At 44.5% G+C, this 274,830-nt stretch overlaps 1 protein-coding gene across 1 annotated transcript; it reads right to left on the bottom strand.

The window, feature by feature from the left end:
* Window positions 1-31,961: 31,961 nt before the first annotated feature.
* On the bottom strand, window positions 31,962-174,955 carry ALPK3 (alpha kinase 3). Its single transcript, XM_073579366.1, has 15 exons — window positions 174,705-174,955; window positions 170,711-170,752; window positions 165,832-165,953; window positions 148,224-148,341; window positions 146,697-148,137; window positions 103,639-103,767; window positions 99,897-101,967; window positions 82,218-82,365; window positions 76,942-77,069; window positions 47,846-47,881; window positions 47,045-47,319; window positions 42,119-42,207; window positions 41,474-41,691; window positions 41,339-41,387; window positions 31,962-38,936 (listed from the first exon to the last, which is right to left on the bottom strand). The coding sequence occupies exons 1-15, from the start codon at window positions 174,872-174,874 to the stop codon at window positions 38,588-38,590; spliced, it is 5,385 nt and encodes a 1,794-aa protein (XP_073435467.1). The 5' UTR covers window positions 174,875-174,955; the 3' UTR covers window positions 31,962-38,587.
* Between the last annotated feature and the right edge of the window lie 99,875 nt (window positions 174,956-274,830).

The following is a 274,830-nucleotide window of genomic DNA, read 5'->3' as shown; positions in this document are numbered from 1 at the left end:
GCGCTATGTGACAGGCTCGATGGCACAGCAGTGACAAAAGTGACTAGAGGATAAGGGAGATTTTGAATCTCTGCACACACTTTTGGACACTGGACACTTTTGGATTGTGTGAGGCCCACTGATATCTGAGCGCTATGTGACAGGCTCGATGGCACTGCTGTGACAAAAGTGACTAGAGGATAAGGGAGATTTTGAATTTCTGCACACACTTGTGGACAGTGGACACTTTTGGATTGTGTGAGGCCCACTGATATCTGAGCGCTATGTGACAGGCTCGATGGCACAGCTGTGACAAAAGTGACTAGAGGATAAGGGAGATTTTGAATCTCTGCACACACTTTTGGACACTGGACACTTTTGGATTGTGTGAGGCCCAATGAATATCTGAGCGCTATGTGACAGGCTCGATGGCACAGCAGTGACAAAAGTGACTAGAGGATAAGGGAGATTTTGAATCTCTGCACACACTTTTGGACACTGGACACTTTTGGATTGTGTGAGGCCCACTGATATCTGAGCGCTATGTGACAGGCTCAATGGCACTGCTGTGACAAAAGTGACTAGAGGATAAGGGAGATTTTGAATTTCTGCACATACTTGTGGACAGTGGACACTTTTGGATTGTGTGAGGCCCACTGATATCTGAGCGCTATGTGACAGGCTCGATGGCACTGCTGTGACAAAAGTGACTAGAGGATAAGGGAGATTTTGAATTTCTGCACACACTTGTGGACAGTGGACACTTTTGGATTGTGTGAGGCCCACTGATATCTGAGCGCTATGTGACAGGCTCGATATCACAGCTGTGACAAAAGTGACTAGAGGATAAGGGAGATTTTGAATCTCTGCACACACTTTTGGACACTGGACACTTTTGGATTGTGTGAGGCCCAATGAATATCTGAGCGCTATGTGACAGGCTCGATGGCACAGCTGTGACAAAAGTGACTAGAGGATAAGGGAGATTTTGAATCTCTGCACACACTTTTGGACAGTGGACACTTTTGGATTGTGTGAGGCCCACTGATATCTGAGCGCTATGTGACAGGCTCGATGGCACAGCTGTGACCAAAGTGACTAGAGGATAAGGGAGATTTTGAATCTCTGCGCACACTTTTGGACACTGGACACTTTTGGATTGTGTGAGGCCCAATAAATATCTGAGCGCTATGTGACAGGCTCGATGGCACAGCTGTGACAAAAGTGACTTTAGGATAAGGTAGATTTTGAATCTCTGCACACTCTTTTGGACACTGGACACTTTTGGATTGTGTGAGGCCCACTGATATCTGAGCGCTATGTGACAGGCTCGATGGCACAGCTGTGACAAAAGTGACTAGAGGATAAGGGAGATTTTGAATCTCTGCACACACTTTTGGACACTGGACACTTTTGGATTGTGTGAGGTCCAATGAATATCTGAGCACTATGTGACAGGCTCGATGGCACAGCTGTGACAAAAGTGACTAGAGGATAAGGGAGATTTTGAATCTCTGCACACACTTTTGGACACTGGACACTTTTGGATTGTGTGAGGCCCACTGATATCTGAGCGCTATATGACAGGCTCGATGGCACTGCTGTGACAAAAGTGACTAGAGGATAAGGGAGATTTTGAATTTCTGCACACACTTGTGGACAGTGGACACTTTTGGATTGTGTGAGGCTCACTGATATCTGAGCGCTATGTGACAGGCTCGATGGCACTGCTGTGACAAAAGTGACTAGAGGATATGGGAGATTTTGAATTTCTGCACACACTTGTAGACAGTGGACACTTTTGGATTGTGTGAGGCCCACTGATATCTGAGCGCTATGTGACAGGCTCGATGGCACAGCTGTGACAAAAGTGACTAGAGGATAAGGGAGATTTTGAATCTCTGCACACACTTTTGGACACTGGACACTTTTGGATTGTGTGAGGCCCAATGAATATCTGAGCGCTATGTGACAGGCTCGATGGCACAGCAGTGACAAAAGTGACTAGAGGATAAGGGAGATTTTGAATCTCTGCACACACTTTTGGACACTGGACACTTTTGGATTGTGTGAGGCCCACTGATATCTGAGCGCTATGTGACAGGCTCGATGGCACTGCTGTGACAAAAGTGACTAGAGGATAAGGGAGATTTTGAATTTCTGCACACACTTGTGGACAGTGGACACTTTTGGATTGTGTGAGGCCCACTGATATCTGAGCGCTATGTGACAGGCTCGATGGCACAGCTGTGACAAAAGTGACTAGAGGATAAGGGAGATTTTGAATCTCTGCACACACTTTTGGACACTGGACACTTTTGGATTGTGTGAGGCCCAATGAATATCTGAGCGCTATGTGACAGGCTCGATGGCACAGCAGTGACAAAAGTGACTAGAGGATAAGGGAGATTTTGAATCTCTGCACACACTTTTGGACACTGGACACTTTTGGATTGTGTGAGGCCCACTGATATCTGAGTGCTATGTGACAGGCTCGATGGCACTGCTGTGACAAAAGTGACTAGAGGATAAGGGAGATTTTGAATTTCTGCACACACTTGTGGACAGTGGACACTTTTGGATTGTGTGAGGCCCACTGATATCTGAGCGCTATGTGACAGGCTCGATGGCACTGCTGTGACAAAAGTGACTAGAGGATAAGGGAGATTTTGAATTTCTGCACACACTTGTGGACAGTGGACACTTTTGGATTGTGTGAGGCCCACTGATATCTGAGCGCTATGTGACAGGCTCGATATCACAGCTGTGACAAAAGTGACTAGAGGATAAGGGAGATTTTGAATCTCTGCACACACTTTTGGACACTGGACACTTTTGGATTGTGTGAGGCCCAATGAATATCTGAGCGCTATGTGACAGGCTCGATGGCACAGCAGTGACAAAAGTGACTAGAGGATAAGGGAGATTTTGAATCTCTGCACACACTTTTGGACACTGGACACTTTTGGATTGTGTGAGGCCCACTGATATCTGAGCGCTATGTGACAGGCTCGATGGCACAGCTGTGACAAAAGTGACTAGAGGATAAGGGAGATTTTGAATCTCTGCACACACTTTTGGACACTGGACACTTTTGGATTGTGTGAGGCCCAATGAATATCTGAGCGCTATGTGACAGGCTCGATGGCACAGCTGTGACAAAAGTGACTAGAGGATAAGGGAGATTTTGAATCTCTGCACACACTTTTGGACACTGGACACTTTTGGATTGTGTGAGGCCCACTGATATCTGAGCGCTATGTGACAGGCTCGATGGCATTGCTGTGACAAAAGTGACTAGAGGATAAGGGAGATTTTGAATTTCTGCACACACTTGTGGACAGTGGACACTTTTGGATTGTGTGAGGCCCACTGATATCTGAGCGCTATGTGACAGGCTCGATGGCACTGCTGTGACAAAAGTGACTAGAGGATAAGGGAGATTTTGAATTTCTGCACACACTTGTGGACAGTGGACACTTTTGGATTGTGTGAGGCCCACTGATATCTGAGCGCTATGTGACAGGCTCGATGGCACTGCTGTGACAAAAGTGACTAGAGGATAAGGGAGATTTTGAATTTCTGCACACACTTGTGGACAGTGGACACTTTTGGATTGTGTGAGGCCCACTGATATCTGAGCGCTATGTGACAGGCTCGATGGCACAGCTGTGGCAAAAGTGACTAGAGGATAAGGGAGATTTTGAATCTCTGCACACACTTTTGGACACTGGACACTTTTGGTTTGTGTGAGGCCCACTGATATCTGAGCGCTATGTGACAGGCTCGATGGCACTGCTGTGACAAAAGTGACTAGAGGATAAGGGAGATTTTGAATTTCTGCACACACTTGTGGACAGTGGACACTTTTGGATTGTGTGAGGCCCACTGATATCTGAGCGCTATGTGACAGGCTCGATGGCACTGCTGTGACAAAAGTGACTAGAGGATAAGGGAGATTTTGAATTTCTGCACACACTTGTGGACAGTGGACACTTTTGGATTGTGTGAGGCCCACTGATATCTGAGCGCTATGTGACAGGCTCGATGGCACTGCTGTGACAAAAGTGACTAGAGGATAAGGGAGATTTTGAATTTCTGCACACACTTGTGGACAGTGGACACTTTTGGAATGTGTGAGGCCCACTGATATCTGAGCGCTATGTGACAGGCTCGATGGCACAGCTGTGACAAAAGTGACTAGAGGATAAGGGAGATTTTGAATCTCTGCACACACTTTTGGACACTGGACACTTTTGGATTGTGTGAGGCCCAATGAATATCTGAGCGCTATGTGACAGGCTCGATGGCACAGCAGTGACAAAAGTGACTAGAGGATAAGGGAGATTTTGAATCTCTGCACACACTTTTGTACACTGGACACCTTTGGATTGTGTGAGGCCCACTGATATCTGAGCGCTATGTGACAGGCTCGATGGCACTGCTGTGACAAAAGTGACTAGAGGATAAGGGAGATTTTGAATTTCTGCACACACTTGTGGACAGTGGACACTTTTGGATTGTGTGAGGCCCACTGATATCTGAGCGCTATGTGACAGGCTCGATGGCACAGCTGTGACAAAAGTGACTAGAGGATAAGGGAGATTTTGAATCTCTGCACACACTTTTGGACACTGGACACTTTTGGATTGTGTGAGGCCCAATGAATATCTGAGCGCTATGTGACAGGCTCGATGGCACAGCAGTGACAAAAGTGACTAGAGGATAAGGGAGATTTTGAATCTCTGCACACACTTTTGGACACTGGACACTTTTGGATTGTGTGAGGCCCACTGATATCTGAGCGCTATGTGACAGGCTCGATGGCACTGCTGTGACAAAAGTGACTATAGGATAAGGGAAAATATTCAGGATTGAGAGTCCTCAGTAGTTGATACCTTTTAATGGCTAACTGAAAAGATGGTAATACATTGCAAGCTTTCGAGACTACTCAGGTCTCTTCATCAGGCTAGACTAATACAAAATCTGAAGTCACATATTTATGCACAATACAGCCTAGAAAAAATGCAATAGATAAGACAAGTGACGTGAAGCAGAACTATCAATATGGGAGAGGGAGAAACATAAATATAAACATTGGACCAGTTCATAGATAAGGAGTCTGGATGTTTTATGGTCCTCTGATTGGGGTCTAGTTCTGTGTTGCCCTGCAAGGTTTTAAAAGGAAATTCCTTAATTGATGTAAAAAGACATAAATCCATGCGACACATTCATTCCAGCACTGAGAGTGTCAAAGTTCGTCATAAATTTGTACTCCCAAACTCGTCTCTCTATCTGAGATGTGAAGTTACCTTTCAATACCAGTAATTTCATATCCATGCTATAGGATAAGGGAGATTTTGAATTTCTGCACACACTTGTGGACAGTGGACACTTTTGGATTGTGTGAGGCCCACTGATATCTGAGCGCTATGTGACAGGCTCGATAGCACAGCTGTGACAAAAGTGACTAGAGGATAAGGGAGATTTTGAATCTCTGCACACACTTTTGGACACTGGACACTTTTGGATTGTGTGAGGCCCAATGAATATCTGAGCGCTATGTGACAGGCTCGATGGCACAGCAGTGACAAAAGTGACTAGAGGATAAGGGAGATTTTGAATCTCTGCACACACTTTTGGACACTGGACACTTTTGGATTGTGTGAGGCCCAATGAATATCTGAGCGCTATGTGACAGGCTCGATGGCACAGCTGTGACAAAAGTGACTAGAGGATAAGGGAGATTTTGAATCTCTGCACACACTTTTGGACACTGGACACTTTTGGATTGTGTGAGGCCCACTGATATCTGAGCGCTATGTGACAGGCTCGATGGCATTGCTGTGACAAAAGTGACTAGAGGATAAGGGAGATTTTGAATTTCTTCACACACTTGTGGACAGTGGACACTTTTGGATTGTGTGAGGCCCACTGATATCTGAGTGCTATGTGACAGGCTCGATGGCACTGCTGTGACAAAAGTGACTAGAGGATAAGGGAGATTTTGAATTTCTGCACACACTTGTGGACAGTGGAAACTTTTGGATTGTGTGAGGCCCACTGATATCTGAGCGCTATGTGACAGGCTCGATGGCACAGCTGTGGCAAAAGTGACTAGAGGATAAGGGAGATTTTGAATCTCTGCACACACTTTTGGACACTGGACGCTTTTGGTTTGTGTGAGGCCCACTGATATCTGAGCGCTATGTGACAGGCTCGATGGCACTGCTGTGACAAAAGTGACTAGAGGATAAGGGAGATTTTGAATTTCTGCACACACTTGTGGACAGTGGACACTTTTGGATTGTGTGAGGCCCACTGATATCTGAGCGCTATGTGACAGGCTCGATGGCACTGCTGTGACAAAAGTGACTAGAGGATAAGGGAGATTTTGAATTTCTGCACACACTTGTGGACAGTGGACACTTTTGGATTGTGTGAGGCCCACTGATATCTGAGCGCTATGTGACAGGCTCGATGGCACTGCTGTGACAAAAGTGACTAGAGGATAAGGGAGATTTTGAATTTCTGCACACACTTGTGGACAGTGGACACTTTTGGATTGTGTGAGGCCCACTGATATCTGAGCGCTATGTGACAGGCTCGATGGCACTGCTGTGACAAAAGTGACTAGAGGATAAGGGAGATTTTGAATTTCTGCACACACTTGTGGACAGTGGACACTTTTGGATTGTGTGAGGCCCACTGATATCTGAGCGCTATGTGACAGGCTCGATGGCACAGCTGTGACAAAAGTGACTAGAGGATAAGGGAAATTTTGAATCTCTGCACACACTTTTGGACACTGGACACTTTTGGATTGTGTGAGGCCCAATGAATATCTGAGCGCTATGTGACAGGCTCGATGGCACAGCTGTGACAAAAGTGACTAGAGGATAAGAGAGATTGGATTGCTTTTAAAAAAGCAGTTTGCGGAGCAGTGGGTAAACAGCAATGCCAGCCTGTCAGGAAGCCTTAAAAGGCAGCCCAACAACCAACACCACTGATACACCACTATATAGCCTCCCCTTGCACTGCACACACAGTGACTGGTGTGTTGTGCAGGCCTAATCGCTAGCAGCAGAAGCAGTTTTTTTGTCTTCTTCCCTGCCTAACGCTCTCCCTTCAGAATCAGCAGCAACCTCTCCCTATACTAAGATCGGCAGAAGTAAGATGGCGGTCGGCGTGCTCGCCCTTTTATACCCCCTGTGACGCCCACCAAAGCAAGCCAATCACTTGCATGCCCTTCTGAAAGATGGTGGTGACCCGTGTCTATGTCATCACGTTGCCCACAGTGTCCGTGGATCCTGATTGGCTGAAAAAGAGCGCAAAACAAACTTTTGAAACGCGACTTTGGCGCGTAAGTCGCCAACCTCGTGGCCGACCACATCCTAGGGTCGGGTTTCGTTTCATGAAACCCGACTTTGCCAAAAGTCGGCGACTTTTGAATTTTTTCAACCCGTTTCGCTCAACTCTACTGATTACAATTATTACCCGCGAACAATGATTTCCCAGTAAGTGCAGGTCAACCGCAATTCCGGAATTAGGCCTAACCGTCATTCCTGAAAAAATGAAAAACTTACGTGTGCAAACCACAGGTGCTGTAGCTTGCTTAACAGCTCGCCAGCCATTCTCACGCCCAGTATGGATTACACGTGATTGCACAAAGGTGAGAAAGGGTACCGTATCCCCAGATAACATGTATGGATAGCGTACACATTCAAAATATATGTCTATACATCAGGAGGCAGGCTCAGACGGTGTTAGGCCCAGTATGGATTGCACGTGATTGCACAAAGGTTAGAAAGGGTACCGTATCCCCAGATAACATGTATGGATAGCGTACACATTCAAAATATATGTCTATACATCAGGAGGCAGGCTCAGACGGTGTTAAGCCCAGTATGGATTGCACGTGATTGCACAAAGGTTAGAAAGGGTACCGTTTCCCCGGATAACATGTATGGATAGCGTACACATTCAAAATATATGTCTATACATCAGGAGGCAGGCTCAGACGGTGTTAGGCCCAGTATGGATTGCACGTGATTGCACAAAGGTTAGAAAGGGTACCGTATCCCCAGATAACATGTATGGATAGCGTACACATTCAAAATATATGTCTATACATCAGGAGGCAGGCTCAGACGGTGTTAGGCCCAGTATGGATTGCACGTGATTGCACAAAGGTTAGAAAGGGTACCGTTTCCCCGGATAACATGTATGGATTGCGTACACATTCAAAATATATGTCTATACATCAGGAGGCAGGCTCAGACGGTGTTAGGCCCAGTATGGATTGCACGTGATTGCACAAAGGTTAGAAAGGGTACCGTATCCCCAGATAACATGTATGGATAGCGTACACATTCAAAATATATGTCTATACATCAGGAGGCAGGCTCAGACGGTGTTAGGCCCAGTATGGATTTCACGTGATTGCACAAAGGTTAAAAAGGTACCGTATCCCCAGATAACATGTATGGATAGCGTACACATTCAAAATATATGTCTATTCATCAGGAGGCAGGCTCAGACGGTGTTAGGCCCAGTATGGATTGCACGTGATTGCACAAAGGTTAGAAAGGGTACGGTATCCCCAGATAACATGTATGGATAGCGTACACACTCAAAATATATGTCTATACATCAGGAGGCAGGCTCAGACGGTGTTAGGCCCAGTATGGATTGCACGTGATTGCACAAAGGTTAGAAAGGGTACAGTTTCCCCGGATAACATGTATGGATAGCGTACACATTCAAAATATATGTCTATACATCAGGAGGCAGGCTCAGATGGTGTTAGGCCCAGTATGGATTACACGTGATTGCACAAAGGTTAGAAAGGGTACCGTATCCCCAGATAACATGTATGGATAGCGTACACATTCAAAATATATGTCTATACATCAGGAGGCAGGCTCAGATGGTGTTAGGCCCAGTATGGATTGCACGTGATTGCACAAAGGTTAGAAAGGGTACCGTTTCCCCGGATAACATGTATGGATAGCGTACACATTCAAAATATATGTCTATACATCAGGAGGCAGGCTCAGACGGTGTTAGGCCCAGTATGGATTGCACGTGATTGCACAAAGGTTAGAAAGGGTACCGTATCCCCAGATAACATGTATGGATAGCGTACACATTCAAAATATTTGTCTATACATCAGGAGGCAGGCTCAGACGGTGTCAGGCACATTATGGATTTGACGGCCCAGACTACACAGCGGAGGAGCAGGGAGAGGTAAAGATTGCAAATGCTGGGGCCCTGCCCAAGCAAGGGGGGCCCACTCGTGGGCGTCGGTACTGGCACTGGGCCCCTCATAGTAAGGTGGTGTGTCTGATGGCGGGTGTGCACCACCACCATCAGAGACACTTGATTGCACTATGATGGACCCTGTACCAGTGCCCGCGCCCAAGAGTCGGCCTACCCACCTGTCCAGGGCAACGGCACTCGCACGGTGTCGTGCGCTAGGTGGTGACCCCGGCCATGGGGGGGGAGGCAGCACAGTTAGGGAGTTTTAGAAAGTGGCATATGTTGATGTTGGACATTCAGCTGATGCAAAAGGTGAAATAGGTCAAGTCCCAGGAAGAGGTGGACCAAAGCAAGCCATTTTTCTGTCACCCTATGTGTCATCAGGGGAAGGTGGGACAAAATCCTTGGAAACCCATGAGTGGTTCATTTTAATGAAGGTTAGATCATCCACATTTTGGGTTGACAGACGGGTCCTTTTTTCTGTCAGGATTGATCCAGCTGCACTGAAGACTCTTTCCGATAGCACACTTGCAGCTGGGCAAGCGAGCTCCTGTAAGGCATATTGTGCCAATTCAGGCCAGGTGTCCAGTTTAGCGGCCCAATAGTCAAAGGGGAATGACCTGTGTGGGAGAACATCGATATGGGAGGAAAAGTAGTTTGTAACCATAGTTGACAACTGCTGTCTCCTGTCACTTTCCATCGATGCAGTATTACCAGTTGTGTGAGCGGTACTTGAAAAATCAGTCCACAACATTGTCATGAAACCCCTGTCTCCAACGCCACTTCTGCTGTGTGCACCACGAACACCTCTGCCAAGCTGCCCCTGGCCCGTACGGCTCGTGTGAGAACCATCACCGCTGCTGTGTGCTGGGAATGCCTCAAGCAACCGATTTACCATAGTTGCTTGTTTATTAGCCAATATTAGGTCAAAGTTCTCCTGTGGCATGATGTTTTGTAATTTGCCTTTATAGCGTGGATCCAGGATGCTGGCCAACCAGTAGTCATCATCGTTCATCATTTTGGCAATGCGTGGGTCCCTTTTTAGGATCTGCAAGGCATAATCTGACATGTGGGCCAATGTTCCCGGTGTCAATGATGCACTGCGAGTGCTGGTTGGAGGAGCACTTTCTGGCAAATCCACATCCCTCCAGTCACGCACAAACCCTGCACCAGACCTTGCCACGCCAACATTTTCACTTGCCCCACGAGATGCATCCTCCTCCCCTAAGTAATCATCCCCATCATCCTCCTCCTCCTCCTCTTCTTCCTCCACCTCGTCCAGGAGAGGTCCCTGAGCACACAATGGCTGAATGTCATCAAGGATTCCCTCCTCCTCTTCCTCCTCATCAACATTGGCTGCAGACGCCTGCTCCTTAAGGTGCATCAAAGTTTGCATGAGCAGACGCATAAGTGGGATGCTCATGCTTAGGATGGCGTCGTCTGCGCTTACCAGCCGTGTGCATTCCTCAAAACACTGAAGGACTTTACAGAGGTCTTTCAGCTTCGACCACTGCACACCTGTCAACTCCATGTCTGCTCTCAAAGTGCCTGGCCGTGTATCCTCCCACAAATGCATTATGGCCTGCCTCTGCTCGCACAGCCGCTCCACCATGTGCAGGGTGGAGTTCCACCTTGTTGCAATTTCGATAATGAGGCGGTGGTTGGGAAGGTGGAGCAATCGCTGCAGCTTCTGCATACGAACGGAGTGTACAGGCGACCGGCGGATGTGCGCGCACAGTCTTCGCACCTTCTGGAGCAGGGCTGTTAACTCCGGATAATTTTTGAGGAAGCACTGCACCACCAGGTTCAAGGTGTGAGCCAAGCAAGGTATATGGCTGAGTTTTGAAAGGGCTATGGCTGCCACAAAATTACGGCCGTTATCACTAACTACCTTGCCTGCCTCAAGATGTACACTGCCCAGCCATGACTCAGTTTGTCGCTTCAAGTACTCGGCCAGCACCTCGGCGGTGTGTCTGTTGCCCAAACACATCATCTGCAACACAGCCTGCTGACGCTTTCCACTAGCTGCTCGATAGGGGGACACATCGTGTGCAACAGTGGCAGCTGCAGATGGAGTGCTCGTACGACTGCGCTCTGTGGACGAGCTTTCGCTTCTGGAGGAGGAGGAGGAGGGTCGAACGCCTACAGCCAACTGTTTCCTATACCGTGGGCTAGGCAGCACTGTCCCACCACCGCTGTCCCCTGTGGACCCTGCATCCACCACATTAACCCAGTGCGCAGTGATGGACACGTAACGGCCCTGGCCATGCCGACTGGACCATGCATCAGTTGTGAGGTGCACCTTTCCGCTCACTGACTGCTTGAGTGCATGGACAATGCGGTCTTTCACATGATGGTGGAGGGCTGGGATGGCTTTGCGAGAGAAGAAGTGGTGACTGGGTAGGTCATAGCATGGTACTGCATAGGCCATGAGTTCGCGGAAAGCTGTTCTTTCCACCAACCGAAAAGGCATCATCTCAAACGAGATTAGTTTGGCAATGTGGGCGTTCAAACCCAGTGTACGCGAATGAGAGACTGAGTACTTTCTTGACCTACTCATAGTGTCTGGGAGGGTGAGCTGGACTTGAGAGCTGCATATGGTGGAAGTAGCGGTGGACAGGGCGGACTGAGAGAGGGTTGATGATGGTGATGGAGTTGGTATTCTTTCTGATGGCCTAGAATCAGTCTTTCGTTGATATAACAGTGGGATTCCCTGACTGCTGTGGCCTTGCAACGACACCTCAACACTTGCTGCTGTGCTAACCGGTGGGCTTACAGTGGGGGAAACAATGTAGCGTTGCTGACTACCTTCGTTGTGATCAGTTGCACATGTGGCACTTGAGGTTTGGTGTTGTGTCCACGCTTGCAAGTGCATGCTGGTTAAATGTCTAAGCATGCAACTGGTATTCAAATTGTTCAGATTTTTCCCTCGGCTAAAGGTCTTTGCGCACTTCTTACAGATAACCTTGGCCTGATCATGAGGATTTTGGTCAAAAAAGTGCCACACTGCACTCTTCCTACTTTGGCAGACATTTTGCGGCCTAGCACGCTGTGATCTTTTGACCCTCTGGACAAGCTGTCCAGCAACTCTTTTGATGTTTGGAACCTGTCTTTGGAGTGCTCCGGGCCTGCCAGATAACAGCTGTTGCGATGTCGATGTCTGCTGTGGATGCTCCTCATCTGAGCTATTGGAAGCAGCACCCTCTTCCCCCAATGGATGCCAATCTGGGTCAACAACTGGGTCATCCATCACCTCCTCTTCTATGTCATGTGCACCTTCCTCTGTGTCACCGTGTATGGTGGTATAGTGTGCGGGAAGGGGCACCTGAGTCTCATCAGGGTCAGAATCTGGCTCTGTACACTGCGAGGACAATGTAGTGCTCTGAGTGAATGTACCAGCAGAATCATCCATCAGCGGATGTGCATCAGTGCACTCCATGTCAGATTCATCTTGGCCTGGGTAATTCACTATTTGACTTGATAATCCAGGCATGGTATGTGAAAACAGCTCCATGGAGTAATCAGTAGTATGGCCTGCGTCATCCTTCAATCTTGGTTGGGGTGAAGGACACAAGGAAAGGTGTGGTTCATGAACATGAGCCTCCAATGACGACTCAGTGCTTTTACGTTTTACAACTGAAGAAGAGGAGGCGATAGAGCTGGAGGCTGAGTCAGCAATGTAAGACAAAACTTTTTCCTGATGCTCTGGCTTTAAAAGCGGTTTGCCAACTCCTAGAAAACTAAGCGTTCGAGGCCTTATGTAGCCAGACGATGACGCAGGCTCAACACCTCCTGCATTCGGTCCTATTTTGCTCTTGCCACTACCATCAGATCCACCACCAACACCATCATTACCAGCTGCCAACCCCCACCCAATTCCACGGCCTCTTCCACCAGCCTTCCTCATTTTTGGTAGAAATGTAGACAAAATCCAACAAACTATATAGTAATGTAAAACAAGGTACAAGGTGTCTATAGGACAGGGGAGATTTTGAATTTCTGCAGACACTTGTGGACACTGGACACTTTTGGATTGTGTGAGGCCCACTGATATCTGAGCGCTATGTCACAGGCTCGATGGCACAGCTGTGACAAAAGTGACGAGAGGATAAGGGAGATTTTGAATTTCTGCAGACACTTGTGGACACTGGACACTTTTGGATTGTGTGAGGGCCACTGATATCTGAGCGCTATGTCACAGGCTCGATGGCACAGCTGTGACAAAAGTGACGAGAGGATAAGGGAGATTTTGAATTTCTGCACACACTTGTGGACACTGGACACTTTTGGATTGTGTGAGACCCAATGAATATCTGAGCACTATGTGACAGGCTCGATGGCACAGCTGTGACCAAAGTGACTAGAGGATAAGGGAGATTTTGAATTTCTGCACACACTTGTGGACACTGGACACTTTTGGATTGTGTGAGGCCCAATGAATATCTGAGCGCTATGTGACAAGCTCGATGGCACAGCTGTGACCAAAGTGACTAGAGGATAAGGGAGATTTTGAATTTCTGCACACACTTGTGGACACTGGACACTTTTGGATTGTGTGAGGCCCAATGAATATCTGAGCGCTATGTGACAGGCTCGATGGCACAGCTGTGACCAAAGTGACTAGAGGATAAGGGAGATTTTGAATTTCTGCACACGCTTGTGGACACTGGACACTTTTGGATTGTGTGAGGCCCAAAGAATATCTGAGCGCTATGTGACAGGCTCGATGGCATAGCTGTGACCAAAGTGACTAGAGGATAAGGGAGATTTTGAATTTCTGCACACACTTGTGGACACTGGACACTTTTGGATTGTGTGAGGCTCAATGAATATCTGAGCGCTATGTGACAGGCTCGATGGCACAGCTGTGACCAAAGTGACTAGAGGATAAGGGAGATTTTGAATTTCTGCACACACTTGTGGACACTGGACACTTTTGGATTGTGTGAGGCCCATTGAATATCTGAGCGCTATGTGACAGGCTCGATGGCACAGCTGTGACCAAAGTGACTAGAGGATAAGGGAGATTTTGAATTTCTGCAGACACTTGTGGACACTGGACACTTTTGGATTGTGTGAGGCCCACTGATATCTGAGCGCTATGTCACAGGCTCGATGGCACAGCTGTGACAAAAGTGACGAGAGGATAAGGGAGATTTTGAATTTCTGCACACACTTGTGGACACTGGACACTTTTGGATTGTGTGAGGCCCAATGAATATCTGAGCGCTATGTGACAGGCTCGATGGCACAGCTGTGACCAAAGTGACTAGAGGATAAGGGAGATTTTGAATTTCTGCAGACACTTGTGGACACTGGACACTTTTGGATTGTGTGAGGCCCACTGATATCTGAGCGCTATGTCACAGGCTCGATGGCACAGCTGTGACAAAAGTGACTAGAGGATAAGGGAGATTGGATTGCTTTTAAAAAAGCAGTTTGCAGAGCAGTGGGTAAACAGCAATGCCAGCGTGTCAGGAAGCCTTAAAAGGCAGCCCAACAACCAACACCACTGATCCACCACAATATAGCCTCCCCTTGCACTGCACACACAGTGACTGGTGTGTTGTGCAGGCCAAATCGCTAGCAGCAGAAGCAGTTTTTTTTTCTTCTCAGCAGGACAAAAAAAAAAAATTGGGATTGCTTTTAAAAAAGCAGTTTGCGGAGCAGTGGGTAAACAGCAATGCAGGAATGTCAGGAAGCCTTAGAAGGCAGCCCAACAACCAACACCACTGATACACCACTATATAGCCCCCCTTGCACTGCACACACAGTGACTGGTGTGTTGTACAGGCCAAATCGCTAGCAGCAGAAGCAGTTTTTTTTTCTTCTCAGCAGGACAAAAAAAAAAATTGGGATTGCTTTTAAAAAAGCAGTTTGCGGAGCAGTGGGTAAACAGCAATGCAGGAATGTCAGGAAGCCTTAGAAGGCAGCCCAACAACCAACACCACTGATACACCACTATATAGCCTCCCCTTGCACTGCACACACAGTGACTGGTGTGTTGTGCAGGCCAAATCGCTAGCAGCAGAAGCAGTTTTTTTGTCTTCTTCCCTGCCTAACGCTCTCCCTACAGAATCAGCAGCAACCTCTCCCTATACTGAGATCGGCAGAAGTAAGATGGCGGTCGGCGTGCACGCCCTTTTATACCCCCTGTGACGCCCACCAAAGCAAGCCAATCACTTGCATGCCCTTCTGAAAGATGGTGGTGACCCCTGCCTATGTCATCACGTTGCCCACAGTGTCCGTGGATCCTGACTGGCTGAAAAAGAGCGCAAAACAAACTTTTGAAACGCGACTTTGGCGCGTAAGTCGCCGACCTCGTGGCCGACCCCATCCTAGGGTCGGGTTTCGTTTCATGAAACCCGACTTTGCCAAAAGTCGGCGACTTTTGAAATTTTTCGACCCGTTTCGCTCAACTCTAGTTCTCACACGAGCCGTAGGGGCCGGGGCAACTTGGAAGCGGTGTTGGTGGTGGACACATCAGAAGTGGCATTGGAGACAGGGGTTTCATGACCATGTTGTGGACTGATTTTTCAAGTCCCGCTCACACGACTGGTAATACTGCATCAATTGAAAATGACAGGAGACAGCACTTGTCAAGTATGATTACAAACTACTTTTCCTCCCATATCGATGTTCTCACTCACATGTCATTCCCATTTGACTATTGGGCAGCTAAACTGGACACCTGGCCTGAATTGGCACAATATGCCTTACAGGAGCTCGCATGCCCAGCTGCAAGTGTGCTATCGGAAAGAGTCTTCAGTGCTGCTGGATCAATACTGACAGAAAAAAGGACCCGTCTGTCGATCCAAAATGTGGATGATCTAACCTTCATTAAAATGAACCATGCATGGGTTTCCAAGGATTTTGTCCCACCTTACCCTGATGACACATAGGTTGCCAGAAAAATTGTTTTCTTTGGTCCGCCTGTTCCTGGGACTTGACCAATTTCGCCTTTAGCAACAGGTGAATGTCCCACATCAACATATGCCATTTTGTAAAACTCCCTAACTGGGCAGCCTCCTCCCCCCCATGGCCGGGGTCACCACCGAGCGCACGCAACCGTGCGAGTGCCATTGCCCTGGACAGGTGGGTGGGCCGACTCGCGGGCGCGGGCACTGGCACAGGGTCCCTTATAGTGCAATCAAGTGTCTCTGACGGGGGTGGTGCACACCCGCCGTCAGACACACCGCCATACTATGGGGGGCCCAGTGCCAGTGCCGATGCCCACGAGTGGGTCCGCCTTGCTTGGGCAGGGCCCCAGCATTTGCAATGTTTACCTCTCCCTGCTCCTCCTCTGTGTAGTCTGGGCTGTCAAATCCATCACTGGGACTGGCACTTCAAATTTGGTGAACTGATAGAAGATGATGGTTAAGACGTAGCTATGCCCTGTCCCGCTGGCCGGGATCCAGCTTCAGATGATCAATGGCTTCCATTTCTTATGGACATCGACTCACAATGAGATGCAGTGGTGGTTTCTCATCAGCTTTAACAGTTTTCCTACCCACAAACGTGTGACATTCCAGCGCACATTTTTAAATGTGCCCTCCCTCTCATGCCAATCCAATTGAATCGCCTACGGCCTGTGGCTTCTGTGTTTTGCACTCCAAAGTTACGTGACAGATCATGATAGGCAGTGAGCACCATGTTTACATTTCTCCCTGTGATCAAAATTGGATGGATATGAGTAACGGCGATGGGATCAACGGTACTGCGATACAGCAACACTTTCTTCACAAAGAAAGGTTTTTGCTGTGTCCACACACTAATTAATTGAGGGTCAGCATCGCCTCTGAGAATTGTGACGGAAGTTGTTCCCGTGAATAGTAATTCGTAGATTTCTGCAATCACTAGACTTTATGTAAATAATTGTATGCATCTAATTTCCTATTGCAGAGAGTCTGGGCTGTCTTACTGAGACAGAAATATAAATGAAGATTTAAAAATACCACCAAAAGTGTATCATGGTGTACGCTTGAAATACATTTCCTTTTTTCTAGTTTTTAGATTGTTGTGTAATCCATGCAGAGAACACGGAGATTTTATATGTTTAAACTATGCTCTATATACCTGCTATCCAGTGATAATGTACCCTATCTCAACTTTGTACAATCTGGTCTATTCCATACTGGGCCTGAGACCGTCTGAGCCTGCCTCCTGATCGATAGACATAGGTTTTTAATGTGTAAACTATGCAACATATATACGTGTTATCCGGTGAAACTATACCCTTTATCAACTTTCTCAAATATTGTAGAATCCATACTGGGCCTGAGAACGGCTGCAGAGCTGTTAAGCAAGCTACAGCACCTGTGGTTTGGACACGTAATGTTTTGCATTTTTTCTGGAATGGCGGTTACGCCGAAATCAGGAATTGCTGTTGACCTGCACTTACTGGGAAATCATCGTTCACGGCAAATTATTGGAATCCCAGATCCCCATCACTAACGGTGTTCAGCGGGTTATCTGCACCTGTAAGTGACAAAAGATGGTCCTTTCAGTGTAGCGCGCATGTAGCCCCGGACATGGAAGGCCATGATAGCCCTGTTATTGCTCGATCGCGCATGCCAGAGCCTCGCGTATCCCTCTAGTAAGCTTTACGCGTACCGCAGGGGCATACTGGAGTCTCGTTCGTTAACGGAATAAAGCTGACAAATCGCTAGCACAGCCACAAATGGACATACCACACCACACACACAATCGACAAAGCTTTCAATGTGTGCATCTTTTTTTGAGGTGGCATGGTTGTGGTTTCCCGTGTGGAGACCAATTAAGCCGCATGCTCCACTCCTGGTGGTGCCCTTTTGGACATTTCTTTAAGGTTCAGCTTTGCAATCATACTGCCCCCGGAAAGCAAACACTTTGGCTTCATGGACGCTGTTTGGAGGTCCATGGGAATAGCACCGCCCGATCGCCAGTTGCCATAATTTATTGGTGGGAAGTACGACGGTATATGATCGTGTTCGTTTTCAGATTTTGTTTTTTTGGGTTTGGTTTTTATATTTTTAGTCCAGACTTTCTTGACTTCATAAGGGCATGACAAGCCTTGATCTGTGTCTCCTCCACCTCCTCCTTTTACTCCTCCACCTCTTTTGTAAATGTAGTTGCCCTTTTCCATATGTTATTTTTGGCTTCTGAGCATTTTGTCGGCTTTGGGACACCTTTTAAGGTGTTTTGTAATTGTTTTACAGTATATGTGTTAGTATGTGTTTGTGTTTGCCTGCCATTGTTTTCAGTGTGGTTCGACGAACATTTGACGAACTTGCCTCCTGTGCGACGAACCAAAACACTAGCGGGGTGGCTCAACACTACTCATGATATATAGACGTACATTGTTAATGTTTAAACTATGCTATATATACCTGCTATCTGATGATACTGTACCCTTTGTCTTTTTATATTCTTGTCTAATCCATACTGAGCCTGGGAGTGTCTCTGTGTGACTGATGGAATATATATGGAGATTGACAATTATCCTTTGACTGAATAGAGCTGTACGCTTCTGATACAGTACCATATATGTCATGTTATTTTGTATCTATTTTGTGTTAAATTTGGAAGTTTGGTGGAAGAGGCCGTGGACGTTGGAGTGGGGGGGCCAGCTGGTGCTGATGGTGGTGGTGCATCTGCTGGTAGTGGCAAAAGCACATTAGCAGCTAAGGCAGGAGGTGTTGAGCCTGCGTCATGGTCTGTCTACGTAACGCCTGGAAGGCTACCTTTTCTGGGAGTAGGTTAACCGTTTTTAAAGCCGGAGCATGAGGAACTTGGGTTTACATTGCCGAAACAGACTCCAGCAAATATGCCCTCCTCTTCTGAAATTTCAAAAAATGCAAGGACTGAGTCGTCAAGTGCTGGCTCCTGGTAAGGAAGAACCCCTTTCCTTGTCTCCTGCACCCCCACCTAAAGTGAATGATGCAGCAGGCCACACTTCATATTAGTCCATGTAGCTCTTTCTATCATACCATGCATGGGTTATCAAGTCAAATCGTGAATTCCCCAGTCCAAGATGAATCTGACATGGAGTGTGGGTGGCCAGGCAGGGCAGTGGGTTTAATCGGTACCGGGACGGTGTCTCCCTGGGATGTGTCACAGTGGTGGTGACCCGTTCCGTGACCCTGGGCGTCCATGCAAAGGGGTGAATTACGTTTATAGGTGAATGATACGTGACGCCACCTGTGGTTTCTGAGCAGATTGACCAGCGCTGCAGTGGCGCTTCTCTGGGACAGAGGTTGTGGCGCAGCTAAGATGTAGAAGCCCTGCACAGGTATGGCCATTGTCGCAGGGCACATGAAAGAGTTGGTAGATGGTGTGCGGTGCAGGTTGTAGCAGAGCCGTGCGCCAGGCGCAGGAGAAAGAGGACAGACACAGTCGTGCAGTTCCTTTACCTGTACTTGGTAAGTGCCGTCCAGAACCCAGAGTACAGATGGAGGAGTTGGTCAGCCTGGAAGCCAATTTGGAATTCTCTCTCAGCAGATAGGTAGTGTGGCCTCCGTTCTAGCGCTTATCTGAGGTACACGCAGTGCTGAGTTCAATGAAGTTCCCCCTGTTGACTCTCTCTTGGAACTTTCTCGTATGGCAGGCAGCCGTAGCCTTTTCCTTCTGGCTCCCACACGTCACTGCTGGGGCCTCCGAGCCTTAGTTGGGTACAGAGCATTTACAGCTGCTACTTCCTCCGGTTTCTGCTGCAGGAACGTCAGTGTCCCTACAAACTCGGAGACCGGAATCCGGACCATGCGCTCAAGCTAGGAGTGAGCCTTAACTCTGCTCATCCTCCAGCTCCCCTTCTCACGTCCACACACTTCTTCTTTCCTTCACAGACTGCCCTAACTTACCTCCTCCCGACCACAGACAGCAGCTCCTCAGCAGTCAGGTTCAGAGGTCTCCCTGCTGGCCTGGAGTGGGAAATGTGTTGTGTGTTGGTTTAACTGCTAGAGAGATCCTTCGTTGCTCCAAGCATGACATCACACTCCCTAGGAGGAAGATAATGCCACTGTGGCGACCGTACTCCTGGGGGCGCCACAAGTGCACTGAGGCCCAGCCACTGCTAGATGATTCTGCTGGTACATTGACCCAGACCACTACATTCCCCTCGCACTCTACACAGCCTGAATGTGATCCAGATGAAACTCAGGTTACCCTTCCCATATACTGTACCACCTTACACGGTGACAAAAAGGAAGGTGCAGCTGAAAGTGTAGGTTCGGCCCACCCGCCGTCAGACACACCGCCGTACTATGAGGGGCCCTGTGCCAGTGCCGGCGCCAACGAGTAGGCCCCCCCTGCTTGCTCTGGATCACAGCACTTGCAAAGTTGAAATACTTACCTCTCCCTGCTCCACCGCCATGACGTCTTCCGCGTTTCCTGACAGTGATATTCTGATCAGAGAACGCAATGACATCACATCTGTACGCCCAGACTAGTACAGGGATTCCCTAGCGAGGAGACTTATTTGAGGAGACTTATTTAATTGTTTTCAATGTTGGGACAGCAATTTTTGGGGAGCACTATACTCTGGAGAATGATATATGGGGCCCACCATACACTGGAGCATTCCAAAGGTGGACATGAGACACTGGAGCAGCATTTACAGGGCCCATTATACACTAGTGCATTAGAAATGGGGCCCATTATATATAGAGCATTATTTGGGCCCATAAGACAGTGCAGCTTCATCCATGGGGACCAACATATACTGAAGCATTAGGTGGAGCTCATCATATACTCTTTCAAACATTATATGGGACCAATGATTCTGTATGGTGAAATATATGGGCCTCATTACTCTGTATAGCGCACTATGCGGTGGCCATAATACTGTATGGAGTTAGATACTGTCCGTTTTTGGAGCTATTGGAGAATTTAAAATGGATATCAGTCATGAGATGTAAAAAGTGAAGTTTTTTTCATTGTATTATACTGCTATTTCTCTGCCGTATCGGAGCATCATGAGTTGTGGTATGTGTTTAAGGGGCGCTCTTTGGCCCAGGGCACATGAAAACCTGGAGCCAGCCCTACCCCCCCACAAATTTAGCCAAATAACCCCCATTTTTCAGTGCGTAACTAGTATTATGAAGTAAATTAAGGGGTTGAAAAGCTTCAGTAATAAGATTTGATGTTTTTGGCATTCAAAAGAGCACTGTAGGTGTGTTTCCTGGCCTCCACTCCCTGCCGACTTTGCTTCCCCATTGACTTGCATTGGGTTTCGTGTTTCAGTCGGCCTTCGACTTTTCACAAAAATCGGCCGATTTCGTTTGACCCGACTTTTGCGAAAGTCGGGTTTCATGAAACCCGACTCGACCCAAAAAAAGGCAAAGTCACTCAACTCTAGAGACCACATGTAACAGAGGCAGGAGAGTCCTGTGTGGAGCTGGATGGTCCATCCAGTGTAGGGGGTATGATATGTTTTTGCTTTTCTCGCCGATTTCTTGCTTACCCCGGTACTGCACGTTATAAGAGTATTTTTGTATGTCCATGTAAATTTTACCTTATGAGCCTTGGTGCTGCTATGTTTAGTGATAAGGAAAGTACAGTTATAAGATTGACCATTAGATGGGGGCATAATAGCATATACAGTTCTAGCACAGGTTATAGTTACTCTAGAAGGGGCTGCTGGGTGGTAAGGGGTTGCATAGTTAAGGTAAAGTCAGACAGGCCTGGGTGCCCAAGCCACCTGCACGGGCTTAAGTGCTCAGACCTATAGCATGGACTTAAGTGTCCAGGAACATAGCTGTGACCACACAACGTTATAATAAGTGAAGAGCCCAGCCATCTGCAGCAACAGGCCAGGAAAGCAGCAAGACAGATCTACAGTGGGCTACAGCAGTGTGGTGCAGAAGCAGAAGGAAAGGCCAGGAGAGTATAGGGATGCAGGAGACTCATGATGTGGCAACTTATTGCATGGGCTGATTCCCTCAGATCCGGGGTGTAACTGCTGAGGGAGTCCCCAACTGCAGTGAGTGAAAGCAGAGCGGACACTGCGTTACCGTTAAAGGCAGAAGGTCTCCGTAATGTACTGGAGGCCAAGGAAGTACCACAGAAGAAGCTGTGACAGTACAGAAGGGCAGTTCACTCGCCATGAGGCAACTGACTTTGGGAACAGATGATATTATGTCTGTGGCAAAACAGAGGAGTGTCTAACCATGGCAAAGCTAAACAGGGAGGAGACTGAGGAACCTTATGAGATGGTCTGACCCAGTGCGTGCTGTGTGACAGTGAGAGAGGTGCAGGGAAAGAGGAAGAAATGTGTAATATCGAACATGTGATTAATGCTTTGAAATACTTGGATGTGCTGATAAATGAAACCAGTAAAATTGTTCAGTTTCAAGTTGAAGTGGACTGTGTCTCAATTCATGTGAAACCGTTTGCAAACAGCCTTCAGTGGCGCAGAAGAGATCCTTATTATGTTGGACCTGAAGATACAGGTATGCTGACAAATGTACATTGTTTTCATGTGAAGGAAGGCCAGGGCCTAGATGCTCCAGTGTCCTCGGCCATGACTACGGCCCTGTACCTCCCTCACACCAGCTCCACACAGGACTCTCCTGCTTCTATTATTTTATAATACTTTAATAAAGAGGGACTTTTAATGGGATGGTGAGTGCCACCCTTATTTCTTTGGATATGGACTTTGCGTGTATTGTTGTCTGCACTGGGTTGGCACCCGAGATCCCAAGGATGGCTCAGCACAGCTTTCTCCTGACACGGTAAGGTGTGTTGACTGCAGGTGTTGTGGCAGTGCGGATAATTTTTTCTTCTTCATGTGTTCATTGGAACGTTTACTCTTAGGCTGCATCCACACATTCATTAGTCATGAACCATGATTCATGACCCAGGTCACCAGACACAAACTCAATAAACTTACAGGTACATACAGGAGACCCAGGGCAAGTCCGTGCATTGTTGTCTGTGACACCCTGGTGTGTGAATCTGACCTTAGAAAAAAATGTTTCCATTTGCTCCACCTGAGAACCAATCAAGTTGTTTGCAAAACAAGGAAAGGGTACACCTAAGAGCTCATCTACATTTATATTTTAAGAGACTAATCACATGTAAGCTTTTTGCATAAAAAAACTGAGATATCCTATTTTGGTCTTACTTTTAGACTAAACTTATCCATATGAATGAACTGGTCTGCAAAAAAATTGACAGCACGCATATTCCATCCTAGTGTCACGATCCATTTTTGGATCTGTGGCAGATCTGGATTCTTACATTTAAACCTTTTTTCCTTTCAGGCCATTGGGGGTTAATATCAGTTTTTCCTTCCGGTGGCTGCTGGTGTAATTACATTGCTGCTGGGTTTGCTGATGTCTGTGGTTACCACTCCGACCTTCCTTTATTAGGTCACCTGGTGCATCAGCTAACCGTCGGTGTTAGAGTTCATTCTGCAGCGACCAAGCTTGGAGAAGGAGCTTGCTGGGAGCAGTTGTTCCTCAGCAGAGTCCGGTGTATCTGTTGGTACTTTCCTGCTGTGCAGTGCTTTGCAGCTGAGAGCTAAGTGTTGCTTCCTTTGCCTTGTCTGTCATACCTTCCCTCTGTGTTGTATTAGCGCAGTGGTGGGACCAGTGTTCACACCTGCCAATTCCCTATGCAGGGATTAGTGCAGGGCAAGGCAGGGCTAAGGTATCCTGCTTGGCGACGGTTTGAAAGAAACTGTATAGGGACGTCAGGGAGATCAGGGCACATCCTTAGGAGAGTGCAGGAGGTATCCATTCCCCCGTCCCCTATCGCAGTGCCCATCGTTGTAATTGTGTCCCCGATGTTCCCTTGTTTGTTGACCTTGTTGGTGACCGACCTACTGGTGGGTCGTCTCATACCGGGTCAGTCACTTCCGTGACATTAACACCAACCTGCCCTTTTTTTTTCTGGTGAGCCATGGCCCAAATGCAGGCCTTTGTCAAACTACTTCAGACCCTCACCGATGAGCTTAGGATGCTGCGTGGTGAGGTGGTACAGCAGCTGCAGCAGTTGGTGGGGTTCGGGCCCTCGACTCGGGTGCAGGCTCAACCAGAACCCAAGATATCTCTCCCTGACAGGTTTTATAGGGGGAGAGATACATTTTTGGCTTTTCAGGAGGCCTGCAAGTTGTACTTCAGGCTCCGCCCTCGCTCATCAGGGAGTGAGGAACAACAGGTGGTAATCATTATATCCCTTCTTAAGGGTGATCCCCAATCCTGGGCCTTCTCCCTGCTGGCCGATTCACCATCTCTACAGTCAGTGGACGAGTTTTTTGCGGCTTTGGCGCTGATGTATGGAGATCCTGATGGCGTCTCCCTGGCGGAATCCCGACTCCATAAGATGAAGCAGGGGGGCCGGCTGAGGAGTACTGCTCAGAGATCAGGAGGTGGGCCACTGACACGTGGTGGAATGACCCTGCTCTTAGGAGCCATTTTATGCAGGGTCTGTCTCCAAGGTTGCAGGATACTCTGGTGCAGTACGCCACCCCCAGGTCGCTGGAGGCCACCATGTCCCTTGCTATCCGGGTTGATAGACGCTTGAGGGAGAGACATACACCAAATGTGCCCCCTGTAGTCCTTGTTAGGTAGGAGGAGACACCGGTGAACACGGACGAGCCCATGCAGTTGGGAGGAGTTGGCTCCCAAACGGTGTCGCCTGCGGATCATCGTGGTATGGGGGCATGTTTTTACTGTGGGCAGACTGGTCATTTCATCTGTGTCTGCCCAGCTCGCGCCAAAATATCTGTACTATCTAAGAAGCCGTGTCCCTCTGGTCATGGGGAGGGAGGTGACCAGGGAGTGTATATTTCCTCCATTTTTTCTACTCAGTGTACCTTACCTGCTGAAGTGGTGGTTGGCGGGTAACTGAGAGTATACCGGTGCTTGTGGACAGTGGAGCAGGTGTCAATCTGGTGGATGCTCACTTTGTACAGACCCATGGCCTGAGGTGTAGGACACTAGCAAAACCCCTAAGCGCCCAGGCCATTGATTCTGTCCCACTTAGCCAGGGGAGGTTAACCAAAGTCGCGGATAATATATACCTGTGTATAGGGACTCATCATGAAGAGTCCCTGTCGTGCTACATCTTGGGGGGGAATGCCATCACCTATCGTTTTAGGCCTCCCTTGGTTGAAAAGACACAACCTGGTCATAGATTAGCAGTGCAGGAAAGTAGTCAGCTGGGATCAGTCGTGTGAGGGCTGCTGCCCGAGGGCTACTGTCTCTGCCGTCTTTCTACAACCGTCCCCTGCTTCTCCAGTGGGGGCATACGTTATTGCCACTTCCATCAGTCCGCGTTTGCCATAAACTTGAGAGTCAGGTGACTGCTGAGGTGAACTCTGGAGAATCAAGACATCCTCACTGTAGGTTGCTTTCAGGTGAGGTCCGGTGTTGAGGGTTCAGAGGCCCCTCATTGAGGGAGGGGTACTGTCACGATCCATTTTTGGATCCATGGCAGATCTGGATTCTCACATTAAAACTTTTTTCCTTTCAGGCCATCAGGGGTTAATATCAGTTTTTCCCCCCAGTGGCCGCTGGTGTAATTACATTGCTGCTGGGTTTGCTGATGTCTGTGGTTACCATGTGGACACTACGAACACCCTGGCCCCGTCTGACCTAACTTCCTTGAAACTCCTGTCTTACCACCTGGCAGCCCCTCCTACACTTAACCCTCTATAAACATCCTATCAACTATACCTAACAGTGCACACTAGTATGCCCCCATCTAGTGTCCCACAAATGAACTACACTTACCCTTGTCTATAGGAACTATATACTAAGGTGCCCTCCTCTAATGTCCCCAAAAGAAAGAACCCTACGTTCCCTAAACTGTACATGAACATTAGTACACATGACATATGTTACATACATTATTATACTAAAGGAACACAATATAATACAGTTCTCTAAAGAATGGTAACATATATATGAATGTGGCAGTACCATAAATGTGAGCGATAATACATCTTACTATGTAGCAGTACTGCAAATATTTATCATAGACATTATCAACATTAGCATGTGTAAACAGCAACAGATGGAAGACAATTATAATAACCTCCTTTCTTCCCTTCCTCTATCTCACCCCCTTACAAATACATGCTACAAATTTTGTCCTTACTACAATGACCAATGAAATGCCAGTCCTAAACAGACACTCCTAAAGCTCTCTTTGCAGCTATACTTGTGTGAGCTGTGTTGGAGAAGGTGAGAGCAGTCTAGTGGAGAGGTAGGAGAGATGAAGCTGACAGCAGGATTGTGAGAGACAGAGAAGAGATCAAGATCACAACAAAGTGTGACAGAAACAGTAGCATAAATGGTTATGGTTAGTGCACTCTGTTGGCGATGGTGTTGAAGAGCTTGTTTCCATAAGTTGAAGACAGGGATTAATACTGTGTGTTGATCAAGGAGATGAAAGGAGACTATGGATAAGATGTGCATAAAGGGAGTTCCCCAGACTCTTTCTTTTCTGTGTCCTGTAGTTCACTGCTTGCCAAGCCCTGCATACATTCCCTGTGATCCATCTCTGTTTCTTTGCTACTAAGGAAGGATTTCACTTGACAAACAGCAGTGTCCAACAAGTTACAGAGGGGGAAAACAGCTAGTGACTAGCCCTTTAGGGCATTAATGCAGGTGTAAGGTTCGGCCAGGAAGAGAGAGAGAGGATTCAAAAAGACATAAATAAACTGGAGAAGTGGGCAGCAACTAACAGAATGGTTTTTAACAGGGAAAAAAGGAAAATACTACATCTGGGCAATAAAAATGAAAAAAGCATATACAGAATGGGAGGAATAGGGCTAAGCAACAGCACATGTGAAAAAGACTTGGGTACACTAATAGATCACAGACTGAATATGAGTCAACAGTGTGATGCAGCAGCAAAAAAGGCAAATGCAATTCTAGGATGTATTAACAGAAGCATACAGTCTAGATCACGTGAAGTCATTATTTCCCTCTACTCCTCTTTGGTCAGACCTCATCTGGAATATTGTGTCCAGTTTTGGGCACCACAATTTAAAAAAGACATCAACAAACTGGAGCAAGTTCAGAAAAGAGCAACCAGAATGGTGACCGGTCTGCAAACCATGTCTTATGAGGAAAGGTTGCAGGATTTGGGAATGTTTAGTTTGCAAAAGAGAAGACTGAGAGGAGACTTAATAGCTGTCTACAAATATCTAAAGGGCTGTCACATTGTAGAAGGATCAACTTTATTCTCATTTGCACAAGGAAAGACTAGAAGCAATGGGATGAAACTGAATGGGAGGAGACACAGATTAGATATTAGAAAAAACTTTTTGACAGTTAGAGTGATCAATGAGTGGAACAAGCTGCCACGAGAAGTGGTGAGTTCTCCTTCAATGGAAGTCTTCAAACAGAGGCTGGACAGACATCTGACTGGGATGATTTAGCAAATCCTGCTTTGAGCAGGGGGTTGGACCAGATGGCCCAGGAGGTCCCTTCCAACTCTACGATTCTATGATTCTAAGATTCTATGAGGACCGTAGTCGTAGCCGAAGACACCGGGGCTCTGGTGTCCTGGCCTCCACTTACAGAAAATTCACATACATTCATCAGCATACCTGTGTCTCCTGGTCCAGCTCCTTCTGCGTCCTCCCTATGTGGTGGGAGACCGTTCCTGGGCAATTCACAATTAACTGAGACACAGTCTTTCACAACTTTAACATGAACATCTTTACTTGACTTGTTGCACAGCCCTTCCAAAGTTTCCACAGCAGTAACAACAGGTTTCGCATCGCAAGGTTCCTTCACTTTCCCTGTGCTTTCCTCACAGCTACTCAGCGTGGACCCCAGTCGGACCGCCCCTGACAGTTTTTCAACATTCTCTCTATACAGCTCCACTACGGATATGCATCCCTCGGTCTGTTTCACCCCAGACACACGATCATTAATACCTGCAGTCAGTAGCTTCTGAGAGAGCGACCTGCTCCGTTGTTCTGTCCACTGTGCTGGCCCCGTTTTGTCACTGCCTGCACTCACTACTTCTGTGGGTTCCCTTGACCGTTCCGCCCCTATCCTAAGGGTTTGTGCCCAAGTACTGAGTTGCCACATCTTAGTACTACTTCTGCGCTGGTCTGCTGCTATATGGTGCTGTGCTTTGGTGAGCTGGGCTTCACTATTAAACGTTTCGTGGTCGCTGCAGCGTCCTGGGCCTATAGCCCATGTGGACCCTTTGTGCACCTCTGGCCCTCTGACTAAACATTATACTATAACCAACTTTACTCTGCAGCAGCCCCTCCTACATTAAACATGTCCTGACTATATTATTCTAAGAACTGTATATACTGAAATCCCCACCATCTTGTGGCCAAATGAAGGTACTACGCTCTCCCTATAAACCACAGTGCAAAACCTATGTACATAGCTAGCAGCAACAAGATATAAAACAGTATACATAAAGACATAGCAGAACATATATACACATTATAGATTTAACTTCTAAGGTAATACATCAGTAGATGTAGCAATACCCTTCCATATGAGTGGTAATACACTACAAGTGTAGCAGTACCATAACAATAATATTAACTATACATTACATTACAGCAAACGATATCAGAACCTGTTAAGAGGGAGGAACAAAGGGAAGCACATTCCTTCATCCCCTTACACAGGGGTAAGATAACATTTTCTGTAAATAAAGTGATTTGCAAATTTGCTTTCTGCTTTGAAATGGAGATAAGTTTATTGAAATAACAGTGATCATTTAAACCCTTTCTGAAGCACACTTTAGGTTTCCAGCACTAATGGTACGTAGCTGACCATATGTGTTAAGGGGGTTTTACACACAGCGATATCACTAGCGATATCGCTATAACGTCACCGATTTTGTGACGTTATAGCGATATCGCTATGTGTGATACTTACCTCCGACCGGCTCCCCCGCTGGTTATCGCTGATCGCGCGAGAATGTCCAGCTCCATTTCTCGTCGGGCGCTTCCTGCTGGCGCCAATGAGCGACGCGTGGACGCGGGCGGGAGGACGTCAGGATCGCTGTGTGTGAAAGGTGAGTATCGTGCGCTGCGTCGCTGCTGCATCGCTGTGAGATCTGCCTGTGTGACAGCTCACTAGCGATCATTTAGCGATGCACCAGCAATCCTGACCGGGTCGGATCGCTGGTGCATCGCTAAATGTAAAGGGGGCTTTAGATAGCTGTTGGCTGAATTAAAGCTGCCTAGTGGTGAGCGAGTGTAATCGTTACTGTTTGCTATTCACACGGATAGTACGGTATTCGGGTACTCGTTACATTGCGAGTATTTGTGTACTCCCCTCGCTATATTTGGATGTCCCACCCTGCAGTTTTGGCGCCTCTTTTGCAGCCACTAAACATGCTAGGCTTCTTAACCAATCACAGTAATGCCGCAGACATCTTGGTTAGACATATTTTCCAGGCTCTTCCCATTCTGTTTCATCACTTTCCCATCCATTTCAGCCTTCTCCTCAGGACCCTAGACCCCAGCAGAAAATTATTTGCATTTCCCACTGACTTGCATTGTACTCGCTATTTGAAACGAATACGCGATTTTTAAAAAGTACTCGTTACAAGTATAGCGATTACGAATATTACAGTACTCGCTCATCACTAAAGCTGCCCCATCTCTCTCCCCCAACATTAAAGTCTAGTTTAGCTTTAGTGAGTAACAGTAACCCTGAGTTTTTACTTTTTTTTTTTTTTTTGCCTATAATATTCTAAGAAATTTTGTATTGTACATTTCACCTTCACCTTGATGCTCCTCCAGCCAGCCATGGGTTGGTGTAGATTTCTGCTATAAATTACATACCTTTCTAATGTATGGTAAATTATCGTAAATTTGTTGGGCAGTTACCGATCATGTCTCCTTCCACTAAGCCTCACCCACTTTTAGACAAATTGATGGCGCTGGTGTAAGCTCCAAAAAAACCTGCAGTTTTATCTCATCTAAGCATTTCACGGAATTTAGACTTTTTTTACACCAGATGATTGGTGTAAATTTTTTGAGAAAATAATCCCAGTAGTTTCCAACATATGACTTCCTTGCTTAAGGCTGCGTGCACACGCTGAGGAATCACCTGCGGATCCGCAAGGAAAAATCGGTAAAGGGTCCTGCGGTTTATCTGCGGATTTGCCTGCGGTTTTCCTCTGCGGTTTGACACCTGGACAATGGAACAGAAAGAATTGACATGCTGCGGATTTAAAACCGCAGCAAATCCGCGAGGAAAAATCCGCAGCATGTGCACTGAGGATTTGAAATCCCATTGAATAACATGGTACTGTACACTGTCTGTGGATCCGCAGGGCCAAATCTGCTGTGGATCCACAGCATAATCCGCAGCATGTGCACATACCCTTAAGAAGTAAAGAAGGGACACAAGCCATATGCTGGTAATTAAATACTGGTGAAAAAAATAATCAATGGTCCTGCAAAAAAAAAGACACATGTCTGAGTGCGGGCTGACTTGTGGACCAAACTCGACAACTACTTGTTGCATTCGTGTGCTGTCTGTTTAAAACACAGATATGTGCATGAGGCCTTTGATCTTTTTCCTCTGCCTAGAAAAAAATTTGACTGATCGCTACCGAGTCCTATTATTGATTTAGGGTATGTTCATGTTCATAACTGATACCACTGTATAACATTTCCCAACAGTGCCCACAGGGCCGGCCCGAACGTATAGGCGAACTAGGCGGCCGCCTAGGGCGCCGACCCAAAGGGGGCACCAGAGAAAGAATAGAAAAAATTATAAAAAATCTTTTAAAAAAGGCAAAAAGTTTTAGGGATGGAAAGAAAAGTGTACGTATTTAAGGGCAAATATGACGCAAGAGAGGTTGTTTGGGTTGGCAACAATTTCGATAGAATCTGAAGTTGCTAAACAAATTAATCTCGGTGACTTAGTGTCATCCTTTTCAAAAAAAGGCAAGGAAACAAAAATTTTAATTACCTATGGTCGTTTTTGTTTTGTGTTATTGATTACTTTGTATATATTTGTCCTATACAACTTCTCAGAAGATTAAATAGTTAGGAGAGAGTTAATTAATCATTGTTGTTGTGTTTTATTTTGCTCCTAAATTTATATCCCAAGTTTTCATCTACTGCCAAGAATAGTAGGGGCGCAACAAAATAGTTTCGCCTAGGGCGCTGTAATCTCTCGGGCAGGCCCTGAGTGCCCAACACACATATTTATCTTGTAATGTGGTCCATCAAGTATAGGTGTGGTTACCTTCATCCAGACTTCAGTGATTGCACTGCATGCTGTACCACTCTTACTGTGCCTGTACATGTCAGATTAATGTCATCCAAACCCATTGCTTTCAATGGTGCTAGTGTCTTTATAGATCCCAGGGGAAAGAAGGATTGAGGGTGTCTTGACATTTTCCTAATAGCAGATGTCAGGGAGAAGAAGTATTGGGTGTGTGATGGTGTGATATGTTATGTGAATGTCATTTTTTGTATATTCCTATTTTTAACAATTCCAGTTATTTTCATAGTGTTTTTCTTATTACATTGTAAGCCTACAGCTTCACTGTATCTGTCTCTTGATGACCCCCTGTAGTGCATTAATCCCTAAGGCCTTTTGTTCTCCTCTGGGAGGCAACTTGTTGGACTACCCCTGGACAAGGAAGGGGGTGGGGGGAAGAAAGGCAGCTGGACAAGTCAGTTCCGGTAGAGAGAAGATGGTGAAAAGGCTGCATTTCAGAGAGAAGGACCCATTTTTTATCCTCTGGTGCTAGAGTTTTGAAATCTCGTTTCCCTGGACATTTTATCCTGATACTGAACTGCATTCTTATTCTGGACTATATTATCCTTTGTGTGGTGGACTGAATATGGACCTTTTCGTATTTTTGCCTGAATAAAGGTCTTGGAATTGTTCACTCTTCGCTTGCTCTGTTGATTGTGTGATACCAGAGAAGGACCCCGTGACAACTGGTGGCAGCAGTGGGATCAACAGAGCGTCACCCAATGGAGAACCACCCACAGAGTGAGTACAGAAATTGGACTGTATGCAGTTTACAGGAGAGAGCCAGAGACCTGGGCCTGAACTACCAGGGACTGACTAAAGAGGCCTTATCGATCTACTGATCATCCAGTTGTTTCAATACCTGAAAAATGTGCTGTCTAACCAGAGCAAGTGGCCAGTTACTTTTTTTTTCACAACTCCCCTGGGAGTAAGAGTTGATTGCTGGGGGGTTGGCAATTCCCAGACCAGCCTCCATTTAAAATGGGCTTATAAGGAATTCAATATTCTGGACATACCGTACTTTCCTCTTGACAGTAGAATAAAATTTACCAACTCTGTTTCCATGAATTACCAAAGGCCACTACTTTTTCAGTGTATCTAGCAATTGATTGGATTTTGTTACTCTATGAACATGGATAAGTGCGTGTGAATGGACAATGCAAGATAAACACAGATTACTATTTCAGTCATTGCATGTGACCTATGCAGTTACCACTGGAATCATTCATATCTGGACGAAACAAAGGAAAAAAAAAACATTTTAATGAAGTGCTTCATGGATTCTCATACACCAAAAAAATGTGCAATTAAACAATAACATTTTTCACAAAAAAAAGCAAATACAACCACAATGATGAAAAGCACAGAAACTAAGGCAAAGTGACTTTTTTGTGCACTCTATGGTTAATTAGAGGCAAGGGATTGTGATGCAGAATTTTACAGCCATGACATTTAACAGAAGTTTGGTCACAAATTAAGTGCATGACCACCCTCTGTAAAACATGCATCTCCAATGTTTAACATATTGAAAATTACTTAGAAAATATACTGGAATATTTTAAATTACCAACACATTGAAGGAATCACTTAAAGGAGATTTGTTATACATAAACGGTATGTGCCATGATTTACATAGGTTGGCAGTATTTCTGTAGTCACTTTGCCTTCACAGCACCACCAGGTTGCCAACCGTCATAAATTGTAGGACAGTCTATAAAAATGGGATTTTTTTCCAATGGCGTAAAAAAAAGGTAGAAGAGTCCGTAAGTTTCATAGGAGCTAGAAAATGTTGTACATATTGTAATTATAATTATCATCATTTTCCAATAAATGATTATAATATATTCAAATCAGTTTTCTGGGCTGTAGATATATATCACTTATAGAGATGAGCAGATCTTTTAAAATTCATATTCGCCGACTTCGCAGAACACTGATACTGCTATCCACAAGGCTTAGGTTGCGTTCATACGTCGCTTTTTTTTGCAGCGATTTTTAATGCGTGATTTTGCCGCGAAAACGCAAAAAAACAGCATCCCATGCATTCCTATGGGACTCCGCAATGCTGTGCTAATGCTGCAGATTTTCCCACAGCGGAATCGCATTGCGGAAAAATATGCAGCATGCTCATTATTTTGCGGAATCGCGGCAATTCCACTCACATAGGAATGCATTGTTCTGCTTACTTTCTGCATGTGACTGTGCCCACGATGCAAAAAGTAAGTAGAACATTTGCGGATGGTACCCACAGTCCAGAGGAGAGGAGACTGTCCTCCGTGCTCTGGGTACCATATTCCTGTAAAAAATAGAATAAAAAATAAAAAATCGGGTTATATTCACCTTCCGGCGTCCCGCGCAGCGTCCCCAGGCTTCAGCGATGCATGCGGCAGGTCCCATTCCCAGTGATGCATTGCGATAATGACCTTTGCTGACGTCGCTGTCTCGTGATGCTGTAGCGGTCTCGCGGTCATCAAAGGTCATTGCCGCAATGCATCACTGGGAGCGGGACCTGCCGGAGCATCGCGGAAGCCTGGGAACGCTGCGCGGGATATCGGAAGGTGAATATAACCCGATTTTTTATTTTTTTTAATTATTTTAAACAGTAGATCTTTTTACTACTGATGCTGCATAGGCAGCCTCAATAGTAAAAAAGTCAGTCACACTCGTCAAACACTCTACAGGAGAGAGAGGACCCTGCTGATCATAAGAGCTTACACTCTACAGGAGAGAGGACCCCGCTGATCATAAGTGCTTACACTCTACAGGAGAGAGAGGACCCGCTGATCATAAGTGCTTACACTCTACAGGAGAGAGAGGACCCCGCTGATCATAAGTGCTTACACTCTACAGGAGAGAGAGGACCCTGCTGATCATAAGAGCTTATACTCTACAGGAGAGAGAGGACCCTGCTGATCATAAGAGCTTACACTCTACAGGAGAGAGAGGACCCCGCTGATCATAAGTGCTTACACTCTACAGGAGAGAGAGGACCCACTGATCATAAGAGCTTACATTCTACAGGAGAGAGAGGACCCGCTGATCATAAGAGCTTACACTCTACAGGAGAGAGAGGACCCTGCTGATCATAAGAGCTTACATTCTACAGGAGAGAGAGGACACTGCTGATCATAAGAGCTTACACTCAACAGGAGAGAGAGGACCCCACTGATCATAAGAGCTTACACACTACAGGAGAGAGAGGACCCCACTGATCTTAAGTGCTTACACTCTACAGGAGAGAGAGGACACTGCTGATCATAAGAGCTTACACTCTACAGGAGAGAGAGGACCCCACTGATCATAAGTGCTTACACTCTACAGGAGAGAGAGGACACTGCTGATGATAAGAGCTTACACTCAACAGGAGAGAGAGAGGACCCTGCTGATCATAAGAGCTTACACTCAACAGGAGAGAGAGAGGACCCTGCTGATCATAAGAGCTTACACTCTACAGGAGAGAGAGGACCCCACTGATCATAAGTGCTTACACTCTACAGGAGAGAGAGGACCCGCTGATCATAAGAGCTTACACTACATAGAAGAGAAAGGACCCTGCTGATCATAAGAGCTTACATTCTACAGGAGAGAGAGGACCCGCTGATCATAAGAGCTTACACTCAACAGGAGAGAGAGGACCCCACTGATCATAAGTGCTTACACTCTACAGGAGAGAGAGGACCCGCTGATCATAAGAGCTTAAATTCTACAGGAGAGAGAGGACCCGCTGATCATAAGAGCTTACACTACATAGAAGAGAAACGACCCTGTTGATCATGAGAGCTTACACTCTACAGGAGAGAGAGGACCCACTGATCATAAGTGCTTACACTCTATAGAAGAGAGAGGACCCCACTGATCATAAGAGCTTACACTCTACAGGAGAGAGAGGACCCCACTGATCATAAGTGCTTACACTCTACAGGAGAGAGAGGACCCTGCTGATCATAAGAGCTTACACTCAACAGGAGAGAGAGGACCCTTACACTCTACATGAGAAAGAAAGCGAGGACTCACCATTAACCATAAGAGCTTAAACTCTAAAAGAGAGAGGGAACCCTACTGATCATAAGAGCTTGCACTGTACTGAAGAAGGAAAGAGAGGACCCTGTTAACCATCAGCGCTTAAACTCTATCCAAGAGAGACTTATCTATTAGCTCTGGAGATGGAAAATGACAAACTGTGCTCCACTGGGACCTGATGATCTGTGATGGCCCAGGTACTAACTCCCTCTTTACAAAGTAATATGTCATATGTGCAAAGCATTACGGATAGGGGCGTGTGGCAATACAAAATTACGTTAGCCTCCTATCTGATGCTTCATCAGTGTAGGAAACGGCATACGGCAAGTCTTTCCTTTGAAAACCGTAAATTGAATCTCAAAATGTTAGAATTTGCATGAAACTGCGAGTTTCAGGAAATTCTATTTGAACTCAATCCTCCGTAGATCAATCAACAGTCATCTCTAATCATTTATACTATATTTATTATAATTTTCCAGTTTCATCATAACATTTTTTTGTTACCTATGATTTTTTGATCAGTTGCCCAGAAAAAGATAATAATCAGGTTGGCAACCCTGAGCACCACTCAAAATTTTGTAGCAAAATGGGCTTTTTTAGAACACTTTGTGTAGCTATGGTGAGGCCCCAATGAAAAATACTTCAAACCCTGAAATAAAATGTTTCTATATCATTCTAAAATCTCTGACAAGCAAAAATTAGGTTCTAAAATAAAAGTTATAATTTGTCAATAATTCTTGCAGACCACTTTTTATGATTCTAACAAACAATCATGCCCCAAAATGGAGCCTAAATGAGAAGACATTACTTTATGGTTCTGTTGGGTAGGTAAAACAATTAACCTTTTAGACTTGAACAAATGTCACATTTGTAACTTTAATCTCAATCTATAGAAATTAACAACTTTTCCAAAGACAAATAACACAAGACATAAACCAAACATTTTCCTTAGAGAGTCAAATACAATGAAATTGAAAGTTTAGCGGCTCCAATGCAACATAAGTTACAGGACCCGCTACCTACCGTGAGCAATTTTATTTCAGATGTCCCCATATTACAGAGAGGCATTTGACCTGAGAGTTACTGCTACCTCTGCCTCTGAATAAAATACTTTTTGGTTTACTCCTTCATCAATTATATAGACCTTTGTTCATTACTTCCTATCTTCTAGGAGATTTCCAGTTGAAATATATGTCCTACAAGGCTGGCACTATTCGGGAATACAAATGGTCTTGAGCTAAAAATGAGAATTTAAGGGGAAAACATCTATTAAAGATGTGACGTAGTTAACCTAGCATTAACAGATAATTGGCTTTGACCTTTCTCGCAAATTTCTTTAATATTATGACACTCCTGGCACTATTAGGCCATAATAGTATATAAGGGTATTTAGAGGTACCACCATTTTGGGAGGGACATGTGGCTCACAACTTAGGTTGGAGGGCACTGCTCTGATGTAATGAAAAGTCCTGTAGAGGAGATTAGTCTATAACTGCCTCTATAACTCCATTAAAGCCAAATACCTCATATGCAATAGAATAGAGAGTAGGTTGGCACTTCCCAGCCATGTGCAGTGGTTGCTTAGCCTATATATACGGAGTGTAACCTGTAGTTACCTAACTTCTCTTATATACAGATAGTACTGTCATCAATACTAAAAAGCAACTTTTGTTCTCATGACATGCTTGCACTTGTTTTTCATCAAAACTTTCTGCTCTCTATTTTTGCTGTCTGTTCTTTCAGTGTATAAAGTGATCAGGAACCATTTAGCTACTTTCTACTGTTATGATTGGTAGTAGTAGCTGTTACTGCCACATACACTGTATTGCCATATCTATGGCTGTCATGGGCACTGATAACAGAAGTGATTGACATCCAGGGAGAATGAAGCATCCAAACTTACCAAAGGAACAATCCGAATGGAGAATGCCACCTCTGGCACAATATATCATGTTATTAGATGACAGAAACTTAGTTTTGCTAGTGTAGTTAGGCTTCTGTTACACCAAATGCTCAGTTTCATGCAAAGTGAGCAGCTCAGATGGTGTGTTTGCCATCTTGCCTGTTTCTTTTGGGCTCAGTTGTCACAGAATTGTCATAACTAATATACTTAACTCATTTTTTGAATTTCTGAAATACATTCATTAGCTAGAAAGTGCTGTGATCACTCTGGAGACACCAAAAATAACCAAAACTAGTCCAACGGTTTAGGATTTCGTCAAAAGTCCTATGATGTTACTGCCATCAGAATATGATGCCTTTTAGGTCCATAAGGAATTCTCTTATGCAGTACTCTAAATTTCAATAATAACCACATCATTTCGAATCCCAATTAAATAGAGCCTAAAAGACTTGTCCCATAGTTGACTTTGAAAAAACACCCTGAGATTTAGCAAACCATATGCCAGTGCAAAAAAAAAGACCACACTATCTCCTGAGAATATCATTATCGTGCAGTGAGGCACTGGGAGCCACAGTTCAGGATACACTGGCTGTAAAAATGAGATGGATTCCCCGATCTAGTACCATTGTGGTAGCTTGGAAATTTCCACTTGAAACACTGAAATTTGCAATTTACACTTCAGTTCATGTCCTACTGTCTGGACTAAAAATCACTTTTGTGTCAATCCTGATGTGCTATGAAGCACAACAAGAAGATGGTATCGTAAATCTGAGTCACGAAGTAATAAGAAAATACTCTGGATTTTGTACAATTGTGCTCTTTATCCATTAGTGGTACATGATGGTTGCAGAGGAGGTGCATTTAACCTTGTGATTACAGAACAAATCTTTGGAGAGATTTGTAGTCCACATTCATCTTTTACACTGTATGTTACAATTGTAGTTTTGTCTTGAAACACCATGCTCTTTTAGCAGTAGTGTAGCAAATGTAGATATCCACTTTATAGCACATAGTCTTTGTTTCAAGAGTAAATGCACCTTTATTGCTCACCTTCCATTTCATATTAACCCCACACAGGTTAGGCTGTCCACAGCCACTCTGTTATGGTATGTAAAACAGAGAAGAACGTTAGTGCATCCCATAAGTCTGCATAGTCTAGTCATTAAAATAGCAGTTGCCCCGTCAAGTCCAGGTATAGCATGTCACAAAATGGGACATTTTCAGAGTTTATTGTGATTTTGGCACTGTTAACCCCTCACTTCCTTTATTTTTGGGAACTAATTGTGGGTCACCTGCATCTATGGCTTTTCGGGTGGCTTTAGGGCTGACACCACCTTTTCTTGCAGTTTGCGGGCTTGGCATAGCTTTCTTTTGTATCTGGGGGCTTGACTGAGCAGAGCCTGTTTTCCTTCCCATCTGTGGACTCCTTGAGCCCTTTGGCTTGGGGGGAGGTTGCAGACCTTCAGTTGCTTTTAAGGACTTGAGATCTAGCATTTCACAATAACGATTACATTGGTGAACTGTAGAAAATTCCTCCAGGGCTTCAGGATAGCAGCTCTCTTTTACGCCTTGATATCTACAAAAGAATAGAAACACTTAATAGTGTGAAAATAAAGTTTTTGTGTTATCCAGATCCAAAGTTATTAAAAAAAATCTGCTGTATTTATGACATGAAAATATAAAATAAATCAGAATTTTAACCAAAACAAAAAACTGTCAAAAAGTTTAAAAAGTATATATTATAGTTTCTGTCTCATTTACTTATATATTATCTACATTTGTAATACTTATATAAGCACATGGTCAAAAACTGATATTTAATACATGGTATTCAGTAAATTTATAGGTCCTCTGACTGTTCCAAATCACAAGCTTAGTGGTATACATGCCAATTCCTATAGTTTAATAAGGTGCATTAAGTGTCATAGTAAGGATTAAATCATTCAAGAATGTACTCATATCACAGTGATGTGACTTGCCCAGAGGGGCGTCTCTTTCCCCAGATTAGATCGTCTACTCACCCCTCCATGGGCATGACAGCCTGCACAACAGCCCTACCATAAAGGGGAGTGTAAGCAGGATGTCAGTCATGCTCAGGGAGGAGTTATTAGAAGATCCAGAGCTGGACTAGTGTGTGGAAATAGACGCCATGCCAAGCTAGTTGCCTCACTAAGATATGAGACACTTACAGGATAAAAGTACATTCTTGAATGGGTGTATCTACTGATGAGCGAACGTGCATGCGAGCATGCTCAGGAGTTATATTATGTTCCGGTCTCTGCGGCTGCATGATTTGTGGCTGTTAGACAGCCTCAACACATGCGGAGGATGCCTGTTTGTTCGGGAATCCCCACATGTGTTCAGGCTATCTAACAGCCTCAAATCATGCAGCTGCAGGGACTTGAACATAATATAACACCTGAGCTCAGATAAGGCGTTATCCAAGCAAGTTCGCTCATCACTAATTGTATCCTTAGGTTAGCACATCAAACACCTTATTAGAGTACAGGAATTGGAATTTATATTGCTATACTAGTGGCTGGGAACAGTCCGTGAACCTGAAAGGTTCCCTATAAGGTCTGAGGCTGCAATACTGAGTCTGATGACATTTCCTGTTCTGATTTCTATAGGCTGCAGCAGCATCATCATGGAGTTTTTGTGTGCTTTGAAATCACCATTCTCAATATTCACACTGAAATTTATTGTGTTGTTATTTGAAATTGTAAAAAAAGCACACAATGGCCAGTAGATTGGTTGATTGCTTGAAAATTAGGCAACATCAACTTTTGTGAAAAAACAGTCCCCCGGAGCTCCAATGTTCTTAGATGTAACATAGTAACATAGTTAGTAAGGCCGAAAAAAGACAATTGTCCATCCAGTTCAGCCTATATTCCGTCAGGATAAATCCCCAGATCTACGTCCTTCTAAAGAACCTAATAACTGTAAGATACAATATTGTACGCTCCAGGAAGACATCCAGGCCTCTCTTGAACCCCTCAACTGAGTTAGCCATCACCACCTCCTCAAGCAAGGAATTCCAGATTCAGTAAAGAATCCTCTTCTATGTTGGTGGAAAAACCTTCTCTCCTCCAGATGCAGAGAATGCCCCCTTGTGACCATCATCTTCCTTGGTATAAACAGATCCTTGGAGATATATGAGTATTGTCCCCTTATATACTTATACATGGTTATGAGATCGCCCCTCAGTCGTCTTTTTTCTAGACTAAACAATCATAGTTTTTCTAATCTCTCTGGGTATTGCAGTTCCTTCATCCCCTTTATTAATTTTGTTGCCCTCCTTTGTACTCGCTCTAGTTCCATTATATCCTTTCTGAGCACCGGTGCCCAAAACTGTACACAGTACTCCATGTGCGGTCTAACCAAAGATTTGTACAGAGGCAGTATAATGCTCTCATCATGTGTATCCAGACCTCTTTTAATGCACCCCATGATCTTGTTTGCCTTGGCAGCCGCTGCCTGGCACTGTATGCTCAAGGTAAGCTTATCATTAACTAGGATCCCCATGGATGTCATCTGATGTCTTCTCTTTCTCTATTTAATATATATGTACAACTGAGACAAGAAGGAGCCATGCAAAGCTCAATAATGTAATATGAAAATAACCCACTTTTCAACTATTCTTCATTTGGCACAAAACACTTATGTAAAGAATACAAGAAAACACAGGAAAACTATATCAATATATTTTTGTACTATATGAGCCATATTGATAGCTGTGCTTTGTGCCTCTTGTTTTATTTACTTCACTATTCTTGTGTCCTGTTGTGACCCTTCAGATTTTGTTTTCTACTGAGCCTGATGAAGAGACCTGAAGAGTCTCGATAGATATTTGTTACCATCTCTTCAGTTAGCCATTAAAAGGTATCGACCCCTGAGGACTCAAATTGTAATGCTTTTCTATGGAAAGAATGTATTTTACGACATTTTAAAACAGATGATTACATTCACTTTACTCACCCTTTGGATTTTGTGGCAATTCCTATATTGGTTAATTTCCACCCCACACCTGGAAAAACAAACATTGACATAAATGCCGGCATTTATAAAGAATGTAAAAAAAAAACGTGTTTCGTCTCAGCTCTTCCTTTTCACCTTCTAAAGTAGTGGCAAGGAAATTCCCATTTGTCCACTGATACACCCAGTGCTGAAAAGTGCAGCATTTCTGCTCGATTTCTGTGCTGTTTTTCATGTGTAATTTTCCCGAAAGATCTCGGATGCAGTACTTCTCAAATCTGCCTTCCAGGTCCTCTTCTATGGTAGCATAGGGGACATTGTTGGCAGGTCGATAAATCAAGTTCAGAGGTAAGATCCTGGAAGAAAAGCAAACCAGTTCAGTAAGTGACGCATCACTAGAATCAGGGTCTCTTCACCTACATCATGCATTGCTGCTCTCCAATGGGGTACCAAAAAATCTGGTGACAGATTCTTTTTAACAATGGAGATTTGCTTAGATCCGTTCAATTTGTGTTGCGAATGTACTAAACAGTACAAATGCCTATGCATTTTGTTCCTGGCACCCTGGGATCTATTGGCATGGTGCTGTCACCAAGTAATATGAGACACTTTTGAACTAGTAAAAATAGGTAAGCGATATACATTCCCTATAAAAATAGGTCTAAATTTTAAAACAGTTCATTGCTTAATAAGTTATTATTAGCAAATCTGCTCCAACCATATAGATATCAAATAAGGAGAAAAAAGAGAATAATGAGCATCTTTATATGCTAGCATACTTACTCTGGAAACTTTCCAAAGTTGGGAACCCCTCTGCATTCAGCAGCAAATATCTTGCAATATTCCCTGGTTGTGTTCTGAATTTTACACTCCTTGAAGGTAAACATAAAAGGTAGTGGTACAATGGTGTAGTGGAAAGACCCATTTCTGATAAAGGAACAGATGTATTTTTTTGGCAGTGTGTAAAACCAAAAAACTAGGAGCTATCTTTATCTCTGAAATGATTATTCTAATTATTACTATCAATAAAAAATACAGTCATCAGAAAGTCATATTTGGCAGACTGGACTAATAACATACAAGGAGATCCTCTAGTGGACCCAGGCTCTGATAAAGTAATAAGTTCAAGTAGAATGCTGCCCTATTCAAAGGATATGTTTCCTATGAGTTGATTCACAAATTATCTATTAAAGGGAATCTGTCAGCAGGTTTTTGCTATGTTATCTGAGGACAGTATGAGGTAATGGTTAAAACACTGAATTCAAGGATGTATCACTTAGTAGGCTGTGTGGTGCGGTTTACTTACAATGAAGGTTTTATCACTATGAAAACATTATCATTGTTGCTACTAGCTGCCATGTGCAAAGCTGTCAGACTGTGCCCCCTCCTGTGACAAACTGTGCTGTCAATAAACAATTTACATCAGAGAGCCTGGTGTGCAGGGTCGCCATAAGGGCATTACTGCTATTACTGGTGTATGTGGCCTGGTGAGCAGAAGCAAAGAGGCGGAGAGGCTGGACTGGGTGAGGCATGCTGCACAGCCTGCACTCAGGCATCACAGCCGAGCTACTATATAAATTTCGTGGCAGACGGCATGACACGCTGGGGCCCAGGCTAATTAATTTACTTTGCATTATTAAGCCCCAGGGCCCCAGTCGCTCACAGTGGTAGATACTTACATTGTATGGCAGCAGCAGAGGTGGCCGGACGTGTCTGTCATCAGAGATGTTAGATGCTATAGACCCACCCTCTGTTCCTAAACTGCCAACATGGCCCAGGCCCTTGCGGCACATTATATGCCGTAGTTGAGGGCCAGAAAATTATACACCCTCCTGACCACCTGCACACTCCCCCGTCCACTCATATTTACATGCATATGTCCAATGTCCATATCTCCAAACAGGCAAGAGAGCAGATTTCACAAATGTACAGAAAACAGAATGCAGTAATCTGCAATCAGAAATGCAGATCATAAAAAAATTATCACAATCTGGTTTCAATTAGCTTAAAACAATGTATGTGACACATTCACAAATAAATAAAAATATACCTAAAAAGAGTATTGGATATTTTCACCCCTTAGTGACGGAGCCAATTTGCAGCTTAATGACTGGGCCAATTTTTACAATTCTGACCACTGTCACTTTATGAGGTTATAACTCTGGAACGCTTCAACAGATCCCGCTGATTCTGAGATTGTTTTTTGTGACATATTTTACTTCATTTTAGTGGTAAAAGATCTTCGATATGACTTGCGTTTATTTATGAAAAAAACGGAAATATGACAAAATTTTATAAAATTTTGCAATTTTCAAAATTTTAATTTTTATGTCGTTAAATCAGAGAGATATGTCACACAAAATACTAAATAAATAACATTTCCCACATGTCTACTTTACATCAGCACAATTTTGGAAACAACATTTTTTTTGTTAGGAAGTTATAAGGGTTAAAATTTGACCAGCGATTTCTCATTTTTACAACAAAATTTAGAAAACCATTTTTTTTACGGACCACATCACTTTTAAAATCACTTTGAGGGGTCTATATGGCAGAAAATACCCAAAAGTGACACCATTCTAAAAACTGCACCCCTCAAGGTGTTCAAAACCACATTCAAGAAGCTTATTAACCCTTTACGTGCTTCACAGGAACTGAAGCAATGTGGAAGGAAAAAATTAACATTTAACTTCTTTTTTACCAACATTTTATTTCGGAACCAATTTTTTTTATTTTCACAAGTGTAAAAAGAGAAAATTAACCACAAAATTTGTTGTGCAATTTCTCCTGAATACGCCAATACCCCACATGTGGGGGTAAACCACTATTTGGGCGCACGGCAGAGCTTGGAAGGGAAGGAGCGCCTTTTGACTTTTTCAATGCAGAATTGACTGGAATTGAGATCGGACACCATGTCGCATTTGGAGAGCCCCTGATGTACCTAAACAGTGGAAACCCCCCACAAGTGACACCATTTTAGAAACTACACCCCTTAAAGAACTTATCTAGATGTGGGGTGAGCACTTTGAACCCTTAAGTACTTCCCAGAAGTTTATAACGTAGAGCCGTGAAAATAAAAAAATCATATTTTTTCCACAAAAATGATCTTTTTACCCCCAAAATTTTTATTTTAAGAAGGGTAAAAGGAGAAATTAGACCCCTAATGTTGTTGTGCAATTTGTCTTGAGTACGCCGATACCCCATATGTGGGGGTAAACCACTGTTTGGATGCACGGCAGAGCTCGGAAGGGAAGGAGCGCCGTTTGACTTTTTAAATGCAGAATTGGTTGAAATTGAGATCGGACACCATATCACGTTTGGAGAGCCCCTGATGTGCCTAAACAGTGGAGCCCCCCACAAGTGACATCATTTTTGAAACTAGACCCCTTAAGGAACTTACCAAGATGTGTGGTGAGCACTTTGAACCCCCAATTACTTCACAGAAGTTTATAATGCAAAGCCATAAAAATAAAAAAATATTTTTTTTTCCTCAAATAAATGATTTTTAGCCCGCAATTTTTTATTTTAACAAGGGTAACAGGTAAAATTGGACACCAAAAGTTGTTGTCCAGTTTGTCCTGAGTACGCTAGTACCCAATATGTGGTGGGAAACCACTGTTTGGGCACACATCAGGGCTCGGATGGGAAGAAGTGACGTTTTGAAATGCAGAGTTTGATGGAATGATCTGCGGGTGTCATGTTGCGTTTGCAGAGCCCCTGATTTGCCTATGCCAGTAGAAATGCCCCACAAGTGACATCATTTTGGAAACTAGACACCCCCAAGGAGCTTATCTAGATGTGTGGTGAGCACTTTGAACCCCCAAGTGCTTCACAGAAGTTTATAACTTAGAGCCGTAAAAGTAAAAAATCATATTTTTTCCACAAAAATGATTTTTCACCCCCAAATTTTTACTTTTACAAGGGTAACAGGAGAAATTGGATCCCAAAAGTTGTTGTGCAATTTGTCCTGAGTACGCTGATACCCCATATGTGGGGGAGAACCACTGTTTGAGCGCATGGCAGAGATCGAAAGGGGAAGGTAAGCCACTGTTTGGGAGCACGGCAGAACCCAAAAGGGAGGGAGCACCGCTTGACTTTTTGAATGCAAAATTGTTGGGAGTCAATGGTGGCGCCATGTTGCATTTGGAGATCCCCTCATGTACCTAAACAGTGGAAACCCCCCAATTCTAACTCCAACCCTAACCCCAACACACCCCTAACCCTAATCACAATCCTAACCCCAACACACCATTAACCCTAATCCCAACCATAACCCTAACCACAACACTAACCCCAACACACCCCTAACCCTAATCCCAACCCTAACCATTACCCTAACCACAACCCTAACCCAAATCCCAACCCTAACCATAACCCTAACCACAAAGCTAACCCCAACACACCCCTGACCCTAATTCCAACCCTAACTCTAATCCTAACCCTAACCCTAACTTTAGCCCAACACACTTTAGCCTAACTCTAACCCTCATGGAAAAATGGAAATAAATATATTTTATTTATTTCATTATTTTTCCCTAACTAAGGGGGAAGAGTCTACCTTGTCGTGGTCGTGGCTTACAAATTTTTTGGCCTAAACAAAAGCTGATGGCTGTGTATGTGATATGATGTTCAATGGGAACTGTTAATGTATGATTGGTGGTGAGGGCATGGTGCAGAAGTGGAGTTTCTCCAAGTGTGGGCAGTGAGACTGTGGAAGGTGCTGGGGTGCAACATGGGTGGAGTCTTGAAAATGTTGCCAGCACGGGTGCCAAAATTCATAGTTGCAGACCTGCTGGTGTGGGAAGGGGCAGCTTTTCAGCTCTGCTGCATTCTACATCTAAGAACTCTATGTCACAAATGCTGCACCCAGTAAACTGATACATCGCTGGAATCAGGACTCATTTCACCACATTATGCTGCTCTTAGATGAGGTAGCAAAAACCAGTTGACAGATTCCCTTTAATTCTTATTGATGTGTTTGCATAAACTAACAAGAAGGTTTACTATGCAATTTAGGCTAAGGTCAGGCAAGTGTATGAAAAAAATCAAAAGATATTCCTCCAGAAATCTAGGATGATTTTCACCCGTTTTGTCATTCATCCATGTGCCATCTGCTTGTCTGTAGGTTGTGTCAATGTGACATCCAAATTTATAAATCAACATTTTAAAATGTAAATTATCAAATACAGTTTCCTACTATAACAATGGCAATATAGCCACAAAAATCAAATGCAATACTGATGTTCCATAAAGGATCCATTTTTTTTGTGCCCCATAGATTTGAGTGAGCGAGTCTCGTCCAAAGGCGCAGATGAGAAAAGTGCATGCTGCGATTTTTTTTTCATGCGGACATTCCGCCAGGGTGAAAAACTCTTCAGAACAGCCCTATTGATTTACTTTGGTAAGTGGGCTGTCCGATTTTTACTCAGACAGCACACCTCTATATTATACACTTGTCTGAATGAGCCCTGAAGGTAAAAGTGGTTGCTCAAAATCATTTCCTTTGACTGGCTTAGGGTCTCAAGTGCACATTGGAAATGGAAATCATGTTTGCAAAACATTACTAAAACAAACAATTGAAGACCATTTGAAATACAAACTCTTTTCATGTAATTTTATGAAAAGTTGACTTTTTATGTCTATTTTTGAGAGAGTTTGATGTAATGTTTCAGTCTCTCCACAGTTTTTCTCTCGTTTTCTGACACTTACCTGAATAGTGATGTCATAATTCTTCTCCACTAAGGTGCTTTCATTTTTGGTCCCAAAAGTGATAAGGTTTTGGATTTTGATAATGCAGGTTTTGCCTGACTCAAAGATTGGTTCCAACCCATAAATCACTTTCACCCTGCAGGACTTCCTCAGAAATCCCTTTCCAGCATGTGGATCTTCCATAACTATCCTTCCAAAAAACTTGTCTCCCCAGTAGCCTGAGTCAGCTAACCCTTTTGCAAAAACCATTGGTGTCATCTCAATTTCTTCTCCAACTGAGAAAATAAATGAAGATGAAATACATTGAAGCAGTGAAGACACTATCTATATAACCACTATATACTGTAGCTTGTCCTGCTGTGTCTACAGAAAACACACATTTTGGGGGCTTTCTTCTCAATTGGGTTAGGTTCACTAAAATGAACCTATGTTGCATATACCATCTTTTTTTTATAGTCAAAATTATTACCACCACCAGGTGAAAACCAACTGACCTCCATTACAAGTCAGTAGGGTTCGTCATATTCTGCTGGTGGCCATTGTGCGACAAATTCTTCACGTAGCAGTGAACAAAGCCCAAAATGTTTGTACAACAGTGTAAAAAAAAGGTCTATCTCAAAGTCAACTGAAATAATACGGAAAGCGCGCAAACAAATACTATATGTGTAATATCCGGAAAATAACATCAATCGGTGACAGCATATCACATAAATAAAAAATGAAAATCCTGATATTTCTTTATTTTCTCCAGACATATAGTTTTGCTTCCTTTGGTTAAATATTGTAGCTTTCATATATTACCTTCAACTTCCTCTTTAGAAATGAATCCAGCCAAAACTGTAATAAAAACCAAAACACTAATTAACATATTAATAAAAGTATTAAAGGCTTTGAATCAAAGTTACTATTGCAAATACACCATTCTGAAAACAGCTGCACTGAATGAACATGCAAGCCACAGCTTTACATGTAGAGCTGTATTTCAAGACCTTCCATATTTTCTTATTAATCTATATATCAGCATCCAGATCTGCCTTTTGCTTATGCGGACAACAGAAGCATGCCAGAGTGATTTCTATTTGATTCAAACCTGTTTCCTCAATACTCCAAACCCCAGCCATTCGAAGAATACCTAATGCTTAATTTTCTATAAAAGCGGAAGGCAAAATTTCCATAATCCTCACATTTTAGGAAACACCTGCCTTTATTTTCCGGAGTGCCTTTCCAATGCTGCTGAAATATCCAATGCAAAAATAAAGGTGGACAGGCAGATCCAAAAATAAAAAAATCTTCAAGCTTTATTCCAAACACTTATCTTTAAAAATCCATATAACGATGATGTGGTACAGGAACCACTCTGACACGTTTCTGGCGCCTGCTGTGCCCTTAGTCATAGAGCAGTAGGCGCCAGAAACGCGTCAGTGCGGTTCCTGTACCACATCATTGTTATATGGATTTTTAAAGATATGTGTTTGGAATAAAGCTTGAAGATTTTTTTTATTTTTGGATGTGCCTGTCCACCTCCTTTTTTACATTTAATATTTAATTTTATATATTGGAATGGTATTTTAAATGCAAGAAACAAATGAGAAATAAATGTGTTATACATATATAAATGCAGCGTAAAATAATTGGTAAATGGTTGCTTTAAATTATTCCTTGTTATATTCCCTACCATATATATGGCTCTAAAATGTTTGTCTTCTTTTAACATCTTACACCAAGGTGCAACCTTCTCCATGTTCCTTCTCTCACCCCAACAGCACTCTAACTGCTAATCTATATATATACTTACCTAAAATTGTCCGTCATCCACTTCCGTCTGGACGTCTTAGAATCCCATAATTCACCATGCCAACCGGAAGTTAGCCGACCGCCATATTGGAACACCCAAGTAATGGATGTTCCAATATGGCACCCACTGGTGGTACCAGCCTGTTGTGAGCTCATCTGTTCATTCATCTTTTGTGTCCGAGGATCTCCCTCTTCTGGTGAAGGAAGGTAGTGAGGCTGATTTAGATGAAAGAAACCAAACACCTGATCAGGTAGATGGTGATTGGGTAACGGGAACTTCAGACTGGATATAAGGCAGCCGACGCCCTTCTGAGACGCTGGTGATTTCTCTGCTGGATTCTTGGAGACCAGTCTGATTCCTGCTTCCCAAAGATAAGTTTTTGCTCTGCTACTGAACTTATTAGTTTTGGTTTTGTTTACTTTGTTTTTTGGAGTTCAGCCATCCCCGGCGGGGGGGTGTGCTGGATTCATTTTCCTTGATCAGTGTTCTCTTTTGCTCTGCTTTCAGAATATTCTGAGTGCTGATATAGGGTTTGAAGTCTAGTGACTTCAGGGTCCTTTTGCTTATCAGTTGTGTTGGTAATAATTTTGGCAGGGTTTTCTCGGATCGCAGACAGCAGCTTTTCTGTCCTGTCCTTTTTAGTTAGCTTGGGCCCCAATGTTTGCTCAGCCTATCTTTCTATCTGTGTTAGTGTTTTCATCTTGCTTCACCGTCATTATATGTTGGGGGCTGCCTATTGCTTTGGGGTCTGCTCTGGGGCAGTCAGTTTTTCCCTTTTCTCTCTTTAGGTTTATGTAGATCTCCGGCTGTGACGAGGTGTCTAGGATCACCGTAGGAACACTCCACGGCTACTGCTAGTTGTGTGATAGGATTAGGGGTCTGCAATCCGCTAGTTTCCAACCTCTCTGATTTTCTGGGCTGAGCTTGTGTTTTGTTTTTTCCTCCTCTGTGACTCAATCATAACAGAATCACCAGCCATACCGCAGATTCTAGGGTACTCAAAAGCAGGAAGGAATTGTTTAAAAAAAAAGAAAAAGTGTCAGAATTTTTTTTTTTTCTTGTGTATATTTTTTCCTCTTTTTCTCTGAGGCCGTAGGAGGAATATTTTTTTTTTTTCTGATGGAGTTTAAGCAATTGTCTGATCGTGTGGAGCAGCTTGCTGCTGAAGTGTGAGGAATTTCCGCCTATCTTGCTCATTCACACGCTGCTGAACCAAAAATCCCCACTCCTGATGTGTTTTTTGGTGATCGGTCTAAATTTTTGAATTTTAAGAATAATTGTAAATTATTTCTTGCCTTGAAGCCTAACTCATCGGGGAGCTCTGCGCAGCAGGTTAAAATTGTCATCTCCTTGCTGCGCGGCGATCCCCAGGATTGGGCGTTTTCTTTAGTACCAGATGATCCTATTTTGACTAATGTGGACGCATTTTTTCAGGCCTTGGGGTTGTTGTATGATGAACCTAATGCGATTGATCAAGCTGAGAAGACCCTGTTGGCATTGAGCCAGGGTCAAGATTCTGCAGAACTGTACTGTCAAAAATTCCGAAAGTGGGCGGTCCTCACCACTTGGAATGATAGTGCCTTGGCAGCTCTCTTTCGGAAGGGTTTGTCAGAAACCGTAAAAGATACTATGGTGGGATTTCCTGTTCCCTCTGGTCTTGACGATTCTATGTCATTAGCCATTCGGCGTTTACGTGAACGTAAAATTATACGGGAAATGCTGCCACCTGTTGAACAAATGTCTGAACCTATGCAATGTGATAGAGTTTTGTCTAGGGCGCAACGTCAGGAGTTCAGAAGGCGTAATAAGCTGTGTTTTTTCTGTGGAGATGCCTCTCATATTATTTCTGTCTGCCCTAGACGAGAGAAACGTTTTGCACACACATTTGCTGTAGGTGGTGTACAACCTAATTTTCTTCTGGCAATTACTCTGATCTGCTCCCTGTCCACATTTTCTGCTAAAGCCTTTGTGGATTCAGGAGCGGCTCTGAACCTAATGGATTTAGATTTTGCTAAATGTTGTGGTTTCCCTATGACACCCCTGCAGACACCTATTCCTTTGAGGGATATTGATGCTACTCCTTTGGCGAAGAATAAACCTCAGTTTTGGACCCAGGTGGTAATGCGGGTCGCCCCAGACCATCAAGAAAATTGCAGATTTTTGGTGTTGCATAATTTGCATGATACCATCGTGCTGGGGTTCCCCTGGTTGCAAATCCATAATCCAGTTTTGGATTGGAAATCTCTGTCTGTGGTGAGTTGGGGTTGTCAGTGTGCTCTTAGTGACACTCCTGTTTTCTCCACCTCTCCCCAGTCGCATGAGGTTCCTGACTATTTGGCTGATTTTTATGAGGTGTTTAGTGAGAGTAAGTCTGCGTCTTTGCCTCCTCATAGGAGTTATGACTGTGCAATTGAGCTGAGTCCGGGGTGTAAATTTCCCAAGGGTCGACTTTTTAATTTATCTGTACCCGAACATGAGGCTATGCGTTCTTATATTAAGGAGTCGTTGGAGAAGGGTCATATTAGACCATCCTCTTCACCCTTGGGTGCTGGGGTTTTTTTTGTGGCCAAGAAGGATGGTTCATTAAGGCCCTGTATTGACTATCGCTCCCTTAACAAAATTACTGTTAAATATCAGTATCCATTACCCCTAATTTCTGACCTATTTTCTAGAGTTGAAGGTGCTTGCTGGTTTACCAAGCTTGACCTCAGGGGGGCGTATAATCTTATTCGCATTAAGCATGGGGATGAATGGAAGACAGCGTTTAATACTCCGGAGGGACATTTTTAGTACCTGGTGATGCCTTTTGGGCTCACTAACGCCCCTTCTGTCTTCCAGTGCTTCATGAACGATATTTTCCAGGACTTTGTGGATAAGTTTCTGATCATCTATCTGGATGATATTTTGATCTTTTCCAGGGATTAGGACTCTCATGTGGAACATGTTCGGACTGTGTTCCGGATTTTGAGGAAAAACTCCATGTATGTTAAGGGATCGAAATGTCTTTTTGGTGTACAGAGGATTTCATTTTTGGGATTTATTTTGTCTCCGTTAACTATTGAAATGGACCCAGCCAAGGTACAGGCCATTTATGATTGGGTGCAGCCCACTTCTTTAAAGGCTCTCCAGAAGTTTTTGGGTTTTGCTAATTTTTATCGTAAGTTTATAGCCAATTTTTCTGTTATTGCCAAACCATTGACTGATTTGACTAAGAAGGGCGCTGATTTGCTGAATTGGTCTCCAGAGGCTGTTTCTTCTTTTCAGGAGCTGAAGCGGAGGTTCACTTCTTCTCCGGTTTTGCGACAACCCGATGTCTCACTTCCATTTCAGGTGGAGGTGGATGCTTCAGAGACTGGTGCAGGAGCTGTTTTGTCCCAAAAAGATCCTGCAACATCTAAGATGAACCCCTGTGCCTTCTTTTCCCGAAAGTTCTCTCCTTCGGAACGCAACTATGATATGGGGAATCGAGAACTGTTGGCCATGAAGTGGGCATTTGAGGAGTGGAGACATTGGTTGGAGGGAGCTAGACATCAAGTTGTGGTCCTCACTGACCACAAGAATTTGATCTACCTTGAGTCGGCTAAACGCTTGAATCCGAGACAGGCCAGGTTGGCCTTGTTTTTCACACGTTTTGATTTTGTGGTCTCCTTTCTCCCGGGCACTAAGAACGTTAAGGCTGATGCCCTCTCTAGGAGTTTTTTGGCCGATTCTCCTATTGTGACCAAGGCTGCTACCATCTTAGGTGAGGGGGTGGTTCTTTCTGCCATCTCGCCTGATCTGAGACGTGCTCTGGAGAAGTTTCAGGAGGATAAGCCTGAGCATTGTCCCAGTGGTAGGTTATATGTTCCTGACCAGTGGAGGAGGAAAGTGATGTCTGAGGCTCATTGCTCCGCGTTGGCTGGTCATCCAGGTATTTTTGGTACTAGAGATTTGGTGAGTCGGTCTTTTTGGTGGCCTGCCTTGTCTCGTGATGTCAGAAATTTTGTGCAGTCCGGTGGGACTTGCTCCCGATCTAAGCCTTGTTCTCGTTCTAGTGGGTTGGTTATGCCTTTGCCGGTGCCCAGGAGGCCATGGACCCATATTTCAATGGATTTTATTTCTGGTCTGCCTGTCTCTCAGAGGATGACTGTTGTCTGGGTGATTTGTGATAGATTCTCTAAGATGGTCCATCTTGTACCACTCCCTAAGTTGCCATCTTCCTCAGAGTTGGTGCCTTTGTTTTTGCAACAGGTGGTTCGCTTGCACGGGATTCCTGAGAACATTGTATCGGACAGAGGAGTTCAGTTTGTCTCTAGATTCTGGAGGACCTTTTGTTCCAAGTTGGGAATTCAGTTGTCCTTCTCCTCTGCATTTCACCCTCAGACCAATGGGCAGACGGAGAGAACAAACCAGACTTTGGAGGCTTATTTGAGATGTTTTCTATCTGCTGATCAGGATGATTGGGTCTCATTTTTACCCTTGGCCGAATTTGCTTTAAATAATTGAGCTAGTTCTGCCACTTTGATGTCACCCTTTTTCTGTAACTTTGGGTTTCATCCTCGATTTTCTTCAGGGCAGGTGGAGTCCTCTGCCTGTCCAGGGGTTGACACTGTGGTGGAAAGAATGCAGCAAATTTGGGACCAAGTGGTGGAGAAGTTGTCTCTTTCCCAGGAAAAGGCCCAGCGGTTTTCTAACCGGCATAGGACCATTGGTCCCCGGTTTAAGGTGGGTGATATGGTCTGGTTGTCATCAAAGAATATTTCTATGAAAGTGGCTTCTCCAAAGTTTAAACCTAGATTTATTGGACCTTACAAGATTTTGGAGATTATTAATCCGGTCTCTTTTCGTTTCGCTCTTCCTTTCACATTTAAGATTCATAATGTGCTTCATAAGTCCTTGTTGAAGAGGTTTGTTGAACCAGTGGTTCCTATGGTGGCACCTCCTGACCCTGTGTTGGTTGAAGGTAACATGGAATATGAGGTAGAGAAGATACTGGATTCCCGCCTGGCTAGACGGAGACTCCAGTATTTGGTTAAGTGGAAGGGTTATGGTCAGGAGGATAATTCCTGGGTCTCTGCCTCAGATATTCATGCCGAAAGATTGGTGCGTGCTTTTCATCGAGCTCATCCTGATCGGCCTGGTGGCTTGGATGAGGGTTCGGTGATCCCTCCTCAAGGGGGAGGTACTGTTGTGAGCTCATCTGTTCATTCATCTTTTGTGTCCGAGGATCTCCCTCTTCTGGTGAAGGAAGGTAGTGAGGCTGATTTAGATGAAAGAAACCAAACACCTGATCAGGTAGATGGTGATTGGGTAACGGGAACTTCAGACTGGATATAAGGCAGCCGATGCCCTTCTGAGTCGCTGGTGATTTCTCTGCTGGATTCTTGGAGACCAGTCTGATTCCTGCTTCCCAAAGATAAGTTTTTGCTCTGCTACTGAACTTATTAGTTTTGGTTTTGTTTACTTTGTTTTTTGGAGTTCAGCCATCCCCGGCGGGGGGGTGTGCTGGATTCATTTTCCTTGATCAGTGTTCTCTTTTGCTCTGCTTCCAGAATATTCTGAGTGCTGATATAGGGTTTGAAGTCTAGTGACTTCAGGGTCCTTTTGCTTATCAGTTGTGTTGGTAATAATTTTGGCAGGGTTTTCTCGGATCGCAGACAGCAGCTTTTCTGTCCTGCCCTTTTTAGTTAGCTTGGGCCCCATCATTTGCTCAGCCTATCTTTCTATCTGTGTTAGTGTTTTCATCTTGCTTCACCGTCATTATATGTTGGGGGCTGCCTATTGCTTTGGGGTCTGCTCTGGGGCAGTCAGTTTTTCCCTTTTCTCTCTTTAGGTTTATGTAGATCTCCGGCTGTGACGAGGTGTCTAGGATCACCGTAGGAACACTCCACGGCTACTGCTAGTTGTGTGATAGGATTAGGGGTCTGCAATCCGCTAGTTTCCAACCTCTCTGATTTTCTGGGCTGAGCTTGTGTTTTGTTTTTTCCTCCTCGGTGACTCAATCATAACACCAGCCCCTTGCGCAGTACCACCAGTGGGTCACTGCTGGACCTCCCGCCGCTGGGACTCCCCGTCGCAAGGACTCCACGCTGCAAAGACCCCTCCCCGCCACTGGGATCCAGGCCGCCGCTGGGATCCAGACCACTGCTGGGATCCCGACTGTCGCTGGGATCCCGGCCGCCACTGGGATCCAGACCGCCGCTGGGATCCAGACCACCGGGGCACACTCTCCACCGGGCAGCTGTAGAAAAATGATTCACTGTGCATGCGCGACTTACGCACAGGCGCAGTAAATCAGACCTCTATCTTTGTAGAGGCAGATGACGATGGCCAGTCACATTAACTGCGCATGTGTGAACCCAGGGAGCACATGCGCAGTTGATTTATCTGTTTATTTATTAACTGTGTCACAGCATGTCATTGTTTGTGATGCGTCGGCAGCCTGCCAGCAGCCTCTGAATCAGTGAAGATTAGACTTAACTACATCAGTGAAAATTAGAATGAATTGAATTGGTGAAAATTAGAATTAAAAAAATACACGTTACAGCGTGTCGCTGTACCTAAAAAATACACATTACAGCGTGTCACTGGACCCAAAAAAACTAAAAAAATACACGTTACAGTGTTTTGCTGAAACTAAAAAATACACGTGAAAGCGTGTCGCTGGACTGAAAAAATACCTGGTACAGCGTGTCACTGGACCTAAAAAATACACATTAGAGCATGTTGCTGGACCTAAAAAATACACATAACAGTGTGGCGCCCCTGAGGGTTCAGTCGCCACAGAGGTACTGCACCTCCTCCTGAGGTGTGGTACCCCACTATCCAGGTAAGGTGGAGGCACCTGACCACACTTCAACACCTGCATCCCACACAACATAGTAGTGTAGCAAAGCACTTTTGGTGGCTCCCTGCTTGGAACACGAAGAGTGCTGGGAGGTGGGTGGAGCTTAGACTGCACAAGAGAGTGGGAGAATATTAGGAAAGGGTCAGTCTGTGAGAGAAGATCCCTGGAGAGGGATGGAGTGAAGGAAGTGCTGCAGCAGATTCCTGTAACCTGGAGCTGCTGGCCCAGGAAAGAGCCATAGAAAGCCTGATTCTTCAGAAGGAAGATAGTTTAGTACGGAACGTAAGGAGAAGAAGAGAACTAAGGACTAGGGTCAGAGCAGAGCCCTTCCTCAAGTTCTAAGCGCATGGCCGGGGTCCGATCCCCGAGGTTGTATGGATACTGATGGTCCTGCAGCAGACACCGGAGGAATAGAAGTTGTCACCACTTTATTCCCACCTAAGACTTGGGGGCACAACAGCAACATGAGTGAGCCAGGACTTGATAGCAAGGAGTCCCCGAAGCAGGCTACAGCTGTATGCCGTACAAGTAGAGTTCTAAGTAACATCAAGAAGTAGGAACTTGAGTTTAATACGCAACTACAAGTACTTCAGATTAGGCGCTAGTGTGGAGACGTTCAGAGAAGGCACATGTTGGAGGAGTGCTGGAAAGGTGTACTTTACCTTGCCTGGGAGTTGGCTGAGCCCCTGACCTGGAGGACATGGCACCGAAGTGGGCACCTGTATACGCAACAAACTGTGAGAAAAGCTTTGGAACTACATGCCCTTGTGTCCTCCACTTATTCTTGCGCCTTGCACCCGGCTCTGCTACATCTACGTCTTTACACCATCTCCCCACTTACCAACCTCATCTACACTGCCCTGGGACTACAGCTCCACCTGTGGGGAGCTTCAACATCATTGCTGCACCACACCATCTGTCCCAGAGAAGCAACCCTGCAGCGCTGGTCAAACTGACCAGAAACCACAAGTGGCATCACGAATCATCTCAACAACTTTATCCCCATCACTCTACCCCTTTTACATTGACCGCCTGAGGCCGCAGACCGGGTCATTGCCACTGTGACATCTCCCATTGAAATCAACGGGCCCGGCACCGAGTACCCCACGGCCTCAGGGGGCGAGGCAATTTTGGCATCATGAACAGGATGACGAAGCCCGGTACCACCGGGTCCTGTGTGCTGAAGATTTATTGGACTTAAAATTGCTGAAAATGTGCAAAACAGCCAAAATGATAGACTGTAAAATGGACCCTCAAAATGGCCACCGGCATGGTGAAGAAGGGCGTGACAACATGGGTGGCCCTAAGAAAATAGCGCAAACTGTCCTGGGCCTCCCCTGCCTGATCTTCTATGCAACAGCAACATGGCCCACCCCCAGAGAGGTTCGTAAAATGACTTGGTATGGAGGAAGAGGGAGGAGGTGCCGCCCCTGGAAGGAGGAGCAAAGCTCTGTCACGGGAAAGGAGCCCAGAGAGAAGAGAGAACGCCGGACACCATGATGGAAGAAGGACGGAGGCCTGAGGAGCGCGCGGAAGCTGAGCTTGTCTTCCCCGGCGCACTAGTCGAAAGCTCCAACCCTGCTTCCACGATGGACCGCCAGAAGCTAGAAGAAGAAATCGCTATGCTGACCCGCAGTCTGCAGCTGAAACAGGAGGCTCTGTGGACCATGAATCTGCAGCGCGCCCAGGAGGGGCCTGCGCAAATGGTACCTCCACCACCGGTACCCGCCGTCGCTGCACCAGTTCTCTCCCAGGCAGCACCTATGGAACCTACGGCCACTGCGATGCCATCGGCAGCACCTGTCACCACCTCCACGCTGCAACCACCGCTGAGCGTTGCCTGCCAGGAGGAGTTACCCGAGGGCCTGGGAGCTGAAGAGGAGATGGCGACTGTGTTCCTGTCAGGACCTGGCGTAGCTGCGCAGGTCCCACCGTGGGGTCCTGCAGACTCGGAGTCAGCATCCACTCCACCACCGTCGCCGCCCACTGACCAGGCAGCTCCTGTAACCACCGCTGCCATTGGCTGCCGTCCAGCGCCTGCACCGGAGCCAAAACAACACCACCAGGAGGAGCCAGGTATGACCGCCGCCCCTGCAGCTGGGGAGACCTCTGGGTTCCCGTCCGCTCCAACGTCCAGGCAGGTCGTGCTGGACCTAGTCTGGGACCGGGATACTAGTTCCTGGGGGGAAACACCCGAACCCCTGGCAGTGGTGCCCCTGTCCACTGTGGGCAGAGGCCGGTCCCGAGAGGAGGAGGAAGAGCCTTACTATCCACCAGCTGGCAGCAGAGCAGCGGGAGAGGGAGCAACGGAGACTGGCAGTGCTGGGCCCTGACATGGACTGGAAAGAAAAGGCCCGCGCCGGGCACTACGGTCCCCGGGACTCTGCCGGGTGGGGTCCTGAACTTTAATCTGGAAAGGGGGTTTGGTTTCATCTCAGACCCCCAGAGGATCTCCGACCTCTTTGTCAGCCGGAGGGATGTAGAGTCCCACCTCCGGAGGGGACACACCGCTCGTGATCTGTACCGGGGAAACTATGTCACCTTCACCCGTCACGAGGGGCTATGCGGATGGTATGCTCTGAATGTGCGCCGCATCCCGGAGGACTTCATAGCGGTATACAAAAAGGACAAAGCTTATGTTCCACCGGCAGAGGCAGTCACCACAGTGGTATTTGTACCCACCAAGGCCAAGCAGGCCACATCCACAGAAGTCAAGCACCCCCTGGTACAGGTTGCTATGCCAGCTGTGCCACAGGCAGCAGTTCCACCAGCTGTCAGATCAAAAACCAGGGCAGCGGAGATACCACCTGAAGCTGCTGTGCTACCCCCACAGGCAGCTACTGCTCAAAGACCAGCTGCCACCCCATCTGCACGGGCAGCCACCAATCTAACTCCTTGGAAGGAAGAGTACCTGCAATTCGTCAGTCCGCCAGGAGGTGGACACACAGTCTTCCCTGGAAGCAAAAGAAATCTGCTTCTACCACCCCAGGAGGAGACCACCAGTAAAAACATTTACCAGTAACTGAACTGTTACCCAGGAGGGTATTGGCACTGTTGTGCCCCATTGTTTCTCTTGTTGCCAGTTTTTGCCTAGTTTTTGGCATCAGTTTTCCCCTTTTTTTATACAGAACTGCCGTGATCATGAACTGGAAGTGATTCAGATACTTTGCTTGTAAATAGTTTGCGCCTCTTAAAGTGCTCTCTCTTGGTTTTACACAAACCTTCTTCAAACAAGGACTACCTCGGACCTGGAGTTCTGCTCCAACCCCAAGGACACTGCAAGAAATCCCGGCTGGGAGCGGTGTCCAGCACTTTCAAGAATTATTGAAGTTTTAATGTGAAGTATTTTATAATGTGCCTTTTGAAAATGTTGGTAGCAATGTTTAGCTGCAGTATTAGGAGTGAATATTTTGCAGAATTTAGCCTCGTAGTAATGCTTAATAAAAAAAAAAAAGTGAAGTTTTGAATAAAAATTTGAATCCAGGTGACAAACCAGGAGTCAGCGGTTGTCACCTATGGGTATAGAAGAAACAGCAGAATGTGAAAATGTGAATGACAAAAGAAAAATGTGTTGAAGTAAAGATGGTAATACTTGATCTAGCAGTGAAATTCCTGGTAACGGTTGCTGTCAATAGCACTTTAAATTAGGTAAAGTGTTAAATTATAGGTAGTCTGTTAACTTCTTCTGCAACGTTTAAGAATCAGTGGCTCCCATATTGGGAAGTTTAGTTTAAAAATTGTTCACCTGTTAAAATGCATTTTATAAATTTTGTATGTTCCTTATGTAACACCTTTGTTTCACTTGCAGCCCGCGGACGTGCTGTGTTTAACGGGGGGGTATGTGGCACCCCTGAGGGTTCAGTCACCACAGAGGTACTGCACCTTCTCCTGAGGTGTGGTACCCCACTATCCAGGTAAGGTGGAGGCACCTGACCACACTCCAACACCTGCATCCCACACAACATAGTAGTGTAGCAAAGCACCTTTGGTGGCTCCCTGCTTGGAACATGAAGAGTGCTGGGAGGTGGGTAGAGCTTATACTGCACAAGAGAGCAGGAGAATATTAGGAAAGGGTCAGTCTCTGAAAGAAGATCCCCGGAGAGGGATGGAGTGAAGGAAGTGCTGCAGCAGACTCCTGTGACCAGAAGCTGCTGGTCCAGGAAAGAGCCATAGAAAGCATGATTCTTCAGAAGGAAGATAGTTTAGTGCGGAACGTAAGGAGAAGAAGAGAACTAAGGACTAGGGTCAGAGCAGAGCCCTTCCTCAAGTTCTAAGCGCATGGCCGGGGTCTGATCCCCGAGGTTGTATGGATACTGATGGTCCTGCAGCAGACACCGGAGGAAAAGACGTTGTCACCATTTTATTCCCACCTAAGACTTGGGGGCACAACAGCAGCGTGAGTGAGCCAGGACTTGATAGCAAGGAGTCCCCGAAGCAGGCTACAGCTGTATGCCGTACCAGTAGAGTTCTAAGTAACATCAAGAAGGAGGAACTTGAGTTTAATACGCAACTACAAGTACTTCAGATTAGGTGCTAGTGTGGAGACGTTCAGAGAATGCACATGTTGGAGGAGTGCTGGAAAGGTGTATTTTACCTTGCCTGGGAGTTGGCTGAGCCCCTAACCTGGAGGACACGGCACCGAAGTGGGCACCTGTATGCACAACAGACTGTGAGTAAAGCTTTGGAACTACATGCCCTTGTGTCCTCCACTTATTCTTGCGCCTTGCACCCGGCTCTGCTACATCTACGTCTTTACACCATCTCCCCACTTACCAACCTCATCTACACTGCCCTGGGACTACAGCTCCACCTGTGGGGAGCTTCAACATCATTGCTGCACCACACCATCTGTCCCAGAGAAGCAACCCTGCAGCGCTGGTCAAACTGACCAGAAACCACAGGTGGCATCACGAATCATCTCAATGACTTTATCCCCATCACTCTTCCCCTTTTACATTGACCGCCTGAGGCCACGGACTGGGTCATTACCACTGTGACATCTCCCATTGAAATCAACGGGCCCGGCACCGAGTACCCCACGGCCTCTGGGGGCGAGTCAACAGCGTGTCACTGGACCAAAAAGTACGCACTACAGCGTGTCAATGGACCTAAAAAATACACATTACAGCATGTCGTGGACGTAAAAAATACACGTTACAGCGTGTCGCTGGACCTGAAAAAATACACGGTACAGCGTGTCGCAGGACCTAAAAAACACACTTTAAAGTGTGTCACTGGACCTAAAAAATACACGTTAAAGCGTGTCACTGGACCTAAAAAATACACGTTAAAGCGTGTCACTGGACCTAAAAAATACATGTTAAAGTGTGTCACTGGACCTAAAAAATACACGTTACAGCGTGTCACTGGACCTAAAAAATACACGTTAAAGCGTGTCACTGGACCTAAAAAATACATGTTAAAGAGTGTCACTGGACCTAAAAAACACATGTTAAAGCGTGTCACTGGACCTAAAAAATACACATTAAAGCATGTCACTGCATCTAAAAAATACACGTTAAAGCGTGTCACTGGACCTAAAAAATACACATTACAGTGTGTCACTGGACCAAAAAGTACGCGCTACAGCGTGTCAATTTACCTAAAAAATACACGTTACAGCGTGTCGCTGGACCAAAAAAATACATGTTACAGTGTGTCGCTGGACCTAAAAAATACACATTAAAGCATGTCACTGGACCTTAAAAATACATGTTAAAGCGTGTCACTGGACCTAAAAAACACACGTTAAAGTGTGTCACTGGACCTAAAAAATACACATTAAAGCTTGTCACTGCATCTAAAAAATACACGTTAAAGCGTGTCACTGGGCCTAAAAAATACATGTTACAGCGTGTCGCTGGACCTAAAAAATACATGTTACAGCGTGTCACTGGACGGAAAATAATACACGTTACAGCGTGTTGCTGGACCTTAAAAATACAAGTTACAATGTGTCACTGAAGCTAAAATAATACACATTACAGCGTGTCACAGACCTTAAAAAATACACATAATAGCGTGTCACTGTACCTAAAAGTACATGTAATAGCGTGTCACGGACTCACCAACCAACACAAGCGCACGTCTCAACCACATGGGCTAATTTAGGTTTCCTTAAACTGCATATATCAACACCAACATGGCTCCTCCTAAAAAGTACGCCAATGACATTGAAAGGAAAGCAGCAAACGCCCAACTTAAAAGACAACAACGCACAAATGAGACTCCTGAAGAACAACAGCATCGCTGTGACAAATACAATGCATATAAGCATAGGTGTCAAGCAGATGAGTCCCCTGATGCAAAAGTTATTAGATTATCACAAGATGTCATTGGGCATCGACAGTGCCGCAAACAAAAATCTGCAGGCTCAACAGCAATATAATGCTCACAAGATGACCCATCACAATCAGCACACCTCACCGATGAGTCTACAACTACAAGATGTGTGGGGTTAACTAACAATGCATTATCCTAACGCAAGCTACGTCAGGAACAATGTTCATTGGCCACAGCAAGGAGACTGTCACAATATGCAGAAGCACACCGTCTCCAGCGACAAGCTGAAACACAAAGCCATAGAGAAGGGGAGAGCACATGGGGTAGACAGGTCAAAGAAGAGAGAACATGAGAAACAGCACACAGGGGGGAGAGAGACAGTGCACAGGGGGAGACAGGCCAGAGGAGAGAGCACAGACAGGACAACTCAGCACATGGTGGAAAGAGAGAGTGGATAAGTGGGTGAGCGCTTGGGGAGGAGAGATTCTCAGTTCTGCAAAGCCTGCCCCCATCGGGACATCACCGCCCTCCCGATGCGATAGCATCGGGCCTCCATCTAGTCTAATATATAATTATCTTATAATGTCTTCACATCCTGTTCCGTCCAGATGTGTCCAGATCCCAGAATTCCAAGCAACGGAAGTTCACCGACCCCATATTGGGACACCCAAGTGATGGGTGTCTCAATATGGAAACTGCTGGTGGCACCAGCCGAAAATACTGACATTACAGCAGGGGATTCATTTTGTGAGGTAAAATATTTCATTGACTGTTTTTAAACAATATTTTATCTTATAAAATGTATCCTCTGCGATCTGCTGTAATTTCAGTATTGTCTTTTGCTTCCTCCCCTGCCCAGGAGCTGTGGTATGTTTTGTACATGGTCAGACACAGGGGTGAGAGAGACAGAGCACAGGGGAGAGACAGCTCAGACAGGACAGCACATGAGGGTAGAACTCAGCACAGGAAGGAGAGAGACAGCAGACAAGGGGGATAGCACATGGAGTAGACAGGAGAGTAGACAAGAGAGCACAGACGGGAGAAGCCAGCACATGGGGAAAGAGAGAGTGGATAGGTGGGTGAGCACATGGGGGGAGAGATTCTCAACGCTGCAAAGCCTGCCCCCATCATGACATTACCGCCCTCGGGCCTCCATCTAGTCTATGTATAAATGTGTATACTGTGCTTATGATTGTTAATATGTACGTTATCTTTTTACCAGCCAATCCCACCATGGGACACTGTAGATACAAAGCTACTGTGGCTGCAGATATCAGGATTTCATTGGCTGCTGGACACACATGTATTGGCCAATCTATGCGCTAAGTATCTGCGCAAAGTATCTTAGTTTTTTCTTATTTTCTAGAGCAGTTACACAATTCATATTTCATATACTTCATGTTTGCATGCTATAGGACTGCAGAGTGAAATCACAGAGATAGATACGTTTTTTCATCAAACTTGCATATTCAAGTCTAAGAGTCCATGAAAAAATCAGACAGCATTCGGATGCCATCTGTGTGTTCTCTGTTTTTCACTGACTATTTGATATGAGAAGCTTTAGAAACATTCAACATTTTTATTTTTACATCTGAAAAAAAACTCTGATCAAACTCTGATAGCAAAAACTAAAATACTGACTAAACTCTGCTGAAACTCAAACAAGAAAATCACTGACATCTGAATGAGTCCTGAGGCCTGTGGCCTATTGATTCTTTCCCTGGCACCCTGCATTTAGGGTATATGGCCATCCTTAGCGTGTTCTTCCCCCATAAAGCCACACCATTAAACTGCAAAGCGAAGAAATGTCCCTAAAGGTGTGTGTTAATCAGAGCACCAGAACATTCCTACGATATAATATGGTAGATTTACTAAAATGGTATTACAGTTGTGCTCAAAAGTTTACATACCCTGGCCGAATTTTTGCTTTCTTGGCCTTTTTTCAGAGAATATGAATGATAACACCAAAACTTCTTCTCCACTCATGGTTAGTGGTTGGGTTATGCCATTTATTGTTAAACAACTGTGTTTTCTCTTTTTAAATCATAATGACAACCCAAAATATTCAAATGACCCTGATCAAAAGTTCACATACCCTGGTGATTTTGGCTTGATAACATGCACAGAATTTGACACAAATGGTTTGAATGGCTACTAAAGGTAACCTGTGACCTGTGACAAATGCCAGGAAAAGTGTTCGGGATGCAAAGAAAAACCCACAAATAACATAAGATGAAATACTGGACTCTCTGAAAACTAGCGGCGTGGCTGTTTCAAGATGCACAATAAGAAGGCACTTGAAGAAAAATGGGCTGCATGGTCGAGTCGCCAGAAGAAAGTCATGTCCCACTCACTGTTGAGCAATGCGCTAAGTGTCTAACACATAATAAATGTGGCACAAGGTTTGTAAGCCACAATTCTGACATATTTAGGATATTCCCCTGGTTACACTTGTTTACCAGTCGGAGTCGAACTACAGTACGTTGGTCCTGGTTATAGATCCTGTAGAGCTATGGCGCTGTGCGTAGAATACTTCTAAAGGAGCCTTGGTGCCTCCTTTCATTCTAGAATCAATGTTTATAATGGCATCGGTCAAATGTACCTCCAGCAGATAGCCATTAGGGTGGTGAAACTTGAGTTCTGCATAGCAGAAGAATCTATATTTTTTATGTGATGTGTACATTTTAAGCATACTTTGTAAGTATAATAAAGAGTATATTTTCTGCACATTAGGGTATGTTTCCACGCTCAGTATTGGCAACGCTTTGGACCCAGCACATGTCTGCTCCGTCTAAAGCGTTGCCGGCTTTTGTACGCGCGGTGATTCCGCATGTGTTTATTGAACCGTGCGGAATCACCGCATTGTATACATTGTATGGGTGACTTTATCTTGCGGAGACGGATCATCTCCGCAAGATAAATAAACATGCTGCGGTCTGGAAAGATGCGACGGTTATGCAGGGAAGTCAGAGGCGTCCCTGCACGCATAGTGGAGATGGGATTTCATAAAATCCCCTTCACTATGCTGTAAGATCTGGCCGCTGCTTGTTAGACGCTGCGGATGTACGCAGCATCCAATCTACAGCGTTTACTGACCGTGGAAACATACCCGAATAGAAATGCTCCCTAATTAGTAATGAGTTGTTTTCTCTTTTACATGTATGTGCTTATAGAATCCAATAGAGAATTTAATTTATGTTTCTTTCTTGATCAGAATAGAAATAAGATACAATTTGATGAGTTGGACGGAGCAATGACTACTCACTAAAATACATTTTGGAAATCTGTGAAAACGGTTTGTGCCCAGTAGATGTCACTTCTGCTTCACATTTCTTTCCAATATGATAATTTATCAACATGACACACATTTGTAACTATATGGATGACTCATATACTGTATATATTTTATATTTTCTAGATACTAGAAATCATTTTTACCAGTTTCTACCTAAAATTGGGACCATCTTATTGTGTACAGGGGTGACTTTACGTAATCTTGGATGATGAAGTGGTTTGTGGTGCTACTCGTGTGAATTGTTTGTTTGCCAGTGTGTAATGTTCCATAAATTAAATGAAACCACCCTTCACCAAACATGATGTAATGAAACTGCTCCAAATGGCCATCTACGATCATATTAACAAGACAATTGCAATATGCCACACATGCTATATATCCTCCTGCTGTAACTCTGGACATACACAGAAGCCTTGCATACACAAGCCCTGGTGTGGCTCCCCTGATGAATCCTTGTATGAGGAAACACGTCCGGAGACTATGGCAAGGACTTCCCCTAGATGCCGATTAGAGAGTATCATGGTATAATTAAGTCCCTTATACTTGGTGAGAACGTTCCGTTATTAATACATTGACAGTAATATTTACGGTTCATAAACAGCGGTTTGATGCATATATTATATTTGTGCTGCATGTACTATGGAATAAAAGGGCACCAGATCATTTAGTATTCTGGATGCCTTCCATTGATGAATAGATGATCTTCTGTAATATGAGGATTAAATTGAAGCGATTGTGTTTGCTATATCCTCAGGTTGAATCTCTAGAAGCATGTTTAACATTTGTTTATGTTCATGCTAAGACTAGGGACAACACCGTAAGCAGGAGAACTAGTCCCATTACTAAATAGAAGCTTTGTGTATCAGAGAACTATAAGGCTTCCATAGAAGCCACAGTTTGGCCTCCTTATAGGACCCAATGGGGCAATGCTAGTAAGCCTTGCTGCATCTTATAGGCAACTAGACCTCCGATTATTTGGGGCTATATATATACACCCACACACTTGCCTTCTAATATTTGATTGCGTCCGTTTGCACATCACTCACTTGCCCATAGCACTTTTTAATAAGTCATAAGGTGACTTTTTATCATTTAATTATTTAAAAGTTAATTTTTACCCATTTGCAATTTCCCTCTTATCACTGGGTTGAATTATCTAGCTAAATAGCCTAATTCAGCCAATGCCATCAAAAACTCATCACTGGAGGTGCGAAACCCGCTACCCCCGCTGACCAGCTGTTATAGATGGTGGCAAAAAGTTCTTGAATGCTGTATGTTTCTTAAAAAGTGATGATAAAAAAAGTTTAAGGGATTTGGGGCATTTATTTAAGGAGATGACCTCACATCATTGCCAGCAGACACTGTCTGTGTTATGCCAGCATGTGCCTCTGTAGAAAAAAAGCAGGTTTCTCTGGCAAGATATATTATAATGTTCCTTCACCTTTAATATTATGTTTTATATTCTGGTGTATTATTATATATTTCTCTGTGCTATTTATTTATGCAATGTATTTTGAAAAGGCAGTTGCCATTTAACAGTGAATCTGTCAGTGATCTTGTCTAACAAATGGGTTTCAAGCCCTCATTACCCTTCTTAGAACCAGGGGTGTATCTAGGGCGTGGGGTGGGCTTTGCCAGGCATTTGCTGCCCAAGGTGTCTTTCAGGTAGCTGCATTTTGCCACAACTCTAAGTGGGAGTCAGCTATTTTCTGAGCCAGCTATTAAGTTGATAGCCAGCTTAGAAAAAATGTAACACACCAGCTCCCAACTTTCATGTATACTCGCTCATTAAAGCATGAGTACAATCGAGGCCTAGACCTCCGGCACTTCTATGTTGGGGAGGTATCAGCAGCATGATCATGCCAAATGATCGAACTGCTGACGTCACAACTCCACTGCGTAACGGGGGGACGACGGTAAGGAAAGCATTTAAATGGAGCAAAAGACACAGGATTTCTATTGGAGGGAATGTGAGGAGTCAACATTATGGGGAGGAGAGGGGGGTAGATGTGTGAGGAGACAACAGTAGTAGGTAAATGTGTGAGAAAACAACAGTATGGAAAGGTGTGGGTAAATCTGTCAGGAAACCTCAATATGTGGGGAGTGGGTAAATGTGTGAGGAGACAACAGTATGGGTGGAAGTGGGTAAATATTAGGACACGACAGTATCAGGAGAATGTGTACATGTGAGGGGAGATGACAGCATGGGGGAATGAGTAAATATGTAAGGAGATGACAATGTTGAGAAAATGGGTAAACATGAGAAGAGACAACAGCATGGGGGTTAGTGGGTAAATGTGTGAGGAGAGTGGTTAAATGTGTGAGGAGACAGTCAATATCCTTTGCTGCATAGGTGATGAAATTTGGTATGGTAAGCACTCCAATGGAGGTGAAGAAAGCAAAGATTAATGGGGAATCTTGAGAGGGAAAGTACAGGGGGAGGAGTTTCAGAAGGCAGTATAAGGAGGGTAAAATGCATGAAAAGACAGTATGGTCATGTCATGTCATGTCAGGTCATGTGTGAAGAAACAGTAGCTGGAGCAGAGGGGAATGTGTACAAAGACTGTATGGGACAGGGAAAATGTGAGAAGACAGTATGGAGAATTGAGGGAATGTGTGGAGACAGTTTGTCAAATGATGAATGGATGTGTGACGATACAGTAAATGGAGTGGGTTCGAATGTGTGAGGAGAAAGTATGAGGCGGGAGAATGTATGAAGAGACAATATGGGAAGGGCGTGGAGAAATGTGAGAGAAGACAATATGTGAGATGACAGCACAAAGCAGAAATGTCATGGGGATCATCTCCCCGCATGAAGGGACAGTATAGTGGAGAATTATAGGCAGGTAGGGTATGAGCGAAGAAAAGTGTGATGTGCACAGTAGAGAGAATGGGTAGTGTGGGTGGCAGTATAGATAGGTGGAAGCATAGGTGGACAATGTGAGGGCACAATATAGAGGGGGCAGTATTCAAAAGTGCAGAAGGGGGGAGAGTGAGGACAGTACACAGTATAGAGACTGGACAGTATAAGAAAGAAGAAAAGTGTGATGGGTATAGTAGAGAGAATGGGTAGTGTGGGGGGCAGTATAGATAGGTGGAAGCATAGGTGGACAATGTGAGGGCACAATATAGCGGGGGCAGTATTCAAAAGTGCAGAAGGGGGGAGAGTGAGGAGGGTACACAGTATAGAGACTGGACAGTATAAGAGGGACACGGTGTGAGGGGACAGTGTGATGAAGGGACCCAGAATGGAAAGGAAAATGAGGGGGTCATATTTTATGCAGGATCACAGTGAGAGGAAATTATTTGGGGGCACAGCATATGGCAGAAATTTTTATTCATTCAGGAGCATGACTATACGATACAGTTGTATACAGCTGAAATTATAATTGATCACTGAACTAAGCTTGGTAATGTATTCATGTACTGATGGGGATTCTGGTTTTGTGTTCATGAACTGATGGTGTTTTCTGTGATGCATTTTGTACTGATGGTGGTTCTGGTGCTGTATTCATGTACTGATGGTAGTTCTGGTGATATATTTGTGGCGCCCCTGAGGCTCAGTCGCCACAGAGGTACTGCACCTCCTCCTGAGGTGTGGTACCCCACCATCCCGGTAAGGTGGAAGCTCCTGACCACGCTCCAACACCTGCACCCCACACCACAAAGTAGTGTAGCAAGGCACCTTCGGCGGCTCCCTGCTTGGAGTATAGCAAAGCACCCATTGGTGGCTCCCTGCTTGGAACACAAAACGTGCTGGGAGGTGGGTAGAGTTAGATTACATTTCAAGGAGCGGGAAGAATTTAAGTGAGTTAGTTAGTAGTTGGTTGGAGAGAGAAGAAGATCCCTAGAGAGAGGGATAGATGGATGGAAGTGCTGCAGCAGATTCCAGTGATCTGGGTCTGCTGGCACGGGAAAGAGAGAACAAGAGAGCAACATAGACTGAAAGCTTGACTCTTCTTAGAAGGAAAGGATTAGTATGGAATGTGAGGAGTAAAAGAGAACAGAGGACATGGGTGAGAGGAGAACTCTTCCTAGAAGTTCTAAGAGCAAGGCCGGGGGTCCGGTCCCCGAGATTGTACAGATACTAATGGTCCTGCAGCCGACACCAGAGGAATAGAAGTAGTGACCACTTTATTCCCACACAAGACTTGGGGGTACAACAGCAACTGGATAGTGAGCCGGGACTTAGTAGCAAGGAGTCCCCGAAGCAGGCTACAGCTGTCTGCCGTACAAGTAGAATTCATAGGAACATCAGACAGGAGGAACGCCAGTGTAACTCAGTACTAGGAGTACTTCACTCAAAGGCGCTATAAGAGGAGACGTTCAGAAAGGCACAAGTTGGCGGAGTGTGGGAAAGGAGTATTCCATCTGGCCTGGGGGATGACTGACTCCCAGACCTGGAGGACACGGCACAGAAGCAGGCACCTGTTTGTACGACAGACTGTGAGTAAAGCTTTGGAACTACATGCCCTGGTGTTCTCCACTTATTCCTGCGTCAACCTGCCCGGCCCTGCTACCTCCCCTGCGCCTGACACTACACCATCTAAGTGTCACCATATCTACTTTGCCCTGGGACTACAGCCCTGCCTGTGGAGGGCTATACCATCACTGCTGCACCACACCATCTGTCCCAGAGGATCTTTCTGCAGCATCTACATTTCCGAACACCATAGGTGGCGTCACGACTTATTCATTCACACTGAACATTTACAATGGGCGCCCAGCGCCACGGGCCGGGTCACAGCTACCGTGACAACTTCCATTGAGATCCACCGGGCCCGGTACCGAATACCCAACAGCCCTGGGTGTGAGGGCGTCCCATATTCATGTACTGATAGTGGTTCTGGTGATATATTTCTGTACCAATGGTGGTTCTGCTGATGTATTCATGTACTGATGTGGCTCTGGTGATATATTCCCGTACTGATGGGGTTGTGATGCTGTATTTCTATACTGATGGTGGCTTTGGTGATGTATTTCTGTACTGATGATGGTTCTTGTGATGTATTCCTGTACAGTTGGTGGTTCTGGTTTTGTATTTTTGTACTGCTGGTGGTTTTGGTTATGTATTTGTGTACTTATGGTGGTTCTGGTGCTGTTTTCCTGTGCTGTTATAGTGTCACGATCCATGTTTGGATTTGTGGCAGCTCTGATTCTTCTCAGTTTAAAACTTTTTTCCTTTCAGGCCATTGGGAGTTAATGTTAGTTTTTTCCCCGCTAGCCTGCTGGTGTAATTGTATTGCTGCTGGGTTTGCTGATGTGGGTGGTGACCACTCCCACCATCCTTCAAGAGGTCATCTGATGCATCAGTTGACTGTTGGTGATAGTTCATTCTACAGTGACCCAGCTGCAGGAAGGAGCACTCTGGGTGCAGTGGTGCCTGGTTGAGTTCATTTGTCAGGTGCCTTACTCTGCTGTGCGGTGCTTTTTTATTGATTTTATTAATTTTAATTGATTCTTAATTGTGATTGGTTCCCCATTTTTATATATATCCCCTCCTCCCAATCTAATCATGTTCCCACCTGAGGAAGACAGCGTCCTGCTGTTGAAACGCGTTGTGGAATAAAGACATCAAACAGATTTCCTTCTTGTCCTTGGCACCCTCCTGGCCGCGGTTCATTGCTCTACAGTTCATTCTACAGTGACCCAGCTGCAGGAAGGAGCTCTCTGGGTGCAGTGGTGCTTTGTTGAGTTCATTTGTCAGGTGCCTTACTCTGCTGTGTGGTGCTTTGCAGCAGAGGGAGCTAAGTGTTGCATTTTTTTGTTTACGCTGTCCTTTTTGGTGTCTGTCTGTCCATACCTTTTGTTGTATTAATGCATCGGTGGGAATAGTGATCCTACCTGCCAGTTCCCTACTTAGGGATAGGAGCAAGTCAAGTGAGGGATTAGGTGTCCTGCTCGGCGACATGGTGAAAGAACCCAGTATAGGGACGCTAGTAAGATCAGGGCACTTCCTCAGGTGAGTGCAGAAAAAGGTGTCCATTTCCCCCATTCCCTATCGACAGGGCCCACCGTTGTTAAAGTTTCCCTGGTGTTCCCTTGTGTGTTGTGCCGTCCGTTGACCGACCTTTTGTGGGGTCGTGTCATACCGCTTCGGTCACATCGTGACATTTAGGTTCGGTCACATGTAACAGTCCATAACTTGTAAGATTGTGTGATACATGGCCATGTTAATACAGTATTGTACCATTTGACAAGTTACGGGTTACTACATTTGTATTAATGCTAGGAGCATTAAAGGGGATGTCTAGGTTTGTGATGAAAGTCTGCAGTCACTCTATGTGACTGTAGACTTTTGAATCCTCTCAGAGTGCGCACTGCATCCTCTCAAGATTCTCTGGTTCCTGCAGTGAGAGCGGGAGATCATGCAACAGCAATTTACAGATATGTGGTTGGAAGTATGCAAATCACAGCTGAGTGGTGATAAAACAACTGGTCAAACCGCTTAAGCTGTGTATAGGAGGGGGCGGCAAACTGAACCTTTGCCCTGGGTTCCTGGAAAGCCTACATCTACCTCTGCTTAGAAGTGTATTGTGAGACTAAAGGGAAGGTGCCGTGTTTTTTCATAATTTAATGTAAAAAAGAAAATAGTATAAAAAGATATTGTCCTCTAAGCTTGACTCAGTGGTGTGAATGGATTTTTTTTTTCTGTAGTAATGCAGCCACTGGGGGCTGCCATCTTACCTCTCTGGCTGCTGACGACACTTTCCATGCTCATTTACGGCAGTCCCTGGGCATAAGAGACAATAGTCGGCTGCCGACCCTATCGCTTTCATTGCAGCTGCATCAGGAGTGAACTGGGCACGCCTCTGTGGGCAGCTCAATTCACAGCTGTAGGTGTGGCCAGGCGCCATCTTATTAGAGCCCAGTGCTTTCCTTTTAGCTTCATTTACACTCTATTGCAAGCCTTGGATGCTGTACTGTTCCAGCATAACAGGGCTTGGATGTTCACTCTGCACATACCAGCTGTAGGAGAGGAACCAGGACGAGCTCCTGGACACCAAGCTGCTCTTTCCAAAACACCCGACCAGCTGCTGCCCCTGCTCTTGCAAAACATAGGAGGAGCTGCTCCCTGCTGTTTCAAAACACTTGGCAATCTGCTGGACATCTAATCCTCTCCTGTGTGATACTGACTGCTGAACCGTGTATCTAATCCTCTCCTGTGTGATACTGTCTGCTGAGCCGTGTATCTAATCCTCTCCTGTGTGATACTGTGTGCTGAGCCGTGTATCTAACCTATCATGTGTGATACTGCCTGCTGAGCAGTGTATCTAATCCTCTCCTGTGTGATACTGTGTGCTGAGCCGTGTATCTAATCCTATCCTGTGTGATACTGTCTGCTGAGCCGTGTATCTAATCCTCTCCTGTGTGATACTGTCTGCTGAGCTGTGTATCTAATCCTCTCCTGTGTGATACTGTGTGCTGAGCCGTGTATCTAATCCTATCCTGTGTGATACTGACAGCTGAGTCGTGTATCTAATCCTCTCCTGTGTGATATTGTCTGCTGAGCTGTGTATCTAATCCTATCCTGTGTGATACTGACTGCTGAGCTGTGTATCTAATCCTATCCTGTGTGATACTGTCTGCTGAGCCGTGTATCTAATCCTCTCCTGTGTGATACTGTCTGCGGAGCCGTGTATCTAATCCTATCCTGTGTGATACTGCACACTGCTCTCCTGAAATACTCTGTGCTGCTGTCACCCTGCTCCTCCCCCATATATCTCCCTCTGTGCCCCCCATAGACCAGCACACTGCTCTCCTGAAATACTCTGTGCTGCTGTCACCCTGCTCCTCCCCCATATACCTCCCTCTGTGCCCCCACATAGACCAGCACACTGCTCTCCTGAAATACTCTGTGCTGCTGTCACCCTGCTCCCAGAATCCTTGCTGCCTGCCATCCTCAGTGACCGAAGACCCCATTCCTCTCCTCAGATCCTGTACTGGCGATGTCTGAAAGTGAGGCGACAGGGGCCTGATATATGGTGGATGGAGTATATGCTTTTTTAAATTTTTCTTGCCCATATGTAGGACTTTGCATTTCTCCCTGTTAAAAACCATTCTGTTAGTTGCTGCCCACAGTTCCAGTTTGTGTAGATCTTTTTGAATCCTCTCTTTCTTCTTTAGTATTAGCGTAGCTTTGTGTAATCAATAAATGTAAGCAATTTACCCACAATTCCTTCATCTAAATCAAGGATAAAGATGTTGAACAACACAGGGCCCTGGACAGAGCCCTGAGGTACTCCACTTGAGACATTTTTCCCAACTGGGTGTGGAGCCATTTATGACGACTCAGTGAAGATCAGTTGATCTTACATTTACTTTCTGAGCGAAAACAATATGCAAAATAAGAATTTAAAAGTTCGGCCTTCTCAACATCATTTTTTAGCACTTCACCATTTTCTTCCTGTAAAAATCCTATAGCATCTTTGACTTTTCTTTTACTTTTCACATACCTCCGAAATCCTTTTTTATTGCTTTTGACGTCTCTTGCAAGTCTAAATTCATTATCAGCTTTAGTAATCTGATTTGTGCCCCGCAGGTTTTGCAGACAGCATTATATTCTTCTTAAAATCTGCCTTTCTGAAATCCAACCTTGAAGTCTGAGTGTTCACAGGTCTTCGTCCTCTAGTTATCCAAAATTCTCTGACAGCATGATTGCTGTCTCCTAGGGTCCCAGCCACCATCCCTTACCTCCTCAACCATTTCCTCCCAGTTTATAAGGATTAAGGTAGCAGATCCCCTTGTTTTCACCTCTACCTTTTGGAAGGTAAAGTTGTCAGCAAGAGAGGATAAGAATTTGCTGAACCTGCCTGAGAGAGATTCCCAACAAATGTCTGGATAATTGAGATCTCCCATGATCAATACATCATATTTTTTTTTTTTTTTAAAACATGGCCATCTTATGCATAAAGAGTTCATGCATATCTTCAGCTTGTCTAGGTGGCATTTAGTAAATGCTTACAATGGTGTCCTTTCTGTTGTTCTCTCCTTGTATTCTTACCCAGTTTCCACAGAACTCCCAGTCTCTGAAGCTTCAATCTATGTGCAGATACACATTTTTCTAACATACAATGTGACACCTCCTCATCGTTTATTAAGTGTGCTTATTGCAAATAAGTTGTATCCTTCTATCCTTGTATTCCCATCATGTGTATCATCCCACCAAGTTTCAGTGATGCCAATAACATCATATTTCTTTTCCTGAGTTAGTAGTTCCAATTCTCCTTGCTTGTTGTCTATGCTGTGTACATTTGTATAAAAACATTTTAGTTTGTGATCAGTTTCCCTTTCTCCAGTATTTTTATTATTCAGATCTTTTTGGCTTTGTTCTTCCTTTCCACTTCTAATAGCAGAATTCGCAATAGTATTTGTTCGCTATATGGCTTTCCATGGCCTTTTGCTTCTCTTCCCACAATGTTCTAGTTTAAAGCTCTCCTGATGAGTGTAGCAAAGTGACTTCCAAATATCTATTTTCCAGTCTTGGTAAGATGCAGCCCATCTCTAGCATGTAGTCCATCGTATAGATAATTCACTCTGTGATCCAGAAATCCAAATGCTTGCTGATGGCACCATCGACGTAGCCAGTTGTTCACCTGTAGAATCTTGTTCCACCTCCTAGTTTCATGGCCATCAACCATGAGGATGGATGAGAAGACCACTTGCACTCCCAATTGCCTAAGTCTTCAATATCATTACAGATGGTTCCTAGGTAGTGATGGGCGAACCCCCTGATGTTCGGGATCGGAGGGTTCGCCCGAGTTTTTTTGTAACTTTGAGTTCGGGGCCGGAGATGACACAAACTTGCGTCAGAACCCCGAGCTCAGACTTTACAGATATGGGATGAGGCGGGGGGCTGTAAAAAAAGCAGAAAATTAATAATAAACATTATAATTATACTTACCTGTCCAGCGACGCGTCCTCCCGTCCCGCTGTCTCCTGGCCGCATCTGCTTCCGGGGCCGCTCATTAACTTCCGCCAGTATGCATTGCACTCGGCAGTCTTTGGCTTTTTTCCGGCAGTGTTCATGATTATTAATGGTCGTTTTAAAAATTGAAAAATAAATAAAAATATACCAAAATTGTATTGGATATTTTAACAAATGATTAATAGGATAGAGAAGAGTAGAGCTCGACCAAAAGAGTCTACCTTGTCGTGGTGGTGGCGGCTTAAAAAATCTTTTGACTGTGGACAGTTCAAGGGGTGGAGGCAGGGCTGGGGTGGACCCTGGGCGGAGTCTCAAGGAGGCCCCGAAAATTTTGCCATTATGGGGCCCCAAAATTCCTAGTGGCAGTCCTGCCCTGCAGTGCAGAAGCATTGCAGAGTATCAGATCAGCAATCTGTCAGTGTAAAGATGATGTTATTAAAAATTGTAAAAATATTTTAAAAAAACAAATAAATAAAAAAATGAAAAATATTATTGCCCAAAATACATTTATTTATGTCAATTTTTTTTTTTTTTTTTTTAAACACACATATCTGGTATTGCCGCATCTGGATAAACCCGACCTATAAAACTGTAAAAAATAAATAAATGAAAAACAAGGCAAAAAACTTTGCTTTATCATCATACCGCCGAATAAAACGTTTTAATTTTGTGTGTATTTTAATCATGTTTGTCTATATATAAATAATGATTGTTATTTTTCTTTTACACATAGGCTTACATTGCTTGTAAGTTTTTATGATCATATTTAGTATACATTTCATCCTTCTATCTATCCTACTCCTTAGACTGTTGATCAAGTGAAGTGATTTTAGTATATGTCGACATTTTCTTCTGATATGCATCTGTGGGATAATTTTTGTGTTAATTTTCTCAGACTTCTCATAAGCTTCTCCTCACTGTCTGCAGTAACCCATGGTTGTCTTTTTTTTTTACACTGGCCAAAGAAACCTGTTTTATGCCACTTCCATAGCAAACAATCTGTATTGATTTTTGATGGAGTGGGATAGTGTAGCAAAACAGTCCCGTGTTTCTGTGTATGAGCCTTTGTGTGCTTAAGCCTTTAATATCACAGTTCTTTGTTATATACTTTGTTATATACTGTAGAATAAGGGTACCGTTACACCTAGCGATGCACCAGCGATCCCGACCAGCGATATGACGCGGTCAGGATCGCTGGTACATCGCTAGGTGGTCGCTAGTGAGCTGCCACATAGGCAGATCTCACTAGCGACATCGCTGGGGACGGGGATCGCTACTTACCTGTCAGACGCGGCGATCCTGCGTCCTCCCGCCCGGCTCCACGCATCGCTCGTCGTCACAGCAGGAAGCGCCGCAGGAAGTGGCCGTCGAGGAATGATCCAGGAGCTTCTCGCGCGATCAGCGATTACCAGCGGGGGAGCCGGTTGGAGGTAAGTATCACATGCAGCGATATCGCTAGCAATATCGCTGCAACGTCACAAAATCGGTGACTTTACAGCGATATTGCTAGCGATATCGCAGTGTGTAACGGGGGCTTAAGGCATGTGGGACACACTCAACACTACTGCCCTCCACAAAATATATCACCTTACTGGCGGGGAAGGAAAAAATGGGCTAATTGAGCTCTGACTAGATAAATAGATAGGTAGACTGATAGATAGATAATAGACAGATAGATATATAAATATTTTATTTAAGTAGACAAAGTATCGTCAAGAAATTTATTTAGAATTTTAAACACTCAAATGATATAAAAACACAATATACTTACTTTCTGCACTTAGCAGGCAGTCTGTTGAATCAGATCCATATTCATTCTCTATGGTACACTGATAGACACCACAATCCTTCACTGATGCTTGTACAATGGCAAGTGCTACCTGTCCTTCATCTCCAGAACTAGAGAATAAAAAGTTAAATTAAACAAAAAAAGTTAAATTAGACAAAAAAAAATCTTCTATCAATATGTATAACCATGTACATGGTTTTATTAAAGTATATTGCTCTACTTCTCATGATGAATGTTTTTTTTCCTCCTTAAACTCTCAATAATAATCTTTATTTTTATATAGCGCTAACATATTCCGCAGCACTTTACAGGTTGCACACATTTCATCACTGTCCCCGATGGGGCTCACAATCTAAATTCCCTATCAGTATGTCTTTAGAATGTGGGAGGAAACCGGAGTACCCGGAGGTAACCCACGCAAACACAGGGAGAACATACAAACTCCTTGCAGATGTTGTCCTTGGCGGGATTCGAACCCAGGACCCCAGCGCTGCAAGGCTGCAGCGCTAACCACTAATGATCAAGCGCTAAAAAATTAACAGCGTTTGGTCATGGGCTGTAATCTCGTGCCATAGTATAGTTACGGCACTGGAGTAAAGCTCTTCCTCCTGCAAGCTAGAGCAGGAACAGGTTGGTGTTCCAGCTGTCAGACACACCTGAGGAAAAGACAGAAGTGGTTTATTACTGCTTTTGTCTTCTCTTTTGCTGTTTACATGTTTCTCAATGGGCGCTATTTGTCAAAAAGAAACATAAGCAGTGCCAAAGCTTCTATTAGAACCAGTGATTGTCTGACCAGCAGAGCAGAGCAGATTGCCAATTTTCAGCTATGCCAGGTAATTGCATCACTGCAATAAGTTGTTTTCCCCTATAGATGGGGGTATATGGATGCCTTAGTTACAGTGGAAAAAATACACAATAAGTTGATAGAAATTTATCCCATGGGACAAATAAAAATATGTGATTAAAAAATGAAAAAAAAAACATCAAAAATAATTCTTTCGTATATTAAATACACTTTAGTATATGGTAGTAAAAACAAATCGTACATGAGTTAGGCTGCCACGCATTTGTAATAACATGAAGTATTCTTCCAATAGGTTATTTAATGAGAAAACTTATCTTATAAAACAAATTCACAAAATTAATTTTTTCTATATTTATGTTGCAAAAACAATGTATATAAAGTACAGACTAATTTACAAACTGCACTGACAAAAAAAAATCACAATTTTTCCACATAAAACAAGGCTTCATATAGTTACATCAGTGAAAAAAAAATAAAAAAGCTATCGCTGCTGAAATGTGGAGAGGCAAAAAGTAATAAAAATAAATAAATGGCCGACCATTATGACCCTTTCAAGCTTGGTCATTTAAAAGTTAATAAAACATAAAAAGTCACGAGGACATTAGGCTCATTGATGATAATTCAGCAATGTGTCACATTAACCTGTATTTCAACCCATGTTATTGTGTGTGCATCGGTACTGGGAAATTCCTCTTGTATACATCAAATTAACCTATGTTGCTTATCTTTACTAAAGAACAGCACTCTTCTTCAAAGTTGTCTATGGCTGGCTTCAAGTAAACTATGACATATACAATGGAATATAGGAAAAACATTAAGTATGAATACATAATTTGGTGTATGCCACCAGAAACTGTTACCATACCTTGATATCTCTGAGATTAAAAATGAGAAATTCTACACTAAACATAAAAGATGTAAGCATAAAAAAGTCTAAAAGTTCAATATGTAGTTAAATCGCATTTCAACTTCTAGTCTTTTCCAAGCAAACTAATTTCGGATTCAAACTCCAGTATTTCGCAGACTGAGTAATTACCGTGATGCGTGGATCATCCGTGTGTCTCCTGACCCATGCTCAATAGTTTCATAGGTATATATGATGCTGTAAATCTTTCATATAGGCATATATATGGCTGTTAAGTTTGGGTCAAGAGATCTAATGGGTCTCTTGATGGGTAGAGGGTATTCTTAAACCACTGGTGAAGGATACACCCAGCTACATTCAGGACACAACTGACCTATTGAATAAACTATCAGCAATAGGTCTCCTACCAGAATGAACCATCCTGGTCACCATGGATGTGGAATCTTTGTACTCTAATATCCCACACCAGGATGGATTAAATGCCAGCAAATTCTTCATGGAAAACACAGGGACTGATGCTGATGCTGTGATAAAACCTATAAAATTCATCCTCACCCACAATTACGTTGAATTTGACAACAAGATATATCAACAGGAAACTGGCACAGCTATGGGAAGTAAAATAGCTCCACAATATGCAAATCTTTTCATGGCCAAGCTTGAAAGCAACTTTTTGTCCTCATGTCCCATCAGGCCTCTGACCTACTACCGCTTCATTGATGATATTTTAATCATCTGGAATGGAGTCTGAGCAACAGCTAAAGACGTTCCACGAACAGTTTAATCAATTTCATCCCACCAACTTAACACTCAACTACTCCACCACTGAGATTAACTTTTTGGACACTATCACTAAGCTAAAGAACAATGAAATAGAGACATCCCTGTATCAGAAACCAATCGACCGTCTAACATACCTTAAATGGGACAGTTTCCATCCAAAACACATAAAGAACTCCATTATCTACAGCCAAGCAATCAGATACAATCGTATATGTTCCAAACCAATCGATAGAGATGAACACCTTGGTCACCTCAAAAAGACCTTTTTGAATCAGGGCTACCATCCAAGAACAATTCAAAACCAAATTACAAGAGCCACCAGAATGTCAAGGAATCACCTGCTACATTACAAAGGAAAAGAAGAAAATAACCGGATGCCTCTAGTAGTCGCCTACAACCCAAATCTGGAAGTGCTAAGGGGAGCTGCACGGAAATTACAACCTTTACTACAAAAAGATGCCCGATTACAATCCATTTTTGCAGACCCCCCCCACTACTGTGCTTTAGGCAGCCCCCAAATCTAAGAAGCATCATTGTCAGAAGCTCCCTGTCCTCTCCAACAGCTGCAGGAACCTTTCTGTCAGGAGCCCCGCACTGCACTTGCTCACTGAGCCAGTGCGGGTGTCCTGAGTACAAAAACAGTGCTCAAAGATACCTGTGGAGCAGGGCAGCAGCGGTGATGATGCGTGCTTCAGAGTATCAGGACCTGAAGCACATGACTGCTGGGGGCGTGGCCTAAGCTCCACAGATCTAGGAGCTGCAGGGAAACTCCTAGAAAGGTAACTACAGGACAGTGTTACCAAGGGGCATAGACAGAGACAGAAACCAGATGAAGCCAGGGTCAAAGCACAAGATAGCAATACAGTACCAAAGGGTTATACAGAATGGATAGTCAGGACGTAGCAATAGGTCAGAAAGCCAGAACGGGCAATAGACTGTACAATAGGGACAAACTGTAACGGAGTAAAGATAGCCAAGCCAGGAGGTCAGAACCGGAGAAGACAATAGTACCAAAGCGAGAGACAGAGTACAGAGTGAGGGAACAGGCCGGGTCATACACGGGAAGTAAACAAGCAACGCAGAATACATGCACACCAGGGGTCAGACACACCAGAACAACAGTATAGCTGACAGAGAACCCTGGTAAAGAGTGAGTATAAATACCCCTCCCAGATCAAGAACGAGGCCACGAACACTTAACCCTGTGAGTGCAGGGCAAGAACCGTGTTCAAACCTTGACACTTTCTTTGCAACCAGAAAAAATGTAAAACCTGTCCATTTATAATGACCACGGACAAGATAAAGATCCCCAATTCACTGGGGGGTCTGTATGTGGGGGAGACAGGGCAAAAGCTTAGAACAAGGATGAATTCTCATCACCACACAATAAGAGAAAAAAGAATGGATCTACCTGTGGCAAAACATTTTTGCATACCTGATCACAGCACCATAGACATGAAATTACTGGTATTGAAAGGTAACTTCACATCTCAGAGTGAGAGAAGAGTCTGTGAGTACAAATTCATGATGACCTTTGACACTCTCAATGCTGGAATGAATGTGTCGCATGGATTTATGTCTTTTTACATCAATTAAGGAATTTGCTCCTAAGACCTTGTGGGGCATCACAACACAGAACCAGACTGCAATAAGAGGACAATAAAACATCCAGACGCCTTATCTATGAACTGCTCCAATATTTATGTCTATCCCTCTCCCATAATGATAATTCTGCTTCACGTCACTTGTCTTATCTACTGCATTTTTTCTGTGCTGTGTCGTGCATAAATATGTGATTCTTCAGATTTTGTATTAGTCAATGCCTGATGAAGAGACCTGAGTAGTGTCGAAAGCTTGCAATTTGTTACCATCTTTTCAGTTAGCCATTAAAAGGTATCAGCTACTGAGGACTCTCAATTCTGAATATTTTTCTATCTACTGGCTAACACGGTACAAAGATATACATCTTTCCTGGGTCAAGAGACCTGCAATTGTTCTGCACACTGTCTCTTCTTATGTCTTGTATTATATAGTGCTAACATATTTCACAGCACTTTACATACATTATCATCGCTGTCACCAATGGGGTTCAATATCTAAAATTCCCTATTCATTTTATTCACTTATATAGTGCCATTAATTCCACAGTGCTTGCCAGACAAAACATCTAGATTCCCCCCATTATTATGTCTTTGGAGTGTGGGAGGAAACTAGAGAACCCACGCGAACACGGGGAGAACATACAAACTCCTTGCAGATGTTTTCCTTGGTTGGATTTGAACCCAAGACCCCAGCACTGCAATCCAACATTGCTAAGCACTGAGCCACCGTGCTGCAATTGTGGTCTGTGCTATTGTGAAACATCTTTATATGAATCAACCCAAACATTATTCTGACGTTAATCCCGACAGAGCCATTCACATGAATGAAGCTGACTAAGTCACTATGGACGCTGCCTGACCGCCTTCTTGGTAGTATTGGTTTTGAGCAACAAAAATCACATCCTTTATTTGCAAAAGAAAACCCCTATTGACTCATTTTACATAATGTATAAAGCATATCATATAACTACAGATGCAGCAGGGGGAGGATGTGGTACGGGGGTGGGGGGATTAGGAAAAAAGGGAATATTTATTTTATATCAGTAACCACCTCATAGATAAGCTTATATGAGCACAACTTTATTAATTATACCTATTTACAATGTCATCTATGTTTTGCTTGTGATTGTATATGATTGGATGTAGCTTAATACATGTATGGAAGACCATGATGCCATAGAGATAACCAAATGATAAACATTACCTTCGCTTTATTTTTGTCATCTGAATTTCATCTTTGTACCAGGTTATGTTTGAGTCACTTAAAATATTGAAGAACTGACACCAGAGTTTTAAATTCCCAGAGGCATCAGAAAATTGCTCTGCCCGGATCTTCCGAATCACTTGTGGAGCTAAAAGAAAATATTGGGAAGATTATATCGTACTCTTCAAATATATTCATCTGGACATTTAAGCTGGCCATACACAATTTAATAAAGGTTCCTAACATGCTGGATTTGGGTATCAGCTGACGATCTGTAAGGGCCTATCCTACATTTCAATTATAATAGATATACTGTACGCGATTTTATGCACTTACTTGACTATGCCATGAATTACATTCTTTTGAAATCAATGTCAGAAGATATTGGGCTACATAATTAAAGGGTTTGTCCAATACCTAAAATGTCCTTTCTAAATAATGATCTTTACACCCTAACCACCTTGGTAATTATTTTTATTACACAATACCCTACACTTCTACCTATCTATCTAATCCCAAGATGTGTTTTTTTTACTTCACTTTGTTTCCCATCATTGTGAATATTGTGAAACCTATAAGGCTAAATTCTCTTCCAGTTTGATCCCCAAATCAGTAGCTCTATCAGGGCTTACTTCTGGAGATCTGAAAAACGGGATTCGGTAGTATGTGCTGAAGGGATCATTGTCTGTAATTAGGCAGACAATGTCACAGTGTGCACTGTTGGACATCATTTTCGGCCACATCCATTTATTTAAAGCAGGCAACAAAACGCAATCGACCATGCTTTGGTGCCAACCTAACATAGGCAGACACAGCTGAAAATGATATCCGATAGGGCACACCATTGTCAGACTGAAGAACATTGGGTCCACCAGAGGACTTGATTCTGAGGGCCCAACTTTCATGTATACAAAACCAATGCATTATCATTAAAGTGGCTTTTCGGTCCTAGACTACTTTCCATCAGGCACTGTATCAAGTGGTATAGCCATAAGATACACAATGTTAGGGTTCGGTTCTACTTGCTGATTCGATCGGTTATCATGTGATTGCTCAGATACTGTTGAAATCTAGATTGTGGAGCTTGGATCTCCCCTACTCCAGAGCTCCATAGCAGCTGCAAGGTTTGCACTATAAACTCTCCTGAAGTAGAAGCCATGGGCTTCTGAAGGATTATCCGGTTCTCTGGTGGGCCAGTCCAACCCGGGACTACAGAGAGAGTCTGCTTGCACTATGACAGTTAATAGCACCTATCAGCGCATGCGCCCCAATCCCATTTTCCAGGCTTTTAGATGTAAGCCCTGACAGAATCACAAACATGGGGATCAAGTGCAATATGGACCAGGCTTTAGACTTACACACTTTTGCACCTATATAGTGCTTGGCCACAAACAAATACTTATCCCAAAAGGAGATTTCAACACCCAGTATGAGAAGTTTCTACATGATTTGAAATTGAATTCAATTCCTGAAATTCTGAACATGTCTATTTACAGTGGTCAGATAGTACAGCACTCTCAGAGAACATACTTTATTAAGTAGTGTGACAAAAAAAAGCACGAGGGCAGTAAATTAACTGAAAGATATGTGTATTTACGTCATATAGTTAGTACTCCAACTTCTCTTATTTCATCAGGTGACCACTTCCCTTAAACCTACGCTCAATAGTTCACATATCCTATGTACATAGCTTTAAAAAGCTTGATGAGCAATAGGTTATATTAACATTATTATCCTGCTTACATGCCACCCCCATATGTATTCATTTCCTGTTTCACATTTTCAGAAAATTTTGGAACATATCAACAGTAAGGATTATTATTGTAATTATCCAAAAATCTGTAAAATAAAAAAACAATGAACAGGACCAATTAAGATAGTCATATACAGTATATATCTTTTTACTTCATACTGCAGAATGCCTCTAATCAGTAGAGGATGTACATTACTAGTAGGTTGTTCAAACAAACTGAACATTTCAAGCTGTAATTTGTGAAGTATGTTGGGTTTCCGGAAGGAAGAGGAAAGTTTTAAATGGAAGGCTACTGGATTGACAACTTCAGTTATTTTAGTTGGACCAATGAACTTGGATCTTAGCTTAGCTGAGGGGACTTTAAGTTTATTACTTTTAGTGGACAACCACCCCTTGTCACCAACCCCAATACATGGCCATTCCTTGAATCTTTTATAAGCAGAAGAGGTCCTTCTTCCTTTACCCTTCTCAAGTTTTCTTGACACAGCAGCGATATCGCTATGTGTGATACCTACCTCCGACCGGCTCTTTATCACAGGATGCAGGCCGTGCGCAGTATGCGTTTTTGCGGCGCCTGCGTCCTTTTGATGGTGCGCCAACCAGTGCCAAACGCAACTTGTTGCAATTTGGTTGCGCTCTGTCAAAAGGACGCATGAGCCGCCAAACGCATACTGCGCACGGCCTGCGTCCTCTGTGATAAACATAGGGGACGCATGACGCATTCAGCGTCATGCGCCCGGAGGCGGAGCTACCGGCGGAGGCACGGCAGGGGGCGGGGCTTAGCGGCAGTCGTGCGGAGGCCGTCGCTGTGCCCTGAAGCGCAAATGTGAAACCGGCCTTACATATCTTTGATGTGGTCTGAAAATCCAGTATGTAACTGATTGTGAAGTGCCTGCTTATTGCACTGTGCGTCTATGGCCCAGAGCCGAAATGTAGTAAAGTACTCATCAACAGTACTTCATCACTGGCAAAGGACGGTTAATTTACTTTCTGCAAAAATGCTACTTAGTAAAGGTCCTCATATAGAAGACCAAGGGCCTCAGACAATGCATCAGTTGAGGAGGGTTTTGATGCATCATAGAGTAAGGAGAAGGACCAAGTCTGTTGGGTCTCCCTAGAGAAGGGAAATGATTAGTCTAACACACTGTCTCTCAATATTAGATTATTTTGGGTGGAGCCTGAAGTACAGCTGACAACTTTCCAGAAAAATTATCTGATAAATTTAACTTGGGTTCAGAAATGGTTGACGGCGCTGGAGTAGTTTGAGCTGGAGCAGTTTTATAACGTTGAGTCCACACTGCAAGGTCCCGAACCAACTAGGTCAAGCTGTGTATTTTATCAACAACCATTTGGAGGTGATCCATGATTTGGGGCCAGATATACTATGACGGGGCCGTGTGCATGGTAGCCTGGCAGCGCTTAATAAGGCTTCTATAGACAAACTTTGTGCTAGCCACTCGGTCTAGCAGATCACAGGGGTTGCACTGATCCTCACCCTTTAACTCTGGTTAGGGATTTGGATTGAAGGAGCAGAAATGTAAGGCACAAATATGGTCAAAATACAGGCTGAGGTAAAGCATTAGGAATCAAATTAGCAGGTCAGAAGCTGAAAATCACGTGTGAACCAGGTCAAGGGCTTCTAACTGGCAAATGAGTATAAATAGAATTTAATTCCCCCCTAGGGCTAATAGTAGGGAGTTAATACTAACCAGAGACAGAAGTTAAACTCCAAGCATACTGATTAGACTGTAACAAGTACCAGTGAATTTCACAGGACTATTGTTTTGTCACCTTACATCATTAGGCAACAGACATGGAAAGAGAGAGAGTTGATACTGACACAGATGTTGCATAGATGTTGCACAGACATCATCCTTTTCTGGGTCACTTGACATAAGAACCAATTTCCTCTTAATCACTTGTGGTTCTCATTACTGTACTTGAGGATACCTACAAGATTCTAGCAATTTCCTGGATTGACTGACCTTCTTATCTTAAAGTAATGATGGACTGTCATTTCTCTTTACTTAATTGAGTGGTTCTTGCCATATTCTAAGTTAGAACAATTGTAGAATCGGTCTCATTACTAATGTGTACCAATACTGCCTCTACAAAACACACATTTGAAGGTGGCTGAAAACACTTTCTGGAGATAGGTGATTCCATTGATTTTACTCTTGATGACATATACCTATTCAATTGAAGCCAGGTGACTACTCGATGAGGCTGCTTGAGAGAATGTCAAGTGTGTGTAAAGCTGTCATCAGAGTAAAAGGGGGATAATTTGAGAAGTCTAAAGCTTAACATATTCTGGTTTGTTTCACATGTGTTGCTTTACTCCTTGTTTTCATATGTTCTCTTTTGTGGATTTGATACCTTCAGTCTGAATTTATAAAACATTAAAGCAATCTACTAAATATTGTGCAGAACCTCTCATGTTGTCAAAACAGCCCATCAAGGCATTGGATAATTAAGAATTCTGAATGTGTTACGTAGTATCTGTCATCAAGATGTTAGCAAATCCTTTAGGTTATGTTAGCTGTAAAGTGAAACCTTCATGGATCAGTCTTTCCAACAAATCCTACAGATGCTCGATCTGATTGAGAGCTATGTAATTATGAGGCCAAGTCAGCAACTTGAACTCTTTGTCATATTCTTCAAACCATTATACTGCTGAATAAGGCCCCTTATTTACATAGAATTGTGTTGCGTGAAGTTGAATACTTGTTCCGAAACGTTTAGGTAGATGGTACATGTCAAAGTAGAATGTACAGGAATATAAGGAGCCAAGATTTCCCAGCAGAACATTGCCCAGAGCATCACCAATTTTCAGCTGGATTGCCTTTTTATAATAATGTACCTGGTGCCATGGTACGTAATGCACATATACCTGAGGGCTGCAATAACTCTTGCGCCAATCTGCTGTTTTGCAGCGAGTTGCAATACACTTTATTTTTTACACTTTTTTATAGCCAGCATTAACTTTTCCAACAACTTGTGCTATAGTAGGTAGCACAGTAAGGCTAACATGGTTAGCCTTTGCACCACAAAAGCATCAATGAAACTTTGGTGTCCATGACCTTGCTGGCAGTTTACTAGTCAGTTATCCTTTAAATTATTCATGCTACCTACTGCCATTTAGTTTTTTCTGTGACGCTTGCATCTACCATTGCTGCTTTTAATCTGGAATAAATAAAGAGGTGTTTTATCAAGACGCGAGTGCTGTATCTTTCTTATTGTTGCTTAGTACTGTCACGGGGCAGTAGGGAAGAAACAGGAGACGTGGAACCTGGGCCCCTGAACTGCCCCTCAGGCTAAGGAGGTGCCCTAACTTTCCTTAACTTGGGGGGTACACTGGATGGTAGTGAGGCCCAAGTCCCCAACCTGTCCCTATCTCCTGTTTAGCCCTGAGCTAAACACACAACCCCCTCCCCAGGAGGTGAGACAGGGAATAAAGCGAACTGCACCCAATAACACACAAGGGAAAATAAAACAGACACCATGGGGTTAAAGCAACTAAAAACCCAAACTTAGCTTTATCTGCTGCCAATTGTCATGATCCAGGTTGGATTAGGACAGATAAATGCACTAGTAACATTTTTTTTTCCTTAAGCTGTGTGCTTAAAGATAGTTTTGCCCCCAGTGGCCATTAGGGTCATTGCACTGTGGTGGTTTCAGTTTAGTGCACGTGATTATAAAGCAGGTGTGATTGCTCTGGCTCTGCTATAAAAGAGTGTCAGGTGTTACAATCACTGTTTGGTGATAGTGGTCATTTCCAACCATCCTTGGTGGAGGAAGGAGCTAGAGAGAGTTCCTCACAGCACAGTCAGAGTCCTGGTGTGGAAGGAGTCACAGAGGGGATTTCCTTGCAGCTCTGACAGAGCTTGGTGGCAGCTATTCAGGAGGAAAGTTGCATTCTGGTAGTGGAGCAAGAGCAACAGAGCAAAGCTAAGTGGTGTTTCCCTGTTTGTCACTTTCCTCAATGTGTGTTTTAGTGCAGTGGTGGGATTAGTTTCTGCACCGTCCATTTCATTAGAAAGGGCTAGGTGCAGGGCGAGCTAGGGTTCTTAGGTTCCAGCTCGGCGACAGGTGCGGAGCCTGTATAGGGACTGTTAGGAGTGTAGAGTCTGGCTCAGGGGAGTGCAGGAGGTCTCCACGTCCCCGTTCCCTATCGCAGGACCCTCCATTGTATCGGTTTCCCTGGTGTTTCCCCTTATTATTTAAATTCGCCCTGCTGGAGGCGGTGTATCCAGTTTCATTTGCAATTCTGAAATTCGCCTGCTGGAGGTGGTGTATCCGGCTGCACGTTATATTATTTAAATTCGCCCTACTGGAGGCGGTGTATCCAGGGTCACGTGCGTGATAGAAATTCGCCCTGCTGGAGGCGGTGTGTCCAGTCACACGTTGACCATCACACCAATGCTCCAAGCAGCAGAGAAAGGCACCCGATCAGCATCCAGCAGCAACTCCACTACTCCAGATAACCTGAACCCCCTCTCCACCAGGTAGTCTTCACCAAGGTTGGTTAGCAAATGACCAGTATTACCAACAGGGAGCAGCAGCAGCAGCTGATGACCTTTTATAGGAAGGAGGGGGGAGGTCACCACCTGCTGACTAATTAAACATGTAGTAACACCAGCGACCACCGGGGGCAAAAACCCAGCAGTCGACCAACTACAGTTTAGGTAACACCAGTGGCCACCGGGTGCAAAGCTCCATATTAACCCCCCGAGGCCAGAAAGGAAAAAGGTTTATACAAGAGAGTCCAGACTCTGACATAGATCCAAAAATGAATCGTGACAAGTACCCACCATGAACCCTGTATTTGAATATACTATGAAAGCCTATTTAACACATTTCAGTACCAAACGGACATTAAAACATTTTGCAACAAAAAGAGATTTAAAGGGGCATTACCATCTCCAAGATCCTATCCCAATACATAGTATTTGTAAAAAATAATAATATTAGCAAATACCTCCAATTAGAAATGTAGTATAGTTCTTCAGATTCCATATGTCACTTACTTCATGTAGGGAATTGCAGTAGCTTAGGTAATCATGGTTACGACCACTAAGAGCTGTCTAACTGTCATTATATCAGTGGCTGTAATCATGGATACCTAAGCTACTGCTATGCCCTACATGAACTAAGTGACATAGCGAATCTGAAGCACTATACTACATTTGTAATTTGGAGGTACAATATATTCTAACATTATTAATATTACACCTACTACATATTGGGATAGCATCTTGGAGGTGGGAATACCCCTTTAATCATAATTCCTTAAAGGGAAGCTGTCAACACCGACAGGTTTCATTTGATATATAGTTGTGCTAAAAAATTTACATACCCAGGCCGCATTTTTCCTTTCTTGGCCTTTTTTCAGTGAATATGAATGATAACACCAAAACTTTTTCTCAACTTATGATTAGAGGTTGGGTGAAGCTATTTATTGTGAAACTAATGTGCTTTCTCTTTTTAAATCATAATGACAACCAAAAATATCCAAATGGCCCTGATCAAAAGTTTACATTCCCTGGTGATTTTGGCCTGATTACATGCACAGAAGTTAACACAAATGGGTTTGAATGGCTACTAAGGGTAACATCCTCACCTGTGAACTGTTTGCTTGTAATCAGTGTGTGTGCATAAAAGCTGAGTGAGTTTCTGGGATCCAGACAGACCTTTGCATCTTTTATCCAGCCACTGACATTTTTGGATTGTGAGTCAAGGAGAAAGCAAAATAATTGTCAACTGATCTATGGGAAAAGGTAGTAGAACTGTATAAAACATGAAAGGGATACAAAAAGATATCCAAGGAATTGATAATGCCAGTCAGCAGCGTTCAAACTGTTAGGGCTGGTGGAACGCACCAAATTATAAAGTAGTAGTAGGTGCGTTCGCAGCCCGGGGTCCACCGTGCAGAGGTGGTACACTGCTGCTAGACAATGGCGGAAGAATAGAGCGGCGTGAAAACAGTCACATGTGGGTTACATCACCCAGTGTGAGCAGGAGCGGACTCTGTTAATTCACAGAGCCGCACAACCACTGAACGTGGATACGGGAGCCTGTTTAGCTCACAGAGCCCGGCCAAAGAGCGCACAGCAAACAGCCACAGAACTCTACCCCAAGGACACGGGGTTAGAGTCCCTCTAGGCCCACTGAGTCAGCGGCGTCGCTACCACGAATGCCGCTATAGACGCTGGCTATGGAGCACTTGCACTGAGGCGTGCTGAGTCACTGATGGAGACTAAAGCCTGACTCAAACTCTGGCCTACCTACGCCTAAGCCTGGGTGCTAGCAGGCTAGGCTGCACAACACATGCGTACCAAGGGTAGGGGTTTCATAATGAGTCAGTCACCAGAGACATTGATACGTGCATGCATCACTCACTCCATATAGTCTGAAAATACAGGCTATCCTAGCACATGGCCGAGCGGCCATGCAAACCTTTTATAGCCGCGAGCGTCCGGGACCTTCCTGGCTTCTCGGATGGGCCAATCCGAACAGGAGCAGGACCTGAGCACGTGACCTTTGATCTCCAAAGGGAGATCACTCCACGGGCATGCTCAGTGGCCCGACATGGGGACATAGTCCCTGGACAATCTCGCTGCTGAGCAGCTTGTACAGCCATAGCTGTGCCAGAGGTGGCAGCCAAAGCAAACCCACAGAGCTGGTCTAGGCAGAGTGCCGGGACCAATGAGTTTGCTGAGCAACCTCCTCTGTGGCCGGAGAGGAATGGGAGTCCGCTGGAAGCAAGGCTCGGGATTCCCACTGTGCAGCGACAGGAACCCGACGCCTAACATTACCCCCCCTTCTAGGGCCTCTTCCTCTCTGAGCCTTGCTCCGCTCAAATTCCGCAATGAGAAGAGGAGCGTGGATGTTCTCCACCGGCTCCCAGGTCCGAGCCTCTGGACCATGACCCTTCCAATCCACCAAGAAAAATTTTTGGCTCTGCATCATCTTGCATCCCACGATGGAATTGACCTCAAACTCATCTGACGACAGGTCTGATGTTCCGGCAGATGGCCCAGAAAACCGGGACATGTGAACCGGCTAAAGGAGAGACACATGAAACGTGTCCGAGATGGCCAAGTGTGGTGGAAGAGCCAGGCGATAGACCACAGGGTTGATCTGCTCGAGGACCTTGAAAGGACCAATATAGCGCAGTGCGAACTTAGCGGATTCCACCCGCAACCTGATGTTTCGAGTGGAGAGCCACACCAAGTCGCCAGGGGCGAAGGTCAGAGCCGGGCGCCGGCGAGTGTCAGCGGAGGACCTCATTCTCTCCTTGGAGGCCCAGATAGCATCCTGTGTGCTATCCCAAATGTCACGTGCCTCCACTGCCCAGTCTGCCACCCTAGAGTCAGTGGACGACACAGGCATGGCCACGGGGACACGCGGATGCTGGCCGTAGTTTAAGAGGAAAGGGGTCTGATCGGTGGAGTCAGCCACAGCATTGTTCAAGGCGAAGTCCGCCCACGGCAGCAAGGGTGCCCAATCATCCTGCCTAGCCGAGACAAAATGTCGCAGATATGTCACCAGGGTCTGGATGGCTCTCTCCACCAACCCGTTCGTCTCAGGATGATAGGCCAAGGAGAGATTTAGCTCAATGCTGAGCAGAGAACAAAGCTCTCTCCAGAACCCAGACGCAAACCGTGCAGGCAGAGAACATGTTTAATAAACAACGCTGCCAGACCCCGTGCCGATGGTAGCCGAGAGAGTGGTACCAGATGCACCATCTTGGAGAAATGATCGGTGACCACCCAAATGACAGTGCTGCCGCTGGACTTCGGCAGACCCACCACAAAGTCCATACCGACCATCTCCCAGGGCCTGTCCGCAACCGGCAGAGGATAGAGTAACCCAGCGGGCCGCTACCGAGAGGACCGATTCTGGGCGCAAGAGACGCACGCCCAAATATAGTCCCTGACGTCACGGGCCATATGTGGCCACCAGTACGTCCTCGCCAGGAGTTCAGAGGTCCGTTTTATCACGAAATGGCCACCCACCCTGGACGAATGGGCCCAAGAGAGGACCTCCGGTTGCAGATGGGCAGGGACCAAAGTCTTGCCCAGAGGTACAGACTCGAGAGCAACCGGAGCCATGGTCCTCAGGATCTCTGATGGGACTATCAACCGAGGCTCCTCCTCCTCCGTTAACACCACGGAGCAGGAAAGAGCATCGGCCCAGATGTTCTTCTCCCCGGAGAGAAAATGCAGTGTGAAATGAAATCGGGAGAAGAACAAGGACCATCTGGCCTGGCAAGAATTCAGCCACTGGGCTGTCTGTAAATAGACCAAATTTTTGTGGCCGGTGAACACCTGGAATGGGTGGCGAGCCCCCTCCAGGAGGTGTCTCCACTCTGAGTAGGCCAGCTTCATTGCTAGCAACTCTCTGTCACCGATGGAATAATTCCTCTCCGCCGGTGTGAAGGTCTTAGAGAAGAAGAAGCATGGGTGCTTCCGACCTTGAGAGTCCTTCTGAAAAAGGACCGCTCCACCGACGGAGGAGGCATCCACCTCCAGGATGAAGGGCTTATCTACATCAGGGCGATGTAGAATGGGAGCGCTAGTGCAGTGGGACTTAATCGAGGCGAAGGCCTTGGAGACAGTCTCCGACCACAGCTTGGGATTTGCACCCTTCTTGGTGAGGGCTACCAAGGGTGCGACCAAAGTTGAGAAATGGGGAATGAATTGGCGATAGTAATTTATGAACCCCATAAAGCGCTGCACCGCTTTGAGAGAATGGGGTTCCTGCCAATCCATCACTGCCTGTAGTTTGGCAGGATTCATGGACAAACCCTGGGCTGAGATGATGTACCCCAGGAAAGGCAAGGACTCCTGCTCAAACACACATTTCTCTAATTTAGCATAAAGAGAGTTGGCCCGCAGGAGATCGAAAACTTTGCGAACATCTCTCCAGTGGGAGTCAATATCTGGAGAATAAATGAGAATATCGTCCAGGTAGACTACTACCGAGGTGGTAAGCATATCCCGGAAGATGTCGTTCACAAAGTCTTGGAAGACGGCTGGAGCGTTACATAGCCCGAAGGGCATCACCAGGCACTCATAGTGCCCGTCTCTGGTGTTAAAAGCAGTCTTCCATTCGTCCCCCTCACGGATGCGAATCAGGTTATAGGCTCCCCGCAGATCAAGCTTAGTAAACACTCTCGCTCTCCGTAGCCTATCAAACAGTTCCGATATCAGGGGCAGAGGATACTTGTTCTTAACGGTTATGGAATTAAGGCCCCTGTAATTGATGCATGGACATAATTCTCCATTCTTCTTTTGGACAAAGAAGAATCCCGCTCCCGCCGGTGACACCGACTTCCTAATGAATCCTCTGGCCAGATTCTCCCTGATATACTGAGACATGGCCTCTGTCTCTGGGAGAGATAGGGGATATACTCGACCCCGGGGAGGCTCAGCAGCGGGCAAGAGGTCAATAGGACAGTTGTAAGGGCGGTGCGGCGGAAGGGTCTCTGCCGCCTTCTTGGAGAACACGTCTGCATACTGCTGATATGGCTTGGGAAGCGAGGAGAGATCTGCAGGAACCTCAGAAGTAGCGACCTGTATGCAGTCCCTCAGACACCTACCCTCGCAGGACTTGCTCCAACCGAGGATTTTCCCCGAAGACCACTCTATGTGGGGAGAATGAGATCATAACCAGGGAACCCCTAGGAGGACCTGGTCGATCCCTTCGGGCATAACAAGGAGAGACAGCATCTCCTGATGAGAAGGAGACAAAGAGAATCTCAGTGGAGCCGTCTGGTGGGTGACTTGGGACGGGAGTGTCGCCCCATTCACCACTCTGATGGTGACTGGTTGAGGGAGTAAGACCAGGGGGGTTGCGTGTTGTTGACCGAAGGCAGATGACATGAAATTGCCCTCTGCCCCAGGATCCACACAAACCTCCACAATCAGAGTGAAGAATTGAACTCTAACGCCCGTTTAAACAGGAGCTTGGAGGAGAAAGTCGCGGTGTCTAGTAGGCCCCCTCCGATAACCACTAGACGGGAGTGTTTCCTAAGCGCTGTGGGCACTGGTTAGCAAGGTGCCCAGTCAACTGACAGCGGAAGCAGACTGGAGGTACCCGCGCGGACCAGGCCCTGGACCCCGTGCGGGACACCTCCATGGCCTCTGGAGGCTCGGGGGGGCTGACCGGGAGGTTCCGGTGGTCTAGCAAAATTTGGATCCAACTTATATCGTTGACGGGACCTGGAGCGCTCCAGCCCTCACTCAGTGAAGCGAATGTCTATTCGGGTGGAGACCGTAATGAGCTCCTCTAAAGTGGTGGGAACCTCCCTGGTGGCCAGGGCGTCTTTGACATGATTAGCCAGGCCTCTCCTGAATACAGGTATGAGAATCTTATCTGGCCACTCCAGCTCCGAGGCCAGAGTTCTGAAGAGGATGGCATACTGGCTGACCAGAGATGCACCCTGGGTTAGAGCCAGCAACTGAAGTACGGCATTGTGCGTGACCCGAGGGCCCAGGAACACCTGCTTCAGAGCGACCAGGAAATGGGTGGCATTCTGTACCAGGAACTCCCCGCGCTCCCACAGCGGGGTGGCCCACTCCAGGGCCCTGCCCGACAGGGGGGAGATGATAAACTCCACCTTGGCCCGCTCAGAAGGAAATCGTGTGGCCAGCAACTCCTGGTGAATGGAGCACTGACTGATGAAACCCCCTGCATGAAGCACTATCTCCCGAGAACTTCTCGGGCAGCGGCAGGCGGGACAAGGTCGGGGCAGGACTGGTCATGGAGACACGGGCTACAGCCTCTGTAGCTGCTTGGACGGTGACCGAGGTAACATCCGCAGCTGAGGTGGAACGCTCTAGCGCTGCCAACCTACCCTCCAGCTGCTGGATGTACCTATGCAGTCGCTGTTCGTCCGCCATTACTAGCCAGACCCTGGCACTACGATAATGTTAGGGCTGGCAGAACGCACCAAATTATAAAGTAGTAGTAGGTGCGTTCACAGCCCGGGGTCCACCACGCAGAGGTGGTACACTGCTGCTTGACAATGGCGGCAGAATAGAGCGGTGTGAAAACAGTCACACATGGGTTATGTCACCCAGTGTGAGCAGTAGCGGACTCTGTTAATTCACAAAGCCGCACAACTACTGAACGTGGATACAGGAGCCTGTTTAGCTCACAGAGCCCGGCCAAAGAGCGCACAGCAAACGGCCACAGAACTCTACCCCAAGGACACGGGGTTAGAGTCCCTTTAGGCCCACTGAGCACGCGGCGTCGATACCACGAACGCCGCTATAGACGCAGGCTATGGAGTGTGGAGCACTTGCACTGAGGCGTGCCAAGTCACTGATGGAGATTAAAGCCTGACTCAAACTCTGGCCTACCTACGCCTAAGCCTGGGCGCTAGCAGGCTAGGCTGCACAACACATGCATACCAAGGGTAGGGGTTTCATAATGAGCCAGTCACCAGAGACATTCATACGTGCATACATCACTCACTCCATATAGTCTGAAAATACAGGCTATCCTAGCGCATGGCCGAGCAGCCATGCGAACCTTTTATAGCCACGAGCGTCCGGGACCTTCCTGGCTTCTCGGATGGGCCAATCCGAACAGGAGCAGGACCTGAGCACGTGACCTTCGATCTCCAATGGGAGAGCTCTCCACGGGCATGCTCAGTGGCCCGACATGGGGACTTAGTCCCTGGAGAATCTCGCTGCTGAGCAGCATGTACTGCCATAGCTGTGCCAGAGGTAGCAGCAGCAAGCAAACCCATGGAGCTGGTCTGGGCAGAGCGCCGGGACCGACGAGTTTGCTGAGCAACCTCCTCTGCGGCTGGAGAGGAATGGGAGGCCGCCGGAAGCAAGTCTTGGGATTCCCGCTGTGCAGCGACAGGAACCCGACGCCTAACACAAACTATGATTAAGAAATGAAAATCAGGGGCTCTGTAAAAACAAAACCACGGTAAGGTAGACCAACAAAAATATCATCCACAACTGCCAGGAAAATTGTTCAGGATGCAAAGAAAAGCCCACAAATAACATCAGCTGAAATACTAGACTCTCTGAAAACTAGTGGTGTGGCTGTTTCAAGATGCACAATAAGGAGACACTTGAAGAAAAATGGGCTGCATGGTCGAGTCACCAGAATAAAGTTATTACTGCGCAAATGCCACAAAGTATCTCACCTATGTAAGAAGATGGACAGGGGCGACCTCTCTTGTGCCAGTTCCAGAACTGTCGGGGCTGTCACCATTGTTGCCCGGGGGAAAGCTTTCCATCTCAGACCAACCTTTGCACAACAGGGGGCGTGTCTTTTATAAAAGGGGCTGTGCGCGGGAAGGGAAGAGGAGACTTGGCGGGAAGACAGTGCTTGCAGCAGGGGAAGTTTGGTGCTCTGTCATTTGAGCAACGTGACAGCGCAGGCCCACACTATAGAACCCCGACTGTCAAGTGCAGTGACTGTGAGCAGAGACCTGCTATGTGCCTGCTGGCTCCTGCATCTGAAAGTGCCAAACGCTCCAGGCTGTTTTTTGCTGCACGTGTGCCACCTGAGACAGACCAGGTGCCTTGCATAGAACTGTAAAACAAGAAGACACGTCACTCCGAGATTTACACTGCACAGAAAAAGATACCAGTCCCAATAATATGTAGACAAAAATCCATCACTCAGAAAAAATAGATTTTTTATTCACATTGAAGTAATCCACATGGTTTATACTAAAATGTAATGTTTCGGTCTCAATCTGGACCTTCTTCAGACTGAATATAAGCAATAAAAATACAAGAAAAAAGCATAATTAGTCCATGTTACATAACTGGTTTCATGCACCTTGTTAACATCTACTATATAATCATCTAATTCTGTCTGTCTGTTTGTAACCAAAATCCCGCGTCGCTGATCGGTTGCAGCCGGCCGCGACCAATCAGCTACAGGCGCAGTCCAGCCGCGAATTGGCACAGAATTCGAACGACGCACGCCAACGCTACCGCCACCGTTGACGTGGGTCATCTCCTGCCGCACGGAGGTCATCGGCGACGCAGACGGGAGATGACCGGCGCAGCGCTCAATGTGCGGATGGTACCCAGGGTCCGGAGGAGAGGAGACTCTCCTCCAGGTCCTGGGTACCATAAACCTGTAAAAAATAGAATTAAAATAAAAAATAGTGATATACTCACCTTCCGACGGCCCCCGGACTCTTTCCCTCCTCTCACCACGCGCCCGGCATCTTCCGGTCCCAGTAATGCTTTGCACGAAAGACCGCTGATCACGTCACGCTCTCGCGAGAGTGACGTCATCTCTGGTCCTTTGTGCTAAGCATTACTGGGACCGGAAGATGCTGGGAGCGGGGAGAGAAGATCGAGGCCGTCGGAAGATGAGAATAACCTTTTTATTAATTTTTTTTATAATTTTTTACATTCTTTCTTTTACTATTGCATAGGCAGCATCAATAGTAAAAAGTTGATCACAATTGTCAAACACTATGCTTGACAAGTGTGACCAACCTGTCAATCACATTCTAAGCGATGCTTCAAATCACTTGGAATGCGCTTGAATTCCGCATGCGAAAATCGCATGAAAAACGCAGCATTTCTGCAATGTGGGTATTTAGCCTCCGTGTGACACGCAGCAGCGACCAGGCCCCCGCTGTGAGATCGCCGATCGTGGTGGATCGTCCTGGACCATCTTTTGAACGTCGGTTTCCCGCTGGCCATATTCTAGAATACCCAATGGGTTAGAATCGGGCTCAAAAACCTGACTCCCTTCCCAGAAACTGCACCTTTTTTGTCTTTGCATTTTCTGCGCGTTTTTGCTTGGTTTTGATGCGTTTTTTTCCGCAGCGTTTTCAAAACGCATTGAACAAGCCAGAAACGCTGAAAAATCCGCAAAATTAATGAGCATGCTGCGTTTTTTACCGCGATGCGTTTTTTTCGCGGTAAAAAACGCATCAATATGCACAAAAAGTGCAAAATGCATAGAAATTAATGGGAAGCTTATTTTTAGTGGTTTTATAGCGGTTTTATAGACAAAACCACGTTAAAAAATGCTAAAAAAACGCTGTGTGTGAACACAGCCTTACATGTACATAAGTACATAGCAATACATGATTCAAAAAGGAGGGAAAAAGAGAGCCCAAATGTATGGCCAAAAAAAAGAAAATAATAAAGATAAGTCCCATGAACCTTACCAATATAAACCCTTGGAGCGACCCCGTGTGTCCCTTTGTACATAGAATAAGTGAAACTGCCTGATTCGGCTACCTGGTACAACAGCATCTCTGTGTCCTACCTTACCCGTAGTTTTCTGACAAGCTGAATTACACTTGGGCAGCGTCACAGACTACTCTTCAGCGAGGACCCGTAGCCACCGTTAGTTACCGGATCTTCATTTTCTTCAGGACGACCCCAGGATCATTTTGCACTGGTTGCGAAGGCGCCACCATTGAACATTAGGACTCTGCAGCTAAGAAGCCTTCGGACTGATATGTTTAACCCCTCATGAACAGTTGCTTTATCTATTGCCATTGTTACCTTAACCCCCCCTTATACTGGGCCTTTTCCTCTTGCCATACCCCTGTTTACCCATCACCACCGTGTGTGGAGTAATCCCTATGTTAGTAAACCTGTTAACTCTTGTTCTGCCTCCTGTCTGTCACTGCATCCCGCAACCTGGTCACACCTACAATACGCAAAACAGCACAGAGACAAGCCTCAAAACTACTAGAACAAGGTAATTTGGAGTGATGAGACCAATTTTGAACTTTTCGGCCACAACCATACACGTTACTTTTGGAGAGAGGTCAACAGGGCCTATGATGAAAGAAACACCATTCCTACTGTAAAGCACGGAGGTGGATTGCTGATGTTTTGTGGATCTGTGAGCTACAATGGCACAGAAAACTTGGTCAAAGTTGAAGGAAAGATGAATGCAGCACGTTATCAGCAAATATTGGAGGCAAATTTGCACCATCAGCCTGGAAGCTGCACATGTGACGTACTTGGACATTCCAACATGACAACGATCCAAAACACAAGGCCAAGCCAACCAGTCACTGGCTACAGCAGAATAAAGTGAAGGTTCTGAAGTGGCCATCTCAGTCTCCTGACCTCAATATCATTGAGCCACTCTGGGGAGAGCTCAAGTGTGCAGTTCATGCTAGATAACCCAGGAATTTACAGGAACTGGAGACTTTTTGTCAAGAAGAGTGGGAAGCTTTACCATCTGAGAAAATAAAAAACCTCATCCACATCTACCACAAAAGACTTCAAGCTGTCATTGATATTAGAAGGGCAATACATGGTATTAAGAAACGTGGTTATGTAAACTTTTGATCAGAGTCATTTGGATGTATTGTGTTGTCATTATGATTTAAAAAGAGAAAACACAGTAGTTTGACAATAAATGGCTTTACCCAACCACTAACCACGAGTGGAGAAAAAGTTTTGGTGTTATCATTCATATTCTCTGAAAAAAAGGCCAAGAAAGCAAAAATTCTGTAGGGGTATGTAAACTTTTGAGCACAACTGTATATTGTATATATATATTTGTATTGCACATACAAATCTGGTTCCTGAAACACCAAATAGTCAATGACATTTTTTGTATAAATTCCAGTTTTTGTCCAAAAAGTCAATTGAACCGTCAAAGTGGAGCAAGGTGCATATGATGCACAATCTCTCACAATTAATTAATTAATTATCAATTAAGAATGATGTATTATCACCATTTTTGCTAAGATGCCACACAAAAAATGTGCATTTTTTTCTTATTTTCTTATTTAAATTCTTTAATATTTCTCTAAATACAAAATTACAATTTTTCTACAAGAGGTGTTGTGAAATTCATGATTCAAAATATATGCCTTAAAATAGTAAATTTTCTAACCTACATTGTTAATGCCAGTGAAAAAACAAATAGGAAAAGAGTTTCAATAAACTCACCTTTATAGGGATCGTTGACCTTTTTGGTTTCCATAGGCTGTGTCTCATCTTTGGATGTATGACCCATAACTTTTGATTCCTGAGATGTAGAATCTGTCTTTTCTTTATCTATATCTTCTTCATATATCTTGGGTACTTCCAACATTGCCATTCTTCTTATTGTCCCAGGAGAACGTCTTTCAACAGGGGGAGACTGAGTGCTCAAGAGAGAATTGTTCCGTCTAGATAGTCCAGGAGACACATTGGGGCTCTCTTTTCTAGGAGGTGTAAGGGAACCTATATTTCCAGTCTCTTCGTTATCCAGTTGTTTAGTCTTGCTGAGATATATTTTACGACGTGCACCAGAAGCCAGTTCCTCTGGTGTAGCCGAGGGAATAGGGCATAAATTTTCCGTAGATCTCCATTTGCGGCTACTGTCTCTCTGAGGCTCAGAAAGCATACTTCCTAGGGTTTTTTCTGCTGGTAGACTTCCAACAACAATGGAAGGAACAGTTAATGCAACTGTAGGATCTGTACCTGCAGCTATTTTAGCTGCTATTCTCCTTGATGTTGCTGGACTAAAACTCAGATCTTCTTTGCTTAAAATAGTCTTTTCTGGCAAGCCTTTTGAACTCCGCCTAGGGGCTATTGGACTTTGTGGTGCACTCTCAACTTGGGATATAATGTCTTCTCTTTTTGATAATTCAGTAATTCGTCTAGGAATGGTTGGACTGGTTTGCAAGGAATCCACATTCTGTACCATATCTTCTTCTGAGGCTGGAGTCAGTTTACCTGATGTGGAACTGGAATGCATGCTCTCAGTACTTTTTGGTGAGTCACTATCTTTGCCACATTCATACATCTTTCTGGGGCTTGGTGGACTTAAGCTCATCTGGGGTGAATGCATTTCTACTGGTGAACCTGGCTGAATATCCCCTACATTTCTTTGACTTTTTTCATCTATCTTATCTACTTCTGCAGTTTTTAAATGTAATAACATTAGCAGTGAATTCTTAAGAGTTGTAACCAAACCATGATCTTGCTTTTCTTTCTGTTTAGACACATTATCATGTTCAACTTTTTGACTGTCTTGATGGGAAGTAGTGATAAGCGGACTGATAGGTACATGCACCTCAGGTCCTGTCTCTTTTGGGGATGAGGTTGTGGTTTCTGGTACCTCTGGCACCACTAAATCTTGGCTGATTTTGTTTTCTTTTTGTGGAATAATTTGGATTCTTTTTACTTCATACTCTCCCTCTGCCTGGGGTGAAGCCATTGGAGACTTCTCAGAATTTAGGTCTACAGAACTACCAATATTACTTGCTACTCCAACCTCCAGAGCTTTTTTCACGTCACGAAGAAGTGTTACTACAGACTGATCACCTTGCTCTTTTGGTAGCAACTGTGAACTTGGTAGCAACTGTGAACTTTCACTGGAAATATCAATATGTAGACTCTTAGGCATTTGTGGAATATTTTCTTCTGTTTGAATCTCTCCCAATACTGTACTAGTTAAAGTTGTATTGTTTTCCGTTTTAACAGAGTTTAGATTTTCTGATTCCTTTGCTGCTTCACTGAAAGAGCAAACAGGTTTGCCATCTACAATTGATTCATCCACTCTTTCTGTGGTTTCCTTTGTAACCTCTACCTTCACATCCTCCAACATTTCCACTTCACTGGTGTGGGCAACATGTTCTGTCAACTGGTCATCAGAGATTTCCTTGGCCACGCATGAAACTTTCTCACTTACTACACCTCTAATCTCCCTTAAAATTTCTATAGACTCAGTCACTGGTTTCATAGCATCCATGTGTTGGATGGTAGCTAAACACCCATCTTTAACATATGTGCTTTCCTCTAAACTACATTCCATGAAAGAGTCTAAGGACTTATCCTCGATTGTTTGTGACTGTCCATTTTGTTCAGACTTATTTAAATCTGGTGTTACTTCTAATTCTGTAGACAGGTCTGTCTCCATATATACTGGAACTGGGGAACTCGAACTTTTCAATACACTGATCTCGTTCTTGGATTTTTCTTGTGTTTCTACATTCTTTCCTTCATTGCCGTCTTCATCTGAGAGTTTACTTATCTAAAAGTGATACATTTACATATGAATGTCACATGAAAGTTATATAAAAATTATATATCTATATTTACATATAGATACTGAAACAACAATAAAAAAAATAAATGTTATGCTCTATAAGTTTAAAAGTGAACGACCAACTCAAATATAGAACAAGCTCACTGACGGATTTTCAGTTGGAAGTTTGCCACTTTCTCTAGGTAGTTAGCTTTCCTAACAAACTGCCCAGCACTCCTGTCCATACAATGGCTGCTGGTGGACGAGCATGTCAGCAGACCAGTCCATTAACTTCCTACAACTGTAGAATACCTTACAGGGAAAAGCTGTTTTTTTATTGCACCAGCATAGATTTTATGGACACAAGTGCTGGTTAGTGTGTGATGACAGCAGCACTAACAACCAGGACCTACCTCTAACAGCCGCTGGTGGAGTAAAGCTCTACCTGTGACTGTCAACCTGTTAAAAAGGCACTGTCAAACTCTGACGACGGCAATAACAGTTGCTATTATAGCCAGGATTTTTCTATATGCAGCAATACTGCAAGTGTTTCAAGTCCCCTACAGGGAATAATAATTACAGTGAAAATTAAAAAAAAGGCGTTTTACACGTATGAAAAAACCTTAAAATCACCCCCTTTTCACCCCATTAAATATGAAGATAATATATTGCACGTGTGGCATCGCTGTATCCATAAAAGTTCAATCTATTAAGATATAAAAAACATTAACCCAATTGATAAAAAATGTAAACACAAAAAAATTAAAACCGCCAAATTTGCAAATTATTTTTTGATCGTCGCAATACCGCAAAAAATGCTATAAGAAGCTATCAAAATGTCGCATCTATCCCAAAATGGTATGAATAAAAGTATTGTCTCACATTGCAAAATTCAAGCCATCACACAGTTGAGAAATGAAAATCTTATGGGTCTCAGAAAATGACAATACAATCAAAAACATGATCAGTCCCCTGTCATGTGAACACAAGGGATAAAAAAGTCTGATATAAAATTAATTTATCTTTCTTCTTATATGATCTAATGTAGATGAGAGAAATGGGGTCCCACGAACGCCACCAATACCTCTGCCATCCCCCGGGCCCTCATGCGCCATCCCCCAGCACCTCCGCGTCACCTTCCTGTAAAACAATGGTGGGCGCATGCGCAATGCAATGGAGATCCACCAGGTGGTACCCCGCAACAATTGGGAATTTTTCCTATTGGTTCCTTTTTGACCTCTGTGATAGACCCTATCTTTGTAGCATATCTTATCAGAAAAATCTGCTTTTTTCTTTTCCTGGACTGATTATTAATTCTCAATTCTTGAATAAAATCTGTATTCAGTGAAAACATTTTTTCCATTAATGAGAGGATATGGCAGGTACTACTGATAAGATTCTATGTAGAATATACAGAATCTCATAAGTAGCAGCTGCCATCACCTCTGAATAATGGAAAAAAATGTCTTTACTGAATATAAATTTACCCATAAATTTAAAATTTTAAGGATGAAAAATAAGTCCAGGGGGGAAAGAAGCAGATTTCTTGTATAAGATATATTAGAAAGTTTCTTATTTTCACGTGTAATACTGATTTATGAACTGTTACTTTTTAAGAACAAAAGTAAAAAGTATGTAATTTCTAATGGTATATTAATTAAAATTGTTACACATCACCTGTCGTTCTTCTTCTGCCTTCTGGCTGAGCTCAAGTTGCTTCTGCAGAAGGGCATATGCTTTCTGTAGTGCCATGTATTCAATTTCTAAATTCTCCAACTTCTTTAGTGTTTCTGTTCTTGTTTTCTCCTGTAAAATTGTCAGAAAAATGTGATTTTTTTTTTAAAGGTAAAGCTGATGATAAATAATTATGTAGTTCAGATGATGTATATAGTACAAATCTGTATTAGAAATTAGGGTAAACATTTGCTTTACATCAATCTTTAGTGGTGGTGGTTTTTCTATCCATCCATGAGGTGTCGGACTGGGGGTGGCAAGAGCTCACCATTTACAATGACTTGGGGGTCCACTGTTCAGCTTCATGCAAATGTTATATTCACAAATTTACTTCTGCTTCTATATAAAATAAACTATGTAGTAGGTTCAGTCAGGGCCGGCTCCAGGTTTTCATGGGCCCTGGGCGAAAGAGTCTCAGTGGGCCCCTTAACACATACTATGATTCATGATGCAGAAAAATATAGGTATCCGGGCCTGGCTGATTCACACTGACACACCTGCTACACTCAGCAGCAAATCAATGTGAATCCCACTGACATATAAGTACGTGTTATACCCCATTCATTGGAAGAAGCACGGCATCCACAGACTGCATGGCCAACAATGGTGGCAGCCACTGCGATGTCACAGCCCACATCTGTGTGATGCCCCTGAGGCTCAGTCGCCACAGAGGTACTGCACCTCCTCCTGAGGTGTGGTGCCCCACCATCCAGGTAAGGTGGAGACACCTGACTCAGTACTGGGAGTACTTCATTTAAAGGTGCTATAAGAGGAGACGCTCAGAAAGGCACATGTTGGCGGAGTGTTGGAAAGGAGTATTCCATCTGGCCTGGAGGTTGACTGAGTCCCTGACCCGGAGGACACGGCACGGAGGCAGACAGCTGTTTGTACAGCAGACTGTGAGTAAAGCTTTGGAACTACATGCGTGTCCTCCACTTATTCCCTGCGCCATCCTGCCTGGCACAGCTGCCACCTCTGCGCCTGACACTACACCATCTACGTGTCACTTCACCTACACTGCCCTGGGACTCCAGCCCTGCCTGTGGAGGGCTACAACATCACTGCTGCACCACACCATCTGTCCCAGAGGATCTGTCTGCAGCGTCGGCTTACATCTTCTTGCCGAACACCACAGGTGGCGTCACAAATCACTTATAAACTTTCATCACCATAAGCACACTGAAACAACCCCTTTTACAATGGGTGCCCAGGGCCACGGGCAGGGTTACAGCTGCCGTGACATCTCCAATTGAAGCTCATCGGGCCCGGTATCGAGTACCCCACAGCCCTGGGTGTGAGGGCGTCCCATTTGCACGGCAGTGGGAAGATACTATACAATACTATAATGTATCACATACGACTGCACGCACCGCTCACACGATAGTACACAGATCTCACGTTCGACTGCACGCACCGCTCACACGATAGTACACAGATCTCACGTACGACAGCACGCACCGCTCACACGATAGTACACAGATCTCACGTACGACTGCACGCACAACTCACACGATTGTACACAGATCTCACTTACGACTGCACACACCGCTCACACGATTGTACACAGATTGTCCATGGACTGTAGTCCTCATCCTGCGGCTGACATGGCACGCTGGGAGTTGTAGTACCACACTAGATGACAAGAAGCAGGCCCCTGGTAAGGACACTACATCATAAGGAAAACTTTCGGAAAGCAAAACAAGTGCCAGCATGCCACAGGTCTGCCTGGAGTGTACAGTGCCCCCTGTGTGATGGCCGGGACCTGCCCCCCTCACTATTAACCCCTGCCATCCCGGCCGGGCCCCGCTCACCTCATCCCACTTGATGTACTTGCTGCCCCGCTGCAGGGTCTCTGGCACCCGCACTGGCTCCAGCTGGAGGACGCGGACCCCGGTCCGGGCCCGCACCATGGCTGCAGGGGAGGACGGAGGAAAAGTACGAGGAGACAGCAGCTGCGCTCCCCGCGAGCTCCCATCCTGCTATTAGCACCTAGCACTCTCCCCACCCCGTCCTCCATACAACAAGGAAGTGATGGGTGGGGCGGGAGTGCAGCAAGGATGGGCCCACCCCAAGGATGCAGGGGAATGAATACGGGGCTGCGGCATACTGTAGGTATCCCAGACAGCGTGAGTGGGCCCCCCCGTCTCGCCAGGGCCCGGCACTTGCCCGGGTGCGCCGGGTGCTGACGCCGGCCCTGGGTTCAATGAATGAGATCCTGCTTTTGTATGTACAAAGTGAATTAATGTATTGGGAAACTACTGCTCATGTTGGGGGTAAGTGGCTTACTCTTGCATAAGGGCCCACCAGAGGATTTTCCTGTTCACCTGTGTGCCAGTCTGAGCCTTCCTTCACCAAGATGTCTAGAACTATCCTGCACCTTTTCATATACTAGCAATCAAGCAAAAGTTAAACACACAAGAATTATGAGATCAGAGAAGCAATATCCTCTAGGACAGGGGTCTCAAACTAAAATGGGGCTCAGGGCTACTAAAGAAAAATCCTGTTGGGGAACAGGCCACATTGTTAATTGTTATACTAACAAGAGCCCAAAGCCTCACACCCCAGGAGTTAACCCAGATTGACCTCCTTAGGCTGGAGTCACACTAGCGAGAAATACGGACGAGTGCTATGCGAGACAAAAAATCGCATACCACTCAGACCGCTGTTAAACTATCGGCCAGCTCCCATTAGCGATTTATTTCTCGGCCGTATTATACGTGCGAGTGAAATCACAGCATGCTGCAATTTGCACCGTATATCGGCCGAGACTCGCCAATGAAAGTCTATGTGTGCAAGAAAAACAATCGGCGTGCTGTCCGATTTTTACGCATCGGTGTCCTTTGAAAAGCCGGCAATTTATGTCCGGCTACTGTAAAATCACACTGACAGCTCCCAAAACAGTAGATATATACACATAGAATACATATATAAAAATATATAGACGTCAGTGACAAACACATATATACAGTGGGGCAAAAAAGTATTTAGTCAGTCAGCAATAGTGCAAGTTCCACCACTTAAAAAGATGAGAGGCGTCTGTAATTTACATCATAGGTAGACCTCAACTATGGGAGACAAACTGAGAAAAAAAAATCCAGAAAATCACATTGTCTGTTTTTTTTTCCTTTTATTTGCATATTATGGTGGAAAATAAGTATTTGGTCAGAAACAAGCAATCAAGATTTCTGGCTCTCACAGACCTGTAACTTCTTCTTTAAGAGTCTCCTCTTGCCTCCACTCATTACCTGTAGTAATGGCACCTGTTTAAACTTGTTATCAGTATAAAAAGACACCTGTGCACACCCTCAAACAGTCTGACTCCAAACTCCACTATGGTGAAGACCAAAGAGCTGTCAAAGGACACCAGAAACAAAATTGTAGCCCTGCACCAGACTGGGAAGACTGAATCTGCAATAGCCAACCAGCTTGGAGTGAAGAATTCAACTGTGGGAGCAATAATTAGAAAATGGAAGACATACAAGACCACTGATAATCTCCCTCGATCTGGTGCTCCACGCAAAATCCCACCCCGTGGGGTCAGAATGATCACAAGAACGGTGAGCAAAAATCCCAGAACCACACGGGGGGACCTAGTGAATGAACTGCAGAGAGCTGGGACCAATGTAACAAGGCCTACCATAAGTAACACACTACGCCACCATGGACTCAGATCCTGCAGTGCCAGACGTGTCCCACTGCTTAAGCCTGTACATGTCCGGGCCCGTCTGAAGTTTGCTAGAGAGCATTTGGATGATCCAGAGGAGTTTTGGGAGAATGTCCTATGGTCTGATGAAACCAAACTGGAACTGTTTGGTAGAAACACAACTTGTCGTGTTTGGAGGAAAAAGAATACTGAGTTGCATCCATCAAACACCATACCTACTGTAAAGCATGGTGGTGGAAACATCATGCTTTGGGGCTGTTTCTCTGCAAAGGGGCCAGGACGACTGATCCGGGTACATGAAAGAATGAATGGGGCCATGTATCGTGAGATTTTGGGTGCAAACCTCCTTCCATCAGCAAGGGCATTGATGATGAAACGTGGCTGGGTCTTTCAACATGACAATGATCCAAAGCACACCGCCAGGGCAACGAAGGAGTGGCTTCGTAAGAAGCATTTCAAGGTCCTGGAGTGGCCTAGCCAGTCTCCAGATCTCAACCCTATAGAAAACCTTTGGAGGGAGATGAAAGTCTGTGTTGCCAAGCGAAAAGCCAAAAACATCACTGCTCTAGAGGAGATCTGCATGGAGGAATGGGCCAACATACCAACAACAGTGTGTGGCAACCTTGTGAAGACTTACAGAAAACGTTTGACCTCTGTCATTGCCAACAAAGGATATATTACAAAGTATTGAGATGAAATTTTGTTTCTGACCAAATACTTATTTTCCACCATAATATGCAAATAAAAGGAAAAAAAAACAGACAATGTGATTTTCTGGATTTTTTTTTCTCAGTTTGTCTCCCATAGTTGAGGTCTACCTATGATGTAAATTACAGATGCCTCTCATCTTTTTAAGTGGTGGAACTTGCACTATTGCTGACTGACTAAATACTTTTTTGCCCCACTGTATATGTGTCACTGCTGACATATATATATATATATATATATATATATACAGTATACACCTATTCTATGTGTTGTGGTACAGTAAAGGGTGTTTTACTGGATGGAAGATATGTTTCTCCTAGCAGATTAATGTTTGGTGCATTTCCAGCTGTTACACATAAGTTATCATAAATCTAAAGTGTTGCGAAATATTTTGGTGCTATAGAAATAAAATGATTATTATTTTTTTTACTGGAGAACCCCTTTAAAAATTTAGATGAAAAGAACATGCATGTCTATTAAGGCTACTTTCACACATCAGGTTTTCGGCGTCAGGCGCGTTCCAGCGTCGTGCCGGAGCGCCGGATCCGGCAAATGTTTAGTAAAACTGGATGTGACGGATCCGGCTTTCTGCCGGATCCGTCTTGCACTTGACAGCCAAAACCGGATCCGTCTCATCCGGTTCATCCGGTTTTCGATCCGTTTTTCGACGGATTACACCGGATCCGGTTTTTAAAATCGCCCCTTGTGGCCTTCCGAAAGGGATTGGCTACTGAAAAACTATATATAGCGTGTTCCTACAGCCCTTCTTTGACAGGTTGTAGAGAAGAAAGTGCAGGTTGGAGAGAAGAGCAAGTTACTGGCGAAGATGGATGTTGTGATTGGAAATATTCTGAAATATTCTGAAGAATTTAGCGGATTTTACAGCGGAGGCGAATCGTTTGAGGGTGATTGTTCTGGAGAAGGAGACAGCGAGACAGCAGTGCATCAGGCATCGTAGACGACGACGTTTGTGGATCCACCCCATCACAGCCAAGAGAATGACGCATGGGGTCTATTCTACACTCTGCATGGACCTTAGACGAAACCCGGATACATTTTTTGGATATGTTCGGATGAAAATGGAGAATTTTGATTACTTGGTGGAGCGCATTGCACACCTCATAAGAAAATCGGACACCTATTGCCGCTTTTCTGTTTCACCCGCAGAGCATCTGATGGTGACTTTAAGGTAAGCCACATTTACTGGATATGCTCGCATCAGAGCACACTTTCACTGCAATCTTGTTGGTGGTAGTTTGCATCTCCAAGTGTTAGAGCTGACTTTTGGTATGTAATGCTGTGATTTTAAACTAATTGATTGTTTTTTAATTCCCCACAGATTTCTTGCAACTGGAGAATCCCTTTCGTCACTGCATTTCCAGTACAGACTCGGGATTTCCACCATAGTGAAGTACACATGCCGTGCACTGTGGGACTCCTTAGCTGAAGAGTTTTTACCAGAGCCCACAACAGAGAGGTGGATTGAAATTTCAGAAAAGTTTCAACAGATATGTCAGTTTCCGAACTGCTTGGGCGCTGTGGACGGGAAACATATCCGCATTGTAAAGCCAGCCGGATCAGGATCGGAATATTTCAATTACAAGAAATATTTTTCAATTGTCCTCATGGCCATCGCTGACGCGGAATACAAATTTATTGCTGTTGATATTGGGGCCTATGGCCGCTCCAATGACTCTCAAGTTTTCAAACTGTCTGCCATGGGGCGTAAACTGTATGGAAACACCTTCCAGTTCCCATCCCCTAGATCGCTGCCGCAAACATCTGGTCCACCTATGCCATTTGTCTGTGTAGGGGATGAAGCCTTCCAGCTGTCAGAACACCTTTTGAAACCATACGGTAGCAGAGGATTGTCAAGAACAAAACGCATTTTTAATTACCGCCTCGCAAGAGCAAGAAGAATGGTTGAATGTACCTTTGGTATTCTGACAGCCAAATGGCGGGTCCTATTGACTGCGATCAACCTCAAGACAGAAACTGTGGACGAGGTGATCAAAGCTTGCGTGGTACTCCACAATTTTGTTATCTGCAAGGAACCCATTTCCATTGAGGACACCTCTGAAGAAACCACCTTGCAAGATTACCATGACATTACCACTAGAAGTTCTGTGACGGTTTCAGTAATGAGGGACAATTTTGCACTATACTTTATGTCACCTCAAGGCAGAGTACACTGGCAGGATGACAGAGTGTGAAAGATTTGTGCCCTTAACCAAACTTGTGTACCTTCTGTACCAACAGTATATACCTTTGCCAACCAAAGTTGGCTATCTTGTCATGGTCTTACTATTTTTAGCTTTAGGCCACAGGTGTGTACCTGGTTGTGTTTTATGCAAAGTATTTCACCTTTTAACAAAAGTTGTGTACATTGTTAGGAAATCACCAACAATAAACACAACTTTTTAGGTGAAATACTTTGCTTCAAACACAACCAGGAACACAACTGTGGCAAAAAGCTAAAATTTACCCACAGTTATATACCTGGTTTTGAATACCTTTTTACCTTTGAAATACCCTGTATTTAACCTTTTTTTTAAACATAGTTCGCCACAGTAAGAAATGACAGACAACCATTGTGAAACGATAATTTAACTTTTATTTAAAATATTTTTTTTTTGTAAAATGTTTTTAAAGTGCAAAAAACTTTTTTAATAAAGGTTTTAAACCCAATGGGCATTTTTATTAAAAAACACACATTACAAATCTGTGTAGTGTGGGGTGGAAATACTGCTGGAGGGGCTGCGGGACACTTCGACACTGGGTGTGTGGAGAGAGGACTGGGATCATGGAAGGAACAGTTAGAGGTGAAGGTGTGGAAAAAGCTACAGAATGGGTGGAAATGTGGGAGGCAGAAGAGGTGGTGGGCGGTGGAGTGGAGGGTTGGGCAGGGACTGTAGGAGCAGATGATGTTGATGGAAAGTTGTATGGGGAAGGAGTTTGGTACGGGGCAGGTTGCTGGAAGTGGGGAGGTTGCTGGTACTGGGGAGGTTGCTGGTACTGGGGAGGTTGCTGGTACTGGGGAGGTGGCTGGTATGTAATAGGAGGGGGAGGATGGAAAGTGGCTGGAGGGGGTGCAGGTGGAGGAACTACTGGGGTGGGAGGAGGAGGTTGGGAGGTAACGTGCTGTAGAGCACCGTGGCACGAATGCATTACATGCATCTGCTGGGTAGGAGAGAGCGTTGCCATGCGCTCCACAACAGACCTGAAAAAGGTGTGGTTTGGCGAAGATCTTGCTTCTGAATGCATGGTTTGCAGAAGTGTCTTCACCTCCAGAATGCTGGAGTTGATCTGCTGAAAGCCTGCGGAGATTTGCTCTGACAAGACTTTTAGACAGTTCTGGAAAGATGCATTCAGATGCAAGAACTCTGGCGCATAAGTCTTTTCCTGACCCCTCTGCCGCTGCCGCCCAGTACCCGCAGGTGTACTAGAGGTGGCAGGGGCAGAAGGGTGGGGTAAAGGGAAAGCGATCTCCTCACCAGCAGCTTCATGTAATGTAGGCGGCCACGATGCTCCTGTGCTGGTGGATGGGACAGATGGGTCGAATGTGTGGGAAGGCTGGGAAGGTGCAGATGTACCGGGGCGGTCGAAGTGTCCCTCGGTGCCGGTCTCCTCAGGGATCGCCTCAGAAGGGTCCAATCGTGCTGCTCACCATGCTGTGGAATAAAGAAAAAAAAAAAAAACAATTAAAATAGTGACATGGCATGGCCCTGGCTGAAAAAAAATTGTTACATCTAAACATTTTTTTTTCACATGTGGTGTGTAATATTTACCTTCTGGTGACCATTGTATCCCAGAGGAACGACAGGGCTCGTGCGTACTTGTACTTGCTCCTGCGTCCTCCAGATCCACTCGGGGCCCGCATCTCTTTATTGAACTCCTTGAAACGATCCCTCACAGACCGCCACCGCTTCACAATTCTGTCCCCTGAAACGAGAAAGGACAAAGTGGTTAGTATACAACATCAGTGTTTCCCAAACTCCAGTCCTCATGGTCCCCAGGGGTCATGTTTTCAGGATTTCCATAGTAAATAGAAATCCTGAACAGATGATCCGTGGGGACCACGAGGACTGGAGTTCGGGAAACACTGGTTTACATCAAGCAACCGGTACTGTATATACTTACGCTCTTTAATCTGGGCCCGAGCATCGAGGTCCTCCCAGCGGGCCACAAGGAGCGAACAGATTTCCTCCCAGAGTCGTCGGGTAACGATCAGGTCAGCATGGCGGCGGTCAGCCATATTCCATAGCGGCTCCCTTTCTCTGACGAGATCGATGAGGTGGTCCACATCTATTCCTCCATCCTCACCGTGTGAGTCGGGAGCACACTGTGAAGGCTGTTAAAGTAAAAGAGAAAAATAGCAAAATTAGTCACCACACTTAAGACATGAAATAAAAAGTGTACCAAAATTTCACTTAAATATTATGCTTACACGCTGGTGACCGCCACGTTGCTGTCGCCGACGACCCTGGGAGGCACTGCGAGGACCTCTTGGCCGAGCACCAGATTGGGAAGACTAGAGAAGAAAAGAAAAAAATTTATGTGTTTGGATGTAGGCATTTGTTTGCTGTGTGTGGTCTGCAGAACATTGTTTTCTATGTGTTGTGTGTAGTGTGATGTTGTGTTTCTGCGTTTGATGCAAAAAACTTACCAATTGTGAGCCCACTACAGGTGTCTGTCCACCCCTTCCTTCTTCTTCTGGGAGCTCCTCTTCAGCTTGTGAATCCTGTTTTGAAATAAAAGGCAATGAATAGACATATATTCCAGAGATGATGGATTTTGGAAATAAAAACTTACCGTCAAACGCTGACGATGCGAGGGAGGGCTCCCAGAAGAAGATGTGCTGTCCTGTTGCTGGCCAGACTCCATAGCTGTGGGTGGTGCTGCTGCCAGTGCTGTCAGTGCTGCCACTGCTGCTGCTGCTGAATCTCTTGGGCGGCTGTTGAATAAAGAGAAACAAAGGGCCAATGAATATCTTGATATTCCATGGCCCTAGTTTTGAGGAATGGGGGATTTGATAATTACCTTCTCTCATCTGCTGCTGGACTCCCCTCCCGTTGTTCAGCATGCTGCTCCATTTGGGGTGGTGGTGGTGGTGCTGATGGTGCTGCAGTGGTCTCCTGCCTTCTCCTGCGCCTGGTTGCTGTCTTGTGTGGCATGTTGGGTGTGGCTGAGGGTCCCACTGTCATGCTTTTATATATGTGGCTTGTGGGCAGAGCTACTGAGCATGCTCAGACCCAAAAAACCGGATCCGGCCACCAGATCCGGCTATATCCGGATCCGGCGCATTGCGGCGCTCATAGGCTTTCATTGTGTGAAAAAGCCAGATACGCCGGATCCGGCGTGTCCAGCTTTTTTGCCGGAGACAAAAAACGTTACAGTAGCCGTTTTTTCCAGACGCCGGATTGCGACACATTGCCGGATCCGGCGAAAACCGGATGAAACGCATGGCCATCCGGCCCGATCCGGCGCTAATGCAATTCAATGGGGGGGAAACCAGATCCGGCATTGCATTTCGCCGGATCCGGTTTTTGTCAAAAGTGCCGGATCGTGCCTGACGGCGAAAACCTGATGTGTGAAAGAGGCCTAAGACATTGCAAAAGCTGAAATTTCTGCAAAAATCCTCAACTTGTCAACGTAGATAAGAATCATAGAATGTTAGAGTGAGAAAGGATATCTAGAGTCATCGTGTCCAACCTGCTGCTCAGTGCAGAATTCACTAAACCATCTCAGACAGATGTCTGTCCAGCCTCTGTTTGAAGACTTCCATTGAAGGAGAACTCGCCACCTCTCATGGCAGCCTGTTCCACTCACTGATCACCCTTACTGTCGAAAAGTTTTTTCTAGTAACATGCCCCAACCCAGACAGCCCTGTAGAGAAATATTTTTGTACTACATTGTGGAATTGCGAATTGCAAGAAAGCACATATCTTATGACGATCAAATTAACAAACACAAAATTCTGACTGTTTTCTGATATTTGCAAAAAACTTCCTAGAAAAGAAAACAGTGATAAATACTGTATATACTCTTGTAAAGCCGAAATTTTCAGCCCCCTTTTTTGGCTGAAAAAGAACCCCTTGGCTTATACAAGAGTCACGGTCCCTGCGATTAAAAAAAAAATGACATACTCACCTCTCATTGCTGGTGGCAAGATGCTGGTGGCCTGAGCAGGCGGGGACACCAGCGCGCTATGGGGGTCAGGTGCCAGTGTCGCAATTGCTCAGGCCCCTGGCACTGGCAATATTCACCTGTCTGCGTTCCACCATTGCACGCTGCTCTGTCTTTGGGATCCTCTGGCTGTGACATTCAGGTCAAAGGGTGCGGTTAGTGCGCTCCCTCTGCCTGAACAGTCACTGACAGAGGACCCGGAAGACAGAGCCGCATGCAGCGGTGGAACGCGGACAGGTGAATATAGCCTGTGTGGGGGGCCTGAGCAAGCGGCGACACCGGCATCTGACCCCCATAGCACGTCAGTATCCCCGCCTGCTCAGGACATCGGCACCTGGCCCCCAGCGATGAGAGGTGAGTATGTAATTTATTTTTTTTTCTAATCGCAGCTGCAGCATTATTACATGGGACATATTGTATTATGGATCACGTTATGGGGCCACAATTAACCTTTGTGCAGCATTATATGGGGCATATTTTCTGTGGCACACCTTATGGGGCCAACATTATCCTTTGTGCAGCATTATATGGGGCATATTTTAATATGGAGTATCTTATGGGGCCATCATCAACTTTTATGGAGCATTATATGGGCATACTTTGTATAGAGCATCTTATGGGGCCCATCATCAACCTTTATGGAGCATCTTATGGGGCCCATCATGAACTGTATAGAGCATTATATAGTACTTCTGATTCAATATGAATATTCAAAAACATTTAACCTACTGATGTCTCAATTAATTTTGCTTTTATTGGTATCTATTTTTATTTTTGAAATTTACCAGTAGGTGCTGCATTTCCCACCCTTGGCTTACACTCAAATCAATAAGTTTTCCCAGTTTTTTGTGGCAAAATTAGGGGCCTCGGTTTATACTCATGTCGGCTTATACTCAAGCATATACGGTATATAGATTTTTTATGTCACTGACACGAGTTTGCATTGACGTACAATGATATCTTTTTTTATGACTTGTTCCTACCATTCCTGGCAGATTTCCATGTGTGCTCACTGTTTTTCGTCTCTAAAACATGATGAAATCACTTGCTGCTTTTAGTGTGTATGCGTTTAGTAAAGTAATATTTGCAAATCCAAAAATGGGAATGACTAATCAGTGTCAACATTCTGCACAGCTGAGAATGAGGTCACCTTCTGTATATAGAGCCAGCAGAGCACCAAGGCTTTTCAACTTTACTGTCACGCTCTGCTTAGATTTACTTATCATTTGGAAATAATCTCTGTGTATGTAAGAATTTAAAAAGTTTTGTTCACTGGTTACTTAATGTATTAAATTGTATAAACACCATGAAGATAAGGTTTCAGTTTTAGAAGTATGATTCTATCTGACCTGATCCTATTTGTTTCATTGGGACTCAAATGTTTGCCAATGTACACAAATCAATGATTAGTTAAGTATCTAACCAGTGGAGCGTAATTATTAATAACAACTAACTATAAGGTTTTTTATCTATCTGTAATAACATGGCCACATGCGAACAAAAATAATAAATAAAGCCAATTATTACCTTTTTCACACTGGCTCGTTTTGGTCAGTAAATGTGCATCAACATCTATAAGCCAAAATGGGTGGAAAACAGAGAATAGTTGGAAGTCTTTCTCTTGAATTGACATGTGAAAGCGACCTAAGTGTATAGATTCTTTGGGGAATGTTACATGTTTAAACTGGGAAAAGTTCCATTATTTTATTCTAAATACATTTATGTAGCCCTGTAAATTTTTTGCTTCACTTGTGTACCGGTGTGTGTCTTGTAACAATCCAGAATTGGACTATTATACAAGTTGTAACTTATAAATTTAATAATAAATAAACCTTGTATAGACTTGCGCTAATTAAATGTGTCCTGGTAAAAAACCCAAAGTTGCAAGAAAGTATCTTATGAAGAGATCTGTTACCTTTACTGGAGCTAAAGCTGGCGAGGCACGGAGAAAAGTCTTCAGAGTACAGATAAATTTCCAGATCCTTTCCCAAAGATACTCCCCGACACAGCTATATAAAGGGTTGCTGGAGCTAAAGGGTACTACCTCCTAGCATGCCGCCGTCCCGGCCGGTGACTGGCGTGCAGCTGGAGGTATGTATCGGCAGGCTGTAGAAGTACCAGCCGCCGCTTGCAAAAGCAGGCCTGCAAGGGCAAGCGGCGGCTGGTACTTCTTTCAGCCTGCCGATACATACCTCCAGCTGCACGCCAGTCACCGGCCGGGACGGCGGCATGCTAGGAGGTAGTACCCTTTAGCTCCAGCAACCCTTTATATAGCTGTGTCGGGGAGTATCTTTGGGAAAGGATCTGGAAATTTATCTGTACTCTGAAGACTTTTCTCCGTGCCTCGCCAGCTTTAGCTCCAGTAAAGGTAACAGATCTCTTCATAAGATACTTTCTTGCAACTTTGGGTTTTTTACCAGGACACATTTAATTAGTGCAAGTCTATACAAGGTTTATTTATTATTATTTTTATGGAGAAAATCTGAGTGGTGTGTTGTCTTAATACTTGCTGCTTTGTGCTCTGTGGTTGTACGCTTTAGCGCCATTGGTATATACATATATAGATAACTTATAAATTTATTCATTTGACCCAACAGACTTGTGGCTGACATTTGGGAAGTGTAGGTGATACTTTTACCAGGGGTCCAGGCTAATGAATACAAATAGGGTCTCACACTGTTACTCTCCTACTAAATAAAAGGTTTCCATAGATAATTATGTGCAAACATTGAACCTGTTAATTTCACAAGTCACAGTTCATATTTTTCCCCTTCGCAATGGCATGAACTTGAAAGATGCATAAAGACCATATTATTCCTACTCCCATTGCTATTAAAGAAGTGCATGAATTATAAAATATTCCCCACATCTCCAAATACCCTCAGCAAAAACCTGCTAAATATATAATAAGGTACGATATCTAATATAGGAAACATAATTCAGGTGCACTTAACATTATGTATGAGGTCCAGGTATCTTGAATGGTGACTCTGTGTTGAATAAACCACATTTGTAAAATTACACTTTTCCACAGGCAAATTGGTTCAGAAACAAAAAACATTAAAAACAGGGTGGCACATGTTAAGGAGCTGAAACTCCTAAACCCTTCATCCAATTTTAATGTGGATACCCTCAAATGAAAGCTGAAAGTCTGAACTTCAACTGCATCTGAATTGTTTTGTTTAAAATTCATTGTGGTAATGTCTAGAACCAAAATTAGAAAAATGTTGTCTCTGTCCAAATATATATGGACCTAACTGTAGTTGACCTCAACTAATTTTGTGGTGCTGATAACGAATATGATGCTTAAATTTGCTGATTGGCTTTAATTTTCAAGATCCTGAGGACGTTGGAATTACTTTTGACACCTTTTATGCAGGCTTATAGAACAATCGTGTTTTTATTTCATTTTCATCATTGCATTGTTAGTAGCTCATCTATTACGTCATCTATTTAGTTTATAGAGCATCAAGTATTCTACTGTATCATCTTAGGGTGACCAATCAAAAATGCCAACTCAGCTCTGATGATGTAATACGAATTACAGTTGCATCACCTACTTATAAATTCTCTCTGTGTAAGGTGTACAATTTTTGGATTTCTTAGCTCAAACAGTTTCTTAGCATACTGATATGTTTCTATATGTTTTTTTTCAGATATGCCTCGTTCTTGCATTAACAAAGTGGATAGTTTTTGCTACATATGTGAAAAGTCACTTTTTTTGTTGCAAAGGAGATATTTGACAACCATGATAAGGAAACCTGTATTTTGGCACTAGAATAGAAGATCAGGACAAGAGTTGGGCTCCACACATATGTTGCAATAGATGTGTATCACATCTTACCCAGTGGTTTTGTGGGAAGAGGCAATCTATGCCTTTTCCTGTACCAATGATCTGAAGAAAACCAACTGATAACACTACCAATTGTTATTTCTGCATGGTACCTCCCATTAGTAAACGAGTTTCAAGGAAGAAGAAGTGGACTTTACAGTATCCAAACATTCCATCTGCAATATGCCCAGTACCATATACAGAAGAACTGTTGGTTCCAAAAGCACCAGAAGCATTTTCATTCAACTCAAGTGAGGAAGAAAAGGGAGCTTGGTGTCATGAAACATCTTCCTCTCATGACCAAGACTTCCTGTCAGCACCCTCAGCTGTATACACGCCCTTGGCCCTGACTGACAGCCGGCCTTAATGTAGAGCCAGTGTCAGTTAGGTCGGAGACGCGGTTACAGCGTCCGCTCTGTACATTATACTCAGGCATTGACTGAACTAGCATCGCCCCGCCTCCATGACTGAATACCAAATGCTGGTGGGGAGAATAAAGATCATTTTCTCTCCGCTGCATTCGGCAACGTGCAGGTGACGGGCAGCAAAATAACGCTGTTAATCTGCAGATTAAGCACACATCTGCATGCTAACAGCGTTATTTCTGGTGACAGATTTCCTTTAAGGTTCCAGGCCACAGCAGTTTAGTCTTCTAGCGATGTTCAGATTTTTTTAGTCTGCAACTGTGATAAAGATCTTGTCCACTTTCTTTATGGAGGGCGATCTTGTGGCATGCAACAACATAAACAGTTTAATGGAATATCTGAAGATCGGACATAATCCAGAGGAATGGAGGCTGTTCATCGATTCGTCCCAAACAAGCCTAAAAGCTGTGTTGCTGCATAATGGCAATGCGCTACCTTCAATTCCAATTGGTTATGTAGTCCACATGAAAGAAACCTATGACAACATGAAACAGCTGTTGATGTACCTGAACTATGACCAACATTCGTGGCCCTTTTGTGGTGACTTAATGGTGGTTGCTCTCTTACTTGGTCTCCAGGGTGGATACAAAAAGTACTGCTGCTTTCTAAATAAGTGGGATGGTTGTGCAAGTGAATATCACTACAACATTCACTTCAGCCCGAGAGTAAAAATGTCCTGCATCCAGAACTTGTTGACCCACATAAGATTCTGTTAAAACCATTGCATCTCAAGTTGGGACTAATGAAGAACTTTGTACAGGCAATGGATAAAAATGCAAATGCATTCAAGTATATCATTGATAGATTTCCAAGGTTGAGTGAAGTAAAGCCCCCATTACACACTGCGATATCGCTAGCAATATCGCTGTAAAGTCACCGATTTTGTGTCGTTGCAGCGATATTGCTAGCGATATCGCTGCATGTGATACTTACCTCCGACCGGCTCCCCCGCTGGTTATCGCTGATCGCGAGAGAAGCTCCTGGATCATTCCTCGTCGGCCACTTCCTGCGTCTGACAGGTAAGTAGCGAGCCCTGTCCCCAGCTATGTCGCTAGTGAGATCTGCCTGTGTGGCAGCTCACTAGCGACCACCTAGCGATGCACCAGCGATCCTGACCGCGTCATATCGCTGGTCGGGATCGCTGGTGAGTCGCTAGGTGTAACGGTACCCTAAGTGTAAAGGAAGGAGTCTTTAATGGACCTCAGATTTGTAAGCTTCTTAAAGGTGAGGAGTTTCTCTGTTTGCTGCACAGAAAGGAAAAGCTGCATGGGTAGCATTTACATTAGTGCAGGGGAAGAACGGTGCCGTGTACAACAGGCAGATAAGATGCAACTACCTGCCTGTTAGTACATAGGCTGGTTTCAGATTTGCACTTTTTACATGCAGCGCACGGCGCCGCTAAGCCCAGCCCCCTGCCCGCTCCCTGCCCGCCCCATCCGGTCATCGCTTCCTACTATCGCACACAGCTGTATGCGATCTGCGCACCCTATCTTTAGCATAGGAACAGAAGGAGGCGCAGACAGTGTAAAAGATGGTACCCAGATGTAGCGGTGCAGAGTGGGTTGGCGCAAGAATGAATGGAGGACACCGAGGCTTGCAGTTCCAAAGCTTTACTCACGGTCTGCGGTACACAAGGGTGCCTGCCTCCGGGCCGTGTCCTCCGGGTCAGAGACTCAGCCAACCTCCAGGCCAGATGGAAAGCTCCTCTCCAACTCTCCGCCAACATGTACCTTTCCTGAACGACTCCTCTATTGCGCCTTAAGGTGTGAAGATCTCCAGTGCCGTGGTACTCTGGAGTTCCTCCAGTCAGATGTTCCTAACAATTCTACTCGTTTGGCAGACAGCTGTAGCCTCTCTCAGGGACCCCTTTCTCCAGAGTCCTGGCTCTCTATTCAATTGCTGTTCTGCCCCAAGTCTTAGTTGGGAGTAGTGCATTTACAGCCAACTACTCCACCGGTGTCTGCTGCAGAACCATAAGTGTCCATACAACCTCGGGGCCCGGGCCCCGGCCTTGCGCTGAGAACTTATAGGCAGGGTTCCTTTTCCAACCCACGTCTCCTCTTTGTTCTCCTACTCCTTCGTTCCGTACTGATCCTTCTCTCTCTTATGGAAGCTTAGGTTGCAGATCTACGTCTTTCTCCTTCTGTTCCTTTCCCGTGCCAGCTGGCTCAGATCACTGAGGCAGCTGCAGCACTCCTTCCTCCATCCCTTCTTCCAGGGATCCCCACTCCTCCCGAGTGGCTTCCTTCCTCACTGACATTCTGTCATACTGAACCCCTAATCCTACACTTTCCCACTCTTTTATATATCTAAACTCCACCCACCTCCCAGCTCATCCAGTGTTCCATGCAGGGAACCACCTGAGGTGCTCTGCTACTCTCTAAGCACTGAGCCACATTGTGGTTGTGCAGAACTACCCTGTTGTGTGGGGTGCGAGTGTTGGAGTGTGGAAAGGAGTTCCCACCTTACCTGGATGGTGGGGCACTACACCTTAGGAGAAGGTGCAGTACCTCTGTGGCGACTGAGCCTCAGGGGCGCCACATATGCAGCCGTGTGCGATAGTAGGAAGCGATGACCGGATGGGGCGAGCAGGGAGGAGGCAGGGGGCGGGGCTTAGCGGCACCGTGCGCTGCATGTAAAAAGCGAAAATCTGAAACCAGCCTTAGATGCATTTTTTGTTTTTTGTTAAGTCCCGGATATGCCCATAAAATTTATTTCTTACATTCGCATCTAGATTTTTTTCCATCAAACCTTGGAGATGTGAGTGACGAGCACGGTGAGACATTTTACTAGGATATTGTGGCTATGGACAAAAGATATCAAGGAAAATGGAATTCATCAATGCTTGCAGATTACTTTTGAACAACTCTAAGAAACGATCTGATGCAGGAATATAGCAAACAAGCAAAAAAGAGTTATTACTGAATGAGGACCAAATATTGTAATGCATAATACTGTTTATTTTCCAATAATTTTTATTAAATTTTAGAATTTTAACAGGAAAGGAAGGTAGGAAGGGAAGAGTTAGGAATAGGAAAGAAATCCCCCTGTGAAGACAGGGAGACCCCCGATGGGGGATAGACAGGCAGACATACAAAAAGTAGCAAAATTATATCATTATTAAAGGTAATGTACTTATTAGTAGCACATAATATTACGGTATTTATCCCTAAGATATACGTAGAATAAGTCTACATCCCCTCTTAATAGCATTTTCCACTACCTATCACTATCTGCTATGAATAAGTAACTATATTACTAATAACTACGACTCCATCAGTAATAAAGATCAAAGCTGGTATGAAATAAATGCAACAAATTTTTGTTCATAGCTTTGCTCTGTATAAAACCTTGCATAACGTAACTACCGCTGTACCTAAAAAAGGAACAATAAATTGCAAATACTATAGAAGGAAACCGACTAGCATCTATAAATGTATGAAGGCCCGTCCCGTCCGGGGCCACTCCTGGTGACCATAGGACCAGTTGAGGGCAAATCGGTTCATTCATTAGCTATAAAATAAGATGAGATTACTTTAAAGTCACAAATATAATCAAAATTAAAATTGCCAAGCATGAATTGTATATATTATAAACACATGTGGTGTCCCCTGAAGATAGAATTCTGAGTCTTTCTCAATCAGGACGAACGTCAGATTTACGTTGCTCAAGATGTCCACAAGAAATCGCAGAAGGTGATAATCCAGCATCTTTTAAAAATGTGTGGCCTTCATCCGGTGATGAAATAACGATCACTTTTGATGCATTTTTAATCTGAAGATTAGAGTTCTGTGTCCAATTATAGGGAATACCGGCACGGAGGAGTTCGCTTGTTATGGAGTAAAATGATTTCCTTCTTGTCCAGGTGTCTTTAGACAAGTCTTTATAGAAAGATAAATGGGCATAAGGAGATGAAGAAAACGACGGCTCTTTTGAAATATTTAAAAGCTTGTTTCTGACCCAGTTAGGGTAGAATGTGACGATGACATCCCTGGCTACATCAGGAGGGAGGGAAGAAGGTCTACGGATTCTAAAAGCTTTATCAATCAAATTGCTCTTTTCAATATTTGGAAACACATGACAGATCATAGAGGAAACATAGCTTTTTAATTGGAAGTTCTGGACTGTTTCAGGGATTCCCCTGATTTTGATATTATTTTTCCTTCTCAGATCTTCATATGTGGCCAAGCTACTTCTAAAAAGATCAATATCATTTTGCACCTTTTCCACGGATTTTGATAGTGTGGATAGGCTCTTAATTCCCTCGACACATAGGACTCATATTTTGAGTAAGGAGGTGTGACCATTTTGGATTCGAGAGATGGAGTAACAGAAATATCAGTAGAATTAAGACAATAATCCCCTGCGAAAAGTGATGACTTTTGGAAAAGCTTTTTTATAAAGGTTTCAGAAGCTTTATCTTGGTTAGGGTCAGTCGTTTCAGTTTTATGTTCGATCACTGCCTTGGAATCATTATTTGTATTGAGTTTTTTCCCCAATAATTCCATAGATGACAAAAAAGCTTTTAGCAGTTTAGCCATAAAACCCTCTGTAGGGTAATCATCAGAAGCGGGTATTTCATCTATTAGTGATGTAACAGAGGTATTATAATCCATCTCCAATTGTGTACAATGGTTTCCTCCAGACTCAGAATTGTCATCCCTGACAGAATCCTCTGAGGTAGAGCCTGATAGACTGTAGTCCTCAGAGTCCGTGTCAACAGAAAAATCATTTCCCCCAAGTTCAGGTGTCCCCATCCTTTTCATAAATTCATCTGAGTGTATACTTTCTAAACCTTCCAGTGAGTTTGAAGATATATATGAATGATTAGATGAGGTCTCACTATTAATATTTTTGTTTAGAGAATCAGAGAAATTCCCCTCCTCCCTTCCCTCCTTCCCAGTTCTGCCATCATCACCTCCACCCACCTGAGGGACAAATGCCGGTGCATCATGCCTGAGCCTGTCATCAGAGATCTCCTTGTATAGGAAAGTCATGCCAGTGTTGTACAATGTAGAAGCCACCCTACTGACCATCTGATTTGTTTCTCCCACTGCTGCCAAATCATATGGGCAAAGTCCTCGCACAAAGTCATTGTAGTTTGTCCAGCCTCCATTATAATATGTTCCCCCAATCAGATCAATAGGGTTCCTTCCATTGATGCCTCTATTTTGTGGATCATTGCTTTCCTCCTCCATCACCACCGCCTGTAGCTGGGATCTTCCTGCTTCGGTTGTAAACACTGCTACTCCTCCTTGGCTCTTGTCTCCAGCTCCCTGTGCTGTCAAAAATGCATTGCCGCTCTCAAACACCGCTGACTTTAAGCAGATCTCCTCTGCTCTTCCCCGCCGGCTTTCTCCTGCTCCTGCCGCCGCTGTGTAGGGAAGGTGACCTGACGGACGGACGGACTAGTCAGAGTGAAGAAAGATAGGTTTGCACAGTGTAGGTAGGTGTCAGTTATTACAGTGGGGAAACAACTAGAAAAGTGTAGTGGACGTGCAGTACCTTGGGATGACCATTAGATGGCAGGGTGGAGTGTGAGCAAAGGACTTTACAGCAGCTTAGGGCTTTAGAAACCGTTGGTCATGGGGGGCGTGGTGACAGTTAGTGACAGTTTCAAGGAACCGGGGAAGTTATAAATACTGAGGGAGGGTTCCAGAAAGTTCCAGTCCCCAGGGGGAGCTCAAGTGACAGGAGGACTACGACAGTCTGTGCACTCTGAGGAGAATCCAGACCAGGGGGACTGAGGAGAGAAGACGTCAGGGGGGTGGTCCTGACAGGAAAGGACCGCAGTTGAGACGAGGTACTGGGTGTAAGACACCGTATGTGACACGACGACTGAGCAGTAGAAGCGCTGTTGGTTAATGGGCCTAAGGCGGCCACAGTGACGGAACTGTCAGGAGCATCGACAGTAAAGGAGGGGACGGTGTGTGCAGACACGTCTCCAGTGTACGGTGTGAGAAGCGGCTCTGGAAATGGAGGGCCGCGAGGTGTGCCGTCAGTCGGACGGCAAGTGAAGAAATAAACTTGGACCTGTTGCACCCAGAATCTGCCTCCATCGTGTCTCTGTTGTCATCTCTGCGCGGTATAAAAGTAGGACCACCCCCCCCCAGCTCGGCACCCCACCACCGACACTACATTTGGCGTAGTCGGCAGGATCGCCGCCGCTAATACACCATCTTCTGCGGCAGGCCTGCCTAAAAAAAAAAATGGAAAAAGGCTCAGACTGCTTTGCGTGGATTATAAGCACCTGTGGAATACAAATCACTCACCTGTGGATTACAAATTGGGAGCGCTGTGGCATATCTGCATTGTCAGCAGAGGATCCAGGGCGGTACCAGGTCCAGAGCAAGATGGCGGTGCTGCTTCGGCGCAGAGGAGAGATCCAGGTATTTGCCGTTGTCCCCAATGGACTGGGGCCCCCTCCTACGTACCCCTGGGGCCAGCGATATGTGCCAGGAGGCCGACGCTCCCACATACTGGACCCTGACAAGTGGGTGGAAAGTCCTGCCATCGCCCCACCCAGCAGAAGTAGTGGTACAGAGGAAAAGCTTGGCTGCGGCTGTCTGACGCCATTCGAGTGCTGCCCATCGGACGATATAAGGTGCTGTGGATGTCGAGGCAACGGGCGCCTGGAGTGGAAATGGTGGCGGGAGATCGAGCTCCGCCAGAAAGTGTCATCTTCAGAGCCACAAGCAGGCAGCAGGATGGTGAGCGGGGAAGCGGAGCCTGTGCGGAATCACCGGGAGCGGCCACCCAGAATACTGGCGGAGAGTCTGCCCACCGAGGCCGCGACGTCGGGGAAGGTGAGAGTTCCCCCGGCTCTGCCAGCGGCTCCGCAAGAAGTCCCCGCTACTCAGCCGCAGCACACGGCCCCCTGTATATCCGAAAGTCTGGCCGAGGAGGCCCTTACTGTTTACGCTGAGCTGAGCAGGGCCTCCGTTCCCGTTCCTGATTCATCAGGCCCGGTGGCGCCACGTCTGGTGTCACCGGTGCGGAGACTGTCTACAAAAGGCGCTGCTGCATGTCCCCTGCCGGTAGCGACCTCATTCCCGGAATCGGCAGCTACTCCGGCTCGGTCTGAAACTCCGGGTGTGGCCTATCCCGCGGCCGCGGCTATGCTGGCAGTGGAGCCGGCTGCGGCCTATGTGTCAGGCCCTGTGGCCCAATCTGCGAGAAATCCGGCTGTCCCTGCCCGCCACCCGGCCCCAGCGGCTGCAGGGCCGCTGACATCATCAGCCGCCTCTGCCCCGCCGTCATCCTCGGTTAAGTCCCGCCCACCGGACTCCAGGGCTCATGCCGGACCCTCTGTTTGGGTCGCAGGAGTTATAGAGAAGAAGAGGGCCAGGGGGCAGGAAGTCAGGAAGTCTGGAACCTGCTCCATGAGAGGGGAGAGGCTGGCATGGTGGCTGCACGACCCCCGGGACGGCTCGTTTATACTATCTTGCAGAAAGGGACACTTCTTGCATCCTGGGAGCTCCACGGTTGTGGGGTCCCATACTACTGACCACCGAAAGGAGGATTGAACTGTCAGGAGTTCGTTGCACCGTTGTGCAGGTCAAAAGGACAGTTCGCGGTCAGCTTTTAAAAAAAAAAAAAAGAAATGTTTATCTGTGATTTTTATGTCTGTTTTTCTATGTTCCTCTTACAGGATAGTTTGTGTTTACTTGTTAGACTGACAGAGCGGGGATACTTAGAAGAGAGGGAGTGTCCATGTCCAAGGAAGGGGGGAGAAAGAAGACATGCAATGTTATGTTGTTATATGTTGGTTTTAAAATGAGCAAAAGAAAACGGAAAAAAAAAAAATTATAAAAAAATGGGGTACTTGTGCTATTATAAAGTTGTATGATGTATAATATGCAAAGTAAAATGCAACAGGTCCGGGTAAGGGAAGGTCTGCGGGACCAAAGGAAAGTGTGAGATCCGGTAGGGATCTAAGAGTTGAGGAGGTCTGGGAGACCGGGACGCCGACCATGACATGTAATTGAAAGAAGGAAAATGAGTTGGAAGACGTGAGAAAGACAGCCGTCCTAGGTCAGGTCCCCAACACCACGGACACCCCTGAAGAAGGAAAGGCGGGCGCCGGCAATGATCTGGTAGGTGAGTGGCCTCGATCATGGCGTACCGGATAGTGAAAGGTAACAGTAGGGGAGAGTAGGGGAAAGATACACGCTGTAGAGAGAATACGGGTGTACCTTGCCCAATTTGAAAGATGTTGTCATGTGGCGTGCGCGCTGGTGAGTAGCAGTAGGCTGCTCAGAGCATAGTGCTCCCAGTATGGTTCAGCCCCCGCAGATAGTGGGTTTGGCTCAACTTCTGGTCCGACAACAGAATGTAGGTGTAGATTCAGAACGACGATGGCAGGGATGACGATTGTCGAGGACGACAATGGACAAAGGAAGGGGGAGTGTAGGGAAGGTGACCTGACGGACGGACGGACTAGTCAGAGTGAAGAAAGATAGGTTTGCACAGTGTAGGTAGGAGACAGTGATTACAGTGGGGAAACAACTAGAAAAGTGTAGTGGACGTGCAGTACCTTGGGATGACCATTAGATGGCAGGGTGGAGTGTGAGCAAAGGACTTTACAGCAGCTTAGGGCTTTAGAAACCGTTGGTCATGGGGGGCGTGGTGACAGTTAGTGACAGTTTCAAGGAACCGGGGAAGTTATAAATACTGAGGGAGGGTTCCAGAAAGTTCCAGTCCCCAGGGGGAGCTCAAGTGACAGGAGGACTACGACAGTCTGTGCACTCTGAGGAGAATCCAGACCAGGGGGACTGAGGAGAGAGGACGTCAGGGGGGTGGTCCTGACAGGAAAGGACCGCAGTTGAGACGAGGTACTGGGTGTAAGACACCGTATGTGACACGACGACTGAGCAGTAGAAGCGCTGTTGGTTAATGGGCCTAAGGCGGCCACAGTGACGGAACTGTCAGGAGCGTCGACAGTAAAGGAGGGGACGGTGTGTGCAGACACGTCTCCAGTGTACGGTGTGAGAAGCGGCTCTGGAAATGGAGGGCCGCGAGGTGTGCCGTCAGTCGGACGGCAAGTGAAGAAATAAACTTGGACCTGTTGCACCCAGAATCTGCCTCCATCGTGTCTCTGTTGTCATCTCTGCGCGGTATAAAAGTAGGACCACCCCCCCCAGCTCGGCACCCCACCACCGACACTACAGCTGCAGACACCGCCGTGCTTCCCGAGTTCCCGCTTTCACCTTCCTGCACTGCCAAGGATGGATAGCCGCTCCTAACTGCCCCCGACAACAAGGACACCTCCTCCGCTTTTCCCCGCACTTCTTCCCGCAGTTCTCCACCTTCTGATCTGGCCTCGGGCACCCACCTGAGCTGTGGTTGTGTAGCGCTGCCTTTCTTCCCGGTCACCGCCGCTTGTAGATGACCTCCACCTGCTCCTACTGCTGCTGAATACACCGCCGCACATCCCGGGCTCCTGCCGTCAGCCACCCGCGCTGTCAGAGAAGGACTTTCACTGCCGTTCACCACCGCTGCCAAGGACGTCTCCTCTACTGCTCCCCGTGGTCTGCTTGCCGCGCTCCAGCAGGCTGAAGATATCCCGGCATGTCTCTCCAGTGATACTATCTTGGCACTCCTCTTTTCCACCGTAGCTGCGCAGGTCCCGCCGCTGCTTCTCCCGACGCTGACAGCCGCGAAGGACCTCACCACTTCTCCCCTTTGATCGCTCCTCATGCTGCGGCTTAATGAAGATGAACCGACGGGCTTCCCCAGCGACGCTGCCTCCGCGCTCATCCTCTGCTTCACAGCTGCGCCAGTACTGCCGCCTCTGCTCCTATTGCTGACAGACCATAATGATGTCACCGCTTTTCGTCCCGGTCCATTGCTGGTGCTCCGATTGAGTGAGGGAGGCCCGGCAGATTTCCCCAAGGGTACAGCGTCATTCTTCTTTGCCACAGGACTCCCAGCAGTCGCCATCTTCCCCCCTGTCAGACAGCAGGGATGACTCAGCAGCTTCAGCCCGCTTGAACCTCTGCTCTTTAGAAAGCTGTTTATCAGCAAAGATCTTCTCAGTCTTCATCTTTTTCGATCCAGACATGATCTCCAAGGTCTTCCACAGCAGAAAAGTAAAAGGAATCTTCTTATTTGTAGGCTTGAAGTAGCTTTTTTAGGGGAAACTCAGGAGCTCTTGTCAAACGCGACTGCTCCTGTGCCCCTGCAAACCACGCCCCCGCATAATACTGTTTAGACATGTTTTAGTTATTTGAGTTGTTGGTAATGTCCTCTAAATAAATATCAGATTATTGGCTTAACAAAATATTCTACATCTTTATATTTGCAAAAATAATTATGTTTCAAAGTACTACTGACACCTTTATGCATTAATTATGCAGTAAAAGGAACACTCTTTGATATCCTACAAACAAGAGCCAACTAAAAATCTTCATTGTCAGATTCACATCTGACAATGGATATTTTCAGGAGGTCAAAATAATTAAGAAATTACTTATTTCATAACTGAATCTGACAACTTTTGGAAATATGTAAAACAGTGGGTTTTTTTCACTGCACTTGTAGTCTCTATTTGCTCAGCAATATTCTTTAGGAGTTGGAGAAAAAAGGGGCTACTGCTTTACAAATATTTGTTGCTCCCAATGATGCCTTGTTGGCAATCTGAGCTGTATTTCTCAGCAATGGCCACCAGAGTTCAGAGCTTTGCTATTCTACTCGATTGCACTATTTACATCCTACTGCAGCTGGAGCTGATAACAACTAATCCGTGGGGTGCAGGGTGTTGGATCTCCACTGATCTACTGAAAATCTATCCTGAGAATAGTTCATCAATATCAAAGTAGAGGAAAACCCCTTGAAGCTTGTTATGTAGAGATATTTCCATATTTACAAGTTATCTCGTAACCACAGGCTAGGTGCTAACGTGCTAATCAGTGCGCCACCTCAATGGATCGGATCCAAAGAACAGGGTTATGAAATACCCCATTGGAATTCAGAGATTTCTGTGCATGCTCTATGACACTGCCGGAGATGGTCGAGCTTTATGCTTGGTATAGGTGCGGCATCTAAAATGATTGACCGTGGGCATAAACTGTGCTAAAGAGGGAACCACTCTCTGTTAGTTTTAAGTGTGATTGGCTTGTATGCTACCTACTCAAACTAGGTGATTAGTGGACACTTTGGAAACAGGTGGTGGCCTGGCAGTCACAGAGACCCCTAGAGGCGATTTGGATATCATTATGCAATAAGCTGACTAAACCCCATGAAGAAATTCCAGATGGTGCATCGTAGGTGCCAGATGGTAGGGGGTAATGTCCCTTAGGCTCAAACAAGACAGAACATTCAAAAAAGAGCTGTCGGCTATTGTGGATGCAACCAGACCACAAGGCTTCAGAAAGAAAATTTTATTTTGCTGCCACTGTCCTACACTGCTCAACAGCATTTGCCCACAAAGTGTGAGCATATCCATTAAGCTTTTACCTTTTGCATAACGTCATTCAGATTAATAGAATTTTATTTTCAATTGTAGATATTCCCTTACAGGCAGATGCTGAAAATTGACCTGATCCAGCTGACACTTGGACTGAAACTCATTAGTGTATCAGAGCTGAGTCTTGTAATGAGCCATACTCTTGAGTCAGTTATACATGATCAGGCGCAACCACCATGTGTTAGACTTTGTTGGGAAACATTGAGGGTGACTAATACAGTAGCTGTATCACTGTCTTCCAGAGTGCCGGCTGGCATGACTCATAAGTGGCTTCTGTAGCCAAGTGTTATAAACAATGCTACTGTCTAGGGGTGCAGTTACTAGCCATGTTTATCACACTTAGCTGCAGTCATATCACCAAAAGGCAAAAATCACAGCAACAACTCAGAATGAACATAACATATGAATAAGACCTTGATTTGGTTGATTCAGAAATAACCTATTAAATTGTATTCATTTTATATCCTACATGTGTAATGATAACAACAGTGTTTATGAAGCTATCAAAATTGCATGCATACTTGTATATAGGTGGTTGAACCCCTAGAATTATTCCTTATAGTTGGCCCACTATGACAGCAGAGTATCTTTTAAAATTCCAACTCAGTATATGTATTAGGTTGAAATTAGACGTCCATGTATCACAGCCAAAATAAAGACCACAATGCTCAAACTGGCCATGGATCTCCTGACCCAAACTTGGCAGACTCATAAAAAAATATGTTCAGGTCAGGAGGCCAACAGCCAGTCCATGCATTACAGTACATGCTCGGACTGTGATATATACAGTAGACATCTGAACTCGTACTTAATCTATGCATTTATCCTTATTGAGGTAGGGATTATTAGGGTAATCTGCAACTTGATTATTTGCATTACACTCAAAGGCTCCAATTCATAAAGAAGGGCCAACATTTTTCTGCTACTTGGAGTTGTGTCTTTTGGTGCTTTATTGCCAGTTTTTCCCAGCTACACCAAAATAGACAGATCTGGGTGTAATGCCACATCTCATTTAATTCATGGCGAGCTGTGGCATTTCTTATGCACGGAAGTGCACATCACTCATCAGATGCTGCTGATTAATTATGAGTCTTGATGAATTAAGGGTATGGTGCTCATGTAAACTTAGAAAAAGAGTAATTTTAGATGTCTGTGTATCATTGACTGAGTGCAGACTGAGATGCACTGACTGGACGTGGGTCTCTGGACGTCAACTTTACAGCTTCATATATGCCTATGACCAGGGGTGGACAAATCACTGGTGCAATCTGTGTATCTGCCCCTTGGCCCAAGAGATAAGGGGGCCCATCTCTGATACCAAAACAGGAGGAATTGTACATTGTGACAAACTACTGAACAAAAAAGGCCCATATACTGTTCTTGCATAGGGGCATTTTTCTCTCTGCGTGTGCCAGTGCCTGTGAGGCTTTCCTGTTTAAGTCATCAGGAGACCCAAGGTCAATCCATGCATCACAGGCTGTGCTTGGAACAAGATACAAGAACATCTGAATTTGGCCTTACAATGCATGCCTCATCTTATGGTCGTCACATACACACCCATTACAAGTTAAGTTCTTTTGCAAAATCTACAACCTTTCTGCTCTTTACAATAAAACAATCAATTAAGAACTATTTAAATGCCTAAACACAACTAATATAACAAGTGGTATCTCCAAACTTACCATAAAATGTCACTTTTAATGACTGCAGGATTGTCAGAATTATTCAACCCCTTGAATAAAATCCCTCATAACAGTTCACATTTGCAAATCAGATGTCTCAAGCTGAACTGATGTAACTAATCAAAGGATTCATTAGTTCCCTCAGGTGTGCTTGAGATAAACCTCATCAAACACCTGCACTGTGAAGTTGATTTGATTGCATTTTTGAAATATGACTAAGTTAAGAGAATGGTCCAAAAAAGCTAAGAGACCAATGCTTTGCCCAAATAAGAAAAAATGCAAAAATATAGCAAGGAAAATTAATGTTCCTAGAGAAACATTAGGATGCATTGCTCAGAAGTTCAAAGTTAAGCAAATACTGGCTACACTACTTAGATGTGGCAGAAGAGCAAAGTATCACCAGCTGCCACCAGATTCCTGATGAGGTAGGTGGTCAAAAACCCTTAAGTGACTGCAAAATACCTGCAGCAAAATTTGCTGGCAACAGACACTAAAGTTTCAGTTTGCACAATAAGTCACATACTAAACACCGAAAGTCTCAATACCTCCAAGTCTTACACCTCTACAGACCTAAAGCACAAGGAAAATTGGCTACTACAGTATATACTCAAACCATTTTAATAATCCATTACAATTTGTGAATTCTATTTTATGGAGCAATGAAACTGGAACTTTTGGGGCATATGGATCAACATTATGTCTGGAGAAGGAAGAATGAACCCATATACTGAACAGAACACTCTGCCTACAGTGAAGCATGCCAGTGGTTTGGTGAAGTTCTGCTTTGTTCTGGCACTTGAAACCTGCAGAGCATGGAGGGCAAGATGGATTCAATTAAGGATCAGGAAATCTCAGGAGAAAATATCATGCCTCATATGAGGTAGCTGAAGCTTGGGAGTCATTTGACCTTGCAACAGATCAAAAATCCCAAACATACCTCAAAGTCCACCAATACTTGGCATCATAAAGTCCTGGAAGATTTTGCAAATGCCATAATAGTTACCTAATTTGAATCCCATAGAAACTTTTTTTATTGGAGAAGGCAATTGCACTAAACCTAGGAGTACCAGTTAACTTGAACCCACTGCCTACGAGGAATGGACTAACATTCCCCAGGAACACTGCCAGAAGATAGTGTTCTGCTCTGCATCACTCTTGCAGCAGGTAATTGCAGCTAAAACATCTCTAGTAATTACTAAAGATGCTTGTTATTAAAAAATTGAATAATACTGAGACTGGAATTTTTAAACAAGCCACTTTTTTTAAATCAGGAAACAAATTCCATCATGTTCATATGTCAATGAACACCATCCATACTATTCTGCTTATAAACTGCTTCTTAGTTGCCTATGTGATAATTCCTTAATACATTCAGATCTGTAAAGTGTAATAATGAAATAACAGTTCATCAACACAATTCTACAGTCCTGAAAATGAGGTAGGAAAAAGTCTATAATGGAAAAAAATGTTATTCTACTATTCATACTGCAGCTTTGGACACTGCTCAAGTCCTCTGCACCAAAAGTAGACCTGAAGTATAATTTATAGGTGCTCTACACAAATGGAAGATATAGTATCTTCTTGACCTTGGACATGTTTATGGAAAATCTTGAGGGACACAAGTGAAACTATTGCAGCAGAAAGCAAAATTAAGTATGGTACCACCTGCTCTGCTTCAAATACATTTATGTTTCATCTAGTATGAGCATAGCAATCACTCCAAGAGATAGATAGCCTCCACTTTCATGACTTTAGTTGTCTGGCATTTCAAAATATTGCTGGGAATTAACCCATAGGCCCACTCATACTTCCTAATTGTTAGTTAATCTCAAGTAGTGCATTTGAGAAAATAATGTAAAAAAAATTAGCATGGATGTTCTACCTTATATTACAAATATTGCATATATCCTATTAAGAAATTCTGAGGGGTTTTTCATCTTTCTTTTTTTATTCCTTAGGCTTGAACTGAGTAAATATAACAAAATCAGCATTGCTTACCCCACACTACTTCAGTGATGCGTCTTTGCTACTAGTCCCAGTCCTTGTTGATATGCCTGCATTGGTGATATCAAAACTACAGCATGAGACTGCTGTAGTCAATCACTGGACTCAACAGTCTCATGCCTTCTACATTCCTTTGACTGTTGACCCCAGTGAGTGGTTGCCATATGATTGGTGGTTCTAAAGTCTTGTGAATAAAGCTCAAGGGGTAGTGGCACAGTAGCAGCGTTAGAGCGACAAGGCGTAAGTAATAGATTGTGCTCTGTCTTATAAAGGACACCTCTCATTCTGTGGTATCCAGCCTATCAATTTTTCTGTGAACTGTGTAATGCTTAAATTTTGCTGCAGTGGCCCTATGATTATGCTATTGTCTGAGGGTCCTTTCAACAAAAGTTGAAGACTTCATTAAACATTGAAATAAGGCAGGATGGGTGAATGGATGCATGGCAGGGGTATAACTATCGTGGTCACAAACGTTGTAACTGGGCCCATGCGTGTGGGTGACCTGCCGATGCCAGCGCAAACTTCAACTGGATGTGCATCCTTGTAAGCGTACTGCTGTGCAGAGACCTGCAATACACGCTGCCGGCCAATCAGAGGTCAGCAGCTGATGCCGGCGTGCACGTTACTAGGGGGGGATGGCAATGCTGTCATTTACTCCCATCTCTTTCTGCCTGATTCAGAAGAGGACGTTGCACGGCGGAGCAGCGGAGGGAAGGGGAGTATAATCATTATTTTTTCTATACATTAAAGAACAGCTGCACAGTGGGGGACATATACCAGGATGAGCCCAGGATAAGGGACATATATTCTAGGATGGGGAACATATATACCAGGATTGGCCAAGGATAGGGAGTATATTTACAAGAATGGGGCGGGCCCAGGATAAGGGACATATATACCAGGAAGGGGGATATACAGTCATATGTTAAAGTTTGGGCACCCCTATTAATGTTAACCTTTTTTCTTTATAACAATTTTGGTTTTTGCAACAGGTATTTCAGTTTCATATATCTAATAACTGATGGACTCAGTTATATTTCTGGATTCAAATGAGGTTTATTGTACTAACAGAAAATGTGCAATCTGCATTTAAACAAAATTTGACTGGTGCAAAAGTATGGGCACCCTTATCATTTTCTTGATTTGAACACTCCTAACTACTTTTTACTGACTTCCTGAAGCACTAAATTGGTTTTGTAACCTCATTGAGCTTTGAACTTCATAGCCAGGTGTATCAAATCACGAGAAAAGGTATTTAAAGTGGCCACTTGCAAGTAGTTCTCCTATTTGATTCTCCTATGAAGAGTGGCATCATGGGCTCCTCAAAACAACTCTCAAATGATCTGAAAACAAAGATTATTCAACATAGCTTTTCAGGGGAAGGATACAAAAAGTTGTCTCAGAGATTTAACCTGTCAGTTTCCACTGTGAGGAACATAGTAAGGAAATGGAAGAACACAGGTACAGTTCTTGTTAAGCCCAGAAGTGGCAGGCCAAGAAAAATATCAGAAAGGCAGAGAAGAAGAATGGTGAGAACAGTCAAGGACAATCCACAGACCACCTCCAAAGACCTGCAGCATCATCTTGCTGCAGATGGTGTCACTGTGCATCGGTCAACAATACAGCGCACTTTGCACAAGGAGAAGCTGTATGGGAGAGTGATGCGAAAGAAGCCGTTTCTGCAAGCACGCCACAAACAGAGTCGCCTGAGGTATGCAAAAGCACATTTGGACAAGTCAGTTACATTTTGGAAGAAGGTCCTGTGAACTGATGAAACAAAGATTGAGTTGTTTGGTCATACAAAAAGGCGTTATGCATGCGCTGTATTGTTGACCGATGCACAGTGACACCATCTGCAGCAAGATGATGCTGCAGGTCTTTGGAGGTGGTCTGTGGATTGTCCTTGACTGTTCTCACCATTCTTCTTCTCTGCCTTTCTGATATTTTTCTTGGCCTGCCACTTCTGGGCTTAACAAGAACTGTACCTGTGTTCTTCCATTTCCTTACTATGTTCCTCACAGTGGAAACTGACAGGTTAAATCTCTGAGACAACTTTTTGTATCCTTCCCCTGAAAAGCTATGTTGAATAATCTTTGTTTTCAGATCATTTGAGAGTTGTTTTGAGGAGCCCATGATGCCACTCTTCATAGGAGAATCAAATAGGAGAACTACTTGCAAGTGGCCACTTTAAATACCTTTTCTCATGATTTGATACACCTGGCTATGAAGTTCAAAGCTCAATGAGGTTACAAAACCAATTTAGTGCTTCAGGAAGTCAGTAAAAAGTAGTTAGGAGTGTTCAAATCAAGAAAATGATAAGGGTGCCCATACTTTTGCACCGGTCAAATTTTGTTTAAATGCAGATTGCAAATTTTCTGTTAGTACAATAAACCTCATTTGAATCCAGAAATATAACTGAGTCCATCAGTTATTAGATATATGAAACTGAAATAGCTGTTGCAAAAACCAAAATTGTTATAAAGAAAAAAGGTTAACATTAATAGGGGTGCCCAAACTTTTACATATGACTGTATACTAGTATGGGGCCAGAATAAGAGACATATATATGATGATGGGGGATATATATACACAAGGATGATGCCTATGATAATGAATCTATACACCAGGATGGGGTATATTTATACCAGGATGGGGAACGTATATACCAGGATGGAGCCAGGATGGGGAACATAAATTCATACATTCCCACAAAGACTCAATGATCAAAGATCTGCAGGGCCATATCATCACTTCCAGGACTCCTTCTTCTTAACGCTGACGAAAGTTTTTAATGACACTGGCTGTATGTTTGGAGTTGTTGTTTTGCTTCATAATAAATTTGGAATCAATAAGACACCTACTTGATGGTATTGCATAATATGTAAATATCTGCCTGTATTACTCAGCATTGAGAACACCAATAATAATCTTTAGCAAATTTCCAACTCCATTTGATGAAAAGCAGCCTGAACTTGCAAGAGATCTCCACTATGCTTCACTGTTGCCTTCAGTCATTCATTTAATTATTGTAGCATTCTCCGGCCTTTTGTTACAGCTAAATATGTCAAATTTTGTCTCTTTAGTTTAGCGCACCTGCTGCCATTTTCTTGCTCCTTAAGTCCTATGTTTTTGTGCATAGTTGAGTCACTTGACCTTGTTTGCATGTCGAAAGTATGCTTTTGGACGTCATTCTTCCACAACGGCCACATTTGGCCAGGACTTCTCTGAACAGTAGATGGTTATTGCTAGCAGTGTGTGTTCTAAACTGATGACAATTCTGGACATCGTTGTATTTTGAAGAAAAGTTAGCATGATATGATTTGCTGCACTAAGTTTCCTTGGCCAACCACAGAATCTACAATCTTCAACATTGCCCATTACGTTGTGCTTCTTTAAAAGAGCTTAAAAGCACATCTTGAAACACAAGTCTGCTTTCAAATCCTTGCCTGAGAGACCTTCTCATGCAGTATAACTACCTTGTATCTCTTTACTGTGCACTGTCTTGCCATGGTGTATGTCCTGTAACATGAAACAGTCTTTCACAATCTCACCTTTATAGCAGAGTTTGGCTGTTCCTTAAATGGAATCTGTCACGCATTTTTAGTGATATCATGTAAAGATATCATTCAATAGTGTGTCACATAAGGATTCTATTAGAACTTTTGATTCCCCCTGACCCTGCACCTTTGATGCATAAATACCTTTTTTATCTCGGTCGAGATGTTTGTAAATTGCCGCGGTCCGGTCTGATGGGCGGGGCTTATTCGCCTTCTTCCCCTTGCACCCCTCTGCACCCTTGCAGCTCTGCCTGCCCTGCACCCTTGCAGCTCTGCTTGCCTGCACCCTTGCAGCTCTGCCTGCCTGCACCCTTGCAGCTCTGCCTGCTCCGCACGCCTGCGGCTCCACCTGCTCTGCATGCCTGCGGCTCCGCTTACTCTGCACGCCTGTGGCTTCGCCTACGCCGCACGCCTGTGCTCCGCCTACTCCGCACTCCTGCGGGTCCGCCTACTCTGCACTCCTGCGGCTCCGCCTACTCCTCACTCCTACCTGTATCCAAACCAGCTCCTCCCGTGTGAACAGGTCCAAACCTGTCCCATCATATTCCACTCCTTCCGGCCAGTACCCGCTCCTGCTGTGTGAACAGGACCCTATCTGTTTCTCCATATTCCATTCCTTCCAGCCAGTACCCGCTCCTGCTGTGTGAACAGGACCCTACCTGTTCCTTCATACAGCACTCCTGCCTGCCCTATGTCTCAAGTCATGCCTGCCTGCCCTGTGTCTCAAGCCGTGCCTGCCTGCCCTGTATCTCAAGCCGTGCCAGCCTTCCCTGTGTCTCGTCATTGCCAGACTGCCCTGTGTCTCGTCCTTGCCAGCCTGCCCTGTGCCTCATCCGTGCCAGCCTGCTCTGTGTTGTCTCCAAGCCGTGCCTGCCTGTGTATCAGCTGTGCCTGCTTGCCCTGTGTCTCAGCCTGCCTGTCACTCGCACCTGACCAGGTGTCCTGTCCCCAAATGTGATCAGCAGTCACAGCCAGACACCACCCTGAAATGACACCTGGCAGCTGCCTGCCGCACGACCCTGACCTCACCATTGGAGGCTCCAGAGAAGACCAAGGCAGCTGTCTTAGTCACGTCCCTTCCAGGGTAGCCTGGTCTGTGGCACAGTGGGGCCAATCAGCCAAGGCGCGAGTGTGACAGCATCGACAATTAAAACATGATACAAAGCCAAATGCAGTTCCCTATATTATAAATTGCAATGGATCAGTTTTTTGGTATTCAGTACATATTCATCATAATTTCATGACCATTACTTTAATGGTGCAATTAAAAGTGTGTGTATATATATATATATCCATCCGTCCAAGAAAAAAGGGAAAAAAGCACCACCAAAACCACAGCAATCAATCACCTCAGCCCGATGTCCAGTAGCGCTGCAGGCATATACCTGAGACTTCGTGTGCTCACCAAGAATAATACAGTATTTGCGCCAATCTTCAAAATCCACACTTTATTTAATGACGGTTAAAACATCTTTCGCCGTTCTCCTGGCGAAGATGTTTTAACCGTCATGAAATAAAGTGTGGATTTTGAAGATTGGTGAGTGCCACCTCCTTTCTTTCTACCAAGATTTGCAAATATGTATAGAGAGAGAGAGAGAGAGAGAGAGGGTGAACTAAGTATTGGACATGTCACCAATTTTTTAAATAAATATATTTCTAAAGATGCTATTGACATAAAATTGTTACAAAGAACAAAGCCTTAAACACATGAAGAAAGAGAAGTGCAAAAAGCCATGAAAAGTCATGACACCAGCTGAAATCTATCAGTAATTAGAAAGCGATCCTGCCACTTAGTGAAAAATAATATCAGCTGGTCCGTCTGATGGCCTATAAAAAGGTGTCTCATTAACAAGGCGCCACACAAGAAATATTTAATCATAGGTAAAACCATTGAGCTGTTTTAAGATTTTAAGACATTCACAACCTTACTGTTACAAAACATACAGATGACTTTGCTTCCTGTGACTACTGTGGGAACCATAGTCCGCAAGTGAACGTGATTTCACTATAAACTGGCAACGGCCACAACCCGGTACTCCCTGTAAGATTTCAAACAGAGCTGTGAAAATAATTATCAGAGGAGTTGTCCAAGAGCCAAGGACCACCTGTGGAGAGCTACAGAAAAACCTGGAAGCAGCAGAAAATCAAATCAATCAAAGAAAACAGTAAGTATATAGTTTAGAATATAGTCTGGTCAAATGAGGCCAAAATTGAACTGTTTGGACGGCATAATAGACACCATGTTTGCATGCGAAAAGGCACTGCATATCAAATGAAAAACACCACTTTACCCAACAGTAAAGTTTGGAGGTGGGAACATCATGGTGTGGGGCTGTTTTTCAGCATACGGCTCTGGCAAGCTTCATATGATTGAAGTAAGGATGAATGGGCAAATGTACAGAGACATTCTTGTCAAAAATCTGCAGCCATCTACCAGGATGATGGTGAAACGAAGGTGGACAATTGAGCAAGACAGCTAAAACACACAGCCAAGGAAACTTTCAACTGGTTGAAAGAAAATAAAGCTGCTGGAATGTGCCAGCCGAACACCTTACCTGAATCCAATAAAAAATTGGAGCAAAAGATCAGAGACCATAGAAGGAGTCTGCGGGACCTTAAGGATTTGAAGAGTGTTTATGTGGACAAATGGGGCCAAAATCACAATTGAGCAATGCATGTGACTAGTGTCTCCATACAAACCATAGAAAGACAGCTGACAGCACAGCAGGATTAATCAGGGTGCACGCTCAAAGTCCAAGGACCCAACTGGCCAAAACGTATTCACAGAAGAAAAAAAGAGCAGCATCCAGTCCGGGTGAAAAATTGATCAAAACTTTATTCTGCCATCAATACATACAACGTTTCGACCACAGCATGGTAACTTTTTTTTTTTCCTTTTTTCTTTAGTGTCTCCATACAGGCGGCATCTGTCATCACCAGCAAAGGCTTTTGTACGAAGTATTAATTAAATTTCAGTAAGCGTGTTCAATACTTTTTCACTGTGTCATTTCTCACTATTACACATAACTAAATTTATGGACATCTATGCTTTTATTTCTTTGCTTGTGTGTATTGGCTGGGTTGTTTCCGACATCTGGTGAGAATTTAATGTCAATAGCACCTTTAGAAATCTATTTACTTTAACAATTGGTGATGTGTTCAATACTTCTTTCACCCACTGTATATATAGTTGCTTGGTTTTCATGAATGCCATAAGATAGTATTTAGCAACTGCAGTAACAAAAAACGAAATTAATAAACGTAGCCCTGTCACTGCAACTTAGCAATCAAACGTTCTTACTATATTAGTTTTAAAATAAGCCTATTTTAGCAGTGGTAAATTAATTGTGATTGAAAATGAAAAGGTTACAGAAAAACAAAAGAAATGGATGTGAAGCTTCAGCATCAGAGAGTGAGAGCAACATTTCAAATGTCTTTGAAGTCATATCTGTGTCATGGAATGGAGCCTGTAGATATTTCCATCCAAGAGCAGAAGCTTTACAGTATCTTGGCTGATGACCTGATATATGGCAAACGTTCTACCTAACTGATTTAGAAGAAGTAATAAAACTTGTTTGAATGCATCAGTGAGCTCAGAGGGATCTGTCATCAGTTTTTACCACCCTAAAGTAGTCCTTCCATGCTCTAGGTCATGCAAAGATATTTCTAAATGTATGCCTCTTCCTAAAATGTCCTGTGTCATATGTAAAGTGTCTGCTGGGAGTATACTTAGCTCAGAAGTCACAGACATTTTCATTTGCAGTCTAACCCCTGGTTCCCTGATTACGGTAGATGACATTTCCTGCATTATCTAGTTGTTTTCTAAGATTGGAGTATGAGCATTGGGTACTCTATGTTGTGATTCTAGGCACCAAAAACTTTAGCGCTCATGTAGGTCTAAAAGAGGATTGTGGCAATGTGGATGGTGCAGAAGGAAAATGGGTTGAATTAGAGTTAAAACTGTCAGACATTTCTAGCATACAATAGATCTTTACATCATCTATAGCATGAAGGGACCACTTTAATGGAGTCAAAACTTACAACATGTACCCTTTTAACCTCTTTCCTACATTAGACGTACTATTCCGTCCATGTGACCTGGGACCTAAGTCCCAAAGATGGAAGAGTACGTCTAGCGCGATCAGCGGCGCTCAAGGGGGGAGTGCCGCTGATCGCGGCCGGGTGTCAGCTTCTAATCACAGCTGACACCCAGCACTATGTGTCAGGGGCGGTCATGGACCGCTCCCGACACATTAACCGCTGGCACACTGCGATCAATCATGATCGCAGTGTACCGGCGGCATAGGAGAGAAGTGCGCAGGGAGGGTGCTCCCTGTGTGCTTCCCTGAGACCCCCGGAGCAGCGCAATGGGGGCCTCCTTCCCTGCAGGTCCCTGGATCCAATATGGCAGCGGGGACCTTCGGGGGCCTGCAGGGAGCTGACTTCCTCACTGCCTGCAGAGCGCAGGCATGAGGAAGCCTGTGTAGCGCCTGTGACAGATCGCTGATCTGTCACAGCGATCTGTGATGTGACAGATCAGCGATCTGTCACATAACAGTGATGTCCCCCTTGGGACAATGTAATAAAGTTAAAAAAAAAAGTGTAAAAATAATTTATAAAAAAATCACTAAATAAATTTAAAAAAAAGTATTCCCTAATAAATTCATTTTTTGAAAATAAAAAAAACAAACAATAAAAGTACACATATTTGGCATCGCCACGTTCGTAACGACCCACCCTATAAAACTGTCCCACTAGTTAACCCTTTTATTGAACCTCTTAAAAAATAAAAATAAAAAACGAAGCAAAAAATAATGCTTTATCATCATACCGCCGAACAAAAAGTGCAATAACGCGAGATCAAAAAGACAGATATAAATATCCATGGTACCGCTGAAAAAGTCATCTTGTCCAGCAATAAACAAGCTGCCACACAGCATCATCAGAGAAAAAATAAAAAAGTTATAGCTCGCAGAATAAAGCGATGCAAAAATAATTATTTTTTATATAAAATTGTTTTCATTGCATAAGAGTGCCAAACATAAAAAAAGACATAAATAAGGTATCGTTGTAACCGTACTGACCCGAAGAATAAAACCGCTTTATCAATTTTACCGCACGCGGAACGGTGTAAACACACCCCCAAAAGAAATTCATGCCCAAAAATAGTACCAATAAAAATGTCAACTCATCCCGCAAAAAATAAGACCTCACATGACTCGGTGGGTCAAAATATGGAAAAATTATAGCTCTCAAAATGTGGTGATGCATAAACTATTTTTACAATAAAAAGTGTCTTTTAGTGTGCGACAGCTGCCAAATATAAAAACCCGCTATAAATAGTAAATCAAACCCCCCTTTATCACCCCCATAGTTAGGGAAAAATAATAAAATAAAAAAAAATGTATTTATTTCCATTTTCCCATTAGGGTTAGGGTTAGGGCTAGGGGTGTGTTGGGGTTAGGGATGGAGTTAGAATTGGGGGGTTTCCACTGCTTAGGCACATCAGGGGCTTTCCAAGCACGACATGGCGTCCGATCTCAATTCCAGCCAAAAAAGTCAAATGGCGCTGCTTCCCTTCCGAGCTCTGCCATGCGCCCAAATAGTGGTTTACCCCCACATGTGGGGTATCCGAGTACTCAGGACAAATTGCACAATAACTTTTGGGGTCCTGATACCCTTGGGAAAATAAAAATTGGGGTGAAAAGATCATTTTTGTGGAAAAAATATGATTTTTTAATTGTACGGCTGTACGTTATAAACTTCTGTGAAGCCCTTGGGGGTTCAAAGTGCTCACCACATATCTAGATAAGTTCCTTGGGGGGTCTAGTTTCCTAAATGGGGTCAATTGTGAGGGGTTTCCACTGTTTAGGCACATCAGGGGCTCTCAATCCGATCTGAATTCAAGCCAATTTTTCAGTGAAAAAGTCAATCAGCACTCCTTCACTTCTGAGCTCTGCCATGCGCCCAAACAGTGGTTCCCCCCACATATCAGGTATTGGCGTACTCAGGACAAATTACACTATAACTTTCCAGTCCAATTTCTCCTGTTACCCTTGGTAAAATAAAAAAATTGAACTTGAAGCAATTTTTTTGCTAAAAAAAGTTAAATGTTCATTTTTTTTATACATTCAAAAAATTCCTGTGAAGCACCTGAAGGGTTAATAAACTTCTTGAATCTGGTTTTGAGCACCTTGAGGGGTGCAGTTTTTAGAATGGTGTCACTTTTGGGTATTTTCTATCATATAGACCCCTCAAAGTGACTTCAAATGTGATGTGGTCCCTAAAAATAAAATGGTGTTGTAAAAATGAGCAATTTTTAACCCTTATAACTTCCTAACAAAAAAAAATTTTGGTTCCCAAATTGTGCTGATGTAAAGTAAACATGTGGGAAATGTTACTTATTAAGTTTTTTGGGTGCCATATCTCTGTGATTTAAGGGCATAAAAATTCAAAGTTGAAAAATTGCTAAATTTTCAAAATTTTCGCAAAATTTCCATTTTTTTCACAAATAAACGCAAGTTATATGAATGAAATTTTACCACTAACATGAAGTACAATATGTCATGAGAAAACAGTGCCAGAATCACCGGGATCCATGGAAGCGTTCCAGAGTTATTACCTCATAAAGGGACAGTGGTCAGAATTGTAAAAATTGGCCCGGGCATTAGCATGCAAACCACCCTTGGGAGCAAAGGGGTTAAAATAAGAACTGTACCTACATTTATCTTGAATTGGAATGGAATGGAACTAAGTTTCTTTGCTTATAATTGGATAGTTGCAACCATTCAATGTAATACATGAAGTATATTCACACATATCAATAGATATCAATGTACGGAATCAGGAAGAGGAGAAGCTGGTGGGGACAAACCTCTGTGACTGTTCATCCTAGTGACCTCATTCTCATCATGCATTTTAAAGTACGGTATGTTTTCTATGAAACGCCCAAACATTTTTGAGTTTTTGTCTGCAATAATAAAGCCAGTATCTGATTCATGCTACCTGTGGTTCGAATAGCATGAACCAGCAGACCGATTTAATTATATGTTCACACAAATCAAAAGGGCGCAGCGCATGCAAAATCCTACTAGCGCACGGCCAGCGCACGGTCTGCGCACCCTATGCTAAAGGTAGGGTATGCAGATCGCATGCAGCGATGTGCAATACTAGGAGGAGATGACCGGAGGGGTGCGGCAGGGGCGGGGCTTAGCGGCGGCCGCGCGCTGCGGGCCAAAACGCTAGTGTGAAGCCAGCCTAAAAAATTGAAGAAGTGGTAAAAAGATTATTTAAAAACAAACAAGAAAATGTTAATAAAAATTCTTTAGATAATGTTGACACAATGATAACGCTTTAAGGGCAGAAAAACTGCCAGAGCTTCATGAAGCGGTTTCTCCTTGAAAAACATCATTTTTGACCTCCTGAAACAAATTTTGAATGAACATGCTCTAACTACACAGGCAATGTAGATACAGGTGCTTTTCACAAAATTACAATATCATTAAAAAGTTAATTTATTTCGGTTCTTCAATACAAAATGTGAAACTCACATATTATATAGAGTCATTACAAACAGAGTGATGTATTTCAAGCGTTTATTTCTGTTACTGTTGATGATGATGGCTTACAGCCAATGAAAACCCAAAAGTCATTATCTCAGTAAATTAGAATACTTTATAACACCAGCTTGAAATATGATTTTATAATCCGAAATGTTGGCCTACTGAAATGTATGTTCAGTAAATACACTCAATACTTGGTAGCATAGACTTAAAGTTCCACCTTCGCATTCAACCTTTTTTGCAATAAATTTAAAATGATGTAACATTGAAAAGCCTTGAAAAAAAAGCATTCTACTTATTTGTGTCTATAGGACCTACTGTGCCTGCCTGTCTGTATGACTGACACAGGACACTTTTTATAATCGGATAAAAGACAAACATAAACCTAAAAAATGAAAAAATAAAAATATAATTAGTTAGCATCCCCACTTCCATAATGACTTGTATTATAAAATAATTAAGTTATTTATCCCACATGATGAACACCATAATTAAAATCCTGAAAATCAATTACCGTAAATTATTTCAGTTTTTGTTCTAACTGCCACCCAAAAAGTGGAATAAAATTGCTTAAAAAATTTGATAAAATCACCCCAAAAGCTAATACTCACCTCATGCACTGGTGCCGTTCTGGCCATGTCATCACAAGGCCTCCCAGCTCACTCCTGACATTGTTATGTGACGTAAGCACTGTAGCCAATCAGTGGTTGCTCATCAATATTCCGTCAGATCAGACGTCCAGTCTGACATAATAGTAAAGGCAGCAGAAGGACAGCGACCACTGATTGGCTGCAGCACTTACGTTATGTGACCTAGCAATGTCAGGTGAGTTCCAAGAGACCCTGCAATGACATAGCTGGTATAGCAGCAATGTGGGAGGTAAGTCAAAACCTGTTTTATTTTACTTGGGGGACTTGTTATCTAAGAAGGGGCTGTCCAAGAAATGGTCCAAGTAGTAGTAGGGATGAACTTGAAAATGGTTTAAATTAAAAAAAAAAAAAAAAAAAACACATTCGAAGAATTTCTAATTAAAGAGTTAATCAGTAAGTGACATGAACCCAAAAATAAGTTGCAGTGTGCACTTTTTGTAGCTATCAGGTATATTTGCCACTACAATTGTGGTGATAACATCCATATACCTCTATATTCTGAAACACTACTAGTTTATTTGAAGATTTGGTTAATTATATAGCGATAAGGTCTTGTTACTATTAAACAGTTGGACCCTATTTTTAATTATTATACAGAATGTATTATACCAGTTTTAATAGCATTAATAAAAGTGAAGTAGTATTATCTATATTGTTGTTTGGTTAAAGCTTGGCTATTATTGCTGTCCTACAGACTTTTTGCTTCCATTGACTGTATTCCATATCAACATATTTAGGTTAATTTTTTTTTTCATGTACCCCAAAATGGCCACAACAGAACATTCAACTAATCTCACAAAAACAAGTCCCATACACCTATTCGGAAGGAAAAGTAAAAAAAATAAATGTTATAGATCTTGGAATTTGACAGTGAAAGTACCAAAAAAGAAAATAGCTTGGTCCTGAAGGTCTAAAATAAGCCAGACTCAAAAGGGGTTAATATTCAATATCGTCAAAGCAAATAAGAGCGTGTTAATGGTGGTGTGAAGTAAGTCTTGCATCAAATGTATGTAAATAAGTCATGTGAGGTGGATACTTCAGGACCTCATGACATGACACTTGAGATGAGACGTGATTTTTTACAAAGGAACACAGGCAGTGGAATGATAGTATTTGGAACAGACAGAAAACATGACATGATGGGATGGCTTTAGGATTATGTCCAAACATAAGTGTCTCATCTATAATTAGGTGCTGTCTGCAATATTAGTCAAGATGGAAACTCTTTTAGTTATGATGTAAGCAAACAAGAAAATAAACTTACTTCATTAGGATCTTCTGAGGATATCCTGTTCTTCTCCGAGCCTTGAAATTCACGTTTTTCTCCTGGACTAGTACTTTCATCTGCACTAGTCTTTTGTGATGTGACCTCAGAAGATAAATTACAAGAAGGGACCAGCACTTCTGATTCTATCTTCTTTGTATATCTCTGAGCTATACCACTGATTTTTCCAGGTGCATGTGTGGAAGAACTTGTTGGATTATCTACAACAGGTTTTGGTGGTTCACTCTTTGACTTGGGTTCAGTTGCGCTTTGATTAAGATTTGCAACTGGTTTAGTTGTATGTAATTCATTTTTTGCACTTGTTGATGGTGAAGCTTTGCGTCCAGCAGATAGTTCTCTTTGCTCTTTTGAACGCCTTGGGGCTATTTTTGGTACTTTTATTTGTCCTTGAACTGATAGATTTGCTGGACTCAAGATATCTGGCTGAACTTCAGTTTTTGTCTTCTTTACTTGGTCAAGAGACGAAACAACTTCTTGTTGTGATTGTGAGTCATCAAAATACATATCTCTCAAAGAAAAATTGATCTCATCCTTATTTTGCAGATGACCTGGTTTTCGAATAGAAGAATCATCTGCTTTTTTACTGGGCACAATGGCATCTTTTACTTTTTTAAGATCTTTTGTTACAGCAATTTTTACTGACTTATTAGGTAAGGTGGAAGGTGCAAATCTTTTATTCACTGAAATTGGTGATGTCTGAACTTCCATCTTTTCTTCCACTGGTGTCTTGGTGACATCTTTACTAAATCGGGATCTTCTAGGAGCAGTACTTATACCTTCTGGTTTCTTGGCAATTCCTTGTTTTATGTCATCTTTTGCTAAGTCTGTTGTACTTAAAGGAGGCTCTTCCTCTTTTTTCTTCTTCTTTGCGTATGACTCCTTTGGTGTAGACTTTTTTGTTATGACTTCCACTGTTTCATAGACATATGCAAGAAATTCTTTACCATTTTCCTCTATGTTTTCAGGCACACTGTAACCATTGGTGGTTATCTCTTCACTCTGCTTTGTTTCCATGACATGAAAACCATTGACCACATTATGTGGTTGTTCATTTGCGTTTGCCACTTCATCTTGAAGTCTAGAATTTGGATCTGGAACATGAACCTTAACAGATTCCTCATTTTCTAATGATTCTGTTGCAGTATCTGTATTTTCTGATGAGAATCTCCTCTTTCTTTGAATCCTTTCAGGACTCAATGCCCTCAGTCTTTCACTTTCATCCAAATTTTCTTTAACTTTTTTTCTACTCTGCTCAATTTCACGCATTTTAGCTTCTGCCTTTCTCTTCAGTTTTGCAAACCACCTTTGGTGAATTTTGTATTCAGTCATGGTTCCAACCTCTAAAACTCCAGAACAGGACACAATACCTTTGGTATTTCTGGCTGATGCTTGATAAATTGCGGCATCTTCTTCACTGCACCTGAAAATTAAAAAAAATAGAGAATTATTTGTACTATAATTATATTGTTTAGTAATTGTAAATTTATATTTAGATATGAAACGCACTTATAAATCAGTAACGTGTGCCGCTTTCCATTTCGTAAAATTTCATATTTAGGTAAACCACAATATCGATCCATTTCTTCATCATCTTTGTACCATGTAACCTCAGGTTCTGGATATCCTGCAAATAAACCAATAAAATAATCAATCAATAAGTTACTGTCATGACAAAAGTAACTTGGAAATCAAACATTTAATTTTTATTACTTATAAGAAATGTATAAATGTTAAATTCTCATGTTTCATAAGCAAATATTAAATTTTCAAAGGGAATGATATAATGTGATGCCACAAATGTTATTTTAATGTTTTGAATCACTGCTGCGATGTATTTAGGCTTTCTTTTATCCGTGGCAATGATGCAGATTGCTGCACTAGCTTTGTATCAAAATACACTGACCAAAGCACAAAGGTTTGTTGGCTTCACCCATATACATGTTCTGGGACACATGCCATGCCAGCCAGCTTACCCACCAATCTACCCTTAGGATATGTTTACACAGTCCTTTCTTGCAGCATTTTTTTTCTACATGATAAAAGCAGAATGTTGGAAGGATAAACCCTGTGTACATTAAATGTGTTTTTAATACTTTGTTTTCATGTGTTTTTTTAAGCATTGTTGAGTGCATTCCATTAAATGGGTAAAAAAAACTCAGCAAAAATGCTGAAAGAACTGACAAAAAAATATGCTGAGTGAATGAGATTTTGCTGCTCCTGTGAAATACTCATAAAAAACGCAGCAAAAATGCTGTGTGTGGACATACTCTAAAGGGTTAATCCTACCTGAGAATTATATGGCACAACCACAGTATAAATGAGGGTCTAGATATTCTCTAAATATCTTAAATGAGATTACGCCTTTAAAAGAGTTGTCTGGGACTTTTATATTGATGGTCTATCCTTAGGGCAGGTCATCAATATCTGATCTGTGGGGGAGTGACAGCAACCGAATTTGCTCAGCTGTGGAGCTGCACAGCACAAATCCGTCAACTGTATAGTGGCTACAGCCAGGTACTGCACACTTGCCCACTAACTGAATCAATAGGGGGCTGATGTGCAGTACGCAGCAGCAGCGACTATATAGTTGACAGAGTTATGTAGTTCAGCTCTGCTATTGAGCACATTCGTCTAGCGCTACCAGGAATAGTTGATCGCCAGTGGTGCTGGGTGTTGCACCCACAAACTTAAGGGGATTGATGATCTATCCTAAAGATATGCCATCAATATAAGAGTTGCGGACATGCCCTTTAAGTTGGTAATTTTGGGGGGTTTTGCCTCACTGCATTCTGGTAGCTATATACTGCTCTATTGATTGATAAATCTATTCAATATACACTCACTGGCCACTTTATTAGGTACACCTGTCCAACTGTGTGTTAAGACTTAATTTCTAATCAGCCAATCACATGGCGGCAACTCAGTGCATTTAGGCATGTAGACATGGTCAAGACAATCTCCTGCAGTTCAAACCGAGCATCAGTATGGGGAAGAAAGGTGATTTGAGTGCCTTTGAACGTGGCATGATTGTTGGTGCCAGAAGGGCTGGTCTGAGAATTTCAGAAACTGCTGATCTACTGGGATTTTCACGCACAACCATCTCTAGGGTTTACAGAGAATGGTCCGAAAAAGAAAAAAAATCCAGTGAGCGGCAGTTCTGTGGCCGGAAATGCCATGTTGATGCCAGAGGTCAGAGGAGAATGGGCAGACTGGTTCGAGCTGATAGAAAGGCAACAGTGACTCAAATTGCCACCCGTTACAACCAAGGTAGGCAGAAGAGCATCTCTGAACGCACAGTGCGTCGAACTTTGAGGCAGATGGGCTACAGCAGCAGAAGACCACACTGGGTACCACTCCTCTCAGCTAAGAACAGGAAACTGAGGCTACAATTTGCACAAGCTCATCGAAATTGGACAGTAGAAGATTGGAAAAACGTTGCCTGGTCTGATGAGTCTCGATTTCTGCTGCGACATTCGGATGGTAGGGTCAGAATTTGGCGTAAACAACATGAAAGCATGGATCCATCCTGCCTTGTATCAACGGTTCAGGTTGGTGGTGGTGGTGTCATGGTGTGGGGAATTTTTTCTGGGCACTCTTTGGGCCCCTTGGTACCAATTGAGCATCGTTGCAACGCCACAGCCTACCTGAGTATTGTTGCTGACCATGTCCATCCCTTTATGACCACAATGTACCCAACATCTGATGGCTACTTTCAGCAGGATAATGCGCCATGTCATAAAGCTCGAATCATCTCAGATTGGTTTCTTGAACATGACAATGAGTTTACTGTACTCAAATGGCCTCCTCAGCCACCAGATCTCAATCCAATAGAGCATCTTTGGGATGTGGTGGAACGGGAGATTCGCATCAGGGATGTGCAGCCGACAAATCTGCGCCAACTGTGTGATGCCATCATGTCAATATGGTCCAAAATCTCTGAGGAATGCTTCCAGCACCTTGTTGAATCTCTGCCACGAAGAATTGAGGCAGTTCTGAAGGCAAAAGGGGGTCCAACCCCTTACTAGCATGGTGTACCTAATAAAGTGGCCAGTGAGTGTATGTACAAGGGAGAGACCTGTCAATGGACAGAGCAGTGTGGCGGAAAAGCGGGGAAATGCTGGACTAGGCTCATCCATTCCTTAGGTCCCCAGCCTGATCATTAAACATTGTGGTGTTTCTGAGAAAGACATAACTGATACAATCATGCTCCCAGGCTCTGATTCATGCTGCTAATGCTTTGGGCATCATGAATCGAATGACAGGTTCCTTTAACAAACGGCCATCCAATTTGTTTCATTTTTGCTTATTTACATGTCAGTGAACAAAATGTATTATTTTATTTTACTGTATAAGTCTAATTGGATTATTTTTCAATGCTATTTGAGGTACATATAAATTACTTTAAAATGTATATATGGAGAGAGAGAGAGAATGTTTTCAGGCATTTTTGTTACTTGCTGCAAAGTCAAAAGTTTATATATACTAATATTACCATTCCTTTAAACAATTCTGGACTGCCCATATGATGAGTCATGCGTTTGGAAGCTTCTCATGGTTTTTTTTTTGCAACATCTGAATTAGAGACATTCCTGTGGATGTATTTTAATGCACACTTGAAACACGATGCTTCTTTGTGTAGCATCATGGGAATGTCTCAAGAAATCAGCCAAGATATCAGGAGGAGAATTGTGGACATGCACAAGTTTGGCTCATGCATGGGTACAATTTCAAGATACCTGTAGGTACCTCGTTCATCTGCACAAACAATTATATGCAAGTACAAATAAGATGGGAATGTCCAACCATCATACCGCTCAGGAAGGAGACGGGTTCTGTGTCTCAGAGATGAATGTGCTTTGGTCCGACATGTGCATATCAGCCCAAGGACAAAAGCAAAAAACCTTGGTAAGATTATGGTGGAAGCTGGTAAGATTGTGTCAAAACCCACAGTGAAATGAGTACTGTATCAACATGGGCTGAAAGGCCACTCTGCCAGGAAGAAGCCATTACTCAAAAAGACACATAAAAATGCTAGATTAATGTTTGCAAATGCACATAGGAACAAAGACCTTAATTTTGGAGACATGCCCTGTGGTCTGATGAAACTAAAATTGAACATTTTGGGTATAATGACCATCGTTATCTTTGATGGAAAAGCGGAGAAACTTGGAATCCTAAGAACACCATCCCAACTGTGAAACAGGGGGGTGGCAGCTTCATTTTGTAGGGTTGTTTTGCTGCAGGAGGGACAGGTGCACTTTTCACAAAATAGATGGCATCATAAGAAAAGAAGATTATGTGGCAATACTGAAGCAACATCTCAAAACATCAGCCAGGAAGTTAAAGCTTCGGCGGAAATGGGTCTTCCAAATGGACAATGACCCAAAGCATACTGCCAAAATTGTAACAAAGTGGCTTAAGGATAACAATGTCAATGTAAGTCATTTAGTTTAAAGGCAATGGTAGCAAATACTAATGACATGTATATAAACTTTTGACTTTGCAGTAAGTAATAAAAATGCCTTAAAACATTCTGATTATTCTGGCATTTGGCAAATATTAATAATTATGGTAATCCTAATTGAACTAAAACGGGAAAGGTGATTTCATGTCAGGTATTAAGGAAAACATGCATTTGTGTCTTTTCATTTAGTGTTTGTTAACTTCTGGTTTCAACTGTATATACTTTCATATTTTTTTGTGAAATTGGACTTTTTAATTTTTTATTTTTTTCTCTGATATTTTAAAGTGATATTTTTTTTTACATAATTTATACCTTAAGATATCATAAAAGATCTCTAGTGAACCTTTTTCTCACTTTTTGCTAATTTTATCTAATGTAACGGGTTTCCATGAGACCTAGTTACAGTGAAAAACAAACTACTACGAGGCAAGTCATTGGCATAGCTGATTTGAGTATACTAGAATACTTGTAGCCCATGTCCTGGATACGTCTGTGTGTGGTGGCTCTTGAAGCAATGACTCAGCAACAGTCCATTCCTTGTGAATAGTGTTGAGCATTCCGATACCGCAAGTATCGGGTATCGGCCGATACTTGCTGTATCGGAATTCCGATACAGACTTCCGATATTTTTTCAATATCGGAATTCGGCATCGGAATCGGAAGTTCAAAGTTGATTGACAGCCTGACGTCATCATGATGCGCGGTGTGTGCGCATCATGATGCGCCGTCATTTTGGGCCTTCCGGGGGTCTCTGCCGGCCTGCCGGGGGGCTGTGTGGACTGCCCGGGGTCTGTACCGGCCTGCCGGGGGGCTGTGCCGGCCTGCCGGTGGTCTGTGCACCCTGTGGGGGTCTGTACCGGCCTGCCGGGGGGCTGTGCCGGCCTGCCGGTGGTCTGTGCACCCTGTGGGGGTCTGTACCGGCCTGCCGGGGGGCTGTGCCGGCCTGCCGGTGGTCTGTGCGCCCTGTGGGGGTCTGTACCGGCCTGCCGGGGGGCTGTGCTGATGTCCGGGGGTCTGTGCAAGCATCGTCCGATGGGACTACAAGTCCCATCTGGCGATGCCTGCTACCATGACAGTGATTGACACATTAGCCAATGATGGGACAGTAGTAGTCCCATCATCCGGCTAATGTGTTAAATGTTAAAAAAAAAAAAAATACTACATACATACTACACACATACTACATGCATGCTACATACATACTACATGCTACATACATACTACATATATACTACATACATACTACATACATACTACATACATGCTACAAACATGCTACATACATACTGCATGCTACATACATACTACATACATACTACATACATACTACATGCATGCTACATACATACCACATACATACTACATACATACTACATACATACTACATGCTACATACATACTACATATATACTACATGCATGCTACATACATACTACATGCTACATACATACCACATACATACTACATACATGCTACATGCTACATACATACTACATATATACTACATACATACTACATACATACTACATACATACTACATACATACTACATACATGCTACATGCATGCTACATACATACTACATGCTACATACATACCACATACATACTACATACATACTACATGCATGCTACATACATACCACATACATACTACATGCATGCTACATGCATGCTACATACATACTACATGCTACATACATACCACATACATACTACATACATACTACATACATACTACATGCTACATACATACTACATATATACTACATGCATGCTACATACATACTACATGCTACATACATACCACATACATACTACATACATGCTACATGCTACATACATACTACATATATACTTCATGCATGCTACATACATACTACATATATACTACATGCATGCTACATACATACTGCATGCTACATGCATGCTACATACATACTACATACATACTACATGCTACATACATACCACATATATACTACATACATACAATACATTCATACAATACATACATAGACATACAGTACATATAACATAGAGTAACATACTTACCAATACTTGTCACATTGTTCCCCAAAGCCATTGTCTTTTCCGGAATAAATATTAACATAACAAACCACAAAAATACTCACCCACGATCCGAAGCAGTCCACGAGTGTGTCCCACGACGATCTTGGGTAGAGAACTGCAGCATCAGCTGATGCTGCCGTTCTCTACGGGCTGCAGGAATCCAATGACGGAAGGTAGGTATCCTTCCGCACTGTATTCCTCCGCCACTTAAAAAAAAAAAGTCCCTAGTCTCACTTTATGCCATTGCTGCGTGGGAAATTCCCACACAGCAATGGCATAAAGTGAGACTAGGGACTTTTTTTTTTTTTTTAAGTGGCGGAGGAATACAGTGCGGAAGGATACCTACCTTCCGTCATTGGATTCCTGCAGCCCGTAGAGAACGGCAGCATCAGCTGATGCTGCAGTTCTCTACCCAAGATCGTCGTGGGACACACTCGTGGACTGCTTCGGATCATGGGTGAGTATTTTTGTGGTTTGTTATGTTAATATTTATTCCGGAAAAGACAATGGCTTCGGGGAACAATGTGACAAGTATTGGTAAGTATGTTACTCTATGTTATATGTACTGTATGTCTATGTATGCATTGTATGAATGTATTGTATGTAGTATGTATGTAGTATATATGTGGTATGTATGTAGCATGTAGTATGTATGTAGCATGCATGTACTATGTATGTAGTATGTATGTGGTATGTATGTAGCATGCAGTATGTATGTAGCATGCAGTATGTATGTAGCATGCATGTAGTATATATGTAGTATGTAGCATGTAGTATGTATGTAGCATGCATGTAGTATGTATGTAGCATGCATGTGGTATGTATGTAGCAAGTAGTATGTATGTAGCATGCATGTAGTATATATGTGTTATGTATGTAGCATGTAGCATGCATGTAGCATGCATGTAGTATGTATGTAGTATGTATGTAGTATGTATGTGGTATGTATGTAGCATGTAGCATGTATGTAGTATGTATGTAGTATGTATGTGGTATGTATGTAGCATGCAGTATGTATGTAGCATGCATGTAGTATATATGTAGTATGTAGCATGTAGTATGTATGTAGCATGCATGTAGTATGTATGTAGCATGCATGTGGTATGTATGTAGCATGTAGTATGTATGTAGCATGCATGTAGTATATATGTGTTATGTATGTAGCATGTAGCATGCATGTAGCATGCATGTAGTATGTATGTAGTATGTATGTAGTATGTATGTGGTATGTATGTAGCATGTAGTATGTATGTAGTATGTATGTAGTATGTATGTGGTATGTATGTAGCATGCATGTAGTATGTATGTAGTATATATGTGGTATGTATGTAGCATGTAGTATGTATGTAGCATGCAGTATGTATGTAGCATGCAAGTAGTATATATGTAGTATGTATGTAGTATATATGTAGTATGTATGTTGCATGTAGTATTTATGTAGTATGAATGTAGCATGTATGTAGTATGTAGTATGAATGTAGCATGTATGTAGTATGCATGTTGTATGTATGTAGCATGTATGTAGCATGTAATTTTTTTTTTTTTTTTTTTTTTACATTCAACACATTAGCCGGATGATGGGACTACTACTGTCCCATCATTGGCTAATGTGTCAATCACTGTCATGGTAGCAGGCATCGCCCGATGGGACTTGTAGTCCCATCGGACGATGCCTGCACAGACCCCCGAAGCCTGCACAGCCCACCGGCAGGCCGGCACAGCCCCCCGGCAGGCCGGCACAGCCCCCCCGGAGCCTGCACAGACCACCGGCAGGCCGGCACAGCCCCCCGGCAGGCCGGCACAGCCCCCCGGAGCCTGCACAGCCCCCCGGCAGGCCGGCACAGCCCCCCGAAGCCTGCACAGCCCCCCGGCAGGCCGGCACAGCCCACCGGAGCCTGCACAGACCACCAGCAGGCCGGCACAGCCCCCCGGCAGGCCTGCACAGACCCCCTGGCAGGCCGGCACAGCCCCCCGAAAGGCCCGTACAGACCCCAGAGAGGCTGTACAAGGCAAAAACAGGGTTTTTCTTATTTCGATACCGGAAGTCCCATAGACTTGAATGGGACTTCCGGTATCGGAATCGGCGATACCGATACTTTTTTTAAAGATCGGCCGATCCATTCCGATCCGATACTTTGAAGTATCGGACGGTATCGCTCAACTCTACTTGTGAATCTTCCCCAATTTTTTGAATGGCCTTTTCTAAACAATCTTTTCAAGGCTGTGGTTATCCCGGTTGCTTGTGCACCTTTTTCTACCACACTTTTTCCTTCCACTCAACTTTCCATTAATATGCTTGGATACAGCACTCTGTGAACAGCCAGCTTCATTAGCAATGACCTTTTGTGGCTTACCCTCCTTGTGGAGCGTGTCAATGACTGCCTTCTGGACATCTGTTAAGTCAGCAGTCTTCCCCATGATTGTGGAGCCTACTGAAACAGACTAAGGGACCTTTTTAAAAGCTTAGGAAGCCTTTGCAGGTGTTTTTGTTAATTATTCTAATTTAGTGAGATAATGACTTTTGAGTTTTCATTGGCTGTAAGCCATAATCATCAACATTAACAGAAATAAACACTTGAAATCGATCACTCTGTTGGTAATGACTCTATATAATATATTCATTTTTTGTATTGAAAAACTGAAATACATTAACTTTTTGTTGATATTCTAATTTTGTGAGAAGCAGCTGTACATCAATTCTCTTTTCTCTTCAGGGTAGCCATATGAATCTGACAGCCAGGAACACAACCTGCTTCGGCGAGACTGCAGGAGCTTAAGTCTTGCATTGCAACTTGACAATGGTGATGGTGCAGTTTTAAACCCGATGACCAAGCGCCATACATATACAGCTTATGGCCATTAGCAGGGTAAACATATTTTTATAGTGTTAAAGTACAGCTATATAAAATAGCTATACATATTCGCATTATCAGAACTTTAGATTCCTTTTCCCTTTTCACAAATACATAAGAGCTAACCAATTAACCCTAAATTGGTGTTATGTGAAACACAACTTATCACTCAAAAAAACAAGCTATAGTTCGTGTAATGTGATAAGGTAAAAAATAAATGCCTGGTATTTAGTGCCCAAAACAGTCTGGATCTTAAGCCTTAAAGTGGTTGTCCAGTGAAAAACAAGTTATCACTATTGATGAGCGAACGTGCTCAGACAAGGTGGTATAGGATAAAGTGTTATCCGAGCATACTCGATGCTCATAGTGTATCTTCGGCGTGCTCGAATAATATGTTAGCGCCCACACAGCTGCATGTCTTGGGGCTGTCAGACAGTCGCAACACATGCAGGGCTTGCCAGTTTGTTAGGCAATCCCTGCATGTGTTGCGGCTGTCTAACAGCCCCGAGACATGCAGGCGCGGGGACTCGAACATATTATTATAACACGTTGAAGTCATTCGCTTAGCACACGAGCATGCTCAGATAACACCTTATCCTATACCACCTTGTCCGAGCACGTTCGCTCATCACTAGTTAGCACCTATCCATAGAATAGGTGCTAACTTACTGATTGGAAGGAATCTGACCCACAGGACTTGCGTTGATCAGCAACACAAGCAATATTTATCCCAGATTGGGAAGTTTTATCCCTGTTACAAAGTGGAGTGACAGATCGGATGCCCAATCGCCACTCTATTCATTCGATATGGGGTTACTGGAAAAGGATAAGCATACCTCTCAGAAGCCCCATAGGTATTGAATTTACTGCTATTTGAGCATATGCACTGCCACTTCATTCTAACAGAAATGAAAGTTCCCCGTACTGGAAATTATTGGGCATCCTCACCAATAAACTAGTTACTGTATCACCTATCCTGATTATAGAAATCTATCCTTGCCATGTACCAGTCACAGAGTGCTTGATTACATGGCGCACAAAAGTTATATAAGTCACAAATAGAAGCCTATAAAGCACAGGTCATCAAAGCGGTTGTCCACCTTTGTGAACAATATTTTTTCTTACTTAAATGCATGCAGTCGAGACTAAATATTTTTTTTGCAGTTGGGTGTCATTAAAAATTTTGCAGTTTGCCTCCTAAAGATTCTATATCACACTGCCTATTATTGGCTGAAGAATGAGTTAACAGGGCCGGCCACATTATCTTTATTTTATCAGATGCATTGAGGACATGATTTTCTGGCACTTAGAACTATATAGGTGTGACAGGTTCTCCTTCTGCACTTGTTAGTACAGCTTCTGTCCATATAATGGCTGCTGGAGGAGGAGCATGTGACCAGGCCGGTCCTGATTTGTAGCCCCAACTACTTGCATTTAGGAAAGAAAGAAAAAAAAATGTCCCAAAAGGTGGATAACCCACTGAACCTCTGGTTCTCAAGTTGTTGTAAAATGACAACTCTTAGATTGCTTGAACATTGGAAGCAGGGGCAGTCGTACCACTACATTATGTATGTGAAAAAGAAGAATACAATTTAGATCTTAAGGGTAAGTTCACACTGGGCATTTTTGCTGCTTTATTTTCTGCATCAAAGCCTAATTTCTTGGCAGTAAAGAAGCTGCGGCAAAAACGCAGGTTTAGGTGCGTTTTTTGTGTCTCTTTGTCCATGCTAATGTCGATGACTTTTCTGCAGAAAAAATGCTGCAAATAATGATACCTGCGTTTTTGCAACATTTTTTTCAACACCCATTCAAGCTAATGGGTGACAAACGCTGCAAAAATGCTGAAATAAGTGACATGCTCTATGTCCAAAAAAGCAGCAAAGCACAAAATCCTGGTCACACAAAAAAACAATGTGTGTGCATGAGATTTCTGAAATCTCATAGGCTTTGCTGGTACTGTAAAAAGCAGCTGAAAATTAGCATAAAAGACGCAGCAAAAATGCCCAGTGTGAACATACATACAGAGAAAATCCACTTACAACTGGTAAAGTCTCTGTGCTCTAAGTAACAAACTGCTTACAAGAGAACAATTTGTTTAATCATCTAGTGAGCGCTTTCTACAGGGGAAGATGATGAACACTATATCATCCCCTGTAGTTAATCAGAATATGTACTGTGTTTCACATGATCCTGTCTAAGCATTGGCACATGTCCGTATCACTTTGCCTTTGTGCAATTGATTGGTATGTCCACCCCTGATTGGGAGTCCTAGTTGTGCAACAGCTAGGAAACCCTGGATTGGGATTGACCACCGGTCTATAGTAGTGATATGACCTGCTTCTGTGACAATGGGCCAATTTCTGATGCCGCTGGAAACTGGTTTTAAAGACTAGTAACTTCATTCTCAGTGAAAATAAGCTGACAGCATTACTGGTTCCATGAAAACTAAAAAGAGATGTGTATAACTGTCTAACATCGAACATAGTAACTGATAACATAAAAAGCTATGACCCAAATAGGTTGGTGTGTTTGTCAGTACAGGCAGCAGGTGCCAAGCTGCTCCTGTGGCTAGTTTATCTTTGGACGTCAGCGTTTGAAATGTGATCTACCACCTCTTCACACCAGCTTTAAAATCCCTTCTTTACCCCTTCTGTTGCATCACTGCATTCTTCAAAGATTCATTTCATTGTTTCGATCCATATAATCTTTGCTAAGCAGCTATTATCTTACAGGGAAGTATTGGAATCATCTATGTATGATTAAAAACAAGCTTTGGTCATGTGCTAGCGCTTGCCGGGTGGCGACTGATCTGATGGTATTCTAGTAAAGTTTTTGTTTACTGCTTATACTGTGGTGCTAGCGCTTGCCGGGTGGTGACTGATCTGATGGTATTCTAGTAAAGTTTTTGTTTACTGCTTATACTGTGTAAGTATTTTTACATTTTTTTTTAAGTGACGAGCAGTGTCAAGTATTGGTCCACTTCCAGATGTCTTAATATATGGCAAAGTCACTCTACCACTAATGGTTGTCACGATCCATTTTTGGATCTGTGCCAGAGTCTGGACTCTCGTAAACCTTTTTCCTTTCTAGTCCTCGGGGGTTAATATGGGTTTTTGCCCCCGGTGGCAGCTGGTGTTACTACAAGTAGTGAGTCTGCTTCTGGGTCCCCCACCCCGGTGGCCGCTGGTGTTACTACATGTTAGTCAGTCAGCAGGTGTGACCACTCCCTCCTTCCTATAATGGGTCAGCAGGTGCTGCACTCAGTTGGTGATATTATTCATTTGGAGACCAACCAAGCTGGACTCAGGAGCAGACTGTGTTGCAGTGGAGCTCCAGCTATTTCCCTTTCTGGTGCCTAACTCGGCTGTCTGATGCATGATGGAAGAGGAAGATAAGTTTTGTTGTTCAGTTGCTTTAACACCGTGGTGTCTGTTGTATCTTTCCTTTGTGTTATTGGCGCAGTACACATTTTCCCTGTCTCACCTCCTGGGGAGGGGGTTTGGGGTTTAGCTCAGGGCTAAACAGGAGATAGGGACAGGTCGGAGACTTGGGCCTCACTACCATTAAGTGTACCCCCAAGTTAAGGAAAGTCAGGGCACCTGACTGAGGGGCAGTTCAGGGGCCCTGGTTCCATGTCTCCTGTTTTCCCCCTACTGCCCCGTGACAATGCTTCATGTTTTATATACAAAATATATTTGACTTAAAGACTAAACATCACTGTTTTGAATGAGCTCTGCATTTATATTCTAAAAAATCCAATATCCACAACATTACCCATGTGATGCGCTGTTACACTTATAACTGGTTACTGCATCGTTTCCATAATCCGCTGACAGTCTCTCATATTACTGCTGAGGAATTTTAATCCACTACAGAACCGCTTTCAGACACACACAGGTTTGAGGTCTTGCCACAGCATCTCTGTTGGGTTCAAGTCAGGACTTTGACTAGACGGATCCAAAATGTTAAAGCGGTTCTCCGATGAAAACAAGTTATCATCTACCATGTGATAACTTAGTGATTGGTGGGGGGGTGACCACTGGGACACTCACCAATCAGCAGAATGGGGGACTTTTAACCTCATTACAATGAAGCGGCAGTGCGTATAGTCGACAGGAGCTCCATTCATCCCTTATAGGTCTGTCAAGCAGTACACATGTTTTTTCCTAGCTGCACCATGCAGAGGGAAAAGTGTGGAAGTTGGGCATATGCAATGCTGCTCCTTTTCAATGGAGATAAAGCTGCCACATTAGAGATAAAAGTTCCATGTTTTGCTGATGTTTTAAGGTCCCAGTTATCAGACACTCATCGATTACCAATTCATAGAGCCATTCTTATTCTTTTACCCAATTAATGAAAATCAAAAGCATTGAAATTGCTTCCAAATAATCTATCATGTACTCAAAAACTCAATATCAGCCTTGATAAAGGCAGTTAGCGGCCGAAAAGTCAGTTTTTTATGCCTAACTGATGTCTTTGAAAACATATTACATTTTTTGAGGAGCAACTCTGATACCATGGATTTTCATTAAGTGTGGATTTAAGCAGGCAATTTTGTGGGAAAATTATCCCAAGAAAGCACAGAGATCTGAGAGTTTGGTAGAAGAAATTTCTAACTTTGGATTAATTCTTTATCCTCTCATATGTACAGTTGATTTTGTGTTTTGGATCATTGTCTTGATACAGAAAAATAAATACAGATCATCAGATCAGATAACTAGACATTTTCTGCTGAGTATATGGAGTTCTGGGAGTTTAGTATTCATGATGAACCTTACGATAGGTCTTCAATATCAGATCATCTCCCTGCATCCCCACCAATCAGCTGATTGAAGAGCTCTGTGTCACCTTCATATTTAACATGCACAGCCATGTACATGTCTGATATTATAGCTCACTGTCACAAGTGAATCTCATCATCCTGGGAGACCTGGGGTTAAAAAATCACTACATATTGTGAATTACAGATCTTCCATTTAGCCTGGGAGTGTTTCATATTAAATGTATTTTGTTTCCTTTGGTGCTGAAGAGGTTAACAATCTTTTCTATTCTGGTTAGAAACGTGCAGCTCCATCTCACAGCTGTTCCTAACCTGGTCATTTCTTCTCCCTATAAAATCTGGTCAGACCTTCTCACCAGTGAAAGTTTTATTTCCTAGCCCCTTGGAGTCGCTGTTCTGAGTTAGAGATCGTTGTTGTGCAACAGCCCTGGTATGGGGCCATTCCGTTCACTGTTATCCACCCCCACACAGTGCCCACAGCCAATTGAATAACCACAGACAACAGGTCTCGGGGATAACAGCTGATTTACTTCAGCAGAATGGGGAGATATAACATGGAAATAGTAGTTTATAGTTCACGTGGGTAATCCACGGCCAGGACAGTTCAGGATTGGATTCTGACACAGAACTAAGATTCTGGAGCTTTAGTTAGAAGCAGTACTTGCAGGTAATTATAAGAAACTCAAAGTCTCTTGGTAGCATAAAGGCAGAAGAGGGAATATATGGCAATATTTACAGACCTGAAATCCTGTATTCATTTTCTCAACTGGTCACGGTACATGCAGAAATATACTTGAAGTAAATAACGGATAATTTGCGGTGAGGCGGGGGACCCTCGATTTCCTCAACATGCGGAGCAATAGGTTCTTTGGTACACGTTTAGTGCGACATAATCCTGGAGAAACATGCCTTATTCCGGACAGCAGGGATCCAGGGTAAAAAGGTTTAAAAGTCTTCAGTCATCTTGGCTGTAGAAGTCAGAGGAAGATCCAAGGCATTAGGCCTGGCTGTAAGTCTTGAGATGAAGAGAAGGATGAACCTCCAGGTTTGGAGCCTGGAGGGGGGTCAGGAGACCCCTCACTGGAGGTCTGCTCTGGGTCACATCTTGAACCCGACTCCCCAGGGAACTTTCCAGAACCCTGTCTTGTCTAGACAGACACTGGAAGTAGCTCCTCCCATTGAACCTTGGTGACAGGGTCACTGATCAATAGGATAACTCTCATTTCTTGTGTCAGACTTCACATTGTGAGAATAATATAAATCATGAATATATGAGATTAGTGAGTAATGGATTCATTTAAACCATATAACAGTAAGGCTATGTTCACATGTAGCGTTTTTTTCACGGCGGTTTTAAATGCACGATTTTGCCGCGAAAAATAAGCATCCCATGCATTCCTATGGGATTCCGCAATGCTGTATTTTTTTCCGCAGTTGAATCGCTTTGCGGTAAAAAACGCAGCATGCTCATTAATTTAGCAGAATCGTGGCGATCCCACACCCATAGGAATACATTGTTCTGCTTACTTTCCGCATGTGGCTGTGCACACCATGCGAAAGGTATGCAGAACATTTGCGGATGGTACCCACGATCCGGAAGAGGGGAGACTCTCCTCGGGGCTGTGGGTACCATATCCCTGTAAAAAATAGAATTAAAATAAAAAATATTGTTATTCTTACCTTCCGGCATCCCGCGCAGCCTTCCCGCCTCTCTCCATGCTCCCGGTCCCAGTAATCCTTTGCGAGAATGACCATGATGACGTCGCGATCTCGCGGGAGCATGACGTCTCGCGGTCATTCACGATGACGTCGCGGGAGCGCGAAGTCTCGCAGTTATTCGCGCAAAGGATTACTTTTTAATTATTTTTTACATCCTGTCTTTTACTACTGATGCTGCATAGGCAGCCTCAATAGTAAAAAGTTGGTCACACTCGTCAAACACTATGTTTGACAAGTGTGACCAACCTGTCAATCAGTTCTCCAAGCGATGCTACAGATCGCTTGGAAAACGCTAGCATTCTGCAAGCTAATTACACTTGCAAAACGCTAGTTTTTCCGCGGGAAAATTACGGGAATTTAAATGCGATTTTCCCGCGGAATCGAATCCGGAATTCTCGCGGTAATTTCCGTGAGAGTTCCACTACGTGTGCACATAGCCTAAAAGGATAACTTAGGGATGAGTTGAGGTGTACAAAAGCTACTCACGGTCCAGGATTACTTAAAGGGACATACCCAGTCTGGACCGGGTCACTAGAGTTGCATGCTGTTTTTGAGTGCATGCTTTCCTCATTTTCCTATTCCCATTTGGTTTGTACATTACTACCCTTCCCTATATACCTCTCTACCTTTGAGTGTTTTGTATGTTAGTTACTTTTTGTTATCCTTGTTTGTCTTATACACTAGCATTTCTGTCCTAGGTCTCCTGGAGAGGAGGAGAGGACAGCTTAGGGAATAACAGGAGAACAGTAAGGCTAGTGGCCCAAACCTTCTCACCTTTAGAAGTATCTTTGGGAGGATCCTAGCCCTAGGGACAGTGCAGGGTCCCTTTCCCTATTGACGTACAGTCAGAGGGCAGTACAGTGGCTCAGTGGATAGCACTGCAGCCTTGCAGCGCTGGAGTCCTGGGTTTGAATCCAACCAAGCACAACAACTGCAAGAAGTTTGTATGTTCTCCCTGTGTTTGCATGGGTTTCCTCTGGGTACTCTGGTTTCCTCCCACATTCCAAAGACATACCGATAGGAATTTTAGATTGTGAGTCCCATCAGGGACAGTGATGATAATGTGTGTAAAAACTGTAAAGTGCTGTGGAATATGTTAGCACTATATAAAGATTATTATTTATTTTACAGAGTGACATCACTGCTGCTTAAACATAATTTAAGTGAATGGGACAAGGCTGCAATATCACATACAGCAATTTATAATTGAGAAATCATTATAAAAGTGACAGAACGTTCAATAAATTATGGTTCAATACTTTTAGGATTTGAATGTGGTTGAGTTGTTGAGGAATGATGAAAAAATGCACCCTTAAGTTGAAGCACCTGGGCATCATTGCAAAATCAGGTGAGCAGGAATACTCTAATGGCTTGGAGATGTGGCCTTGACACTATTGTTTATCTCTTTATGTTGTATAGTATATTCTTTTTTAGTTTCTTTATCTTAAATTCAGTGAAAGAAATTGTGAGGCAGCTGAGAAATTTATCAAATTCCCTACAAAAATATTGGATTAATCAATGAATCTTTCTTTTCTTTTAAGGAAGCGCTTCCAAGAAAGTTTTATCCTCTCAATATATTGCAATCATCATATTATATAGCACTGTGTAGTTACAGTTGCTAATTTATTTTGTCTTTCTTCCCAGCTAATTCTTCTCTTCTCTCTGGTCTATGTAGAAGCAGGAACTCATCTCTGCATTAATCATCCCCTTCTTCAACTCCTGACCCAGCTGCTCCCTCTTCCCCCTGCTCATGACTCATACAGGGAAAACTGTCCTCCTGCTTCTACATAGAGCTTAGAAGGATTCAGTTAGTCAGTTTTTAATCACATGATGCTATAGATCTAATGGAAAAGAGAAGGATTATCTTGGCAGAAGGACAAAATGAGCAACTGTAAGTACAGTTATCTATTAGATAATATGAAGACTGCAATATTTTGATGGGAGTGCTTCTTTAATTTAAAGAGTAACTAAACTTGGATTTTATTTGATCACTTTCAACTGGAAATCTCATGGCTGGGAAGTCCATACACTAGTTATGGTGTAATGATCCACGCACTTGGGTAGCACATCTGTGCATCTATTTTTTGCATGGAGGCAAAATATGGTATTTAACCAGTTTAAAATATTTATCCAAGTTACATTGATAGTTTAAAAGTGGAAAAAAAAGTTTAGTTACTCTTTAATAAGTATATGGAAAAATTAATAGACATATCAAGTATTTTTCTTACCTGTCACCATGCAGATAAACTTAGCATCTGATCCCTCTGACACAGCTCTGGGTTTCAAAGTTGTTTCAAAACTTGGCTGTGTCTCTTCAGTCAGTTGGGATATTATACTGCAGAATGTTGTCCTGGCAATAAAAAAATGCATATATAAAAAAAAAAAAAGTCCAATAACAAGCATAGTAACACAGTGTGATACATTCAAAAGTCTTTAAGGAGCACTAGCTTAAGATGGTCGTAATTGAAAACTTTAAAAATATATTCAAGAATGAACATTATAATAATTACTGTATCTCTGATTCTTAGAGCTTTCAGCTGAAAAGGATCTTCCAGGTTCAGAAAAACCCTGTCTGTAGGTTGTAGTTTGTATTAAAAAATAACCAGCTGTGTTTTTGTCACTTTCTCCGTGCCCATTATTGAGTCTCTGATGCTGCACCTGACGGCTATTATTGTCTGCAGTGCTGACGTCACATCAACAGCGCCACAGTCACCAAATGATCACTGTCGGAATTGATGGCACAAGTCACTCAGAGCCACTGACCTCACTGATTGGCTGCAGCACTGTCTACATCAGGGCCACAGACAATCACAGGCACCGGGAGCAGTGGTATTGACTCAGCCATGAGCCTGGAGATGGTGACTAAAGCACAGTTTATTTTTTAAAGGAAAGCCCATTTAAAGTGTTTTTATGTGGATTATAATATTGATGGTCTATTTTTAATAAAAGCCAATTTGGGTTTAACTCCCATCACCACAGCTGGTTAGCTCACTGACGCTTTTGAAAACATAAAAAGCCCTTTTCAATGATTGAGTATTCTTTTTTTGTTATTTTTTGGGGATTTTATTATAATGACTAATAATGCTTAATGTTTTTAGGGGTAATATTTCAATGTTAGAACAAATAGATTACAAAAGCATAAGCCATCAATGGTGTATTTGCCCAAAACAAACATTAAAAATTAAACTTTTTGTAAAAATGTTTTTTCTGGTCTGTTAGATTTTACACGTACACATATTGCATAATTAGTCTCTAATCATGCAGAAAAACATTTTGTTTTGTATGCTTTACATAAGTTACCACCCTGTCAAGCAAATTCATGAACAGTGGCATAAAGCAGAAGTTAGAAGCATTCGTATGAAATGACAATGACTAAATAAAATCCTTAATATTAATTAATGCTTTGCCACAGTTTATCTACCTCCATTATAATCTGAATGCTCATGCATATACTAATCCTATGTGTATGGTCCCTGTATGACAGCAAGCACTGTTACTTCATGCGGTCACATAGATGGCCATCGGTGCCACTATCCTCACAGTATTTTGCAGATATATATATACACTCACTGGCCACTTTATTAGGTACACCATGCTAGTAAGGGGTTGGACCCCCTTTTGCCTTCAGAACTGCCTCAATTCTTCGTGGCAGAGATTCAACAAGGTGCTGGAAGCATTCCTCAGAGATTTTGGACCATATTGACATGATGGCATCACACAGTTGGCGCAGATTTGTCGGCTGCACATCCCTGATGCGAATCTCCCGTTCCACCACATCCCAAAGATGCTCTATTGGATTGAGATCTGGTGACTGAGGAGGCCATTTGAGTACAGTAAACTCATTGTCATGTTCAAGAAACCAATCTGAGATGATTCGAGCTTTATGACATGGCGCATTATCCTGCTGAAAGTAGCCATCAGATGTTGGGTACATTGTGGTCATAAAGGGATGGACATGGTCAGCAACAATACTCAGGTAGGCTGTGGCGTTGCAACGATGCTCAATTGGTACCAAGGGGCCCAAAGAGTGCCCAGAAAAAATTCCCCACACCATGACACCACCACCACCAGCCTGAACCGTTGATACAAGGCAGGATGGATCCATGCTTTCATGTTGTTTACGCCAAATTCTGACCCTACCATCCGAATGTCGCAGCAGAAATCGAGACTCATCAGACCAGGCAACGTTTTTCCAATCTTCTACTGTCCAATTTCGATGAGCTTGTGCAAATTGTAGCCTCAGTTTCCTGTTCTTAGCTGAGAGGAGTGGTACCCAGTGTGGTCTTCTGCTGCTGTAGCCCATCTGCCTCAAAGTTCGACGCACTGTGCGTTCAGAGATGCTCTTCTGCCTACCTTGGTTGTAACGGGTGGCAATTTGAGTCACTGTTGCCTTTCTATCAGCTCGAACCAGTCTGCCCATTCTCCTCTGACCTCTGGCATCAACATGGCATTTCCGGCCACAGAACTGCCGCTCACTGGATTTTTTTCTTTTTCGGACCATTCTCTGTAAACCCTAGAGATGGTTGTGCGTGAAAATCCCAGTAGATCAGCAGTTTCTGAAATTCTCAGACCAGCCCTTCTGGCACCAACAATCATGCCACGTTCAAAGGCACTCAAATCACCTTTCTTCCCCATACTGATGCTCGGTTTGAACTGCAGGAGATTGTCTTGACCATGTCTACATGCCTAAATGCACTGAGTTGCCGCCATGTGATTGGCTGATTAGAAATTAAGTCTTAACACACAGTTGGACAGGTGTACCTAATAAAGTGGCCAGTGAGTGTATATATATATATATATATATATATGAAAAAAATATTTAGTCAGCCACCAATTGTGCAATTTCTCCCACTTAAAAGATGAGAGAGGCCTGTAATTGACATCATAGGTAGACCACAACTAGGAGTGTCAAAATGAGAAAACAAATCTCAAAAATCACCTTGTCTGATTTGGCAAGATTTATTTTGCAAATTAATGGTGGACAATAAGTATTTGGTCATTAACAAAAGTTCATTTCAATATTGTGTTATATATCCTTTGTTGGCAATGACAGAGGTCAAACGTTTTCTGTAAGTCTTCACAAGGTTGGCACACACTGTTGTTGGTATGTTGGCCCATTCCTCCATACAGATCTCCTCTGGAGCAGTGATGTTTTGGGCCTGTCGCTGGGCAACATGGACTTTCAAATCCCTCCAAAGGTTTTCTATGGGGTTGAGTTCTGGAGACTGGCTAGGCCACTCCAGGACCTTCATATGCTTCTTACAAAGCCACTCCTTCATTGCCCTGTGGGTGTGCTTGTGATCATTATCATGGTGAAAGACCCATCCACGTTTCATCTTTAATGCCCTTGCTGATGGAAAGAGGTTTGCACTCAAAATCTCACAACACATGGCCCCATTCATTCTTTCATGTATATGGATCAGTCGTCCTGGTCTGTTTGCAGAGAAACAGCTCCAAAGCATGATGTTGCCACCCCCATGCTTCACAGTTGGTATGGTGTTCTTTGGATGCAACTCAGCATGCTGTCTCCTCCAAACACCGCGAGTTTTGTTTCTATCAAATAGTAATACTTTGGTTTCATGAGACCATATGACATTCTCCCAATACTCTTCTGGATAATCTAAATGCTCTCTAGCAAATTTCAGATGTTCCCGGACATGTACTGGTTTAAGCAGGGGGACACGTCTGGCACTGCAGCATCTGAGTCCCTGGGGGCGTAGTGTGTTACTGTTACTAATGGTGGCCTTTGTTACGATGATCCCAGTGCTATGCAGGTTATTCACTAGGTCCCCCTGTGTGGTTCTGGGAATTTTGCTCACCATTCTTGGGATCATTTTGACCCCACGGGGTGAGATCTTGCATGGAACCCCAGATCGAGGGAGATTATCAGAGGTCTTGTATGTCTTCCATTTTCTTATCTTTGCTCCCACAGTTGGTTTCATCACACCAAGCTGCTTGCGTATTGCAGATTCAGTCTTCTCAGCCTGGCGCAGGGTAACAATTTTGTTTCTGGTGTCTTTCAACAGCTCTTCACCATAGTGGAGTTCGGAGTGTGACTGTTTGAGGTTGTGGACAGATGTCTTTTATACTGATAACAAGTTCAAACAGGTGCCATTACTACAGTTAATGAGTGGAGGACAGAGGAGCCTCTAAAGAAGAAGTTACAGGTCTGTGAGAGCCAGAACTCTTGCATGCTTTTAGGTGATCAAATACGTATTTCCCACCATAATTTGCAAAATAAATCTTGCCAAATCAGACAAGGTGATTTTCTGGTCATGTTTTGTTTTCTCATTTTGACTCTCATAGTTGTGGTCTACCTATGATGTCAAGTAGAGGCCTCTCTCATCTTTTTAAATGGGAGAACTTGCACAATTGGTGGCTGACTAACTACTTTTTTCCCCACTGTATGCATGTATATGTGTGTGTGTGTGTATATATATATATATATATATACATATACATCCTCAAAATTCTAGGGATGATGTGTTATGGATCCACATAGGTACTAAGATTTTTGCACAATTGTGCAAAATAATTGAAACAGGCAACTGCAAGAAGTCCATCTGTGTCAGATTTTTTGCAACTTGCTTGTCACAGTCACAGTACTTTCAGGGTCGCAATGTGACCCCATTCACTTTTGTGCTGCAATTTATCAGTGACACCTTGCGAACCTTGGTTTTGTGACAAGTGTTGCTGCCAAAGTCATCATGTACCCCAAGCCATAAAGGGGCCCCTTGGTTTGCAGGTGCCATGGCTTAAATGTTAGGGAACTGCCTATGTACAGCATATTTCCAGTGCTAGAGTGCCAAGGGATTTTTTTAAGGTAGTAATGTTTTATTTTGTTTCTTAATGGCATTTACCGCCTCTCAGCAAATTTTCACTGGTCCTTAATTTTTTTTTAATATTTAAGACCCACTGTATAATATTCAATAAGACTCATGGAGAATAGTGACAGCATGAAGGCATGAATATAACATATAGCCCTTATTTCTCAACAGCGGAAATTACAGATATTCTAATAAATGCCATTCTTTTACATATAAAAGTCAGATTTTATAAACTTGAGCCCATATATATCATATATAAAAGATTCTGCAACAGCATTACCTTGCAGGTGTGTAATGAGAATACCGACTGACACTGGATCGGCTGCAGCAAGCGAAAACCGTCACATTTAGGAGACATTTAAGCAGAGAAGCATTAGTGGATGAATAAAAACCATATGAATGCAATTTAGTAAATTAGACATCTGCTGGCTCTCAAGCACAAATGACAGAATTCACATTGTAGATGTGACATCATGAAATCAACGATGTATCAGATTTAAATAGAGTAAAGAAGGGGGAAGAGCAAATTAGAACTTGAACAGTGAGGTTAACACAATTTTTCATCATATTCTTTTGATGGATCTACAGGGTAAGGGCGCAGTCAGACGGCCACATAAATTGAAGCAAGATCGGAAGACAGTGCATGGACTGACCGGCGGCTCTCCCGACTCAAGCGTGACAGCTGCAAAGAAATACATGATGCGGTCATGTTCAGGTACGGAGAGCCGCCGGCCAGTCCGTGCACTGTGCTCTGATCTCGGACCTATTTATACGGCAGTCTGACTACTCCCTAATAATAGGAATCTTAAAGCAGTTGCACTCTGGGCAATACTTTTTTGTGAGAAGGGTATTTGCTTGGACCCGTGATATCAACTGTTATTTGTGGGGGAATGGCAGTACTGTATTCATCACAATCAGCATCTCCCAATGGACAACATCGACTGTTATAGTACCAATCATTTTAAAGCACAAAATAGCAAGCATGCTGCACTATTTTGTCCGTTTTTTACAGCAGAGACAACAAAGGAGCCTAAAATACACATGTGAACATAGCCTTAAACTGTCAAAAAACTATATTTCAAGACTGGAGTAGTACTTTGATAGCCTACTACATGGAATATCTGCATTAGCTGGTAGAGAGAATCCATTTATTTGCTCTTTTGGATCTATTTGGAAAAAAAAAACTTGATCCCCCCCCCCTCAAAAAACAAAATAGATTAATGCCCATTCTTTGTAGACTTTTGAAAAGAACGTATAAATGCGTGGTGAACCTAACTCAACTTGTATTATTTTAGGTACTTTTTCATTCCGCTGCAAGTCTTTTCAAAATGCAAGTTTTGATTCCATATTAGCCAAATGGGTGGGCTCTTCCCCACAAATCAGATAACTGCCTGACCTCTTGCTGGAGAAGGTGATAGGGAAAACCTACAGCTGAACTTCCTTCCTCCCAGTCTTAAATTTTTGGCTACACTAGTCAGTTTTTGGGTACTAAACAAGTTTCTGAACATTTATAGTGTCCCTCCTGGAGGAGTAGAACCTTAGGCTGCTGGATGATAAGGAAAAGGCTATTTTCCCATATAGGATATGTCACAAAGTTTCACGTATTTAAATGTTCTCCCCCTTAAAGGGGTTATTCAGGACTATTTTTTTACTATCAGCCAAAAAAATAACAGGCAAATAGTTGTTAACTAGCTAGAAACTACCTGCCTGTTCTATTCAGAGCTGGCTCAGAGCAGTCACTGCCCGTTCCTTCCAGCGATTCAGCTGCTCTACGTCAACAGTGCAGCTTTTCTTCCAGGTTGCTCTATTAACAGGTCGTGACTGACAGCAACCTGCTGATTGACATCCAGCTTTCCATAGTTAAGCAACAAGGCGATAGCTGTCTGTCTATCAGCATGACTTCAGCAGTCACTCCTTGTCACCAGACCAGAGAAAAAGAGATCTGGAAGCTTCAGAATCGCCGACAGGAGTGGTCAGTGAGGGCTTTGCAGAACAGGCAGTAAGCTAGCAACCACCTGCCTGCCATTTCTTAGGACCACACTGAAAAAATAGTCCTGGATAACTCCTTTAAATCAATCATTCACTATTTATTGATAGATTGACAGTCAGCTTTCACATAGCAATCTAATAGTGATAGAATGTAGAATAACATTCTCACTTCATCAGTATGATTTATATTAAAGTGCACTGATGTCTCAAGAAGAGAATTTGGAAGAGGTAAGGAGAGCCGCCAACCTAGGAAGAAGGACATATAGCAATGAAAGTGAAGTATGGAGACTTTCTCCGGTACTTGGAGTGAATTTGCTGTGTAACTTAGACCCTTCTCTTGGCTCTGTTGCAAGTTTGTTCTCTTTGCGTTTAACTGCCAGACCTGACAGAACATTTGCTATTTCTAAATCTTTCACCTCAAGTAACCAAAGACACTGTTAAATTTACCAAAAGCCATTGCGGTATAATGAAAGGCTAAAATATCTGAAACACTGACTTTATATACAATAAATACTGTATATAAAGTATACATCTTATTATTGACTTTGGTTTGATTCTACTAGACGTTGCACTACCTTGGACAAATTGGATAGATTACACAAACTGAAACTGGCAAGGTTAGTAACAGCTATTAGAAAATTGCAAGATCTATATAAACACATGCATAAGGCTTTCTATCCACATATATCAGAATATTCACTGGGGAAAGTGGTTATTTCACAGCAAGCACTGCACACATTGACAGTCCATCTCGCGTTCAGACATATCCTCTATCCTCTAGACCAGAAGCAGTTGTTCCTATGTGGCCGTCAATACATATTTGTAATCTGTCTGTCACTGTAATCAACGCATATAATTATAGGAATTGGCATATGATTACTAAGAACTAGTATTACTATACAATAATTATAGCTTTTAGTTCTTGTAAATATGGATTGTATGTACATGTATCTACATGTCCTTGTGCATTCATAGATTTTTGCATCCTTCAAGCTCTTGCAAATGTTTTAACTTTACAACAGAGTTATCAATAGCTCCCAATTTGGGCTATGAATGAAACAAAATCAATTATATATTTAATGGGCTAATGAATTATTAATGCCACAATAGATTTATATTAGCTATTAAAACATTTTTTGTGTAAATAAAACTGAAAGGGGTTATACCAAGTTTGCAACTTATCACCTATCCAACGAATTGGTGTTAAGTTGCTGGACACTGAGGATTTCACCTGGTATCTACTGTATATCAGTCCCATAGACTTGGAATAAAGTGGCACTGTGCTTGCTCAGCTATCATTGCATTCAAGTGGAGGACTCAGAAGAAGACCACTGTCCTCAGTAAAGGTTCGGTTCTCAGAGGTGGATCCACCAGCGATCATTAACTTTACACAAATTTTGTGAACAGATGATGAATTGCAACTCTTTAAAGAGTTTTCTGAAACAGTCATATTAATGCCCTACACATTGAAATGTATAGTACCATGTTGCCAAACCGGACATAAACACAACATTGACGGAGAAGTGGTGCACCCTGGTGCAAATGATTGGCAGTGGTGCGGAATGTCTGAACTTCACTTATCAGATATTGATGACATATCCTAAAGGATTGCCCATCAATATTAAAATTTCAGAAAACCACTTTGAACAATAAATAATGAAAAGCTCTGCACCATTCTAATATAGTACATTACTATTATCAGGATATCTAATTTTTCATTAGTGAATTAAATTCTTAGAATATTCCATCAGCTGACATAGAACATAGAAGTGTACAGGTTTTAATGTGTCTCCACGCATCTCCCAAAGGCAGCCATAGAAAAGTACACAAATGGAAATTATCTTGGCTGTATGCAAATTACTGTCTTTACCACCTAACACCTCCATCACTTCTGTGATCTGGCTGTAAAAAGTGCAAAACACAATAGTGCAATACAGTAACTATTAATTTATCAGTTATTATCCTATTCACGAGAATAGTGGTTTCAAAAGGATTAAAAACAAACTTTCACAGACACCTGACCCAGCGTTGCCACTTATGACTGGCTTCTTCCAATAGAGTGGAGTGGAATGATGTCTGGCGACATCTCAAAACTTATGTACTCCAAGGGTTTATGTGTGCCCACCAAATATTCTATGGCTCAGCCCTAATTTATGTGTGACTCCTCAGAAAAAGCAGAATTGTGCCAATCAGGTATTTATAATGAAACACAGTTAATTGCATCTAATGGCTCAAAACATCCAATGGCTTCAATATCTAAATAGCATGACAAACAATTTACTTACCTGTTCTCTGGCCTCATATTGAGCAGGTAGCTTCTGCTGTCTGCCCGGGGAGTGTAGACTGAACCATTACTGTCTTCACTGTCACTTGTACTCCCATTACTACTTCCATGGGAGTCATAGAACCTTCCATTCCCAGAGGGTATGCGGTTCATTGGTCTCCTTGTGCCCATCTTGAATACTCCTTTTATTGGCCAATTATATTAGCCACCTGCAACCTCCTAGAAAGATTGTTTAAGACTTCCTCCGGAGACTAGAACCTGGGAGAGAATGTAAAATGTTTATAACTTTTATCTCAAGAATATACGCATGTGGCTGTAATCACATCTCAGCTGCCTGTACCAAAAGTATAGAAAATAAGAGCTAAACAAACTCATATTGAAATATGGAAGTGTGGCGCCCCTGAGGCTCAGTCGCCAAAGAGGTACTGCACCTCCTCCTGAGGTGTGGTACCCCACCATCCAGGTAAGGTGGAGACTCCCAACCATGCTCCAACACCTGCACCCCACACCACAAAGTAGTGTAGCAAAGCACCTTCGGCGGCTCCCTGCTTGGAGTATAGCAAAGCACCCATTGGTGGCTCCCTGCTTGGAACACGAAACGTGCTGGGAGGTGGGTGGAGTTAGTATATATTTCAAAGAGGGCAAAGAGTTTAGGGATTTGGTTATTCAGTCATTCAGGCATTCAGTCAAGCAGTCATTTAGTCACTGGGAGTGAGTGAGGATGCAGAAGGACAGAGAGTGAGACAGAGAAGATCCCTGGGAGAGGGATGGATGAAGGAAGTGCTGCAGCAGGCCACAGTGACCTGGGTCTGCTGGCACAGGAAAGAGACATAGAAAGGAAACCTGATTGTTCCATAGAAAGAAAGGATTAGTACGGAACGTGAGGAGTAAAGGAGAACAGAGGACGTGGGTTAGAGGAGAACCCTTCCTAGAAGTTCTAAGCGCAAGGCCGGGGCCCGTTCCCCGAGGTTGTATGGGTACTAATGATCCTGCAGCAGACACCATAGGAGTAGAAGTTAACAATACTTTATTCCCACATCAGACTTGGGGGCACAACAGCAACTTAATAGTGAGCCGGGACTAGGAAGCAAGGAGTCCCCGAAGCAGGCTACAGCTGTCTGCCGTACAAGGAAAGTTCATAAGAACATTGGACAGGAGGAACTCCAGTGTAACTCAGTACTAGGAGTACGTCATATAAAGGCGCTATAAGAGGAGATGTTCAGAAAGGCACATGTTGGCGGAGTGTTGGAAACTTGGAAAGGAGTATTCCATCTGGCCTGGAGGTTGACTGAGTCCCTGACCCGGAGGACACGGCACGGAGGCAGGCACCTGTTTGCACAACAGACTGTGAGTAAAGCTTTGGAACTACATGCTCTGGTGTCCTCCACTTATTCTTGCGCCAACACACCTGCACTGCTACCTCCTGGTGCCCGACATTGCCTCACCTACGCCTTCCCTTTGCCTCTACATCTACAGTGCCCTGGGACTACAGCTCCACCTGTGGGGAGCTATAACATCTTTGCTGTGCCATACCACCAGTCCCAGAGGATCTGCATGCAGTGTCGGCTTAACATTTCCCTTGCCGAACACCACAGGTGGCGTCACGAACTATTCATTTAATCCACTACATTCCACCATTCAATCCCCTTTTTTTACACTGGGCGCCCTGGGCCACGGACCGGGTCCCTGCTGCTGTGACATTCCCATCTGAGAGACCGGCCCGGTACCGAGTACCCCACAGCCCTGGGGGGGCGACCCAGAAGCCCTTTAAAAGTAATAATAAATCTAACATATTAAGCTAGCTATTCACTATTGATTTTGGATGACCTATAAGGCTAAACAAGTCAATTTTCTGCCACCTGTTGGTGCCATTTAATGACACAAATAAATGTGACAGTCATTAATTAAAGGCATATAACTTTGGAGAGTTGTTCTTCAATGATCTTTCAGCCATTGTTGGGTTTGTAGACTTTCTAGGAATGTTTATACTGCTTACTCCACTCTCTGATCAGAAACGTAGGGGTATAGTAGTTAGCGGTCAGCTGAGTGACTCTGATATGTCAATATGACATATCAATAGATCCTTGAACAGTAACTATGGTTTCATTTTTTTTAAAAATTATAATTACTACCTACATGCAGCCGATTGGTGAGGGTCGAGTTTCCGAGACCCCCACTGATTGCTCACTCTGCTCAACAGGAAGAAGCCCTGATTTTGAACACAGAGCGGTGTTTGGGCTCAATAGAAAGTCTATAACCCTGTACACAGAGTGGATTACCAGATCATAGACTTTCTATTGAGCCCCAATACCATTTAGTGCATGCACTCAGACACAAGCTAGGCCCTTCTTGCTTCTGAGCACAGCAGTTTTTTGAGTGAGCATGGGGGTCTTATAACCCGAAATCCCACCAATCTGCCGCACATGTTAAGTGTAATCTATTATTTTAAAACAAAACGTTTAAATGATAGTTGCTCTTTAAGTTTGATCAACTTTAATTTACCTTAGGTAATTTAGGCTTTTAACTCAGACTAAACATTCTTACATAAACCTAAACTTGGTGCCAAATGGAAGTGTAAAACTTCTCATGAATTACATGATGCAACAACGCAAGTAGAAATACCATATTAATCGTTTATAGCAGTTGCCTTTCATTGCTGCCTAGTCTGTGCCTTCCAAGAACTGTACCAGATTTGAACTCTGGAAAGTTTATGCTCCTTGCACCTGTTCCTCCGCTTTACATGTTTTTTCGCAGTGACACTATGAAAAAGTTCTTGCAACTTTTATACAGTGCAGAGAACGCAAACTTAACAAACAGGACTGATGTGCTCAGGCAGAATCATCAAAAAGAAAAGCAATAATATAAAGTGTAATGGGCAACATCTAAGGCCAGACAGGTTCTGGTAGTGGGGGACTCAATTATTAGGGGAACAGATAGGGCAATCTGTCACAAAGACAGGGATCATCGAACGGTGTGCTGCCTACCTGGCGCTCGAGTCCGACACATCGCTGATCGGGTTGACAGATTACTGGGAGGGGCTGGAGAGGATCCAGCGGTCATGGTGCACATTGGCACAAATGACAAAGTTAGAGGTAGGTGGAAGGTCCTTAAAGATGATTTCAGGGAATTAGGCTGTAAGCTTAAAGCAAGGACCTCCAAGGTGGTATTTTCGGAAATACTTCCTGTACCACGTGCCACGCCAGAGAGGCAACGGGAGATTAGGGAAGTTAATAAGTGGCTCAGGAATTGGTGTAGGAAGGAGGGGTTTGGGTTCCTGCAGAACTGGGCCGACTTCTCAGTTGGCTACAGGTTCTACGCTAGGGACGGGCTGCACCTCAATGGGGAGGGTGCAGCTGTGCTGGGGGAGAAAATGGCTAGAAGGTTGGAGGAGTGTTTAAACTAGGGATGGGGGGGAGGGTATTCCTTTTATAGGAGGGGAAGACAGTGCAGATAGAGACCTGGGCACAAATAATGACATTGGGGGTGGAGGTGGCATGGGGGGTGGGGTTAGAACAGTTAATAATTTAAGAAAGAATAGAGGTACAGAGAGATACATAAAGTGCATGTATACTAATGCCAGAAGTCTCGCCAACAAAATGGAGGAATTGGAGTTAATGTTGTTGGAACATAATTATGACATGGTGGGGATATCTGAGACATGGCTGGATGAGAGCCATGACTGGGCGGTTAATTTACAGGGCTATGGTCTGTTCAGAAATGACCGTACAAATAAGAGAGGGAGAGGCGTGTGTTTATATGTAAAATCATCCTTAAAACCCATCCTTTGTGATAATATATATGAATCTAATGAAAATGTAGAGTCCCTGTGGGTAGAGATAAGGGGAGGGGGGAAAAATAATAAATTACTGATAGGGGTTTGTTATAAATCTCCAAAAATAATGGAAGCTACAGAGAATATCCTCATAAAGCAAATAGATGAAGCAGCGACTCAAGGAGAAGTCATTATTATGGGGGACTTCAATTACCCTGAAATACATTGGGGAACCGAAACCTGCAGTTCCAGCAAAGGTAATAGGTTTCTGACAACGATGAGAGACAATTACCTTTCACAACTGGTTCAGGACCCAACAAGAGGGGGGGCACTGCTAGACCTAATATTAACCAACAGGCCAGACCGCATATCAAATGTAAGGGTTGGGGGTCACTTGGGTAATAGTGATCACAAATTAATACGTTTTCATGTATCCTTTAATAAGATGTGTAGTAGAGGGGTTACAAGGACACTAAACTTCAGGAAGGCAAATTTCCAACGGATGAGAGATGATCTTGGTGCAATTAACTGGGACGATATCCTGAGACATAAAAATACACAAAGAAAATGGGAGACGTTTATTAGCATCCTGAATAGGACCTGTGCACAATATACACCGTATGGGAATAAACATGCGAGAAATAGGAGGAAACCACTATGGCTAAATAGAGCTGTAAGGGGCGCAATAAGAGATAAAAATAAAGCATTTAGAGAATTAAAGCAAGTAGGTAGTGATGAGGCATTAAATAAATACAGAAGATTAAATAAATTCTGTAAAAAGCAAATCAAGACAGCAAAGATTGAGACAGAGAGACTCATTGCCAGAGAAAGTAAAAATAATCCCAAAATATTCTTTAACTACATAAATAGTAAGAAGCTAAAAAATGATAGTGTTGGTCCCCTTAAAAATAGTCTGGGTGAAATGGTGGATGAGAATGAGGAAAAAGCCAATATGCTAAATGACTTTTTTTCAACAGTATTTACACAAGAAAATCCCATGACGGATAACATGATCAGGGATAAAAATTCTCCATTAAATGTCACCTGCTTAACCCAGCAGGAAGTACGGCGGCGTCTACAAATCACTAAAATTGACAAATCCCCAGGCCCGGATGGGATACACCCCCGAGTACTGCAGGAATTAAGCACAGTCATAGATAGACCACTATTTTTAATCTTTAAAGATTCCATAATAACAGGGTCTGTACCACAGGACTGGCGTATAGCAAATGTGGTGCCAATATTCAAAAAGGGGACAAAAACTTAACTTGGAAATTATAGGCCAGTAAGTTTAACCTCAACTGTGGGTAAAATCCTGGAGGGTTTTCTAAGAGATACTATACTGGAGTATCTGAAGAAGAATAACCTCATGACCCAATATCAACATGGGTTTACAAGGGACCGTTCCTGTCAGACTAATCTGATAAGCTTTTATGAAGAGGTAAGTTCCGGACTGGACCAAGGGAATGCAGTGGACGTGGTGTACATGGACTTTTCAAAAGCTTTTGATACGGTGCCACACAAAAGGTTGATACATAAAATGAGAACAATGGGGATAGGGGAAAATATGTGTAGGTGGGTTAAGAGCTGGCTCAGGGATAGGAAACAAAGGGTGGTTATTAATGGAGCACACTCGGACTGGGTCACGGTTAGCAGTGGGGTACCACAGGGGTCAGTTTTGGGCCCGCTTCTTTTTAACATATTTATTAATGACCTTGTAGGGGGCATAGAGAGTAGAATTTCAATATTTGCAGATGACACTAAACTCTGCAGGGTAATTAATACAGAGGAGGACAATTTTATATTACAGGAGGATTTATGTAAACTAGAAGCTTGGGCTGATAAATGGCAAATGAGCTTTAATGGGGATAAATGTAAGGTCATGCACTTGGGTAGAACGAACAAGTTGTATAATTATGTGCTTAATTGTAAAACACTGGGCAAAACAGTCACTGAAAAAGACCTGGGTGTATGGGTGGACGACAAACTCACATTTAGTGGCCAGAGTCAAGCAGCTGCTGCAAAGGCAAATAAAATAATGGGATGCATTAAAAGAGGCATAGATGCTCATGAGGAGAACATAATTTTACCTCTATATAAGTCACTAGTGCGACCACACTTAGAATACTGTGTACAGTTCTGGTCTCCGGTGTATAAGAAAGACATAGCTGAACTGGAGCGGGTGCAGAGAAGAGCGACCAAGGTTATTAGGGAATTAGGGGGTCTGCAATACCAAGACAGGTTATTACACTTGGGGTTATTTAGTTTGGAGAATCGAAGGCTTAGGGGTGATCTTATTACAATGTATAAATATATGTGGGGACAATACAAAGACCTTTCTAATGATCTTTTTACTCTTAGACCTGTGACGGGGACAAGGGGGCATCCTCTACGTCTGGAGGAAAGAAGGTTTAAGCATACTCACAGACGCGGATTCTTTACTGTAAGAGCAGTGAGACTATGGAACTCTCTGCCATATGATGTTGTAATGAGTGATTCACTACTAAAATTTAAGAAGGGACTGGATGCCTTTCTTGAAAAGTAAATATTACAGGGTATATACACTAGTCTCCTTAATATTGCGTTGATCCAGGGAGCTAGTCTGATTGCCGTATGTGGAGTCGGGAAGGAATTTTTTTCCCCAATGTGAAGCTTACTGTTGCCACATGGGGTTTTTTTGCCTTCCTCTGGATCAACATGTTAGGGCAAGTTAGGATAGGATATGGGTTGAACTAGATGGACTTAAAGTCTCCCTTCAACCTTAATAACTATGTTACTATGTTAAGGCTGGGTTCACATCAGGGCCGGCCCGAGAGATTACGGCGCCCTAGGCGAAACTATTTTGTTGCGCCCCTACTATTCTTGGCAGTAGATGAAAACTTGGGATTTAAATTTAGGAGCAAAATAAACCACAACAACAATGATTAATTAACTCTCTCCTAACTCTTTAATCTTCTGAGAAGTTGTATAGGACAAATATATACAAAGTAATCAATAACACAAAAGGAAAACGACCATAGGTAATTAAAAGTCTTGTTTCCTTGCCTTTTTTTTTGAAAAGGATGACACTAAGTCACCGAGATTAATTTGTTTAGCAACTTCAGATTCTATCGAAATTGTTGCCAACCCAACCAACCTCTCTTGCGTCATATTTGCCCTTAAATATGTACACTTTTCTTTCCATCCCTAAAACTTTTTGCCTTTTGAAAAGATTTTTTATAATTTTTTACTATTTTTTCTCTGGTGCCCCCTTTGGGTCGGCGCCCTAGCCGGCCGCCTAGTTTGCCTATACGTTCGGGCCGGCCCTGGTTCACATCAGTCCAGTGCATTCTGCTGGACATATGCACCTGAATCAGAATCTTGTGCCTGACTTGGATACTTCACCATATCATCTACTCTACCCTGTTTCTTATCACGAGTGCTTTACCTTGGAGCACTCCTATTTTGCCTAAAGCAAAATATTACAAGCAAGTATTTATGCATCAAGCAATGCTATCACAGAGACATCTGTGTGGCTCCAAATTTATTCTGCAGAAGAACCACGACCTCAAGTATACATCAAGTATACATCCAGTATAAAGAAGGACAAGGAGTCTTGAAAGTGATGATATTGCCCCCACAGAGCCATCATCTCAACATCATCGAGTCTGTCTAGATTACATGAAGAGTATTGCGCAAGCCTACAGCTGCAGAAGATCTGCGGTTAGTTCTCCACAATGTTTGGACCAAGCTCCCTGTCGAGTACTTTGAAAAATTGCTTGCAAGTGTACCTAGATTTGATGCAATTTTGAAGGCAAATGTGGTCACACCAAATATTAACCTAATTCCAATTTCTCTTTTGTTCATTCATTTCGCATTTTATTAAAGGGTATCAGTCACCAGGCTCTTCTACCTTATCTGAGAGAAGCATGATGTAGGGACAGAGACCCTGATTCCAGCGATGTATCACTTAGTTTTCTGAGTGCATCAGTTGTGCAACAATAAGAGTTTTCTTTGCTGTAGAGGTAACAGTGATCAAAAAGCTGACTTCCCCACATCACTGATTAGCAGCTTTCTCTATACACTGTATATTGACCATCAGCTGTTAATCAGTGCTGGGGGTGTAGGGGGCACGCAGACAACTAGTCAGGCAGTAATAACATCCTGCTGATAAAATACTGATAGTATTGAAACAGCAGCACACAGCCTAGTAAGTGACACATCACTGAAATCAGTATCTCAGCCCCTACCTCATTCCACTGTGAAATTACATAGCAAAAACCTGCTGACAGATTCCCTTTAATTGACAAACTGTTAACACTTCTATTTTTTAAAGCCTTTTTACTTTTCAGTATCTTTTCGATGCCTACCTAAAACTTTTCCACATCCCTTTATAAAAACAGTTATTGAATTTAATTTGAGGTTGTATAGTATCCCAAAATGTGTATTTCTGTAAGGCCGGGATCACACATGCAAGAAATTCGGATGAGGCTAGCATCTTAATACCCGGCACTGCCGCCGGCACTTGGGAACGGCGCTGGCGGCTGCCTAGAAATACATGCAGCCGCACGCTCCACTCCAGAGTACTGCCGGGTATTACGATGCGAGACTCATCCGAGTTTCTCGCATATGTGATCCTGGCCTTAGCCTTAGTAGAAAGATCCATTTTCTGTATTTTTTTATTAAACTGTCTTAAAGAATATCTGTCACCAGGTCAAAGTGGTCTGTTTTTGCTCTTATTTTGTTCCTGCAGTTCCCTGAATATTCATTTTTTTGCTTGTATGTTTTTCAAATTGGTTCCAGAGATTATTTACTTAGTGCTAATTGTTATCAGTTTTTACCCATGGGTCATGCCTTTAGGCTGCACTGCATAATTACCAGGTGAGCAACGCCCCTTTGTAAAATCCATAAAAATTATAATCAAATATACATTTAACTCCAAATATAGTGATGAGTGAGTATACTCGTTACTCGAGACTTCCCGAGCATCCTCGTGTGATCTCTGAGTATTTGGATGTACTCGATTTAGTTTCTTTAGTTTCTGTCGCCGTAGCTGCATGATTTGTCGCCGTAGCTGCATGATTTGTGGCTGCTGGACAGCCTGAATACATGTGGGGGTTGCCTGTTTGTTAGGAAATCCCCACATGTATTCAGGCTGTCTAGCAGCCGCAAATCATGCAGCTGCGGCGACAGAAACAATCTCCGAGTACATCCAAATATTCGGAGATCACACGAGCATGCTCGGGAAATCTCGAGTAACAGTAATTGATCTATTGCATAATCGCTAGAATTAATAAATGAAGCCTGACTCTTTGGAATGTGCTTGCAAATATTTAGATGCATGCACCTTTTATAGTTGTTGGATGAACGCTTCTTTGCTAAACATCTATTAATCATGATTTCCCTATAATTATGCACACTTGGCTCGCCCTAAAATAACAGTATTATGATCAGTTGCTACAATCACTTTATATCTCTGATTTTTTTCTCACTTATATTTCCAAACATGCTTTCCTTGACTATGGCTCTATTTTCTAGCTCTACGTTAAAGAAGTTATCCACTACTTGGACAACTTCTCATAATTTCGCTTAAAGCTTTTACCCACCTCCCATGCTGGCGCCGTTCTCGTGGTGTCAGCACTTTCTCTCCCCAGGGCTCTCGTGAGGTGTTGTGACACGTGACTGTGGCGTCCATTCAGCCCAGCGTTATTGTCTCCACCTCCTGTCGAATTGAGCATGAAGAGTAAGTTATATAGCAGCTGCCACCCGGACTTCCACTTCATGTTCAATTGGTCCAAAGGCAGAGACAGTGACGCCAGCGCTGATTGGTCGCTGGCATCACGTGCCACAACACCGCACAAGAGCAACGGGGAGAGCAAGTGTCAACACCGTAGTAATGGTGCCGGCACAGAAGGTTAGTATAAGCTTTTATGGCGGAAAAACATTTTGATCAACAAGGGGTTGTCCTAGTAGTGGACAACCCCTCTAACATTATTCTAGTATTGAAAATGTTATTTTCATTGTTAATGAAATGCCGTTTTGGTTTTCCATCTAATGTATTATGCTTTTCTAGCTGGCCTCAAAGGGAACCTTGTCCAGTCGGATAACACAATTTACCTGTTACCTGCAGATATAGGGTTAATCTTCAAATTAATAGCATTATGGAGGGGCCTGGTCGCAATACTATAAATGGAGCACCTGGTAGAAAACGAGCTTCATTTCTCCTGTGATCCACTGATTTTCCAGAATACAGGTGTGCCCAAAGCAGTTGCAGTTGGTGGCTACAAGCCAGCTGTCAGTCAGAGCTGTGAGTGGTGATTGTAATTGCTCCGGGTATGCCTGCATGACTGAAAGTTGGCAGCTCCTGGGAGAAATAAAGTAAATTTTCTCCCGGGTGGTGCATTGTCAGTACTGTGGCCAGGCACATCTGACAGTACTAGCACCAACATCAGAATTAATGTTTTTAGGTTGGTTCTATTGGAGGTCAGGGAAGGGGAAGGAAAGGTATCTAAGACTTTCTACCAGCACTTTCTACTGCAAAATGTGAGACCGCAGTGGCCAATTAATTAACTAGTGGGCACTGGAGTGGAGGAACTGTGACAGACAGTGTCATGATAAGGGCCCCAGAGTCGTTCCATGTATAACCAAATTTTAAGTTTTGACTGGAGGGTCACTTTAACCTCCCAGTCTGTGCTTTGTTGAAGTACCGTAATAAGATCCTTTCCTGACTCAGTTACCTTGGCTATATGAGAAGCAAGAAGGGACACAGCTGAATTACTGACAGGAAATATTTGGGTGTGGTCTTTTTAATGATATTGTTTCTTTAGCTATTATCACCATGAGGGACACCAAAACCTGTATACAATAACAATCAACCGTAAGTGGTGCAGTTAGAGTCCCATAGTTAACTCTGTATAATATAGTGGATGTGAAACAGGAAATGGTGCACATGGCCACAAAATCACCTTGGGGGGTGGTGGGAATCATCCTGACTGCATTCCATATACCATTTTATATGCCAGAAGTCAGCCATTAAAAGTCACACGCTTTTAAATAGAATTTGTCAAATCTTTTCGGGCTGCCCATGCATCAAATTCAGCTATAATTTATGCCACAAAATTTGTGACTTTTAAGGTACTGTCACACTTAGCGATGTACCAGCGATCCCGACCAGCGATATGACGCGGTCAGGATCGCTGGTACATCGCTAAGTGGTCGCTAGTGAGCTGCCACACAGGCAGATCTCACTAGCGACATCGCTGGGGACGGGGATCGCTACTTACCTGTCACACCAGGCGATCCTGCGTCCTCCCGCCTGGCTCCACGCGTCGCTCGTCCTCACAGCAGGAAGCTGACGACGAGAAACAGTCCTGAACGTTCTCGCGCGATCAGCGATAACCAGCGGGGGAGCCGGTCGTAGGTAAGTATCACACACAGCGATATCGCTAGCAATATCGCTATAACGTCACTAGTTACAGCGATATTGCTAGCGATATCTCTTAGTGTGACTGGCCCTTTATACTGTAGTTTTCAAAAAGAACTTTCGGGCACAATTGACTAAAAGTAATTTATAACAGCTTAAAAGTGGAGAAGTTGCTCAAACCAAACAATCCACTTACTACTTTTATTTTAGTAAAAGCACCTGAAGAGTTGCTATGGACAACAATTTATTCCTGTTTTTGCGCTAGTTTTGAATACACAAATCAATAAATGATTCCTAGATATAAGTGGCAAATCACACGCTTTGTGAAGCCATCCCAACCCAAGGCACTGAGATAAAAAATTGTACATTTGTGATAAATTCTTTTAAAGCACCACATAAAGCATTTTGATCTTTTCAGAGCTGGAATGATGCTTCTAATCTAAGGTCCCTGCCCCCGATCTTATATTTAGTCGTCACTGTCTTCACCTTTTATCGGCGCCACTCCGGTCCCTAGTTGCCATCTTATGACCGCAAGTGCAACCACTTACTGACCAGAAGTCAGAAATAACGGTCACAAGCTCTCAATGCAAGTCTATGAAAGCCAAAACGAGGCTCTCACAGACTTGTATTGAAAAGCGACCTTCGGCTCACTCCAGCAAACACTGACAGGCCACATCCTGCTGAAGACTGACCGGAGCGGTGCTGATAGAAGCTGAAGGTGGTGCCTGATAAGTATAAGACTAGGTGGAGAGGACTTAGATTAAAACGCTGGATTGGTGCTTCAAGTCAAATTAAAAACTCACTGTAAAAGCAGGACCATCAATTAATACAGATATAAGGCTTTGGGGAATTTTGGTTACAGTATTTCCTCAGGCAAATCTGTCGGCTGAACATAAGATGGCATTCAGGTGTACCTGTCCTGAAATTACCATTCAACTTCTACTTTGTGCATATTCTACACTTTGCCTATTCTCAGGATTTGTGAGGTAAAATTGGCTGAACCCACACAGACCACTGATGTTTTATGTCTTATTGACAAAATATAAAACAATAGCTTATTTAGTTGGTGTAGAAAGGTTGACCTTGCTAGGCCTATGTCTATTTTCAATCTATGTAACTATGTTCTTATGTTACACTGTAGCCATGACAGTTGCAATTACTGCATGCTAGACAACACATACATTCCCTACTTAGTTATTTCTAATTATTTTATACCTAGTAGCCCAGAAAACATGGGATTCTGGCATTCAAATTTTTTTAAAAATTTAATTAAACTTTAAATTTTTGTAGACAATTTTTTTCACTTTTTTGTTAAAAGAAGCGCTATTTACCACAAAAATTATTTTGTACGGTCCTGGAAATTAAGAAATTACAGAATTACTATACCTACAGAATCACTGAAAAGAGTCTAAATATTTGTAGAGTGGTCGTTATGGGTTAAATCATAGAATAATAGAATTGTAGAATAATAGCATAATAATTTGAGTTCAAATGGACCTCAAAGGTCATCTTGTCCAACCAACTGCTCAATGCAGGATTCACTAAACCATTTCAGACAGATGTCTGTCCAGCCTCTATTTAAGACTTCCATTGAAGGAGAAATCACCACCTCTCATGGCAGCCTGTTCCTCTCACTGATGACTCTCAGTGTCAAAAGATTTTTCGTAATATCTAATCTGTATCTTCTCCCTTTCAGTTTCATTCTATTGCTTCACATTAGAGTTGAGCGAAACGGGTCGAAAAAATTCAAAAGTCGCCGACTTTTGGCAAAGTTGGGTTTCATGAAACGAAACCTGACCCTAGGATGAGGTCGGCCACGAGGTCGGCGACTTACGCGCCAAAGTCGCGTTTCAAAAGTTTGTTTTGCGCTCTTTTTCAGCCAATCAGGATCCACGGACACAGTGGGCAACGTGATGACCTAGGCACGGGTCACCACCATCTTTCGGAAGGGCATGCAAGTGATTGGCTTGCTTTGGTGGGCGTCACAGGGGGTATAAAAGGGCGTGCACGCCGACCGCCATCTTCTGCCGATCTTAGTATAGGGAGAGGTTGCTGCTGATTCTGTAGGGAGAGCGTTAGGCAGGGAAGAAGACAAAAAAACTGCTTCTGCTGCTAGCGATTTGGCCTGCACAACACACAAGTCACTGTGTGTGCAGTGCAAGGGGAGGCTATATTGTGGTGTATCAGTGGTGTTAGTTGTTGGGTTGCCTTTTAAGGCTTCCTGACACGCTGGCATTGCTGTTTACCCACTGCTCCGCAAACTGCTTTTTTAAAAGCAATCCAATCTCCCATATCCTCTAGTCACTTTTGTCACAGCTGTGCCATCGAGCCTGTCACATAGCGCTCAGATATCAGTGGGCCTCACACAATCCACAAGTGTCCAGTGTCCAAAAGTGTGCGCAGAGATTCAAAATCTCCATTATTCTCTCGTCACTTTGGTCACAGGCAGCTGTGCCATCGAGCGTGTCACATAGCGCTCAGATATCAGTGGGCCTCACACAATCCACAAGTGTCCAGTGTCCAAAAGTGTGCGCAGAGATTCAAAATCTCAATTATCCTCTCGTCACTTTGGTCACAGGCAGCTGTGCCATCGAGCGTGTCACATAGCGCTCAGATATCAGTGGGCCTCACACAATCCACAAGTGTCCAGTGTCCAAAAGTGTGCGCAGAGATTCAAAATCTCCATTATCCTCTCGTCACTTTGGTCACAGGCAGCTGTGCCATCGAGCGTGTCACATAGCGCTCAGATATCAGTGGGCCTCACACAATCCACAAGTGTCCAGTGTCCAAAAGTGTGCGCAGAGATTCAAAATCTCCATTATCCTCTCGTCACTTTGGTCACAGGCAGCTGTGCCATCGAGCCTGTCACATAGCGCTCAGACATCAGTGGGCCTCACACAATCCACAAGTGTCCAGTGTCCAAAAGTGTGCGCAGATTCAAAATCTCCATTATCCTCTCGTCACTTTGGTCACAGGCAGCTGTGCCATCGAGCGTGTCACATAGCGCTCAGATATCAGTGGGCCTCACACAATCCACAAGTGTCCAGTGTCCAAAAGTGTGCGCAGAGATTCAAAATCTCCATTATCCTCTCGTCACTTTGGTCACAGCTGTGCCATCGAGCCTGTCACATAGCGCTCAGATATCAGTGGGCCTCACACAATCCACAAGTGTCCAGTGTCCAAAAGTGTGCGCAGAGATTCAAAATCTCCATTATCCTCTCGTCACTTTTGTCACAGGCAGCTGTGCCATCGAGCCTGTCACATAGCGCTCAGATATCAGTGGGCCTCACACAATCCACAAGTGTCCAGTGTCCAAAAGTGTGCGCAGAGATTCAAAATCTCCATTATCCTCTCGTCACTTTGGTCACAGCTGTGCCATCGAGCCTGTCACATAGCGCTCAGATATCAGTGGGCCTCACACAATCCACAAGTGTCCAGTGTCCAAAAGTGTGCGCAGAGATTCAAAATCTCCATTATCCTCTCGTCACTTTGGTCACAGGCAGCTGTGCCATCGAATGTGTCACATAGCGCTCAGATATCAGTGGGCCTCACACAATCCATAAGTGTCCAGTGTCCAAAAGTGTGCGCAGAGATTCAAAATCTCCATTATCCTCTCGTCACTTTGGTCACAGGCAGCTGTGCCATCGAGCGTGTCACATAGCGCTCAGATATCAGTGGGCCTCACACAATCCACAAGTGTCCAGTGTCCAAAAGTGTGCGCAGAGATTCAAAATCTCCATTATCCTCTCGTCACTTTGGTCACAGGCAGCTGTGCCATCGAGCCTGTCACATAGCGCTCAGATATCAGTGGGCCTCACACAATCCACAAGTGTCCAGTGTCCAAAAGTGTGCGCAGAGATTCAAAATCTCCATTATCCTCTCGTCACTTTGGTCACAGGCAGCTGTGCCATCGAGCCTGTCACATAGCGCTCAGATATCAGTGGGCCTCACACAATCCACAAGTGTCCAGTGTCCAAAAGTGTGCGCAGAGATTCAAAATCTCCATTATCCTCTCGTCACTTTTGTCACAGGCAGCTGTGCCATCGAGCCTGTTACATAGCGCTCAGATATCAGTGGGCCTCACACAATCCACAAGTGTCCAGTGTCCAAAAGTGTGCGCAGAGATTCAAAATCTCCATTATCCTCTCGTCACTTTGGTCACAGCTGTGCCATCGAGCCTGTCACATAGCGCTCAGATATCAGTGGGCCTCACACAATCCACAAGTGTCCAGTGTCCAAAAGTGTGCGCAGAGATTCAAAATCTCCATTATCCTCTCGTCACTTTTGTCACAGGCAGCTGTGCCATCGAGCCTGTCACATAGCGCTCAGATATCAGTGGGCCTCACACAATCCACAAGTGTCCAGTGTCCAAAAGTGTGCGCAGAGATTCAAAATCTCCATTATCCTCTCGTCACTTTGGTCACAGCTGTGCCATCGAGCCTGTCACATAGCGCTCAGATATCAGTGGGCCTCACACAATCCACAAGTGTCCAGTGTCCAAAAGTGTGCGCAGAGATTCAAAATCTCCATTATCCTCTCGTCACTTTGGTCACAGGCAGCTGTGCCATCGAGCCTGTCACATAGCGCTCAGATATCAGTGGGCCTCACACAATCCACAAGTGTCCAGTGTCCAAAAGTGTGCGCAGAGATTCAAAATCTCCATTATCCTCTCGTCACTTTGGTCACAGGCAGCTGTGCCATCGAGCGTGTCACATAGCGCTCAGATATCAGTGGGCCTCACACAATCCACAAGTGTCCAGTGTCCAAAAGTGTGCGTAGAGATTCAAAATCTCCATTATCCTCTCGTCACTTTGGTCACAGGCAGCTGTGCCATCGAGCCTGTCACACAGCGCTCAGATATCAGTGGGCCTCACACAATCCACAAGTGTCCAGTGTCCAAAAGTGTGCGCAGAGATTCAAAATCTCCATTATCCTCTCGTCACTTTGGTCACAGGCAGCTGTGCCATCGAGCCTGTCACATAGCGCTCAGATATCAGTGGGCCTCACACAATCCAAAAGTGTCCACTGTCCACAAGTGTGTGCAGAAATTCTAAATCTCCCCTGTCCTATAGACACCTTGTACCTTGTTTTACATTACTATATAGTTTGTTGGATTTTGTCTACATTTCTACCAAAAATGAGGAAGGCTGGTGGAAGAGGCCGTGGAATTGGGCGGGGGTTGGCAGCTGGTAATGATGGTGTTGGTGGTGGATCTGATGGTAGTGGCAAGAGCAAAATAGGACCGAATGCAGGAGGTGCTGACCCTGCGTCATCGTCTGGTTACATAAGGCCTCGAACGCTTAGTTTTCTAGGAGTTGGCAAACCGCTTTTAAAGGCAGAGCATCAGGAAAAAGTTTTGTCTTACATTGCTGACTCAGCCTCCAGCTCTATCGCCTCCTCTTCTTCAGTTGTAAAAAGTAAAAGCACTGAGTCATCATTGGAGGCTCATGTTCATGAACCACACCTTTCCTTGTGTCCTTCACCCCAACCAAGATTGAAGGATGACGCAGGCCATACTACTGATTACTCCATGGAGCTGTTTTCACATACCATGCCTGGATTATCAAGTGAAATGGTGAATTACCCAGGCCAAGATGAATCTGACATGGAGTGCACTGATGCACAGCCGCTGATGGATGATTCTGCTGGTACATTCACTCAGAGCACTACATTGTCCTCGCAGTGTACAGAGCCAGATTTTGACCCTGATGAGACTCAGGTGCCCCTTCCCGCACACTATACCACCATACACGGTGACACAGAGAAAGGTGCACATGACATAGAAGAGGAGGTGATGGATGACCCAGTTGTTGACCCAGATTGGCATCCATTGGGGGAAGAGGGTGCTGCTTCCAATAGCTCAGATGAGGAGCATCCACAGCAGACATCGACATCGCAACAGCTGTTATCTGGCAGGCCCGGAGCACTCCAAAGACAGGTTCCAAACATCAAAAGAGTTGCAGGACAGCTTGTCCAGAGGGTCAAAAGATCACAGCGTGCTAGGCCGCAAAATGTCTGCCAAAGTAGGAAGAGTGCAGTGTGGCACTTTTTTGAACAAAATCCTCATGATCAGGCCAAAGTTATCTGTAAGAAGTGCGCAAAGACCTTTAGCCGAGGGAAAAATCTGAAAAATTTGAATACCAGTTGCATGCTTAGACATTTAACCAGCATGCACTTGCAAGCGTGGACACAACACCAAACCTCAAGTGCCACATGTGCAACTGATCACAACGAAGGTAGTCAGCAACGCTACATTGTTTCCCCCACTGTAAGCCCACCGGTTAGCACAGCAGCAAATGTTGAGGTGTCGTTGCAAGACCACAGCAGTCAGGGAATCCCACTGTTATATCAACGAAAGACTGATTCTAGGCCATCAGAAAGAACACCAACTCCATCACCATCATCCACCCTCTCTCAGTCCGCCCTGTCCACCGCTACTTCCACCACATGCAGCTCTCAAGTCCAGCTCACCCTCCCAGACACTATGAGTAGGTCAAGAAAGTACTCAGTCTCTCATCCGCGTACACTGGGTTTGAACGCCCACATTGCCAAACTAATCTCGTTTGAGATGATGCCCTTTCGGTTGGTGGAAAGCACAGCTTTCCGCGAACTCATGGCCTATGCAGTACCACGCTATGACCTACCCAGTCGCCACTTCTTCTCTCGCAAAGCCATCCCAGCCCTCCACCATCATGTGAAAGACCGCATTGTCCATGCACTCAAGCAGTCAGTGAGCGGAAAGGTGCACCTCACAACTGATGCATGGTCCAGTCGGCATGGCCAGGGCTGTTACGTGTCCATCACTGCGCACTGGGTTAATGTGGTGGATGCAGGGTCCACAGGGGACAGCGGTGGTGGGACAGTGCTGCCTAGCCCACGGTATAGGAAACAGTTGGCTGTAGGCGTTCGACCCTCCTCCTCCTCCTCCTCCTCCAGAAGCGAAAGCTCGTCCACAGAGCGCAGTCGTACGAGCACTCCATCTGCAGCTGCCACTGTTGCACACGATGTGTCCCCCTATCGAGCAGCTAGTGGAAAGCGTCAGCAGGCTGTGTTGCAGATGATGTGTTTGGGCGACAGACACACCGCCGAGGTGCTGGCCGAGTACTTGAAGCGACAAACTGAGTCATGGCTGGGCAGTGTACATCTTGAGGCAGGCAAGGTAGTTAGTGATAACGGCCGTAATTTTGTGGCAGCCATAGCCCTTTCAAAACTCAGCCACATACCTTGCTTGGCTCACACCTTGAACCTGGTGGTGCAGTGCTTCCTCAAAAATTATCCGGAGTTAACAGCCCTGCTCCAGAAGGTGCGAAGACTGTGCGCGCACATCCGCCGGTCGCCTGTACACTCCGTTCGTATGCAGAAGCTGCAGCGATTGCTCCACCTTCCCAACCACCGCCTCATTATCGACATTGCAACAAGGTGGAACTCCACCCTGCACATGGTGGAGCGGCTGTGCGAGCAGAGGCAGGCCATAATGCATTTGTGGGAGGATACACGGCCAGGCACTTTGAGAGCAGACATGGAGTTGACAGGCGTGCAGTGGTCGAAGCTGAAAGACCTTTGTAAAGTCCTTCAGTGTTTTGAGGAATGCACACGGCTGGTAAGCGCAGACGACGCCATCCTAAGCATGAGCATCCCACTTATGCGTCTGCTCATGCAAACTTTGACTCACCTTAAGGAGCAGGCGTCTGCAGCCAATGTTGATGAGGAGGAAGAGGAGGAGGGAATCCTTGATGACATTCAGCCATTGTCTGCTCAGGGACCTCTCCTGGACGAGGTGGAGGAAGAAGAGGAGGAGGAAGAGGATGATGGGGATGATTACTTAGGGGAGGAGGATGCATCTCGTGGGGCAAGTGAAAATGTTGGCGTGGCAAGGTCTGGTACAGGGTTTGTGCGTGACTGGAGGGATGTGGATTTGCCAGAAAGTGCTCCTCCACCCAGCACTCGCAGTGCATCATTGACACCGGGAACATTGGCCCACATGTCAGATTATGCCTTGCGGATCCTAAAAAGGGACCCCCGCATTGCCAAAATGATGAACGATAACGACTACTGGTTGGCCAGCATCCTGGATCCACGCTATAAAGGCAAATTACAAAACATCATGCCACAGGAGAACCTTGACCTAATATTGGCTAATAAACAAGCAACTCTGGTAAATCGGTTGCTTGAGGCATTCCCAGCACACAGCAGCGGTGATGGTTCTCACACGAGCCGTACGGGCCGGGGGCAGCTTGGCAGAGGTGTTCGTGGTGCACACAGCAGAAGTGGCGTTGGAGACAGGGGTTTCATGACAATGTTGTGGACTGATTTTTCAAATACCGCTCACACAACTGGTAATACTGCATCGATGGAAAGTGACAGGAGACAGCAGTTGTCAACTATGGTTACAAACTACTTTTCCTCCCATATCGATGTTCTCCCACACAGGTCATTCCCCTTTGACTATTGGGCCACTAAACTGGACACCTGGCCTGAATTGGCCCAATATGCCTTACAGGAGTTCGCTTGCCCAGCTGCAAGTGTGCTATCGGAAAGAGTCTTCAGTGCAGCTGGATCAATCCTGACAGAAAAAAGGACCCGTCTGTCAACCCAAAATGTGGATGATCTAACCTTCATTAAAATGAACCACGCATGGGTTTCCAAGGATTTTGTCCCACCTTCCCCTGATGACACATAGGGTGACAGAAAAATGGCTTGCTTTGGTCCACCTCTTCCTGGTACTTCACCTATTTCGCCTTTTGCATCAGCTGAATGTCCAACATCAACATATGCCACTTTCTAAAACTCCCTAACTGTGCTGCCTCCCCCCCATGGCCGGGGTCACCACCTACCGCACGACACCGTGCGAGTGCCGTTGCCCTGGACAGGTGGGTAGGTCGACTCTTGGGTGCGGGCACTGGCACAGGGTCCCTCATAGTGCAATCAAGTGTCTCTGACGGTGGTGGTGCACACCCGCCGTCAGACACACCGCTGTACTATGAGGGGCCCAGTGCCAGTACCGACGCCCACGAGTGGGCCCCCCTTGCTTGGGCAGGGCCCCAGCATTTGCAATCTTTACCTCTCCCTGCTCCTCCGCTGTGTAATCTGGGCCGTCAAATCCATACTGTGCCTGACACCGTCTGAGCCTGCCTCCTGAGACATATATTTTGAATGTGTACGCTATCCATACATGTTATCCAGGGATACGGTACCCTTTCTAACCTTTGTGCAATCACGTGCAATCCATACTGTGCCTGACACCGTCTGAGCCTGCCTCCTGAGACATATATTTTGAATGTGTACGCTATCCATACATGTTATCCAGGGATACGGTACCCTTTCTAACCTTTGTGCAATCACGTGCAATCCATACTGGGCCTGACACCGTCTGAGCCTGCCTCCTGAGACATATATTTTGAATGTGTACGCTATCCATACATGTTATCCAGGGATACGGTACCCTTTCTAACCTTTGTGCAATCACGTGCAATCCATACTGGGCCTGACACCGTCTGAGCCTGCCTCCTGAGACATATATTTTGAATGTGTACGCTATCCATACATGTTATCCGGGGATACGGTACCCTTTCTAACCTTTGTGCAATCACGTGCAATCCATACTGGGCCTAACACCATCTGAGCCTGCCTCCTGAGACATATTTTGAATGTGTACGCTATCCATACATGTTATCCGGGGATACGGTACCCTTTCTAACCTTTGTGCAATCACGTGCAATCCATACTGTGCCTGACACCGTCTGAGCCTGCCTCCTGAGACATATATTTTGAATGTGTACGCTATCCATACATGTTATCCAGGGATACGGTACCCTTTCTAACCTTTGTACAATCACGTGCAATCCATACTGGGCCTAACACCGTCTGAGCCTGCCTCCTGAGACATATATTTTGAATGTGTACGCTATCCATACATGTTATCCGGGGATACGGTACCCTTTCTAACCTTTGTGCAATCACGTGCAATCCATACTGGGCCTAACACCGTCTGAGCCTGCCTCCTGAGACATATATTTTGAATGTGTACGCTATCCATACATGTTATCCGGGGATACGGTACCCTTTCTAACCTTTGTGCAATCACGTGCAATCCATACTGTGCCTGACACCGTCTGAGCCTGCCTCCTGAGACATATATTTTGAATGTGTACGCTATCCATACATGTTATCCAGGGATACGGTACCCTTTCTAACCTTTGTGCAATCACGTGCAATCCATACTGGGCCTGGCACCGTCTGAGCCTGCCTCCTGAGACATATATTTTGAATTTGTACGCTATCCATACATGTTATCCAGGGATACGGTACCCTTTCTAACATTTGTGCAATCACGTGCAATCCATACTGGGCGTGAGAACGGCTGGCGAGCTGTTAAGCAAGCTACAGCACCTGTCCAGACAAGTACAGGGATTCCCTAGCGAGGAGACTTATTTGATTGTTTTCAATGTTGGGACAGCAATTTTTGGGGAGCACTATACTCTGGAGAATGATAGATGGGGCCCACCATACACTGGAACATTCCAAAGGTGGACATCAGACACTGGAGCAGCATTTACAGGGCCCATTATACACTAGAGCATTAGAAATGGGGCCCATTATGTTTGGAGCATTATTTGGGCCCATAAGAGAGTGGAGCTTCATCCATGGGGACCAACATATACTGTAGCATTATGTGGAGCTCATCATATACTGTTTCAAACATTATATGGGACCAATGATTCTGTATGGAGAAATAGATGGGCCTCGTCATGAGATGTAAAAAGTGAGGTATTTTTCATTGTACTATACCGCTATTTATCTGCCGTATCGGAGCATGATGAGTTGTGGTATGTGTTAAAGGGGCGCTCTTTCGCCCAGGGCACATGAAAACCTGCAGCCAGCCCTCCCCCCCCACAACTTTAGCCAAATAACCCCCATTTTTCAGTGCGTAACTTGTATTATGAAGTTAATTAAGGTTGACAAGCTTAAGTTAGAAGAATTGATGCTTTTGGCATTCAAATGGGCACTGTAGGTGTGTTTCCTGTCCTCCTCTCACTGCCGACTTTTATTCCCCATTGACTTACATTGGGTTTTGTGTTTCGGGACGACCCCGACTTTTCCCTATAATCGGACGATCTTGCTCGACCCGACTTTTGGAAAAGTCGGGTTTCACGAAACGAAACGCGACCCTAAAAAACCAAAAGTCGCTCAACTCTACTTCACATGTTTCCATGTGCAAATGAGAATAATGATAATCCCTCTACACTGTGACATCCCTTCAGATAGATATTTGTAGACAGCTATTAAGTCTCATCTTAGCCTTCTTTTTTGCAAGCTAAACATTCCCAGATCCTTTAACCATTCCTTGTAGGACATAATTTGCAGTCTGCTCACCATCCTGGTAGCTCTTCTCTGAACTTGCTCCAGTTTTTCAATGTCTTTTTTAAAATGTGGTGCCCAGAACTGGACACAGTATTCCAAATGAGGCCTGACCAAGGAGGAGTAGAGGAGCTAATTTCTTCAAGTGATCTAGACTATGCTTTTCTTAATACATCCTAGAATTTTTTTGCTATTTTTGCTTCTGCATCACTATGTTGACTCATGTGCAGTCTGTGATCTATTAGTATACCCAAGAATTTTTCACACGTGCTGTTGCTTATTTCTATTCCTCCCATTCTATAGATGTAATTTTTGTTTTTCTGCCTAGATGTAGAATCTTGCATTTCTCCCTGTTAAATACCATTGTATTAGTCGCTGCCCATTGTTCAAGCTTCTATAGATCCTTATGAAAACTTTCTTTGTGTTCTCTAGTGTTAGCTATCCCTCCTAGCTTTGCATCATCTGCAAATTTGAATAGTTTACCTTCATTTTCCTAATCTAGATCATTTATAAAATTGTTGAACAACACAAATCGTGAGACCATGGCCTAAAAAAAGAAATAATTTGTGGCATTGTTAAATATGCCCTACCATGAATTCATTTCTTCATGTGAGGGTATCATGTACATGTGTATGCAGTGAAGTGTCTGTATGTTAATATACTTACCTACCTCCACCTAGTCCGATATTCTGCTCCTTTTCTCAGTGGCGTCATACATCTTCAGAGTCTCCGGGTCATGCTGTGCTCTGTAGGACCCGGACTAGTCTTTTACAATATAGACATATGGTGCGTCAAAACAAAGCTTCATAGGCTTACATTGTAAAAGAGACTTCCAGCTCACACATACAGCATACAGTAAGCCGGAGGGTCTGCAGTATGTACCTGAGAAGAGGTGCAGAATGGTGTTGGACTCCAGATAAGGCAGCGTTAAGTGAGTGTATTAACACACTCACACTACACTACATGCTTATATACACTGATTTAATGAAAAAAACAACAACTTTGTGGCAGTGTTTCTATAATGTCATACATAATCAACAACTCAAAAGTAGAGTTGAGCGAAACAGGTTGGTCAGATTAAAAAATCGCCAACTTTCGCCAAAGTCGGGTTTCGCCGATCGAAACCCGACCATAGCGTGAGGTCGGCCATGAGGTCGCCAATCAGCGTGACAAAGTCGCGCTTCAAATGATGCTTTCAGCGCCTTTTCTCACCCAATGATGGAGGATGCACACTGTGGGCAACGCGATGACATGCGCAGCGGCCAGCACCATCTTAGAGAAGGGCATTGAAGTGATTGGCTGGCTTTGTGTGGCGTCACAGTGGGTATAAAAGGCTGTGAATGCCGACCGCCATTTTACTTCTGCCGATCTTACAATAGGGAGAGGTGCTGCTGCTGATTCTGAACAGGGAGAGCGTTAGGCAGGGAAGAAGAAAAAAAAAACTGCACACTGCTGTTCAAACTGCTTTTTTCAAAGCACTCCAAATTTTATTATTTTGTCCTGGTGAGTTACTGAGCGTTCATTTTTTCAAATACCGTCTAGCGGTGTACGCTCCTCACACACTACCGTGTACCGGCTGGTATCACGGACAAATAGAAGCTATCTGGGTGTGACTCTAGAAGAAAAAAACAGAGGAGTTTGTCCGTTTTTCCAGACCTACACCTTAGAGTTGTGTCCATTTTTCAAGCAGTTTCGTATATCTGCTGTTTGATTACAGTCAAAACTAGATAGAGACAGCGTGTGTCAGTCCGTATACAAATATACGGAGCTTGACAATTTTCTATACAGACACCGTCTAGCGGTGTACGCTCCTCACACACTTTTGTGTACCAGCTGGTATCACGGACAAATAGAAGCTATCTGGGTGTGACTCTGGAAGAACAAGCCGAGGAGTTTTTCCATTTTTCCAGACCTACACCTTAGAGTTGTGTCCGTTTTTCAAACAGTTTCGTATATCTGCTGTTTGATTACAGTCAAAACTAGACAGAGACAGCGTGTGTCAGTCTGTATACAAATACACGGAGCTTGACAATGTTCCATACAAACACTGTCTAGCGGTGTACGCTCCGTACCGCCTTCTAGCGCGGACAAATTGAAGCTACCTGTGTGTGACTCTGGAAAAAAAAAACGAGGAGTTTTTCCGTTTTTCCAGACCTACACTTTAGAGTCGTGTCCATTTTTCAAACAGTTTCATATATCTGCTGTTTGATTATGGTCTAAACTACGTAGACAGAGACAGCGTGTGTCAGTCCGTATACAAATACACGGAGCTTGACAATTTTCCTTACACACATCGTATAGAGCTGTCCGATTCTCCAACAGTATTGTATATCTGCCGTTCGCATTACAGTCACTTTTATACCTAGTCAGCGTGTGTGTGTGACACTCCATAAATACATATACAGAGATTGTAAGTTGCACAAAAACGGTATACAGCTGTACACTTCTGATACAGTTCCGTATACCTGCTTGTTGAATTACGGTCCAATACATACTGTGGGAGCGTCTGTGACTAACATAATATATACGTTAATTTAATTTGTTTAATATACCTTACACAGCTGGACGCTCCTCATACAGTACCATCTCTTGACGTTCCAAGGTCAGGGACAGTGTTTGTGCGTGACTGTAGGGATGTGGATTTGCCAGAAACTGCTCCTCCACCCACCATGGGCAGTGCATCATTGACACCTGGAGATTGACCCACATGTGCGATTATGCCTAGCGGATCCTAAAAAGGGACCCCGCATTGCCAAAATGATGAGGGATGACGACTACTGGCTGGCCAGCATCCTCGATCCATGCTACAAAGGCAAATTACACAACATCATGCCACAGGAAAACCTAGAGATAATATTGGCAAACAAACAAGCAACTCTGGTAAACCGTTTGTTTGAGGCTTTCCCAGCACACAGCAGCGGTGCTGGTTCTCCCACGAGCCGTAGTGGGCACAATGGAAGAGGTGTTCGTGGTGCACACAGCAGAAGTGGCGTTGGAGACAGGGTTTTAATGACCATGTTGTGGAATGATTCCTCAAGTACCGCTCACACGACTGCTAATACTGCATTGATTAAAAGTGACAGGAGGCAGCAGTTGTCAACTATGGTTGACTTTTCCTCCCATATCGATGTTCTCCCTCACAGGTCATTCCCCTTTGACTATTGGCCCTCTAAACTGAACGCCTGGCCTGAATTGGCACAATATGCCTTACAGGAGCTTGCTTGCCCTGCTGCTAGTGTGTTATCTGAAAGAGTCTTCAGTGCTGCTGGCTCAATCCTGACAGAAAAAAGGACCCGTCTGTCGACCCAAAATGTTGATGATCTAACCTTCATTAAAATGAACCATGCATGGGTTTCAAAGGATTTTGTCCCACCTTCCCCTGATGACACATAGGTTACCAGAAAAGTGCCTCTGTTTTTTCCCCCTCTTCCTCAGACTTGCCTAATTACACCCTTTGCAGCAGCTGAATGTCCAGCCAACACATCTACATATGCCAATTTTTAAATGTAGCTATGGCCTGTCCTGCTGGCCTCTACCTTCAGATGATTAATGGCTACAATTTGAAATGGACGTGGGACGGTCACTAGAAATTTGGTGTATTGATCAATGATGGTTAAGATGTAGCTATGGCCTGTCCTGCTGGCCTCTACCTTCAGATGATCAATGGCTACCATTTGAAATGGACGTCAACTTACAAGCGGATGCAGTGGTGGTTTATGATCACCTTTCACAGTTGTGATAGTCACAGACGTGTGACATTCCTGCCACCATTTTTCAATGTCTCCTCTCATGCCAATCCAATAGAATCGCCTACGGCCTGTGGCTTCTGTCTTTTGCACTCCATAATGACCAGACACATCATGATAGGCAGTGTGGACCATGGGTACATCTCTCCCTGTGATCACAATTTGATGGAGACGAGTAACTGTGATGTGATCCACGCTACTGCGATAAAGCAATCCTTTCTTCACAAAGAACCTTTTACGCTTTCTCCACGGACACGGTAATTGAGGGTCTGCATCGCCTCTGAAACATCTACCGGGAGGTTTTCCCGCGATGAGCAATTCCAAAATTTCTGCTAACACTCGACTTTGCATCTATACTTGTATCTATGTAGTTTCCAGTAGCGGAGATTCTTGACTGGCTTACTGAGATTGAAATATATACGAAGATTTAAAAGTACCACAACACTGTAAAATGGTGTACGCTATGAATACCTTTCCCTTTTTCTACTTTTGTAATTCGGGTGTAATACATAGTGAGCCTGTGAGTGTCTGTGCCTGACTCCGGAAGTATAGACCGAAATTTAACCCTAGACTGGACACACCTGGTATGTGCTGATACAGTACCTTGTTTCAAAATTTTTTATCAATTTATCATCTGTAGGATAACCAACTGTGGGGGGGACCCTCTTCTTGCCGCAGACAAACATGAGACTGAGACAGAGTTTGTATTGAACAGGTCCGTTTTTAGTGCCTATCCTTCTGTCGACAACAGCAATTCACCACAGCCGTTTCACATTTCTCTGTACACAGGCCCCGGTACCTTCACTTCCTTTGTAACTATAATCGTGGCATCCTCTGTGGCTCTTCCACTGTGGCTGGCATAGGCCCAACCACCACAGTGCTGCACCAGTCTGAGCACACTGTCCGTATGATAGCCCCAGGCCGTCTTCGTCTGCGGCTACCGTCCTCTGGGCCACCCCCCGTGACCGCCTCAACTGTCAGTCCTCTCTGGAGCCTTTCCACTGTCTCTATTTCCTCAGCAGAACTTCCACTTTGCTGTGCTCCCTTCGCTGACTGACTCTTCCAGAACCTTCCCTCAGCCTTTTATACTTCCAGTTCTGGTAACTCCGCCCACCATCACCTAACAGTTTCTCTGACCAATGGCAGTTATTCAGTCTCACTCATACACTCTCCACTGCCCTCCTTTGGGCAAGCTTAAACACTGCACCCTTTCTCTTTATCTTAGCGGTTTCACACCTACACTGCGCTACACCTCTGCTTCTCACTACAGGCTGGTTTGTCTGTCAGTCCGCCTTCCCTACATCATCCATAGTGAGTGAGCATGTGTGGATTGTGCCTTCTATAAATACGGTGAATCGGAGAAACAAATTTTTACACTATACTCGAGCAGCTTGTATCTTGTTATACAGTACCTTTGTTCGACATTTAGCATTACGGTCAAATCCATACTATGTAAGCGTCTGAAAGTGACTATGGGACTATTTATACAGAGATTTCAATTGTACCCTAAAAAATATATACTTGCTATCTTGTTATCCAGGACCTTTTTCACAACATTTTTGATTATGGTCAAAACCAAACTGAGTGAGCGTCTGAGGGTGACTACGGAAATATATACCGATATTTTCGATTTGGCCAACACTGTACACAGCAGAACGCTTCTGATATAGTAACCTTTTTAGCTATTTAGATTCTGGTGTAATCCATAATGAGCCTGTAAACGTCTGTGTGTTACTCCAGCAATATATTTGGAACTTTAAGATTACCCCAACACTGTATACAGCTGTACGCTTGTGTTACATAACCCATTTACAGCTTTTCATATTCTTGTGTAATCCATACTGGGCATGAGAGCATTTGTGTCTGCCTCCTGAAATGTATACGGAGAATCAGAATGTTTACACTATACTATATATACCTTGTATCTGGTGATACTGTACCCTTTTTCAACTTGTTAGTTTATTGGGTAATCCATACTGAGCCTGTGAGCGTCTGTGTATGCCTCATGAAATATATAAGGAGATTTACTGTTATCCATAGACTGTATAGAGTTGTACGCTTCTGATACAGTACCATATATCTGCTGGTATTTTGGGTCCATTTTCAAAAACATGAGGAAGTATGGTGGAAGAGGACGCAGATGTGGGCGTGGAGGGCCACCTGGTACTGATGGTGGTGGTGGTGCATCTGCTGGTAGTGCCAAAAACTCAATAGCAGCTAAGGCAGGAGGTGTTGAGCCAGCTTCATGGAGTAGCTCTGGAAGGCCTGGAAGGCTCCCTTTTCTGGGAGTAGGTAGACTGCTTTTAAAGCCGGAGTATCAGGAACTGTTTGTGGCTTACATTGCTGAAACAGCCTCCAGCTCTATCGCCTCCTCTTCTGAAGTTGTAAAAAATGCAAGCATTGAGTCGTAACTGCAGTTTTCTGGTCAGGAGCAACCCCTTTCCTTGTGTCCTTCACCCATACGAAAAGTGAAGGATGTGGAAGCACATATCTCAGGTTACTCCATGGAGCTCTTTTCACATACCATGCCTGGGTTAATTAAAAATAGGGTCCATCATGTACTGGAGCAATGTAAATGGGGCAGATCAGACACGAGCAGCATCTAAGGGGCACATTATACACTGAAGCATTACAAATGGGGCCCATTATATATGGAGGATTATTGGAGCCTATCATACACTGGAGCATCATCCATGAGGCCCATCATGTACTGGAGCATTGTAAATGGGACAGATCAGACACTGGAGCAGCATCTAAGAGGCCCATTATACACTGGAGCATTACAAATGGGGCCCATTATATATGGAGCATTATTAGGGGCCATGATACACTGGAGCATCATCCATGAGGCCCATCATGTACTGGAGCATTGTAAATGGGGCAGATCAGACACTGGAGCAGCATCTAAGGGGACCATTATACACTGGAGCATTACAAATGGGGCCCATTATATATGGAGCATTATTAGGGCCCATGATACACTGGAGCATCATCCATGAGGCCCATCATGTTCTTGAGCATTGTAAATGGGGCAGATCAGACAATGGAGCAGCATCTAAGGGGCCCATTATACACTGGAGCATTACAAATGGGGCCCATTACATATGGAGCATTATTAGTGCCCATGATACACTGGAGCATCATCCATGAGGCCCATCATGTACTGGAGCATTGTAAATGGGGCAGATCAGACACTGGAGCAGCATCTAAGGGGCCCATTATACACTGGAGCATTACAAATGGGGCCCATTATATATGGAGCATTATTAGGGCCCATCATACACTGGAGCATCATCCATGAGGCCCATCATTTACTGGAGCATTGTAAATGGGGCAGATCAGACACTGGAGCAGCATCTAAGGGGCACATTATACACTGGAGCATTACAAATGGGGACCATTATATATGGAGCATTATTGGAGCCCATCATACACTGGAGCATCATCCATGAATCCATGAGGCCCATCATGTACTGGAGCAATGTAAATGGGGCAGATCAGACACTGGAGCAGCATTTAAGGGGCACATTATACACTGGAGCATTACAAATGGGGCCCATTATATATGGAGCATTATGTGGAGCTCATCAGATACTGTATGGAACATTATATGTGACTAACTATTTGGTATGGATAAATATATGGGGCTCATTATTCTGTATGGCGCACAATGTGGTGGCCATAACACTGTATGGAGTAATATACTGTCCTGTTTTTGAACTATTGTACAATTGAAAATACATCAGGCATGTCATGTAAGCAGTGAAGTATGTGTGATTGTACTATACCTATATTTCTGTGGTGTATCGGAGCATCATGAGTTGTGGTATGTGTTAAAGGGGCGCATTGACACTCTTTGGCCCAAGGCACATGAAAACCTGGAGCCAGCCCAACCCCCCCACAACTTTAGCCAAATAGCACCCAGTTTTCAATGCGTAACTATTATTAGGAAGTAATTTAAGGTTAACAAGCTTCAGTTATAAGAATTGATGTTTTTGGCATTGAAATGGGCACTGTAGGTGTGTTTACTGTCTTCCACTCCCTGCCGACTATGCTTCCCCATTGACTTGCATTGGGTTTCGTGTTTCAGTCGGCCTCCGACTTTTCCCTATAGTCGGCTGATTTCGTTCGATCCGACTTTTGCCAAAGTCGGGTTTCATGAAACCCGACTTGACCAGAAAAAAGGCAGTCGCTCATCTCTACTCAAAACCAGTTAAATAGTCCTATTATATTACACACTGTATATCTGTTAGGAGGTGGCAGAGAACCTCGTTGCTTCCTCTCGCTCTCTCCTGTGCGGTACCCGATTGGTGTACCTATGAACATAATACGTGTACTGTGAAGTATGTTACTGTTGTACTGCATTGTGTTATGTATTATTGTGCTATGTCTGCAATGTTACTATATGTGCTAGAGGCAGGGCCAGCACAGGATAACTTTGTGGGCTGGAATTGCAGCCTCTAGGGAGCAGGAGGCTCCTGCTTCCAGGGCAGAGCCGGGGCATGTTTGCCCAAGGCAGATGCTCAGCTGCAGCTGGGAGCCTTGCCAGACCCCAGGAGGGGAAAGGGTGCTGCCCCGGACCTTTGGGCAGCGCAAAGGGGCACCAGGACTACGTAAGTGCCCCGCTGAAGGGACTTCAAGTGTCCAGATTCCGGCATATGGACTATCTTTCAGCCACCGTGGCTGTTGTGGATATGGCCGTGTACGTCGTTAGGGAGAGAGCAGGAAGTTAATGTTGCACTTTATCATCTCTTTTATGAAACTGTTTCCTTGTTGGACTGCAGCTGAGTCTGGGGATGCGTCTGTCCTGTCCATTTCTTTACATGGTGCCAGTGTGTACACTAACTGTGGTTTACTTGACTCGGCTGGGACTACCACACAGGGCCACCTTGTTACATATCGTTATTCTAAATTTGTATATTATGCTATAGCCATATGCAGTCACATGTGAAGCAAGAGAAAGAGACAGCTGAATAAATAAGTAACTCATAATGACCGGACCACTGACTGCTCTATTCTTGTTACACTCTTGTGCACTGGTGGTACTATATTTCAGTCAAGGCTTGTAAAGAGTACCTTAAGAACTGTTTTGAGAGCCTTCAGGTTAAAACTATGAATCATCATGTCCAAGAGGTTGGACATTCCAAGAGTTAATTATATCAAGGGCCTTGAAGGGTCAAATCAGTTGAGTACAATTTTGATGATTAATTACAATTTAATGCTGAACACTGTCCTAACCTATGATAAATTAATAGTGAAGTCTGATTTAAATGGACAAGGAGTATGAAATAATATTCTGTGTATCATGGTATTTTTGCTGCAAAGTAAGGTATCCTTCTTGGGCAAACACACATCTGTGGTCCTGCTTAAAAGTAGGAGGCAATGCTGCAATAAAAAATGATGGCTCACCATCCTGTCTTTTCAATTAAATCTAACAGACTATGTACCCATCAAGATTGCCTCAAATAATAATTTATATACTAATGAGTGATTTTCTGGACAGCCAGGAATCAGCAGTTTTATAGCTAGCACTCCACCAATGTAAAATTAGATGTTGGGAATTGCAGAAACACTCTTATTTTTCTATCTCACTCTTTCTGTAACGAAGTTCATAATTTTATATTCTTATCTGATGCACACACACATTAGGGCTAATTTTAAAGGGAGTCCGCCACCCTAAAATTTCTCCTTCAAGCTAACCACATAGGGAAAGGTGAAGAAACAATAAAAATATTTTTTTTTTGTTTAAAAAATTTTTCTCCATTGCCCCAAAACACAACTTTATTATTATATGTGAAGAAAGGTGCTCAATACACCATCTTCATAGATAAATGTCTAGGTGCACCATTCCACCCATTTATTTAGATTACTGCCGCTCCTTGGATGCCCAGAACCAGCTCTGCCTGATGTTAAGCCTGCGTTATGTGTAGGAGACAGCACTAAATCACTCTCTCCTTGCTGATGACATCGCTTGGGTATAGCTGTCTAGTGATGTCAGCTGCTAGGAGATAGTAATGTCTGTGCTCTCTCCTAACCAGAAGTAGGGAAAGTTAGCACACTGCTGATAGAAAGGGTCATGCTTGAGGAAAGGACAATAGTCCTGCAGTACTCTGGTGTAAACCTTAGCACCAGAAAGTAAAGCGTAGAAATTCTTGCTGCAACAGTGATTTAGTGTGATCCAGCAGCAAAGAAGAGACTGACGTTTGTCCAACGTTTCGACCACCTAGGGGTCTTTTTCACAGTCACCTGTACGGGTACACACCGTGTGTATGTAGACAATATGGCTGCTCACGTACTCCATACACTCCACACATCCGGTGTGTACCTGTACAGAGAAGGACCTTTAGTTTGTCAAAATGTTGGACAAAAATTTTTCTCTTCTTTGGTGCCAGATCACAATAAATGACTTTTGCTACAAGAATTTCTTCTCTTTTATTTTCTGTGCTGAGGTTTACGCCACAGTCTCCTAACCAGAGACACTGCACACATATTTTTCTTCAGACAGTTTTGGCTCTGAATATAGAAAGAGTGACAGTAATTAAAATAAGTGGATAGAACAGTGCACCAAGATGTTTAGCCATGCCACATTTGCGTTCGGCTGAGCTGTGGAGGGCTGCGGACTTCCTCCGTGAAGCTCTGCCCACTGCCGCACCTCCTGCAGTCAGCTCCGCCAATGTCTGCATGTGGCCTGCGTACATATCTTTAACATTGGGTGCGCAGGGCATGTGGATGTATGCGGATGCGTCCGCATGCGTCATTTTGGTGTTGCAATTTGTTGCGGTCACCGCATCGTCAAAACGATGCATGCAGATGCATCTGCATACATCCGCATGGCCTGCGTACCCAATGTTAAAGATTGGTACGCAGGCCACAGTGGGCGGAGCTTCAAGGACGAAGTCCGCAGCCCTCCGCAGCTTGGCCAAACGCTAGTGTGAAACTAGCCTAAGGCAGCAATGCTAACCAATAAGTTGCATCCCAAGTAAGGTTCAATCAGATAGCACGCTGTGACAATACATGTATTTATCAATCAGAAAAGTTGTTCTGATTTTACAACTAGGTGAGTAATTATCTTGATAGCATGGAATGGGATGGTGATTGATATGATTAGCATCCTCCTGTCTTTAAATTAGAATTCAAGGAACCCATATACTGTTTAAATGGACCCTTTATTATTGGTATCAGCCTGTAAAATTATTCACACCCTGCAGATTGGATGTAGTGTTTTTGTTTGTTTCTTATGCCAAATACAGGATTTGAGCCTAAAGAGAAGTATTTTCTTTATAGTATTATCTGCTGATATTCCCATTTCTTCCACTTTCAATTCCAGGAATGCTAAAAGAAGAAAGTTTTTACCTTGGTCCCAACCACCATTTTTCTTCTGGTATTACAAGTACCCAAAGCATATACAAATAAGCACAGAAATTCATCTCTTTGTCAGAATTCAAAATCTGTTCATAAATGTACAGATACTGACAGTAAATCTGCAAGGAAAAAATAAGCAGCGTGTGCATTCGAGACGTCAGGGATCTCATTCACATTCTGTACTGTAAAACCTTGCATATACAGTGGGGCAAAAATGTATTTAGTCAGTCAGCAATAGTGCAAGTTCCACCACTTAAAAAGATGAGAGGCATCTGTAATTTACATCATAGGTAGACCTCAACTATGGGAGACAAACTGAGAAAAAAAAATCCAGAAAATCACATTGTCTGTTTTTTTTTTTCATTTTATTTGCATATTATGGTGGAAAATAAGTATTTGGTCAGAAACAAGCAATCAAGATTTCTGGCTCTCACAGACCTGTAACTTCTTCTTTAAGAGTCTCCTCTTTCCTCCACTCATTACCTGTAGTAATGGCACCTGTTTAAACTTGTTATCAGTATAAAAAGACACCTGTGCACACCCTCAAACAGTCTGACTCCAAACTCCACTAAGGTGAAGACCAAAGAGCTGTCAAAGGACACCAGAAACAAAATTGTAGCCCTGCACCAGGCTGGGAAGACTGAATCTGCAATAGCCAACCAGCTTAGAGTGAAGAAATCAACTGTGGGAGCAATAATTAGAAAATGGAAGACATACAAGACCACTGATAATCTCCCTCGATCTGGTGCTCCATGCAAAATCCCATCCCGTGGGGTCAGAATGATCACAAGAACGGTGAGCAAAAATCCCAGAACCACGCGGGGGGACCTAGTGAATGAACTGCAGAGAGCTGGGACCAATGTAACAAGGCCTACCATAAGTAACACACTACGCCACCATGGACTCAGATCCTGCAGTGCCAGATGTGTCCCACTGCTTAAGCCTGTACATGTCCGGGCCCGTCTGAAGTTTGCTAGAGAGCATTTGGATGATCCAGAGGAGTTTTGGGAGAATGTCCTATGGTCTGATGAAATCAAACTGGAACTGTTTGGTAGAAACACAACTTGTCGTGTTTGGAGGAAAAAGAATACTGAGTTGCATCCATCAAACACCATACCTACTGTAAAGCATGGTGGTGGAAACATCATGCTTTGGGGCTGTTTCTCTGCAAAGGGGCCAGGACGACTGATCCGGGTATATGAAAGAATGAATGGGGCCATGTATCGTGAGATTTTGAGTGCAAACCTCCTTCCATCAGCAAGGACATTGAAGATGAAACGTGGCTGGGTCTTTCAACATGACAATGATCCAAAGCACACCGCCAGGGCAATGAAGGAGTGGCTTCGTAAGAAGCATTTCAAGGTCCTGGAGTGGCCTAGCCAGTCTCCAGATCTCAACCCTATAGAAAACCTTTGGAGGGAGTTGAAAGTCCGTGTTGCCAAGCGAAAAGCCAAAAACATCACTGCTCTAGAGGAGATCTGCATGGAGGAATGGGCCAACATACCAACAACAGTGTGTGGCAACCTTGTGAAGACTTACAGAAAACGTTTGACCTCTGTCATTGCCAACAAAGGATATATCACAAAGTATTGAGATGAAATTTTGTTTCTGACCAAATACTTATTTTCCACCATGATGTGCAAATAAAATTAAAAAAAAACAGATAATGTGATTTTCTGGATTTTTTTTTCTCAGTTTGTCTCCCATAGTTGAGGTCTACCTATGATGTAAATTACAGACGCCTCTCATCTTTTTAAGTGGTGGAACTTGCACTATTGCTGACTGACTAAATACTTTTTTGCCCCACTGTATTCTGTGTGCACATAGCCTTACAGGTAATTGGGGAGAGTCACAGACTGAATAATTTATATTATTGGGAGTCAGAGACTATAGTTAATGGGGGACACAGTGCCGCTTTTCACTTCATATTTTTAATGGTGCGTGGCTAATAGTATATTAATGGTGGGGTACATATCTATATTCGGTTGGGAGACATGTATGTATACAATGTATGTGACCTTATTATTTTCAGGGCTGCGAAGCTCATCGTGACGAGTTGTGGCTGGGGGATGTCGACCTGAAGGTCTGACCAGATGGAGAACAAACAGAAGAACTCAGACAAGACGTTAGCGGCAAATGCCTGGATGTAAATATTATTCTCTATCTGCACTGTGTGACGTGGAGAGATGTTTTTTGTAAAATCCGATGTCTGTGTGCTTCTAGGTTTTTTTATCGGATGGCACACGGACTCATAGAGTTTTATAGGTCCATTCACAAATACATGAAAATCACGGATCTGAGAATGAGATCTGTGAGGGTCAGAGAATGTTCTGTTCTGATTTTGAGGAACAGAATAGGACATGCTCATTGCATCTGTAAAAGCTCACAGCACACCGACACTGCATACGGATACAGGAATGTAGCCTTATTATGTATAGCACAGTCCCATAATATTTAGTGTACTCACTTATTATGTATAGCGCCGACCTTAGTTACATAGTTTCCTCTTTTATTATGTATAACACCGTCCCTTATTACATACCATCCTCTCTAGTTATATATGGTGCCGTCACTTATAATATAGCTTCCTCTGCTGTTATGTACAGTACTGCCTCTTACATAGTGTATTCTTGTTATTTTTGTTATTCACAGCGCCCTCTTTTATTACATAGTCCCCTCTCTTGTTAGATATAAAATGACTGCTGATGGACCAGACGACTAGTCCATCAGCTCCTCCATTAGAAAAGATACATGCCTGATGGCAATTTATGCTTCAACCATAGAATTGGCCCTGAAGTGTTTTCATGGCAATTCCATGTTCTACTGGTAAAAAAAATCTTACAATGATCCTTCTCAGGATACTCGATACTGATGTTAATAAATTCCAGTATTCTGAATGTAATGGTCTAATATTAAGTTATGTGTTTTTACAGAAGTCCCAGAACTACAAATTCCTCTTCCAACCTGCGAAAGGTAACTAATGCTGGAATTTTGACTCTTAGGCCTGTGGATAGTTCATTGTTGCCTCACTTCAGTAACCTATTGTGCCCTATATAGAAAACACTTGGCGATAAGAGCACAGGACCACATATCAGCTGATGTCTGACTTTACTGACTACAGGAATGTATCACATGTAATCAGTATTACATTTCAGGAACTGTTCTACAATCGTGTGATGCTTACACGTTCACAATACTTTTATAATATTTGCATATGTTTATTTCATGCTTTCACATTTATCAGTTCTATTTATTCATAACCTTACTCGCCGTGAATAGCACAGATATCAGACAGTACATACTGCTGGCATCAGATATTGCTAATGAACAATATTAAATCAACCACAATAGAAAAATCTTGGTATGATCTGCAATATTGTTAAGGCTATAATTAGAAGATTAATAAATCTTGGTACAGTCATGTAAGTATGTAAATGATATGTCTATGAACAATTTAGAACCCAGCACAGTAGCAAGGCCAATTAAAATTCTTTCCCCATGTAACAAGAAAATGTCGGTCATGTATATTGGGGTTCAAGCTGTCATAAGCTGCTAATATGGTGCAGTTACATGCGTCTCAAACATGAAATTCAAATTTCTAAATGAGTCCTCCTCACAAGGCTGACATTTTCTAAAGCATTTACTATTATGGCCTATGCATAAAGGGTTTTTAAAGATTTTACAACATGAAAACAACTTAAGAAAGAAAATAGCCACTAGTTTATATCAAGTACAACGTGACATGTTTTGCACACAGTGTCTTGTACTCTTTTTTTTTTTAACATGGATTTCTAGATTTCTTTTGCAACGTTAAAGATACGATACGAGCACTAAATTCCAGCTTTTTCAGTATTCAGCAACCCAGATCCTATTTCCAGCTATTATTCATTAAAATGACTACCAGCAACCTCAAAATGTGAGGTTTTCTTGTTCTTCTCAGGCCACTTGTGCTATCACAATCTCTTTCAAATAAGATACCAGCAGGGTGTCCTTAAAGGGACAGGGATAAAAGTAACTGCTCTACTGTATTTAATAGGCTAAAAATAGGTATTAACCTTTTTACTATGACATATACATTTACAAACCACTATTGCAATCATTCTGTAGATCCGACAATTTGGCTATGGTTATAAATGACAACGTAGTAAATGTAACGATATTCTCAGTGCAATGAAAGTACGTCATGCTGAATGAGTGCATCGGAATAAACTGAAATATGAGAATATGAATAGCTCAGCTCCGTCTATATTACATTAGAACAGTCTAAAATCCCATACAAGATAATATTAGTATTAAATGAAGGAGGAACTTTAAGTCAAAGCTGCCTAATGTAATACAACGAATATCTCGGAAGACCTAAAAAAAAGTTTCTTTCTCCATGTTCCTCAATATCAAAATACAGGAAGATTTTGAATCCCACATAAGAGAAAACCACATTTGCACAAGGTGACTCACAAATAAACTTTGACTTATCTATTTCACCGTTAGTTAAGAAACAGAAATCAGAACTTACCGTTCAGAAATTAGAGCATTAGCTCTTCAGACAAGATGAGCGGAGGAATTCCAGAGGAAGCAGGTAAATATTGTGCCTTTGCTAAATCGCAACCCTGAAATGATTCTTTCCTACCCCTGGCCAAATCCCCAGCAGCAGCTGTCACTCATGACATGTGCTGCCCACCTTCTATTTATAGACATTCAAGCAAAGGGACGGTCACATTTTCCAGGAGGTCTCAGTAGCTTGGGAAGTGACTGGGTATTACTGGGGGAGGGTAAATGCATAGAAGACGCTGCCATGCGTAACATGTTTTGGTACATGGCTTATGTTTACTGTGTTTGAGTAATGGGCACCTCAATTTACTTGACATAATGCATAATGTTATATATTTTGCAATATTGTTGTTTGCACACTTGGTTCTGCCCCTTAGCAGCTGATGTGGGGGTGTCATTAACATCACTTCACTAACTTAACTTTCCTCGGTGTCTCTCTTTCAACATTTTACCTCAGAACATGGTCCATTTTTTCAAAAGTAGCCTCCAAACTCCATGCACTCAATAGCATGACATAACTGCGCTTACACGAATACTGGCTCATGACTGGTTATGGCTATGTTCACATTAGCATTTGAGTCCGCAGCGTGGTGCAGCGGACTTCTTTCCTTTAGCTCCGCCTACTTCCCCATGAGTCCTGCGTACCTATCTTTAACATTGTGTACGCAGGGACATGCTTTGTAAGTGGATGCGTCTGCGTGCGTCGTTTTGAAGTACCCTCCAAGCGCAACATGTTGCATTTTCTTGCATTCAGCGAGCACGTCAAAACGACGCACGTAGACGCATCCGCATACAACACATCTCCCTGCGTACACAATATTAAAGATAGGTACGCAGGATGCATTCAGAAGTAGGCGGAGCTTAAGGAAAGAAGTCCGCAGCACCATGCTGCAGACTCAAACGCTAATGTGAACCCGGCTTTACACAGCGTTACACGTATGACCATATTTATTCTATCGATGGCTATATTATACACAACAAGCACTTTTCACCTTTTGGCCGAGATCACACATGCGATAAACACGGCCCGAGTCTCGCATGTTAATACCCGGCACTGCCGCCGGCACTCAGGAGCGGAGCGTGCGGCTGCATGTATTGTTATGTGGCCGCATGCTCTGCTCCTGAGTGCCGGTGGCAGTGCCGGGTATTAACATGCGAGACTCGGCCGTATTTCTTGCATGTATGATCCCGGCCTTTGTGTCATCCCTTTTTCCTCACAGATTATAAGTTTGCAAGCAGAGCCCTCACTCCTCTTGTCCATTGTAGAATTTTATGTTACTCTATAATGTCTTATACTGCTTATACAATATACAGTATGTACCATCAGAATTGTAAAGTGCTGTAGAATATGTTGGCGATATAGAAATAAAAATTATTGTTTTTTCATATACCCTCCTTGAACAACATGGTTCAATTTGGTCCAGCAACTGTGGCGACATCAAAAGGCATTTGGTACTCAGACTTATCATAACCTCACTTTTCCAAAAGCAAAACAGACTGCATGACATGCTATTTCTTGACAATGGTATGGCTTAGCTAACTCAGTCCACATCATTGACTTTATTTGTGGTACTTGCACGGCTCGCAAAATAGGAGCTTTTGAGTTTAGTACATGTTCAAACAGGCTAGAAATGTCAGCCAACAGATCAGTTGTGGACAGTCAAGGGTTACAATGTCATAACCAAATGGTGTGTACAATTATTAGGCAACTTGTATTTTTGATGACTAATATAAAAGGTTATTAAGTCGGAATAATCAGGAAAGTACAAGTGAGATTTTATATTTCTTAGGAGAATATCTCTGCGTGCAAAAGTATTGGGTAAGAATTAATGTACAGAATTAAAACTTAAACTTTTCCATCTCATCACTTGCTTATTTCTTCTGATAAAGTGACAATAATAACTAAAGAACTCGAAATGTACAAAATCCATTTCTGACACTTCATAAAAAATAAAAAAATTGCAGTGATCAATACACTTCCCCATCTTTTCAATAACAGTCATTAGTCTTCCATCCATGGAGACTGTCAATTTCTTAATTTTCTGATGATCAAATTTTGTATTTTTCTGACGATACAAAGTTGACATCAACCCCACAAATAAGAGCCCCACTTGCCACCGCTACATGGCAAGTGGGAAGAGCCAAGCAAAGCAACAGAATTGGCGCATCTAATAGATGTGCCTTTTCTGGGTGGCTGTGGGCTGCTATTTTTATTCTGGGGGAGGCAAGATCCATGGCTCCTTACCAGCCTGAGAATACCAGCCCCTAGCTGTCTGCTTTAGCTTGGCTGGTTGTAAAAAAATGGGGGGACCCATGCCATTTTTTAAAATTATCTATTTAAATAATTAAAAAATACAGCGTGGGGACTCTTCTATTCTTGATAACCAGCCTTGCTAATGCTGACAGCTGAGTGTTGCAACCCCCAGCTCTGAGTTTTGCCTGGCTGGTTATCAAAATTACAGGGGAAGCACCCCAGTTTTTTTTTATTATTTATTTACAGTGCTGGCTGATGAATGCTCCCATCAGCAGCTCCTGCTCTCACTGTTTTTAGCAGCAGCAGGTGTCGGCTGATGGGAGCAGTAGTCCCATCAGCTGACACTAGTGACCAGAGGTAAACTTTATACCTCCGATTTCAGCTGCGTGCTCACGCTGTATTTTGACAGCATGGGAACTACTGCTGTCTCACCGGCAGTGATGATTTTACTGCCGCTCAGAAGCGGTGTTTGCCGCACTGTCATGCACATGACAGTGGAGCAAACACTGGATGTTCGGGCCCCTCAGTCAAGTGAATGGCGTACGGGTTTGGGTCCGGTTACTGTTACCCGAACCCGAACTTTTTGTAACTGTTCGGCCAAACCCGTTGAACCTGAACATCCAGGTTACTTATTTGAGGGCACCACGAGGATGAGAAAGTTCCCCTCGCAGTGCCAAGCCAATGAACTCAATTCACCTATCTGATGTCAGCGGAAGCACAGTAGGAAAATTAGATCGTTAATAGGAGTTCACACCGAGACACTGAGCACATGGTGCTCAGTATCTCTGCTGGATGACAGACTGCATGGTCGCATCATGCAACCATGCAGCCTGCCATCTAGATGTAGCAGAGTTAGACCTTTAGTGGGACAATTGGATTATCAGCATCTCTGTGTTACAGGGCAAGTGGGAAGAGAGAGGCTAAGTGCCAGAATTGGCGCATCTTAGAGATACAACTTGTCTGGGGCGGCTGAGAGTTGATGTTTTTAGCCTGTGGGGGCCAGTGTCCATGGCCCTTTCCTAGGCTATTAATATCAGCCCACAGCTGTCTGCATAACCTTTGCTGGTTATTAATTAAAGGGGACCCTACGTCTTTTTTTAAGGGTCCTCCATTTTATTAGCCAGTAAAGGCTAAGTATACAGTTATGAGCTGAAATTAATAGCCTGGGACGCTCCATGGGTATTACCCCATTCCCAGGCTATTTTTGAACACATGAAACATATCTCATGGGAATCAGAGAATAGTGCGAACATATAAATCCCCTTAAAACAAAATTTATTCAAAAATGCATTAAAAAACACCTATCCCAGAGAATCAATGGCAAATCCACAAATCAAAGAGACATATTCTGGGGTGCTACACAGCCCTACAATAAGGCTTTCAGATAGAATAAAGAGGTCCATAGCCGATACCCCATCAAGCATCATCTGGGTATCGGCTATGGACATTATTAATATTGATCAATCCTCCTGATGAACCGCTATAGGCGGAGAAACGCGTCGGGGCATACCTGCACATGATAAGTGACCCTCTTTATTCTATCTGATTGATTGTATACCCCTGAAAGGGGCTGTTCTGTATCATTTGTCTTTTTGACATAACAGTTGGTCATGGTTGATCATGATGCAGAGGCATTATAGTTTCTATGTATCTGTGATATTTATCTGGGGTCCTGCATAGCCTAGGGCATTTGGAATATTCATTTCTGCACTATTTGATTGTTTTCCCTCCTGTCTTATCAGGGATTGGTAGGGGAGTGAGGGATAGTCTTCGTTGAGTGGGGGGCGCCAAATACTCATACTTCCACGCCTATAGCGGTTCATCAGGAGGATTGATCAATATTAATAATGTCCATAGCCGATACCCAGATGATGCTTGATGGGGTATCGGCTATGGACCTCTTTATTCTATCTGAAAGCCTTATTGTAGGGCTGTGTAGCATCCCAGAATAGGTCTCTTTTATTTGTGGCATTTGCCAATGATTCACTGGGATAGGTGTTTTTTAATGCATTTTTGAATAAATTTTGTTTTAAGGGGATTTATATGTTCGCCCCATTCCCAGGCTATAATGTAAACACAGTCCCCCAGCCATCGGCTTTCCCTCTGCTGGTTAACAAAATTACATGGGAGCCAATGCCATTTTTTCTGAAAAATAATCTTTTAATGATTAAATACATATACAGTAAGCTGCACACATACGGCACTAATTTTATTTGTCACAGACATCTGTATATCTACCTATTCTGTTTGTATTTACTGTATCTAATCCATCTAGTCTATGCTGTTGGCTCCTGCTATGATTTTACACTACGCAGCTGCTGAATTGTCAGCTTTTCTTCTATGTTATATATATATATATATATATATACACATATATGTGTATGTCACTGACATCTATATATCTATGTTTTCTATGTGCATGTATCTATTCTATCTATTGTATTCTCACCTGTCAAGCTGTGATATTACTGTATGCAGCAGAGGAATTGCCGGCTTTTCAAATGCGTTCAGTGAGTAAAAATCAGACAGCATTCACATGGTCCGAGTGCTGTGAGATTTTTTTCTTGCACCTATTGACTTCTATTGCGGGATGCAATCCGATTTCCGATTACAATCGCAACATGCTGCGACTTATTTCCAGTCTGATCGTGATCCGATCCGAGCTGGAAAAAAACGCAGATGAGCACACAATGATAGAATGACATTGGTTTGAATGCAATCCAATTTTTTATTGAATTGCATTCATCCGATTTCATCGCAAGTGAATGAGCCCTTAGGCAAACCCCCAGAGTGTCCAGAAAATGGAGGAGCAGGGCACAATGAAGCAGGAAATGAAACCCCCAGTGAGAAGCTGAGGTCTCCAATAGGGGAATCTGTTATGTTGATATGCTCCTGGATAGTGTTATTGGATGCCTTTGTCAGGGGAGCAGGGGCCCAGGGTTTATTCACTTCACTAGGCATGCACTTTGTTGATGAAAGCACAGGCACCCTGTCTGTCATTCTGTGCAAGGGATGCCCAACTCCTGGGATCCATGGAGTCTCCTCAGCCGCTAAAACTCTGCAACCCATCACACCATCCCTCCGAGTCTGTGCTGGACACGGCATCCCTGTGAACTGCAGGGAAGAGGTTAGTGATCCCGAGATCCTCATCCTCTCATGCCATAAAGGAGGCGCGCTGTTCAGTGAGTGCCGACCTCATTTTAGAGACCGCGAGCTCTGACATGAAGCCTGCCGAGTCTCTCAGAAAGTGGGAAATTCTGGATGCAGGTGTAAGGGGAGTACCGGGATCGTGTAATATCCCACTCTTTTCCTTAGTGTTATAGCAATGCTGCTATGTACATATTGTATATATTTGTTGTTTCTTGTACCTGTTATTATGGGAAGCGTAGTACTCATTTTTGGCCACTAGATGGGGCAGTATAGTGTAATGTAATATAGTATAGTGAAAACTAGTTAGAAAATAATTAATATAGGAGGGGTCAGCTGCAGCTAAGAGGGAGAACTTCCTCAAAGTAGTCAGAAGGGCCAGGGTGCCCAAACTGCCTACATGAGCTTTAGTGCCTGGAATGATAGCAGTGACCACGCAACATTTGTCAACGGAGAAGCCCAGCCATCCGCAGCACCAGGCCAGAACAGCAGCAGGCCAAAACAGCAGTGGGCCACAGCAGCCTGGGAACAGAAGCTTAAGACAGAAACAGTGGCAGTACGGGGACGCAGGTGGCTCCATAATGAGGCAACTTATTGCTTGGGCTGATGCCCTCAGATCTGGGGTGAAACGGCTGAAGGAACTCCCAGATGCAGTGATTTTGGACCGGGAGGACGTTGTGTCACCGCAGGAGACAATACAGAAGGGCAGATCACTCACCATGTGGCAGCTGACTTCGGAGGCTGATACTCTCATATCTAGGGCAAAATAGACAAGAGAATGTTTAACCATAACAGAGCTGAACAGGGAGGACGCTGAGGAACCGTACGATATGGTCCGACCCGGGTATGTGCTGTGTGACAGTGAGAGAAGTGCAGGGAAAGAGGAAGAAATGTGCAATGTGGAACATGTTGTTAATGCTGTGAAGAATATGGATGTGCTGCGTAAAGAAACCAGTAAAGTTGTTCTTTTCAACGTTGAAATGGACCGTGTCTCTATTCATGCGGAACCGTCTATAGAGAGCCTTCAACGCAGATAGCACCCTGACGGCGCAGAAAGTGAAGCCACAGGTATGCAGAGTAATGGACACTATTTTCATGTGATGGGAGGACAGGGCACAGATATTCCGGTGTCCTCGGCCATGACTACAGCCCTGGCCCTCCCTCACACAGGCACCACAGTAGGGTGTCCACTCTTGGGGCAGGTGATTTTACTTCTCTCTGCTGGCATTTTGGCTCAGTTAGCGTTCTCAGGAGTCAGTCCTGCAGAAGCTGAACGATGAGCATCCTCACTCCTCAATAGCCAAGGCCACTCCCGCCACGTTTAGCTATTCTTAATTGCTATTGTTAATTTTATGCCTGTGGTCTCTGCAGACCCACCCCATAGTTTCCTATGCTTTGCACAATGTCTCCTAACTTCTAATCTATCTCTTTTGCTCCTTTCTCACCCCTTCTCCCCATGCCTTTTTTTCTCTCCACATCCCTCCTCTATACCATGTTTCTACAGACAGGCCTGAAATTGGGTTTACCGTATATATATGAAAGGCCTACACAGTCCAGGAAAGAGATCTATTTTAATGGACCTTTTGAAGAAAGGTCATATACAAGTTGCCTTTGTGCAGGAGATTCATCTCTGCCTAGATAAACCCTATAAACTCTCTATCCATTGATTCACGTCAATATACTTTAGCTACTCACCAGATACTAAATCCTAGGGTACCAGCAGCTTAGTTTCCAGAACATTGCCATGGGAATTTATTTAATCTTGCCATCATTAAACGAATTTAAAAAAAAATCTTGCCATCATAGTGTGGGTAAGATGCTTCTAGTAACGGGCCGGATTGCATCCCAACGGTTTATCTTTGCATTGTTATACTTACCAAATGTGCAACAAATTACTACCCTATCTGATTTATAAGAGCATGTGAGTTCTTAGAGGGTACCTTGGTTTTTGGGGGGAGACTTTGATATGGCTTTGGACCCCTCCCTTGACACTTCAAAGAGTTCATCCCATCACCATCTCTATTTTTAGTGGGCATATGTAAATTTAGACTGATACTCTCTAAAATGCTGTGGAATTAATAGCGCTATATAAATGAGTAAAATAATAATAATACTCCATTAACACCAAATATTAGATTCCTGTCGGCTGCTACACCCAGGGGATAAAGACTTCTAATTATACTTCCCGGTTCATAAACTCTATTCCAGGCTTGACTATTTTTTCATTTAACATCAAGATCTCTCCAGTCTAAAACACGCAGGTATTGATTATATAATTTTCTCAGACCATTCTTTAATTATAATGTCCACCTTTCTCATCCTTTCTACCCTGTCAATGGCAGTGTAATCTTAATACGACTATGCTAAATGATCTCATAGTGTCCCGGGTGTCTCTATAGACCATGTTTGATAATTTCACTTCAAATTCTACTTCTGACGCATCCCCTACTACAATTTGGGAAATACATAAATGTAATCAGAGATATTTTTATAAAACATTGAGCCAAACTGAAAAAACAGAGATGGAGACTTAAACGCACCACTAGTGTTGCTCTGAAAAACTCAGTTCTTTGAGTTCAAGATGCATTACATGCCCTTTCTTAAAAAAAAGCAAAAGGATTTCTGCCCATATTTAAAAGCCACTACTGTAGAGCTGAGGGGAACCAGAAGTGAACCCGCAGAACCGTGACGACGAACCTCCTCGGGGCGAGCTGGCCAAGTGGGCCACCCCCTATACAGGGAGCGTCTGGGGGAAGCCCAGGGGAGACTATCGCCGTGGAAGCTGATACCTGGGGACAGATAGCAGGAGAAAGACAACCGGAGACTACAGGGGCAGCGGCAGGTCCAGCAGGAGAAGGCTTGAGGACAGGAAAGGACAAGACTGGTAGCGGCAGGTACTGCAGGAGAAGGCTTGAGGACAGGAATGGACAAGACTGATACTAGGAAGGAACACAGGGAGGTTACAAGGAGGTACAGAAGCACAGGGCACAGGATAGAGTGCAAGGCTGGGAGGACGCAGGGAAGCGTGGACCTGAATCAGAGGTGCTAAACACAAATGATAGTCAGGCACCGGGCAGGAGGCGAGGCTACCTGATATAGGGCAGCTGGCAGGACTTCCGGGTCAGGGTCTGCCAGGGGGTGGAGCGGCTGCAGCACAAACAGGGAAGATGTGTGGCAGGGTCACTAGTGCGCAGGCACACCCGACGAGCACCGAAGGCCGGCCACAGGAGCGGAAGTGAAGGAGCTGGGTGACGTGCGCCCACCTTGGGAGCGCGTCGGGAGAGGTGAGTGCGCCGGGATTTGGGAGGAGGAGCAGTGGGAGCGGACGGCGCAGCAGCGGGAGCGGACGGTGCGGCAGCAGGCAGCGTGACAACTACTATGAAAATGACAAGAAATGTATTACGGTAAATCACTAGCAAGAGCACTGAGAATATAAAGAGCAAAAACATACATCTTAGACATTACTACTTCCACCTCTCCATGTGTACAATTACCTGTAATTATCCACTGAAATTGCCTCTGCTTTTTAAATCTACTATATTTCTATCTATAACACTGATAATAAAAGATACTCTCTCTTATTTTCTCTAGCATATCTGGAACTACATCAAAGTCTCGATTATCCCCACCTTTGATTTGAAGATATTAGTATTCTTTAAGATGATATCTCAAAGTAAGAAGTTGCTCTTGCAATCTCTGGCTCCAAAACAGGTAAAGCACAAGGGGCGAGATCGCTGTGTGTGACGGGGATCAGCGACCGCCCCCCCTGCCGGGTATTGCTGATCATGCTCGATCGTCCTGGGCCATTTTTTGATCGCTGGTCTCCCGCTGGCCCGCACGCATCGCTGTGTGTGGCAGCGAGACACCAGCGATCAGCGACGCTGGTTTCTAATGTAAACATCGGGTATCCAGGAGCCGCGGCTCTTGGATACCCGCTGTTTACCTTGGAAACCGGCATACACGCTGGTTTCCAAGGTAAATAGCGGGTATCCAGGAGCCGCGGCTCCTGGATACCCGATGTTTACATTGTGGGGCCTCACAGTCTCTCCACATACTGAATGAGGCCCCACACAGCCTCCCCATATGCTGCATGAGCCCCACACAGCCTCCCTATATATTGCTTGAACCCCACACAGCCTTCCCATATACTGCATGAGGCCCCATAGCCTCACCATGTGCAGCATGTCACCCCCATAGCCTACCCATGTGCAGCATGATATCCCCATAGCCTCCCCATGTGCTGCATGACACCCCCATAGCCTCCCCATGTGCAGCATAACAACCACATAGCCTCCCCATGTGCAGCATGTCACCATCATAGCATCCCCATGTTCTGCACAACAGCTCCATAGCCTCCCCATGTGCAATATGTCACCCCAATAGCATCCCCATGTGCAGCATGTTACCCCCATAGCACCCCCATGTTCTGCATGACAGCCCCATAGCCTCACCAGGTGAAGCATGTCAGCCCCATAGCATCCCCATGTTCTGCACGACAGCCTCATAGACTCCTCTTGCACAGCATGTCACCCCCCATAACCTCTACATGTGCTATATGTCACCCCCATAGCCTCCCCATGTGCTACGTCACCCCTATAGCCTCCCCATGTTCTGCATGACAGCCCCATAGAATCCCCATGGGCTGCATGTCACCCCCATAGAATCTCCATTTTCTGCACGACAGCCCCATAGAATCCCCCCATGTGCTGTCTGTCACCCCCATAGAATACACATGTTCATACACATGAAAAAAAAAGACCACCACATACTCACCTCGGTCCCATTCCCTGGTGCACTGCTCTTCTCTGTGCCTCCTGTGCGCTGACTCTCCGGCGGTACACAGCTGACGCGATGAGATAACATCATCGCGTCAGCTTTTTCACACGCTGATTGGTGGAGGAAGTGGCCGGAGGCTCCTCCTCCACCAATGCTGACTGCACCTAGGGAGACAACGGAGAGAGCCAGTGGGCAGGCATGGTGTGGCACACGGACCTCTGGTTTCAAGCCGCGTGGCTATCTCGGTCCGGGGGCCAGACTGAGACAACCAGAGGGCCGAATGTGGCCCGCGGGCCGTACTTTGCCCAGGTCTGTTCTAGAGGAAACATTAACACTTTTAAGCTTAGAAAAAAGATGCTTCAATTGATTTTGTCTCTATATTCATCCCCTTCTAGGGTCTAGGTGAAAGGCATTATGCCGTACTCTTTAAATATTGGTAACGGTACCTGTCAAGGTTGACCTCTTTCACCCCTGATTTTCATTTTGAATATGGATCCCTTCCTCAGGCATGTAAGGGCTAATAAAGGCATTAACAGTATTAAAATTCACTTTACTACACATAAAATTGCCACCTACATAGATGATCTTCTGTGCTTTGTAACAAAACCAAAAATCTATCTGTCTAATCTCATGCGTTAATTAAAGATATATTCTCAATATTTTAACTTCAACATCAACCTCTCTAAGTCGGAAGCTTTAAATGTCAAACATCAACCCTCTCTTGTAGCTGATCTGAAGGGCTCTTTTAGTTTCAGATAGTCTTCTCATGTTTTAAATTATTTAGTAATACATTTCTCGACGAACTTGCATTCCTTATATCAGATCAACTTTCCAAAGCTTATTAACTCCATCCGTGCAGATTGTGATAGATGGTCAAAAACTAATTTTACTTTATTTGATAGATGCGATATGCACAAATTGAGTATCCCTCAAGAATCCACAACATTTTGCAATCACTCCATATGAAAACCCCCACATTCTTTAACCCCTTCACAATCTATGACATACTGTATTTATCAAGTCGTGTCCCTGCACTCCACACAGGCTCAGTCACTGAGCCCGCATGTTTTCTGGCACAGCAGCTGATTTCATCAGCTGACATGTGCCCCTAACAGTCACGGGTGGAAACATGTTAAATGCCACTGTCAATCTCCAACGGGGCACCGATGGGTTAGCATAACGACCCGTGGTCTGCAGGAGACCCCTGTGGTTGCCATTGCCGAACTGCTGTGGTAAGCACTCTTAGCAGATGATCAGTTTAGCTACACATAGCAGGTAGTGATGAGCGAGTATGCTGGGGTGTTCTCCGAGTATTCTGGGCGTGCTCGGAGATTTAGCTAGTGTCGCCGCAGCTGCATGATTTGCGGCTACTTTACAGCCTGAATACAAACAGGCAATCCTGACATGTATTCAGGCTGTTTTAATGTGACCGCCTGTCATGATCCAGGCTGGATCTGGCAGTTTAAATGCATAAATTGAACTTTTTTTCCTTTGGCTTGGTGCCAAAGTGGGTTGATTGCCCCCGGTGGCCATTAGAATTATTACACGTGGTGTCATTCATTCTAAGTTGCCCGGTGGTGGTGAGTGGTATCGCACCTTAGTTTTAGGGTTAATGTGCACGCAATTACAAATCAGGTGTTAGGCTCTATAAAAGGGAGCCAGGTGGGTTCAATCACTGTTGGTGATATTGTGTGTTAGTCATTCACAAGGAAGCCTGGGTGAATGAAGGAGCTGAACATGAGTCCTGCGCAGCCCAGCCAGAGGGGATGAGTGGCAGCTAGGTGGTCTGCAAGAAGAGCTGGCATGGCGTGGTGGAGTCACAGTTTATGGTGTCGGCAGGAGATGTTTGCATGGCTTGGTGGAGTGGCGACGATGGTGAGAGTTGCACTCACCATGCTGGACCTGGTTGCTGAGAGCTGGACTCAAGCATGCTTGACTTTTTGGGCAGAAGCTGAACTCATCATTGGGACTCTGTTACTGGACTGCTGCAATTGGTGGTGGACTCTGCTCCAAGGCTGCACTATGGTGAAGGATCCAGTTATGGTGATGGATCTGGGTGGAGGAGAAGATGCACACAGGTAGTGGGCTCTGTTGCAAGGAGCGTACGCAACAGAGCAAAGCTAAGTGGTGTTTCCCCTGTTTTGTCATCTTTCCTCATGTGTGTTTTAGTGCATTGGTGGGATTAGTTTCCGCACCGACCAATTCCCTAGTGAGGGTTTAGGTCAGGACGAGCTAGAGTTTTTAGGTTCCTGTTGCGCGCCCGGTGCGGAATCGGCATAGGGAACGTTAGAAGTGCAGGGACACTGGCTCAGGGGAGCTCAGGAGGTCTCCACTTCCCTATTCCCTATTGCAGGGCCCACCATTGTTAATGTTTCCCAGGTTTCCCTTATTGTTTAAATTCGCCTTACTGGAGGCGGGGTTTCCAGACTTGTATATACGTGTAATATCTAAATTCGCCAGTTGGAGGCAGTGTATCCAGCTGCACATGTTTATTATTTAATTTCGCCCCACTGGAGGCGGTGTATCCAGGGTCACGTGCATCACATGGGTTCGCCTTGCGGTAGTCGCTGGGTCCAGACACACACGTGACCGTGACTTTATCACCAACCCTATATTTTTTTTCTGGTGAGCTTTGGCCATGTGGAGACCTGTGAGTAATTGCTGCCGGGCCTCACTGAGGTGAGTGGGGAGCGGCAAGGTGTGTTAGAGCCGCTGCAGCAGCAGTTATCAGGGTCTGGGGCCTCTGCTCAGGTAACCAGGAAATCAAAATGGCGGCTTTGGCAAATTGCGGGTCTAGCAAAAGCCCCTTGAGTCGCTGCTGGGGAGCGGGACTTGTTCATACAGGTGGACATAACCAGACAGGAGGGTGGAGTTGGTGATCCCCATGGTGCTGTCTGGGGTTCCCCGAGGTGAAGGGGTACGTCCCTGTAGTGAGCAGACTGGTGTATAGTCCGAGGGGCTCACGCCAAATCTTCAATACCACCGAAAAAGCCGCCCCCTCCTGGTCGTGTGGAGGAAGGTGACCAGCGAGTGTATATTTCCTCCATGTCCCTGCGGCTTTGGTAAAAGCCCCTAGAGTTGCTGCTGGGGAGCGGGACTTGTTCATACAGGCGGACGTAACCAGACAGGTGGGTGGAATTAGTGTCCCCATGGTGCTGTCTGGGGTTCCCTGAGGTGAAGGGGTACGTCCCTGTAGTGAGCAAACTGGTGATAGTCCGCAGAGCTCACGCCAAATCTTTAATACAACCTAAGAGGCCGCCCCCTCCTGGTCGTGTGGAGGAAGGCGACCAGCGAGTGTATATTTCCTCCATATTCCGGTCCCTTCTCCTCCAGGTGTGAGCAGCAGGTGTGCTGTGGGGGAGTAGGGACAAATCTCACCCCTCGTCATTAACCAACCCTGGGAGGCGCAGACCTCATGGTGAAAGGGTTGGAGGGTGGTGTCCCTTGGTGAATAGCAGGGGTGTGAGTGTCGTGACAGCGTAGGGACGCCTCTGTTGTTGAGTCCAGAAGGAGTTCACCAAAATATGACTAACGAATGTGTGGCAATAAACGTTCAGGTCTGGACGTGTGTGAACGAGCATGTATGGGTGGCCACCAAAAAACATCTTGTGGAAGTGTGTTGTGGAGTCTGATCAGCTCATAGCAAACATTCACATACATAACCTCGTTCCCCAGGTCGGCGCTGTGGAGTTGAGTGGTGCCTCCAGAACACATATTGCCAATACCATCGGTGCGTTTGTCATTAACCTGAAGTGTCAGGCAGTGGTGGGTGAACTCAGGATCTGGGCATCCCCGCTGTAGGTGTTTCCCTAATGAGGAGTGGCCTTGAGGGTCCAGAGGCCCCTCATTAAGGAGGGGGTACTGTCATGATCCAGGCTGGATCTGACAGTTTAAATGCACAAATTTAACTTTTTTCCTTTGGCTTGGTGCCAAAGTGGGTTGATTGCCCCCGGTGGCCATTAGAATTATTACACGTGGTGTCGTTCATTCTAAGTTGCCCAGTGGTGGTGAGTGGTATCGCACCTTAGTTTTAGGGTTAATGTGCACGCAATTACAAATCAGATGTTAGGCTCTATAAAAGGGAGCCAGGTGGGTTCAATCACTGTTGGTGATATTGTGTGTTAGTCATTCACAAGGAAGCCTGGGTGAATGAAGGAGCTGAACATGAGTCCTGCGCAGCCCAGCCAGAGAGGACGAGTGGCAGCTAGGTGGTCTGCAAGAAGAGCTGGCATGGCGTGGTGGAGTCACAGTTTATGGTGTCGGCAGGAGGTGTTTGCATGGCTTGGTGGAGTGGCGATGATGGTGAGAGTTGCACTCACCATGCTGGACCTGGTTGCTGAGAGCTGGACTCAAGCATGCTTGACTTTTTGGGCAGAAGCTGAACTCATCATTGGGACTCTGTTACTGGACTGCTGCAATTGGTGGTGGACTCTGTTCCAAGGCTGCACTATGGTGAAGGATCCAGTTATGGTGATGGATCTGGGTGGAGGAGAAGATGCACACAGGTGGTGGGCTCTGTTGCTAGGAGCGTACGCAACAGAGCAAAGCTAAGTGGTGTTTCCCCTGTTTTGTCATCTTTCCTCATGTGTGTTTTAGTGCAATGGTGGGATTAGTTTCCGCACCGACCAATTCCCTAGTGAGGGTTTAGGTCAGGACGAGCTAGAGTTTTTAGGTTCCTGTTGCGCGCCCGGTGCGGAACCGGCATAGGGAACGTTAGGAGTGCAGGGACACTGGCTCAGGGGAGCTCAGGAGGTCTCCACTTCCCTATTCCCTATCACAGGGCCCACCATTGTTAATGTTTCCCAGGTTTCCCTTATTGTTTAAATTCGACTTACTGGAGGCGGGGTTTCCAAACTTGTATATACGTGTAATGTCTAAATTCGCCAGTTGGAGGCGGTGTATCCAGCTGCACGTGTTTATTATTTAAATTCGCCCCACTGGGGGAGGTGTATCCAGGGTCACGTGCATCACATGGGTTCGCCTTGTGGTAGTCGCTGCGTCCAGACACACACGTGACCGTGGCAGCGGTCTGATTTACTGCACCTGTGCGAATTACGAGCAGGCGCAGTGAATCATTCGGCTGAGCCCGGCGGCTGATGCGCGACGTGTCTACAGGCAGAGGAAGTCGGTCACATTAAAGGGGTTTTCCCACGAACGAAAACTCATTTTAAAAATTGACTGTGTCTGACCGTGCATTGAGCAAACTATATCTCCTGGACAGGTGAGGAAGCAATGACAATACTGACATTACAGCAGGGGATCACAGTGGATTCATTTTGTGAGGTAAAATATTTCACTGACTGTTTTTAAAAAATATTTTACCTCACAAAATGTATCATCTGTGATCACCTGCTGTAATGTCAGTATTGTCTTTTGCTTCCTCCATGCCCAGGAGCTGTGGTATAGACAGGTCAAAGAAGAGAGCACAGGCGGGAGAAGCCAGCACATGGGGAAAGAAAGAGTGGATAAGTGGGTGAGCGCATGGGGGGAGAGATTCTCAACGCTGCAAAGCCTGCCCCAATCGTGACATTACTGCCCTCCTGATGCGATAGCATCGGGCCTCCATCTAGTGTGTGTATGTCTATATATATATATATATATATATATATACTCTGTGTATGCATGTAATCTATTTTATTTTAACATGTCAGTGTGATTTTACAGCATAGCGCACTGAATTGCCGGTTTTTCTAAAGGACATCGGTGCGTATTTCTCACAAGTCACACGCATGGTCCGTGTGTAATCTGTTTTTTTCTCGTACTCATAGACTTGCACTGGCACGTCTCGGCCGAGACATGCGACCAATCGCAGCATGCTGCGATTTCTCTTGCACGTTTTAAAAAAGTGGATGATGCGAGCTGCACCATAGATAAACATTGGGACGAGTGCTAAGCGATTTTTTATCGCCTAGCACTCATCCGTATTCTACGGTAGTGTGACTCCCACCTAAAGTGTATACTGATACAGCTGGGTGAATGCACACACAAGATACTGTAAGTACCATATGTGGATCAGAGGAGTCAAGTGGTGAACTGACATCTCTTCAGTGTGATTTTTTTTCTCAATTATGTAGCAATTCTAATCTAAAAAACTGTCCATATAAACAACACTTCTGGTATTACTAAATTATTTCTTATAATTTAAATGTGTATTAAAAAGTTTTATTTTCCAAACCATTAACACATTTCATCAGGGGTTTTTCTTACACTCTAAAAATGTGCTGATAAGTTTACTTGATTTCCAATATTCAGTCACTTGATAGATCTTATTTATACATAATAAAATATTTTGCAGGGTGTATGACAAGAAATATTATGACAACTTGCAAACATCAGTGACAATGCATTTCAGGCAATTTGTCCCTCACAGTCCTATGGCAACAGACCATACCAAATGTGTTTGATAGCAACTGAGTGTCTGCTAGACACACATCACTGTGTGACCTTGGCTTGTTTTAATCACTGAACTTTCCTGCTCCCTTGCACTTTCCTGTTTGCATCAGCTTAACAGCTTCTCTGTGCAGACACTGATGCAAGCAGTGTTGGTTTCATTTTATCTACATCACATGGCAGAACCTTCTCTTGATTTGACGCCCTAGAATGTTTTCTAGATTGTAACCGCCAGTTCGGGGGATCAAAAAGTTTCCAAATGTTGCACTAAGCTATCAGTTTACATATCCAATGCCCAATACTACCCTCTTGAACTAGTAAACAATAATTCAAGTATAACAAAGGAGCACCTTTAATGCATGGTCCACGCATATCTTCAGTCGTTGTACCTAAGTTTTAGCTCTAAATAGTATCACATTACTAACAATACTATTAATAGTCTATGAGATCTAGCTTTTTCTAAACTACTAGGACAACCCCTTCTTGATCTAAATGTTTGGCCCCGATAAAATATAAAAGCTAATACTCGCCTCTCGTGCCGGCGCTGTTTCAGTGGTGTCTGCACTCGCAGTTCCATTTCCCTCATGCGGTTGTTATGATGTGAGCCTGCAGCCCAATCAGCGCTGGTGTCACTTTCCCCTTCGTACGAATTGAACAGGAAGAGGAAGTCAGGGCTGCAGCTGTTTTCTCACTTCCTCTTCATGTTCAATTCATCCAAAGACAGGGAAAGTGATACCAGGTCTGATTGTTCGCCAGGCTCACATGTCATAACCTCACGACACCCTTGGAACGGTGGTGGCATGGGAGGGGAGTGTAGACTTTTTTATTTTATCGGGGCCAACAATTACATAAAGAAGGGGTTGTCCTAGTAGTGGACAACCCCTTTAACAATTTAAGACCAGACCCCTCCCATTCTTTAAAACAGTTTTAGAACATATTAACCTGACAATGACAAAACACTATAAATTTATGGTGTTTGGTCCTGGGTTTTTAACCCTGCACCATTGTAGATAAAAAGTACAAAGTTAAAGCTCATGCTCCTGCAATCTAGCAGGTGCAGATCAGTCCCTGGCTGTCAAATAAAGCTGTGGATCCTGTGCAGAAGATAGAAACTACTAATCTGTATGTCTTGTGACTAGTGATGGGTGGACTCATGGATGTTCGAGTCCGTTGGGTTCGGCCGAACTCTATCAAAAAGTTTGGATTGAGTACAGGGTCGGACTGGCCCACCGGGAAACCGGTGAAATGCCCGGTGGCCCCGCCCCAGAGGGGAGGAAGAAGAAAAAAATTGAGGGGGAAGAAGAAAAAAAAAATTTAGGGACGCAGGCCCTTTAACACAGGAGGCCAAGGCGCGTGCCTGCCCAGCACGCATGCTGTTCCGTGCACGCAGTTCCGATGCACCACCTGCCCCGGTGAACCAAGGTAAGCGCTGGGGGCTCTGGGCAAATGGGGGGTGGGACATGCAGGACATAGCATAGGATCTGTGAGCTGGGGCCCCCTTTAATACTCACCTCTCCTAGTTCCGGCAGCTGCAGTGTCTTCAGTGCCCTCTGATTCTGCGATGTCTCAGGGCAGAGGGTGCGATGACATCATCACTGCTCGCTCAGCCTCTCTGTCCTGAGCATTGCAGAGCCGGGAGAGACGCTGAGTGTACGGGTCCTGCGGTGGGAACGGGAGAGGTGAGGATTTGAATTTTTTTTAAGCAGTATTACATGGGCCCTATGATGCGCTGCATGGAGGAGCATGGGGCCCTTAATACTGTATAGAGGAGAAGGGGGCCCATAATACTGTATGGAGAAGCAGGGTGCCCATAATACTGTATGGAGGAGCAGGGGCCCATAATACTGTATGGTGGAGCAGGGGGCCCATAATATACTGTATGGAGGAGCATGGGGCCCATAATATACTGTATGGAGGAGCAGGGTGCCCATAATACTGTATGGAGGAGCAGGGGCCCATAATATACTGTACGGAGGAGCAGGGGGCCTATAATATTGTATGGAGGAGCAGGGACCCATAATACTGTATGGAGGAGCAGGGTGCCCATAATACTGTATGGAGGAGCAGGGGCCCATAATGCTGTATGGAGGAGCAGGGGGCCCATAATATACTGTATGGAGGAGCATGGGGCCCATAATACTGTATGGAGGAGCAGGGTGCCCATAATACTGTATGGAGGAGCAGGAGTCCATAATGCTGTATGGAGGAGCAGGGGCCCCTAATGCTGTATGGAGGAGCAGGGGGCCCATAATGCTGTATGGAGGTCCAGGGGGCCCATAATGCTGTATGGAGGAGCATGGGGCCCATAATGCTGTATGGATGAGCAGGGGGCCATAATACTGTATGGAGGAGCAGGGGGCCCATAATACTATATGGAGGAGCAGGGTGCCCATAATGTATGGGGGAGCAGGGGCCCATAATGCTGTATGTGCTGTATGGAGGAGCAGGGGGCCGATAATACTGTATGGAGGAGCAGGGGGCCATAATGCTGTATGGAGGAGCAGGGGGCCTATAATGCTGTACGGAGGAGCATGAGGCCCATAATACTGTATGGAGGAGCAAGGGGCCATAATACTGTATGGAGGAGCAGGGGGGCCATAATACTGTATGGAGGAGCAGGGTGCCCATAATGTATGGGGGAGCAGGGGCCCATAATGCTGTATGTGCTGTATGGAGGAGCAGAGGGCCCATAATATACTGTATGGAGGACATGGGGCCCATAATACTGTATGGAGGAGCAGAGGGTCCATAATACTGTATGGAGGAGCAGGGGGCCCATAATGCTGTACGGAGGAGCATGAGGCCCATAATACTGTATGGAGGAGCAGGGGGCCATAATACTGTATGGAGGAGCAGGGGGGCCATAATGCTGTATGGAGGAGCAGGGGGCCCATAATATACTGTATGGAGGAGCATGGGGCCCATAATACTGTATGGAGGAGCATGGGGCCCAAAATACTGTATGGAGGAGCAGGGTGTCCATAATACTGTATGGAGGAGCAGGGGTCCATAATGCTGTATGGAAGAGCAGGGGCCCATAATGCTGTATGGAGGAGCAGGGGGCCCATAATAATGTATGGAGGACCAAAGGGCCCATAATGCTGTATGGAGGAGCATGGGGCCCATAATGCTGTATGGAGGAGCATGGGGCCCATAATGCTGTATGGAGGAGCAGGGGGCCATAATACTGTATGGAGGAGCAGGGGGCCCATAATACTGTATGGAGGTGCAGGGTGCCCATAATGTATGGAGGAGCAGGGGCCCATAATATACTGTACGGAGGAGCAGGGGGCCCATAATATTGTATGGAGGAGCAGGGTGCCCATAATACTGTATGAGGATCAGGGGCCCATAATGCTGTATGGAGGAGCAGGGGGCCCATAATATACTGTATGGAGGACATGGGGCCCATAATACTGTATGGAGGAGCAGGGTGCCCATAATACTGTATGGAGGAGCAGGGGGCCCATAATGCTGTACGGAGGAACAGGAGCGCATAATGCTGTATGGAGGAGCAGGGGGCCATAATACTGTATGGAGGAGCAGTGGGCCCATAATACTGTATGGAGGAGCAGGGGGCCATAATACTGTATGGAGGAGCAGGGGGCCTATAATGCTGTACGGAGGAGCATGAGGCCCATAATACTGCATGGAGGAGCAGGGGCTCATAATGCTGTGTAGAGGAGCAGGGGGCCCATAATGCCGTATGGAGGATCAGGGGGCCCATAATGCTGTATGGAGGAGCAGGGGGCCCATAATGCTGTATGGAGGAGTAGGAGGCCCATAATACTATATGGAGGAGCAGGGTGCCCATAATACTGTATGGAGGAGCAGGGGGCCCATAATTCTGTATGGAGGAGCAGGGGGCCCATAATATACTGTATGGAGGAGCATTGGTCCCATAATACTGTATGGAGGAGCAGGGTGCCTATAATACTGTATGGAGGAGCAGGGGCCCATAATGCTGTATGTGCTGTATTCCGTGCACGCAGTCCCGATGCACCACCCGCCTCGGTGAACCCAGATAAGCGCTGGGGGCCCTGGGCAAATGGGGGGTGGGACACGCAGGACACAGCATAGGGTCTGTGAGTTGGGGCCCCCTCTAATACTCACCTCTCCTCGTTCTGGCAGCTGCAGTGTCTTCAGTGCCCTCTGATTCTGTGATGTCTCAGGGCAGAGGGTGAGATGACGTCACCACTGCTCACTCAGCCTCTCTGTCCTGAGCATTGCAGAGCCGGGAGAGACGCTGAGTGTACAGGTCCTGCCGTGGGAACGGGAGAGGTAAGGATTTGAATTTTTTTTTTAAGCAGCATTACATGTGCCCATAATACTGTATGGAGGAGCAGGGTGCCCATAATACTGTATGGAGGAGCAGGGGCCCATAATGCTGTATGGAGGAGCAGGGGGTCCATAATATACTGTATGGAGGAGCATGGGGCCCATAATACTGTATGGAGAAGCATGGGGCCCAAAATACTGTATGGAGGAGCAGGGTGCCCATAATATACTGTATGGAGGAGCATGGGGCCCATAATACTGTATGGAGGAGCAGGGTGCCCATAATACTGTATGAAGGAGCAGGGTCCCCATAGTGCTGTATGGAGGAGCAGGGGGCCCATAATGCTGTATGGAGGAGCAGGGGGCCATAATACTGTATGGAGGAGCAGTGGGCCCATAATACTGTATGGAGGAGCAGGGGGCCATAATACTGTATGGAGGAGCAGGGGGCCTATAATGCTGTACGGAGGAGCATGAGGCCCATAATACTGCATGGAGGAGCAGGGGCTCATAATGCTGTGTAGAGGAGCACGGGACCCATAATGCTGTATGGAGGATCAGGGAGACCATAATGCTGTATGGAGGAGCAGGGGGCCCATAATGCTGTATGGAGGAGCAGGGGGCCCATAATGCTGTATGGAGGAGTAGGAGGCCCATAATACTATATGGAGGAGCAGGGTGCCCATAATACTGTATGGAGGAGCAGGGGGCCCATAATTCTGTATGGAGGAGCAGGGGGCCCATAATATACTGTATGGAGGAGCATTGGTCACATAATAATGTATGGAGGAGCAGGGTGCCTATAATACTGTATGGAGGAGCAGGGGCCCATAATGCTATATGTGCTGTATTCCGTGCACGCAGTCCCGATGCACCACCCGCCTCGGTGAACCCAGATAAGCGCTGGGGCCCTGGGCAAATGGGGGGTGGGACACGCAGGACACAGCATAGGGTCTGTGAGTTGGGGCCCCCTCTAATACTCACCTCTCCTCGTTCTGGCAGCTGCAGTGTCTTCAGTGCCCTCTGATTCTGTGATGTCTCAGGGCAGAGGGTGAGATGACGTCACCACTGCTCACTCAGCCTCTCTGTCCTGAGCATTGCAGAGCCGGGAGAGACGCTGAGTGTACAGGTCCTGCCGTGGGAACGGGAGAGGTAAGGATTTGAATTTTTTTTAAGCAGCATTACATGTGCCCATAATACTGTATGGAGGAGCAGGGTGCCCATAATACTGTATGGAGGAGTAGGGGCCCATAATGCTGTATGGAGGAGCAGGGGGTCCATAATATACTGTATGGAGGAGCATGGGGCCCATAATACTGTATGGAGAAGCATGGGGCCCAAAATACTGTATGGAGGAGCAGGGTGCCCATAATACTGTATGGAGGAGCAGGAGTCATAATGCTGTATGGAAGAGCAGGGGCCCATAATATACTGTATGGAGGAGCATGGGGCCCATAATACTGTATGGAGGAGCAGGGTGCCCATAATACTGTATGAAGGAGCAGGGTCCCCATAGTGCTGTATGGAGGAGTAGGGGGCCCATAATGCTGTATGGAGGAGCAGGGGGCCATAATACTGTATGGAGGAGCAGGGGGCCCATAATACTGTATGGAGGAGCAGGGGGATATAATACTGTATTGAGGAGCAGGGGGCCATAATACTGTATGGAGGAGCAGGGGGCCCATAATACTGTATGGAGGAGCAGGGAGCCATAATACTGTATGGAGGTGCAGGGGGCCTATAATGCTGTACAGAGGAGCATGGGGCCCATAATACTGCATGGAGGAGCAGGGGCCCAAACTGCTGTATGGAGGAGCAGGGGGCCCAAAATACTGTATGGAGGAGCAGGGTGCCCATAATACTGTAAGGAGGAGCAGGTGGCCATAATGCTGTATGGAGGAGCAGAGTGCACATAATTCTGTATGGAGGAGCAGAGTGCCCATAATACTGTATAGAGGAGCAGGGGGCCCATAATGCTGTATGGAGGAGCAGGGTGCCCATAATACTGTATGGAAGAGCAGGGGCCCATAATACTGTATGGAGGAGCAGGGGCCCATAATACTGTATGGAAGAGCAGGGTGCCCATAATACTGTATGGAAGAGCAGGGGCCCATAATACTGTATGGAGGAGCAGGGGCCCATAATACTGTATGGAGGAGCAGGGGCCCATAATACTGTATGGAGGAGCAGGGTGCCCATAATCATAATACTGTATGGAGGAGCAGGGTGCCCATATTACTGTATGGAGTAGCAGGGTGCCCATAATACTGTATGGAGGAGCAGGGGCCCATAATGCTGTATGGAGGAGCAGAGTGCACATAATTCTGTATGGAGGAGCAGAGTGCCCATAATACTGTATAGAGGAGCAGGGGGCCCATAATGCTGTATGGAGGAGCAGGGTGCCCATAATACTGTATGGAAGAGCAGGGGCCCATAATACTGTATGGAGGAGCAGGGGCCCATAATACTGTATGGAAGAGCAGGGTGCCCATAATACTGTATGGAAGAGCAGGGGCCCATAATACTGTATGGAGGAGCAGGGGCCCATAATACTGTATGGAGGAGCAGGGGCCCATAATACTGTATGGAGGAGCAGGGTGCCCATAATCATAATACTGTATGGAGGAGCAGGGTGCCCATATTACTGTATGGAGTAGCAGGGTGCCCATAATACTGTATGGAGGAGCAGGGGCCCATAATACTGTATGGAGGAGCATGGGGGCCCATAATACTGTATGGAGGAGCATGGGGGCCCATAATTCTGTATGGAGGAGCAGGGGGCCCATAATTCTGTACGGAGGAGCAGGGTGCCCATAATTCTGTATGGAGGAGCAAGGGGCCATAATACTGTATGGAGGGGCAGGGGGCCATAATACTGTATGGAGGAGCAGGGTGCCCATAATGCTGTATGGAGGAGCAGGGGGCCATAATACTGTATGGAGGAGCTAGGGGACATAATACTGCATGGAGGAGCAGGGGGACATAATACTGTATGGAGGACAGGGGGCCCATAATGCTATATGAAGGAGTAGGGGGGCCCATAATGCTGTATGGAGGAAAAAGGTGCCCATAATTCTGTATGGAGGAGCAGGGGGCCCATAATTCTGTATGGAGGAGCAGGGGGCCCATAATGCTGTATGATTGAGTATTGCATGGGGCCCATGATGTGCTATATGGAGGAGCAGTATATGCAGCCTGTGATATACTGTATAAATGAGCATTATATGGGCCCATAATACAGTTTGGGGGACTATGTGGTTCCCATAATACTGTATAGAGGACTATGTGGTGCCCATAATACTGTATGGTGGACCATGTGGTGCCCATAATACTGTATGGTGGAATATGTGGTGCCCATAATACTGTATGGCGGACTATGTGGTGCCCATAATACTGTATGGCGGACTATGTGGTGCCCATAATACTGTATGGCGGACTATGTGGTGCCCATAATACTGTATGGCAGACTATGTGGTGCCCATAATACTATATGGTGGACCTTGTGGCTGCCCATAATACTGTATGGCGGACCTTGTGGTTGCCCATAATACTGTATGGCGGACTATGTGGTGCCCATAATACTCTATGGCAGACTATGTGATGCCCATAATACTGTATGGAGGACTATGTGGTGCCCATATTGTACTATACCTGTATTTTTTTATCTGTGCCTCAGGAATCATGGCATGTACTAAAGGGGCCCACTGATACTCTTTCGCCTGAGGCCCACGAAAACCTGGAGCTGACCCTGGTGACAACGCACATCAAGATGAATGCCGGCTGCAGCTGTGACAGGGCATTCTGCTCTGCGACAGGCCATGCGTCGACATCACATAGCAGTTACGCTAAATGACTCCTTTAGCCTTTGATAGGCTGGGGACATTTCAATGTTACTGCTTTGTGACGTCAGCGCTGCGCCTGTCACAAAGCAGAGTGCCCTGTCACAGCTGCAGTCAGTAGCAATTTTAATGACCACACCGAATATGAAGCCACAAGACAATGCCGGGGAACGCAACAAGGTGAATCCCCCCCTCTGTGATAGGGGAAGGTAGTGGCAATAGGGGACCAGGGAGGGTACATTAAATAAAGGGGCCCTGGATGGGAACATTATTACTGGAAGGGGCCCATGATAGGGACCCTATTTAAAGTGAACATTGGGGTCCAGGATGGGGACATTAAATAAAGGGTCCCAGGGTCTAAATAGAGGGGTGACATAATTAATATATGGAGGGTAGGATGAGGAACATACATTATTGGTTTATGGTGGCAAGTGGGGACATACTTACTGTAGGGGCCAATCAGGGGACATTATTACTGCCGTAATTTAATTTACTTTTGAGGTTAATGTCTTCCATGGGGGAGAACAAAAGGGGGTAATGCTACTGTGAAGGGCGGCACTATGTCTTTTTTTTTTCATCTGACATAGTGTAGAAGTCGGGGAAAATAGTGGGGAATGTGCTCTGGAAGCGATCAGCTATAGATAAGTGTGTTATTTTATGCAGAGACGAGTCCTTGCTGGAACAAGTGATGATGATCTGCATTGGTTGAAGATGAAAGACTTCAACTACAGATGTCACCGGTGAGTCAGTGTGTTACTTGTACACTTACTGTCATGGGAAGCCTAGGTAACTTTAGGCTGAAACCCCGGGGCCCCTGCGGTGTCCCTCAGACTAGGGGAAACCCTGTCTGTCCCTCAACCCAGGGTTACACAGAAGGTGTGCCTGCCTGGGCCTCCACCCTATCCTTGTCTCCTGTCCAGCCCTAAGCTGAACCCACCACCCTCCACCCAGTGAGGAGACCAAGCACCAGACCCCACAAATAAGTATGGACAGGGATAACGGAAATGCACCACACCGCGTACACACAGGGGAATACAGTAATGTGCAAGGGCAACCAAATAATACAACACAGGGAGGCAAAATGGCAACAATGGAATATACTACACCAGCAACCGTATGCTCCTTAGACCACCACTCCAGACCGGTATCGCTTAGCACAAGGCAAGAGCTATAGTCGGCGACGCCCATAGTCACACAGGGCAATTTAAAGACAGAGGGCGTGGCTAAGCCCTCAGCCAGAATGACAGCCTGGTTAACCCAATCCAAGCCGGATCAGAAGACCAACCAGCGCCGCTTAGAACCATGTGGTAGGATGGGGTATTACCGCTGTCTGCCGGACACCCTGGTGCGAACAGTGTCCGACATGACAGTACCCCGCCTTCTATGAGGGACCCCAGGAACCTCACAATGTCGAGGACCCGGCTTGTCCGGATGGCGGCGATGAAACACTGTAATCAGTCGGTCCGCATGTATGTCCGAGGCCGGCACCCAAGTCCTCTCCTCAGGACCATAGCCACGCCAGTGGACCAGGTACTGTAGAGTGCGACGCACTACCCGAGAGTCAACCACCTTGGACACCTCAAACTCCAACGTGCCATCCACCAAGACGGGAGGTGGTGGCACGGGAGAAACATCAACAGCACCCACGACTTTCTTAAGTAACGCCTTGTGAAACACATTATATATCTTGTATACGGCAGGTAACTCTAAACGAAATGCCACAGGGTTGATATTTGCGGAGATCCTAAATGGACCAATGAACCTGGGCCCCAACTTAAGTGATGGTATTTTGAGTTTGATGTTCCTTGTAGACAACCACACCCATTCACCCACACACAGGTCCGGACCAGGCACACGTCTACCGTCAGCCACACATTTATACCTAGAACCTACATTCAGCAAGCGCTGCTTTACTCTCCTCCAAACGGATGACAATTGTGCTCCCAACTGGTCCTCCTCAGGGACGCCCGCAGAGCTCCCTTGGCGCAAGGTACAGAATTGGGGATGTTGACCATAAACACAAAATAAAGGAGATTCCCCAGACGATTCCTGATAATGATTGTTTATCGCGAATTAAGCCAGAGGAAGAAACGCCGACCACTCTTCCTGATTGTCAGACACAAAACAGCGTAAGTAATGTTCCAGGTTTTGGTTCATACACTCAGTCTGCCCATTCGACTCAGGATGGAAAGCCGATGAATGAGACAATTTAATCCCTAGGCGTGAACAAAAAGCTTTCCAAAATTTTGCCACAAATTGTGTACCTCTATCAGATACAATGTCAGACGGGACACCATGAAGTCTGACCACCTCACGAATAAATACCTGAGCAAGGGTCTTCGCCTTGGGCAAAGATGGCAAAGCAACGAAATGCGACATTTTAGAGAACCGATCAACTATTACCAGAATGACCGTGTTCCCAGCCGAGGAGGGCAAATCCGTAATGAAATCCATGGAAATCTCAGTCCATGGCTTACTGGGCACACCGAGAGGATGCAATGTGCCAGCAGGAAGGGAGCGTGGTGTCTTGGCCCGTGCGCACGTGGTACAGGCTGACACATATGAGGCCACGTCCTGCCGGATTTTGGGCCACCAAAAACGACGTGATACAAGTTCCAGAGTGCCCTTAACTCCTGGGTGACCCGCCAGGACAGTATCGTGATGTTCCCCTAACACTTTTAAGCGTAGGTGTAGTGGCACAAATGATTTATTAGGAGGCAGATCCGGCGGTACCTCCTTCTGAGCATCAGCAATCTCTGCCTCAACCTTTGTCGTGAGAGCCGAGACCACAACTCCCTTTTGGAGGATAGGCACCGGATCCTCACGTGGCTCTCCACCCGGAAAACATCTGGACAAGGCGTCCGCCTTAGTATTCTTAGAACCTGGTCGGTATGTCACAAAAAAATTGAACCGGGTGAAGAATAACGCCCAGCGAGCCTGTCTGGGGGACAGGCGTTTAGCAGACTCTAAATAAAGCAGATTCTTATGGTCTGTTATAACAGTAATCTGATGGACAGCCCCCTCCAAGAAGTGTCGCCATTCCTCAAATGCCAACTTGATGGCCAACAATTCCCTGTTACCAATATCGTAATTACGCTCGGCCGGCGACAGTTTCTTGGAGAAGTAGGCACACGGATGCAATTCGCCCAAGGACGGACCCTGAGACAGTACCGCCCCCACTCCAACCTCAGATGCATCCACCTCCACGATAAATGGTAGGGAGACATCAGGCTGAACCAGGATGGGAGCTGAAGCAAAACTGTTTTTGAGGAATTCAAACGCGCGCACAGCAGCCTCAGACCAGTCAGAAAAATTGGTACCTTTTTTAGTCATGTCGGTGAGCGGCTTAGCAATCATAGAAAAATTCTTAATAAATTTCCTATAGTAGTTTGAAAAGCCCAGGAATCGCTGAAGCGCCTTGAGATTATCAGGCCGATCCCACTGCAGCACCACTTGCACCTTAGCGGTGTCCATTTTAAACCCTGAGGCGGAAATTGCATAACCCAAAAAAGGTAATTCTTGGACGACAAATACACATTTCTCAAGCTTGGCATAGAGCTTGTTTTCCCTGAGCAACTGCAACACCTGCCTAACATGCTCTATATGTGCATCACGGTCGCGTGAGTAAATAAGATTGTCATCAAGGTATATAATTACAAATTTCCCCAAGAGATGAGAAAAGACATCATTTATGAAATGTTGAAATACTGCTGGCATGCTCGTCAACCCAAATGGCATCACCAAATTCTCAAAATGACCCTCAGGGGTATTAAATGCCGTCTTCCATTGATCCCCTTGACGGACTCTTATGAGATTGTACACCCCCCGAGGTCAAGCTTGGAAAACCATTTGGCACCAGACACCTGGTTGAACAAATCGGGTATCAGTGGCATCGGGTAGGGGTCACGAACTGTAATCTGGTTGAGTTCCCTGAAATCCAGACACAGGCGTAATCCGCCATCTTTCTTCTTGACAAAGAAGACCCCCGCCGCCAATGGAGATGATGAAGGCCTGATGTGCCCTTTGCTTAGACTTTCTGCAATGTATTCTATGAGAGCTTGCCTCTCAGGACCTGAGATATTAAACATCCTGGCTTTTGGTAACTTGGCCCCCGGTTTTAACCTAATAGCACAGTCATAGGGTCGGTGCGGTGGCAGCTCTGAACAACCTCTTTCAGAAAATACATCAGCAAAGTCCAGCAGTGGCTCCGGGATGCTGGGAGTCACAGCGGAGATACACGTGGCCAGACAACTCTCCTGGCTGTATCTGCTCCACTGAATTATGTCCTGGGTTTTCCAATCAATCACCGGATTGTGCATAGACAACCATGGAAACCCCAGAACTACCTGAGCAGGTAAATTACTGAGCACCTTACATGTTACCCGCTCAGAGTGTAGGACCCCAATGTGGAGTTTTACATCAGCCACAAACTCTTTAATCTCCCCTTGTGAGAGAGGGGAGGCATTGATGGTAACCACCCGGATAGGATTAGGCAGCGTCTCCACCTTAAATCCCGCAGTACGCGCAAACTTTTCATCAATGAGATTAGCGGCTGAACCACTATCTACAAATACAGTAATTGACAACTCTTGGCCCCCGATAACTACCTTGGCAGGGAGCATACACTGGGAGACCACCACGGAGGATATGCAAAGGCTCAGACTAGACTCCTCCAAACCCTCTGAGCCTAGCAGTTTTCCGCCGGCATGTCTTTCTTAGGTACCAGGGGGCAAGCATTAATAAAATGTCCTTTTTTGCCACAAAAAAAACAGACCCCTTGCTTTCTGGGCAAGGGACATTTATGCTTGTTATTATGTGTATGTGATATACCAGCGATCTGCATAGGTTCCACGGATTCACCTGAGGCAACCTCACCAGAGACTGCCCCTCCCCCCACAGGCAATGTCTCCTGCGACCTCTGACGAAAGCGGCGATCAATGCGTACTACAAGCACCATAGCAGCCTCCAGAGAAGCGGGAGTCTCATACATTAGCAGAGCTTGTTTAACCCTTTCAGAAACCCCATGTAAAAATTGACTCCTTAGTGCAGGGTCATTCCATTGCGTGTCCACAGCCCAGCGACGAAATTCAGTACAGTAATCCTCCGCCAGTCGCTCACCCTGGAGTAGAGAGCGTATTTTAGATTCTGCTAACGCCAGTCTGTCAGGATCGTCATAGATTAAACCCAGAGCAGAAAAAAAAAGGTCTACGGACTCAAATGCAGGTGAATCAGAAAGTAGTGAAAACGCCCATGCTTGTGGGTCACCACCCAGCAAGGAAACTACCAAGCCCACACGCTGAGCCTCATTTCCTGAGGAGAGAGGATGCATGCGAAAATACAATTTGCAGGATTCACGAAATACAACGAACTTACAGCGATCACCAGAAAATCGTTCAGGAAGAGGTAACTTGGGTTCAGCTGCCCTGACTGCTGCATCAGTTTGCACAGCAAGAACTGAGAGGCCTTGTTGCTGGACCGCCCCCCTCAGTTCAGTGACCTGTATGGACAGAGCCTCCAGCTGCTTGGTTATGGAGACTATAGGATCCATGGTAAATAATTCCTTTTTTTTTTTTTCTTTTTGGGCCGACTATAATGTCATGGGAAGCCTAGGTAACTTTAGGCTGAAACCCCGGGGCCCCTGCGGTGTCCCTCAGACTAGGGGAAACCCTGTCTGTCCCTCAACCCAGGGTTACACTGAAGGTGTGCCTGCCTGGGCCTCCACCCTGTCCTTGTCTCCTGTCCAGCCCTAAGCTGAACCCACCACCCTCCACCCAGTGAGGAGACCAAGCACCAGACCCCACAAATAAGTATGGACAGGGATAACGGAAATGCACCACATCGCGTACACACAGGGGAATACAGTAATGTGCAAGGGCAACCAAATAATACAACACAGGGAGGCAAAATGGCAACAATGGAATATACAACACCAGCAACCGTATGCTCCTTAGACCACCACTCCAGACCGGTATCGCTTAGCACAAGGCAAGAGCTATAGTCGGCGACGCCCATAGTCACACAGGGCAATTTAAAGACAGAGGGCGTGGCTAAGCCCTCAGCCAGAATGACAGCCTGGTTAACCCAATCCAAGCCGGATCAGAAGACCAACCAGCGCCGCTGAGAACCATGTGGTAGGATGGGGTATTACCACTGTCTGCCGGACACCCTGGTGCGAACAGTGTCCGACATGACACTTACACTATATTGTATACTGTGTAGAGAGCTCCTCTGTATAATATCACTGGTGATCTCTGTATTACCTGTACACTATATACAGAGCTCCTGTGTATGCTGTCACTGTTGATCACTGTATTACCTGTACACTGACACTATATACAGAGCTACAGTGTATAATGTCACTGGTGATCACTGTATTACCTGTACACTATATACAGAGGTTCTGTGTATAATGTCATTGGTGATCATTGTATTACCTGTACACTGACACTATATACAGAGCTCCTGTGTATAATGTCACTGGTGATCACTAAATTATTGTTAGCGTGGCTGGTCTGGAGCTGGAATCTCCAGGAGTGGACCCTCTGGGCCGTGGCACCGAGGGGCCCCAGGCGAGCTGCCAGGTGGAACCGACCCCTATACAGGGACCATTAGGAGCAGGCCCAGGGGTTCGAGTACCACGGTAGCCGATACCGAGAGGGGCGGCTTAGGATAGACTGGAGTAGGAGTGTGGGACTGAAGTGTAGATGACAGGACAGAGCTGGAACACAGGAGACCAGAGTGGAGTAAGACAGTAGAGTGGAACGTGGAGGGATGGCTGGAGCAGGAACACAGGAGACAGGATTAGAGGAGGACAGAAGGACTGGAGCAAGATGGAACAGGAACACCGGAGGCAGGACTGGAGTAGGACGGAACAGGAACACCGGAGGCAGGATTGGAGTAGGACGGAAGGACTGAAGCAGGATGGAACAGGAACACCGGAGGCAGGACTGGAGTAGGAGTGAACAGGAACACCGGAGGCAGGACTGGAGTAGGATGGAATGCAAAGATCAGGCGCCTCCCTCAGGGGGAAACGGCCTGATATGCCCCTGGGTCAGGGCATAGCCAGAGCACAAGAAGCAGAAGGGAGGCGCGGCCACGGCCTATGGTGCATGCGCATTGCATTCAGAGACGCCGTCGGCCGCGCGCCTGTCAGAGGTGACCACCGTGGCTGTCGGGCAGTGAGGGGCTGCGGCGTGGGAGCGATGATTGGGTGAGTATGCAGAGACGGCATGGGAGCAGACACTGACTCTATATACAGAGCTCCTGTGTATAATGTCACTGTGATCACTGTATTACATGTACACTGACAATATATACAGAGCTCCTGTGTATAATGTCACTGCTGATCACTGTATTACCTGTACACTGACAGTATATACAAAGCTCCTGTGTATGTCACCGGTGATCACTGTATTATCTGTACACTGACGCTATATACAGAGGACCTGTGTATAATGTCACTGGTGAATGCTGTATTACCTGTACACTGACACTATATACAGAGCTCCTGTGTATAATGTCACTGGTGAATGCTGTATTACCTGTACACTGACACTATATACAGAGCTCCTGTGTATAATGTCACTGCTGGTAATAACAGTGTTAGTATTGTGGGTTGTATTCATGATCAGTATTGCAGTATTTGGTCATTATGTGGTGGTAATTTGTGGTCTGATGTCTGCGTGGCAGTATTTCTCCTTGTATGTGGTATTATTTCGTCCTTATATGCTGGTAATATGTCATATTATTCAGTCACTATATGGTCTGATCATGGTGTGGCGGTATTTGTCCCTTGTATGTAGTATTATTCGGTCACTATGTGGTCTGGTCATGGTGTGGCGGTATTTCTTTTCTGTATGTGGTATTATTCGGTCACCATGTAGTGGAATATGTAGTCTAGTTATGGTGTGGTGGTATTTCTCCTTGTATGTGCTATTATTTGGTCGCTATATGTTGGTAATATTCGGTCACTTTGTGGTCTGGTCATGGTGTGGTGGAATTTCTTCCCTGTATGTGGTATTATTGGCCTTGGTATAGTGGATTGTGTTGTGTATAGTGTTCATTTGATCTTTCTAATATTAATTAAATACTTGAATCACAGTGGTGGAGCTGCACTTACAGGGGTTTTCCTGTGAAAAAAGTATTAACCTCTCCACAGGATAAGGGATAATGTTTTGATTGGTGGGTGTCTGACTACTTGCACCTATTCAGCAAAATGTGGAACTTTTTATCCCTATTAGACTGGAGTGGCATGTCCGACTTGACCACTGATCCATTCATTCCCTCAATGGCTGCACTTGTTTTTTTCTGGAAGCCCCAAAGAGAATGAATGGAGCTGCGGTCAGACATCCCACCTGCCGCTGCATTTTAAAATGAGGATAAGTGTCCTATCAACAATAAAACTTCCTCCTTCTTCCGACAGGTGCAGTTATTAATAGTCGGAGCTAAGTGATCACCTATCCTGTGGAGCCCATGGATCAGTGATAACTTGTTTTTACCAGAGAATCCCATTAATGTAAACTACTGTATTTGTACATGCCAGTTATGGGGGAGCATAGTAGATGTACAGGAGTCGCCTGTGTTTTACAGTCAATGCTCCACTATAATCAGGATAATTACTGAAAGATATTTGCATATAGCTGTAGGGTGGGCCCCTAGAGTCCATTACCCTGGTGGACCCCAGACACCCCAGTCTGACCCTGATTGAGTACCAGAACATTACTTGAACTTGTTTCCAAACCTGGACCACATGAATGTGGGGCCTGAACACCCATCAATTCCCAGGCCATAATCTGTGGGAAAGCATGGGAAACACCAGCTCTGATCGGAAGTAACCTTACTGACATTATCACAGCGCTGCAGCTCCCAAGCTGTCACACGCAGGCCAGCAGCTATAACCTATGGGAAAAAGGTTAACACCGGTCAGACGTCGACTAATGAGTACTGTTATTATCAACATAAGCCTGGTCTTGCTAATAGCAGCGATAGCTGGCAACGCTGATGACAGTTTTAATCAGCCGGCACCTGTGCATAGTTATGTGTGATATATAATTAGTACAGTGTAGCTTACTGTACATGTATTTAGCTAATAAATAAAAAAATGGCATGGGGATCCCCCTTATTTTTATTACCCAGCTGAGGGAAAGCAGACAGGTTTGTGCTGGTGTTATTATTCTGAGAAGGGGCTAATATCCATGAAGCTTCCCAGGCTAGTAATATCAGCTCACAGCTGTCTGCGTAACCTTTACTAATTATTAAAAAGAAAAGTAAATCCCTAAAGACCTGTTTGTTAACTGGTAAAGTATCCACAGTAAACAGTTAAAGTATGTCAGCTTAAAGAGAATCTGTCACTAGGATCAGTAAAATGATAATTTCATGGCTGCGATCCAATATCTTATTCCAGAGAAATCCATATGTTTGTTATATGCAAATGAACTTTTAAAGACTATGGGTTGGACATAGATCTGCATGAAAATCTGCATCCAGAGCTTATTTAATGTGAAAGGGGGGCGTTAACAGTATGAGACATGTAACTAACAAAGAACAGTAAAACAGAACTTTGTCTTATAACAAACACATTAGCAGCTGCAGCTCTCACAGTTCTGTTGTTTTACAGCACTATTACATCACTGGCTGCCTGTGAGATGGAAGCTGAAGCGCTAAGAGGAACCTGCAGATGTGTGAGGCATAATTGCACACAGCTCTGCAGTGAGATCAGGAGAGAAGAGAACAGCCATTACATATCACACTGGTAATTCCCCCTTTTATTTATAATAAGCTTTGGAGACAGATTTGATTAGCTTTCAGGGCCCTTCACAGCTGCGGGTGAAATCAATATCACCCCGCAGCTGTTAACATAGAATCATAGAATCATAGAATCGTAGAGTTGGAAGGGACCTCCTGGGCCATCTGGTCCAACCCCCTGCTCAAAGCAGGATTCGCTAAATCATCCCAGTCAGATGTCTGTCCAGCCTCTGTTTGAAGACTTCCATTGAAGGAGAACTCACCACTTCTCGTGGCAGCCTGTTCCACTCATTGATCACTCTAACTGTCAAAAAGTTTTTTCTAATATCTAATCTGTGTCTCCTCCCATTCAGTTTCATCCCATTGCTTCTAGTCTTTCCTTGTGCAAATGAGAATAAAGTTGATCCTTCTACAATGTGACAGCCCTTTAGATATTTGTAGACAGCTATTAAGTCTCCTCTCAGTCTTCTCTTTTGCAAACTAAACATTCCCAAATCCTGCAACCTTTCCTCATAAGACAGGGTTTGCAGACCGGTCACCATTCTGGTCGCTCTTTTCTGAACTTGCTCCAGTTTGTTGATGTCTTTTTTAAAATGTGGTGCCCAAAACTGGACACAATATTCCAGATGAGGTCTGACCAAAGAGGAGTAGAGGGAAATAATGACTTCACGTGATCTAGACTGTATGCTTCTGTTAATACATCCTAGAATTGCATTTGCCTTTTTTGCTGCTGCATCACACTGTTGACTCATATTCAGTCTGTGATCTATTAGTATACCCAAGTCTTTTTCACATGTTCTGTCACTTAGCCCTATTCCTCCCATTCTATATATGCTTTTTCCATTTTTATTGCCCAGATGTAGTACTTTGCATTTCTCCCTGTTAAAAACCATTCTGCTAGTTGCTGCCCACTTCTCCAGTTTATTTAAATCTTTTTGAATCCTCTCTCTCTCTTCTCTAGTATTAGCTATCCCTCCTAGCTTTGTGTCATCAGCAAATTTAATCAGTTTACCCTCAATTCCTTCATCTAAATCGTTGATAAAGATGTTGAACAATACAGGGCCCAGGACAGAGCCCTGTGGTACCCCACTTGAGACATTCTTCCAACTGGATGTGCAGCCATTTACGACCACTCTTTGGGTCCGATCACTAAGGCTGGTTTCACATTTGCGTTTTTTAGCGCTGGAAAAAAACGCATACCTGCGCATGCGTTTTTTCCCCTATATTTAACATGGGTGCGCATACCTGCGCGCTGGTAAGCGCATGTATGCGATTTTCATGCGCTGCGTTTTTTTGGGGTGTGCGTTGGTATTTTCCAGACGCAGCATGTTGCATTTTTTGGCACTGCAAAAAAGCGCATGCGCACATATGCGCACGTTTTGCGCTAAAAATGGCCATTATAGCCTATGGATGCGCATATGTGCGCACTGGCATGCTCATGTATGCGTTTTTTTGCATATGCGTTTTTTTTTTAACCATGGAATTTAGGGGTTTGGGTTAGAGTTAGGGTTAGTTAAGGGGGTTTAGGGTTAGGGTTATGGTCAGGGTCAGGGTTAGGGTTGGGGTTTGGGTCAGGGTTAGGGTTAAGTATGGTTTGGTTAGGGGTTAGGGTCAGGGTTAGGGTCAGGATTAGGGTTAAGTATGGTTTTGTTAAGGGTTAGGGTCAGGGTTAGGGTTAGGGTTAGGGTTAGGGTTAGGGTCAGGGTTAGGGTTAGGGTCAGGGTTAGGGTTAAGTATGGTTTTGTTAAGGATTAGGGTCAGGGTTAGGGTCAGGATTAGGGTTAAGTATGGTTTTGTTAAGGGTTAGGGTCAGGGTTAGGGTTAGGGTTAGGGTCAGGGTTAGGGTCAGGATTAGGGTTAAGTATGGTTTGGTTAAGGGTTAGGGTCAGGGTTAGGGTTAGGGTCAGGGTTAGGGTTAAGTATGGTTTTGTTAAGGGTTAGGGTCAGGGTTAGGGTTAGGGTTAGGGTCAGGGTTAGGGTTAGGGTTAGGGTTAGGGTTAGGGTCAGGGTTAGGGTTAGGGTTAGGGTCAGGGTTAGGGTTAGGGTTAGTTAGGGTTTAGGGTTTGGGTTAGGGTTAAGTATGATTTGGTTAAGGGTTAGGGTCAGGGTTAGGGTTAGGGTTAGGGTCAGGGTTAGGGTTAGTAAAGTCATGGTTTGGGTAGTGTGAGGGGCCACCTAAAAATGTTGGAAAAAAACGCAAACGCGGTAAAAACGCACTAAAAACGCATACAAACGCATAAAAACGCTGCGTTTTTTTCATGCATGCTCATAAAAATGCTTGAAAAAAACGCAGCAGTTGTATGCTTATGTATGCGTTTTTTCAATGCGTTTTTTTGCGGGAAAAATGCGCTGCAAAAAAAAGCAAGTGTGAAACTAGCCTAAGCCAGTTATGAATCCACCTAACAGTTGCCTTGTCCATTCCATACTTAATCATTTTTTCAATAAGGATTGTATGAGAGACTTTGTCAAATGCTTTGCTGAAGTCAAGATATACTATATCTACAGCATTTCCTTGATCTACCCAATCAGTGATACCGTCATAGAAGGAAATTAAGTTAGTCTGACATGACTTATTAGTTACAAACCCATGCTGACTCTGTTTAATCACTTCATTCTTATCCAGGTATTGACATACATGTTGTTTAATAATTTGTTCAAAGATCTTTCCTGGTATAGAAGTCAGACTCACCGGCCTATAGTTACCTGGGTCCACCTTCTTCCCCTTTTTGAAGATAGGAACAACATTTGCTCTTCTCCAGTCTTCTGGCACTTCTCCTGTTCTCCAAGAATTTTCAAAGATTATAGAGAGGGGTTCAAAAAATTCTTCTGCTATCTCCTTCAGTACTCTGGGGTGTAATTCATCTGGACCTGGAGACTTGAATTCATTTAGGCTAGCTAAGTGTTTCCTCACTATCTTTCTGTTTATAGATATCCTGGATTCTTCTATTCCCTTAATAGGACAGTGAATAACAGTTGATGTTACATTTCCTTTCTGAGAGAAAACAGATGCAAAATAGGAATTTAAAAGTTCAGCCTTCTCAACATCCTGTCTTACCATTTCATCATTTTCATCCTGTAAAAATCCTATAGCATCTTTGACTTTTCTTTTACTTTTGACATATCCCCAAAATCCTTTATTATTGCTTTTGACATCTCTTGCAAGCCTCAATTCATTTTCAGCTTTAGATAATCTGATTTGTGCCCTGCAGGTTCTGCAGACAGCATTATATTCTTCTTTAGATATGCCTCCCTCTTTCCATTTTATAAACATTTTATAAACATGTTAAATTCCGCTGTCTATCTCTGATATTGACGGCGACATTTAGCTTTCATATACTGGAAGCGCATCACAAAACCCCCCTCATTGGCACCCCTGTCACATGTTCGCGGGGCGCCGATGGCAGTGACAGTTGGGGTTCTGCAGAAAATCCCTGTGCCTGTCATAGCAGATCTCCCATAGACTCGAAGCACAGCTTCAAGGCTCTTAAGGGGAATATTGTAGCCAGTAAAAAGAGTAAAAACATTTTTTTTTAAATATAAAAAAAAATATGAAAGTTCAAATCACCTTCCTTTTTCCCCATTCAAAAGAAAACAATAAAAAAATACACGTTTGATATTGCTGCATTCAGAAATGCCCTATCTATAAAAAAAATAAAAATAAATAATCTGATCTGTAAACGACGCAACGAGAAAAAAAATTAAAACACCATAATTACGTTTGTTTGGTCGCTGCAAGATTGTAATAAAATGCAATAACTGGTGATAAAAACATTATGTCTACACCAACATAGTATCAATGAAAATGTCAGCTTAGTGCACAAAAAATAATCTCTCACTCAGCCCCAAATGCGGAAAAATGGAGACGATACGAGTCTTGGAAAATGGCACCATTTTTCTTTTTTAAAAAAGTTTGGGAATTTTTTTTAACCACTTAAAGCAAATCTGTCAGCAGGATTTTCCTAAGTAAACTACAGACACTGGCAGGTCAGTTTTAGCATTTAGTGAACATGGTGACAAAAAAAAAATAATTGTGGTATTGCACATTTTTTGCAATTTCACCGCACTTGGAATTTTTTTCCCGTTTTCCAGTACACCAATTATGTGGTAAAATCAATGGTGTCATTAAAAAGTTCAAAGGTAGTATTCGTCTCGCAAAAAACAAGCCCTCATACAGTCATGTTGACTAAAAAAATAAAAAAGTTATGGCTCTGGGAGGAAGGGGAGCAAAAACGAAAAAAAAAAAGGAAAATCCCTAGTTCGTGAAGGGGTTAGTGTAAGTTGCCTGCAAAAGACAAAGATTTTTAATAAGATCAAATTTGTCCAGGAGTTGCATCTGCAAGAAAGAAAGTCCCTTTTGTAGAACAAATCTTTCTTGGTCAGATAGATATGAAGAGAGATTAAAAATATGTAAATCATTTACATTCATACCCAAAAACATTGGTGTAGTAAGGTTTTATGTCTGCGATTGCTGTGCTTGCCTGTCTTGTAAATCAGAGACCAATTCTTTTTCCTGAATAAACAGTGCATAAAACAGACAGAGAAGGGTATGTTCACAATAGACAAAAATAGCCAAACCTCTAACAGCAAATCAAAAGTTATAAAATATGGTCCAAATAATAAATATTGCTCAACAATTCTACTATAAATATCTAGAAGAAATGTAAACACGTATAAGCATAGTACATGATTATCAATAAATTCACAGGAAAACTTAAAAATAATTTAGATGGTAACATATTCATTATAACTAGCATGGTCCTCTATCAATAATTCAACTATAGAGATGAATAGGAAAATCTCCCACTCAAACGCAAAATTCAATTGACTGAACAAAATGGAGTGCTGACTTCAATGTATATAATAAATATTATAACTTTATTGTTCATAAAGAAGTTTATATATATAATTTTAACATGCAGTAAAAAGAGGTGAACATAAACAATATATAATCACTAGAGATGAGCGAATATTTCAAAGATGCGACCATGCAGCCTGTCATGCAGTAGACACTGAGCACTGAGTGCTCAGTGTCTGCCTGTGAACTGCTATTTCCTATCTGAGGGCACCGTGAGCGTGAGAAAGTACTCCTGCTCACAGTGCCATCTGACAAGTCCTGTGAGTTCACAGCCAATTAACTCACTTCATCTTTCTGACATCAATACGAGCGCCGTAGGAAAAATTCCCACAGCGCTCGCGCTGATATCACATGGGTGAAGTGAGTTCATCATGCATCCATGCAGCCTGCCATCTAGATGTAGCAGAGCTAAACCAGTCATGGGACAAATGGATTAAAGCATCTCTGAGGATAGATGAGGACTATTGTGGTTTGTTTTTTTACCTCTTTTGCAGAGGACGAGGGCATCGGGGGAATAGGCGATGTTGTAAGTATGGTTTAATTAAGATTATTAAAGCAGTCTGTGTCTTTCTTTCAATTAAATGACTTTTTTCTAGGTGTCTGTGTTTTCTTACAATATGACTATGGGGTTAATAATGGAGGCTTCTTATTGACGCCTCTCCATTACTAAACTCGGGGCTTGATGTCACCTGACAATACAAAGGTGACATCAACCCACCAACTATCAACCCACTTGCCACCGCTACAGGGCAAGTGGGAAGAGCAAGGCTAAGTGCCAAAACTGGCACATCTTAGAGATATGCCTTTTCTGGGGTAGCTGAGAGCTGATATTTTTAGCCTGGAGGGCTCAGTATCCATGGCCCCTTCCAATGCTAATTAATATTAGCCCCCAGCTGTCTGCATAGCCTTTACTGGTTATTAATTATAGGGGGACCCTATGTAATTTTTTGGGAGTCCCCATTTTAATAGTCAGTAAAGGCTAATTATGCAGCTGTGAGCTCATATTAATAGTCAAGGAATCTCCATGCATATTACCGTCCTCCCAGATTATAAACATTGGCCCCCAGGCGTCGGCTTTCCCTCTGCTAGTTACAAAATTTTTTTCCAAACAATAATCTTTTATTAATTAAATACATGTACAGCAAGCTGCACACACACTGTACTAATTGTATTTGTCACAGACATCTGTATATCTACCTATTCTATATGTATTTACTATATGTATTCCCTGTCTTCTATCCTGTTGGCTCCTGCAGTGATTTTACAGTACACGGCAGATGAATTGCATGCTTTTCTTCTATCTATGTGTGTTTGTGTGTCACTGACATCTCTATATCTACCTATCCTATGTGTATATATCTATTCTAGCTATTCTATTCTAACCTGTCACGCTGTGATTTTACTGAACGCGGCACATGAATTGCCTGCTTTTATCTCTTTTCTGAATGTTACCAACTTTTTCCGATTTTAAGAAAAATGCTTGTGTTACCGATTACGAATCCATACCATTTTCGTGTCGAATTTATGTTTGGCGATCATTTTCCGAACATATTCGCTCATCTTTAATAATCACCCTGGGATAACAATCAAAGGTAAAGAATTGTCAGTTGTTATATGCCAAAAAAGGTCTTTAAACCAGTTATAGGGAAAAGAGAAAATGGTTTAAGGTGCATAGTAGCTCAGTTCTCCTGTCTTGTAATTCCCATATATTAGTAACATAGCCGCAAAAAGGTTTCAAAGTGCCCATGCATATAAGTAACAACTAAGAAGATTACCCATTATAAGGTGCAGAATCCGTGAGGATAGCCCCGACACACGTTTCGCATTTTTTTTCTCAAAAGGGTATAGTCATAACATGTCCTATCTGCTATTTATATATAATCAGAATAATGTCCAGCATATAAGCGCATGTGACATGTAGCCCACGTCGGAAGTATCTGTCACATGATCGGCGTTTCTTGGAGAGCGCATGTTGGATGTCACAGACATGCGCACTAGCAATTTGAAGGCTGAATGGGACAGAGGGACAACAAGGTAACAGAACCTATGCGCACACCGGCTGCCATCTTTGTGTAATTTAATGGAATCTGCCATTTTACACAGGATCAACCTGGTGATATCACCATATTGATGTCAATTGTGTGTCAAAACCCAGAAGGAAGAAGAGGAAAAGAAATTAGGAAGAGCAAAAGAGTGAAGGAGGAAAAAAAGGGGAGAGAAAGAAAGACAGACTATAAGGAAGATGAAAAAAGAGAAAGGGAGAGAAAAAACGGGAGATAAAAGGACAAAAGGAGGAAAAGATGACTCAGAAAACAGTGAAGAAAATGGAAAGGAGAGGAAAAGAAAACAAAAGTAAGTGAAAAGAACCACAACAATGTGAAATTGTCAAAGTGAATACAAAGAATTTACCAAAAATGGTAAATCTTATAATTAGACAAAATATGCATATTCAATGAGTGAAAAAAAATCCACTGAAATAAGTGAATACAATATGATCCCATCGGCATAAGAGAGAATAAAGTGATACCCAAAAATGAAAGTCAAACTAAGAAAAAAAATAAATAAAAATAAAAGGGGCAAGGTGAAGAAAAATATTAAAAGTGTGAAAATCCACAAAAAACTCACATAATAAAAATTGTATGATAATGATATCTATTGAACTTGAATGCTGGTCACAAGGCTTGTTATTTACAGCTTCGTATAGGTCAGCAGGTACAGTAAGTCACCTAGGGCAGTGGACCCTCAAATGTGCACAGCCTAAAAACAAATCAGACATTGTGAGAATCATGAGGGAATAGTGGATGAGGGCAGGTATATCTCGCCCAGATTCCTTTCCTATGTGGCCTAGTCTGGTCAGTATCGCACCTGCTTGCTAATGAATAATGGGAGGTGGATATAAAAGGATGCCAGGTGGTTGTGTGAGTGTCTCAGCCTGGGAACACAGAGAGCCTGTCTGTGTGAGAGACACACGTGAGTGGAAGCAGTGCCCACTGCAACTGTGGTTTGGCTGGACGGGAGAAGCCCGCCAGTTGGTAGTTAGGTTGTCCATTGTTTAGTTAGTGCCGGACAGGCAAGGATTTGTTTTATGTTTTATTTCCTTTTTGCATTGCTTTCACCGTTAATAAACCTGACTCAGGGTCAGTTACACCCGAATCCCAGCTCTGCGCCTGAGTTTCATGCTGAACGCACGTGACCTTTGACCCCAGCAAAGGCGATCCCGGAGTGTTTTATCACATTGGGGTGGAGAACGCGGGCATCACGTTGCAAGCATGAGCATGGAGGACGTGGTCAAAGCGCTGGTACAGTCCACCGCCGTCCAGCAAGAAGCTAATCGGGTGATGATGGCCCAGCTGAAGGAGTTGGTGGACATGACAGCTACCGATCGTTCGCTTCTCCAGCAGGTGGCGCAGCGCCTGGCAAGCCTACATGAGGTTAACCTGGAAGCCGAGTCGAGAGTGATTCACGTGAGTCGGTACTGGCAGAAGATGACGACCGAAGATGACGTCGAGGCATACCTGACCACGTTTGAACGGACGGCGGTGCGAGAAAAATGGCCGAAGGCACGATGGGCCGGCCTGATTGCCTCGTTTCTTTCCGGTGAGGCCCAAAAGGCTTATTATGACTTAGAGCCTGAAGCCGCGCAGGACTTTGACAAACTGAAAGCCGAGATCTTGGCCCGGCTGGGAGTGACGACCGCTGTCCGTGCACAGAGAGTGCATCAATGGACTTATCAGCCGGATAAACCACCGCGGTCACAGATGTTCGACCTGATCCACGTGACGAAGAAGTGGCTACAACCCGAGGTGTTGACAGCGCCAGAGATAATCCAGAGAGTCGTCATGGACAAGTACTTGAGAGCTCTACCACCAGCCCTGAGGAAGTGGGTAAGCCATGGAAATCCTACGACGGCAGATCAACTGGTGGATCTGGTTGAACGTTACTCTGTGGCGGAAGGACTCCGAGACGACGCTACCCCACCTCGTTCTTCATCATCTCCACGTGGAACCGGTAAGACTGTTCCAGGGAGTAGGGGAGATGGAAAAATCTCTAAGACAGTGGGGGAGGAAAACGGGACTGCCTGCACTGCGAGGCCGAGAGTAACGAACTATGGTCTAAGCAAGGGGCCCGTTAGGTGTTTCCGCTGCCAAGAGATGGGACATATTGCTGCGAACTGTCCGGTCACTACTGAACCCATGCAGTGCGACGTCACAGACTCTAAAAACCGCATGTCTATGGTTGCACGGGTAGTGAGTGTGAATGCCGGTCAAAAGGATGTGGAAAAACACTTGTGTGATTTAACTGTTGATGGCAAAAATGTGGTGGCATTGTTAGACTCGGGAAGTGTGGTGACTCTGGTGAAGGCCAGTCTGGTTTCAGCCCCGACTGGACCATCAGACAAATTTTCTGTAACGTGTGTGCATGGAGACACCTGTCCGTACCTCACCACGGTCATATGCATTACTACTTCCTATGGGTCTGTGCAACATAAAGTGGGATCTTCCCGGCGTTATTGCATGATGTTATCCTGGGCCGGGATTTTCCCCACTTCTGGCAATTGTGGGAGAATCAGTTGATGCCCTCGGGTAATAGTGTACATGGTTCTTCTCCCAGGGCGCATGTGGGTCCCGAATCCCTGGGAGAGGGACTCGGCGGAAGAGTCTGCGGGAAATGACCTGCAGTTCCCGTTTTCAGTCATGGCGGGTGATACGGAAGAGACCGGGGAAGAGGAGGAGGCCGACAGCCGTCCACCTCCCCGTTTGCCGGATTTAGAAGTTCAGAAAGATGACTTCCAAAGCGAGCAAATAAAGGATCCTACCCTTTCTCAGGCTAGGACGAATGTAAAAGTGATAAATGGAGTACCCGTAGAACCTGGCTCTAGGCTGGCATATCCTTACATGGTTCTGGAGAATGATTTACTCTATCAGATAGAGAAAAAGGGGGAAGATACGGTGCAACTATTAGTCGTGCCAAAACCCTACCGGTGGCAGGTGCTGGACCTGGCCCACGGACATGTGATGGGAGGTCACCTGGGAGTCCAGAAAACCACCGAAAGGATATTACACTGTTTTGTTTGGCCAGGCATGCATCACAATATTCGTGTATATTGTGAGTCTAGTCCTGACTGCCAAGCCTCTGCACCTAAGCTCCGGTTCTGTAGCCCTTTGGTACCCCTACCTATTATTGAAGTCCCGTTTGAGAGGATTGGGATGGATTTAGTGGGGCCCCTTCCACGGTCGGCACGAGGACACCAACATATCCTGGTTATCTTGGATTATGCCACTCGTTATCCGGAGGCCATCCCTTTGCGTAACACGGCCACCAAGACGATTGCCAAGGAACTGGTGCATGTGTTTAGTCGGGTCGGTATACCAAAACAGATACTCACCGACCAGGGGACCCCCTTTATGTCCAGGGTAATGAAGGAGCTCTGCCGATTGTTACAAATCGAACCGTTACGCACATCCGTGTATCACCCTCAAACAGACGGGTTGGTCGAACGGTTCAATAAAACTCTGAAGCAGATGCTGAGAAAGGTGATAGACAAGGATGGGAAGAACTGGGACTATTTACTTCCATATTTGCTTTTTGCCATCAGGGAAGTACCCCAGTCTTCCACGGGATTCTCGCCTTTCGAGTTATTGTACGCCCGACGTCCTCGCGGACTGTTAGACGTTGCAAAAGAAACCTGGGAGGGTCAGGTCACTCCGTTTAAAACAGTGATAGATCACGTCACACAAATGCAGGACCGTATTATGGCTGTTATGCCTATCGTCAAAGAACACATGATACAGGCTCAAGGAGCCCAAAAAAGAATCTATGATAGGGGCGCCAAGATCCGTACGTTTGCACCCGGAGATAGGGTGTTGATCCTGGTCCCCACAGTGGACAGTAAGTTCATGGCAAAGTGGCAGGGCCCCTTTGAGATTAAGGAAAGAGTTGGTGAAGTAAACTACAAAGTATACCAGGCAGGTAAACGGAAACCTGAACAGATTTATCATGTAAATCTGATAAAACCCTGGAAAGATCGGTCTGCCTTGTCAGCGGAGCTGGCCCGTCCCGTCTGCTCGCATACCGTACCGGAGGTACGGGTGGCAGAGACTCTCTCGGAGCGGCAAAAGACTGAGGTCAGGCAGTGTCTACTTCACAACCAAAAGTTTTTCTCAGAAAAACCTGGGCAGACTACGCTCATGGAACATGACATCGTAACGGAACCTGGTGTCACAGTTCACGTAAAGCCCTACAGAATCCCGGAAGCGCGCCGTGAAGCCGTTTCCCGAGAAGTGAAGGCAATGTTAGAGTTAGGCGTCATTGAGGAATCGCACAGTGCTTGGTCCAGCCCGATTGTGCTAATTCCTAAACCGGACGGCACCATCCGGTTCTGCAATGACTTCAGGAAACTGAATGCGGTCTCAAAATTTGATGCCTATCCTATGCCCCGGGTCGACGAGTTAATAGATCGGTTAGGAAAAGCCCGGTATATTACGACTCTAGACCTAACAAAGGGGTATTGGCAGATCCCTCTGGCGGAGGCTGCCAGAGAAAAGACGGCATTTGCTACCCCAGAAGGTCTATTTCAGTATGTGTATATGCCGTTTGGACTGCACGGAGCACCGGCGACCTTCCAGAGACTGATGGATCGAGTCCTGAGGCCACATAGGCAGTATGCTTCGGCCTATTTGGACGACATTGTCATTTACAGTTTGGACTGGGAGACTCATCTCCAGAAAGTACAAGCTGTGATTGACGACCTGTGGGAGGCAGGTCTAACCGCGAACCCCAAGAAATGTCACATCGGGCTAGAAGAAGCCCGGTATTTGGGGTATGTAATTGGGAGGGGTGTTGTTAAACCCCAGGTTGATAAGATTCAGGCGGTTCAGGACTGGCCACAACCTGTCAACAAGAAGCAGGTGCAAGCCTTCCTGGGGATCGCCGGCTATTATCGCGTTCATACCCAATTTTGCAGCCATCGCTACCCCCCTGACAGATCTTACAAAAGGGAAAGACTCCATCATGATTAAATGGAGTTTAGCGGCTGAAGAAGCCTTCCATAGCCTAAAACGGGCACTTTGCTCTCAGCCCGTACTGGTGACTCCGGACTTCTGCAGCGAGTTTGTGGTACAAACGGATGCCTCTGATACCGGTATCGGGGCCGTACTCTCACAAGTGAGAGACAGAGTGGAACACCCAGTCCTCTATCTCAGCAGGAAGCTGAATAAACACGAGCAAAGGTATGCAGTCGTAGAAAAAGAGTGCCTCGCCATTAAGTGGGCTCTAGAGGCCCTCAAATATTACCTGGTGGGCCGAAAGTTCAGGCTGATCACTGACCATGCCCCTCTCAAGTGGATGCACTTGAACAAGGAACGGAATAGCCGGGTGACCCGGTGGTTCCTTGCCCTGCAGGCCTACACTTTTACGGTGGAGCACCGCCCAGGGGTACAGATGGGAAATGCAGATGCCCTGTCCCGAGTGCACTGTTTGGCGGGTGTCATTGCTCGACCAGAGTGGTCTGAGCAGAGGGGGGGGATATGTGAGAATCATGAGGGAATAGTGGATGAGGGCAGGTATATCTCGCCCAGATTCCTTTCCTATGTGGCCTAGTCTGGTCAGTATCGCACCTGCTTGCTAATGAATAATGGGAGGTGGATATAAAAGGATGCCAGGTGGTTGTGTGAGTGTTTCAGCCTGGGAACACAGAGAGCCTGTCTGTGTGAGAGACACACGTGAGTGGAAGCAGTGCCCACTGCAACTGTGGTTTGGCTGGACGGGAGAAGCCCGCCAGTTGGTAGTTAGGTTGTCCATTGTTTAGTTAGTGCCGGACAGGCAAGGATTTGTTTTATGTTTTATTTCCTTTTTGCATTGCTTTCACCGTTAATAAACCTGACTCAGGGTCAGTTACACCCGAATCCCAGCTCTGCGCCTGAGTTTCATGCTGAACGCACGTGACCTTTGACCCCAGCAAAGGCGATCCTGGAGTGTTTTATCACAACATACACAATTAAAAATCGAAAAATAGACATGAAGGAGACAAATCATGTATCAATAAATCAAACACCCACTCCGCATAGCCACATTCACTATAATATCCCACAACATCCCGTCAACCAGAGCTGCCGGACTATTACCCCTAATATCCTACATCGTTCCGTCAGCCAGAGCCGCCGGACTACTACCACTAATATCCCACATCTTCCCGTCAGAGCCACCAAACTACTACCCCTAATATCCCACATCATCCCGCCGGCCAGAGCCACCAGACTACTACCCCTAATATCCCACATCATCCCGTCAGCCAGAGCCACTGGACTACTCCCCCTAATATCCCACATCATCCCATCAGCCAGAGCCACCAGACTACCTCCCCCAATATCCCACATCATCCCGTCAGCCTGGGGTCAGAACCAGAGCGCTGAGTGGAACGGTCCTAGCTTCCATACCAGGGATCCCTTTAAGAGAGGCCTGGTGTCAGAACCAGAGCACTGAGTGGATTTGCCATGACTTCCATACCAATGATTCCTTTAATAGAAGCCTTGGGTGATAATCAGAGCGCTGAGAGATTTACCCTAACTTCCATACCGGAGATCCCTTTGAGAGAGGCCTGGGGTCAGTACCAAAGCGCAGAGTAGATTTGCCCTCACTTCCATATCGAGGATCCCTTTAGAGAGCCTGGGATCAGAACCAGAGCACTGAGTGGATTTGCCCTGACTTGCATACCAATGATCCCTTTAATAGAAGCCTGGGGTCAGAATCAGAGCGCTGAGGGATTTTCCCTAACTTCCATACAGGAGATCCCTTTAAGAGAGCCTGGGGTCAGTACCAGAGCATTTGAAGGTAATTGCCCTGACTTCCATACTGGGGATCCCTTTAAGAGAGGCCTGGGGTCAAAACCAAAGCGCTGGATGGATTTGACTTAATTTCCATACCAATGATCCCTTTAATAGAAGCCTGGGGTTAGAATCAGAGCACTGAGTGATTTGCCCTAACTTCCATGTGGCGCCCCTGAGGCTCAGTCGCCACAGAGGTACTGCACCTCCATCCAGGTAAGGTGGAAGCACCTGACCACACTCCAACACCTGTACCCCACACCACAAAGTAGTGTAGCAAAGCACCTTCAGCGGCTCCCTGCTTGGAGTATAGCAAAGCACCCCTTGGTGGCTCCATGCTTGGAACACGAAACGTGCTGGGAGGTGGGTGGAGTTTAGTTCACACCAAAAGAGCGGGAAGAGTTGAGTCAGTCAGTCAGTCTTCCACTCAGTCAGTGAGTGAGGATGTAGAAGGACAGAGTGTAAGATAGAGAAGATCCCCGGGAGAGGGATGGAAGAAGGAAGTGCTGCAGCAGGCCACAGTGATCTGGGTCTGCTGGCACAGGAAAGAGACAGAGAAAGGAAGCTTGATTTTCCATTGGGAAGAAGGATTAGTACGGAGCGTAAGGAGAATAAGAGAACAAGGACCAGGGTTAGAGGAGAACCCTTTTCAAGTTCTAAGCGCAAGGCCGGGGTCCGGTCCCCGAGGTTGAACGGATACTAATGGTCCTGCAGCAGACACCGGAGGAATAGAAGTAGTGACCACTTTATTCCCACACAAGACTTGGGGGCACAACAGCAACATATCAGTGAGCTGAGACTTAGTACCAAGGAGTCCCCGAAGCAGGCTACAGCTGTCTGCCGTACAAGTAGAGTTCATAGGAACATCTGACAGGAGGAACTCCAGTGTAACTCAGTACTAGGAGTACTTCACTCATAGGCGCTATAAGACGAGACATTCAGAAAAGGCACATATGTTGGCGTAGTGTTGGAAAGGAGTTTTCCATCTGGCCTGGAGGTTGACTCAGTCCCTAACCTGGAGGACACGGCACGGAAGCAGGCACCTGTTTGCACAACAGACTGTGAGTAAAGCTTTGGAACTACATGCCCTGGTGTCCTCCACTTATTCCTGCGCCAACCTGCCCAGCACCGCTACATCCCTCGCGCCTGACACTACACCATCTAAGTGTCACTTCACCTACACTGCCCTGGGACTACAGCCCTGCCTGTGGAGGTCTATAACATCACTGCTGCACCACACCATCTGTCCCAGAGGATCTGTCTGCAGCGTCGGCTTACATCTCTATTGCCGAATACCACAGGTGGCGTCACGAATCACTTTTAAACTTTCACTACCATAAGCACACTGAAACAACCCCTTTTACAATGGGCGCCCAGGGCCATGGGCCGGGTCCCAGCTGCTGTGACATCTCCCATTGAAGCTCATCGGGCCCAGTACCGAGTACCCCACAGCCCTGGGTGTGGGGGCGACCCATCCATACCAGAGATCCCTTTAACCCCTTTACCCCCAAGGGTGATTTGCACATTAATGACCGAGCCAATTTTTACAATTCTGACCACTGTCCGTTTATGAGGTCATAACTCTGGAACGCTTCAACAGATCCTGGTGGATTTGACATTGTTTTCCTCTTGACATATTGTACTTCATGTTAGTGGTAAAATTTCATTCATATAACTTGCGTTTATTTGTGAAAAAATGGAAATTTGGCGTTTTCCAACTTTTTATGCCCTTAAATCACAGAGATATGGCACACAAAAACCTTAATAAGTAACATTTCCCACATGTTTTCTTTACATCAGCACAATTTTGGAACAAAATTTTTTTTCTTTAGGAAGTTATAGTGGTTAAAAGTTGACCAGCGATTTCTCATTTTTACAATACTATTTTTTTAGGGACCACATTTGAAGTCACTTTGAGGGGTCTGTATGATAAAAAAAAATACCCAAAAGTGACACCATTCTAAAAACTGCACCCCTCAAGGTGCTCAAAATCACATTCAAGAAGTTTATTAACCCTTCAGGTGCTTCACAGGAATTTTTTGAATGTTTAAAAAAATGAACATTTAACTTTTTTTCACAAAAAAATTACTTCAGGTCCAATTTTTTTTATTTGACCAAGGGTAACAGGAGAAACTGGACTACAAACGCTATTGTGCAATTTGTTTTGAGTACGCTGATACCTGATATGTGGGGGTAACCACTGTTTCGGCGCATGGCAGAGCTTGGAAGGGAAGTAGCGCCGTTTGACTTTTTCAATGCAAAATTTGCTGGAATTGAGATCGGACACCATGTCACGTTTGGAGAGCCCCTGATGTGCCTAAACAGTGGAAACCCCCCATAAGTGACCCCATTTTGGAAACTAGACCCCCCAAGGAACTTATCTAGATATGTGGTGAGAACTTTTAATCCACAAGAGCTTCACAGAAGTTTAGAACGTACAGCCGTACAATTTAAAAATCAAATTTTTTCCACAAAAATGATCTTTTCACCCCCAATTTTTATTTTCCCAAGGGTAACAGGGCCCCAAAAATTATTGTGCAATTTGTCCTGAGTACACTGATACCCATTATGTGGGGGAAAACCACTATTTGGGCGCATGGCAGAGCTCAGAAGGGAAGCAGCGCCATTTGACTTTTTTGGCTGGAATTGAGATTGGACGCCTTGTCGCGTTTGGAGAGCCACTGATGTGCCTAAACAGTGGAAACCCCCACAAATGACACCATTTTGGAAACTAGACCCCCCCAAGGAACTTATCTAGATGTGTAGTGAGAACTTTGAAACCCCAAGGGCTTCACAGAAGTTTATAACGTACAGCCGTAAAATTAAAAAATCATATTTTTTACACAAAAATAATCTTTTCACCCCAAATTTTTATTTTTCCAAGGGTAACAGGACCACAACAGTTATTGTGCAATTTGTCCTGAGTACGCTGATACCCCATATGGGGGGTTAACCACTATTTGAGAGCATGGTAGAGCTCGGAAGGAAAGGAGCACGTTTGACTTTTTCAACTCAAAATTGTCTGGAATTGAGATCGGATGCCATGTAGCATTTGGAGAGCCCCTGATGTGCCTGAACAGTGGAAACCCCCCACAAGTGACCACATTTTGGAAACTAGACCCCCAGGAACATATCTAGATGTGTGGTGAGCACTTTGAACCCCCAAGTGCTTCACAGAAGTTTATAACGTAGAGCCATAAAAATAAAAAAAATCATATTTTTTTCCACAAAAATTATATTTTTGCCCCCAATTTTTTATTTTCACAAGTGTAACAGGAGAAATTGGACCCCAAAAGTTGTTGTCCAATTTGTCCTGAGTACACTGATACCCCATATGTGGGAGAAAACTACTGCATGGGCACACGTTGGGCTGTCATGTTGCCTTTGGAGAGCCCCTGATGTGCCCAAACTATGGAAACCCTCCACAAGTGACCCCATTTTGGAAACTAGACCCCCCAAGGAACTTGTCTAGATGTGTGGTGAGCACTTTGAACCCCCAAGTGCTTCACAGAAGTTTATAACGTAGAACCATAGAAATAACAAAATAATTTTTTTACACAAAAATGATATTTTTGCCCCCAATTTTTTTATTTTCCCAAGGGCAACATGAGAAATAGGACCCCAAAAGTTGTTGCGCAATTTTTCCTGAGTAGACTGATACCCCATATGTAGGGGTAAACCACTGTTTGGGCGCATGGCAGAGCTTGGAAGGGAAGGAGCGCCGTTTGACTTTTTGAACACAGAATTGTCTGGAATTGAGATCAGACGCCATGTTGTGTTTGGAGAGCCCCTGATGTGCCCAAACAGTGGAAATCCCCCAATTCTAACTCCAACCCTAACCCCAACACACCCCTAACCCTAATCTCAGCCCTAACCCTAGCCTTAACCCTAGCCCTAACCCTAATGGGAAAATGGAAACAAATACATTTTTTAATTTTATTATTTTTCCCTAACTAATGTAGTGATAAAGAGGGGTTTGATTTACTATTTATGGCGGGGTTTTATGTTTGGCAGCTGTTTCACGCCAAAAGACGTTTTTATTATAAAAATAGTTTTTGCATCACCACATTTTGAGAGCTATAATTTTTCCATATTTTGACCCACAGAGTCATGTGAGGTCTTATTTTTTGTGGGGCGAGTTTATGTTTTTATTGGTACCATTTTCGGGCATGAGAATTTTTTGATCGCGTTTTATTCCGGTTTTTGGAATGCAGAATGCACATAAACCAGCATTTCATGAATTTCTTTTGGGGGGGGCGTTTACACCGTTCTGCGTGTGGTAAAATTGATAAAGGGGTTTTATTCTTCGGATCAGTACAATTACAGTGATACATTTATATCATTTTATATGTTTTGGCGCTTTTATACAATAAAAACAATTTTATATAAAAAATAATTATTTTTGCATCGCTTTATTCTGCGAGCTATAACTTTTTTAATTTTTCGCTGATGACGCTTCATATCCGTCTTTTTGATTGCATGTTATTGCACTTTTTGTTCGGCGGTATGATGATAAAGCATTGTTTTTTGCTTTTTTTTTCTAAGGGGTTCACTAAAGGAGTTAACTAGTGGGACAGTTTTATAGGGCGGGTCGTTATGGACATGGCGTGGGACATTACTATATAGTGTCAGATCGCTGATGTGACAGTTTGCACAGCACTCTGTCAGATCAGCGATCTAACAGGTGCTGCACAGACTTCCTCAGTGCCTCCTCCCTGCAGGACCCCGAAGGCCCGCATGGCCATATTGGATCCGGGGGCCTGCAGGGAGGAGGACCCTTGGAGTGACGCAGCACATCTTGTCACTCCGAGGGTCACAGGGAGGCATGCAGGAAGCCCCCTCCCTGCGCGGTTCTTCCCTGTGCCCCCAGTACACTGCGATCATGTTTGATCGCAGTGTGCCAGGGGTTATTGTGCCGGGACCGCCCCTGGCACATAGTGCCGGGTGTCAGCTGGGATAATCAGTTGACACATGACCCGGCAGCGATCAGCGGCACTCCCCCTGTTCATACGGGCCCGGTTACCATGGATGGGATAGTACGTCAGAAAGGGTTTAAAAGGGAATATATACCTATGGGATGGAGGATGAGTGATGGTGATATAGGCACGGGAGGGGGTGATTCATTTCTGTCATGTACTCTCTGCTCCTTTCTGGAGGGCAGACAATGGCTGGGAGCTTATGTTCCCCGGGATGCTAGATTTCTCCCACCCGGTCAGTGTATGCAGAGGTGTTGTTGTGGAGTGGGAAAACTGTTGCTCAAAGGAACCAATCACAGCTCAGCTTCTTTTAAACAGTTCTGGTGAAATGAAAGATGTTTAGTGATTGTTTGCAAGGAAAACTGTTGCTCATAGCAACCAATCATAGCTCAGCTTCTTTTAAACAGCTCTGGTGAAATGAAAGATGCTTCGTGATTGATTGGTGATATACACATACACACATACATTCAATTTTATATATATAGATGGGGGGCAGCATTATACTATATGAGGTGGCTACATTATATTCTATGGGGGGACTGCATTATACTATATGAGAGGGCTGCATTATAGTCTATGGGGGTCTGCATTATACTATATGAGGGGTGCTGCATTACATTCTATGGGGGAGCTGCATTATATGTTATGAGGGGGCTACATTATATTCTATTATGGGGCTGCATTATACTATGTGAGGGGGCTACATTATATTCTATGGGGCTACATTATATTGCATGTGGGGCTGCATTATACTCTATGAGTGGGCTACATTATAATCTATGGGAGGTTACATTATATTTTATGGGTGGTCTGCACTATACTCTATGAGGGGCCTACATTATATTCTGTGGGGTGGCTGCATTATACTCTGAGGGGGGCTGCATTATACTCTATTGGACTATGGGTAATGCATTATACTATATGTACGTTATGGGACCTGCATTATACTGTATTAATGACTATGGGGAATACATTATACTATATGAAGAATTATGGGGTGCATGAACTTTACTACATGAAGGACTATGGGGGTGCATTATACTATATGGTGAACTATGAGGAAGACCGTACTGCGGGACAACCACCGCCATCAGTTTTTTAAACCATCCCTCTCCACCAGCCAGAATGGCAGCATTTCATAGGCCAGTAATTTGGAAATGCTGCCATTCAGGAACATGGTTCGTAGGTGGGTACGGGGGTATCTCCTCTTTCTCTAGAGGGTTTGGAGGATAGCTGAAGCTGAACACTTCCATAGGATGGTGTGGAGATGCTCAGTGACTCTGGTTGTGGTGGTGGTGCTGTCACATCCTCTCTTTGCATGGAAGCAGTTGGCCCTATTGATCATGAGTGGGAGAAAAAGGCCAAGACTGCAGCAGAAGAGGGAGCAGGAGGAGGCTTAGATTTGTCAAGCTTTTTAAAGATGTGTACTCCATTGCACCTCTTGCTTGGAATTCAGATGCCTTGTCATGCATGGCTTGCTTCAGGCTCTGACGGCACAGCGTGCAAACCACCCGTCACTTGCCGTTAGCACATTCCTTGAAAAAATGCCACTCAAGGGAGCTCCTTTGAGCTGGCTTTGGTGTGCTGATTTGAGTAGTGCAGTGGGCAGTAGCAGCCGACATGCTGGCTAGGGGCAGCACCCTGTGCCTTTGCACCCTGCTCCCTCTATTGCTGTGCTGATGTGGCAGCATGGCAACTCCCTCTTCCTCTGAACTGCGCACGTCACTAGGATGGCCTTTGCTCCATGTGGAGTCTAGGACCTCATTATCCCCGCATCATCTTCTACCCACTTCTCACCCATGCCCTTCTTGTCGGTCTGCACACTGCAGAAAGACGCTTCAGTTGGCAGCTGTGTTTCATCACCCTCTGACATGTGCTACGGTGGACCACTTACTGTGTGCACTAGCCCTCCCACGTACTCATCCTCCAACCTGACAAGTGGTTTGGCATCAGTGCACTCAGTCTCTTCCTTTATTTGGGCTGAGCCAGGTAGATGGGCCACGGAACCCCAGGAGGTGGAATCAACAAAAAGCAGAAGAGGCTGCTCCATGACTTGCAGCTTAGACTGCTTGAATGATTTGCAAGCGGGTGAGATGGAAGCCGGATGACCATGTTCCTCAGGAGCCAACTCTGCACTTTCTGTAGTGGACCGGTTGGAAGATAATGCGAAGGAACTGGAGGCCCTTTCATCCATCCAATCTAACATTTTTTCAAACATCTTGTGGCCTCACCATTCGTACAGCAGTACTCAGCCCTATAAAAGGACGCATAATGTCCTGTCACCTGCATACACCAGAGGAAGGTGTTGTATTTGGGAACGTAGCAGAATGACCACGTTCTCTCCCTGCAGCAGCTACACCACCATTTTTGTTAAAACAGAATGATGTGCTTTATCAAAAAGACCTATCTTGGTCTTAGCTGCCCACAGGAAGCTTTTTCAGAAGGATTTTGGCTTACTCACGTACATTTTAGCAAACTGCAGTCTAGCTTTTTGTCTCTTTGTCAACAGTTAGGTCCTCCTGGGTCTCCTGCCATAGCATTTTTTTTCATTCAAATGTCGATGCATAGTTTGCAATAACACTGATGAACCATAAGCATGCAGGGCAGCTTGAATTTCTTTGGAACTTGATTTGGGCTGCTTATCCACCATCCAGACTATCCTGCATCGCAACCTTTCATCAATTTTTCTCTGCCGTCCATGGAGATTAGCTACAGTGCCCTGGGTTATAACTTCTTGATTATGTTGTACACCATGGACAAAGGAACATCAAGATCTCTGGAGACGGACTTGTCATTTGAGAGTGTTGATAGTTTCAACAATTTTGTATCTCAAGTCCTCAGACAGTTTTCTTCTCCTTCTTTTCCACTTGCTCATTGTGATGTACACAGACACACAATGCAAAGATTGGGTCAATTTCTCCCCTTTTTATCTGGTTTCAGGTGTGATTTTCATATTCAAATCAATCAAAATCAAATCAAATTTATTATCGCCAAGTACATATTACATATATACAAGGAATTCTTTGTGGCAAAGAGGCAACATAACATATTGCCCACGGGTGTGTTTAAATGAGCATCACATTCTTGAAACAAAGTTGTTTACCCATATTTTTGGAAAGTTACCAACAATTTTGTTCAGACCGTTTTGGGGATTTTGTGTGAAATTATGTGTAATTTGCCTTTTTACTCAGTTTTTTTTGTGGTATTCCAATACATACAAAGGAAGCAAATATGTCTATAACAAAACATTCTCCGCAAGGAGAAATGTTACCCTTTGGATCCCTTTCAGACATCTCACACAGCCAAATCAGATCTCACACTTTACACTGATGAGGGGCAATACCCAAAAACACAGTGTCTATAAATTGAGTATCTGGTTTGGCTTTTATCTTAAGTCATGTGACAAGGCTAGTTAAAGGCTCAATATTGACTTTTAGGATTGCTACTTCCAGTAGATGGCACTAGAGTTCTAGTCATCTTCCTCCCTGAAGAGACAATTTGCATATTTAATTTCCCAGAGGTTCATTGCAAGGCTTAAAAGTCTTCTTACCTTGACATATAGGGCTTTACATGTCACTCTCCACAAGGAGAAACGTTACCCCTTGGATAACAAAACATGTGTAATTGCAATAATTTTCTGGGAGAAATATTTCTCGCTCTGACACTTGTTCTGCATTAGGGCCAGCTGTCATTTGGGGCCGGGGGCTCAGTTACAGCAGCCACTCTGTATACTCAGAGTGGTGACTGAACCAGCACCGGCGAAATCCCAATACTGACACCAAATGCTGCCCGGGAAGAATAAAGTTCATGTTTTCCCCACAACATTTGACTGCGTGCAGGTTCTGGGCAGGTTAATAACACTAATAAAGTGCAGATTAACCTATTACCAGTGTGAGGGTGGTGTATCTTGGCCCCACATTCTAAAGCAACGGCCTAATTTCTTGGAAAACTATGCAGTTTCTATACAGGTAATTTTCCTTGTGCTCAGATTTATATGCGTGAAGGCTTGTTTTACATCTCTATTAGGTTATCTACTAGACTGTGGATCATTGTGTACCCCAGTGGTCACTTTTGTGTCTTCAGCAAATTGTAAATTTCTTTTTGGCATTGCATAAACGCTTTATTCATTTCATTGCTTTCCTACCTTGGTACAGCTTATTGTTGACTTTTTTTGCAATATCGGTTATGCGGCTGTTATATTTCTCTGTGAACGGGAGGGTTGTGGCTTTTGGGTATAATGCCAGCAGTAGGCTTATCATATCCCGCTCCTTGATTAGGCTTTTCTAAACATAATGTGATGTTTGGTTTTTTTATTGTATCTGCCTTGGCTTTGTCTTGCAATATTTGCTCTATTTTTGTGCAACATATTTCTAAGTGTGCATCCCTGTGTCGTTCTTTTCATGTAAAAAAAAAACATGTGAATGATGATGATCAATTGGAGATGCGATGAAAGTAGCATTTTGATTTCTTTTTAAGTTTGGATGTCTTTCTTCAAGAATTTGCTACAGAATTTCTTCATTTCTGTTTTGTGATGCCTAATGATTATCAAATCCTCTTTTTAGCCTTCTTTAGTTCATATTGAGGTCGCAGCATCACTTAAAAACGAGGCATGTTAAAACCGAAGTTGGTGCTTATTGGTAAACTTGTTGGTTGGTTGGTTTGTTTATCTTTTTCCAAGATGGCATTGCTGCCAATAGAAATCTACAGTGCCCTCTTGTGGGAAGAATATAAAACTGATATTGGGCAATTACTATTGCTAGAAGCTTTAGCTCGTCTCGACTATTGTAACTCTCTTCTAATCGGTCTCCCTCTTACCAAACTCTCCCCTCTCCAATCTGTCTTGAATGCTGCAGCCAGGATCATATTCCTCACCAATCGTTACACTGATGCCTCTACCTTGTGCCAGTCATTACACTGGCTACCCATCCACTCCAGAATTCAGTATAAACTTATTACCCTCACCCATAAAGCCCTCCATGGCTCAGCACCACCCTACATCTCCTCCCTTGTTTCAGTATACCACCCTACCCGCGCCCTCCGTTCTGCTGATGACCTGAGGTTAGTATCCTCAATAGTCAGAACCTCCCACTCCCGTCTCCAAGACTTTACACGTGCCGCGCCAATTCTTTGGAATGCACTTCCCAGGTCAATACGATTAGTCCCCAATCCCCACAATTTTAAGCGTGTCCTGAAAACGCATTTATTCAGACTGGCCTATCGCCTCAACACATTAACCTAACCTATCCCTGTGTGGCAGAGCCAAAAGTTTTACCATAACCAGGTTCCCAGCATCATGTCCCACATGCTTTATGCATCCATTAGCCCTCTGTGTCTGTACTGTTACACACTTAACATTATGGCTGGTCCATACAATCAGAGCAACTGTTACCACCCACCTGTCGTGTCTACCTCTTTCCTCATAGACTGTAAGCTTGCGAGCAGGGCCCTCACTCCTCTTGTTGTTTGTTATAATCTACTGTATGTGATTATTGTTATGCTGTAATGTCTATTGTCTGTACAAATCCCCTCTGAAATGTAAAGTGCTGCGGAATATGTCAGCGCTATAAAAATAAAATTTATTATTATTATTATTATTAGCTTTGGGGATTGTAGCACCGGCAATGGCTGGGGTGATGTCCGCAGATGGGATTCCACAGACGATGGTCCGACTTCTGGCAGCAACGGGCGGTCTCCGGTTTTATTCATTGAGCCCCTAGTCCTTGAGCCTGTGCAGCCAAAACAAAGAGGGCCGCAGCAATCCCGGGGTTAAACGTGGGCTGATGTGTAGCAAGTGGCCGAGAGGACCGCAAAGTACTGTCCTTTACCCGGCCCTTGCTGCTCTGTACATGTGCGGTATTCACTCTCACAGGGCGCATGACACTCTTTGCACTCACTGTCCCACTAGTGGTACCGGGAGCTGTCAACTGTAGTCCGTCGCAGCACCGACGCTCGGGGTGCAGAGTGTGCTGCTCACCCTCCTGCACTCTCCCTGAGGGCGGGAAACTCTGCCTTACTTTGCACGCTATCCCCTTCATTTCTGGTTCATGCGGGTCCCCTCCTTCTGGGTAATGGAACCTGTCCGGTCTCCTATTCCTTCCCTGGGCAACATGAGACACAGCCTTGACAGTTCTGGACCCGGATCAGTACAGGTACCCGCAGCCGGTCTTCCTCCTTACAGGGGTATTGTGAGGAAGGAGGGACAGGGTACTGGGGGTGAATGTGAGAGGATGGGGTATTGTGGGGGAGGGGGCACAGGACACTGGGGGAATGTGAGAGGATGGGGGTTATTGTGAGAAAGGGGGACAGGGCACTGGGGTGAATGTGAGAGGATGGGGTATTGTGGGGGAGGGGGCACAGGACACTGGGGGGAATGTGAGAGGATGGGGTTATTGTGAGTGTTGGGGAGAGGGGACAGGGCACTGGGGAATAAATGTGAGAGGATGGGGGCATTGTGGGTGTTGGGGTGGATGAGGGGGACAGGGCACTGGGGGGTGAATGTGAGAGGATGGGATTATTGTGAGGTCTGTGGTGGGTGAGGGCGGACAGGGCACGGGGGGCTTATTATTATACTGTTTTGATATGATATTATATGCACTCCATCACATGTAATAGTTGCTGTCTTGGGGGGCTGGAGATGGGGAGGTCAGGGGGCTTTTTATCTATATACTGTATATAAAAAATGAGTGTATGTATGTGTGTGTGCATATATGAAGCCACACCCACTCCACACAGCCCCACCCACTCTGCATAGCCACAACCACTCCACACACAAAGCCCCATATAATAAATATCTAATCATCTTCTTGACCACAACAGATTACACTGCCTGTGTTGCCCATAGCAACCAATCACTAAGCCTCTTTCATTTCACCAGAGCTATTTAAAAGATGTAAGCTGAGCTGTGATTGGTTGCTATGAGCAACAGTTTTCCTTATAGACAGTTGTAGTAACTGAGGCCTATTATTCTTATCATTTCTATGGTGCTATCGTTCTTCTGTAAAGCTGGAAATAACACAATTTATTACCGTGCCAACACAGACCACCCTCTGACACAGACTGCAGGGGGAGCCCAGAATCAGGAACTTCTCTGTCTGGCATGATGCATCTCATTAACTTAAAAATTCAAACACAGATTAAACAAAGAAACACAAGACGGATTTCTCCAACCCATGTATCATTTTAATCGGTGTAACAGCACCAACTTAACAATGCCTGGTTCGCTTTAAACTTATTTATACAGCTACAACTAATGTCACTCTAAATTAGTCCTTATTTAAAATTTCTGACTAAATTGAATTACACCCCCAAAAGGTTGAAATCTGCTTTCTCTAAGAGAAGAGCTGTATTACACCTCAATAAACAAGAAAAGAAAGAAGAAAGGGAGCCAAGACTTACAGAGATGAGTACAGAAATGGAACCCCTAATATCCCACATCATCCTGTCAGAGCCACCGGATTACCACCCCTAATATCCCACATCATCCATCTCAGTATTCCGACTGCTGTCTCTCCCTCAGCAGACAAATGTCAGAGCAGAGAAAACCAGCCCCAAGCACATCCCAGGCTCACCGTCCCTTAAGCACTGAGCACTTCCTATGCTCACCGCCCCCCGAGCACATCGCGAGCTCACTGCCCCCCCGAGCACCGAACACATCCCGGGCTCACCTCCCCCTGAACACCGAGCACATCCTGGGCTCACCACCCACTGAGCACCCCGCCCCCTGAGCAAATCCTGGGCACACCGCCCCTGAACACTGAGCACATCCTGGGCTCACCGCCTCCCGAACACTGAGCACATCCTGGGCTCACCGCCTCCTGAGCATCGAGCACATGCCGGGCTCCCCGCCCCCGAGCTCATCCCCGCCCCCTGAGCAGCCCCAGAAGTCACCACGCCCAGCAGCTCTGACATCTGGTCCTCACACTGTGGCTTCAGATGCGCAGAACCGAGCATCAGGGGACAGAGCCGCTGCACTGAAATGGTCTGTGCTGTGTGCTGCAGCAACACTGCGCCTCCACTGTGTACAGACGGGAGGGAACCTGGAGATGACATACAGGTATGCACAGGGGGAGATGACATACAGGTATATACTATACACAGGGGAGATGACATACAGGTATATACTATGTACCGGAAGAGATGACATACAGGTATATACTATATAAAGGGGAGATGACATACAGGTATATACTATGTACCGGAAGAGATGACCTACAGGTATATACTATATAAAGGGGAGATGGCATACAGGTATATACTATATACAGGAGGAGATGATATAAAGGTATATACTATATACAGGGGAGATGACATACAGGTATATACTATGTACCGGAGGAGATGACATACAGGTATATACTATATACAGGGAAGAAGGCATACAAGTATATAGTATATACAGGAGGAGATGACATACAGGTATTAATACGGGCTGGTAGAACGCACCAAATAATAAAGATGAAATAATATATAAGGTGCGTTTGCAACCCAGGGCCCACCGTGCAGAGGTGACCCACTGCAGCTAAAACAATGGGGAGAAGGTGTGTAGGAGAGAGTCGGACACTGGTGGGAAAACGCTGACTGTTATGATGAGTCACCGAAGGAGGAAAAAACAAAATACTAGCTACTGTAAGTCCAGAAAAACCAGAGAGGTTGGCAGCTATCAGATTGCAGACCCCTGAACCTATCCACAACAACTAGCAGTAGCCGTAGGGGGTTCCTACGGTGCCCTAGACCCCTCGATCACAGCCAGAGAACTACATAGCCTAAAGACAGAAAGGTGAAAAACTAAACTGCCCCAGAGCAGACCCCAATGCAATAGGCAGCCCCCAACATATAATGACGGTGAAGCAAGGTGAAAA

The sequence above is a fragment of the Dendrobates tinctorius genome, unplaced genomic scaffold (genome assembly GCF_039654945.1).
Source record: "Dendrobates tinctorius isolate UK_male_01 unplaced genomic scaffold, ASM3965494v1 ptg000062l, whole genome shotgun sequence".
NCBI lineage: Eukaryota > Metazoa > Chordata > Amphibia > Anura > Dendrobatidae > Dendrobates > Dendrobates tinctorius.
The sequence above is the reverse complement of the archived record's forward strand: the minus strand, read 5'-3'. Positions and strand labels throughout refer to the sequence as shown.

Bases quoted from the DNA above. Each gene is read 5' to 3' on its own strand.
- ALPK3 (XM_073579366.1), bottom strand. From the start codon at position 174,874: ATGGGCACAAGGAGACCAATGAACCGCATACCCTCTGGGAATGGAAGG. The intron at 101,968-103,638 runs GTGATGTGTAAC...TATCACTTTTAG, and splicing joins AGGCAGAAGAAGAACGACAG to ATAAGTAAACTCTCAGATGA. The intron at 41,388-41,473 runs GTGAAAAGGAAG...TTGTTTTTCCAG, and splicing joins CCTTGCCACTACTTTAGAAG to GTGTGGGGTGGAAATTAACC.